General features: G+C 50.1%; 1 protein-coding gene, 2 long non-coding RNA genes and 1 pseudogene across 4 annotated transcripts; 2 read left to right on the top strand and 2 right to left on the bottom strand.

Annotated features, from left to right (window-relative positions):
• Positions 1-12,443: 12,443 nt before the first annotated feature.
• Positions 12,444-13,007, top strand: LOC309858946 (Rieske domain-containing protein). Its single transcript, XM_082719266.1, has one exon. The coding sequence runs from the start codon at positions 12,506-12,508 to the stop codon at positions 12,977-12,979; it is 474 nt and encodes a 157-aa protein (XP_082575392.1). The 5' UTR covers positions 12,444-12,505; the 3' UTR covers positions 12,980-13,007.
• Positions 13,008-18,094: 5,087 nt separating this feature from the next.
• Positions 18,095-19,560, top strand: LOC309858950. Its single transcript, XR_014308453.1, has 3 exons — positions 18,095-18,210; positions 19,181-19,255; positions 19,344-19,560. It is a non-coding gene; the product is annotated as an uncharacterized lncRNA (long non-coding RNA).
• A 91,510-nt stretch (positions 19,561-111,070) lies between these two features.
• Positions 111,071-234,412, bottom strand: LOC309859355 (small ribosomal subunit protein eS6 pseudogene; annotated as a pseudogene). The gene is made up of 3 exons: positions 234,290-234,412; positions 233,942-234,022; positions 111,071-111,708 (listed from the first exon to the last, which is right to left on the bottom strand). The product of its transcript is annotated as a small ribosomal subunit protein eS6 pseudogene (transcript).
• Positions 234,413-259,785: 25,373 nt separating this feature from the next.
• Positions 259,786-264,228, bottom strand: LOC309856495. The gene is made up of 3 exons (XR_014307228.1): positions 264,072-264,228; positions 260,869-261,002; positions 259,786-260,792 (listed from the first exon to the last, which is right to left on the bottom strand). It is a non-coding gene; the product is annotated as an uncharacterized lncRNA (long non-coding RNA).
• Positions 264,229-278,395: the final 14,167 nt, after the last annotated feature.

Genomic DNA, 278,395 nt, shown 5'->3' with positions numbered 1-278,395 from the left:
GACTCCCTGAATGGGAAAAATCTCAAACACTCAATTCCTTTTAGGCTGGGGCTTACAGCTATGTGAAGGTGGGCACAGATTGGGATCGTACTGGGTGGCTCTACTTGTCTGTATGACCTTAGGCAGAACTATTTTCCAGACCCCCCTAAACCTCCTGTAACACTTTCAGTACTAGTGTTAAAAACGTGCCCTCCAAGGGACAGGAGGTCAGAGGGGAGAGGTACAGCCATTGGGCTCTGCTCCTCACCTTCTGTGTGACCTTGAGCAAGTTACTTAACCATTCTGACGCTCTCTTCATCATCGTCTAAAATAGAGAAAAATTAAAATTATCTCATAAGGGGGTGTAGAGTTGAATGAAAAAAGTATGTATGGAAACTGCATAAACGTCAGTAATGTCTCTTTCCAAGATCTCGCCTCCCTGCCAGTCTGATTTGGGGGGTAAAGTCCCGGCCACCCAAGGGTGGGCCAAAAGACATCTGGAAAGTTTGAGGGACGGTAGTGTCTTGAGATTTAAACACAGAGGTGTCAGGAGGGGTCAGCCTGCTACACTGGCAAAGCCCTGTGCCCCAGGAAAGGGGTTAAGTACTTTGTAAGGATTATTTGAGTTAGTCCTCACAACAACTCTGAGTTACACCAATTGTATCCCCATTTTATAGATGATGGAATGGAAGCACAGAGATGTAAAGTCATTTGCTCAAGATAACCCGGCTTTGCAAGAATGAGTGATTGAAGGGGGAAGGGGAGATGGCACTGGAAAGAAAGTCTCTGAGCTGGGGCACATCTACCCCAGCCCTCCTCTGGGACTGGACTTGGCAGCTGGCAGTTACGCCTCTTCCCTATTGCTCTGATCTGTTCTCTACTTGGGATTTTTCTGGAGCTGAGATCTAGAATCGATCCTCAAATACAAGTGCAGTGGGGGGGAAAGCAGTCAGAGGTTATTCCGGCCAGGCCTGTGGGGATGGGCTGGAATAGGGTAGAGTGTCCCCAGGGATGCTTCCTAGACTGGAGGAGAAGGACTTGTGGACCAGACCCTGCAGGCTGGAAGGGGACCTGGTGGGGACAGAGAAGCAGTAAGTACTGCCCAATATCCTCTGCCCCACACACTCCTGCACTGATTGGGGTCTGGAGCATCTGGGCCCGGGGTGCCTGTCCTCAGCCACCTGCCCACCCCCTCCCTGGGTATTCCCAGATCAGGAGGCTGGATGTGGGTGGAGCAGGACTCCCTGCAAAGAACTTTGGCCAACTGAGAAAGGTCCCTATGGACAAAGGTAGTTGGGTTATTTTTAGCTTGGCCCAGGACAGCCCCAGCAAGGGCAGTGGATAAGAGCCAACAGCTCATCACACCAAGCCAACCCCACGCACCCACACAACTACAAGCATACATACATACACAAACCCCTAGACACAGTCACAAGCACGCCTTGCCGATAGACACCTACAAAAGCACGCACAAGTAAACAGGCAGCACAGACCCACTGGTGCAAAATTGCCCTCCTAGAAACCCTTACAAATAGGCCTCCAGCTGCAGAGAAAACCATATACCTAAGACAAGAGACCAAAAAAAAAAAAAAAAAAAAAAAAAAGCACACACATAACCTGTGTCACAGACACAAACACATACAACACCACACAACTGTGCAAATGCAAATACACTCTTAAGAAGGTGACAAATTGATACTTAGATACCTAACTTCCCCAAGGAAACACATACAGGGACACAGGTACCAAGACCCATAGCTGACTGCCAACCCCGGATGGACGCAGACTCATGGTCAAGGACACTATGCTGAACGACTCATCAGGGACCTCAGCGGAAACATGGCATGCCTGTGGGGAACCTCAGGACTGGGGCAGGTGCCCCCCTCCCCCCACCCCTACCTTCATCAGAGGCCAGTGGGAATTGGAGATTTTTCCAAAAACGACAATCCTCTGGGCTTGCTGTTCAGGCAGTCGTCGTACCAGGTAGGCTCTTCTAGTCCAATGTCAGGTTTCATGACTTTGTTTAATTCCTGGCAGCAGGGAAGGGGGGATGGGAGGACAAGCCATAGAAGAGTGGTTCTTTATTTCCCCCTCTCCTGCAGGTGTCTGTCCCACTTTCCTCCCAAGCCTACAAACTCTTTCAACTATTAAAATATGCCAATAGGGGTGTGGGGGCAGCATCCTGGGCTCTGTTTTCCCTCCAGGGCTCCAGCCTCAGGGTGAGGAACTTACCACATTGGGTTCCCTCTGTAATTCCACCCCCCGCCCCTCATCATGCTGTAACAGTGTGAGTGCTGGTCCTCAGTCAGGGCCAGGGAAAGGACTCCGGGGGAAGTCATAATACCCTAAGCCTGCACCTCTTCCTGGAATGGCTGAAGAATGGGCAAGGCCTAGGCCCTGGGATGACTCATTGGAGTAACTGGATTAAGAATTATCAAGGTGTTCCCAAAACCAGTGCCACCAGACTCACAGCAAAGGTGTCCTGCTTTGAGTTAAGAAGGAGGAGGAGGTGGTGAGCTGCTTGGGGGCAGGGCCCCTCCTTTCCCATTTACTATTATATATCCCGCTTGGAAGACAGCATCAGACACACAGGAGGCCTATGATCAGTACTGGTTGAGTGGAAAGATCAATGAGGCTGGAAAAAGAGGGATTAATGAGCAGAGGGCCCATAACCTTGTCAAAGGGGCCCTAGAAGGAGCCTCCCGCCTCCCCCTCCATTTCCTGGGGGCCTGGGATCTGGGGCAAGGTGGTGGGGCTGCCTTCCTACAGCTTAGCTGCTTTGAAACAGTCCCAGTTCTGACCCTTAGTGGTGGCTGCAGATGCTTCCACGGGCTATCCTCGTTTCTCCCAAACCAGAAGCCACGTGAGGAAGACAAGAGTTCTGGAATCTGGAGTTGAGCTTATTCATTTGATGGGTCAGGGACAGCTCTTAGGGGCTGGGAGAAGGCCTGGTGGCTGAGCCCTTCCTAGCCTCAGTTTCCTCATTTGTGAACTGGAAACACTAACTACCTCCTCGAATTGAAAAGAATATACAGAAGGCCCCTTATCTGGTTTAATACAGGCTGCTTCTTTAATAACAATGTTGATGTAAAAGCAACTAGGAGGTTCCTGGCCGGCGGGGCGGGCCGCTCTGGGTTGGCACCTCCCTCGGCAGCCCGGACCCGTGTCTCACAAGTGCCACTAGGCGGCGCGCTGCAGCTCCACACCTCCCCGGCCGCCTCTGCGACCTCCATCCTAAGGCGGTGGGTCTGCAAGCCAGGAGTACCCCCCTCCCCACCGTGGGGGACCTCCAGGGGAGTGGAGCCCTGGCTTGTTTGTGGAGGGGGTTTCTCAGATGACCCCGTTTGGATGATCTTGGGAGGGAAGGTTTGAGAATAAACTCACACTCCCTCCCCTGACCATCCAGTCCATTGCGGACCCCAAACACCTGGATCCTGGGGAGGGAGACAAGTAGGGTTGAAGCCCCTTGAAGCTGCACGACATTATTGTTACAGCCAATGTGGGGTGCTTTCTATGTGCCAGGTGCTGTCCCCAGTCCTTTATATGCTGACAAATGACCTTCTGAGATAGGTACTGTTATTACAAGCCCTCTTTGCCAGATAGAGAAAATGAGGCACAGAGAGATGGCTTGGCCAGGGTCACATACAGCTAGTCAATGGTGCAAGGAGATGCAAATCCAGACAGACTGGATCTCAAATTTGTACTCTTCTTTTTCGATCGAGAGTCAATTCACTGAACATAAAACTTACCATCTCAGAGTACACGATTCAGGGTGCCTGGCAGGCTCAGCCCAGCAGAGTGAGCAACTCTCGATCTTGGGGTTGTGAGTTCAAGCCCCACAATGGGCATCGAGATTACTAAAAAATAGACAAGTAAATAAAAGCATATGATTCGGTGTTTTCTAGTATATTTGTGATGTTATGCGGTCCTCACAGCTATCTAATTTAAGAGCAGTATCTTCATCGTCCCAGAAAGAAATCCCACACCATGAAACAGGTCCCCCCCACCCCCCGCTTCCCCTGTACATTCTCTCTTTCCTCTGCCAGCCCCTGGCAACCATGAATCTACTTTCCTGTTTCTGTGCATTTGCCTATTCTGGGAATTTCATATAAATGGAATCATAACACTACGTGACCGTCAAGCTTGGGCTCTTAACCTCAGCGAAATACTGTGACAGCCCTCCTCCTCCTACCCACCCCACCCACATCTTTTCTCCTGTCCCCAAGGGAGGGCCTTCTCCCTGGGGTTCAGGTAAGAGAAGCAGTTAGTCACAAAAGCCTTGGGGTCAGGCAGATCCGGGTTTAAATCCTGGCTCTGACTGGGACAATTTACTCATTTTCTCTGCTGTTGCCTTCTCAAAATTCTTTCTTGTTGCTACTGTTAATTTAAAAAAAAAAAAAAAACCACTTTGAATTTTAAAACAGAAAACAGGAAAGTTGCAGATATAATATAGAAAGTTCCTATTTCCCCTACTATTAATATCTTACATCTGTATTTGCTACAATTAATAAACGGATACTGATATATTATTATGAACTAAACCTCATTCATATTTTCTTAGTTTCCACCTAATGTCCTTTTCTGTTCCAGGATCCCATCCAGCATGCCCCGTTATACACAGTAATCATGACCTCAAAGGCTTCTTGGGCTGTGATCGTTTCTCATACTTTGTTTTTGATGATCTTGATGGTTTTGAGAATTATTGATCAGGTATTTTGTAGAATGTCCCTCAGTTGGGAATTCTCCATCTTAGAATTCTTAATAATTTTTTAAAGGGCTTTGCTTATTTATTTGAGAGAGAGTGCAAGAGAGCCTGCGCAGGGGGAGGGGCAGAGGAAGAAGGAGAGGCAGACTCTAAGCTGAGCAGGGAGCCTAAGGAGAGGTTCAATCCCAGGACCCCTGGATCATGACCTGAGCTGAAGGCAGGTGCTTAACCAACTGAGCCACCCAGCTCCTCCAAAATTCTTAATCATTTTTGAAAAAGGAGCCCTGTTCAAAATAATTTTGCACTGGGTCCTCCAAATTATGTAAACTCTCCTGCTTACAGAACAGGGAAGAGGCCGTGAAGCAGGGCATGAGATATGCCGCCAGTCTGGCTGGCCAGTCTCAGTACTGCCCAGAGGGGCTTTATCAGCTCTGAAGGGGGAATGTTGGACTCCAGACCCAGGGTGGGAAGGAAACCGTACACTGGGAAGAGGCTTGCATTCCAAGGTTATGTGTGAGAAAGATGTCGGGCCAGGAATGGAGTTGGTGTGGTCAGGGTGTGGCCAGGCCCCTATCTTTCCAGCAGGGGACAAAAGGGCAGAGAAGGCAGGAGAGGAAACCTCCCAGCAAAGGTAGGGCCTGCTATGCTAGAGATAGATTCTGTAGGCAACAGGGAGTCGTGGGTGCTGACTGAGCTGTAGAAAGGCCTGATGAGAGCCCAGCTGTGGGAGCAGGGGCACACTGAGGGGGACAGCCCAGGGCAGGGAAGCCAGGGGAGTCTGTGCCTAGGGCTGCAGGGGGTGAAGACTCAGAAAGAGAAAAGAAGACTCTGGACTCTGGGCCTCTAAGAGTGTGGGAACTTGGGGGTATGGGAAAGAATGGGGGCTGGGGGAGCCCAACAGGGGAAGGCAGGGTTACAATGGGAGGAATAGTGAAAAGGCGAGATGGAGTTGGCTGGGGAGACTGGGGAGAATCTGGGTTTGGATGTGGTGAGTTAGGGGTGTCTGTGGACTTCTCAATACACCTGTGTGAATGCAGGACTGATCAGTGCTTAGAGGAGAGTCTTAAAAATGAACAAAGCCAGCCAACGTATACTAAGCAACGAGAGCAAGCCAGACATCGTGCCAAGAGCTGTACACGAATCAGTTCCTTCCATCTCCATGATAACCCGTGAAGATGTTACGCTTATCTCCATTTTAAAAATGAGAAAACTGTGACTCAGATTTCCCTGCTCAGCAGGAGATGGAGGCCAGACTGAAACCAGGGCCGGGCTGTCTGATTTCAGAGCCCACAGGGCAGACACACACAAGGGACCCCCTCAGTTCCCCCTGGTAGATCTTTTAACAATGTGAATTCCTGTTGTTCCTCTCGTTCCTCTCCATTGTTCTTGGAGCTCAGTGTTGATTCCGGACTCACTGAAATGGAAACTGAGGCTGGGGGAGAGACAGGGACAGCTGGTCAGGACTGACTTTGAGCTTTGCTACCATATTCTATGACTGGTCCACACGACCAGCCTCTTCTGATTTTGTCTGGAGTTCTGGGGAGTAATCTCTGTAGAGGGAGGAGTAAGAGGAGAGGATACTATCTAAGGAGATGATTAAAATAGCAAGATAGGGGCGCCTGGGTGGCTCAGTGGGTTAAAGACTATGCTTTCAGAGGCTCAGGTCATGATCCCAGGGTCGTGGGATTGAGCCCCGCATTGGGCTCTCTGCTCAGCAGGGAGCCTTCTTCCTCCTCTCTCTCTCTGCCTGCCTCTCTGCCTACTTGTGATCTCTGTCTGTCAAATAAATAAATAAAATCTTTTAAAAAAATAGCAAGATAGACCTTTTAAACTCTCTTGTACTCTCTTTTAAATATTCCAGTTTAAATGTATTCAGGTAACACCAAGTTACATTGTCTAATGAAAACATCAAGGCACTTGACATTTGTCTTAAAGCTATAACAATACAGCGCTTGTCATATAGAAATGCCTTTGGCCATTGCAAATATGTCCGATTTCAGAACGGCTCATGTGATGCTTCCCGTATTGTTCATGTAATAATGGGCTGCTAATCGAATTGAATACTATATTTATGCTACCCAGAGAGTACAAGATAATTCACTCGCTGAGATTAATATTTAAATCTACTTTATTTACAAATCACTATCTTGGTAATTATAACTCTGTAAAGTTTTCATTTGGGCAAAAGTAGAATTGCTTAAAGTCTAGCAGTTCCTCAAACCAAAAATGAGAGCTAATTCAAAATTAATTTGTAAGAGAGACAACACTCCCATGTTTCTGGGATTCTGTGCTTCTGGTTTCAGTAGCTGGTAACTTTTGAAGGTAACTCACTATGATTTTCAGGATAAATGCCAAAGACATTGTTCAGTGGAAAGTTTACTTGAGGAGGTCCTCCTGTGAACTGGATGGATGCGCCACAAAGATATTAATTGGGGGAAGAGAGAAAGGAGAGAATCTGGGAGCAGAGTGGGGTAGACTGAAAGAGAGAGAGAGAGAGAGTGTGTGTGTGTGTGTGTGTGTGTGTTTGGAGAGAAGGATAGTATAAACCTTTCCTTTCTATTGAATGCTGACTCTCCCCCAAAGGACCATATGGGGAGCAGTCTTCATCATGTCCTCTGCTCTATCTTTTTCATAATATCAGCAGTCAGCTCATCTGGCTCTGGATATTTAAATTTCTCTTTGTTCCACTCTTTTGCCGTAAATCGATTTCAGCATGAACTATGAATTTGGACCTATTTAGCTTTTCATTGGTTGCTTCTAGATCTGCTGTTCCTGATGACTCTTTATCACCAGCAGCATCTTTTTTTTTTTATTAAAGATTTTTATTTATTTATTTGACAGAGAGAGAGAGAGAGATCATAAGCAGGCAGAGAGGCAGGTGGGGGGTAGGGAGAAACAGGTTCCCCACTGAGCAGAAAGCCCGATACGGGGCTTGATCCCAGGACCCTGAGATCATGACCTGAGCCGAAGGCAGTGGCTTAACCCACTGAGCCGCCACCAGCATCTTTTAAAGCAGACTCTGTTGGTGTGCACGTGTGTACATATTCTTTCTTAAAATGGCTATGCTTTTCAAGTAGGTAGGTAGGTTGTGGGATGAGAGACTTTAAACAAGTCAAAACTTCTGCTCCCAGTTAAGAGAGCTGTAAAACATTCCAATGATTGCTGTCCAGATACCATCACTCAAGGACCTGTGCAGAAGTCGGGAACTAGACCAGTGTTGCCTAACTGGGGTGACCTGTGGACTTCCCAATATACCTGTGTGAATGCAGGACTGACCAGGGCTTAGAGGAGCGACCACTGCCTTAAAAATGAACAGAGCCAGCTCACAAGATTCCAAATGGTAGGGAAGTTCAAGGTGGAGGAAAGGAAGGTTCAAGAACTAGCAGCTCACCCACGTTCCCGCCCCCTACTTCCTCTTCTGTCTTTTAAAGAATTTGGTGGAGGTGGAATTTACATACAATGAAACACACAGATCTGGAGTGTAAAGTTCTATGATATTTGACAAGTTCTATGATATTTGACAATATCTATTGATATTTGACAAGGTATAATTAAAATTAACTAATTATATGTTGTCTGCAAGAAACCCACTTCACATGTAGGTGTGTGTAAGGTTACTACACACCTAGTAACCACAATCCCAATCAAGATACGAACATTTCCAGCATCTCAAAATGTCCTTACCTCTTTCCCAGTCAGTCCTCCCCCTGATTTCGAACAGCCTAGATGAAGTTTGCTTATTCCCGAATGCCTCATGCATGGAATCAGATAAGACGTAGCCTTCTGTGACTGGCTCCTTTTGCTCACCACAATGACTGAGATCCATTCCAGGTTGTTGTGGTAACGGAAGTGTGTTCCTGGTTGTTATGAAATAGTCTTAATTATTTGAACACACCGTAATGTGTTTATTTATTCTCTTGTAATGGACATTTGGATTATTTCCCATTTTAGTCTAGTACGAGTAAGGCTTCTATGAATATTCTCGAACAAATTTTTGCTTTTTTAGAAACCTGTTTCCATTTTCCTGCAGTAAAAAGGAGTGAAATTGCTGGGTCCTCAGGTAACTATGTATTTAATTTTATAGAAAACTGCCCAAACTGTTTTTCCAAAGTGATTGTTTCACTTTGTACCCCCACCTTCCGTGTATGAGAGCTCCAGGTTCACAATCCTCACCAGCATTTGATATTGTCGGTGTTTTTAATGAAGCCGGTGGGTTGGAAATGGTATCTCAGTGTAGTTTTAATTGGTGCTTCTCTGATGACTCTCGATGCTGGTCACCTTTTCATGTGCTGATTAGCTAGCCACTTGTATGTCTTCTTTTATGAAAGAGCCGTTCAAACCTATTGCCCAATCTTTATTGGGATGTTTCTCATGTTTTACTGTTGATTTGTAGGACTTCCTTGAACGTTCTGAATATACCTCCTTTGTCAGATGGATGTGTTGTGAATATTTCCTCCCAGTCGCCTGTTGTTTGGGTTTTCATTCTGTTAACAGTGGGTTTTTTTTTTTGTTTTTTGTTTTTTTAAAAATATTTTATTTATTTATTTATTTGACAGGCGGAGATCATAAGCAGGCAGAGAGGCAGGCAGAGAGAGAGGCAGAGAGAGAGGAGGAAGCAGGCTCCCCGTTGAGCAGAGAGCCCAATGCGGGGATCGATCCCAGGACTCTGGGATCAGGACCTGAGCCTAAGGCAGTGGCTTAACCCACTGAGCCACCCAGGCATCCCTGTTAACAGTGGTTTAAAGAGCCAAAATTTTCCCTTTTGATAAAGATCCATGTTTTACATTTCTTCTTTTATGATGACTGCATGTTATGTCAAAGAGATAGTCTCCTGTTTCCTTCCAGGTTTATTGTAATTAGCATTTATGTTTAAGTCTATTATCTGTCCTTAATTATTTTTAGTGTATAGTGTGAGGTGGAGGTCGAGGGTCATTTTCTTCCCCATCTCATTATCCACTTGTCTCAACACCACGTTTTTGGTTTTTTTCTTTTTCAACACCATGTTTTTGAAAAGAATTTCCTCTCCCCATTGAATTGCTTTGACCCCCTTTGCCAAAAATCAATGAACTGTGCAGGTATGAATCTATTTCTGGACCCTCTGTTCTGTTTCATTAATCCATTTGTCTGTCCTTACCCCAATACCACACCATCTTCATCACCAGCGGTTTCTAGTTAATATGTTAGCTCTCTAACCCTCTTCTTCTCCCCACCCCCCCAATATTATTTTGGATCTTCTAGATCATTACCATTTCCATTACCTTTAGAATCAACTTGTTAATTTCCATTAAAATATTTAGGATTTTGATAAGATGTCATCAAATGTATAGATCAATTTGGGGAGAACTGACATTTTAACACGAAGTTTTCCAATCTGCAAAAGGCATATCTTTTCACAGTCTTAGTTTCTCTGAACATTAATCTGTCATTTTTGATATAATGACTTCGTACATACATTATTGGGTTTTTGCTAACTGTATAAAAATACAATTGATTTTGTATAATGACCTTGTATACTGTGAGTTACTAAATTCAGTAAGTAATACTAGTCGTTTTATTCTCAATCCTTCTGGATTCTGTTCATATGAGATGAGAACAGGCCTTCTTCACATGTTCTGAATTATGGGAGAAAAGCATTCATATTTCATCATATAAGTAGGATGTTAACTGTCAGCTTTCCATTGCTAGCTGTTACCATCTTGAGGAAATGCGCTTCTATTTTATTCCTACTTTGCTAAGTTTTTTAAGTATCATGAATGGGTATTGGATTTTGTCAAATACTTTTTCTGCATCAATTGAGATAAGCATAATTTTTTTCTCTTTCTTCTGTTAATGTGGTGAATTACAGTGACTTCTTTTCAAGTGAGAAACTAGCCTTTCATTGCTGGGATAAACCACATTTTGTCATCATATATTATTCTTTTGATATCTTTCTGAATTCAACTTGCCAATATTTTGTTAAGGAATCTTTACACTGATGTTCATGAGGAATGTTGGTCTATACTTTTATTTTGTGTAATACTTCTGTGAGGTTTCAGTAGAAGGTCATGCTGGCATTATGAAATGATTAGGGAAGCATTTCTTCCTTTTCTAGTTTTGGAAAAAGTTTGTGTGAGATTGATGTCATTTCTTCCTTACATAGTTGAGAGAATTCAGCTGTGAGAATAGTGTTTTCTTTGTTGAAGGTTCTGCTTGTTAATCTAATTTTTTTTAACAGACTTAGGCCCATTAGTATTTGCTGTTTCTTCTTGGGTTACTTTTGGTAAGCTGTACTCTGATGGAATATTTTCATTTCATCCAGATGATCATATTTATTTGTGTGGGGCTTTAGGATGGAACTTATAATGATATGCCCTCTTTGGTTTTTGGTATTGGTAATTTGAGTGTCCTCTGGCTCTCTCTTTTTCTTTCTTTTTCAATCCAGCTAAGGGGTTGTCAATCTTTTGATAATAACTTTTTCAATCTTTCAAGTGATCAAATTTGTCTTTGATGAATTTTTCTCTTATCTATTTTTCAGTGATTGCTTTTCATTCTATTAATACTTTCCTTCTACTTACTGTGGAATTTGCTCTTCTTTTCTCACTTCTTAACATGGATGCTTGGATCATTGGTATTTAGGTTTATTCCCAACTAACATAAGCAGTTAAAGCTATATTTTCTTTTTAGCAGAACTTTATTTGCATTCCATTAATTTGGATATGTTTTCTTTTCAATATCATTTAGTTTGTTCAGATAGCCTAAAAGGAGAAAGAAAAGAGAGAGGGGACAACGGAATAAGAAACAGAATAAACAAATGAAACAAATAATAAAGTGGTAGATGTAAGCCATACCGATAATTACATTAAATGTAAGTCATCTAAATACACCAATTAAAAGAGATTTGCCCAGTGGACAAAAAAATTACCTAATTATATGTTGTCTGCAAGAAACCCACTTCACATGTAGGTATATAGGTAGGTTGAAAGTAAAAAGGAGGGAAAATGTACTGTGCAAACACTAATTTAAAAAAAGAAGAGAGAAGCCTGGGTGGCTCAGTGGGTTAAGCCTCTGCCTTTGGCTCAGGTCATGATCCCAGGGTTCTGGGATCCAGCCCTGCATCAGGCTCTCTGCTCAGCAGGGAGCCTGCTTCCCTTCCTTTCTCTATGCCTACTTGTGATTTCTCCCTCTCTCTCTGTCAAATGAATAAAATCTTTAATAAAAAGTTAAAAAAAATAAAAAAAGAAGAGTAGAGGGGGCACCTGGGTAGCTTAGTGGGTTAAGTGTCTAACTCTTGATTTTGGTTCAGGTAGTGACCTCAGGGTCTTGGTTTTGAGCCCCACATTGTGCCCTGTGCTTAGTGTGGAGTCTGGTTAAGATTCTGTCTCTCCCGCATGATGTGGGGGGAAAGGCAGGCTTCCCACCGAGCAGGGAGCCCGATATAGGGCTCGAACCCAGGACCCCGGGATCATGACCTGAGGCAGACGCTTCACCTACAGAGCCACCCAGGTGCCCCTTGAGTTGTTATTATTATTATTGTTATTATTATTTGCAGAGTTTCAACATGTTTCATTTTATCAATAAAAAGATTAATATAAAAAAAAAGATTCTGTCTCTCCCTCTGCCTCTGCCCCCTCACTCTGCTTGTGCTCTCTCTCTCTCTCAATAAATAAATAAAATCTTAAAAAAAAAAAAGGCAAAGCGGGTATGTTTATATCAAGTGGACTTCAGAGCAAAAGAAATTACCAGGGATAAAGAAGGACATTAAATATTGATAAAAGGGGTAGGGTCACGCGGGCTCGGCGGCTGGCTGGTCTCGCGGAGGCGGAGCGAGGAACTCGAGGAAGCATGGATGTTGATGGCTCTGAACAAGATCCTGAAATGAAGGAATATTCTTCTGTCTGTGTTGGCAGAGAAGAGGACCTTAAAAAATCTGAAAGAATGACAGCTGTTGTGCATGATAGAGAAGTGGTCATTTTCTACCACAAAGGAGAGTATCATGCTATGGATATTCGCTGTTACCACTCAGGAGGACCTTTACATTTGGGAGATATAGAGGATTTTGATGGACGACCATGTATAGTTTGCCCCTGGCATAAATACAAAATTACTTTGGCCACAGGAGAAGGACTATATCAGTCTATAAACCCTAGAGATCCATCAGCAAAACCCAAGTGGTGCTCCAAAGGAGTAAAGCAAAGGATTCATACAGTGACAGTGGACAATGGGAATATTTATGTGACTCTTTCTAATGAACCTTTTAAGTGTGACTCTGATTTTTATGCCACTGGAAACTTCAAAGTTATTCGGAGTTCTTTCTGATAAAACTATATGGAAATGAAAAAAAAAATATTGATAAAAGGGACAACACACCAAGGATATATAGAAATCCTTAATATATATGCACCAAACAACAGAGCTGTAATATATATGAAGTAAAAACTGACAAAACTGGAAGGTCAATTGGAAATAGACTTACATGCAGTTACAGTCAGAGACTTTAACATCCCTTTCTCTCTACCAGACAGAAAATCAAGAGGGATATAGAAAAACTGAGAGATAGCATCAGCCAACAGATGTAATAGGTATTTATAAAACACTCCACCCAAAGAGTAGACTATGCATTCTTTTCAGGGGCTCATGGAAAATTCACAAAAGTATTCCATATCCTGGACTTTAAAACAAATCCCAACCAATTAAAAGAATTGAAATCATGTAGTCTGACCACAAGGGGACTCAAACTGGAAACCAATAACAGAAAGAGAACAGGAAAATCTCTTATCACTTAAAAAAAAAAACAAATTTAGAATTGAACTATAATGAAAGTACAACATAATTGTGAGATGCAGCTAAAGCAGGGCTGAGAGGGAAATTTATAACACTGAATACTTATGTTAGAAAAGAGAAAAAGATCTTGAATCAATTTCAGTTAGTTCAAAATATTATCTAATTTCCTGGACATTATTCTTTGACCAATGATTTATTTAGGAATGTGCTGTTTAATTCCCAAATATGTGCTATTTTCCAGATACCTTTATGTTATTGATATGTAATTTATCCAAGTGTGGTCACAGAACAAACTTCTCATAACTTCAGTACTTTAAAATTTATTACGCTTTTTCTTTATGAATATGAATATCTATAATAATAAAATATCATACATAATATCTTAAATATTCTGTGTACACATATAAATAATGTATATTCTGTAATTGTTAAATGTAATATTCTACATATATCAGGTAGTTTATTGAAAGCAACTAACAGATTGACAGTTGTGCTCAAATCCATTTCCTTTGTTCAAATCCTTTTTAATCTACTTATTCACATGTTGAAGGAATGTTAAAATATTCAAATATAATTCTTCTACTTCTTCCTTTAATTTTCAGAGTAGTCACTTCATGTACTTTGAAGCTCCATTACTGAGAATATAGACATTTAGGAAGGTCAAGTCTTTGTGATAAATTGACCATTTATCATGGTGTAATATCTCTTTAATGCTGTTAACACTTTGTTTTGAAGGCTATTTTGTCTGGTATTACCATAGCAACAACTTTTTCTTACATGATAAGAAAAACTTGTTTTATAAGTTACAGCACACTATTGTAAATAGAAAATAGAGTTGCCTTGAGCGATAAGAGAAAAAGCAAACAAATCTATCCAATTAATCGATATAAACTTTACATATTTGTTAAACCTATGGACCATAGCATATACTCTAAACAATTTAAATGGTTTTATTGAAATCTAAATATATGTCAATGTATAATAAACTGCCCACATTTGATATGTATATCTTGTAAATTAAGACCCTTATACAACCATGGAACCATGACCTCGTCAAGAATGTGACTGTTGCATTCACTCCTGCAAGTTTCCTTATGCTCCTTTATAATCTTTCCCCTGCCCCACTGTCTTCCCCAGCCTCCCAAGCACACACTGACCTGTTTTCTTTCACAGTCTGTTAGTTCTCATTTTCTAAAACACAGAATCACACAAGATGTACTCTTCTTTGGTTTGGTTTCTTTCTCTCATATACTAATTTTGAGAGTCATCTATGTTGTTAAGTGTATCAGTAGTCTATTCTCTTTTGTTACTGAGTAGTAACATATTATATGGACATAATATAATTTGTTTATTCAACCACCTATTGCCAGATGTATGAGTTGTTTCTAGTTATTATCAAAATAATTACCATAAGAATTTGTGTGCAAGTCTTTTTTTTTTTTTAAGTAATCTCTACACCCAATGTAGGTCTCAAACTCATGACCCAAGGTTAAAAGTTGCATGCTCTAATTGAGCCAGCCAGGTTCCCCCCGTGTGCAAGTCTTTATATGGCTATGTGCTTTCATTTCTCTTGGGTAAGTATGTAGGGATGGAATATCTGAATTATACTCTAGGTGTATATTTAAAGATACTGATAAACTGTTTTCCAAAGTGGTTGTACCATGTTCCATTCCCACCAGCAGAGCATGAAAGTTCCAGTTTTTCCACATTCTTGCCAATGTTCGGGAAGGTCGAACTTTTTAATTGTATCCATTCTACTAGACACATATAATGAAACATCTGTTTAAGCTTTTCATTCCTCCTTCAATTATTACTGTTAAGATGTGAAAGAAATACATTTATATAATTGAAATATGTATAAACTTTTGAGAGAGATATATGATATATGCATCTGGCTAAGAAAAAAGGATATCCTGCTATTTGCAACAACATGAATGAATCTTAAGGCTGTTATGCTAAGTGAAATAAGTCAGACGAGGAAAGACAAATACTGGATGATCTTACTTACAAGGAGAATCTAAACAAAGCCAAACTCATAGAAACAGAGAGTAGAATGGAGGTTGCCAAGGGGCTGGGGGGGAGGCAGGGAAATGGTGGTCAAACTGTACAAACTTCCAGTTATAAGATGAACAAATTCTGGGGATGTAATGTACACCACGGTGATTATGGCTAATATTACTATATTATATACTTGAAAGTTGTTATGAGTGTAGGTCTTAAATGTTCATAAAAAAATGAAATGTGAATTATATGACATAGTGGAGGTGGTAATCATTTTGTGATATAAGAGTGTATCAAATCAACAGTTTGTATACCTTCAACTTTCACAATGTTGTAGGTCAATTAGATCTCAATAAAGCTGAAAAAATTATATAGGTTCTAGCCAGTACAACTAGGCAAGGAAAGGAAATAAAAGACAAGCAAATCGTAAGAAATAAATACAACTGTCTTTATTTGTAAGCAACATGATATGGTCTCTGCAAAAAATCTGATGGAATCTATTTAAAAAAGCTACAAGAATGGGGGCACCTGGATGGCTCAGTCAGTGAAGAATCTGACTTGATTTTGGCTCAGGTCATGATCTCAGGGTTGTGAGATCAAGCCCCATGTCAGCCTCCACACTGGGTGTGGAGCCTTCTTAAGGTTCTCTCTCTCCTTCTCCCTCTTCCCTTCCCCCATCCAACTCCTCCTCCTCCCCAAAAATAAAAAAGTAAAGAAAGCTACAAGAATTAAGGAGTAAACTTAGCAGGTTGCCAGATATAAGATCAATATATTTAGAAATCAATTGCATTTCTCTCCACTGGCAATGAACGGTTATAAATCAAAACCTTTAAAAATATAATTTACAATAGCCTAAAGCCAGACCTTAGGGGGAGAAGAAAAAGAAAAAGAACCAACAGTCCCAGCAGCCCTGATTGGCAGTGTTTGCCAATGTCGATTGTGTAAATACTCCCCCCAAAGGTGAGTTCAAGTTATCAGCATCACATAGTAACAAAACTAAGCAGAGCACAGCTGCTGCAGGTTTTCCTATTTCTCCCCGTGTGTTTAAGTATTTTTATTTTTCATGAATACTATCTGGAAAAAATCTGAAGACTGAGATATAATTTTGTTTTGTGTGCTTGTATCTTTCATAGAGCAGGTCAACACTTTCCTCTTGGGGTGAGGACCAGATTCTTCCTGGGTTAAATAGACAGGTGCTGGGCTTCAGTGGTAATTAGAATGAGTTCACCTGTGATTAGCGCTCTCCCCAACCTTGCAGGTGTGACCAAGTTAAGGTGAGGTCATTTGGGTGGGTCCTAATGCAGCATGATCAATGTCCTTACAAAAAGGAGGAATCCGGACATGGACGCACACAAGGCAGAGGCTGTGAGCCCGCTCTGTAAAGATGGAGGAAGGGAGGACACAGCCACAAGCCAGGAAGGTCCAAGGACTGCTGGCCGCCTCGAGAAGCAAAGAAGAGCCCACAAGGGTTTCTACCTAGTCTCCCAGGGACCACCGCCCTGCCTACACCTTGATCTCAGACTTCTATTCCAGAACGGTGGGACAATAAGTGTCATTTTAAGCTCCCCTGTTTGGGGCACTTTGTTATGGTGCCTCCCCCACCCCCAGAAGCTAATCCATGCACCTTGAGAAAGTGCTATTTTATTAACTTGAACGTACAACCAAGCACACATCCCTTTCTCTCCTCTCTGTTCTCCCTCAATATCTGAGCTTCCTCTCCAGGGTCCCTTCCAGGTAAGGGCTCAGCAGCTGACCCATCCCCTGGCCCACCCAGAGAAGCAGATAACAGTCCCCCCGCTCCTTCTGCTCCCACTCCCTGGTCCCATCCTGCTCTCACCTTCCAGGAACCACGTCTCCCCTCACTCTCCAGAGAGGGGTGCCCTCCACAGGGGGGCAAACAAGGCTTGAATCCTTCCTGGGCACCTCAGTACATGGTCCCAGGGATCCTGCAGCCTCATTGCACTGAAGGGTGCTGCCGGCCCAGTGGTTATGGCTGGAGACCCTGAGACTCACAGCAGTTGGGGAACAGGCTAGAGACAGCAGGCTCATGAAGGGAGTGTCGGGATCCGGGCTCCGACCGAGGTCACTCAACACTGTCCTCTCTGCACCGCCCTAGGCAGGTGCCAGTGGTGCAAGTTGGCCCCTCACTGGACCTTCGTCCTCCCTGAGGCTGTCCCAGCAGGCCTGCCGGTCTGGCTGGCCTCTCCTGCTGACTTCAGGCATTCTGGCTAGAGAAGCAAGCTCCCTTCCTGGTAGTTCTGCTTAGGGAGGATGGCTCCCCTGGCTGGGATGGTCTTTTCCTGTTGAACAGTAATTTACTGTGTTTCCCACTGAGCTGACCTCAGGGAAAAACACACTAGGAAACAGAGAGCCGCACCTCCTGAAGAGAGCGTGTCCTCTGGGGCACTTTCCTCCCCACCCCCTTCTAAAAAATCACTTATCCTGATGTTAGTCAATTGCATAACATCCTATTCATTTTTTCCACCTTCCATCATCTGCCCTGGAAACTCCACTGATCACTGGCTGGATCTCGCTGGGGGGCGGGGGAGTGGAGGGACGGGGCACTGGGAGGTCAGGAGTCCCGTTCTGGCCTGTCTGCTCCCTCCCATGTGACCTTGGGCAGGTCACTCCGATGCCGATGGCAATGCTAACAGTCCTGTTTACTGAACACCTGCTACGCTTTGGGCTCTCCACGTGTGTCACCTCTCCATGCTCATGGGGCCCTACAAAAGGGGGAGTGGGAGCCCCATGAGCACATGTGGAAGGTAAGGCTTGGGGAGGCTGGAGAACTCCAATGAGGCCACCCTGTGAATAACACCTAGGCTGGGGTTTAAGATGAGGCAAATTGGCCCAGACTGCTTTCACTAGACTAAGCTGCTGCCACTTCCCTTTCTGGGTCCCAGTCTCCACAGTTGTGAAATGGGGGATCAGACTTAGCAGCTATCAGCCCCTTCTCCAGCTTCCCAGACAAATGGCTCTTCTCTTGTCTCCCTACAAATGCCTTGTTCAGCCAGTGACCAGTGATCCTTGAAAGTGTAAACCTGAACATAGCACTTGACCGGAAAGCAACCTTATTTATTTGCTAATTTGTTTATCGTATGGCGGAGGGCAGGGGGCCGGTTGTGCTTTCAGGGACCCGTCCCCTGCACAGAGAATGGTGCCCTGTGAGCCCTGTGTTCTGGAGCCGTGGCTGCTATGGCAGCCCGGCAGAGAGGCAAGAACAGGCCTGCGGTGGGAGGAGAGTTTGAAGGGCAAGCTTGGCCGCACTGCCTGGGTCTCGAAGTAGGTCACGGCCAAGCTGGTCTGCCCAATGGTCATGATGAAGTTGGCAAACTTGGTCTTTTGGTTCTTGGGCTGACCCCCTTGAGGGCCAAACCAAGCCCATCTCTGCCGGCTTATGTGCACCAAGGTCTTATCTGATGAGCTATTTCTGTTTCTTATATATAGCGATCCATATTTTCCCGAGATCTGAGTGGAACATAAAGTCCCAGGGATCCAAAGGGCTGCGGTGCTAATGGTGAAATTTCAGACGTTGTGAAAGACTAGAGGAGACATATTTTGGGGCAGTTAGCGTCGAGGCAGGACCTCAAAGTCTTCCTGGTGTGCAGTGACTCACACCAGAGGAAGACTCACTCCGGATGGGGCAGAGAGGAGGCTGCTCCCTGGTCACCTGTTTCAGGAAGGGTGGGGGCGGCTGTCTCACCCCTGCTCGTGCTAACTCTCTCCCCATTGTAGGATCATGGCCATCTCATCTGACTCATCCACCCCAACCTCCTCGCTGAACCAAAATGGACCAGAAGCTCAGAGAGGGTAGTAACTTGCATGAATTTACACAGCATGATGATGGCCTGTGCCATGTAGCCCTATCTTTCTGACTCCAATTTTTTTCTCACTGCAGGAACTTTCGAATTGTGTTCTGGAAAGTCCCAGAGTCCTGTCTGCAGCGGTACCCAAGAAGCTGCCACAGGACAGGATGGGAGCAGGTGTTGAGTAGGAAGAGTCCAGAACCCCAACTTGTCACCAGCAGCTGGCTCACACATTAGGTCGTCTGTTTAAAGAGAGGGTCCCACTTCTAGAGAGAGAAGTTTGGAGACCATAGTGATCCTGTAAGGGGGCATGCATGGGGGTAAGCTTTGCAAAGATGGAGGAGGCAGGAAGGGCCCCTCTGCAAGGCTGTGCAGGCATCATCCTCATCACCCCTGGGATGATTCGGTCCAGGGAGGATATTTAGTAGGGAGAGCCCTCAGGGAAGTGCTTGGTTTATAGGGGAAGAATGTGCTCGGCACCTGACATCGAAGAAGATGATTATAATAATTATAAAATCTAGTGTGCTCTTGGGCTGCCTGGGTGGCTCAGTGGGTTAAAGCCTCTGCCTTCGGCTCAGGTCATGATCCCAGTGTCCTGGGATCGAGCCCCACATCGGGTTCTCTGCTCCTCAGGGAGCCTGCTTCCCCCTCTCACTGTCTGCCTCTCTGCCTACTTGTGATCTCTGTCTGTCAAATAAATAAATAAAATCTTTAAAAAAAATCTAGTGTGCTCTTAATGCTGTACCAGGCAATTTTCATAATAATAAATATTAGATGGATGTTTGTTGACTGAATAAATGAAAAGATGAGTCTATTCCTGCACAGAGAGGCAGGTAAGTGCCCAAAGTGGGGAGACAGGGAGAGAGGGGGAGTGAGAGAGAGAGGAGAAAGGAATCTTTTTTTTTTTTTTAAAGATTTTATTTATTTATTTGACAGATCAGAAGTAGGCAGAGAGGTAGGCAGAGAGAGGAGGAAGCAGGCTCCCCGCTGAGCAGAGAGCCCGATGTGGGGCTCGATCCCAGGACCCCCGGGATCATGACCTGAGCCGAAAGCAGAGGCCCTAACCCACTGAGCCACCCAGGCACCTCGAGGAGAAAGGAATCTTTGAAGAAAAGTGGGAAGCAGGTTGCTTGTAGCTTTCACGTAACACCTTGCTTTGCGAAACCCACTCTTGGAGTATCTGTTTCCTTTGCCTAATGGCTCTGGGACTGGGTCATCCTCCACAGGCTCAGGTCTTTTCTATGTGCTTGTATGTGCAGAACTTCCTCCCCAGCATTTCTTCCCTCCACAGAGGTCTGCTCCACCTCAGGTGTGGGGCCAGAGAGGGAATTCCAGGCTTGTCTTCCACCTGGGAAACAGGCACAGAGAAGCAAAGTGACTCTGCCAAGGCCACACAGTGATTCTTGTCTCGCCCTGCAGTCCCAAGAAACTGCCTTGCCTGGAATTGTGGCCTTTATTTTCTGTCTCTGTGACAAAGACCAGGTTAAAGGTGGTTTCAAGGACTGTGTGAAAACCTGCCCCATGAAAAGGATCCGGAAAAACTAGGGATAGGAGAGAAATGTATCAAGTCCAGCAAGTTGATGTGGCTCCTCCCTGGACTTGGGCAGACATTGGCCCAGCTTCCTCATCCTTCAGGGTCCTCTCCCCTCAGGCAAATCTGTGAGGAGCTAGGGAGATTCTGGTAGGCCTGGAAGCCTGACTGGGCCCGGCACACTGGTGACCCATACCCTGATTCCATGGCAGGAATTGGGGTCATATTTCACTAGCCTGTATGTCCCTCTACAGCATCAGAACTGACAGGTCTGACGTGTGTCATGAGGTGCTCCCTAGGGTCGCTCCCCCGCAACCCCCCTCACCCCTGCCAGCACCCGGCCACTGGAATTGTGCAGAGACCCGGCTGATGACTCTGGCCCAGCCTTGTCTGTGTGGGGAGGCGGGAGACATAGATGATGCCTGCTTTCCACGCCTGGCTGGATTTAGGACACTCTGGGCATGGGGACTGCTGACAGCTCAGGGTGGTGGTGCGGGGCACCAGAGCCTAGAAGCAGAACCCCAACTCTCACACAGACTCTGTGCATCCTGAATAAAATACATGTATAAAGCCTTAAAGTCATGGTGCCTTCGCCCCACCCCCATGTTGAGAGACATACAGGTACTCCAGAAGCACACAGAGGGGCCCTACTGAGTCTTAAGGAGCAAGGACAATGTCCCAGGGGGTCCTCACAGGAGAGCCACATAATGGTTAATGCATATTCTCCTGCTAAATTTAGGCCAACATTCCCGACTTTCAGCTCTGTCCAGCTAAAATGTAACACAAGTCACATACGTAATTTAAAATTTTCCAGCAGCTACATTTTCAAAAGTAGAAAGAAACAAGTGGCATTAATTTGAGATATTTTATTTAACTCAATATGCCCAACACGATTTTGTTTCAACGTGTAAGCACTATAAAAATTGGTAATAGTTATCCAATTCTTTTTTTTATCACGAACTCTTCAAAATCCAGCATGTATTTTATACTTAAAGTATGTCTCCGTTTGAACTCTACGTTTTCAACAGAAGTACTTGATCAGTGTTTATAGTTCATACAAGTGACTGTGGCAGGGGCCCCATGTTGTTCTAAACATGCTAAAAAGTTTTCCAATAAGTGGATTAAGTATGTTTTACAATTTAAATTCCGTTTTAAATTGAGATGAATTAAAATTAAATTTTAAAAAATGAATTAAATTGAAATCTGAAGTTTCAGTACTGTAGTCACTGTGGCCATGTTTCCAGTGCTCCGTGGCCAGTTGTGGCCAGTGGCTGCCATATGGGATGACACAGATACAGTGTGCCTCCGACCCAGGGCTCACGCTCCCCTTCCCTTAAGCCCTGAATGTGCCCAGGTATCAGCCCTCCTGTGGGTTCACACAGGTGCTTCCTCTCCCCCCTTCCACAGGGGTAGGCCTGGCTCCCTTCCCAACCCCCACCTTGGCCGCCGCCACCAGCAGGGGGCGTGGCACGCACACCCACCCCAGGCTGACCAGTCCCTGCCTCCCACTGTGACCTGTCATTTCCTGTCCCAATGTGGCCCTCTGTCACCCCACGGAAAGTTGGCAGCAGAGCTGGGACCAAGAGTTCCCTCCCTTTTCCCGGATCTCATTCCACACACCATGTCTCCTGCAACCTCCTGGAGCTGGGTCAGAGGAGGCGGGCTGGTACAGCCATGATGCTCTAAGACCTAGCACTGGGCACTCTTCTGGAGTCCCTTCTCTAGGGCTTTCCAGCTTTGCCTGCAGAGGGGAGTGGCCCACACACCTTGCTCCCCTCCTCCAGAAGACTGAACTCAGGAGCAGAGAGGGGAGCAGTGGGGGGACGGTCGGGGATCACAGGAAGCATGAGGCTCACCCAGAGAGGTGTGGTGGTTGCCCCAGGACAGTCTTTCCAGGCCTCCATCTTTCCATCGGCCCGGTGGGATCTTCTCATTCTTTGCAGATGGTTGTGTTGGGACAGCAGGGTAGGCGTGCCAAATCCAGCACACACCTGTGGCTGCCGTCAGCCACGCCTCAGCCCTGCCCTAGGCCTTGCTACAGATGTCCCATTCAACCTGGAGGGAAGCTCAAGCCCTTTTGGAATGTATATTCCAAGCCTTACCAGCTCCTCCTCTGTCAATTCCCCATCCTAAAAGGACCAACACTCTCCTTAAGTTTCTTCCCCTTGGGGGACTTTGTGCCCCATTCTGGCCTATGAGCTCACAGGGTGTCCTACCAGCTCCAAACATTGAACGGATGGATCGCTGTCTCCAAGACTTTCAAGGAAATATTCACTCTCTTTCTGTCTTCTGTGGGAAAACAGACATACGTTTAACAATAGATATGTTTCCTGTGCATTTCCAAACCGGACAGGTTGACCTCATTCCTGGCTGTGCCTCTCTATCTGTCTCATCCTTCCCCCTGGAGAAAAGTGACTTAAGCATGTTTAGATGGGGCAATGGAGGCACCCAGCATAATGTCTGGCACATACTGGGAGCTTGATGAGTGGGAGGAAGGCAGAGACTTGGTCTCCTAGGAGCAGAGGTCCCCGTCCTCAGCACGGATCCTTGAGGCACTGGGTGGCAATGCCACAGAAGGATCCAGGAAGGGAGGCGGGGATTAGGGGGTGTCTCTGAGGTCACTGTTGAACCAGTCTTCCCAGACCCAAGGCTGGTCCTGTCCAGGAGCCCCGAGCCACCTGGCCACTGTGACCTCTGGCTAGCCGTCGCCGGAGAGGGACACAGCTTCCAGGCGGGAGCAGCAGAGCACGCCTTCTCCAGACACGAGGACAGCTAGTAGTTGCCCAAGTCTGGAGGCAGAAGCGTGCCCACCATGTTTAGTTCTTTTTAAAGTTTTATTTATTCTGGGTGGTAAAAAATAACCCATAATGTCATCACTTCTTTTTTTGGCTTATGTAAAACAAGATGTGTTCATTCTCTCTTACTGTTGTCCTCACCCAGCCCGCCACTGCAGACAACCGCCCTCCTAACCTCTGTGAGCGGTTTCGGGGGGCGTGTCTCAAAGCCGAAGATGACACAGACATGTCATTGCTATCAACCTGGCTAAAATACCTATTTGTAAAAACAAAACAGGTATAAGCTTTACGTGGGGATGCAGTCTGTTTTTCCACTTACCATTACCACATTGATACTAACTGAGGTCAGTGCACGAAGATCTATGCCCTCTCTGACATGCCCACCAAGAAGCCTGGATGAGGGTGTGCATGGTGCCCGGCCTCGTGCCCGCTGCTGAGAAGGTGCGCGCTGCCGGCAGCAGCCTCCGCCCCCAGGCTCTCACTCCCTCCTGGACGCCTGCCGTCTTTCCAGGGAGAGCCAGGAGTAGTGAGGCGTAGGAGATTCTCTTTCCTGGAACTGTGTGCATGGGAATCAAGTCCCTGCACTTCCAGGCTGGGAACACTCATTAATCCGGGGAACTCAGTAGGGGGAGAACAGAGTGGTGATCTCAGGGCACAGTTTGGGGCTGGGAACGCTTTACAAGGTTCCTTCTGCAGTACTGGCCTGGCCCTGGGCCCAGCTGCCGGTCCAGCTGCTGTGGGCAGATAGAGCTGAGGTTAGGGCTGACCCTCAGTCTTTGAGTGAACCAAAGGAGAAGCTGCCAGGCCTGGCAGGGAGGCCGGAGGTGCCCTGTCACCAGTACCTATACTCCTGGCCCTGAACTTGGATGAGGTAGTCCGAGGTGGCAACACTGTGTTTACCTCCCCCTCCAGCCTACAGGAGGGGGTCCGAGTGGGGTCAGCTTCCTCCTTCCTCCTCCTCCTGCCTGCTTGGAGAATGCCCCTGGGGCAACCAAGGGATTGGGGAGAGGATAGGTTGGCATCAAGGGACTTGGGAAGAGGGGAGATGCTATTAAAAAAGTAATTTGTTGTGTGTGTTTTTTCTGATTACAAACCAATACATATTCATTGTAGAAAATTTGGAAAATAGAGATAAGCAAAAAAGCAAATAAAAAACCCCCTCTTGAGCTCCTCATTCAGGGACAGTCACTCACATACCCCATGGGATATGTTAAGAGCCCAGGCTTGGGCCTAACTACCTGGGCTGCACTCCCGGGTCTGCTACTCACTAGCTGTGTGACCTTGGACCAGTGCCTTAACCCCTCTGTAGTTCCCTCCCATCATTGCTGTGGGATGAAAGGAGCATCCCTGAAGCTCTTGCGGCCCCCGCCCCGAGTGATCACCATTGCCCTAGTAATGAAGCCCCTCTCCACCTCCACCTGGATGGCTGACAGTTTCCTCAAACTTAACCCCTGAGAACTGGACCCTGGGTCTCACCCCACCCAAATGTCTGTTCCTTAGTTTTTCCCCATCTTGTGCCACTGTGCCCCCGACACTTGGGAGACCAGCACCTGGAATTGTCCTTGAGGCCTCTTTTAGATGCCAATGGTCTACCAGAGAGAGCAGGCCGGAGAGCAGGAAGAGGAAGGGACAGGAGGGAAGAAGTGAAGGCGCCTAGGAAGGGGAAATCAAGGAAAGATGGGTGAAGAGTGAAGGAAAAAGAGAGACACACATTATTACTTTCCTGCCTGGGGCTGCGCATAGGTGTATGTCTCCCCTTTGGCGAACCCCACCACACCTCACTGTGGCAGGCATTGTACACGTGCTACCCCCTCCCCCAACCCACTGCTGTCCCTCGGCCCGGCTGCAGCCCCCACCTCGCCTTCACTCAGTCCTGTCAATAATTTATGGCTTGTAGGGTACAATAACTATCAATAATGCACAGGCAATAATGTCCTACACTCTCACACAATTGTGTTACTCCTAATGTATACCGGGCTGGGTCCTGGCCTGAGCTGCCAGCCCTTCCTCCCCCCAGCAGGACGCTCCGTGGCTCAAGAGAAGAGCTGGGCGGGCCAGGGTGGGAAGGGGTAGTGTCAGGCTGGAAGGCCGCCTCTGCCTGCCTCATAGAGCTGCCTCTTCCAGATCCTGTGGTTAGACCAGGCCTCCCTTCCAACGCTCCAGGCAGAGCCTGCCTCTCAGTTCTAATATTCCAACAGGTAGGGAGCAGTCCCAGAGCCCACCCCAGCAGGCGTCTGCCAGTTTTTTCAGCTCTGATCCTACACCCACTTGCCAATCAGTTTCTTCCCCTGTGAAATGGGGCTGCCACTGGTCCCCTTGCCACCACACTTCACATGCTATTGCCTTGGAAAGCTGGGGAAGCGCTTTGCAAGCATTCTTGCGGAGGGGACGTATGACTGAGTGTGGGAGACACTTTAAAGGCTGGTTAGAGAGGGAGAGAAAACACAGGAACACATAGATCCTGCCCTCAAAAGCCCTCTTCTGGGGGACAGGCAGATAATGTTCAGTGAAGGAAACTGGCTGGGTGTGAGACTATAGGGAGTAGTGGGGATTGTGGGGACATGGAGATACACATCCCATCTTGAATAGGTGGCTACCACTCAAATACCACAAAAGATGCCGCGTGGAGACATGGGTCTAGTGCCACTGTGTTCACTTAGCTACCAAGGAGATGCGCAACTGTGGCTTTCTATGAAACATCTCTGACTTCTAAATATGGGGTAAAAATTTAAAACATCGGAAGGACGGGTGCTGGCAAAGCAAATCTATCAGTGGGACAAATCCGGCCCCAGCTATTAGTCTGGCCTACAAAGTTGTTGCTTTCTTTGTGTTTTTCCAAGAAAAGAACAGTTCGAACCAGCACAGAGCAACCAAAGGAGCTTTGGGATGAGAGTCGGGGACCCTGCTCTGGTCCCGGCCCACCCGGTTGTTTGAATTGCGCTTTCTCTTCTCTAGACTCTCCTGCTCCCTCTGTACAATAGGAGTCCGGGATGCATGTTTGATGAGGCTCCTGCCGGCTCTATGGCTCGTGTGGAATTATTCCAAAATTCCAGACAGGGAGGGTGGCAGAGTCTGGGGCTTGGCTTTCAGCGGGTGTCAAGCCAGACAGCTTGGGGTTGGGGATGAAAGAGCTCAGATGTGCCTCCTGGGAGTAGAGGAAGGGACAGCAACACACATACACACGCAGACACACAAGCACACACATGCACGCACATGCGCGCACACATACTTGCGTGCCGGTCTCCCAGTGTCTGTAGGTCACTCTTCAGGTGGGGTTACTCTTTGGAAGCCCTTCACAAGAGGGGGCCCCCTGAGCCACCTTGGCCTTTGGTAATGAGGCCCCGCAGACAGCATATAAGCCAACTGCTCTAGCGCCGCTTTCTATCTGGAAACGGACACTGCTAACACAAACATTAGTGGTGTCCTTTCCACCTGCTGAGATTGTTTTCAAGGTCATGTTGAAGCCTTCCTGCAATCCTGTGAGGAAGCGAAGAGATCCCCCACATGTAAGAGAGATTCCCACTGAAGAGGGAAAAAAACAAAAAACAAAAAAACAAAACAAAAAAACGCCTCAGGCTCAGAGAAGTTGAGCAACTTACCCAAGGTCACACAGTGAGATGGTGAATGTGAGGACCATCAGTCAAACCTAAGTGTCCCAAGCTCCAAATTTCTATCCTTTACTGCATTCTTCCTCCCCAAGATAGGTTTTAGATTTCTGGTTTCTGGCTTCTTATCCTGTCTGGAGTGGGACTGGCTTCCCATGGGCTGGAGAGGAACAGCATTATTTTCACGGAGAGAAGCCTGCACACCATCTGCAAAGCTGGAAAGAAGCCACATGGAGGTCTGTGGGGCTCTCAAGGTCACTGCCTCCCAAGTTCCTCAAGACCATCCGGATGGGGGCAGGGCAGAGCAAACTGGAGCCATTGGTCAGATGGGAAGAGTGAGGTCACAGTGGAGGTTTGTCCCCATAACCGTGGAGCCACTGGGGAAGGGCACAGCTCTGGTTGCCATCAGCCTAGATTGGGGCCCTGGCTCTGCCAGCATCGTGACCCTCAGAGACGGGGCTCCTTCTCCTGGGAGGGCTATTGGGCTATTGGGACCATCCCGGTGGATGGCATATTGAGAGGAGCCTGGCTCATATTAGGTTCTCAGGAACCGTTTGTGCAAAGGAGAAAGCGTAGAAAGAGAAGACAAGTATCTGGATGACCATTCCATTTCCCTGCTGTCTTTTCTGGGGACAGAAACATGGCAGGTGTTAAAAGAAGGTGACCTGCTAGGCTGCTTTATGTGACATACTGGTTTGAAAAACAAACACAAAAACAAAGAAACAGTGTTAGAAAAGGCAGACAGAAACAACAAGCAAGCCAAAGTGAGGCTCTAGCTCCCAGACTCTCAAGGAGGGAATGGAGGGTGGGGGTTGGGTGGGGCAGGGAGGGTGGGAGGGGACTGAGGTTTCCTGGAGGGTCACCCCAGGCTGTACCATCACCAGTGAGACCCTCCTGGGAACAAGACTTTTATCTGGGGATGGCCAGTTTCCAGAGCCAGGCCTCAAAAGAGTCATCCCAGGCCAGGAGCAAGACTCTGGTGGGGCAGGCAAGATGGGAAGCAGGGCTGCCCTGGGGCTGGCAGTTTGGGGAGTACCCTGGCTGGCTGAGGTGGAGGCGGGGAGCCTGGGGACTCCCTTGGAAGGCTTCTGGTTATATAAATTGCTTTGTTATTTCTCATCCTTCATTTTAGACTCTTCTTACCACTTCATACCACGTGGTCCTTTATTGATGCCGACGTGATCAGAGCAATATGTTAACAACCCAAGTGAAGGTTCAAGGTCTAGCCTAATTAGGCAGAGCTGGTGAAGTAGCACTAACCAGGCCCAGAGAGGTGACGCTGCGTGTTCAGGTCACACAGCAAAACGGAGGCTTGAATTCTGAGGAGTACCCGCTTATCGCAGGCCCTGCCTGGCCCCAGGCCAGTGGTCCTCAGGTAGCGTGCTCCACCCCCCACCCCCACCCCCAGCCAGCCGAGTGAACAATTGCATTCTTTCAGGTCAGCCTCTCGTGGGAGGGGCACCCTGGGGTCCTGCCTCCACACCTGCAGACCGCCCCTCCTGCAATATTAATCTGGCTCTTATCAATGTTTCATCTGCTTTCTATCCCACGACACTCCCGCTACCGCTGCTACCGTCTTCTCACATTTGAGCTCGGGATCATGAAAAATAGATGTGTTTATTCCACCCGCCCTGATGCTTTTCCCCAGGTTTGGGACTTAGCAGGGTGTGGGGGGAGATCTTGTTCAAATGTCCTCCCAGCCATCCCTTTCCTCAGTCCCTGTGCACCTCCTGCAAAGGATACTGACTGCATCTTGTTCTGGGCCCTGCTTCCACTTTTTCAAAGCCTGCCCCCGTGCACTGGAGCGGAGGCCCAGGCAGGTGGGAGGAGCTGTCTTTGATCCATGGGCTCAGAGACGCTAACCCACCAACCCAAAGCCACACCGGAGATTTTAAATGATTCCGAGGAGGCAGGAGTCAGCACGGAGAGTTGTCATCCTCTGAGCTTCCTGTCCTCCCGAAGCGGCATCACCTGACAGGTTGGGCTCCTGAGACCAAGTCCTTCTTGTGTGTGTGTGTTTTTAAATCACATGATACAAACAATGACATCTAGGAGAGATCAAAGGCAGGAGGAAGCTGAGGCTGCTGCAGCTGGTACTCAACTTTGACATGGAGTGCCCCTCCTCAGAGATCTCCCATGGCTCCCACTGGCCATGAGGATAAAGCCAAGTTCCTCAGCTTGGCGAAGAAGGCCCTTGACAAAACTGGGCCCCATCCACATTTCTACTCTCTGTCACTCCTGCCTGGCCAGCAGTCACGTGGGGTGGGGGTGGGGGTGGGAATCTCACCTTTCCTGGCCCTGTCTGCCCTTGCCTCTCCCCTGCCCGGGAACAGCCCATCTCTGCAGGTCTCTTTGGAGATCTTTTCCCTCCTAATCTAGACCAGTGCTTCTCCAGTCAACCGAGGATTCTGCCCAGAGGGCTTCCTGATGCCTGGGTCCTGCCTCCAGAGATGCACAGATCTGAGATGGGACCTGGGCATCAGGCTCTTTGCCTATGTGACACTTGGTCAACTGTAAGCTCAATATAAATAATAAAACGTACAGCCTTCCACTTGCCGCAGAACGAGCCTGGCTGGGGTAGGGAAAAAATGTTTCCGAAGCTGGGTTTTGCATCAAAGTGTTCCCCTTCCCCCGACAAGCTACCCTGCCTGTTTTCCAGAGCTGGGGGGATGGCTTGCCTCACAAGGACTGGGTTGGCCTGCCCCTCTGAGGAGGTCCTGGGGTGGAAGGACCCACAGGAGGGGCTCCCCACTGCTCCCTGCCTTTGCTCGTTTTCCCCTCACTCCCCCCAGGCAGCAAAGGGCTGCCTCTTTTCCTGACACCTCCCAGCACCCAGTCCAGGGCCCACCACTCGACCGGCACTCACTCAACAAATGTTAGCCCAACCAATGGCAGATGTGATCCAACAATGCAAGTGAGTTACCCACACCCCGGGGAGCTGGTGGCACCCCTCTGCTCTAATTTTCTGAGTGAGCTCCCCAGATCCCCCACACCCTCTTCTGCTTGTCTTCTCCCTTCTTCTGGGACTCTACACCAGGAGGCCCAGTACTGCCTCCCTGTTCCCAAGTGACCTCAGTAGTCCCTGGACGTTTGTGGAGTAGGGGAAAACCCCCAAGCCTTTCAAACCCAAGGCAAGCCACTCTCCTGATCCAACCGTGAGGCATTAAAACTCTTCCTATAAATCCAGCTCCCCACCGTGTCTTCAAGAAACGGGGAGGCACAGGCCCTTCCCATCTCCAAAAACTCTTGAACAGCAGTTTTCAATGTGTGCGCCTCATACTTGCAATTGCGACCACCTGGAAACATGTTTGAAATACAAGTTCTGGAGTCTTCTCTTAGACCTGCTAACTCAGAAACTCTGGAGATGGGGCCTCACAATCTTGTTCCAACATTTCTTCCAGGTGATTCTAATATATGTGAAAAGGCATGAGAACCACTATTCTAGAAGAGGCAGGGTCAGAGCCCTATATAAACCATCAGGCATTGCCTCATTTGGGCTGATAGATGAGCTCGCTGTGCGTTAGGTCAAGCAGGACCTTCAGGGGATATATCTCTCTCCCTCAAAGGGCTAGGCTGGAGCAGGTCTCCAGTGAGGGGTTGAAGGACTCTGTGAAGGTGCTAGTCCCCTTGAGCCATGGCCAGTGGTTGAGGAACAAGACCAGCTGGGACTAAGAGAACTCCTGGCTCTAGGATGGCCGTGACCTAGGAAGTACACATACACTGAAGATAACGACGTGACCGAAGCTGCAGACCGCGGGTATCCTGACAGCAGAGCCTGAAGCCTGCTTCTCCAGGTGCTGTGCTTGCTCTGGGCCAGGCGAAGATCGTGGGCCTGGTGCCTGGCTGTGCCTCTCTGAATTGAGCTAGGGATAAGGACTCTGTGTTACCTACCTGCCACCCTTGGGGTGGGAGGCTGCCAGCCCAGACACAGGGGGTGGAGGGGTGTGGGTCCTGCCTCTCTCTGTACACTCTCCCCTACCCCCCTCCCCCCAACACGTTGTTCTGGTTGAATGGGACCCAGAAGCCTCTCTCAGGGGAGGGTGTTCTGAGGCCACTGTGCTCAGAGGAGAGAAGGTGGACATGCTCAGCCCCACAGCCATCTTGGAAGAAAATACCACAAAGATGCAAAAGCCCTGGGGCACAGTTGTGCAGGGTTCCCACCTGATGAAGGTGGAGGTAGGAAGGAGAAAGATGGAGCTCGGGCTGGACGGGAGCCTACTGCTGGCTACGGTATGTGGCTGAAAGAGGTCCCCAGAAGTGGAGGAGGTTGCTGGGTACAGTCTCTGGCCAGCCCTGTACTCTAGGTGTGTGGGGAAGACTGACCTTCTAAAGAGGGCTGGGCCAGTCTGAGCTCCTGAGGCAGGCAGATCTTGGATGGCTGGCCAGGGAAGAGAGGCAGTCTTGACATCAGCTGCGGCAATGAGACTGGTGCCAAGACCTGCATTCCCGTTCTTTAAAGGGCTGTCATTTACTGTTGCCTCAGGGGTCTGAGGCCTTAGCCTCTCTGAGCAGCTGCTTGGTTGTAAAGGCAGACGATGGTTAGGTGGTCCTGGAATTTTCCAGCAGCCTCAAGTTCAGCTGAATCCCTTGAGTCCTGAAGACTTCCACCTGGCGTTGGTCTGGTGTGGTCTGTGGCTCAGGTGGGAGCTGATAAGCTAAGGCTCAGCACCCCTGTGTGGTGGGCACTAGGAGCCTTGGCACTTGAAATGAGGGGCTATGTGCGTGGAAGCCCCAGTCCTCGACTACCTGCTGCCCCAACATCCAGGCTCAGCTGCATGGACGTGGTACCTTGGCGTGGGCCAAGTGCCCCAATCTGTTTTCCAGTGTCACCCAGGGAAGACAAGCTCATGACCAGGGAATCCTGAGTCTTAAAAGTCTAAACTGGTGGCCTGAGGATTTCTTAGTCCGAGACTGAGGCCAGGAAATGTCCCCTCAGGTGGATCTATGGAGGCCCTCCTTAGGCTGTGGCTTCAACCAAAGGAATGCCTTTGATCTAAAACCAGAGGGCATGACAGAGGAGGCTAGGCTGCAGGGTCCCCAGCTCTGATGTTCTATCCGCCCCCCTCCCCACTCCTCCAGGTTTCTGGTGTGCAGCCCAGGGCAGGCCATCTGACTGCTGGGAAGGAGAAAGGGGCTCTGGGGGCCCTGCCCATGCCATGGGCTACAGGGGTGTTTCCGGAGACTGTGCTGTTGGAAGGCTCACAAGTCGGGCTCTGGATCCAGGCCCCAGCTCCTGAGATGACCGCCTGGCGGCCGCAATACCCCCTCAAACACCTGCCTGGGGCCATGCCCAGTGAGGGTCACGTGATAGGAACACCCTCCAGCCATCCCACCCGGCCTCAGAGGCTGCCTCCTCCAGGAAGTGTGATCCTGGCCCTGAGAGGTAGGCCTGCCAAAGACGAACAGGGCCGGCCTGCTCTGCTGTGAGGCCTCTGGGCTAGCTGGGGAAGCACGGGTGAGTGGAGAGGCTGGATACTAGCTGACTGTCGGGGGCAGCAAGGCCGGAGTGGACTCCACTCGGAGTAGAGAGGAGGTGGGTAGCAGCAGGAGCATGGGCTGCGGGCGGGAGTGGCCAGTCCTCTTCCTGGTAGCCGTAGGGTGTCAGGTCCCTCCCCTCGCTGTGAAAAGCGGCGGGGCTGTGGTGGGCACAGGACCCAGCTGAGGCCCCACCAAGAAGCCTGGGGTCTGTCTTGATGAAGAACTAAGGGCTAGGAGAATGGGTAAACCGTGCGTGAAGGGACCCGTGAGGACGAGGGGCATGGGGAGGCTGGCTCAGTGACCTCCAGCATCTTGAGGGTCCCCCGCCCCCGGGCTGGCTAAGCAGACCCTTGAGCCAGGATGCCCAGCCTTCCCAAGTTCGGGCCGGCAGCGTGGCCTCCGTGACCCAGGCTGTTTTCCTCACACCACCCCCGGCGGTCTCTGCTTTGGCTATTGGGAGTCGGGGCGCTCCTGCTTTGGCCTGGGGCGAGCCTCTCTCACCACAGCACTGTAGTGATGAGCCCTCACTCAGGTGTCTGGATGTGGTCTCCACCATTCCCTGGACTTCCCTCTGGAGGCACAGGCCGCAGCCAGGTGTAGCTCTGTGTGGACCCAGGGAGTTGCTCCCAGCTCTGTTTTCTAGAAGATCGCCTCCTCCAGACCCCTTGGTCTCGTCCTTCCACCCAAAGCCTGGACGGTGGGAGTCTGACTTTGTTTCTCTGTGTGATCTGCTTTCCTCCAGCTTCTGGCTTCTTAGGAAAGTAAAAGGTGATCCCAGCTCACTTCTCTCAGGCTCGGCTTTTCCTTCTCTCTCCTCTCCTGTGGCCAGGGTCATGGTCTTCAACATCTCTGCCTCTGGATGTTGCCCTCCAGATACTTCCATTTTCGGTGAGGGCTCCTGCCTGGATCTTGGCCTGTCTTCCAGGTCTTAGCTTCTCTATGGACCCTTGCCCTTCTGGGAGGTTCTTCAACCTGGACTTCAAGTGACTGTAGTGTGTTTCTTAGTGGAGTCTGTTCTGTGATCTGTTGTGGTCTAGTAACTATTTTCATCCCTAATTTAATACAACTACTACTGTGAAAAACCCTTGCTCTCTGGAATCGGATTTAATTAACCATTTTGACCTAGCTGAACTCCTTGTCCCTGGTGGTAGTGGCTACTGTCCAGCAAGGTCTGTGGTGGGTGGGACAGGCCAGATGCTCAAAGGGCTCGATGAGCTGGGGTTGGGGGGGAAGGAAAAGTGCCCCAGGATGGAGAATCCAGGTGCTAGGAACACAGTGAATCCTTCACCTCACCCAGGCCTTCTTAGGGCAGGGCCTGCCAGGCAGAAGGATGTTAGGCCACAGGGAGAAAGTGACAGAAGGGGGCACAAGGCATGGGCAGCCATGGTGGGGGGAAGATTCCCTTCCCAAGCAATTTCCCATCTGTTCTTATCTCAGGGATTCTGCCAAGTCCTGACCTCCTTTCTGGAGATACCTGGCCCAGAGGAGGAAACTGCTGTGGCCAGAGGTAGGCCCTGTCCCAAGGTAATAGGGGAGAAGGGGGAACAAAACTTGAATGACCTTGGTTCCTAACTTAGATTGTCAGTAGGCTGCCTCCTGCCCTGGAGAAGAGCCACCCCCTCACAGGTCCAAACAGCCTTCATCCTAAGGGTCCTCCTCTTCATTCTTTTCTTGTTCATCTTTGTGGGCCTGGGCCTGGTATGACGAGCTAGCAGCTGTGATCTACGTTCTTAGGGCAGGAACGAGACCCAACTCCTTCTTTCTTCCTAAAAGAGTTCAGTGAACTCTTGACTGCTGGTTGTGGCCTTCCTAGCAAGTGGAAACTAACCAGGTACTTAATAAGAATGTATTACAAAGTCCTAAGTCCTTGCTGTTTTGCTATACTACCTTTTCAACTGTTTACAGAAGGTTTTGTCTCTGCCTGCTTCACTGGTAAGGCTGTCTACCTTTGATGCTAAAGTCTATCTTTTCCTTGCTTTATTCCCATGTTCTAATCTTTGCTCACTAGAGTGTTGAGTTGTGAGGACATCCAGACCCACTCCTGGTATCCTCACTGCCAAATGCAAAGACTGGCCAACGGCTAATGTTGAGGGGCCTGTGGAAAAGCCCAGAAAGAAGATCATGTACGTCTTGTCTGTACAATAAGGTCCAGTTCTTCTTTGGGAGATGCAAAGTCTTTTGCAAGATCCAAAGGAACTTAAAAACAGCCTTTACTGTTCGAAGCCTACTAATACAGTCTCTTATAGCAGCAGTTCTGTTGAGGTCCACCAGGGTCTTCAATCCTGGAGGGAGAAGCCATTCTAGTAACTGGCTCTTTGAATATGCAACTTAGCCTAACTCAGGGATTTCTGAGTTCATGCTAGCTCTTTTTTTGGTCCTCTTTGGTTACACAGTCCTACTACTTTCTCTGAATCGTGACCCTTCTGACTGCAGACTTTGCCTGTGAACTTCATTCCTTCTATATGCTTGGGATTCCATCTGAAATCCTTGCCTCTTGGCTTAATTTCCCACAGTATTTAGTGCTGCTCAGCTGGTGACTTCCTTCACTTTTGTCTGTCCTCATTCCATGTTAAGTATTGAAGGATCTTTGTCAGCTAGAGTTCTGGGTTGATGTTTTCCCTCCAAACAGTGAAGATGTTGTGCCAGCCTTCATGGCTTTTCTTGTACCAAGAAATCAGCTATGAACCTTCATGGTCTTTTCCTTGACTGCTTCTGGGGTTTATCTTCATCCACGATGATCAAAACTGATGTGCCTGTACTTTTAATCTACGTGAAGTTTGAACTTCTTAGATCTCTGGGCTTGTGTTCTATTTGGAAAGTTCTTGACACTTTCAAACTTGTCCTATTCTCTTGAGTCTGACTAATCTTGCTAAGCTTCCACAAATCACTGCTCTAGGCAACAGGCAACTGGAGTCTTGAAGGCAATTTCAACTCTAGGTTTTGCTGAACATCCCACCCTGAGCCAGACGCAGTGAAGTTTTTAATACTAGGGACAACAGGTGGGAAGCTTTGCCCTGAGCTGGGGCAGCTGCTTAGGAATCTGAAGGGTACAATTAACTAGCTGGTGTCTCCCACTGTGGGGGACATGAAGGAAAACCACACAGGCTCTAGGTTGGGTGCCAGTACCTGTAGAAAGTAGAATGTTTCATCCCTTATCTGCCCATTTCTGCTTCACAGAACTTTGAGGGAACAGGTGGGACAAACACTATATTCTTTGTGGGACTTGGAATCTTGACAAGGAGGGAAAAACCAAAGTCCTTCATCCAGACCTTGTGGCTGCTTTCATGGGGAAGGGGCCAGAGGATAGTTATTAAGATCACAAAGGTGTACTAGATCAAGTCAGAGTAGACTGCTAGCCAGCAAAATATAAGTCACCTGAACCTCCTGGTCCCTCTGTGGGTGTCTGTACTGGTCACATGTTCCTGCTTATGTGTCCCTTCTTAGGTTCTGGTTATGTTAGGGACTAACCCACATGCTCTCAAACATCCGGGCACACCCTGGAGCTCCTAAGTCTGTTCCCCCTAAACCCTAGTCACAGCCCCCGATGCCTATTTAGGATAAGGGGTTCCTTATCCTCGGTCAGCGGTCTCTTGCTTTCAATACCTGAAGGAAGAAAGTTGGCTTCTTCTGTTTGTTCTTGGTGAAAAGGCTGTTCTATAACCTCCGGTGCTCTGGGAACTTGCAATCCTTGCCTGGTTTCTCTTGAATTTCCATCTTAAGAATTCCTAGCTTTTTAAAAGTTGGATCTTATGTGAAGATGCTGCCTTCTTGATAAGAAAGGTGAATCCCTGTGGCAAAGTATAGGTATTTGGCAAGAGAATCCAGGTGAAACAAATAGCTAAGACTTTAGGTTCTCTTTGCGATTCTGGACTATCTAGCCCTGCCTTGCTTTGACTGGGGGCTAAGGGGAGAAGTAGGCTTACCTGGGGCCATCTTGAGCAGGCAAAGTACCTGCTTTACCTGCTGATAACTCGACTGGCCTTGGAGAGAGCATCTGGGCCTCCCCAGCCTCCCCTTGCTGGGGAGGAAGCTTCAGGAAGGGGCTAACAAGGCTAGGACAGCTGGCCACTTAGAATAATCCTCTGTGTAAGAGTCCTTGGGAAGAAGAGTGGCAGATCTGTGCTTCTAATAGCTCCTTGCCTTGTGCTCAGGGGATTGGGACACATGGCAACTGGGCAGTAGCCCTAAGGTTCTGAGAGCTCGTTGAGAACATCGTGCAGCTATGGGGAAAGCAACAAGTACAGGGACCCAGGGCCTAACGTGCTCCCTATTCCTTCTGACAGAGCAGGCTTGAACAAGACGGGCCAGTGCCCATGCAAACAAGGAGCTATGGCTTGGCAGGGAAGGCAGGCTATTCCCATGTGCAGCTGGAGAAGCGGTGATGTGTAGAGAATGGAGAAGCCTCGAGAGGTCTGCCTGTTGGCTGTGGATAGACAGGACCTGAGAAGGGAGTACCTGATGGGTGGCTCATCCAGGAGCCCCTTCATTCTGGGATGTTTAGCCCTGAAATTTGGGGAAGAAAAATCTGAACACCTGCTAATCAGAAATTTGGGTCCTTTTTTTTTTTTTTTTTTTTTTTTTTTTTTAAATACAAAGCTTTCTACTTCTGCCTAACTTCAAGTTCTCCACTCCCCTCCTTGCTGTCTGCTCTACGGATGAGCCCAGCGAAGTCATTCTTCTGTTCTTGCTGATCATTATTCTTAATCCATGGAGTTTCATCTTGGTCCATCATTCCTCTGTTCTGGCCTGTTGCCATTTTCCTTTTGACCCCTTACCCTATTAACCAGTGATCTTGAACTCTGTCTGATAACCCAAAACCTGTCCGGATTGTGTGGCATGCCTTTTTGGCGTGCCGTGTGAGGGGGTGGTGGATGGCAAAAGGAGGAGTGGATATAATTCAGCTGGGCTGAGGGTGGGTGTATCTGTGGGGGCCAGAAGTCTTGGTTTCCTCTAATCCTTCTTTACTGTTCTTCAGTTTCCCTATGAACTCCTTCTTAGCTAGGGTCTAGGTCTTGTGGCTCTTCATTGTCAGCCACTCGACACTAGAGCCCTGAGTGTGTAGGGGTGGGGAGCATTGTGTAGTCCCAGGATGAAGTTTCAGAGCTTCTAGTGGGCCTGAGTGCCTAGGCTGAACTTCAGAAATAGTGTGGCCTGCCTTCTCCTAGGAGAAGGCTGAAAGGGCTAGAGTTGGCCAACTAGCCTTGTCTTGGGTCAGGTAAGACTCTGATAATGCAGCTGTCCTCAGAAGCCTGGCCTCTGTCATGGAGGATGCTTTGGGCACATCTCACAATGTTAATTCTTCTTTTCCCTTGAACTGACCTGAAACGAAGGGACTTTTTTTTTTTTTTTTCTCTGACCTTCACCATGAGAACCTGGTGGTATTTCTGGAGGTACAACTCCTCAGAACAGTACAGGGCCCCCTACTACCACAGACCCTAGAATTTCTAGCTTCAAGCTAGTCCAGCAAATTGACCTCCAGCAAGAGACCAAAGTGTTTCTACCAGTTCTGGTGGCTTCTTCAGGGAAGCGGTTCTTGGCGGCGATTCTGTGTATCTGTCTCCATCTCTTGGGGTGGTGGTTTGCCTTCTGACCCTAATTTCCTAGTAGACCTAAGGAGTTGTTGACTTTGCTCAGCATTCTTTTTGTGCAGAGAACCATGACCTCCAAGCTCTTCACATGCTGGGAATGGCTTTCATCAGAACAGCTTTCTCTGCCAGAGAAATGAGCACCGAGCATGGCACACAGGAATTCTTGCCCTTGATTGTTGGGGGGGCTCAGGCAGCAAAACTGTCCTGGCTATGTCTGGTCTCTTGGGATGGAGCTGGTGGCTGTCTAGGTCTGAGATGAAGCCATAACCGTGTAACAGGACCTGTGGCTAAGGGGAAGAGAAGCCAGGAGGTAGGTTTCCTGTCTTTCCTTGCTCCCAGTGTGGGTTGGGGCTCTGCCTCACATACGGCATACTGTGAGCCCCGGAAACCGCTCCCCTCCCCCGCCCGGGCCAGCACTGGCCTGGTTTGTTCCTAAGTGGAGGAGGCAAGCTGTCCCCTTTAAAGAGGACTTTGAGTATGTTCTCTATGACCTTGTGATTGGAATTCTAACCTCTCAGGACTGTGTGGGGAAGAATGGTCTCTGGTGTGGATGGAGTTGGTTGCTTTGGTTTGGTTTCTTCAGAAGACCTGCTGTTCCCTGCTGACTTTGTGTTTTTCTGAAATCTGGTTGAGTCCCTGGACACAGAGGACAAACTAGTAACCCCAGGCACTCAGTGACTTGAGCTGATAAATAGGTAAAGGCTTTCTTGCCCATGGTGCATGTGAATTTGGTTTGGGTCTTGTTCCTTGGAACAGACTAGGATTGTCTAGATTACTTCAGCTGTGTCAAAACTTAAAATATCTAGCTCTTTCTAGATGCCTGTGGAAGCTTCAGGAATGTACAGCCATCAGGAACACCTCCGATACAAAATAGGCAATCTGATGACTCGTGGCTCTGGAAAGCTGGGCCTGGTCTCTAGAGACTGGATACATGTCTCCAGTTCAGAGGTCAATAGGTGAACATGGCTATCTCTTGGCCTGTGTTTTGGTCATGGGCAATGCCAGCAGCATCTGGGGCTGCTGTGTCCTTGACACCTTGGAAAGCAGGGATGCTCACCTCCCTCTGCTGGGGTGGGAAATAATTAGAAACCCATGTCTGGGTAGGGGAATCCCTATGCTGCGGGGAGTGAGCTTATCCTGGAGAGTGGTTAGAATATGTGTCTACATAAATGATACCGTGTATCAGTCTCCTCTGGTTACTTCTGTGACTTTCTCATGCTATGCTGAAGTCCAAGTGGTAAACGCTAAGAGTGTAGCCTGCCTTTCTGTGCAGATCACCTTGATTGATGCATGCTTGATTTCCTCTGCTGTGAGGAATGGAGGGCCTATAAATGTCTTAGGTGTTTGAGATCTGAGGTATGTGCCTAAACTTGGAATGCTGGGGCACAGGCATATTCCCGTGTCACTAAGGTCTACCACTAATCAGAGCAGAAAGATTACTACCTCCATATTTCCACAGCACACTCTTGATGATCAGTGGAAGATGACCGCTAGAAACTTATTTCTGACTAATGTAACAGGCTACTATATCTGTAAGTCCTTTTCTGAACTTCCTGTTGCTGTATTTAATCTCTCCCATTAGCATTCTCCCCTCATTTGGTAGGAGGAGTTCCCTGAATCTTCTAGATCTCCCTTGTCCCTTCTTTAAATGCTGCTAATCTCTTTCCAGTCACCAGTCTAATCTTTATGGCCAATAAAGAATAAGACCTAAATATTCTTGTTTCATCCTCTCATGACTTGTGACTTGGGTGTTAATGGGGATTTCTTACCCTCAAGGTCAAACTAGCTTTAACACTTAGTACAGAACTTCAAATGCCTACAAAAGTAGGGTATATCAGTAGCTCAAGTTCTTGTGGAACTAACTGCTAGTGCTTACTGCCATCCTTGGGCCATAACCATCACTATGATCAATGCCAGTCTTCTCCCCTGGCCTTGATCAAGTCTGGGGTAAAAGCTAACAATCTCACTCTTCCCAGAGTTCTGTCTCAAGCACACTAAATCTATGCTCCTATGACTTTCCTGAAATGCCATGTTTGAGCTACAGATTTGCTTCTGTTTTTGAACACTAAGAACTTGGTACCCTAGGGCTTCAGACTTAGGAGCTTTTCTAGAAAGTATTATTATGTCAAGTAGTAGTTCAATTAGACACGTATCCCACTTGTAGGGAGGGATACATAAATCAGACTTCTCAAAATACTGTTAGATTCTACTTCACTGTGTCCAAAGACCTAAAAATGTATGCTTGTCTTGTCTGTTTTTTTTTTTTTTAATGCCATCTTAACCAATCTCTGAAAGTGGTGGGCTGTAAATCTCTTGAGTTGGTAGAGTAATCAGGATTGGGGTAGAAAGTGGCAAGGAATTGAATCTACTTTTTCAAGCCATCAAGACAAAACCTCCAGTCTTCTGGAGAAAGCCTGATCTAGAGTTGTCAAGATCTACTTAGTGACTATAAATGAATGTAACAAGTCTATTTATGCAACACTTAATTCCTACCACTTGACCTGCCAGCTCTTAAGTGAGCTAATCTTGTGAATCCCTAGCCAGTAATTAACTTTTAGAATTAACCCCTAAGTTTAAAACCCTTCTAGTGAATAAGGCGGCAGGGACTGTGTGACAACAGTCCCTCCTATGCCTATGTATTCATTTGTGGTATCTTCACAGCCTTCTCATAACTGAATCTTCACTTTGGAAATACTTAGTGATGAAAGGCTTAGGGAAACAGCAAGAGACTGCTTAACAGCAAATGTAGGCAATGAATTTAGCTAAGGATGTTAACGTTTGGGGTCACCATTCTTTCCAGGCTGAATTAGCTGTCTAGTTTCTCTTCCTCATCTGTTAAATGCAAAGATAACTTGGACTTGCATGTGGTCACCTTTCAAATGCAGTATCTTACCTGTCTGGAGTCAGGTGAGATCTATTCACTTTCTAGAAGAGAAAAACTTAAATAATTATGTTGCTGGAAGTTTTCTGGTTTCTTTTCCCTTAGAACATAGGTTGGCAAACTTTTTATAAAGGTCTGGATAGCCAGCATCTTAGGTTTTGTGGACTAAGGGGCAATGACTGAAGATATTATGGTGGTACTAATGAAAACTTTACAGGACTTCAAATCAACCTCTGCAAAAACCTGTAAAAGTTTCTTAAAGAAAACAGAACTTGTCTCTGGAGATCAGGGTTTCAAAGTCAATGGTCCCCACCAGATCAGTTGCACTAGTTGACTCATCAATGCCGATCTATAACAATTATGTTTTTCACTTCCAAAAATCTCTGGTAGGTACTGTCAAACACTGCTATCTTGTTAGTAGATTTGTTATTACAAGATCGTATTCAATCAGCTTTGCTTTATACCAATAAAAGCGTCAGCTGAATTATCTTAGGAATAAGAGAAATAGGGCTCGGGGCAGCCTTGATATGGGCGGTAAAGACAGGGATAAAATCAGAAATAAAAGGGTGCTTACACCCCACTTAAGGAACCAAGTGGATCACCTGTGTCAATACCACTTAACTCATTAGGTTGACAATAAAGACTAATAATGAAACAAGGAGGGAGGGGGACCCAAGTACCCTCATACATCACTATTAAAACTTTAGGATAGTATAGCTGTTGAACAATTGTCCTGTGACCAGAAAGCATCTGTGTATCTCTAAGGATGAGGGTGAGGTCTCTGGATATCTCCTCTACCTAAAGGAGTAACAGAGCTACAACTACTCTGGGTCATAGAACAAATAAAGGTATTGTTAAAATCTTGTAGACTACCAGTCTAGGTAGACTAAGACCTTCTGTTATTTGACCTAGCCTCTCAACTGGGTCCTGAAGGGCTATCTGGCAAATCTTAGATACACCTACCTCCAGTCTTCTAGGCCAGTCCATTCAGTTCAAAAGCTGATCTAATTCCAGCTGGTCTTTGAGATGGGAGGGTGGAAAGGCGGGTGGTGGTATTAGGTGGTATCACCCATCTTAGAGGACAAAGCATAAAATAAGGTTAAAAGCCATTAGAGACAAGCTCCACATACACAGTGATCTACATGGTAGATCCACCTTCCTTACTGACCATTCCACTACCCTATACTACAGAAGGTGGCAAACATATTCTTCAGATTGCTTGACTTTCTCATAATCCTAGAGCAAAGACTAGATGCAATCAGATCCTGCCAACTAGATGCACTTGTGCCCCTCTGCTCTTGACAAGCCAAGATCTGGGACTACTCTCGTTTGAGCATCAGCACTAGCATTGTAGTGTCAAGGAATTTGGGTAGTTTTAGTTCCTCCCCTTCTAGGTCGTGGCAAAAGTATGGGCTCTCCTCATGGGCAGGTTCCAGGGTATGGTCTTGACCATTCTCAGAAGCCTAAAGTCTGTTGGTCTTCAAAGACCTTGTATGTAAACTTATTTTTGCTTAAGGATGCTAGAATGGCTTGGTTCTTAAGTCTTGACTCCCATCTAGGACTTAAGCCCATATTAGGAATGCCTAGCCATTGAAGTAGGTAAGTGTCCTCTGTGACATTAAAGGACCTTCTGGTGGCAAGATAAAGCCCTGTAGGGGCTGAGCAGATCAGGACTGTCTTCCTCGCTCATATGAGCTAGAAATAATGGAAACAAGGAAAAAATGGAAAGGGTTTAAGATTTGAATGGTAATAAGGACAGGACTTAATAGTAAACTTAGAAGCAAAGGAACAATTAAGTGTCCAATAGTGGGCAATCAAAATTAAGCACATGGATATGCTCAGTTAATGAGTTAGAGAATATCCGTCTGGTTAGAGGATTCCTGGAGAAGGTTATTCTGTCTTTGGGCAAGCTTGGTATGCATTGCCCGTGAGACAGAGTCTAACTTCAAATAGACAGTTGGACAGCTGAACTTGGTGCTCTTTCTGCTCACTTTGGCAGCACTTTTACTAAAACTGGAACTCCCCAAAGCAAGAGCAGTTCCCTGAAGGTAAACCTAGAATTTGTCATCTAGGGAGCATGTAACTACCCAATGCCCATGGTCCAAACTGGGGTGTCCAGAGGAGTCTCAGCACCTAATGGCTGGGTGGCACATGGGCAAAGGGGGACTGGGAAGTAGGTGATCACAAAGACTGAAGATCAAAAACGGTCTGTGGGAACAAGGTGATCACAGGCAAAGCAAGACAAGTCAAATGTGGGTGTTTAGCAAGTGGAACCGGGATCATGTCTTGTGCTTATCAAAATGGGTAACTTAGTGCCCACAGAAGCTGTTGAAACAATGGAAAGAGAAGTTTGGACCACATAAGGCAGCAGAGATGGAATAGGGACGACTTACACAGTGGAGGGGAACAGAGGCAGGGGAAAGAATAAGGCTCCATAAAACCTCCCTCCTTAAGATGAGAGCTACCTCCTAATCTACTGGATCATCTTCCCCATTATCCTTAAGACAGATGGACTACTTAAGGCATGAGAGTCTAGAGAAAAGCACAGGGTTTGACATAGGTGGACAACTAGCCTTTACAGGAGAACCTCATGTAAGAAAGTCTAGATTATAGGTCTACCTGTAGGCTGTGATCAAGTCCTTCCTGCTGTCTTAATGCGTGTGCTGTTGTCTGAGAATGGAGGCCAGCATGCACACATGCTGTGTGCTCTCCCACCTGCCTTCATGGGTATTCGTGGTCTCAAACGTGAGGTGGGTGCCAGGGATGGGAGAAGATGGTTGAGCTGTATTAGCCTTTAGTAGTGTAAGATCCAGGGGGCTGTTTGTTATTCTCTTCCCAGGGGGCTTTAGGCTTTTATGTGTTCCATTGGGTGGTCCTTGTTTTGTTCATGGTGTTGTAGGGGGAAGCAGGATCTTCTTATTGGAGGCAGACAGAGCAATAGGGTGCTTTGTTGAGCTAGCCTCACTTGGAACCAGCCCCTTTGATCTTACCTTGGCTTAAGGGTGTTAAGAATTTCTCTGAAGATCCAGGATAGGCTGTGACATTCTAGATTTTGTTTTGGGCAGTCCCCCCTATGAAGATGTGGGAACCTATAGAATTGGTTATCTCCTCTCCTAGTGTCCTATAAACAGAAAGATGAGTAGACCTATCTCTAAAAATAGCTCTTCCTTAAACTTTCCATAAATACCTTACATAAATTCCCAGACAGGAGCTTGAGCAGGAAACCCTATCAATACAACCCAAATCAAGTAATCCCGGACCATATTCAGAGTTCACATTTTACCAGTTACACTAGTTCCTTCTACTCCTTGTGGGAACTAGGATCCAGGTAGGGTCTGTGTGTTATCCTGCGTGGGGTCTCCTATCTCAGTGTATAGGTTTCTCCATCTTTCCTTGTAATTCTTTGAAGCAGGGTCTCTTGTCCTACAGAATCCTTTGCATTTGGGACTGCTAATTGCATCTCTGCAGAGTGCTTTAATACATTCCCTCTCTCCTGTGTTTCCTATGAGTCTGTGGTTGGCTCTAAGAGATTCAAGTTTACTTGGCGAGACTACCTCTTATAGAGCCATGTACTACCATCAGGAGCTGTGTACAGTTGTATGTTGAGCTTCATGGCCATGGACTAGGATCTGGGTCTACTTAGGAGGGGTTGCAATGATGCAGCTGATCCATCTGGCCATCTGAAGAGATAGGCCACTAAAAACAGCCTAAAAGCATGATTCTTTCCCTTCACCTACCAGTTCTTGTATCTTAAAAAATGGTCTCCTTAAATAACTATCTGGTGGAACTAGACAGAAACATCCTCGTGGTGGTCAGATAAGCCTAGAGCATGGTCTCCCAGAGACGCCTGGCTTGCAGCAATAACACATGACCTTCCAGGTGTTCAGAGCATAGAGGAGCCCATAAAGTGGTGTTTGTGTAGGTCAAAGCTGCTTGGGAGTAGAGACGTTGGCCTTGGAGAAAAGAATAGGTAAGTGACTGAAACCTACCTTAAAGTATGTGGTCAAGTTAAACATTTATACATGCACCTATAAGAGCATCTTTCAGTAGGAACCTTCTGAAATGCCAATGTCAAGATGATAATGATAGGGAAAAACAACTCCGAAGCACTGGCTGGGCAGGGAGGGACCTATTGGTCCTGACTTCTAAAGTGCTTTAATTTCATACTTGTAGTGATCCAATCAGACAAGCAATTTGTTTAAAAAGATCCTACTGATCCTATCAGTAAAATTCCAGTTTCTTCTAAATATCCTAGAGCTGATGACTCTTAAAACTTGTTTGGTTAAATAGGACTTAGTGTGGTATACTAAACATGGTTGGCTTTCGGAGATCTTAGACTTGATTCTTGTAAATGCATACCTTCTGGGTGTATACTTACGGTGGAGACTGCTAGTACTCCCAGGACGTGGGTTTCCTCTTGGGCCCCCGGCTTGACCAGCTTCTAGCCTTCCTTCCATCTAGCTATAGTCCTGTGCTGAGCTCTGTCCAGTAGAGCAGGACCAGAAATGTTGACTATGTGTGGGATCCTAGCCTATACTTCTCTCATGATTCTTCCCTTATCTGCTGGTTTAATGGTAAACCCTAAGGAGGGTCAGCCACAAGGTGAAGGGAGCCCCAGTCCCTAGACTAGTACAAAGGGACCAGGAGTACCTAGTCAGTGACATGAATGAGCCTCTTGTCAGCCGCAGAGGCTGAAGCCCCTTAAAAAGGCTGGTGTTAATTACTAACACAACCTACCATACTGTTCACCATGAAATGCTTATTTTCCTCTTAACTTTTCTAATTGCCACTCCTAAGCTGATCACCTCCATGTATTAAGCATTAGCCATTAAAAGTAAACTAGAGCTCTTAAGGCCTTAACTGGCTGAGGGACTTCTTAAAGGGGGAGTGTTAGCTCAATCCTTTCAGAAGGGTCTGAATGGGTCCAGCAAGCTTTCTGCAGGAGAACTGTCCATAAGAAAGGGAAGCAGTTCTTAGCTTGCTTAGCACGATCTCAAGTGGGAAGGGAAATCAGCCCCTGATGTTCATTTTCTACCCATCGGCCATTTCAAGTCCCAGTGCACCTGGGTGCAAAGCAGTCCAGGAACTGTGGGTAACCTAAGTTAGAATACTTTTCTGCTTACTAAGGAGCTCTAACTTAATGCATGAATACCATTGACAGTAAATAGAGGTGTCTGTTAGACTACTACCAGAGGAAGAAGTGTCAGGACCCCTTACTACTACATCCTGACTGCCTTTAGTAGTCACACAGCTGGACTCCTGAAGAGAGCGTTTCTCCCTTTTATAATACCGGTAGATGCAAGGAACTGTATGTTCATTTTGGAGGGGACTGCCATGAACCTCGTGCATATGAATTTTGCATGTGTCTATGTGCCTCTTAAGCACACAGCTGGATGAATCTCTAAAGTAAATATTCCTGTAACTGACCTTCAGGGCAAAAAATAAATAAGTAAGTAAATAAATCCTTGCTGGCATCCCCAGAAGCTCCCCTAAATTTTCTTCCTGAGGGACAGTCACTACCCCAAGGTAACAGTATCTGTGTGACTCCTATGGGTACAGATTAATGTTTCTCACTGCCTTTTCTATCTTATGCCCTGGTATTTTAGGGGAATATTCCTATTTCCTAGAACTGGCACTTAAGATCTCTCACTTGCCAAGTGTTAACTAGTATCTGAATGCAGATTCTATGCTAGAGAATACTAAGCAATTCACATGTCTAACTGCTTCTTCTCAAGCCCTCGAAGGTAGATACTGTAACTACTTCAAACGTGAGAACGATCTACTTCAAACCTGAGAACAGAGACAGAAGTGTCTCAAGCATGTTTTAAAGATTAACTGAACTAACACATCCCAGGGATATGGAATGTTATGCATATGTAGCTTTTTTTTTTTTTTTACAGTTAAAGAACTGAAATACAAAGGTTACTAAAGATTATTCTCTTCTCCCCCCATCAAGGGCCCAATCTTGTGGTTACCCTGGGACCATCTTTGTGCTGTTACTTCTAACCTGGAAATCTGAACCTTGGATTTTTCCTATAGAGCTGTGCTGTTCTTGCTCTGTGGAAGGAAATGCCTAACTGAAATTAACCAAGAACCTGCAATGAAACCTACAAGTACAGGAGATGTCTTCCTGGCTACCAGAAGTGGGTATAAAACCCTGGGATGTTGCTCACTGGCTTAGTCCTGTGGATGTAGAACCCCTATGTAGCCAGTAGGATACCCGAACTATCCTAGTATAGATAAAAATAGTAATCAAGTCCTCTGGAATAAACCAAAGACTTAACTTTAGGCACTGAAAATATACTTGCTCTATTCTGGTTTGCTTCATGGAAGGGAGTCCTGTCTTGACCCTGGAGCCAATTTTGCAGAACTTAGTTTGTTCAGAAAACTAGAAAAGGCTGCTTTAGATATGAAGGACCATGATTAGCATGTATATACGTAGTTGCCCTTCTTTTTTCTTCTAATCCAACAGTTTAGTGATGCCAACTATGTGTCAGTTGAGAAGGAACAGCTTTTGAAGTACGGTGCTTTCTGAACAGGGAAACTAAAGGAAGCTTCTTTCCTTTTGGAATTCCCTGATGATGCTCAGCTAACAATCCTACTGAAGAGCCACTGAACTGGTCTCTTCAGAGGAACAGTGAAGACCTTGGCTGTGCAACAAGCCTGCACTGGGATAAATGATACGTGCAGTTTAATAAACTTTTCTCCAGTGGTTCCTGTGTTCCAGCTCACACAGTGCTCACCACTGGGGAACTCGAAGTCAAGAGTCTGAGAATGTGCCTTCTATCCATGGCTGGCAGAGTAGAAGCCCATGGTGAAGGGGTAAGCCCAGAGGCCACAGGCCCTAGAGTTCCTTGGGGTTCTTTACGGTTTAAGCCAAGAAAGTGTCCTGGCCATCCTCTTGTTTGGGGTCCTGTGTTTATTGAAGTTTGTCATCCAGCGTATTCCAAATGTGTTCGAGGAACTCCTTGCCTTCCACAAAAGGGTGTGGCAGACTACAGGCTGGTTATAGGTATCTTTCTGTACACGATTTCTTGGGTTTGTCCAATAAAAACCACATGTGACCACCAACTTTGTCCTCAGGGGACAGGGTTAGCAGACACAATACAGGAGGTCTATATGGGACACAGTCATCCTAAAACCTTACCTGTGGCTCATGTGAAACTCCACCTTCAGCCATTTTCCCCCCATTCCAGGAAGTCTGGCAGTCCTAATAGGGAGACTTTCCCCACACTACTGCTCGCCACCTGACACCGAGGCTCCTGTGTGGCACTCAGGAGGGATCAAGGGCTGCTGCCCTGGGTTCCCTCACTCCCTATCATGCCTGAGGGGAAGTGGCGTTTTTAGGCTGAAGCAGGTACTATAATTATATCCACTTCCTTAGTGGAAATCTCTCCCTCTGCTTGATTCTTGAACTTCATAGAAATGTGCTGTTTAAATTTTATCTAGATCTTGGCAGAAACCCCTGGGCTGGGGAAATCACACTTGTAGAGTGGCTCAGATAGTTAGCTTCACACCACGGATGTTCAGTTTGAACTATGTCCAGCCTGGGTGGAATCTGGAGATAGAAATGGCTGGAGGCAAAAGATGGACTCGCATCTAGGTTTTTGGCACCCGTTGAACTGTACCCTCTTAGGATGTGGTGCTCTATCCTCTTGTCTGACTTGCCCCAGGCTGAGATCCTTGATGAAACTGATGTACAGGCATAACTTGGAGATACTGGGGTTTTGGTTGCAGACCAATGCAAGGAAGCAAATCAAAGGAGTATTTCCTAGTACATACAAGAGTTCTGGTCACACTAGTCTAGAGTCTGTGATACCACGATGTCAAATCATGTTTACACTTTGCCTAAAAATACTTTATTATTTAAAAGCAAACCACTGGAGCTTTCTTGCTGGTAGAGGTTCATGTTTCCATGGTGATGGCTGCTGACTGATCAGAGTGGAGGTTGCTGCAATTGCTTAAAAATATGGCAGACTCTACTGTGGTCTTATCGATGGACCCCTCCTTCCATGAATGACTTCTCTGTAGTGTGTGATGCTGTTTGGTAGCATTCTGCCCACAGAAGAACTTCTTCCAAATTGGAGTCTGTCCTCTTGAGCTCTGGGTTGCTCTAGCAACTAAGAGGATGATCTCTTCTAAACCTCTTGTCACTTCAGTGGTCTTCACAGAATCTTCACCAGGAGTAGATTCTGTGTCCAGAAAGCATTCTTTGCTTCCTCCTCTTCCTTCCAAGTCTTGGCAAGAGGTTGCAGCCATGCAGTCCCATCTCTGGCTCCACTTCCAGTTCTCTTGCTGTTTCTACCATGTCAGCAGATACTTCCTTTGCCAAAGTCTCCAGCCCCACAAAGTCCTCCATAAGGGTCAGAATCCACTCCTCCCAGCACCTGTTAACATAGACATGGATGTGTGACTCATGCGAAGGGGTCAACATATATTAATGGCCTCTAGAATGGTGAATCCTTTCCAGGAAGTTCTTAATTTACTTTGCCCAGTTACTTTGGTCCATCAGAATAATCCCTGTCCATGGAAGTTGTAGTCTTAGAAAGTACCTTTCTAAAAAGACTGGGCTGCAGAATGGATGTTGTGTCAGTAGGCATGAAAACATTAACTACCTCGTACATCCCCCATTGGAGCTCTTGGGTAACCAGGTGTGTTGTCGAGGAGCAATAGTATTTTGAAAGGAACTTTCTTCTGCTGAGCAGTAGGTCTCCACAGTGGGCTTAAAATATTCAGCAAATCCTGTTATAAACAGATGTGCTGTCATCTAGGCTTTGTTCCATTTATAGAGCACAGGCAGAGTAGATTTAGCATAATTCTTAAGGGCCCTAGGATTTTCAGAACAACAAAGGAACATTGGCTTCAACTTAGCCACCAGCTGCATTAGCCCCTGACAAGAGTCAGCCTGGCCTTTGAAGCTTTGACGTCAGGCATTGACTTCTCTCTGGCTAGGGAGGTCCTAGATGGCATCTTCCAACAGATGGCTTCTCTTTCCTACATTGAAAATCCTGCTCAGTGTATCCCCCTTCATGAATTATCTTAGCTAGATCTTCTGGATAACCTGCTGCTTTACTTTGTGCTTCTAAGTTACAGAGATGGATTCTTTCCTTAAATCAAGAACCAGCCTCTGGTAGCTTCAGAAGAAAACTTCTGCAGCTTCTTCCCCTCTCTCAGCTCTTCATGGAATTGAAGAACATTAGGCCTTCTTCAGAATTGGGTTTTAGTTGAAGGGAATGTTGTACCTGGTTTCATCTTCTATCCAGATCATGCAGACTTTCTCTATATCAGCAACAAGGGTATTCTTGCTTTAGCAGTCTTGTGTTTACTGGAGTAGGACTTTTAACTTCAAGAACTTTCCCTTTGCCTTCACAACTTGGCTGACTGTTGGGCCAAAAGCGAGGCCTCTTATATCCATCTTGCCTTTTGACATGCTGTCCTCCCTAACCTTCATCTGTAGCTCTTGATCTAATGGGAGACCTGTGGCTCTTCCTTTCCTAGGAGCACTTAGGCCAATTAATGACCGTCCAGTGGCCTCTAACTTCAGTTTTGTCTTGGAATAAGGAGGCTTGAGGAGAGGGAGTGAGGAAGCAGCTAGCAGAGCTGACAGAACACCTACATTTATTGACAAGGGTCATGGTCTTAAATGGACATGGTTCATAGCACACCAAGACAATTTCAGTAACCTCAAAGATCCCTGATCACAGATCACTGTACTAAACATAGCAATAAATTTTGAAATATCATAAAAATTACCAAAATGTGACAGGAAATAAAGGTTCCTGGGAAAATGGCACCAACAGACTTGCTTGATGCAGAGTCACCACAATCTTCCAACTTGTGTGTCAAAAAGAAAATGCTGTATCTACAAAATACAACCAAATGTATGCCTGCACTTGGTCAGCTCTGTGTTCATTGACCTTCAGGTTCTGTGACCAATTGAAGTCTGGTAGAAAAGCTTTCCTGATGCTTCTGGAGCTTTGCTCTTTTATCTGAGCCCCTGATGCTCAGGAAAGCAGCTCAGTTGCTACAAAAAACACAAAACACAAAACAAAAAACCCTAGCTTGAGTCTTGCCCCTCTGAGCATACGAAAGCCTCTGTGCTTCACTTTTCATTCTCGAGGCTTTAGCTATGGTACGAAGGGCCATAATCATCAGCCCCTGTTGCTAGAGAGGACTCCACCGCTCTACAGACTGTTGACTGCCCAAATTATTGGACTCTTGAATTTCCTATCTGGGGACTCTATGGGAAATAGTGGGAACTGACTGGAAGGTGGGTGGGGGTTGTGGAGATGTTCTGGCAGCCTAAGGAAGAACAGGTATGAGGCAGGATCTTAGTCAGAGGGTAGCCTTTGAGGTCCATGGCTCAGTGGGCAGGGGTGAGCTGTCTGGGTCCTGTGTGTGTGCTGCAAACAGACTGGTCTCTAATGGCTGGGCAGGTGGCTTCCTTGCCCCAGATATCCTGCCACCTTCAGAACTTTTGTTTCCATGGCTTGGTACAGCCTGTCTTGGGGGGCCCTCAATGCTTGCCCCTAGCTTCTTCCTGGCTGGGAGTCTGCTGATTAACTCCGTTCCTTCATTCCTAGTCTCCTTTTCTAGCTGGACTGTCTGACCTGCTCAGCTCCAAAGTAGCTGGAGTGACAGCCACATCCCATAGAACTAGGTTGGTCTGTGGGCTGGTGACTGGCCAGAGCCCGTGGATCAGATCTTCAGTGAAGGGTCCTGCTGGGTTGGGATAGATCAAACTCCTTTGTTTCCTTTGCCTTTGGAGAAGATCCATTCTTGGCCACCTGTCTCTACTAGCATTATTCCGCAAACCCTTAGGATCCAGGGTCTGGTAGTAAAATAGTCTTGGTACCTTTTTTCTATGTGGGCTGGTGTTCCTGCTGGTGGATTTGGACCTAGGGAATCTAAGCCACTTTCTTGGCTCTGAGGCAACTGGGGTCCTTCTCTCCTGGCACTTCTCTATGGACCTTGGTGTAACCTAATTCTCAGTTGCATCTGGTTAAGAAGACCATGTCCTTCAGGCTTTCCTCTGAAGAGAACTTGGTAGGAACCCCTTCCTATGTGCTGGCCTCTAGGACTACTTGGGTAGTCATGGTTCTCCCTGATTTCTGTCTTGTTCCCTTCTGCTGGGGTCCATGTGGCAAGGACCCTGGTGCACATCAGTAAAGTGTTTGGATTCCCTGGCTGGGCCAACCTTCTGACCCCAGGGTAAGAGACCTGTGGTTTTGCCATTTTCTGTGTGTGACAGTATTTGCTCTACAGGGAATGGCATGGCCTACAATTTTTCCCCTTGGCTCCGGGCCGCTTGTGTCCTTCCCTGTTCTTAGCCATTCAGTATCTTCATCCTCCCTCTGGTAGGGGTATCCCTGTGCAGGTGTGGGCCTCAGGAACCCAGGCCACCTGTCTACCTTTATCTGGGAGTGCTCACCCCATGAAAAGGACGGCTTCTAGCCTGTGTTCTAGTGCCTCTCATCCTAGGATTGTTCCCACTGTACCTCTCAGGTAATCTTCATTCAATAGGTCTTCTCATTCTTTGGGTCTGACTCTAGGGCTCTCAACTTGGTTTGGGTTCAGTCTGTCTTGGGCCCAACCTCTGCCCTGCTCCAGGGTCCCATCGGTTACCTTCAGTCTCCACTTGTTTCCCTCCATCCACCTGCTGCCTTCCTTTGTCAGCAGGGTGCCTTCAAGTGGCCCTTCCTCTAACCACCAGGTCTCCATTTTTAGGATCTAGTTTTAGGATCTTATTCCCCCATATCTTTTCTGTCCTAGGGTTGTATCCTTCTCTGCAGCTGGTTGTCTGTCTTCCCTTGTCATAGTCATGATTTTATTCTGAAATAAAACGATCTCAATGTCCCTGATCTCTAGCCACGTTATGCCATTATTTCTAGACTTTATTCTTGGCTGTGAAGTCTGAACCTGGCCTTAAGAATGAAACAGCAAGGAGCCACCCCCTCTCACCCCTAAGGTCATATAGTCCTAGGCCCATGGGAATGGCACCAGTTAACTTCCAGTCACCAGGCATGGCTTTTGTTGCTGAGTGTTGAACAAGTGCTAATGAGGGCATGTGGCATGATATGGGTGGACTTCAGTTTTTTTGCTACTGGAATGACTACATTTGGTTTGAGTTGGCATCTGGGAATTATGGGAAGGTTGGTGGAAGAAGACCAGATCCTTCTCTCCAGATACATTGAATCTTGAATTGAGGGGACACAAGGACCCATCAACTCAAAGAATACCCTGCTTTTGCAAGGCAAGATAGAAACCACATTTGGATGTGACCAAGGGCTGTGCTGGTATCTTGGGGCGTGATCTGAGGATTCTCACAGGTCCAACATACCTATTCCTGAGGTACACTTCTGTCTTTTGGGTGATCTTCAGCGCTGGCATTCTCAGAAGCAGGAAGGAAGTTCCCGTTTGGGGCTATACTGGAAATATCTTGTAGAGGCATCCTTTTTCCATTCAGAGGAGCTTGAATTTGAGGTTACTTTCCTGGGCCTGGAGGGAGTTGAAGGCCCTACATCCTCGGGTATGGGAGGATCCCATAAGGATTCTATACTGCCTTGGGTGCCAACTTGTGTAGAGAAGGAAACTACTTCCCTGTTAGAGAACCCTAGGTCTTCCCCACAATCTTCCTGTGGCATTTTGAGACTGAAGACTTAATGTCTTACATAAGTTTGCATATTATCCTAAGAATCAAGGTCTTTCCTACATATAAATGTCACCCTTCACATGAAAGCACTAAATGATACTGGTTCTGTTTTTAACTTCAAAAGTTTTAGAAAGGCCTATAAAAGAAAGACAGGTGTAAATACTTTGAGTGTTCTATAGTTTTGAATACAGATACTTTGCCTCTTTGGTTAGATTTATGCCTAGGTATCTTATGGTTTTTTGTGCAATTATAAATGGGATTGACTCCTTTTCCTCTGTCTCGTTGTTGGTGTATACAAATGCAATGGAATTCTTCATTTTTTGTTGTTAAATTTTAAGTATCCCACTGCTTTACTGAACTCATGTATGAGTTCTAGCAGTTTTGTGGTTTTTGTGGGTTTTCCATATAAAGTATCACATATGCAAAGAGTGAACTTGACTACTTCTTTATGGTTCAGATATCTTTTATTTCTTTTTTTTGTCTGATTGCTGAGGTTAGGACTTCTAGTACTATGTTGAACAGCAGTGATGATAATGGACATACCTGCCATGTTCCCGATCTTAGGGGAAATGTTATTTTTCCCCAATGAGGATATTTGCTGTGGGCTTTTCATAGGTGGCTTTTATGATATTGAGGTATGTACCCTCTATCCCTACACTGAAGAATGTTTTTAAAATTAGCATATAATGTATTATTTGCTTCAGGAGTACAGGTCTGTGAATCATCAGTCTTACACAATTCACAGCACTCATCCTAGCACATACCCTCCCCAATGTCCATCACCCAGCCATCCTGTCCCTCCCCTGCCCTGCCCTGCCCAGCAACCCTCAGTTAGTTTCCTGAGATTAGGAGTCTCTTATGATTTGTCTTCCTCCCTGGTCCCATCTTGTTTCATTTTTTCCCCTCCTTACCCCTCACGAACCCCCGCCCCTCCTCTCAAATTCCTCATACCAGAGGTCATAGGATAATTGTCTTTCTCTGACACATTTCACTTAACATAATATCCTCTAGTTCCATCCATGTCATTGCAAATGGCAAGATTTCATCTCTTTTGATGGCTGCATAGTATTCCATTGTGTATATATACCACATCTTTATCGATTCATCTGTGATGGACATCCAGGTTCTTTGCATAGTTTGGCTATTGTGGACATTGCTGCTGTAAACATTTGGATACACGTGCCCCTTTCAGATCACTACATTTGTATCTTTAGGATAAATACCCAGTAGTGTGATTGCTGGGTCATAGAGTAGCTCTATTTTCAACTTTTTGAGGAACCTCTATGCTGTTTTCCAGAGTGACTGCACCAGCTTGCATTCCCAGCAACAGTGTAGGAGGGTTCCCCTTTCTCTGCATCCTTGCCAACATCTGTCATTTCCTGACTTATTAATTTTAGCTATTCTGACTTGTGTGAGGTGGTATCTCACTGTGGTTTTGATTTGTATTTCCCTGATGCCGAGTGATGTGGAGCACTTTTTCACATGTCTGTGGGCCATTTGGGTGTCTTCTTTGCAGAAATGTCTGTTCATTTCTTCTGCCTGTTTCTTGATTGGATTATTTATTCTTTTGGGTGTTGAGTTTGATAAGTTCTTTATAGATTTTGGATATTAGCCCCTTATCTGATAAGTCATTTGCAAATATCTTCTCCCATTGGTTGGTTGTCTTTTGGTTATGTTGACTGTTTCTTGATCTTGATGAAGTCCCAATAGTTCATTTTTGCCCTTGCTTCCCTTTCCTTTGGAGGTGTTCCTAGGAAGAAGTTGCTGTGGCTGAGGTTAAAGAGGTTACTGCCTGTGTTCTTAAGGATTTTGGTGGATTCCTGTCTCAGGTCTTTCATCCGTTTTGAGTCGATTTTTGTGTGTGGTGTAAGGAAATGGTCCATTTTCACTCTTCTACCTATGGTTGTCCAATTTTGCCAACACCATAAGCTGAAGAGATTGTCGATTTTCCATTGGACATTCTTCCCTGCTTTGTTGAAGATTAGTTGACCATAGAGTTGAAGGTCCATTTCAGGGTGCTCTCTTCTGTTTCATTGATATGTGTCTTACTGTGGCAGTACCAAACTGACTTGGTGATTACTGCTTTGTAATAGAGCTTGAAGTCTGGAATTGTGATGCTACCAACTTTGGTTTTCTTTTTCAACATTCCTCTGGCTATTCAGGGTCTTTTCTGGTTCCATATAAATTATAGGATTATTCCATTTCTTTGAAAAAAGTTGATGGTATTTTGATAGGGATTGCATTAAATGTGTAGATTGCTCTAGGTAACATAAATGTTTTCACCACATTGTTCTTCCAGGGGCACCTGGGTGGCTCAGTGGGTTAAAGCCTCTGCCTTTGGCTCTGGTCATGATCCCAGTGTCCTGGGATCTAGCCCTTCATTGGTCTCTCTGCTTGGTGGGGAGCCTGCTTCCCCCTCTCTCTGCCTACCTCTGCCTACTTGTGATCTGTCAAGTTAAAAAAATATATTCTTCCAATCCATGGGCATGGAACGTTTTTCCATTTCTTCGGGTTTTCCTCAGTTTCTTTCATGAGTGCTTAGTTTTCTGAGTAAGATTCTTTGTTTCTTTGGTTAGGTTATTTCTAGGTATCATATGGTTTTGGGTGCAATTGTAAATGGAATCAACTCCTTAATTTCTATTTCTTTGGTTTTGCTGTTGGTTTATAGAAATGCAACTGATTTCTGTGGTTTGATTTTATATCCTGACACTTTACTGAGTCCCTGTATGAGTTCTAGTAGTTTTGGAGTGGAGTTTTTTGAGTTTTCCACGTGAAGTATCATATCTGCAAAGAATGAGAGTTTGACTTCTTCGCTGATTTGGATGTGTTTTATTTCTTTTTGTTGTCTGATTGCTGAGGCTGGAACTTCTAGTACTATATTAAATAGCAGTGGTGATAGTGGGCATCCCTGCTGTGTTCCTGACCTTAGGGGAAAAGCCGTTTTCTTTTACCCATTGAGAATGATACTCACTGTGGGTTTTTCATAGATGGCTTTTATGATGTTGAGGTATGCACCCTCTATTCCTACACTGTGAAGAGTTTTAATAAAGAAAGGATGTTGTATTTTGTCAAATGCTTTTTTAGCATCTATTGAAAGTATCATATGGTTCTTGTTCTTTCTTTTACTAATGTATTGTATCACATTGAATTTGAGGATGTTGAACCAACCTTGCAGCCTGGGAATAAATCCCACTTGATCATGGTGAATAATCCTTTTAATGTACTGTTGGATTCTATTGGCTCATATTTTGGTGAGAATTTTTGCATCCATGTTCATCAAGGTTATTGGTCTGTAATTCTCCTTTTTGATAGGGTCTTTGTCTGGTTTTGGGATCAGATAATGCTGGCCTCATAAAATGAGTTTGGAAGTTTTCCTTCCATTCCTATTTTTTGGGGAACAGTTTTAGGAGAATAGGTATTAATTCTTTAAATGTTTGGTAGAATTCCCCTGGGAAGCTGTCTGGCCCTGGGCTCTTGGTTGTTGGGAGATTTTTGATGACTCCTTCAATCTCCTTACTGGTTATGGGTCTGTTCAGGTTTTCTATTTCTTTCTGGTTCAGTTTTGGTAGTTTATATGTCTTTAGGAATGCATCCATTTCTTCCAGATTGTCAAATTTGCTGGTGTATAGTTGCTCATAATGTTCTCGTAATTGTTTGTATTTCTCTGGTGTTGGTTATGATCTCTCCTCTTTCATTCATGATTTTATTAATTTGGGTCTTTTCTCTTTTCTTTTAATTAAGTCTGGCCAGGTGTTTATCAATCTTATTCTTTCAAAGAACAAGTTCCTTGTTTTATTGATCTGTTCTACTGTTCTTTTGGTTTCTATTTCATTGATCTCTGCTCTGATCTTATTTCTCTTCTGCTGGGTTTAGGGTTTCTTTGCTATTTTTTCTCTAACTCCTTTAGGGGTAGTGTTAGGTTGTGTACTTGAGACCTTTTGTTTATTGAGAGAGGCTTGTATTGGTGTATACTTTCCTCTCAGGACCACCTTTGCTGTGTCCTAAAGATTTTGAACAGTTGCATTTTCATTTTCATTTTTATTTGTTTCCATGAATTTTTTAAATTTAATTTCCTGGTTGACCCATACATTCTTCAGTAGGATGCTCTTTAGCCTCCATGTATTTGAGTTCTTTCCAACTTTCCTCTTGTGGTTGAGTTCTAGTTTCAAAGCATTGTGGTCTAAAAATATGCAGGGAATGATCCCAATCTTTTGGTACCTATTGAGACCTGATTTGTGACCCAGGATGTGATCTGTTCTGGAGAATGTTTCATGTACACTAGAAAAGAATGTATATTCTGTTGCTTTGGTATGGAATGTTTTGAATATGCCTGATATCCTTCTGGTCCAATGTGTCATTTAAAGCCCTTATTTCCTTGTTGATCTTTTGTTTAGATCTGTCCATTTCAGTGAGGGGGGTGTTAAAGCCCCCTACTATTATTGTATTATTGTTGATGTGTTTGATTTTGTTATTAATTGGTTTATATAATTGGCTGCTCCCATGTTAGGGGCATAGATATTTAAAATTGTTAGATCTTCTTGTTGGACAGACCCTTTAAGTATGACATAGTGTCCTCCCTGATTTCTTATTATAGTCTTTGGCTTAAAATCTAACTTATCTGAGGATTGCCATCCCAGCTTTCTTTTGATGCCCATTAACATGGTAAATGGTTTTCTACCCCCTCAGTTTAAATCTGGAGGTATCTTTGGGTCTAATATGAGTTTTTGCAGATAGCATATTGATGGGTCTTGTTTCATCTGTTCTGATAGCCTGTATCTTTTGATTGGGGTATTTAGCCTATTTACATTCAGGGTAACTATTGAAAGACATGAATTTCATGCCATTGTATTGCCTATAAGGTGACTGTTACTGTATATTGTCTCTGTTACTTTCTGGTCTGTTACTTTTAGGCTCTCTCTTTGCTTAGAGGACCCCTTTCAATATTTTCTGTAGGGCTGGTTTGGTGTTTGCAAATTATTTTAGTTTTTGTTTGTCCTGGAAGCTTTTTATCTCTTCTATTTTCAATGGCAGCATAGCTGGATATAGTATTCTTGGCTGCATATTTTTCTTGTTTAGTGCTCTGAATATATCATGCCAGTCCTTTCTGGCCTGCCAGGTCTCTGGATAGTTCTTCTGCCAGTCTAATATTTCTATCATTGTAGGTTACAGACCTCTTGTCCTGAGCTGCTTTCAGGATTTTCTCTTCGTCATTGAGACTTGTAAGTTTTACTAGTAGATGATGAGGTGGTGACCTATTTTTATTTTTTGAGGGGGGTTCTCTCTGCCCCCTGGATTTTGATGCTTGTTCTCTTCACCAAATTAGGGAAATTCTCTGCTATTATTTTCTCCAATATACCTTCTACCCCTTCTCTCCTTCTGGGATCCCAATTATTCTAATACTGTTTTGTCTTATGGTATCACTTATCTCTCGAATTCTCCCCTTGTGGTCCAGTGGTTGTTTGTCTCTCTTTTGCTCAGCTTTTTAAATTCTGTCATTTGGTTTTCTATGTCACTAATTCTCTCTTCTGCTTCATTTATCCTAGCAGTAAGAGCCTCCTTATTTGATTGCACCTCATTAATAGCTTTCTTTATTTCAACTTGGTTAGATTTTAGTTCTTTTATTTCTCCAGAAAGGGATATTGTTTCTCCAGAAAGGAATTCTCTGGTATCTTCCATCCTTTTTTTTGAGCCCAGCTATCACCTTCATAATCCTCATTCTGACCTCTAGTTCTGACATCTTACTAATGTCCATTTGATTAGGTCTCTAGCCATCAGTACTGCCTTTTGTTGTTTTTTTCTTTTTCTTTCTTTCTTTTTTTTTTTTTTTTGAGGTGAATTTTTCTGCCTTGTCATTTTATCCAGAGCAGAATAGATTAATCGGAGAACGAAATACTAAAAGGGTAGTAATGACCCCAGAGAAATATACACTAACCTAATCAGAAAAGACCTGAAACTTGGGAACTTGGGCGGCGGGGGAGAGGAAAGTATAAAAGTAGAAAGGAAAAAAGAAAAGTAGAAAAAACCCATATAAATGTATATATATTCTTACATATATATACAGTATATATTTATACGTGTGTGTGTGTGTGTGTGTGTGTGTGTGTGTGTGTGTGTATGAGAGAGAGAGAGATGGTGAATAGAACCTAGATTAGAGGCCACACATTTTGGGTGTATTGATTTTGGGTATATCTCGATCTGTTAGAAGATCTGTTAGAAGAAACTGCCTCCCAAATTTTTAAAGAAAACCTAAGGGTATACATGATGAATGAATGGAATAGGACTAGAAAGGTGAAATTTGAAAAGATTCTAAGAAGGGAATCAAGATAAGAATATGAAAAAAACGTTGGGGGAAGGAAAGAATGTGAGGGCCAGGCCAAGAAATCTGCTTGGGTTTGCTCTCCAGAGCTTTTTGTTTCCTAAACGCTTTCCATAGAGCTCTGGAGGATGGGAATTGAAGATGGCAGCCTCCCTATCTCCCGCCCAGAGGAGCCAAGAGCTCGGGGCCCCACTCCTCAGTGTGCTTTCAGAGAAAAGGGGTCAATCACTCCTGTCTCCCTAGTCTCTAGATGTGCTCACCTGGCCTGTGACCGCGCATTTCTATTTCTGGCACACGGCCCCATTTGGAGTCTCCAAACCCAGCAGATTCCAGCTGTGCACTCCCACACCTTTTCTCCCAGAGGAGGAAGTTGAGTCTCCCTGGATCCCCTGTGGGGTCCCTGCTTGAAGAGCAGTGGTCTGACTGTGCCTCTGATCATGGTTTTAGGTAACCCCGAGCTGAGAGCCCACTCCTTGGTTTGGCCTCTGCAGCTGGCTTCCCCATTCAGATACCTGGGAGCTCTGCCACACTCGGGCACCCCTGGTCTTTTTGTGTCCCCATGGGTCCCTGAGACCACACTGCTCCCACGAGGCCTCCCCCCTCCCGCCCCACTTAGCCTCTGGAACAACATCCCTCAGTGGAGCAGACTTCTTAAAATTCTGATTTTGTGCTCCACCGCTTGCCAGGAGTCAGCCCCCCTCCCCAAGTGGTCTCTCTTCCCATATATCACCTTGGATTCACTTCTCCACATGTCCTGACTTCCAGAAAGTGGTCATTTTTCTGTTCCTAGATTTGCTGCTCTTCTCTTTGATCTCCTGTTGAATTTGTAGGTGTTCAGAATGGTTTGATAACTAGCTGAACTCCTGGGACCTGACAATATTTGGGTCTCCTAATTCTCTACCCTCTTGCTTTTCCTCCTATACTGAAGAGTTTTGATCAAGAAAGGATGCCATGCTTTGTGATGTTTGTTTCTGCATCTACTGAGAGGATCCTATGGTTGTTGTCTTCCTTTACTAATGTAGTATATCACATTGGTGTTGAACCAACTTTGTAGACCAGAAATAAATCCCACTTGGCTGTGGTGAATAGTCCTTCTAATACACTGTTGGCTCCTGGAATTAGCTGGTATTGGGTGAGAATTTTTGCATCCATATTCATCAGGGATATTGGTCTGTAATTTCCCTTTTTGGTGGAGCCTTTGTCTGATTTTGGGATCAAAATAATGCTGTATGTACTTTGAGACTTAATCCAAGGCCTACCCAGGTACATGCCTTCTCTTAAATTGGAACTGATCATCTGATGGCTTGTCTATTGGCCAGGTGAATCTCAAGGTTCCAGCTGCTACTCCTTCATTACATTGGTCTTTGGAATTGTTGGAATTGTTACTTGTGATGTCATTCTTCACTACCTATGACTGGGGAGTTGCCTGGTAGTCAGCTGGCTATGCATCTCCCTTGTGCTGAGTGATGCTGGGATTTGGTTCTTAGTGCTGGTATGAAGCTGGCTGTTCAGGAAGCTCAGTGCAGTGAGCCTTGAGAGGAGCAGGTAGCTGGAGCTTGGGATCTATGTTGGGGGCCTCTAACTTGGGCACTAGTGGTGCTTAGGAGGCAGGCACCTGTATGCCCCACTGGGATCTTGCCATAGATCATTGTTGACTTTGCTAGCACTTATCGTCTATTTTCTAAGGTCTGATGTGACTGCTTCTCTTCCTTCTACCTGGTTACTACAGAATACAGATGGATAGTCTTAATGATCTCATTCTGGTTCCTTGTCCTGATTGAAGCTTATCTTCAGGTCTGTCTTGGTCTAAGATCTACTATTCTTTCCTCCTACTTGCTGGTTATTCCTGTTCAAGAACATCATGGGTTGTAACTGTCCATATTCAAGGCAGCTTATAGGTGTCTGTTATATTCAGGGTTGGGTTTTCCAATGAAGTCTCATTTCTGATCTGTTTTCAGCCTTTTGGACATGAGGTTCTGTGAGGGGCAGTTGTGTTTCACCATACATATGAAATGGGCAAGGACACCTGGGTTGGAATAGTACTGGCCATGAGGCATAGTGCCCAGTTATTTTCATTTCCAGGCATATGGCCAGTGTTCTTGGCTGAGAATAAGGTCCAGACTATGTTAGAGGCCGAAATCCCAGTGTAAAGATCCTTGATGGCTTCTAGTCCCATACTTGAGCCTGGTGCCCCACTCTGTGGCCCTATAAATAACATGGGTTCTCTTCTAGACTTCATTCTTTCTCTTTTTGGCTTGCTTTCTGAGGTTGCCCAGAGCTAAATGGGAATCCTTGGATGTTGTTGAGGGTTTCCCTCACCCTGGAGGTATACAGGGACCCAACAGCTAGAGAGTATTGAAGCTAGCCACCATCTTGAAAGCTCTAAGCAGAGAAATTCTGAGAAGAGTACAAATCTCTGGTCTGAGGTTCATGCTGGGGCTTCATGTGCATGGAGCCAGTGGTCCTTGGTATGAGGGCACGAGTTACAGTAGGACCTTCCGCTAGCCTGTCTTGGGGTCTAAACTTTCATGTGAAGTTTGGTTAAGTCTAAGTCCTGATACAGCTTTTCTTTTCCTACTGGGACTTCACTTATGAATTGCTGGCTGTTACTGTGGGTGGTCTTGGTCTCTGTGGCTCATGCTGTCTCTTGCCCTGTTTTGCACTGTCTGAGGTTATATGTAGTAGAAGTTCTTTACTGTCTTCCCTGAGACCTCCATCTAAGCTGTTCAGAGAAAAGACCAATGGCATTTGTAGTCAGAGGCACCCTACACTCTGCCAACTCTAAGGAACAGACCTAGAACCCATTTATTCTGATAGGAAAGTCTCTTAGGGTCCTGATAAGACTTTCTTTTGAACATGGAGTTTTTCTTGGGATCCAGGTCCATTCAAACATTCCATAAAACTTCTAGAATTGGCTCTTGACTTCTGTGGTCTGTCAGAAAATCTTTGGGGCCCTGGGTTCTCCTATTCCATATCCAGAAGGCTGGCCAGTACCCTGGCTGAAAGGAATTGGTATCAGATCTTACTTGCTGTCCAGATTGTCTTCCTGGCTGAACAGGATAAACTTGTTGGGTTATTTTCTTCCTGTGTTTTTTTACCTTGCTCAGGATCCCATAATAAAGTACCAGAAACTGGGTGACTCAGTGAACAGAAGACTCTTGCCATTATTCTGGAGGCTAGAAGTCAAAGATCAAATTAGTAGCCTCTGAGGGTGTTAAGAGACCATTCCATGTTTCTCTCCCAGCTTCAGCTGGGTTGCTGGCAATTTGGTGTTCCTTAGTTTGTATCACCTGGTTCTCCCATAATCTTCACATGGCATTTTCCTTGCCTGTCCAAGATTTTGTTTTATAAGGACATTAGTTCTATTGCACTAGTGCCTATATTTAGGAAACTGCCCCCCACACTGGCCCCATCTCCAAAATAGTCCTGTTCTGAGGTAATAGGAATGTAGAACTCCATGATTTTTTGAGGGACACAATCCAACTCCCAACATTGCAATAGCCTTCAGTCCAAGGCCAAAGGATCTACTAAGTAACTTGACCCCACATTTGAACACAGGTCCAGCAGTGGGCCCTCAGCTTCCCCTCATTCAGGAAATGTTACATTAAGGCAGTGCCCATGTCAGCTGATCAGTCAGATTAATTGGTCTGTGGTAGTTCTCCTAGCTGTTTGACTTTAAATTCCTGGAAGAAGTGGCATATAATCCTAGGAAAGGGTATGTGGTGTGTGCAAAGCCCCCCCCCCCCGCCCCCAGGAGTGTCAAAGGTGGTTTGTTGCAGAACCTGGTGGCCTGGGCAGGGCTCAGATGTTCTCAAGGAAGGTGGCTTAACCTGTCAGGATGTGCTATGTGGAAAGAACCTGAGTTTGAACTTTGAAGGTGCCAAGAAGATAACTAAGTTATGGTGGCTGGTCTCTATCAGGATTCCCACAGGGATTTAAGAACTTCTCAAATGGCCAGCTAGACCTAAACTACTTTCCTCTAGCTCTTAACAGAGAGGCAGGCTGGTAGAGTATACTAGAAGAGAGGCAGAATTAGGATTCTAGGGGATTAAGTCACTTCCTGTTGGAAAGAGGAAACTCAAGGATTCTGCTCTAAGAAATGTCCTTCCCAGGAGACAGCATTGGAGGGCTGTGGGAGAGGAGCTGCAGCTGGTCCTTGGAGGGAGCCTCAAACTGAAGAAACCAAGAGTAGTTGTACTTGTCTCAAATGAGCCAGTTATGCACAGAGACTGGGGCAAGACTGAGGGCTCCTGCCAAGCCTGCTTGCTTCATAGAACAGAACAGCACTTGGGTCTCTCCTGAGTCAGAACCCCCTCCTCCATCTTAGCTCCATAGCAACCAGATAACTAAAAAAGCTTAATTCTCTATACCTTCCCATGTTGGAGGCTGGATTGTTCATCCTGGTCATCAGTAGCTCTTAGAGGAAGTGTCATATGGGAAGAAGTCTGTCTGGTTCGGATGTTAAGGTAATGGTGGCCTTACAGGAGTTTGGGAGTATTCTGACTCTCTCCTCTGAAAGACTGTAGAGAATTGATATCATTTCCTTTAATGTTTAGCCTCTATGTGGTGTCTCCTCTTTCATTTCCGATATAAATTTGTGCCTTCTCCTAGTTAGCCTGGCTTAGAAGCTTTATCAATTTTATTGATTTTTTTCAAAGAACCACCTTTTTTGGGGGATTTTTAATACCCTTGCCCCATTGACTTAATGTTTTCAATTTCATTGATCTCTACTCTAATTTTCTTTGAATTTAATTTGCTCTTTCTGGTTTCCAGAGGTGGAAACTTAAATGACTTTAGAGCTTTCTCTAATATGTACCTTCAATGTTCTAAAGTTTCCTCTAAATCCTGCTTTCATTATATCACACTCTAATTTTTCATTTTCTTCTAGTTCAAAATAACACTCTTCTTTGACCCATGTTCAAAGTACGTTTTAATCTTCAAGTATTTTTGGAATCTTGCAGCTAAATATCTGGTACTGACTTCTAATTTAAACCCATTGTGGTCTGAGAGTAGACACTACATAATTTAAAAGAAATCTGTGACAGTGTGTCTTATGGCCAAGAATGTGGTCTATCTTGATTAAGGCTCCCTGCAAGCTTGAGGAAAAACCTATTCTGGTGTCAAATGCAGTCTATAGGTGTCCTTAGCATCCAGCTGAGGAGTGCTTGAGTTCAACTATCCTATCTGCTGGATTTCTCCACTTCTGAGCAGGGTGTTCAAGCCTCCAGCTATACTAGTGTATTCATCTGTTTCTCCCTGCCACTCCACCAGGTTTTTGCCTTGTATAATTTGACACTCCTAAGTGCATATATAAGTAGTATTATCTTGGAGAACTGACCCTGTTAACATTCTGCAATGCCTTTCTTTATCTTTAATACCTTTCCTTTGAAGTCTCTTTGTGGCTGAAACCAATACATCTACTCCTGCTCTTTTCTGACTAGTGTTAGCATGGTATATCTTTCTACCTATTTCTAATGTCACGAAGTGGGTTTCTTGTAGGTAACATAGTTGGGTCATGTGTTTTGATCCATTTTGTAAATTTGCCTCTCATATGGTACCTTTGAACCATTGATAGTCAGTGTAATGGTGACTGGATTAATATATACCATATCTGCTGCCCTCATTCTTCGTGTTTATTCTTGCCTTCCAACTTGTGTGTCTTCTGTCTTAACTGAGCATTTGGATTCTTTTCTCCCCTTTCTTAGGGCATCAATCAGTCACACTTTAGTAGTTGCCCTATACAGGTTTTTCCCCCCTTGGTTCTCTTTTGCAATATATGTCTACAAGTACTAAGTCCATTTCCAAATAACACTACAGTATTTTCACAGGTAGTATGAGAACCTTGTAACAGAACAACCCTAACTTCTCCCTCCTATCCCTTGTACCATTGCTATCTCTTCTTAAGCACATATCCATAGCATGCACAATTGAATACACTGTTATTCTGAGCACAGTCTTCTGTTTGAACAATTAAGAATGAGAATTTTTTACCTTATTACTTTGGTGTTCTTCCTTTATATAGATCTGGGTTATTGACTCTGTAGCTTTTGAAAGAACATTTCTTGAAAGGAAGGTCTACTGGCAACGAATCTGAGTATTTCTCCATTTTTAAAAGGTAACTGTTAGGTAGGAGAAGAATAAATGAAACAAGATGGGATTGGGAGGGAGACAAACCATAAGTGACTCTTAATCTCACAAAACAAACTGAGGGTTGCTGGGGGGAGGGGGTTTGGGAGAAGGGGGTGGGATTATGGACATGGGGGAGGGTATGTGCTTTGGTGAGTGCTGTGAAGTGTGTAAATCTGGTGATTCACAGACCTGTACCCCTGGGGATAAAAATATATGTTTATAAAAAATAAAAAGTTAAAAAAAAAAAAAAGGTAACTGTTAGGTATGGAATTTTAGGTTGGCTTTTTTCCCCCTCCTCAGTATTTCAAATATTTCCCTCTATTTTCTTGCATGGTTTCTAAGAAGTAGGATGTAATTCTCATTTGTTTGTCTATAACATGCTCTTCCCCGCACCCCTGACCCCATCCCTAACAAACTTTCCAGGAATCTTTATTTTTTTCCCCCTATAACTTAAAACTGATGAAATACATTTGTTTGAGCATTTCTTCTGCTTGGTGTTCTGAGCTTCCTAGATCTCTGGTTTGGTTTCTGACTTGAGTTTGGGGATATTTGCTGTCTTCTGTTTAAATCTTTTCCTTCTAGTAACCACATCATGTATGTTATGTCTTGCTCCTGGTCCTCAGATATTATATCCCCCCTTAGGGTACTATTGATCCATCCTGAAATTTTTTCCCTATTTTCCAGCCTAATAAGCACATAAAAGTCATTACCCATTTGTTAGTGTGGCTTTATCTCTGACACTCTTTTGGTTCTTCCGTAGGATTTCCATCTTTGACTACACTGCCCATCAGTCCTCACATGCTGCCTACCTTGTCCGTTAGAGTCAGCATATTAATCAGTCTAGTAATTCCAAGATTCCTGCCAGGTCTAGTTCTAATGTCTGCTTTGTCTCTTTAAAATGTGTGGTTTTCTTGTATGACTTGCAACTTTTCTTTGGTAGCTAGACTTGATGTACTAAGTACAAAGGAACTGCTGTAAATAGGCTTTTAATAATGTGGTAATGAGGAGTGTGGGCAAACTTTCTACATTTCTGTGATTAGGTCTCAGTCCCTTAGTGAACCTGTGTCTATGGACTGAACTTCACAACTGTTTCTCAGTCTCCTCAACCCCACACTCCAAGCCCTTTAAATGGCACAGTATTTCCTAAGGCCAGTTAGGCTCTGATACCCAGTTAGGCAAGATAGGGCCTACGTCATCCTGCTCCCCCAAGGGCAGATACGTACTCTGGCATACTTCAAAATGGGTCCTTTTCCCTTCTTGTTGGAGCCAGTTTTTCTGATGTGTACTGGGGAAACTTAGACAAGCTCCTATAGGTCTTACAATGTTGTGCACAGCTCCTCTGTAAGTGGGTCCCTCTGGAGATTTTAAGTCTCCAAGTTGTCCACACTGAACCTGCAACAACTCACCAATTCCAGCTGTGGTTTTCCTGCCCCAGTTTCCTTTTGCTCCTGAGTCTCTGCTTTGGTAAATGGCAACTGATTGTGTTTGCCTGTCTCCCCAGTCTTTGGGACTGTGCTTTAATCTGTGTCCTCCCCTTTTGGGGAAACTCTTTTGGAGGGGGTATATTCTAGTTTTTTAAACTTAATTGAAAAATTAAAAAGTGGCAACATCAAGCTTGATATATGTAGAACCAAAAACTAGAAGATGAATATATCCTTCTAACCTAGTTTGTGGGGGATCAAGCATTTTGGAGGTCTATTCCTCACCCATCACCTGCATAGAAAGGCCTGTTTCACAAGACCTACATTATAGTTTTCAGAACCTCTTTTTTTTTTAAGCACTATCTTTGTTAAAAACATACCTATTGGGTGCCTGGGTGGTTCAGTGGGTTAAGCCTCTGCCTTTGGCTCAGGTCATGATCTCGGGGTCCTGGGATCGAGTCCCACATCGGGCTTTCTGCTCGGCAGGGAGCCTGCTTCCTCCTCTCTCTCTCTCTGTCTCTCTCTCTGCCTACTTGTGATATCTCTCTGTCAAATAAATAAATAAAATCTTTTTAAAAAATCAGAATTAAAAAAAAAAAAGCAGACTTATTATCTTAATGGCAGTGGGAGGCCAGGCATGTGGCTCATGGTGCCAAGTTCTATGTTCAACTCTAGAAAGCATCACATGGCCTAAAATCTCCCTTTCCTCTTGAGGAATTACTTACCCTTTTTTGTCATGACAACTTCCTATAAATTTGCTTTTATGTGACATCTTCTTAACATCCTTTAAGAGAGCTTCTAGAAATCGACAAAATTGAATATTTAAAGCATATGACATGATTTGATATACCTAGAAATAATCAGCACAATCAACTTACCACCTCCAGGCTCTCACATAGCTGCCTTTGGCAGGGGGCGGGGGGAGGGAATAATGAAATTCTGTATTGCACACTGAACATTTGCAAAAAGCCCATCTGAAGCCCTAATACTTCAGCAGCACTTCTCCCTGATCTTCCTTCCTTGACTTGAAGGTCAATCCTTTCACTCTTCTCCTTGGCCTGTGCCATCTTTGGGCAGTGTGAACTTCTGTTTGTACTCCACTTTCTATCCCAAAGTGGCCCAGATATGTAAGGCTTCTTAGTACTTCCTTTAGTTGGGCTGGCCTCTAGGCTGACCCACCCAGGTTCTTCAGTCTGCTGCCTCCAAAGCCTCTAATCCTGTCTCTACTTAGCTCTTCCAGGATAAATCCACCTGTGGCCCTTCTTTGCTCTGTTGACATATTCCCCAAGCTGTATTTCCCTACCCTAGCCATGGGATCTGCATTCTTGCTATCTACTTGGAGGTCCTTCATTGTTTTTTTTTCTAGAGTGGTGTTCTCCACAACTGCTCACTCATTTTCTGTTGTAACCATGACCTTCTTCCAGAACTAGACCATGGCCACTGAAGGCTATTTGTTTTCTTCCATGTGACCTCAGAAGGATGCGAGGGAGAGGAACCTGATGGCTAGGGGAAACAAGGAGCCTATCTTCTTACCATCTTTCCCTCTTACCCCTGGAATCAGAGGTCCATGGGAACAAGACTGGTTCTAAAGTTGGGCTGGAGAGCTAAGATGCTGCTTTCACAGATCTGGGATGGCATGCTGGAGGTAGGGTGAGGGACATTCCTTTAACAAGGCATGGAATATACTGGCTGAGGGGAGGAGGACTTCAGGAGCTCCATCTGTCCTCCAGTGCAACTTTCTAAGGTAAAATGTGGAAGTCAGCTGGCTCTGCTCATGTGGACTCTGGTGGAGTATCCCAGAGAGTACCTCTGGGACCCCTGACTTCAATGAACCCCTGTCCCTGGGTCTTGTGGTATTAGGATGGTGTGTAGCTTGTATTGCTTATCTCTGGCCTATTGATCTTTCAGTGTGAACTTGAGTTCTATAGATGGTGTTCTCTGTGATTCTAAATAGGGGATTTTATTTTTCTATAGGGTCTACCTTCCCATATAGATTGTTACACAATATGTATAAAATAGGCACTTGGCATAAATTCTGTCAGGATAGACTGCTGGTAAAGGTGCTTAGTTTCTCTGCTGTTCTACACCTAGGTAGGTAGCCAGGCTCTGGGCTGGCAGATTTGAGCACGAGTAGTGTTCACAATTTCCATCAACTTCCTCCAGAATGTGCATGACGAAGACTTATTCATGAGCTCTATCTTTACCTTCCTTTCTCTAACCCAAGAATAAGAGATTAAAACTCAGGATATAGGTACATCTCTGGGCCACTTTTTCCTAAAGCCCAACTCATACACAACAGGGACATCAGATCATAACTTTTTCAGAAGGGGCTGGTGTTACCAGGTCAGAGGTCTGGGTGTGCCAACATGTACTTTCCCAGGCATTGCTAGTCCTTGAGCACTGACTTGACCTCATAGTCCCTGGGGTAAGTGGGAAGGAGTCCTGGGAACAGTGCAAGGGTCCTTCCTGACTTATCCCTCTCTGGCAGGACTGTTGGAGGGGGTGGCAAATAGGAAAGCCTCTGGCAGCCTCGAGTATGGCTCAGATGGTTCATGGAAAGGCATCTTGGATTGCAGTGGCAGGTCTGGGGTCTTTTAGACTTGATGCTGAAGAACTGACTCTGCTGGGTGGCTGGTTTCCTTGGGCCCCCCTTGAAAGCTTTATACTTACCACCCATTAGAGGCAGGCTTCACCTCTATGGATATTGTCTGAAAGCTAAGATAGAAGACCTAGCAGGCAACAGCACTGGGATTCTGGTGGGGGTAAGGGGTAGCCATCTTGGTCAATCAGTAACCAGGAAAAATCTGGACTTTTGCTCTAGCCTTTCAGGAGGACTAACAGGACAAAGGCTGCTAATAGTCACCAGAGGGGACTGAAGCTAAATGAGGTAAGAATCCCATGTTCTCAGAGAAGTCTTCTATGTAGAGAGACCACAGAAATGAGTTGCTCATTGGGCAAGGCTTGGCTTATGGCCAGAAATGGGACCTGGAACTGTCCCATTGACAGAAAGATAATTGGCAGATACATGTAAGACTTGGGTCTATAAGGTTGAAACTCTATTTCTAGAATCCTTTAAAGCTTGGCTATTGGATTTATCAACCTGGCTAAAGAGGATATGGATATCATGGGAGTTTCCTCTGTAACTCCTGAAAGACTATTTCTAGGAACAACATCTGGGGAGGCTATAAAAGTGTCTTTTGAGATCCTTAAAGTCCAATGCTAAGTTTTGTCTTGGAAAGACTCTTCCCTGCTCTTGAGGTGGGACAGTATACTTGGATACGTGACTATGTGGGGCAAAGCAACTGGCTCATGATGGCCAGTAGTATGCCATCTCTAGGGGTCATGAGGTCTACAGTATCCCTTCGATGGTCTTGCTTTCCTTTGTCATAGATGCTGTCACTAGTCTCTTGGTAGATGTCAGCTATGTTCTTGCTGGGAGCTCTCTTCCTTTTCTAGGTCTCAGGGTTTTTTTCATTCCAGAGTCCCTCCTGTTCCTATTCTCTGCCATCCTGTGAAATAGGCCCATTTGGAGTACTTCTGTCTTGGTTTTCTTACATTGATTCTCTAGGATTTCTGCCTATCAGGCTGCTTTAGGGTGGTTCTATCTTGGCACTACCCATTATTAATGTGTATATGTTGTTTCAATTAAGCAGCCTTGTCACTGCTTTCTGTAAACTAGCTGCAGCCTCTTGGTCAGGTTCATGTGGCTGTCCTTGGTCCTGCTAACCCTCCCTTCCCCAGTAGCACCCTGGCAGGGGCTCCACAGCAGGGTCAAATGTGACTCCCTTTCTTTTTCTCCCCTGGCTTGGACCTTTAGGCTGGTAGATTCTTACTGAGTCTATATTCAAGACCCTGTTTTCTTAGCTTCCACCTTTTGCTCCTTAGGACCATTTTTTCCTGCTGTATCTGCACATATGGTAAGGCTGAGCTCTTTCTTCCAAAAGAGATGTATGTTGTGCTCTTCTACTTATGGAGAGCTTGCTTTTGGCGATTGCGTATGGTGTAATCCAGGGGTCTAACTTCTCCAGGGATTTTGACCACTATCTCAAGAACATAGTAAATGACTTTTCCATGATAGAAGCCTCTTACCACATGATGAACATCAATGGTTCTTTAAATTCAAGAATGTATTGGTTGCTATGGGCTTTCAATAATATGCTATTACACTGAAAGAAAATAGGACCTATTTCTCTGTAGAACAGATCCTTCCAGATCTAATCCTAAGATTTTAGTTCATACACTTACTATCTTTAGTTGGGATTCTATTCAGGTAGAATAGAATCTATAGATCTATAGATACAGAGAGAATATCTAGAATACATAGAATCTAATGGATTCTATTATGGTAGAATATTCACATGTTAACCATGTGAATTCCTCTTGAGTTGCCAGTTGACATATTGTCCATTGGCTTTGGTCCCAATGATTGGATAGACATGCCTATTAAAAAGCTATGGCTTGGCTTTATCTGCTTTAATCAATGTCCTTGACTAGAGGGATCGCCTGGAAGCCAGCCATAGGCCTCCCTTAGGCTAGAAGCTCCTGGGATTTAGTTGAGTACCTAAAGGGCTTTGTTGATTGCTTTTCATAAGACACAACATATAAAGTATACTTGGATATGTGGATTTTCACTTCCTTTGAGGGGCTTCAGCTCTTTTTCTAAGAGGAACTATCTTCTGCAAGAATATCTACCAATGCAGAAGCCTGAATCTGGGCATCCTTGCTGCTTATTATGTTCTGGTGCCCTGCTCTTTTCCATTGTTTTTGCAGGGTCTTCTTTCCTGACCTCCTTTGCTATCTGAGCCCTTAATTGCCAACAGAATAGAAATGGTAGTTGCAAGCATTCATGTTAATACTGCCAGCTAGATTCTTATGTTCAGCAAGGCATGGGGCCTTGCTCTTCCCTTGGTCCTGATGGATCTCTAGACCTTTTGAACATGACATTTTATATACCCTATTCTTAGGTTCCAGGACTCCATCTAATGCTTGTCCTATGTGTAAAGAATAGACCCTTGGTCAGAAAGGCTGTTGCATATGGCATCTGGATTCACCAGTCATTTCTGGCTGACAGGTGACATGAATAAACCTTTATCACTTGCTGCCGTGGTCATTTTCTCTTGCTTGACTGGGTCTTGTCAGCCATTTAGCTGTCCTTACTCCCAGTCCAAGCGCCTTTGCAGGCCCCCATTCCTTTCCACTGAATTGAAACATGGTCTGATTCACGGGACCCCTAGACCTGGCCAGTGGCCGAAGGTCAGAAACACCTACCCTTGGGTCTTCTGGTTAACTCTGATCTCTCTTGGTTCTCCTAAGCTGACATTCAGCTTTTGTTTTTCTGGGCTCATAGAGTGAGGAAACCATAAAAATACTGGTCTCTGACAGAGTTTGAGATCTGCCTAGCAAAGTCTGGGTGGCTCATGGCCTGACCTAGATATTCTATAGCAGATGGTCAGGGCTCTAGGCTGTATGGGTATGAAAGGGTTTGTACTATCACCTAAGTCATGGTATCTGGTCACTTAATGCAGTGGAAGTGAACTTCGCTGTAGGTGAATCATACTTAGACTTGTTTACCACAAATACCACTTCATGGAAATGGAAGTAGAGGCAGCACTGGAATTCTGGGCATAGTCTGGATCAGGCTATATCTGTGAGAACATGACCAAGATTTTGCTTTGATTCCTCCTGGGAGCAAAGCATAAAGCCTGCTAGGAGAAGCTGGCATTGGCCCTCAGAGGGGACTCCTTACTAACTGAACTCCTGCATCAAAGCCAAGTTCACGACAAATAACAGGGGTTCTTGAACCCCTGGATGGGAGCTTAAGTGTATAGATGTATACAAAACCCCTTCCCATTGCGGACTGTCTCTGCTCTGAATTTATGGGATTCCTGATTCTGGATCCCTTCCTATCGTGGGCACTGTCTGCTGGTCAGGAGAGCCTGAGACAGCATGGCGCATGGAGGTATGTGTGTGCTGTAACACATCTGAATCAGCATGGGGGGAAGATAATACAGAAGGGACTAGAAACATCTGCTTCTAGATAACCTAGGGATTATCTGGGTTAAGATGGTACATGAAAGGGGCATCTTAGTGGTCCTGGAAGTACTGCCTGTTTTCAGGGAGATTCGGAGTTCAATTCCACACGGCAACGTGAGTAAGTACACAGTGATGGTGATTACAGGTCAACACAAAAGAGCATAAATCCAGCCAGGGTACTCTGTAGACATTCATAGTGGTGTTAATGGCTTTCTTGCTGACTTGAGTTCATTGAGAGCTAACTTAAGAGCAGGATGAGGTTGGAACCTTCAGCAATGTAGATTGGCATCAGTACCAGGCTCTTAAAAGCCTTCTCTTCAGACTACCCCTAAGGGACAATACAGCTTGTAAGTTCTTGTACCTGTCTTCTAAACCTTCCCCCTTCCTGCTTGTAGCCTCTAATGTCCTCAGGTTAAGGTATGTTCCTTTACTTCTCATCAGGTGTGTTCCCTCTGAACTCCCAGAGGTACCAGAAGCTTATTCAAGAGCCAGTGGGGAGAACAGGCTCTAGTTAAGTTGACATAAAGGAGCTAGAGGAGACCCATGGTTTAAGGGAAGATTCTTCTTATGGCCTGTGCTACTTAGAGCTGGAAATGTAGAGGAATGTGTCCCCAGAAAACGGTGTGCTTGCTCGAATCAGACACAATAGGATACATGCTCAAAGCGTCCATACTAAGAGTCCTTGTTCAGGCAGAAGAAACTGGACCAATTACAAAGCGAGGCAAGTGCTCTTAGAATCCTTGTTTTTTGTACTAAAGATGCCCAAGCCTACAGGTTTAGCCTCCTACCTGCCATGGCCCTTTATATGTCCAACATTCCTCCAAGATGTTATCTTTTAGTTGCTAAATCCTGGGGGCTGGGGGGAGACTGTTGAGTTACACCCACTAGTTTGTGGTCCACAAGCATCACTGGCCTACATAAGGATCCTTCTTTTTCTCTAGACCTGTTCTTCTCTTACTCAGGGCAACCAATCCAAGGTGCGAGGCATTTGAATGATTCTCCTCCAGGATTTAAATAAGGCCTTTGTATATTAATGGGTCACCTGTCTCTTCCCCACTAGGTCTGATATTCCTGTTCTAGGTATATCCAGTCTGTTTTTAATCTGTTAACTGATACTACACGGCATGTGGCTACCACACCTTTTCTTGCTACTCTCCCAGGAATGGACACCCAATTGTCTCCATCTGTCACCACAGCTCTGAAAAGAACATCCTTCTACATGTGCCCCTATCTACCTGTAGGACAAACATCTTGGGTTTTACTCCCAGGAATAGAACTGCTTAATTTGACTAAGTGATGCCAGATTGTTCTCCAGAATGGCTGTCCCAGTACATGGTCCCAGGGCAATGCGCAAGTATTCCTGTGTCCCTATCAATATTTCATATCCCAGCTTTCTAGCCCTTGCCAGTTTAATGGGCATGAAGGCAGCTGTCATTTGCATTTGAGTTTAGACATTTGTGATTGCAATTAGGGTACCCTTGACTTTGCCTTTCCTTTTGGGGTTCCCATCTGTCTTATTTAAGGAGTTCTTGTTCAAGTAGTCCCTCATTGGTTTTATACTGCACTCAATCTGTTGTCTGACATAAATTCGTTCACAGTATCTTTCCTTGAATGGAAACTGATCAAACTAAAACTTTGCCCTAATGGTTTGTGCTAGTAGGGTCTTTCAAAGCCCTTTTCTATCACCAGGTCATAATCTGTATTTTCCTTCTAGTAGGTCTCTGATAAATCTAGACTTCAATGAAAACCATGGCTAAAGACTGCTTCTAGAAGACTAGAAACAGTGGTATGGTCTTCAGCTGTTACTGAACATAAACTGCTGTTTATGTTTAGCACAGGTTTCTCCTTTACCACTAGTCTCTGGTGGCCCCTTTTCCATAGTTCCTATGCTTGGGCCTTGCTGCTTGGTCTGCTTTTGTGCAAATACCATGCATACTGCCTCACTACAGCAATCTATGGCTTGAACAAGTCCTTTATACTTGGCAGTTGACTTAGCTATTTTAGGACATTTTTTAGGTTTTAAAGAAAGTTTGAGTTCAAATTAAGCAAGGATTTGGGGATTACTTTGAATTTATGAACTAATTTAGAACAAAAGTCTTTAATTCTTGGACTATTCACTTATTCAGAATCTTATTAGAACCTTCTTGAGTTAATTCCTAGACACTTAAGGACCTTCTTTTTTTCCTTAGTAAATTATTAAATTCTAAACAGGTAAACTATTCACTTGATGTTTATTATGTTAATACACAGGGGAAAAAGACCCTTTAGATTCTTAATTCAAACTTTCCTTTTCTCCTGGGATAAAACCTTCTTGATCATATAGTAAACTTAAATACACCGTTGGATTCCATTAGCTATATTCTTCGTCTATTGCATCCATATGTGTAAACAGAATGGACCTAGGACCTCTCCTGGCTGGTAACTAAACCTGACCTTCCATAGATTTGAAGAGATCCTGAGCTACAAAGCTCTCTGATACAGCTTACACCTTCTAGAATGCCCTAGAACATACACAAGCTTGGGAAGAAAGTGGTTTTCAAAGTCCTTCTACAGCCTCAGAGGTATTTGCAGGTCATGGTAGGCTTTCTGTGAGTAGAGTGGAGATGCCCATGTCAGTCTGACTGGAGCCACTTTGGAAATTGTCTTGCCAGTGAACATCTAATACTACCTCCAGAGAGCCGAATAAGTTCTTTGTGTTCATACAGATATAGGAAGAGTTTGAGCTTGTGGGAACTTTATCAAGTCAAATAAAGTATAACAAACTCTTCCAGATTCTTACAGTAAGCTTCAGCTTTGTTGTAGAAATAGCACACTTTTACTATAGAAAGTAGATAAGCAAAAACATCACTCTGATTACCAGAAATTGCTACTGCATGGTCTAGCACTGTCCTTTCCAGATCTTTCTCTGCCTATGAAATGGGCCTTATCTCCTAATCAGTCTTAGTCATTTATCAGTAAGAGCTCATTTAATTCATATTTCACTCTTTTCTATTAATGCCAAGAGGTCCTCTATAGTCTGTCTAAATAAACACTTCTCAATCTAACATCAAGCCTTGTCTGGTTATATCCAGTATAGTCCCTTCTGACTGAGAGACCAGGTAAGTCCTCCTGCAGAGTCCCCCACCTTCTAGATGGGTTTGGTTGGTGCTTCTTAGTGTTGTCTAGCTTGTCCCTGTATCCTTTGTATATCCTGGTATCTAGGGTTTGCATTTAAAGGTTTATGGTCCATGGGGTGCCTGGGTGGTTCAGTGGGTTAAATCCTCTGCCTTTGGCTCAGGTCATGATCCTGGCATCCTGGGATCGAGCCCCGCATCAGGCTTTCTGCTCAGTGGGGAGCCTGCTTCCCCCTCTCTCTCTGCCTGCCTCTTTGCCTACTTGTGATCTCTGTCTGTCAAATAAAATCTTATTTATTTATTTATTTATTTATTTATTTATTTATTTATTTGACAGAGAGAGATCACAAGTAGATGGAGAGGCAGGCGGGGGGGCGGGGGAAGCAGGCTCCCTGCTGAACAGAGAGCCCGATGCAGGACTCAATCCCAGGACCCTGAGATCATGACCTGAGTCGAAGGCAGTGGCTTAACCCACTGAGCCACCCAGGCACCCCTAAATAAATAAAATCTTTAAAAAAAAAAAAAGGTTTATGGTCCAGCTGAATATTGAACTTGAATCCATCATAGGTAATGTTAATATTCATCACATCAGAAGATCTCATCAAATATTATACTTCCCCCAGGGTTAAGGTGGCATTCTCCCTTGATCATAGGCTCCCTGTGATTAGAAAGAAATTCAGGGTACTCATTTTAGCATGATACAAATATCCAGTGTCCTATCCCCATTTTCTAGCTATCTTTACACAGACGACTCTTGCCTGGATTTATGGTGCTGTACTTAGGGGCAACACTAGCTCCCAGCATCCTTTGCAGGGGATTTGCCCTACCTGCAGGCAGAGTTACATCCTGGCTTTTTTGGAGGGGGTGTAATGGAGAAGGAGGATGCTATCTACCCTTCCATCTTTGCTAAGTGAACGGCTATTTCACATGGGGGTCCTTTTATTCCAACAGGGAATTTGCTCAGATTTACTATTCACTAGCACCTAGGTGATGTCCAGGAGTTTGTGTTTATTAAAGACTTCAGTAATTTTTACATTTATAATCTGAGGTTCCCAAGGGTGCTATCCTGGGCAAAGCCACCACTTTGAACTATGAGTGAGCTTACACTTGACTGTGCTAATGACTGCTCTCTAAACGTGCACAGGCGTCCATGCTATGGCACGACCTTGGCCAGTGCTTGTGACAGGAAATAGTCAGAGGGCCTCTGCCTCCTGGTGGAGGAGACTATGGGCTTGCAGTCTTCCTAGGACAACTGTACCACCAAGACTAGAGTCAGACCAGGGCCTGAAGGTGGTCTCACAGAATATTCGGCCCTACTGTGGCTTATGTGGGGCCAATGCTAACTGCAAGCCATGGAACATTGGAGGCTGGCACTTTCAAGCCCAAGTGCTGTTGTTGTATGGGTAAATTCAGTCAGATTGTGGAGAAGCAAACACTCAGAGGACTGGTAGGCTTTGGCACAGCCTGACATGCTCGGATAGGCTTTCCCCTGACATGACTTATCTTTGTGTCCAAGGGAGAGATTTGCTCTTTGGTCCATCTGTATTCCAGGCCACTTCTGAATATCACTGCCACCAGCAGGTCTTTCTGTGCCAGGATCTCTAGGATTAAGGGTGACAGGTGAAACGTGACATGTGTGAGGCCAGCTCAGGCATCCTTCATGGTCCCTGGAATGCCAGGAACTATTTTTTCCCCTCAAATCCTTAATTAGTGTGGAACAACAATGCTGTTTCTCCTAGAAGCCTACCCTTTAGTGCCTGTGACAGGAATTTGGTCATCTTGCCATCTGTTAATGCTCCATACCCATCTACAGGCCCTTTATTTCCCAGTCACCATGCATCATGGGCCCTTTAACTAAACTCTCACTAGTATAAGTGGAAATGACCTCACTTTTGGTCCCAAACCATGGAGGGTAGGTGTGCCTTCCCCATGTGCCTCCTGCATGTGGAGATGGCCCTGAAGTTTCTGTGTTTGAGGTGGTATAGCTTGAGATGGAACAATGCCTGGGTCTATACTAGGAAGAGAGCAATGTACAAACCACCTTACCCACAAGACTTGCACCAGAAGTGAACCTTCATGTCAAGCCACCTAGAACAGGTTTGTTATGAGACCATAGCATAGCATTCCTTGGACTGACCCGTGTTCCCTATGGACTGGGCAGTGTTGTCCCTACCAATTCCACTGCTCCCGGCAGCCTCCACTGTGACCACCATTGCTAATTCTGTGACAAAGGGGTCCGGGCCAAGCTCAGGGGTTGGGGCATCTGTTTCTTCTGAGCCCCACTCCCAGAAGGGGTCTTCTTGGCTGCTGTGAGGACACACACACTCTGCTGGACACTTGGTCTAGGGCGGCAAAACCCATGGGCTCTGTTCTCAGGGCTTTAGTCTCATGGCTGACAAACACCGAGTAGAGGGCCTCTGTTAAAATGAGGTAAATGCCTGGGACTGGGAGCAGTTCTCTGGGATACCCCTCTCCCTCCCCTGCTACATGTCTGTTGCCCTTGGCCCTCCTTCCAGAAAGGTGTTGCCATCCTAGGAAAAGCATCTTCCACAGAGGATCCTTGCACCAGGGCTGATCGGAGTGTGGAGCAGCTGTGGGCTGGAGGCTGGAGGATGTCAGTCACTTCTTGGGAGTTACCTGAGCCTGCTCTGTGGCCTCCTGGGAGGGGTGGGATGCTGGCCATCTTCCTAGACTGCCCTATTAGAAGCCACCAGAGCCAAGCCAGTACTGTAGCTCCATGGCAATGGGAGTCCTTAGACACTGTTCTCCGTGAGAACCGCAGGACTGTGCTGTTTTCTTCTTTCATTCTTGCCCCTGCTTATTTGCAGGCCTCAGGCCTTCGCCAGGCTTGAGCCCTGAGAACCCAGGCTGCCTGGCTCCTCTGGCTGGGGAGAGCTCTGGCCCATGAAAAGCAGGATCTCCCCTGAGACCCACTCCAACCAGAATCCTTACTGGTCTGGGGTGTGGACCCCCTTAGGTTTCCTTTACTTTATTTCCTGCTCCTTATTGTAGCTGTAGGAACTTTGGGGCCAAGAGCTTGGCTAGGAGTTCATTTTGAACTTAGGGTCTGCTGTGGCCATCTGAGCACCACTCCTTCACTGTTCTGTCCATCGCAGCATGGCCCTGCCTCTTGCCTATGGTATGGCCTTCTCAAAGTCCTCTGCATCTTCTGTCAGTCCTTGAACCTCAGGCCTGGTCTTTCTTCCCTCACAAGAAGTACTCCTTGTTATTTAATTCCAAGCATGCATGGCTACTGTGTACCTGTTTCAGGTGGCTGTAAGCCCAGGACAGGAATGGTCATGTAAGGAATCCTACAAGCCCTTCAGATGAGACTACTCCCTATACATGGCTTCCAAGAATCTTCCACGAGTTCTACACCTAACAAGCTCTCCCCACATAGAATATGTGCTCAAAGAATGGCTTTCCTGTGACCTGGTCCTTTAGACATGGACTTTGGTAGATCAGACTTCATGTTCTCTATATACCTAGATTAAGTCTATGAATGTATCAGTTTGACCATCACCATGTCCCTTCCATCAAGGCGTTGGAGCGTTCTCATCCAGGGAGGATCTAGCTGCCCAGTGGACTTTGAGGTTGTTAGCGGGTGCCGAGGGCCCAAGTAGGGTAAGGCCTAGGTTGTCTGGCAGGTGCCTCTTCATCACAGGCCTGTCTCTGGATGTATTAGCAAGAAGACCATTTATTAAGTTATCACTTCTTTCATAGCACTGGGGGGTTGGTAATAATTCAGGTCAGCAAAGATCAGAGAGATCCATCTGGAAGTCAGATGGCAACTCAAGACTCTGGGACGTGAATTCTTTAACAGATGCTTCTGGCTAAAATAATGGGATCCTGCCCCAGGGTTGCTAGGTGAACAGGAGAGCAGGTGGGGCTGATATTAGCCAAAACTTAAGTCTGTGGCATGCAGAGGTCTGTAATAATCATAGCAAATGGTGGTATGGGGGTATAAGGATTCTAGGCTGACCCAGGATAGGGACTCAATAATTAAGATGCAGAGACATCAACACCTACTTCCCTTACTGCTTTTATACACACCTGACACCTTAGACGTCATGTCTGTGGAACAAGACTTGGTCTGGCGGGTGAGGGGTATGACCTGCTGGTCTGACTACTCAGGGACTGGACACTGTATATACAGGGAATGAGTGTCTGTTAATCTTGAGTGACTGCATTTGCAGTTGGCTTATTGAGGGTAGAGAGGTAGGGTGGTGGTCAGGAAAAGATGAGCTTGGGGATACTTGGCATCTCCATCAGTCCTAAGGATGGCCCCCAAACAGCTAAGCAGGCTGTATGTGCTAATAACTCACATGGGCCACATCCTGGTGCCTCCAGGCTCTGCCTATAAGACTCTCGTAGCTCTGAGGCCCCAGTTCACCCAAGTGGTAGACCAGCTCCATAGTCTAGGCATAGCATCACTGGACACTAGATGCTGAGACCAGAGGTGTGGTACTGGAGAAGGAACAAGTCTCCTTATTCCCAAAACACATGACTCTCCAGAAGCTAGGTCTAGATGCTGGAGCATCTGGGTTAATCTCGTTAAAGAATTCGAGATCTGGAATTGCTACAAAATAACCTAGTTCCCAGGGTGTTCCTTGCTCAATGGCTTATTGGAATTACATTGCTAACAGTTCTCCATTTCCCTGAAGGTCAAAGGTATCTAGGCATGTGGATGCCAGATAAGAGGCCAGTATGACTCAAACATAGAAAGTGGCCCCACTTGACCCTGGAGACCTAGGTCCATGGTCAGACTGCATTAGAACTTTGAGGCCACGTTGAAGATCTGTTTGTACACCCTTAGAATTCTAGGAAGCCCTAGAACAGATTTACAAGGGGGAGAATAGGTGATCTGGTGAGTTTCAAGATAATCATTCAGGTCTGCACACTGGAGACTACCCAGAAAGCAGCCTGAAGGTTTGTTGAATGACTGGTTAGAAGGAAACTTACAGGGCCTTTTAGGCAAGAGGTCAGAACCTGGGGCAGGGGAGTTGAGGTAGAGTGAAGCAGAGGGGTTCAAGATATGATTAGGAGGTGGAATTGAACTACACTAAGGGAGAAAAGCAGGAAAAAGCTTCTGGTTACCAGGTGTTCTTTCAGTCTACAGCATGACCTTGGCAAAGATGTTGCTCTCCTAAGTCTGTTAGAGGCCATAAACATTCAGTGTAGGACCATCTTGGTTTAGGTTGACTGATGAAGACATCCAGCAGGCATGCAGAGCTCAGTGGTTGATGCAGTGATAACTAAAGATCCAGAAGGCTGAACTTGGCCCATGAACCCTGTACATGGATATCTCTTCTGCCCAGAGTTTACAGCTAAAGGTTGAACAGCAAAGACAAGAACAAGAATATCTTCCGGGACTTGCTACTTCTGGGCTTCCTGGGGACCTCAGGAAGAATATCAAGCTGGGGCTAGATCAGAGTAGGGCAGGTAAAATGTTGAGCTGGAGCAGTGTGAGCAGTTTAGCTATGAAGTCTCTACTGGAAAAGGCTATGGGGTATAGAGAGAGTCTGATTCTAGAGAAACCAGGCTCTTCTGGAACTATAGATGGGAAGTGTCCAGTGACGGGCAAGTTGAAGGGAGGGGAGAAGGCTAGTGGGTAGCATGGTTCTCCCAAGAGTAGGAAGGGATGGCTTTAGCAGCTCAGCTGTCTGTTGTCTGATACCTCCCTGTCTCTGCCTTAAAGCTAGAGGCAGTGGTTAGAAGCTGGCTGCTGGCCTTGCTCTGTGGAGACCACCTAGCATTCTGCCTCAGTGAATGTTCAGCCAGGGACTCATGTAGGTATCTGGGAAGGGCACCTCAGGCATCCTCCAGAATGCCCTGGAGCCACCTTGGATGGCCCTTCAGCCTACCTCTTGGGTTGGTGGGGACTTCCTATAAGCCAAGGTGTGAAGATAATTTGATTGTTCTAAAATCTGGTTGGACACCAGGGCTTCATTCTAGCTGTGGGTCTCAGAAGTTAATCTAAAGGCTTCTGTCACTTCCTTCCTCTTAGCATTAACCACAGCAGTTGGTGGCATCTGGGGACCCCAGCTGTGAGCATCCTGGCTCCTGGCCTGCTCAGTGCTGTATTTGGAACTTCGTCTTCAGGACCTTTTCCCTGATCCTCTCAAACCTGTTCACCTTCCCTTCTACCTGGGTTCTCTGTTCCGCCAGCTGTGGAGACCAGGGTGATGGTGGCTTTGGACCTTGGCATCAGGACACTCTGACTACTAGTATGTGGTCTCCTCCTATAAAAGATCCTGAGTGGGACCTTTCCTCTGTGAGGTCCACTCAAATCTCACCTGCGGAGGGCTTTCTCTCTTCAGAGCTCTTTTTCCTGTTCTTCCTCTGAGCCCTGATTCCCACCAGTTGTGGTTTGCTCCTAACCTACAGGATAAAGTCACCCAGGCCAAATCTGTCTAGATTTCCCTCCCCATCCCCTAGTCCTGTAGGCCAGGTTATGGAGAGCAGAAATCAATGTGGCTAGGACTTGTCATGCCTACCTCCTGGCTGGACTCCTCTATCCAAGCATCTTTTCCTCCCTGCCTTTCCTCCAAGACTGTCTTTACTGAGAATTCTTGACCCTGGGAGCTGCTTTGGAATTTCTACACGTGGAGACCCTCGCATATGGGTCATGCAGCTGTGTACATGTCTACTTATTATACAGCCGAAACAGTAGACAGTCACCTTAGCATGCTTAGATTTTCACCTTAATGAAAACCATGAAGCCAAAGTCTCCTTAATACTGCTGTTGGTACCTGGTCCTATCGGAGCAGATAGGTCTCAAGGATTCCCCTTGACTGGGGAGCTCCCACAGGGTCCCAGCCGGTAAGCATTTGGTGTTCACTTGGACAGAGGCCAGAAGCAGCCCTTGGCCTCAGTCCATGCCACTTCGTTCCAGCCTTCCTAGGAGCTGTTCTGTCTGGCCTCACTCTTAGAATCAAGAGCCATGGTCACTTATGGCCCCTTAAGCCATCCCATGGACTTTCTAAGTCTGTCACCATAGAACATGTCACTTAGGGCCTTGCTCTTCCCTGCCACTGGAGACCTTCTGAGAAGTCTACTTTCTGTAGTAACTCTGTATGACTGCACTGGCTGTCACAGCCTGCGGTATAGACAGCCCAGTCTGTCCCTGCAGGGAGGCTGGTAGAAGGAGGGGAAGGTCAGAGGGAGCACATGATGGCTCTGGGCTATAATCAAGCATATGATGGCTCTGGGCTATAATCAACTTGGCATGGGATTTTGAAGTTCTGAATCAGGGCTCAGACTTGCATTCTTTTCAGGCAAGAACAGTTTAGTGGAAGCCTCATGCAGAAGGGGGGTGCTGCCGGTACCCTGCATGGCTTCCTTCAGGGCTCTGGGAGTGCTTCTCAATGCCAGGTGTCCCCAGCTGAGGTTTTGATTTGAAGTGGTAATACTTAGGCTCTCACTGGTTCGCAGGGCCATGTGTTCCTAACAAATGCATATTGTATATGGCAGTGTTCCTCTGGAAACGTGTGGCTGAGGCTTCCATCCTCTGTTCAGCTTCCCTGGTTCCTCTCCATTGTCTATCATCCGTGCCTCCCCCTTGAACTTGCCCTCAGGTTGCTTAAGTTCCATGCCCGTCTTGCCTCTAAGTTCCTGGCTGCCCTGCGTGTTTCAGCTAGGGGCCGTGGTCCTGGGATCAAGCATCTGGCTGTCCTCTTATACCTGAGCATTCTCTCTATCCCAGGACCCACCCAGATTCCTTGCAGCACCTGTACAGTATTTGCTAGGGCCCTAGCCTATCCTTTGCTTTCCTTTGCTCCGAGGTCCTTGGACTTTGATGTTCTCTCTGTGGCCTGGGATCTGAACTCTTGACTACACATTACCTGTGGCCTCTGAGGTCTCTCACTTGCTGGGTCTTGCTGCTACAGCCCTCTCGGGCTTTTTTGGCTCCTTGCTGGCCACTTACTCCTCTGGCTTTGCTCCTGGGACCTGTCCTAGGATGATCAAGGTCTCATCAGGTCTTCCCGGAGAACCAGGCTCTTCTCACAGGCATCAAGTCAAATATACCTGCTTCACACCTTGGATAGTCTTTCCTTCCATCAAGGAGCTAAGACTGAGGTTCCCTACATTTAAAGCCTTTCTGGGATCATTGGCTTTCCCAAGGGTCACAGGACTCTCTTCAAGGACACTAGGTTAGGCAGTGCCCGGGCCCACAGCAGCTGGGTCTGTTGGTCTGCGATGGCCAGGAAGGACATAGATCAGATGCAGAAGGTGCAGGGCGGGTGTGACTAGCTGATCTTAGCCAGAACTGGGAGGTATCTTTACATCTTCTGCAGGGAGCAGGTGGAGACAGATTGGCACTGGTATCCCTTTGAGCCTTGTGTCCTCCCTACCCTCTCTATACCTTCAATGAATGGTCTTGAGTATGTTAGAAAGCACAGAGGCCAAGAAGACAGGGAGAGTGGAGTAGGTGTGTATTTCCAGGTAGAAGGTGGTTTTTCTATGGGCTTCTAGCCTGACCTCTGCAGGCAGCCAGCTTTACAGGCCTGGGGAGTTCTGGGGAGACAGGACCTCTACAAATTACTTCTGATCCCTGTATTAGGATGTGTTGAGGTGGGAACAATGACTCAAGAAGAGGGCATCAGTGCAGTGTAGGTGCCAAGAAGGAAGGGGATGACATCTCCTGGGCTCTGACTGGTTGGACCCAGGCAATGTTTTTGGGGAGATTGGCATTTATTCATGGAGGGCAGAAATTGGGGAAGTAGAGGGGAATGAACCAGTAGGAGGCCAATACGTTAGAAATCCTAAGTTCATAGACCTCAGGCCTGGCCTACAACAGAATGGAGTGTAGAACTGTGACACAAACCATAGTTACTAAAATGAAACTAGTCTCAGAGGGCTTGTGGATGCAAGAGTAGGACAACTGAGTCCATCTAAGCATCTCATGATCCCTAGCCCTGAGATATGTTGAAAGGTTAGTGTCCCAGTCCTGCTTCCAAGCCCTGCAATGTAATCGCCTGAGGGGGGAGGACTCCCACTGCCAGACCCCTCTCTGTAAAGATGAGCTTTAGGGCCATTCTCCTGGGTACTGTCACCTTCCAACCTTTCCACTTCTCAGGGAGATCAGTGAAGCAGAGACCACTCTATCCCATGACCTCCTAGCAGCATGGGTCAGAGCAGGGTCTGTGTCTCTAGCAGAAGGCAGCTCTGAGTGAGATCCATCCAAGGCCTCCTGTCTCTGGGTCTCTGCTCCACCTGTGATCAGACTGAGGCTACAGGTGCAATACCCCTCCAACATGGGGGGTACCTTTCCTCCCAGCCTGACCATTTCAGAGAGATGGGGGTCATATAAGGAAGGTAGGCAAGAAGGAGAACCAACCCTCTACACGAGCCAGAGCTGAGGGTGGGAACCTGGATGGTGGAGGGAAGTGCTGCCATCTTGGGTTGTCTAGCCCTGTCCCTCCAACTCCTGGACCTTGCTTAGAGCCAAGCAAAGATCACTGGGGGAACCAGTCTGGCCTGAGGCAGTGACAGCTATGAGAAGCCACTAGAACTTTTCTGAAGCATTGTGGAAGTTTTTTCAAGGCAATAGTCTGTCCCTTTTTTTTTTTTTTTTTAAAGATTTTATTTATTTGAAAGACGGAGATCACAAGTAGGCAGAGAGGCAGGCAGAGAGAGAGAGAGAGAGGGAAGCAGGCTTCCCGCGGAGCAGGGAGTCCGATGCGGGGCTCGATCCCAGGACCCTGAGATCATGACCCGAGCCAAAGGCAGCAGCCCAAACCACTGAGCCACCCAGGTGCCCCTAGTCTGTCCCTTTTTGAACCAGAACTTGTCTGGGGTTGCTGAGCTAGAGACAACTGGGCTTGGATAGAGGCCCCTAGTCCATATGTAGGCAAAGCAGCATATCCCATATCCCTTTGGTCTATGGTGGCCCTGCTGCTGGCTGTCACCTCGGGACACTGAGCAGAATAAACAGTACATTCCACAACAGCCATGGCTATGCAGAAGCAAAAAGATCTTCCCAGCAGGCATGAAGCATGCACAGAGGGCAAGATCCCTAGTTCTCATCTTTTCCTGGGAGTGGTGATGGACTCGTCCTTCTGGCAGAATCCACGACAAGTCGGTGACTGAGCAAACCACGTACCCATCTGACCAGGCTGGCCCACGTGATACTGAGGCCTTCTGGCCCTGGAAAGACGTGCCAAGAAGATTAAGTCACCCAGCTCCCAGGCCCTGGCACAGCCCTGGACCAGTTCTACACACTGGACTCCTGATCGCTCTGAGGACCTGGGGTTACTTCAGAGACTGAACAGCGTGCTAGAACAGAACTTCAGCCTGGAGGCCCGATTCTTGCTATCAGAAGTGCCTTTCCGACTCTGGCCTGAGACTTTCCCTGCATGCTGTCACAGCACGTGGATGACTATTCAGGTAAAAACTCCCCTGTATCTGTGTGGGATCTGGGTTTCTGCAGTGTCCCTAGGTGCTGGATCCTTGGTCTGAAAGTAGAAGGCTACCTGCACACGGAGGATACAGGTTTGGGACCCCGGGCCTCTGCTCTTCCTCTGTAGGCTCCTGAACTGGGGAAACATGGGAAGGAAGACTTGGGCCAGAACAAAGGTGAAGGACAAAAAGGCAGCAAGTGCCCATTAGAGGCCAAGGGTAAAGAATAGACCAGACCCAGGACTGCATGGCCTGCCCACTCCCCAGCTGTGAAGGTGTGCCTGGAGAGTGTGAGCCCCCTCACCCCCATAGTCTTCAGCTGAAGGGGGTCTAAGAGTGAGACCATCCTCCGGAGGAGGGCAGGGGCAGATAACATATCCCATCCCCCTGCTTCTGGGCTAGCACAGGAGTCCCAGGCAGGAGGGTTGCAGATGGAATGGAAGACCTAGGTTATAAAGGGCAGGGGTGGAAGGGGCTGAAGGTGGCCGTGTGGGCCCCTGGGTGTCCTCCTGCCAGGGCTGTGAAAAGCCTTCTCTTTCCCATCGTCCCGTTCTCTGCTCAAGGATGCCCTGGGATCCTGGTGGCCAGCCTTGCAGCTTTGGCCTCACGTGGAAGCTTCTCCTGGTAGTCATGATGCAGCCTCAGGGATGTTCTCTCCGTGGTTCTGAGCAAAGGCTTTCCCACGGACCACAAGCCAAAAAGCCTCTGCTGGAACCCTTGGCATGTGGCCTTCCCTTAGACATCGTGGCAGAGCTGGTGAGGGGCTTCTGTGAACTGGGCCAGCCTGGTGTCCGGGTCCCTCTGCCAGTGGCTAGGGAAATCTCCACCCCTTAGTCCCAGTGGGGAGCAGCACCCACTAATGACCCTTTCCCGACCTTTCTTGCAAGTAGGCGATAGGCACGGGATGCAGCTCTGTTCATTGGAGTTGCCCTCCCTGGATTCGGTGGACTAGAAGCAACGAGACAAAGCTGCCGGGACTGTAGAGGACTGACCTTCTCTCTAACTGTCGCCAGGGGTTTATCTGCATCTCGTCCGTCGTCCTGGCTATAGCCTCTGGTGTTCAGGGCTGGGGGCCGAGGGGTCCTTAGGAGGCAGGTCTGCTGTGGGACCTGGGAACCCCACCCTCCAGCTCTCCTGAGGATTCTACACGCTACCTCCAGTCTTCCTCAGGAGTCCAGTCTCCTGCTCTTTAACGGCCAGAATTGGCTTCACTGCCATGACCGAGAACCCTGAGAACCTCACCAGCCGGGCTCGCTGCAAGAACGAGACCTTGAGGGCAGCGCACGGGCATGCTGGCTCCTTCGGGACGGAAGGCAGCAATAGCCCATATGGGATGAAAGGTGGGTCTCAGCCAGTGGCACATGGGAACAGAATCACTAACAAGAATGAGACATCCTTAAAGCTCCCCAGCAACCCCTCCAGCTCTGTCTGGACTTGTCGCACCTTCCAGGCTGTTCAAAGGAGGCAGTCAGCCACCGGAAGCCGGGCTTGCATGGAAGCTGTGGGCCCTACTTTGATCTGCTGGTCTGTAAGAAGCACAGTACTTGGTAGGCTGCTTGGATTCTCGAAGGCTGCAGGCACTAGGTTTGCCCCGGCTTCAGTGGGGATGGGAAAAGCTCATTTTTGAGTGGCACCCAGGACATGAGTTCCCAAAAAGGATGTGGCTGGCAGCTCTTCCCCTTGGCTCCCAATGTAGCAGGATCTTGGTGTCCCAATGCCTGTAGTGAATTGGGAGGCTTGATGGAACTCTTGGCGAGCCCTAACCAGAAACTCTCTGTGGAGGCCCCTAGGGTTTGAGAGCAAATCCAGGCTGCCTTCTGCAAGGAACTACTTTCTAAAGGGTGCTTGACCTGCTCTTGGGACCCTCGTGGAAAGCGAATACTCCTCCATGACCTGGGTAGCTAATGAAGCCAGCCATCACTGAGCATGTCCAGCGGTACACCAGAGAAATCTTAAGTCCTAGGGCCCAAGTAGATCCTACGAAAACTTAATGAATTCCATGAACAGTTGGCTAACCTAGCAGGACCAACCTGTCCCTGCTTACCTAAGCCCTCAGTCCTTGCCTGTGATACCGTAAGAGCCAGACAATATGCTGGGATCAGCCGGATATGGACTACTCTGGCATTCTAGCCCTATTCAAGGTGACCATGAAGGACCACAGGGGAGGCATCTTAACGGGTAGGACTTTGGTCAAGCTTTTTTTTTTTTCTTTGCCTGGAAAGAAAGGCACATGGTCTAAAAGATCTATAAGATCTGTGGTCAGACGCTAAGGCTGTGCCTGGCTGGTCATGGACCTAGAAGGAGCCAGACTATAGGACAAGTAACAAGGAGGCTTAGGGAAGAAGTACACTGGGTCCATTCCAAGGGTTTTCAGTGTGGGGTTACCCCTGAAAATGCTCACAAGTCCCCCCCCCCCAGGAGGCTCTCCATCAGGCGAGCTAGGTGGTCTGCCCTGAGACAGGTCAGCGTCCCTCCCCAGGCACCCCAGTGCTTGCTTATTGGACTCATGAATGGAGTGCTATGGGGGCAAGATTAAGGCCACATAGAGGATCCCCTTGAACTTCCCACAAAGGCTGCATGGACAGCAGCTCAGAGACGAGCTTGCCAGGGACCTCACTGTGGGCTTTGGTCCCTGGACTCTGATCATGGAGGGGGCGGCTGTTTGCTCTCACCAAAACCCATACTTACCCCCATTTATACGTTACCCTGCCCAGCAAGTACGTTAAAACAATTCATGAATTCTGACGCAACCTTCAGCCTTGTCCCCATGCTGCATTGCACTTGCTGAAGGAACTTGCTTCTCAGCCAAAATTAACAGGCTGAAGCTCTTGGAATCTTCCGGTGTTAGTGTGAACTGGCTCCCAGCAGCAGCTGCGGCCTTCCCAGATGTTGGACTAGCCTACTGAGACGTCTGTCCTGGTACCACATGGGATTCACTGCCTCGGGAGGTTGGAATACTGTCCTAGAGTGTGTACCATGCATTCTCAACCAGAGATGAAGGGGGTGGGGTTTCCCACATTGCCAGACTGCTTGGGTCCAGACACGATGTGACAAACGATCGTGGGCCCTCTCACTGTACCATCTAAGGAGCCACCTCCAAAACTTGATGACCCTTCCTGGGTTTCTGGGCTCAGCAGGTTTAGACGCCTGAGTAACTAGAGAAGGAAAGACTACCAGAAGAATGTCCTTTGCCGCGGAAGTGGAAATGGCCCCTGGTCCCTTCTTTGCTCCTTGGAGCAGGGAAATACCGAGGAGGTTGTGGTTCGTTTCTAATGTCGGTTGGGGTAATTGACTGTTAAAACAAGATTCCCACCCCCTGCCAGTGAAGGAGAGGCTGGGGAAGCTTAGATCTAGCCCAGGGAACCTCCTGACAGAACTCCAGATGCCAAGTGTGTATGTGTCTCAGTAATGACCATTTGGGTAGTTCCATCATCTGAAATCCAGTCAGCTGGGGTTCTAGAATAAGGGAAACAAAGGAGTTGGTTTTGGAAGATGGATCTTAATTACCTTGGCCTTGTAACCTTTCTAATAAAGGTCCTGAACAATAATCTGCATTTATTCCCCCCTGGAGGGACAAATGTCTACCCTTCTGAGGTATGATAGAGACAGACTGTATTCTAGTCCCCCAGTTACAACATCATGACCGGCTATCCTCTTATACTGGGTTATAGTGGAATGCAGCCCACATGGCTGTCCTTGGATGTGAGGGATGGGCATCTGAGTAATAATGGCATCCTACTTGAAGTATAAGAGAAAGAGTACATATTGATATTAGGTGGTAAAAGGGATAGACTTGGTGAACACTTAATATCTCTTTGCTGCGAATTTAAACATTGGTATGGGCATCTTCTAGATGCATCTGTGTCTTTCCACCATAGAAATGAAAGTACCTTGAACTTGCCTTCTCAGCTAATGTGTAGCTTGTGCTCAGGGGTAGTGGTAGCATCTTGAAGCTGTTCTAGGCTATGATTTTTTTGGGTGATGTTTCTGACTGAGCTTTGTTCTGCCCCCAAGTGATTATTTGGGCTGTGTATTCCCTAATAAATTCCTCTGTGATTAAATCCACTGGTCTCTGGTTGGTATGGCTAATGTGGAACAACACTTAAGATGGTCTGGCTGTTCTCCGGCCTGGACGAAGCTCTGGCTTTGTTCTCTAGTTGGCTGGAGGCCAGCCTGTCCCTTCAGGCCAGTGTGTCCTCAGCTCTTAGCTCAAAAGCTGGGCTCCTCCTGCTGTCTAACCTGGGTACCTATACATTGGTCACCTCTGTATGGTCCTGGCTGGACCTTCTCATGAACTTCCATGGGCATAGGACCTTATTTCATCTTGAAATGGAAAAGTTGTGTATTCAGTACCCCTCCTAACCCCCAGGCTGCAAGCCCTAACTGCCCTTTGCTTTTTACCTGGAGTAAAACTTCCAGGGAGTATGGGAACTGGATATCCCTCTTGTCCCCGACCATTCTGGGTTTCCGGGCTCTTCTGGTCCAGAGGCCTTATTGCTGCCTGTGCACTTACTCGATGGCACAAACCTTGGCTGCAAGATGCTGAGCCCTTCTCCAAACCCAGAGCGGGGAGAAGTGATCTAGTCTGGCATGCCCCTTCCGGGGCTCCTGGGGACTGTGAGAGGTTTGGGCACTAAGAACCCAGTACTTTCTTCCTCCCTCCCAGGAGACTGGGACCCTGACAGACTTTCCCTTCTCCCTCTAGCTAGGTCTGCTTATTCTCTCCAACTTCCTAAACTGCTACTTAGGTCTGTGGCTGGATTTGATCACTCCTGTGTTTGAGGATTTCCGTGGTAGGTGGGGTGAAAGATCACAGGGCAAATTTAATAGCTGGTGTGAACTTGATGGCCCAGACTCGGAATAAAGCCTCCAGTGAGAACACTGAATGAGCTCCTTTTTGTAGACTCAGAGGCAAGGGGAAGTCCTACACAAATTCTCCACCATGGCTTGCCTTCTGTCTGCCCTGGTTATTGCAAGGGCTCCCTAACCTGTCTCTGGGTTTCCTCTCTCGATCCCTGCTGTTTGTCATATTTCCGTCATAGTCAACTTAAGCTATCACCAGTGTGGTTCTTCCCGATGGAGCCTGTGACCCCTGGTGGGAACACAGCCATTCTGTTCAGGAGCACCCTGGTCTCCAATAACTGGTCCTTTTAGGAACGACTCTCCTGCCCCTCTGCCTTGTTGGGCTGTTCCCTTGGCCTCAAAGCCAGGGCAGCCTTGATGCCAAGGAGACAGGAACAGTGATGCTTACCCTTAGCTGGGGGTGTAGTTTGGGAAGATGGAATTCCCTTCTCCAGATGGAGGAAAACAGACTGGCAAATTCTCTCATGTCCCCAGCCCCGAAGAGCCTCTCCCCAGGCTGCCATGCTCCCAAGTGACTGCCGTGCCTCAGCTCAGGGAGACTCGAGAGGGGGAGGGGAATGAAATGGTCTTATCGAGAGGAGGGCCCCAAGATGACTAAAATGGACCTGACTCTTAGGAACACCCTAAGTGCTTCCCACGCATGATCCCGATAACCCCACAGAAGGTGCTGTGGTCTCATAAACGAGGAGATCGAGTCCCAGAGAGGTTAAGCCGTTTACATCTCTGCTGCTGAAAAGTGGTAGAACCGGGATTTGATTTCAGAAGGTTTAGTCCTAGATATTCATGCTCCTTGGAGACACAGGACCAATACGATAGAGAGCTTTATTTTGAGGTACTGGTGCACACAGTTGTGGAGATGGAAAAGTCCCATGGTCTGCCCAATGGCGACTCAGTATAGCTGAGTGCAGTTCCGGTCCCCAGTGGAGGGCCTGAGGCCCAGGGGAAGGGGTGGGGGCTAGTCCTGGTCAGAGTCCAGAGACCTGGGAACCAGGAGTGCTGCTGTCTAAGGCCAGGAGATGGACGTTGTAGCTCAAGCCGATGGCACGTTCGCCCTTTCTCTGCCTCCTTCAGGCCCGAGAGGGGTTGGATGGTGCCCCGTGGCATCAGTGAGGGTGACTGTCTTTGCTCAGTCTACAGATTCAGAGGCTGAGCCCTTCTGGAAACAGTCTCACAGACACACCCAGGAATGTTTTACCAGCTATCTGGGCATCCCTTAGCCCAGGCAAGCTGGCATAAAATCAGCTGTCACAGGTGTTCACTTCCCCCATATTATGAATTCAAACCTATAGCCCCGTTGATAGAATTTTACAGTGAATGCCCATATATTAACATCTCAAGCTTGTTGGATCTTGTAGCTGTGTCCCCCCACCACCCTCAGCGTTGTTTTTGATGCATTTGTTTTTAAAAAGATTTTACTTATTTGACAGAGATCGCAACCAGGCAGAGAGGCAGGCAGAGAGAGAGGGCGGAAAGCAGGCTCCCTGCTGAGCAGAGAGCCTGATGCGGGGAACGATCCCAAGACGCTGGGACCATGACCTGAGCTGAAGGCAGAGGCCTTAAACCCCTGAGCCACCCAGGCGCCCCTGTTTTTGATGCACTTAGAAACAAGTTGTAGACATTTGTATACGTCCCTTGAATCAAGAATATTAGTGAGAATTTAATATTTACTTTGTTCTTTTGATGTAAAAGTGACATGAGCAGGGCTCTTTCTGTATACAGGTAGCACAAAACAGATTAGGTGGCCCTTTTGCAAATGTTTGCTGAACAGGAGGATTGGGGGCTATGCAGGTGAATGACCCATCCGCCCCCCCGCCCCCCCCCCCATGAAAGGGGCTCATGCTGAGTGCAAAACTGAGCAGCATTCAGGAACATGTGAGTGAAGGGGAAACATGAGGGTGAGGCTGCTCACAGAGGGGGAAATCAGGGAAGGCTTCCCAGAGGAGGTGTTGGGTAGTTTAAAAGTAAGACGTGGGCAACTAGTGAGGAACAGCCCTTCAGGTAACTAGTGAGGAACTAGGGCAACTAGTGAGGAACAGTCCTTCAATCCTTCAGTCCTGCTGGCCCAGCCTGTGCCCTAAGGTCCTCAGTCAGCCTTGTTCTTGGTGGCCCCTCCGTCAGGGGCTCCAGGCCTCCCAGCCTGCGCAAAAGCAGGGAGATGTGAATGGGGGTGCCTTATGTAGCTGCAGGTGGCCTGGTGTGGTATGAGACTTTTTATGGCTGTAACAAACCGCAAACTTTGTGGCTTAAAACACTATTTTCTTAACAGCGCTGGAGGGCAGAAGTCTGTCATGGGTGTGACTGGGCCAAAATGTAGCATTGGTGGGGCTGTGTCTCTAGGGGAGACTCTCTTTCCTTGCCTTTTTCAGCATCTGCAGGCTTCCAGCATTTGGGGGAGCATGGCCTTCCTCGGTCTTTCTCATGTGCCTGTCTCTGACACAGCCTCTGTTGTCGCTTCTGCCTTCTCTCCCCCCTTCACTTTTAAGGACGCTTGCCGTGACATCGGACCTACATAGGTAATCCCAATAATCTCTCCATCTCAAGATCCTCAATCATGTCTGCATTGTGCCTTTTGCCAAATGAGGGGACACCGACATGGTCCCCGGGATCGGGATGAGGACCTCTTCAGAAAGGCACTGGGTGGCAGGGACCATCAGGGCCGTGGAGCTGGGCTTGGCCTGAGGCTTTGGGGAAGGGTCAGCCCTGGATGGTCTTGGCAGAGGGAGGAAGGGCTGGGGCGAACAGGAAGAAGCCCTTGGCCCAGGTCTTCTGTGCCTGGGCCTGGAGGAGAGCCCAGGAAGAATGTGCCAAGTGAACAAAGGGTGAGGTGAGCCTGGCTGGTGGCCAAGTTCAGGGGCCTTCGGGGAACAGCCTCTCCGCTGAGCCAGCTTTACCTGGGAAGGGGCCTGGGACTGCAGGGGGCTGGGAGGGGGGAGGGTTCTCCTGGGAGACCCTAGCGCAGCGCCCCTCTCCACGCAGCGTGAGGGTTAAGACAAGTCTATTACTGTTTCCTTGTCACTCTGTCACCCATCCAATGGCCGTCGATAGTAGTTGAATGAGAATTGATGGGGAGATAGATTTAATTAACCCCAGTGTCAGCAGCTGCTGGGCTACCCGTTTGCGTGTTAATAGAGCGGCTGCTGGCCCTCTCCCGTGCTTTGCTAGGAGCCCAAGGCCAGCGGAGCCATTGGTCTTGTCAGCGGAGTGGCCCGGCAGAGGGAAGCAGGGGCCCAAAGTGGGCCAGCCTGCCCCCAACCCTCCTCCTCTGAGAGCAGGCAGTCACCTTGTCTGCCTGCCTGCCCCTGGCTCTGCTCCCTTGTCTAGAGCTCCAGGAAGGTGAGGGTGAGAGCCCAGAGCCCCCTGTAACTCCCCTAAATTTGCTCTGTTCTTTTTTATGTTAATTCCAGTTAACCCAGTGTCCTACTATTTTCAGGTGCCCTGGCCCGTTCTTGGCAGCCCTCCAGTTGCTGGCCTGTGCCTTCTGTGTGCTGCCCTTCCTTCGGGCTTCACTCTACCCTCTCCCTCTGTTTCCCTGGACTGTGTGTGCCCTCCTCACTCTCCTCTGGCTCTTGCTCAAAGCCTGCCCCCCACAGCGCCTCCAGCCTCCCATCCCCTATTCCCGACCCACCACTGGCTTTCTCCTCCTTCCCTGCTGGGCTGTGTCCCAGGACTGTCACCAGTCAACTGGGAGCATGGCCAAGGAGGGCCTGTTTGGATGTGGTCCCGGGAGGCTCAGGTGCCCCTGCGCAGCCACGCAGCGTTGAGTGACAGTGGACCCCATCTTCCCGTTCTGGAAGACACAGGCTTGGACGAGTAGTGATCTTGGTGGGCAGCTAGTACCTGGGGCCTAGGATCTGGACTCTTCCGACTCTGTCTCCTGCCACAGGATCCCACCATGGGTGATCGGTAATGAGGTGACACTAGGGGAAGGACTCTGTCCTTTGTACTCTTTTGGGTAGTAAACTCCATAAGGACAGGAAACTTGCTGGCTTCACCATGCCCAGCACACAGTAGGTGCTCCATAATTATCAGTTAAATAGACACCCTGGTAAAGCCTGCCCCAGGGCCTGAACATAGAGGGCCGTGGACCTCTCAGGAAGACCTGGGTGATGGTCACGACACAGAGGGGACTGGCTGCCTTGGAAGGGAGAGTCCAGTCTTAGCAACACCAGCTGTCTGCTCAGTCTGCACTCCTTGGGCAAGTCACTTTAGTACCCAGAGTTTGTGGGTATAAAAATAGTCTCCTCACAGGTGTGACCCAGGATTCAGTGAAATGCCAAGTGAGGCAGACCCCAGACATGTGCCTGGTCAGTAACAGCCCCATGTCCCCGGGACCTGGTACCCTCATGATAGCTTTGACAGGGAGAAGGTTTTAGAGCCTGGAATCTGGGAGCCACTCAGACTCTGAGGACTCCAGGCCACTCCTCCTGAGGGAGGTTCTACTCCTCCTGCCTGTCACCGCAGGACGTGCCTCTGCAACGGCTCTGAGAGGTGTTTGAGGATTGACAGGCTACTAAATACAGAACACCCCCCACATCCTGTGACTTCGGCCCTAAGCCCGGGCCCGGCTCTTAAGGTTCAGGGAGCAGGCCCGTGGTTCCCACTGGCTGCTGCTTCCTGGGGTGGCCGGGCCCCCGGGAGGGTCCACATGGACTGCGGGCAGGCGTGCAGGCCTGGGCCACGTGGGCGGCCAGCCACCCAGCGTCCCGTCTGGCGGTCTCCGTCCTCGCTTCACACCTCCACTGCCTTTCATTTTCAGCTCTGATTGGTTTTCTTGTTTTAACACATACCCCAGGCCCTGTCTTTGACCCCGGTGATGGATTCAGCCGCTCTCTGGGACTCCAGCTGCCAAGCGCGTCTGGAGCTGCTGGGGGTGGGGGAGGGAGACACGGTGGTGGAAATTACCCTCCGTGTTCTGGGCTCAGCGGGGTGGGGGGGGCACCCTCCCCAGAGCCAGGAGGCAGCCCATGACAGAGCAGGAAGGGAGGCGGGAGCTGTCAGGCTCTGTCATAAGCGATGGATTTTCCCTCTGTGGGCCTCCGGGTTCCCTCCCATGCAGGGAAGTACAGCGGTTAGGGACCACTCATCTCTAAGACACAGAGAGTCCGAGTCCTCGGATAAATGGGACATTGATTTTCCTTCATGCCTCTGGATGGGCCTCCAGAGAACATGCCAAGAGCTAGCACTAAATTGTTGGTGCCCTGCTGGGCCCGGAGGGAGCCACACGGAGGCCTGTACCCAGGTTCTTGTACGGAAGATGGTAGATGACAGGTTGAGGACGGCTGTACCCCAGCCACGGGGACGGGGTCTTTTGGCCCATCAGATGTTTGGTGTGCCCAGTGTCCTGTTTTATTTGGGCCCATCCAGATGTTTACTTTTTAAGCAGGGGTCTACAATTGCTGTCTGTGAGCCTGGAGAGGAGGGGGCTGGTAAGATGGGGTCGGGGAGGGGGGCATGGGGAGAGGGGCTTTAAGGTTGCCTGTTCTCTCTCTCCTCCCCATTCCATCCTGCCAGCTTTGTGCCCAATATGTTCTTAAGTTTTAAAGTTTTAATATGTTGTCACGGATGACCCAGTGCAGTGATAAAGGAGTTGGCACAACACACAGACACACATTCATTAGACATTTGTTATGGACTCATTGTCCGTGGTCCCATCCTTCCCAGTTCTAACCGCCGACGGGACTGCATTTGGAATTAGGGCTTCCAAGGAAGTACTTAAGGGGAAATGAGCTTGTGAGGCTGGGGCCCTGATCCTAGAGGACTCGTGTTACAAGTCTTCTTATAAGAAAAGACACCAGAGAACTTGTGTCCTGCCCCCGCACCCCTTTGCACACAGTGAGGAAAGGCCACAGGGAGAACATACCCAGAAAGGGGACATCAGCAAGCCAGGAGGAGCTCTCACCAGGAACCCACTCGGCAGCGCTTGATCTCAGACTTTTAGCCTCCAGAACTGGGAGAAAATCAAGGTCTGTTGTTTCGGCCACCTGGCCTACGGTGTGTTGTTTCAGCAGCCTGATCCAAGTGTGTGTGTATCTAATTAGGATCAGGCGCTCCCCTGTATCTTGCTGCTCGACGAGACTTGCAGGCATCATTCATTCTACTGGTTGTCTTCTAGTGAAGAGAAACCCACGTACAGATACATCTGTCCTGCTCTGGGCATCATGTCTCACAGCACCCAGGAGCACACGCTGTACTTTCTCCCCCTCCATCGGACATGACCCCCTCCCCCACCCCATCAATTCAGGCTCTGCACAGGAGCCTGAGTAACCCCTCAGTGGGGAGTCAGGAGCCCAAGTTCTTCTTACTCTGCCACCAGCCGGCTGTTTAGCTTTGGGTGAGCTGCTCCCCCATTCTAACCTCCGTTTCTCCCCTTCTGTGCTGGCAGATTGCAGTGCGATGTTCACAGGTGTGACCCTGGGAGGTAGGGGCCTGTGAGGCCTGTTTCTGACAAGTGAGCTGGGCCCAGCGGGGTCTCAGGGATGAGGGCCTGGCGGTGCAAGCTGTGTGATGAGGTGGTGGGGAGCACTGACCCAGCTCCCAGTGCTCAAGGAGGAAGCAGCTGGCCCCCTGCCTCCCATCAGCCTGGAGGGGATGACCCCCTCCCCTCCATAATCTGGCAGCTGCCCTGGGCAGCCCTCCATCCTGTGTTGGGTCAGAGGAATGAGTCTGATGACTGGGCCTTCTAGGCCAGTTCCCCCTCTAACTGTGGGACTTCTGGAGAGCTCCTCTGATGGCCATTGCATCATCCTTCAAGCTGGGATGGTGATGATGTACGGCGTGCAGGGTGGTTATGAAAGCGGTTCGTAAACCATACAGCGGGATGTGGGCATTTTCTTCTTTTCGGAACTCGAGGCAGTGGGGCCTGGACCTCACCCGGAATCTGTTCGGCTCATCCCCTCCTTACGGCAGGGCCTCTGGCAGATCCCGAGGTAATCACCATGGCCCTGGGGCCCAGCCCTCACCCAGAGGCTAAGCTCTGGACTGGGGATGCCCGTGAGCCATCACACGTTCCTCCTTCCTGGGGCCCTGGGGTCTGGCCAGAGAGGCCAGCTATGTGCCCCTGAGTTGGCAGAGAACCCAGAAGGGAGTGCCGGGCTGTTCTGAGGGCCTGGCCTCTAGAAACTGGGGGAATGGGAAGGACAGGGCGGCCGAGAAAACTTCCTGAAGGAGGGAACACAAAGCTAGGGTTCGAGGGACAAAGAGGGGGGCTCCAGGTGGAAATGGAGGAAGCAAGTGCCTCGTCCCAGCTTGCCTGGAGATGAAAGTATATGTGTCTGCTATCGGAGTTGAGCAGGGAGAGGCTGCTCTTCAAGCCCTGGGGCCTTGGGTGGAGGGTGGAGTCTCAGGCCTGGAGGGTTGGGCCAGCAGCTGCCCCTCAGCAGGGCTGTCCTTCTATCACTTGTGCAAATGGGCTAGTCCCTGTCTCTACACCCTGGCTCCTCAACTGCCCTCTTCCAGGAAAAGGCTGTCTTTCTCCCCTGCCCTTCTTGGGTCACCTGTACAAATCTTGCCAGAAACTTGCAGTCCACGTCCATAGAAATTGGCTAACACATCAGTGAGTAAGAACTAGTCGCAAAAGCAGATCATTTAGGAAGATGAGCTACTGAAAGGAGCTAAAGGCATTGCCCGTGGCAGCATCCGGGCAGCCAAACCGAGGGCAGGCTCAAGGAAGGAGGCCGTTCTCATTAAAGCCCATCGGCACCGTCTGACTCATTGACTTCGACAAAAATGAAAAATCATTTTTAACAAACCTTCTTGCCTAACCCAAACCCTTCCTATTGCACTGGAAGGCTGTCTCCTGTTATCCCGTTCCTGGGACCAAGTTGGGGGGGGGGTGTGGTTCATGATTCTGGGGGTTCCTCTGAGGCTCCCCGGGCTGACAGTGGGAGTGTCGTCCCTCCCCTAAGCTCGCGGCTAACGTGGTGGAAGATTGTCCTTTGGTCTCCAGTCCCTCAACCCTGATGAGCCCCAAGGGAGAGCCCAGAGCTCCGACCCTGCAAGGAGCATGGGCCATGCTGGGACAGTGAGGGTCCAGTGTGCGCTCTGGGCCATACCACCCCGCTTCAGTCCTGGTTCTCCAAAGGCAAGTTCTGGAACCCCTCATGGCTACCTCACCCCGGGGCAAAACGGGACTGTGAACCCTGCAGCTTCTCAGCTTTCCCAGAGGCATGCACGACAGGGCGCCTGCTTACGCGCAGAGCCTGGTATGTGAGAAGTGCTTTATCCATGCAAGCTGTTTATCTGCATTTTGGTGTTGCAGAAGTTTATAAAATGGTAGTGTAGTAGCTGCTGGATACAGAAGGAATCTGAAAGAACCCCTTCATTTCGTACAGGAGAAGAACCCGCAAAGTGCTCCTCAGTCCTCCTCCCCCAGCAAACAGAAGGAGCAGGGACACTGGGGGGGGCGACTTCAGCAACAGAGCAGGCCTGGGCCCCTGGGAGAGCAGCAGAAGGGAGGAGGGAAGGAAGCAGGAAGCAGATGCCAGGGGCCGGTGGAAACGGTGGTAAGAGAGGAGGGAGCTGGACTGCCCCCCTCCCCATTTAGAGGGCGCTCTGGGCTTCAAAGCATGGGGGCAGGAAGTGCCTGTGAGGCAGGAAGCGGCTGGTGATGTCATGTGTTGGCATCATAGCTGTAGGCCTGGAAGCCTGGAAGCCAGCTGGGCGAACAGACCTTCCTGGGGACCATACCCTCAAATATATTCTGGAAGGCGGTGGGTGTCTGGAGCCCCAAGGCTGCAGGGTGACTGAGCCGCGCTAGGCCTGGGGGGTGTGGTTCCTGTGACAAGCTAATGCTGGAGTCCCACCATGCATCCTGGACACCAATGTGTTCTGGTTTTCTGGGGGGTGTCACGTGATGTGAGTGAGGCCCAAAGGGACCAGAAGATCAAGGTGGTTTTTTTGTTTTGTTTTGTTTTCCCAGAAATCACCACCTCTCCCAACCTGCCTTACCCCAAACTCATCCCCAGTCCTGGCTCTGCTGCAGGGAGCTCTGGGCCCTGCTCCATCTACGGCGATCAGAAGGCCCCTTATGCTGGGGACCTCGTCTCTGTGATCGTGCTAGCACTGGGCCCAGAAATGAATTTGGGCCTCCCAGACAGTGGGTAACGAGGAGAGAGCTTGTGTCTGAGAAGCACAATGGGGGACCCAGGATTTCTACTTAGTAGGGATTTAGGGGCAGCAAGGTGTCAGAGGGGGAGGCCAGGCCTTGTCTTGAGGCTGCGTTTGCATTTGAAGGTGACCTTGAACTTTCATAGATTCCAAGGCTACAGCCAAGTGATCTATTCCATCCTTGTTCCTGGGCCAGAAGTGGCCAGGTAGCTCCTAACCTGGGCATGGATCTTTGAGTCCTGGGCAATCTGCTGTCTAGAAAATTCTCTGCGAGCTCAGTTTTCCTCCTTGTAGTTGTCCCAGCTGGATCTCATTCGGCCAACTGGAGCCAAAAGGCCTCCATGCTCTCTGTTCTCAGGACAGCCCCGCCACCATTAGTCTGCAGTCTGTCCCCTCAGGTTGGCTCCAGGTGAACCATTCCTTGGAACAATTCCTTGCCAGGAGAACAGCATGAAGCAGAGCAGAAACAGTTCCTGGGTGTTGGCGGAGGGGTACCCTAAGAAGTTTCTCCCATAGCTGGGCACATTTGGAATTTGCATGATTTTTTCCCCTTAGACGACTGCTTTTAACCAACCTCTCCCCAAGCTCTGCGTATTTATACCCCTCCCCCCTGTGCAGGGTTTTCCATGTACCCTCTTAACCCTGTTTTAAGCTACTGATATTTTTTGTATCTTGATTCCAACATCCCATTGTATTAGCTTTCTTTTCTAGCCTGTGTCTTCTCTAAATCTGATAAGTAGCCTTCTGTGCCTTTATCCAAGCCACTGATAAGAGCATTAAACAAGACATGGTCAAGTTCAGAGAAAGCCCCGTAGCCTCTAGAGAACCCTCCAATTTGATATCGATTCACTAATTAGTCTCCTTGGACATAGTTGTTCAAGCAGCTATGGATCTGGCTAGCATCCTGTGCACAGGGAAGTCTTAAGAGTCTATACCAACTCCACCAAAGGTGGAGACTGAGAAGGTTTGGCATGACCTTCTCCTGGCGAATCCAGACTGGTTCCTATTGCCCATGTACCTTTGAATAATTGTTTCTAAATTACCTGCTTAGCAATCAGTACTGGGATGAAACTAGCATAAAATTAATTTGTTTAACATTTCTAGAATCTGTCTTTCTCTTCTTGGGAAAACTGGGATGTTTATTGACCTCTTTTTGCCTGTCTTTTGTTTCCTGTGATTTGTCAAGGATTGCTGTTTCAGGTTCTGAAAACATGTCCATTAGTTCTTCTAGAAGCTTCGAAGATAACGTTCTTGTGCTAACAGACAAACTTGTTTAAAGTTCACTGCCTGAACACCATAAAGGAAAACTGTCCTTGTATTTGACTATGTAAACATCCTACCTAGGAAAATAATAGCTCTCCAAAACAAGCCAATTACAAATATGTTTGCCACAAATAGCACACGAGACTAATTTTTCTATCATACAAGCAGCTCTTAGAAATCGATTTTTAAAAAAGTAGAAAATGAGAGGCCATGAATAAGCATTCTATAGAAAAAAAAACACAAAAAGCCAAATAACATATGAAAATAGAATTACTCTCACATAATGTGAAAAGACAAAGATAAATCTGTATGTTTACAGATTAGCAAAAGTTAAAATTTGACAAAGCCTAGTGCCAGCAAGGACTCAGAGAAATGGGCACCTGCATACATGCTTAGCGAACGTGTAAATCGCGGCAATATATTTAAAGGATAGTCTGATAAGACCTATCAAAAATGTAAATGTGTTTATCTTCAGGGTTTTGATCACATATCTCAAACACATATGTACGAGGATATTTATTGCAAGATTGTAAAGTCTTTAGAAACAGGGATTGTCACCAGGCAGCTGGTCACATTGACACGGCCAGAAAATAAGCTATTCAGCCATTGGACAGGAGAAAGTAGACCCACCTAGGCTGATTCGGAAAGAGCTTTGACACAATAGGTAAAGGGTGCAGAACCATCTGGAGGCACGATTCTATTTGTGTTAAAAATGTTTCTGTGTTTGTGTATCTATATATCTATATATTCACAGAAATATCTTGAAATATCTTGAAGCTACAAATATCTCTGGAGAGGATGACTGGGGTTTAGAGAAGGGGAGAGAAATTTTATCTTTGTATTGGATCTCTGTATATGGTTTTCATTTCTTTATCCATACCAACTGTATGCATTTGTTCTTATAGTCTTTTAAAAATTGCTGCTTTGTCTCTGGCTGTCCCTACCATCCAGGTGTTCACCAAGAGCATGTGTATTGGGCTCCTTGTCACTCTCCCTGATGGAGAAGAACTCTAGACAGGGCTCAAAGCTCTTCCCTTCTCTGTCCTGGTTGAACTCGGCACCACCTGGACCTTCTAGTGACTGACCCCAGGTTCTGAATGTGCTTAAAAGTCCTGTAGTTACCTTTATTTGTTTTTCTATTATTTCGGTGAAGTTCTTTCACCTCAATTTCTCCCCATTCTGGGCACGATTGTTCAAATTCTAAGTTTATTTCAAACCTTTTGTTTCCCGTTGTTAGCTGTATCTCTCCTTCTATCCTCTGCCTAAGTCCCTGGTAAGCCTTAATTGATATTTTAGAAGTCTCCCCATTTCTTCTTTGATATCTTCTTTGTTTTCTTAGGTTAGAATCAGGGCACAGGATGTGGGACCATATCCATCTCTGCTCAGAAAGTTTTCATCTCTGCTTTCTTGAAGTGAAGGATATCTTTATTCAACACAAATCCATTGGGCACCAGGGGACTAGGGAGCCACAGTGGGTATTAGAGGGAAGCCAGCCCTCAAAGGACTCCAGCAGAAGCAAAGTGCATGCTGATGAATCATAATGCAGATTATTTAAAATTTCATTGTCCACAGTAACGCTCCGACACACCCTTGACTTCCCTTGCAGACACTGAAATCTCCTGGGGGCTGGGGGCAAGGAAAATGGACCATCTGGCCTGCTTCCCCCATCCCACTCTCAATCTGATTGTGATGCTATGGAGATCGTTTGAAAGGAAAGGGGGTTCCCATTCTGGTTCTTAGGAAACCTCAGGGCACAAAGAGTGGGTAATTGGTAAGGACATGACTGTTCCTTTTCATTTGGGGGTTAGAAAACAAGAGTGATTAAAAGCTCTCTGAGCTTGGGAGAAAGTGTGCTTGTGTGCGTGTGTGTGTGTGCGCGCACGCACGCATGTGTGTGTGCGAGGACCCCCACGTGGGGAACCTGAGTGTGAGCACAAGGGAAAGTATGCACGCTCTCATGAAGCTGCAGGTAGAGAGGGTGCTGTAGGAATGTGGGGAGAGTCCCGGGTCCCTTCCCCCACTAACATCAGAATTGCAGTAATCGAAGATTAAGTGCTGCTGACCCCAGGAGACAAGCAGCTCTGTTTCCAAGGGAACCGCATGGCTCAATCAAGTCCCCTGAAAGGGAGGGTGAGCCAGATGAAGCAGCCTTTCCACCCCTTAGAGCAGCAGTTTGCACAGCAGAACCCTGAGCCCCACTTGATTCAGCCTGCTGAGGGACCCTGGGCAGGTCACTTACCTCCAGGCTGAATTTTCACTGCAAGGATGCCGGGAGAGGGGCCGGCGTGGTTGCTGCAGGCCCTTAGCAGGCGCCTTGTCCTAGGAGGAGTGGGGCTGGTGGCTAGGGAACTTGGCTCTCTCCCACCACGCCACGCCCTGCCCAGGTCTCTGAATGACGTTGAGATCCTACCTTTGCCTCTATGGGTGCTGCTTCCCCATTTGTACAATGAAAGCTCTGGACCAAGCCTCTCTAAGGAGCACAGCCATCCTAGGACTCTCTCCTGAGAAAATTCCCCTTTCCTGTCACATCCAGACCCCCTGCCCAAAAGTGTGAGTGGAATGAAGGACCTCAGACTGCCATTCTGCTGGCAAATCTGGCCCTACCCGATCACTCCAGCTGGGCCACCTTCATAGTGACCAAGTCTTCCCCGTCTTTAGGGACTAAGGAGTCCTAAAGGCCAACTGCGATTTTTCTCAGCAGCTTCAAGTGAGAGCAAAGATGCAAGTTGAAGTACCAGGAAGGGTTCGGAGCTGAGAGGAAGGTAAGAAGGGTCACCTCACTTCATAGCCCTTTAGGAGGGCCACTGGAAAGTCAAGAGGAGAACCCACCTTCTGTCCAGGGAACCCTGACCCATGGATCTGTCCAACCTGCGCAGAACCCCCAGAGGGCAGTTCGGAATCCAGTGATCCAGAGACATGAGGCAGTGCCATGGAGCGGGAAGAGCCTGTGCAATCCGCCCAGTTGGTTTCCCTTTCCAGCTCTTCTGCTTCCAGGTGGTGTGACAAGGCGCAGGTCCCTGAGCCTTAGCCCCCTCATGTGTAAACCAACAATAATAAAACCCATATCACAGGGTGATTGGGAGGACAAGAGAAGATAGATAAGGAAGTGCCCAGAAGAATGCCTGATGCATGGTAAGTACGCACCAAGTGGCATACTTTCTATTAAAAAGTGTTTTTATAGATCATACAGGTCAATGGTTCTTAACCCTGGTTGCACATTAGAACCACTAAAGGAGCTTCTAAAAAATGCCCAGGTCTGCCCCTAGGACATCCTGAGATGGGGTCCATCCTTCAATATTTAAAATGCTCCCCCAGACACTTCTGTTTTGACCCTAAGGGAATAATAGGAACTGAATTTACCTCTCCATCTTAAACAACTAGAAATCTGGGCAAAATACAGGATACTATGATTTTCAGACATTGAACAACAGGCATGACATGATCGTAATTGCTTAGAGAAAGGAAACAAAGAGGGTGAGCCCTATAATTTCATTAACTTACTACTCCGAATTAAGGAAACAAAGTTCAGAGAGACTAAGGTGACTAGAATTTGAGTATTTGAGAGGGGAGAGCTGCAAATAGACTGCCAGGCATTGCATGGGGGTCCTCAGGTCTTTGGTTAAGAACTCATCAGAGCGCATGTAAAAGAAAGTTACCAGGAAAGGAACCACTAGAATGCAATGGACCGAACAAGTTCCAGAGCTGAGACAGAGCTGGGAATTGCTCATCAACTAAGCCAGAGTGGGAAAACCTTATAATACAGAAGATATCAGCTAGAGACTCCAGAAAGGTATCATCTTAGTTGTAGCGCTAGATTAGCCCTAGAATAAATGGTGCTCTGAAATCACCCTAAAAGAAATAAAATACCACTTGAAAAGATTCAACTATTTTTGTTTTTAAAGACTTTATTTATTTATCTGACACAGAGAAAGACAGCTCAAGTAGGCAGAGCAGCAGGAAGAGGGAGAAGCAGGCTCTCCACTGAGCAGGGAGCCAAATACAGAACTCGATCCCAGGTCCCTGGGATCCTGACCTAGCTGAAGCCACCCACTTAACTGACTGAACCACCCAGGCGCCCAGGATTCAACAATTTTCAAGTAACTTAATTATGTTCCAGAGCCCAATTCAGGTATATTTGTGGGAATACATAAATACCAGCATCCAGCAAGTTTAATTCACAATACCTGCACCCAACTGAAAATTACCAGATGCATTAGTTTTCTTTGGCTGCCGTAACAAATTACCATGAACTCAGTGACTTCAAATAGTGTTCATTTACTTTCTCACACTATCTGTGGATCAGAAGTCTGGACACAGTATAGCTCAGCTGGGTGCCCTGCTGATGGCTTCACATGACTGAAATAATAATGTCAGTTGGCTTAGTTCTCCTCTGGAGGTTGGGAATGTCTTTCAGCTTAACCTTAGTTCCAATGGTTGTAGGACTGAGGTCCCTGTTTCCATGTCAGCTAGGGGCTGCCCTCAGCTCCTTGAGGCTTCCCACATTTCTTCTTATGAGGCCCTCTCTGTCTTCAAACCGGCAATGGTGCATCAAGTTCTGCTTATGCTTCGAATCTTCCTGACGTCCTCTTCTGCTCTTAAGGACTCATGTAATTATGTTGAGGTCACCTGGATAACCCAATATAATCTTCCTATTTTAAGGCCAAATAATGAGTAAGCTTAATTACATCAGCAAGACACCTTTTCCCATATAAGTTAATATATCCACAGCTCCCTGGATTCGAGCATAGAATCTTCTTGGAGGACATAATTCTGCCAGGTATGCAATACAGCAAGAAAATATGACCCATTCCAGGTGAAAATTCAAACATTAGAACTAGACCAGAAATGAGAGAACCAATTAGTGGACAAGGATATTAAAACAGCTATTGTGAATATATTGCATACATTTAAGAAGATAGAGGAAAATATGGCCACAATGAAGAGAAAAGTAGGGGCTCCTGGGTGGCATAGTTGGTTAAGCATCAGACTTGGTTTTTTTGTTTGTTTGTTTGTTTTTAAAGATTTTATTTATTTATTTGACAGACAGGGATCACAAGTAGGCAGAGACACAAGCAGAGAGGAGTAAGCAGGCCCCCTGCCGAGCAGAGAGCCTGATGTGGGGCTCGATCCCAGGACCCTGAGATCATGACCCGAACCGAAGGCAGAGGATTAACCCACTGAGCCACCCAGGCGCCCCCAGACTTGGTTTTGACTCAGGTTGTGCTCTAAGAGATGTGAGATTGAGTCCCATATCAGGCTCCATGCTCAGCATGGAATCTGCTTGGGTTTCTCTCTTCTTCTCCTGTTGCACCTCCCCCAAACTTGTGCTTGCACTCTCTCTAAAATAAATCTTGAAATTGTGTATATATTTATATTTATAAATACACCCAAATGGGACTTTTAGAAATGTAAACTCAATATCTAAAATTTCATTGTAATTTTAATATCTGAAAATACAGTGGTATAATTAACCACAGAGTAGATGTTACTAAAGAAAGAGAGTAAACTTGAAGACATAGCAGTAAAACAAACAAAATGAAGCACACAGGGAGGAAAAACAGAAAAATTACAAAAGCCGTGGAACATTTTCAATCAATCTGAGTCATAAAAAGAGGAAACAAAGATCTTTTTTTTTAAAAAAATAATGTCCAGAAACTTTCAAATTTTTAAAAAAGATTTTATTTATTTATTTATTTATTTGACAGACAGAGATCACAAGTAGGCAGAGAGGCAAGCGGGGGGTGGGGGGTGGTAAGCAGGCTCCCTGCTGAGCAGAGAGCCTGATGTGGGGCTTGATTCCAGGAACCTGGGATCATGACCTGAACCAAAGGCAGAGGCTTTAACCCACTGAACAACCCAGGCACCCCGAAATTTTCCAAATTTAATGAAAACTATAAACCCCAGAATCATGAAGCTTAAGGTTTGAACCCGAGTTCATATCTGCTGTATTCATGTGTAAGTTTTTGTATGGACATATGCAATGTCTTGGATAAATACTCAATAGTGGGATGGCTGGATTATATTTTCTCCAAGACTGTACCTTGTATATTCACCTCTTAAGAGTAGTTTTTTTTTTTTTTAAGAACAACCATTTTAAATTTTTAATGAAGTCCAACGTATTAATTTTTTTCTCTCATGGGTTATGGTTTTGGTGTCATGTCTAGTGAATCTTTGCCTAACTAAAGTGTATGTTTAACTGTCAAAAGTCTGCCGAAGTCTTTTCCAAATGGTTGTACATTTTATATTACCTCCAATAATGTATGAGAGTCCCACTTCCTCCACATCCTCAAGTCAGTCTTAAATTCTGGCCATTCTAATAGGTATATAATGGTACTTAATTGTGTTTTAATTTGCATTTCTCTAAGAACAAATGATATTGGTCATTTTTTTTCATGTGTTTATCTGATATCCACACATCTTCTTTAATTAGTGATTTCACAAATATCTTTTCCAAATTATTTATTGTATTGTTTTCATATTCTTGAGTATCAAGATCTCTTTAACTATCCTATTAGATAAATGCTTTGGAAAGATTTTCCTTAAGTCTGTGTCTTATCTATTTATTCTCTTAAGAGTATTTTCTGAAGAAGAGACATTTTTAATTTTGGTGAAGTCAGATTTATCAGTTTATTCTTTTAGGATCATGCTTTTCATATTATGTCTAGAACTCTTTGCCTAACTGAAGATAACAAAGATTTTCTAAGTTTTCTTCTAGAAGTTCTATAGTTTTAGGTTTTACATTCAGGTAAATGATTCATTTTGAATTAAGTTTTGTATATATTTGTATGTGATATGGTTCAAAGGTTTTTTTAAATGTTGCATATGAATATCCAATTGTTCCAGTCCAATATGTGGAAAAGAATATCCTTTGTCTACTAAATTGCCTTTTTGCCTTTGTTTTGGAAAAATAAGTTTCCCATATGTGTGGTTCTTCTTCTGGACTCTCTATTCTATTGAAGTATTGTCTGTCTTTAAGACAATTCCATAATGTTTTGATTACTATAGGCTTTTTTTAAAAAATAGAAGTTATTTATTTATTTGACAGAGCACAAGCAGCAGGAGCTGCAGAGGGAGAAGGAGGAGCAGGCTCCCCAACTAAGCAGAGAGTCCCATGTGGAGCTCCATCCCAGGACCCTGAGATCATGACCTGAGCCAAAGGCAGCCATTTACTTGACTGAGTCACCCAGGTGCCCCGATTACTATAGTTTTACAATAAATCCTGAAATCAGGTAGTTTTAGCTCTCCAATTTTGTTCTTTTTTTTTTTCAAACTTTTTGGCTTTTTAAGATCCATTACATTTCTATGTAAAATTTGGAATGGAATTGTAAATGTCTACTAAAAAACCTGATGAGAACTTGATTGGGATTTCAGGCAACATATGGAACAATTTAGGAAGAATTAGTGTCTTAATGAGACCAAGTCTTCTGATTCATGAACATGGTATGTCTCTTCATTATTTAGGTCTTCTTTAATTTCTCTGGGCAATATGTCATAGTTTCTAATGTACAGAAACTGGAATATAATATTAAATCTGTTTGAAAGTACTTAGTATTTTTCTTACTATTGTAAGTGGCTATTAAAAATTTGGATTTCCCCCTCTCTTTCAATGATATATTGTGTATCAACTGTGCCATTTTATTTTATTCTTTTTTCCTTTTTCACAGAGAAATAAAAGACTAGAAATAAAAATAAAATAAAAATTTTGAATTTCCAAGCTTTCATTTCTAGTACACAGAAATATCATAGTTTTTATAATTTGTTACCATGTTATTTGTCAATTCTAGTAGGCCTTTTTTTTAATCTTTTAAAATTTTCTACTTAAATGTGACCATATTATCTCTGAAGAAGATAGTTTTAATTTTTCCTTGCCAATCTGTATGTTTTCCCCCCTTGCCTGCTTTCACTGGCTAGGGCTTTCATTACAGTGTTCAATAGAAGTGGCAAGACTAAAAATTCTTGCCTTGTTTCCAATATTAGGGGAAAACATTCAGTTTTTCACCATTAAATGTGATATTAGCTTTCAGTTTTTTATAGATGCCTTTTCAGGTTGAAGAAGTTCCCTTTTATTCCTAGTTTGCTGAGAGATTTCTTTTTGAAATCATCAATGAGTATTCCATTTTCTTAAATGCTTTTTCTATATCAATTAAGATGATTATATAATTTTTCTCTTTTAATCTATTAAGTTGGTGAAATACAATCAGTTTTGAGTATTAAGAGGACCTTATATTTTGGGATAAACTCCACTAGTCATGGTGTACCACCTTTCTTTTATATTGCTAGATTCATTTCAATGTTTTGTTAAGGTATTTTGATATTATGGATGTGGGGATATTGGACTGTAGGTTCTCTTTATTATAATGTCTTTGATTTTGGTATCAGGGTAATGCTTGCCTTATAAAAGGAACTGAGAAGTGTTCCCTCTTCTACTTTGTGGAAGGGTTTCTGTAGAATTAATATTATTTTGTACATAAATGCCTTATAGAATTTACCAGTGAAGCCATCTGGGCCTGTGGTTATCTTTTGTTTTTTTTTTGTTTTTTTCATCTGATGTTATTTATTTGTTACTCTTAGAAAATCTCAATTTTGACTAGATTCAGACTTAGAGGTAGAAGCTGTCAGGGAGGACAGCCCCTTCTCTTGGCAATCTATCCCTGGTGTTTTTCTTTGTCCTTCTTTATTCTCTTGGCCCTACATGTCACATATTTTGCAGCCTCTTCGTGATTTCTTTTAGTACACTGTTTCTCCAAAACAATCCCAATGTTTGTGTTGGGTACTCCGTTACATGTAGTAACAAGATGCTGAATCTTGGGCACTTTGGCTCTAGGTTTCTTTCTTTGTTTAGGGACTTTCTTAAAACATACTGGCAGACATCTTCTCTCTGGAGAGATTGAAATATTTGCAGATTCTGCTAGCTCTTTTGGGTCCCAGGTGACAAGGTACAGTAGTATCAGTGAGTCCAGGAATATCCCCCCCCGCTTTTATAACAATGATTAAGTTGAGAACACTGAGATTGGCATGCACAATGAAACCCTGAACAAATTTCCACTTTCTTTCTCCTGTCCTCCATGATCTGTAGCAAGAATGCCCCTTCCTCAGCAGCAGGTGGCCATGGCCATGGGTCAAGACTCTCTGCTTCACGGGAAAGCCTTTTCTGTCATCACTGCCACTGATTTGGACCATGTAATTCTACAATCTTCACCTAGACCATTAGCAGCAACTTCTGTGGCCATCTGCTTTCATAAAAGGTATGAAGTTTACATTCACTGTCCACTTCAATACATTTCTGTTAGCCAGTACTTGGAGAGGATACTCTTCTACACTTCTGAGGTACCACTAAAAAGAGCTGGACCTGGAGTTATCTTTATGGGAAAAAAAATTCAATTTCTTTCATAGATAGAAGGTAATTCAGGATATCAACTTCTTCTTGAGTGAGCTTTGCTGATTTGTATCTCTGAAGGAATTTATCCATTTCACCTAAGTTATTGAATTTATTGTCATACAGTTGTTTTTAAAAATAGCATTCCTGGGCACCTGGGTGGCTCAGTGGGTTAAAGCCTCTGCCTTTGGCTCAGGTCATGATCCTAGGGTCCTGGGATGGAGCCTCACATCAGGCTCTCTGCTCAGCAGGGAGCCTGCTTTCTCCTCTCTTCCTGCCTCTCTGCCTACTTGTGATCTCTGTCAAGTGAATAAATAAAATCTTAAAAAAAAAATAGCATTCCTTGGGGTGCCTGGGTAGTTCAATGGGTTAAGTGTCTACCTTTGGCTCAGGTCATGATCCTGAGGTCCTGGGATGGAGGCCCTGGGTTTTAGCATTGGGCTCCCTTCTCAGCAGGGAGCCTGCTTCTCCCTCTGCTGCTCCCACTGCTTGTGCTCTCTCACTCTATTTCAAACAAATAAATAAAACCCTTTAAAAAATAACATTCCTTTAGTATTCTTTTCATGTCTTATAATTTATAGTGAAATCACTTCCCTGGTTCCTGATATTGGTCACTTATGTATTATCTTTTTTTTTCCAATTAGTCTGGCTAGAATCTAGCAATTTCATTGATCCAAAAGAACAACTTTGGGTCTCATCAGATTTTTCTATTCTTTTTCTGTTCTCTGTTTCATTAATTTACACTTTGATCTTTATTATTTTCCTTTTTTCTCCCTACTTTGGGGTTTACTTGCTCTTCTTTTTCTAGTTTTCTTTTTTAATTTTTAAAGATTTTATTTATTTATTTGACAGAGTGAGAGAGCCCAAGCAGGCAGAGCAACAGAGTGAGAGGGAGAAGCAGGCTCCCCACTGAGCAGGGAGCCTGATGCGGGGCTTGATCCCAGGACGCTGACTGGGATCATGACCTGAGCTGAAGGCAGCTGCTTAACCAACTGAGCCACCCCAGCACCCCAAGTTGTTGTTGTTTTTTGTTTTTTGTTTGTTTGTTTTGTTTTTTTTTTAAGGGAGAAGCTGAATTTATTAACTTAAGAACTTTATCCTTTTCAACATGGGCATTTATTGTTATAAACTTCCCAAGTACTGCTTTAGCAACATCCCACAAATTCCGATATGCTACCAAATGCTGTCCCTTTTTTCATTTAGACTTTACCTTTATGGAAAAACTGAGAAGGGAGTACAGAGAGGGTTTTCTTCTTGCTCTGAAATTTTCTTTTTCTTATATTAAAATAGCCATTCCAACTTTCTTTTGTTTCATGTTAGCATATTATATCTTTTGCCATCCTTTTACTTTTAAGGTAATTATGTCTATAATTAAGGTGCATTTCTTATAGGCAGCATATAACTGGGTTTTGCTTTTTTATTCAGATTGATGATTTCTGCCATCCAATTATGGTGTTTAGACCATTTCAGAAGTCTGTAAACATCTTGATTTTGTTTTCATTTTTAAAAGATATTTTCACTGGGCACCGAATTCTACATTGACAATTTTTTTTCAGCAATTTGAAAGTTGCATTCCAATGTCTTTTTGCTCTCAATATTCTGGTGAGAGATCTACAATATTACCTTTGTCTTTTTTCCTCTGTATGTAAAGTGTCTTTTTCCCTCTGGCCACTTTTTAAATGTCCTCTTTATTATCAGTTTTGAGGAATTTGATGAAGATATGCCTTATTTTCTTTATGTATCTTATTCTTGGAATTCACTTGGATTCTTGGATTTATGGCTCGATATTTTTCATCATGTTTGATATTATTTGGCTATTATAGCCAAATATTTTTTCGGTTCCCTCTATCCCTTTTCTCCTCTCCTTTGAGGTTTCCAGTTACTTATATATTAGGCTGCTTGGGGTCCCACAGTTCAGTGATACTCTTGCCATTTTTTAATAGTTTTCATATTGGATAATTTCTATTGCTATGCTTTCAAATTCACAATTATTTCTTCTACTGTGCCTAATCTGTCATTAATCTCATTTCAGACACTGAAATTTTTCATCTCAGACACTATAGTTATCAATTCTAGATGTTTAATTTTTTTTTAGAAACATTCATGCATCACTTAACTTCTTGAACATATGGGATATAATTATAATAGCTGTTTTAATGTCCTTGTCTGCTAATCCTAACATCTGTTGTCAGTTCTAGATCTTTTTCAGTTAATTGATTACTCTCTTCAATATGGATATTGTTTTTCTGCTTTTGTATATGCCTAGTAATCTTTTTATTTCCTACCTAGTAATGTTTGATGGAATCCCAGACATTACAAATTTTTTTAAAAAGATTTTATTTATTTATTTGACAGACAGAGATCACAAGTAGGCAGAGAGGCAGGCAGAGAGAGAGAGAGAGAAGGAAGCAGACTCCCTGCCAAGCAGAGAACCCAATGCAGGACTCAATCCCAGGACCATGGGATCATGACCTGAGCTGAAGGCAGAGGGTTAACCCACTGAGCCACCCAGGTGCCCTAACATTATGAATTTTAAGTTAAGTGTTAAGTCCTGGATATCTTTATATTCCAATAATGTTGTTATTTTTTTTTTCTGAGATGATGCAGCTAAATTACTTGCAAAGGGTTTGAACCTTTTGAATCTTACTTTTATGATTTGCTACACAAATCTAGAGCAGCATTCAGATGAGTGCTAATTATTCTCTAGTACTAAGGTAAGAGCTTCCTGAGTATTCTACTCATGTATCATCAGTTTTTCCAGTCTGGCACATGAAAAGGGGCACTATGTCTGCCTCTGTGTGACTCTAGGCACTCTAATCTTTTCATATTGTGAAAAATGCATGTGTACATGCACTAATCAGGATTCTCTGAATATGTAAGGCCCCCCACCCCCCTGCAGATCTCCAGGATTCTCTTTCTGTGCAGCACTTTTCTCTTTGCTGTTCTGACTTGAGAACTCTACTGCCTTCATCTCCCTGGATGCTTAGTTTGTCTCCTCCATTCAAGGAATCTACTAGGCTCCACCTGGATTCCCCCTTCCTGGGCCATGGCCCAAAAACTCTTTCAAGGCAATAAGCCACAACAAGTGCAGAGCTGGCTTGGTTCATTTCATTTCTCAGAGATTATTCTCCTTTATTGCTTGATGTCTAGTGTCTTTTAAGGTGCTGCTTCATCATAGAGAACATAAACATCCACACATGTAAATGATCACAGCCCCCTCCCTTTACCCCGGTAACCACTAATATGCTTTCTGTCTCTGTGGGTTTTCTAATTCTGGATATAGTATCTAAAGGAATCATTCAACTATACGACCTTTAGTTTCTGGCTTCTTAGCATAATTAAAAATTTTTTTTTTTTACTTTTTACTTTTCTAATTCCAACATAATTAACATACAATGTTATATTAGTTTCAGGTGCTTAGGATAAAGTATGGAAACTAGAACTAGAGAGAAGTGGTAGTTATACAACATTGTGAACACACTAAATGCCACTGAATTGTACACTTCATAATTCTGTGATATGTGAATTTTACCTCAATAAAAAATTAGTACATACACTAATGCCAATAAATAAATGAAAATATTCCTTCTTATATTGGGTCTGCTATTTAAAAAAAAAATTATTGTGTTGAGTCAAAGGGTAAATCTGGTCCCTGTTACTTTTCTCTGTGGGCCTATCATTAACTATTCCAAGATAAAATAATTACAATGTGCTTAAGATTTAAAACATATATAGAAATGGAATGTCTAGCTGGCTCAGTTGGTTAGCCATCTGACTCTTGATTTCAGCTTAGGTCATGAACTCAGGGTCGTGAGATCAAGCCCTGCATGGGGCTCCATGCTGAACCTAGAGCCTGCTTAAGAGTCTTTCTCTCCCTCTATCTCTGCCCCTCTCCCCCAGCCTCTCCATAAAAATAATTAACAAATATAAAACATATGTAGAAGTAACATGTATGGTGACAATCTACAAAGGATGGGAGAAGAGAAATGGAAGTAGATATTACAAGGTTTTTACAGGTTATATGAAGTAGTATCATATTACCTGAAGGTAGACTGTAATAAATTAAACATGTATAATGCAGACTCTAGCAACAACAACAACAACAACAACAACAAATAAAATAAAGCAAAAAACACCCCAAACCTAATAAAAGGGAATGAAAACAACAAAGAACCATAAGACAAATGAGAAACAAATAGCAGGATGGTAAGTATAAATCAGTAATATATGTAATTACATTGAATATAAAATGATCTAAACATTCCAGTTAAAATGCAGAACTTTTAAGATAGGGTTAAAAGGCAAAACACAACTACACATCATCTATAAAAAGCCTATGAAGACACAGGTTAAAACTAAAAAGATGGAACAAATATATACAACTCAAACTAATTCAAGGAAATCTAGAGTGATTAAATCATACAAAATAAACTTCAAAACAAGGAATATTACCAGGGTTAGAGAGACATTCCATAATGATAAATAGGTCAATTAATCAAAAAGTCATTATAATCCTAAATACATATGCACTGAACATTGAAGTCCAAAATGTATGGAATAAAAACTTATAGAACTAAAAAAGGAAATAGACAAATCTACATAGTTGGAAATTTCAACGTTCCTCTCTCAGTAATTGACAGAACAAGTACACAAAACAAATCAGTAAGAATAGAAAAGAGGTTAACAACACTATCAATCAACTTGACCTAATTGACATTTATGGAACACTCCACTCAACAGCAGCAGGATGTACATTCTTCTCAAGTGCTTGTGGAACACTTAGTAAGGAGCAGCATATTCTGGATCATAAAACAGAATCAAGAAGATTGGACTCAAACAGAGCATGTTCTCTGAACACAACAGAAATACATTTGAAATCAACAATGCAAAGATATCTGGAAAAGCCCCCAATATTTGGTAATTAAGTAACATCCTTAAATAAGCTTATATGGACCATATATGAGTTCAAAAGGGAAATCAGAAGATATTTTGTATTGGTTGAAAATGAAAACAGAACATTTTAAGACAAATTAGGTGCATCTCAAGCAGTGCTTAGAGGGAAATTTGTAGCATTAAATGATTATACTGGAAAAAAGAAGAAAGTCTTAAATCAATATATTGAGTTTTACTTCAAGAAACTAGAAAAAGAAGAGAAAATTAAAAGTAACCAAGAGAAAATAAACAATAAAGACAATAGGAATTTTTTTTAAAGTAGAAAGAGAGTGGGGCACCTGGATGACTCAGTTAAACATCTGCCTTTTGGTCAGGTTATGATCTCAGAGTCTTGGGATGGAGCCCCACATTGGGTTCCCTGCTCAACTGGGAAGCTACTTCTCCATTTTCCTCTGCCACTCCCCTTGCTTGTGCTCTCTTGCTCTGCTCTCTCTCAAATAAATAAAATCCTTTTTTTTTTTTTTAAGTAAATGGTGATGTGGAAGGGAAAGAGAGAATTCAAAAGCTGGTTCTTTAAAAATACCAATAAAATTGACAATTACTAATCATGGGGGAAAAAAGAGGAGTGGTTAAAAGAAGAAACAAATGATCAAAATACAGAATAAAAGACCATCATAGATGCTATAGATATTGAAAGGATAACACAAGAATATCATAAGCAAACTTTGGGCAATAAATTTGACTACTTAGATTATATAAAGAAAATACTTATAATGCACAAACCTCCAGAAGAAATAAAAATTCTGGATTGTCTTTTATCTATTTTTTATTTTTTTAAAGATTTTATTTTATTTATTATTTTGACAAACAGAGATCAGAAGCAGGCAGAGAGGCAGGCAGAGAGAGAGGGAGGAAGCAGGCTCCCCGCTGAGCAGAGAGCCTGACGTGGGGCTCGATCCCAGGACCCTGAGATCATGACCTGAGCCAAAGGCAGAGGCCCAACCCACCGAGCCACCCAGGCACCCTATCTATTTTTTAAATGGAGATATAATTCATAGACCATAAAATTTCATGTGACACAAAATTCACTATCTTAAAGTGTATGATTTAGTGGTTATTAGCATATTCACAAGGTTGTGCCACCATCACCTCTAATTCTAGAACATTTCATCACCCTAAAAAGAAACCCTGTACCCACTAATAACTCCCCATTTCCTCCTTCCCCCAACCCCTGACTCTACTAGTCAACTTTTCATCTCTGTGGAGTTGCCTATGCTGAAGACTCCATATAAATTGAACTGTACAATGTATAGCCTTTTGTGTCTGGCTTCTTTCACTTAGCATAAGTTTTTAATATTCATCCAAGTTTCACCATGGACCAGTACTTCATCCATTTTTATGGCTAAAAATATTCCCTTGTATAGATGTACCACATTTTGTTAATGGACATTAAGCTTGTTTCCATTTTTTGACCATTGTCAAATGTTTCAATGAAAGTTCCTTCGTAAATTTTTGTGTGAATGTGTGTTTTCATGTCTCTAGGTTATATACTTGCAACCCGTTTTTAGCTTTTTGAGGAACTGCCAAACTATTTCCACAGTGGCTGTTCCATTTTACACTCCCACCACGAATGTACAAGGGTTCCAGTTTATCTACATCTTTACCAAGACTTGTTTTTCTTTTTTCTTTTATTTTTTTTAAATAGCCATCCTCATGGATGTGATGTGATATCTCGTTGTGGTTTAGATTTGCATTTCTCTAATGGCTAATGATGTTGAAGATCTTTTCACATGCTTATTGACCATTTGTATACCTTCAGAGTAATGTCTATGCAAATCCTTTGCCTATTTTAAAAATTGGATTGTCTTTTTATCATGGAGTTGTAATAGTTCTTTATATATTCTGATTTGTAGACCCCTGTCAGATATATAATTACAAATATTTTTTTCCATTCCATGGATTATTTTTTCACTTTCTTATAGTGTCTTTTGATGCACAAAAGTTTCTCATTCTGATGAAGTCCAATTTATCTATTTTTTGGTTGTTGTTGTTTATGCTTTTGGTGTCATAGTTAAGAAATCATTGCCTAATCTAAGGGCAAGAACACTCACATCTATGTTTCCTTCAAAAAATCTTATACTTTTAGCTCTCACATTTAGGTCTTGATGCATTTTATTTTTGTGTATGGAACAAGTAGGGTCCATTCATTATTTTGTAAGAGGATATCCAGGTGTCCCAGCACCATTTTAAAAAGCTATTCTTGGGTTGCTGGGAGGATGGTGGAGTAGGATGACCCTAGGCTGACTTCTTGGTGTGTGGCCACCTAACGAACACCCACATCAGCATAAATAACCCAGAAAGCAACTCAAAAACTGACAGAACAGACTTCGCAGCCCAAGGTAGACAAGAGGCCACAGTGAAGCAGATCCACCTGCTCTGATTACTCTTGGCAAGAACCCATCAAAGCGGTGCCACAAGCCTGGCAGTATGCTTGCAGCCTAGACAGGGGTCAGCGCCACCCCACAGTGAGTCCTACTCCAGGGAGAGGGGAGGATAACTGCACACCAATCTGACTGTGACCCCAGCAGTGGGTTGGGGGCAGGCAGCTAGTCTGACTGCAGGGCCCTCCCACCAACAAAAACTTCTTGGGGGACCACACAGGGAAAGGGCCTACAGTTTAGTGCTACTTCATCTTTGGGAAATGCTTGCTCTGACTCAACTCAAGCCTAAGACAGCAAAGGATCAACCACTTACACCACAGGCACCAGACTCTGACCACACAGAGAGCCATTGCAGGCTGGACTGAAGGCAAACACAGCTCTGCCACAATGGTAGGACACCCCTGTAGCAACATACATAGGAGACACCCCTGAGGCACAATTTTCTGGTGAAAGGAGACATTGCACTGCAGGACCTCTTCTTTATAAAGCCACTATATTCAAGTGCAAGAGACATAGCTGACTTTCCCAATACAGAGAAACAGACAAAGCAATAGACAAAATGAGGAGACAGAGGAATATGTCCCAAATGAAAGAGCAGAACAAAATCAGAGCAAAGGACCTAAACAAAATGGAGATAAGTGATAGTAGATTTAAAGTAGTGCTCATAAAGAAACCCACTAGAATTCAGAAGGAAGTGCAGAACCTCCATGAGACCCTCCACCAAGAGATAGTAGATAAAAAAAAAAAAAAAAAAAAAAAAAACAAACTGATTAGAGCTATTGAACTCACTGAATGGAAATAAAAACAAACCACCTGGAATAAATAACAAACAAGAGGAAGTAGAAGAACAGATCAGCCACTCAGAGGACAGAGTAATAGAAAGTAATCAAGCTGAGCAGATGAGGGGAGGGGGAATATGCAAAAGGAGAATAGACTCTGGGAACATAGTGACACTGTCAAGCATAACAGTTGCATGACAGGGATCCCAGAAGGAGAAGAGTGAGAATAGGGGGCAGAAGATTTATCTGAAGAAATAATAGCTAAAAACTTCCTGAATCTGGGGAAGGAAAGAAAAATCTAGATCCAGGAGGCACAGAGAGCACCCCCCCCCAAATCAAAGAGGTCTGCACCAAGACATGAAGTAAATAAGATGGCCAAAAGTAGTGATAAAGAGAGAATTTTAAAAGTAGCAAAAAAAAAAAAAAAGGAAAGCAGTGCCATACAAGGGAAACCCCATACCCATGGTATGGTGTACCCATGGGTTTGCAGCAGAAACTTTGCAGGCCAGAAAGGAACAGCATGATAAATTCCAAGTGCTAAATGGAAAAAATCTACAGCAAGAATACTCTATCCAGCAAAGATTTCACTTAGAATAAAAGGAGAGAATTTCCCAGAAAAACAAAAGTTAAAAACAAAACCAGCCACATCCCTGTCACACACAATGCCATCAGCCTGTGGGTCCCAAATCCTCAGTCCAGCTGCCCTCCTGCCCAAGTCAGTGAACACTGCCTGCCATCCACTTAATGCCAAGTTAACACGCCTCCACTGCAGATTGCCAAGGGCTCAAATGGCCCTCTTCCCCTCAAATTCCAACACCTATGCTCAAGTTTGGGCACAAAAGTGGGCATAACTATAACAGCAGAATTGAGTAACTCAAATAGTGACACTATTTATGTGAAATATCTAATGGATAAAATGAGTGTGCCAAGCTGAGAATATATTCAACAAGCACATCAAAGAACAATACATACAGTGTGATTCTGGTTAGCAAAAGAAACAAACCCAGGAAAAATAAAACAAGATGAAATCAAGAGAGGGAGACAAACCATAAGAGACTCTTAAGTATAGGAAACAAACTGAGGGTTGCTGGAGGGAAGGAGGTGGGGTGATGGAAAAACTGGGTGATGGGCATTATAAAGGAGGACACCTGGTGGAATGAGCACTGGGTGTTATATGCAACTGTAAATCACTGAACTCTACCTTTGAAACTAATTATACACTATGTTAATTAACTAAATGTAAATTTAAAAAAGGAACAAAAGCTATTTTGTTATATAATGTTGTGTAATGTATACAATGTATAATAATGTATGTATGTATATAATGTATATAATGTGTATAATGTATATAATGTATAATATAATGTTATATAATGTTAAAGCCCCCAAAAGCTATTCTTGGGACAGCTGGGTGGCTCAGTTAGTTAGGCATCTGCCTTTGGCTCAAGTCACAATTTCAGGGTCCTGACTGGATCTCAGGGTCCACATCAGGCTCTCTGCTCAGCAGGGAGTCTGCTTCTGTCACTCTCCCTCTGTGCTCTCTCTTTCTCAAATAAATAAATAAAATCTTTTAAAAATAATATAAAAATTAAAAGGCTATTCTTTTCCCACTGATTGATGTTCATACTCTTGTTGGAAATCAATTGACCATAAAGGTATGAGCTTGTTCCTGAACTCTCCATTATATTCCACTGATCTATATGTCTAACCTTATGCCAGTACTACACTGTCTTGATTACTGTAGCTTCATAGTAAGTTTTGAAATCAGGAAGTGTGGTTCCTCCAATTTTGTTCCTTTTTATCAACTTTGTCTTGATTATTCTGAATTCCTTATATTTCCATATGAATTTTCTGCAAAAAAAAAAAAAAGCAGTTTGAATTTTGATAGAAATTGCACTAACTCTGTGGATCAGTTTGGGAAGTATTGCCATCCTAACAACACCAGGTCTTCTAATTCATGAACATGGGATGTCTTTCCATAAATTAGGTCTTCTTTAATTTCTTTCAGTAATGTTTTGTCATTTTTGGTGTATAAATAAGTATTGCATTTCTCTAGCTAAATTTAGTCCTAAGTATTCTTTTTGTCACTATTATACATGGAAGTATTTTTCTTAATTTCATTTTCTGATTATTCTTTGCTGGTATATCAAAATACAGATGATTTGTGTATGAGTCTTGTGTTCTTCATCTTGCTAAAGTCATTTAATAATCTTAATTGTGTGTGTGTGTGAATCCTTTAGTGTTTTCTATACATGAGATCATGTCATCTATAAGTAGAGATAGCTTTACATCTTCCTTTCCAATCTGGATACTTTTGACTTCTTTATATGATCTAATTCCTCAGGACAGTGTTGAAAAAGAAGTGGTAAAAGTGGACATCCTTGTCTTATTCCTGATTTTAGAGCCCACATCTGTTTTTTAAACTGATTCTCTAGTCAGAAACATTCCTTTAAAGAAAATTCTTGGCCTCTGATGACTTAATTGATTAGTTATATCAAACATTTAAGGATAAATTAATACCAGTTCTACAGAAAATCTTCCAGAAAATGGAAAAGTAGGGAACACTTCCCAATTCCTTTTATGAGGCAAGCATTACCCTTATACCAAAACCAAAGATATTATAGAAAGGAAGGTCACAGTCCAACATCCCATGTCAACAAAAAGCAAAGTACTTTAACAAAATATTAGTGAACTGAATCTACAATATCTGAAAAAGTTGATGCATCATGACTAAGTATAGCTTATCTCAAGAATGTGAGGTTGTTTTAACATTCAAAAATCAATGTATTTCACTAACTTACTAGAGTAAAAAAAAATCCCCCAAACACATGATTACCTTAATAGATACAGAAAAAACATTTAAGAAAATGGAATACTCATTCATAACTTAAAAACAAAATAAATTCAGCACACTAGGAATAGAAGGGAACTTCCACACTTGAGAAAGGACATCTATGAAAAATCAACAGTTAACATGACACTTGATGGCATAAGTCTGAATGTTTATTCCTAATGTTGGAAACAAGGCAAGAATTTTCACTCTCATCATTTCTGTGGAAAATGTAATAGAGGTCCTAACTGACAAGAGAAAGAAATTAAAAGGCTTATATATTATAAAGAAAAAAAATTAAATGATCTCTTTTGCAGATAATATGACCATTTGCCTATGTAAAAAAGGGTTCAATAAAAAACCTGCTAGAATTGATTAATGAGGTTAGCATAGTAACAAGATTCAAGGTTCACTTTTTAAAACCCTGTATACTAAAAATAAATAGATGAAAATTTAAATATTACAATATCATTTATAGTAGCAAGAAAAATATGAAGTACTTTGGAGCAAATTTAATAAAATATGTTATTCCTATATACTAAAAACTATAAAAGATTGCTCAGAGAAATTAAAAATGATCTAAACAAAAGGGAAAGACATACTATATTCATGAATCAGAAGATTCAGTAGTGTTCACAGAGCTGGTGCATTTGCTATCAAAATCCCTGATAGATATTTGGAGAAATTGATAAGTCCATTCTAAAATTCATATGGAAATTAAAAGGAAAAGCCAAAGCAATTTTGAAAAACAAAACAAACTTGGATATCTAACTGTACCAGATTACTTGGAAATCTTGTTATATCAGATTTCAAGCTCTACTACTAGATTACAATGATCAAGACATTCTTACATTGGCATAATTATAGGTATCTAGCTCAAGGGAACAGAATAGAGTCCAGAAATAGCCCCAAACATATAAGGTCAATTGATTTTTGATGGATGTTCCAGAATAATCCAATGGGGAGAGAAAAATCTTCTCAACAGATGATACTGGAGCGATTGGATGTTCATGGACCAAAAAATGAATCTCGGTTAATATTATACACCACACAAAAGAATTCAGTCAAGATGGATCATAAACCTAAAGATGTGAGCTAAAGCTCTAAACGTTTATGATAAAACACAGTGGAAAATCACTATGACCTTGGGTTTATTAGAAATTTAAATCTCTGATTAAAAAACAGCACAAACCATAAAGTAAAAGTTGATAATGTGGACTTATTCCAAGTTAAAGAAAACTTGCTTTGTTCTTCAAAATTTAATGATAAAAAGTCATGCTATAGACTGGGAGGAAAAATATAAAGAACTTGTATCCAGAATTTATAACAAACTCCTACAACTTCATAAGAAGAAGATAAATAATTCAAACTATGGGTAAAGATTTGAATAGATTTTTCAGCAAAGATAAAAGAATGGAAAATAAACACATGAAGAGGAGCTCGGGGTCATTACTCATTAGGGAAATACAACTCAAACCATAATGGGATACTTCGACACACTCACTAGAATGGCTAAAATGATACAGTCTGCTGATATCTAATGTTGGCAAGAATGTGGAACAAGTGGAACTCTCACTTGCTGCTGGTGGGAATGTAAGATGGTACAGCTACTTTGGAGAAACAGGTCAACAGTTACTTGTAAGCTAAACGTACACCCAACCCAACCTAGCAATCCTACTCCAAGGTATTTACCCAAGGAAAACATGTTCATAAGAAGAATTTACTTCAATGTTCATAACAGTTTTGTTCCTAATGGCCAAATGAAGACAACCCAGGTGTCCATCAACTGATGGACAAGATGAAATGAATAAACAAATTGTAGTATATCCATACAATGAAGTACTAGTCAGCGATACAAAGGACTTAACTCTTCATTCTCACAACAACATGGGTAAATCTCATATGCATTTTGCTGGGTTAAAGAAACCAGACACAAAAGAATACATTTGGTATGATTCCATTGATAGGAAATGTCAGAAAATTTGAAACTATAATGTTTCGAAAAAACAGAAAGCTGACCAATGGTTATTAGAGGCCACAATTGGAGGTGGGTGTTTGACTGTAAGAGATTATGAGGAAGTTTGTTTGAGTGATGGAAATGTTATATGTTGATTATGGTGGTAGCTATATGACTGTATATGTTTGCTAAGACCCATCAAATTATACATTTAAAATTGGTGACTCTTAGTATGTATACATCATAGCTCAATAGAATAAATCATCTCTCTAGGTAATTTTGATATACAGGCAGGGTAGAGACCACTGACTCAAGCTCAAAGCCTTATTTTATTGATGGGGAAACATGAACACCCAAGGGAAAGCACGCAAGAGACACTAAGTCAATGTCTATACGGTAACTTGGTGGGTGAGTAGGTGAATGAATTGATAAATAATATGACTGGGTGAGATTATTAGAGAGCAAACCTTAGAAATCATGTCGTTTTGCCTTCAAATCTTTCCCCCGCATCGGGATTAAGGAAAACTTGAGAATTGGCTTTTAAAGGAAACAGAGAAAGTACAGGGGTAGTCTGTAAGTACAGGGGTAGTCTGAAAGTACAGGGGCAGCCTCAAAGACAACCTGTGAGGCTTGTCCACAAGGTGGGTAGAGATCAAGAATGATGGGCTGGGTATGGTTGGCTCGATTACTCCTGACCTTCCCTACCAAGCTTCCAGTCCTGAAACAGAACGCATTTGAGATGGGGTAGATGGTATATTGGTATGGAGCCTGGCCACTCAGAACGGGGTCCAAGGGTCAGCAGTATTAGCATCTCTGGGGAGCTTCTTAGAAATGTGAATCTCAGGGCTCACCCTACACCACTGATTTGGAGTCAAGAGTTTAGATTCTTCAACGTTTGAGAAATAGTCCAGTAGAGGACTTTGCAAAATTTTGGAGGCTAGGGGAGAGGACAGGGCCAGAGATCATGTCTTATTTTTCTCCAGAGGCAGCAAACTATAAAGAGAAGAATGCTGGGCCATGGGGAGGAGCAGGTCACTTCCCTTTCCATGAGCTTTAGTGTTCTCATCTATAGAATGGGCATATGGAGAATTCCTGCTCAGCATAACTGTCATATAGGGGAAAGGAAAAGGCAGGTGTGAAATCACCATGAAAGCTGTTGGCTGCTGACACCCCAGCCACACCACTCTGTCCCCCTTTGCCTGTGATGTGTAATATGCTGGTTTTCATTCCTGGCACACACTGACCTCCCCAGCTCCAAGCCCAGGCCCAGACCCACAGTTGGAACTCAGTAAATTCTCATGGCCTTATGGCAGTTTTACAGCCATCTGGTCTCCCTTTCACATTGCTCTCCTTACCGGTTCCTAAAGATGGATAAGAGCAAGGAAGGAGTCCCATCCCAAGTATGTTAAATGGAGGGGAAAAACTAAACAAGGATAGTTTATAGGAGGCTGCTCAGGAGTACGTGTTCTTGGGGCCTTACACCTTCTGGCATCAGGGGCCCCTGAACCTCCTGAGACTTCCAAGAATTGGTTCTTGGGACAGCTGACCATTTTTAACAGGAGCCTATCCTATGCGTATATCGTGATGGTTCAAGAGACAAAAGTATCCTTTCAATTCCACCTGAAGAGGAGGACTCAGGTGTAAGGCAGGATTGCAGCAGCCCTGGGTTCTTGGAGCCTGAGTGCTGGCAGTGCCCTACCTGGCCCTGGCAGTTGGATTTCATTCCCGCTGAAGAATAGCTAGTCCAACAACATACGGCCTCAACATGTTTAATCCTTGGCCCCCATGGTTCATCCACATGCCATGTGATTCCTCTGGCACACACAGTCACTGCCCGCATTCATCTTCCTCCCTCAGTATACCAATGTTATCCCCTTGGAATATGTTGTCCATCCTTTCTGCCTCCATTATCTCTCTTCTCATGCATTCCTATTTCCACAGCATCAAGTTAACTTGCCTTGCATTCATTGGGAACCCCTGGCACTAACTGCTATTTCTGGAATGCTTAGGGACACCACTGGCATGAGCTGGCACTCCCTCTGGCACAGGGAAGAATTCTATGGTCATGGGCATGCTCACTCACTATGCACTGGATGAGGGCTAAGGCACCTTTCCCAGTTTTCATTCTATGTGTGAACCAGGAGGCATTGTCCCCCTGCCTTTTTCAAGATCCTGCAGGAGCAACTGGGATTGATTTCACCTAACCATAGTCTTCTGAGCAGAAGTAATGTCTATATTGCTCTCAAGCATAACATTGTCAAAATGGAACTTTTGATCCTGCTCCCCATCTCAGTAAGTGCACTGTTACGTACTCACTTACTTACTTAAGCCAAAAACTCAGGTACCAACCTTGAACTCTCCCTTTCCTTCATTCCCCTCATCTAATCCTGCTGGTGCCCCAGTGACCTGTTTCCAAATCTAGTGAGCACTTTTCTATACAAATCTGTATTAGCTTCCTATGGCTGCTGTAACAAATGCCTACCAACTTGGTGGTTTAAAACAATAGAAATTTATCCTCTCTCACTTCTAGAGGACAGAAGTCTGAAAGCAATTCCACTGGGCCAAAATCAAGATGTCAGCAGGGCCACACACCCCTGGAGGCTCTAGAGGAGAACTGCTTCCCTGCCTCTTCCAGCTTCTGGTGGCTGCTGGCATTCCCTGACTTGTGGCCCTAGCACCCCATTATCAGCCTCCCTGGCCATATTGCCTCCTCTTGGGTCTGTATCAAATCTCCCTCTGCCTCTCTCTTATGAGGATACACGCATTTAGGACCCACTTAAATAATCTAGGATAATCACGTCATCTCAAGATCCTTGATTCAATCACATCCGTAAAATACCACCCCCTCCTTTTTTTGCTGTATAAGGTGACATTCACAGGTTCCAGAGATTAGAGTATGGATATATTTTGGTGATAGTAGGGGGATGGCTTAACATGCCACTCCATCTTCAGTGGTTAACCACTGTCTTTGAAACTCTTAACTTCTCTTGGCTTCCATGTTCTTTCCTCTTTGATTGGCCACTCCTTTTCATTTGCCTTTGTAAGACTCCATTAGCAAGATTTCTATCATCCACTCAGTTGCTGAAAACCCATGAGTCATTTTTGCTTGCCCTTTCCCTTCATGCCCGTCCACAGCCAGCTCATCAGACAATCTCTAAACTATAGCCCAGGTCTTCCATTCTCACTTCTCCCTAGCTCACTTCTATTTGCACGACCACTACCTTTGTGGTTCAAACCACTCTTCTCCCTCACCCAAAATAGACTCTGTGACCAAAGGAATGTATCAGAAGGTCCAGATGCCTATTGAACATCCTCTCAGCCTCTCTCTAATTCCAGCCACGATTGCAGTGAACATTTCCAGGAAGGTTTCCACTGTCTTAGCTCAAGTAAATGATGTGTGATTTCTTTGCTTACTATACTAGGGTTTCTCTGATGCCATATTATAGGAACCCAGCAGAGATCTTCACAGCACAGGGCATGTGCAACCTGGAAGCATGGCAGGGGAGAGTCAACACTGCTAGGCCAATAGGGAGATGGGAGTTGATGTAGAAATGTTTCTTTCTGTGGACCATCATGTGGAAAAATCTGAGAGGTATGCCATATCCTCCTGAGAAAGTTTCAATGAGATTAGCTCTGATTTTATATGATGGGAAACAATTCAGTAATGCATATTTGTATTGGGTTTTTCTGTTTTTCTCTTTACTCTACCTGGTCCTTCATCCTTGGTACCTGCTTTCCAGATAAACTGCCTGCCCATGAGTCTTTACTTCAGATCCTGCATCTGAGAGGAATCCAGGCTAAACCGTGTACCTTCCAAAATGCCATGATTCCAAGGCTCTCTGCCCCACCTCAAAACCTTCCAAGAACTCCTCAATGGTCTTGTGTTAATGGCAAAGCTCTTCCTGTGCCTGACAAGGGTCTGAAGAATTTGTTTCCTTTCTGACTCTCCGGTACCATTTTCCTCACCTTTCCACTTCCCACCTCAACCTCACTGGCCCTCCTATAAGTATCCTTTCCTCTCTGAAATTTCTTTCTCCTTGGGACCATCAGGAGATGGTCTGTCTTGGAGCTCTTTCTTGACTGCTCTTCTTCGAGATGATTCCAGCTTATTCCTCACCTCTAAACTCAAGCATCATTTTCTCAGGGACCTCCCTTACTTATAGATCAGGTACCACTCCCCATTATGCATTCTTCAAGCATAACTTTGGATAAATTTCCTTCTCAGAAATGTTTATTTTGCTTGAAACTTTCCTTTTATTTGTGTTATTATATGACCAATGTCTGTCTCCCTCATTAGATGATAAACCCCAGGAGGATAGAGATTGTTAATTTTTGCTCTTTAGTTATCCTCAAGATCACAACTAGTGCAAGGCATACAGCATAGACATTCAATATTTATTGAAGGAATGAATGAATGAATAAATTAGAGCATAATTATTCCACAATGTTTGAGGTATATATAGAAATATATATAGACTATAGGAATATGGTATTTTTCTATGTTCTTTTCAAACAAATTAAACCTGGCTTCAGCACTCATGAACCAATATCAGCAACTTTTAAGAATCCTCCCAAGCTTCAATCTGAACAAATGTCTCAGGCTTACAGAGTCCTGGAACAGCAGAACAGGTTCTGTTTACTGGGTGCAGGAAGTGACCCCTCCCCATTCCTTCTTGCTCTGTCTTGATTGAGTGTGCAATCCATTCCAAGGTTTGTGGCTCTAACAGAGGCTCTACTTCTCCCTTCCAGCTGGCCCCACAGGGACCTTCACCTTGCCATTCAGTGACTAGTCCTCACAGCCCTCACACAGCCAGCCTGCTGGGAGTCCTGCTTTCTGGAAATGGGCTCAGGTCCATACATCCTTCCTTCCCAAGAAGCCTGAAATGCTGTTCTCTTCAAAAGCTGCAGAGGCTCAAAAACACTAAGGTGCCAGCTTGTTTTTCCCTTCTCAATTCCAACACACACTCCCTTTTCCTTCTCAAAGGGTCTGTCTTGTGGTCCCAGGAATCATACTCAAAACCTCAAAAGAGCTTGTTTGCCTTTACTGGGAGATGATGGGGGAGGTTGGTGAGTGCTACAGCAATGCAGAAGTTAGTTTTTCCCCTCTTGTGTGGTGGCAGGGTAAGCTTCCTGCATTCAAGGTTATGTTCTCCTAAGGATGGAAATAATAATATTAAAGTACCTACAATATTGAATTCCTAATGACTCAATGTGTTACATTTGTGTACAATTGTAGGTGTTTCCGACCTTCAAGCCCCACTGTGCTTCACTACTAGACTACATACTTGGGGCCATCCTTGGTGTGTTGCTGTCCGTGGTGCTGAAGAATCATCAGGCTCAGAGGTGAGGTTTCACTTCTGCGCAACCTTTCCCGGGACTCATACATTTATTATTTACTTTTTAAAGTGAAAGATTTTCAAAAACCTGTTGCAGCATAAATATAATCAGGTCTCTCTCTTCCCAATGTATGTAGATGATTCTTGTATTTTGGGCAATTCCATCTAAAATTTTCTTTCTGGAAAATTAGGGGAGGGTTGGAGCCCTACCCAGTGTGCACCCTGTTTATTTATGAGTGTCACTGTGTTTGAGAGAGATGCTGATATTTGGGTGGGAGAGAGAGTGTGCATCTTGGCCAGTATGGATCCTGGCTGATCTCATTCATTTTCTTTAGCTAGATGCTGAGTATAACCTGTCCACTTGGTTGTCTGTGCTAGAGGCCTCTGAGTCATCACCTCCTCCATCTGTCTCATCCCCACAGCCTGCGAATCACCAAGGCTAGTTCACAAGTGTGTTCATTCACTCTCATCCCATCCTACCACTGTGGCTTTGAGCAGACCCTCAGCTCTGAATCACAGTCACAGTTTCTGGGGCTCCTACCTCCACATTACACCTGCTTTTGAGCCTCCACACAAGTCAGGAGGCTCCCCAGTTTGACACTTACTTAAGTGTGAGACCCAACCTCTTACCATGGCTTCTTGCCAATGACCATGCTTGGTCCTTCCTCTATGCATTTGTATATTTTGTACCTCCTACCTTCCTTACCTCCACTCTTCTGTTTAGCAAATTCCTCATTCTTCTACACCCAGCTCAAAGGGCCTCTTCACTGGAGACTTTATTGATCTGTGCATGCTTGGGCCCCACACAGGTCCACACTTCCACCGCCCACAATAATGCCCCACCCCTCAGCTTCTCTGTCCTCCTCTCTCAGTTCTGGGGCAGGATTATGACAGTCTTATCTTTCTACCTTCTTCATACTAAGCCAAACAATGGATGCTCAACAAAAATTTGCTGGAAACATGGTTGGCTAGTAGATTTTGTCTGTCTTATCAGTTGAACCTTCCTCGGAGATCAATCTCTTCCATCTGTATCTAGCAGCCACGTTGGAAACTCCTCCTAGCCTCAGTCCCTCTCACGTTAATTCATTTAACTCATTTCTTCAAGGGCACATTGCAGCTGGTAACTCATACCTTACCCCATCTTTCAGAAGCCTGAAGCTTGTGTCTGTATTACTTCCCAATTCACTTTGGTTTCTCTGAGTAAGAGCATTCCAGCCCTTTCTGCTTTCTCATAGATTACTGTATTTAAGAATGTTACTTTGTTTTAGTATAGGCATCTGTGGCAAGAGAGAGTGAGATATCCATTCAGTTCATAAGGCCAGGAGGCTGAAAATAGTCTTCCCCTGGCCTGTACTCTGTTTTTCCTTCTCTCTTTCTCCTGGCAACCGGGAGCTAAGATCTCCCTAGCATGTGCCCAACCCTCAGCTTGCCTAAAATGCTCCATGAACCAAGCTCAGAATGAGAAAATCAAGCAAATATTTACCTAATCATAGAGGAGAAGGAATTCTCCCCCAGTTGAACACGAGTCCCAATATATTCCTACAGCCATACCATTCACTCAGGCCATAAAACTCAGCCTGAAAGCATTTGTGCTCTAGGGTGGGGGGGGATGAGGATCTACAGCAGCCTCTGCTAAAGGTAAGAGGCAGTCATATAGTGGGGCCTCAGAATTCTTGAGCCTCCTATTGTATGTGTGTATGGGATGGTAGTATTCTAAGTGTTATGAATTTGGGGTTTGAGATGGGGACTCTAGATGAGTATAGGGGCCAGTTATGGATGTAATGGAGGGAGAAGAAAATGTTATAGGAATGGAGTGTTTAATTTCAGCCATGAGAGAAGAGGTGTTCCAAGGAATGGAAAGATAGTGAGATGGGTCAGAGTCCAGGGTGGATATAGGAGAATAGACAATCCTAGCTGAGGGCTAAGAGTTTTCAGTGTGGATAAAGGGGAGCATTCTAGATTTATGTATCAGGAATACAGTTCTAGATGTAGGATAACTTTAGAGAGGGCAGAATTCTAGGTGTGACAGATGGGAGTACAAGGGCATTATGCTTGTGTTTGGGTGTCTCTGTGTGTGTGTGTGTGTGTGTGTGTGTGTGTGTGTGTGTGTTTGAGGCTTATAGACCAGGCTGGTCAACACGTGAAATGCTGAAGCAGGTGAAAACTAAAATAGGAAGGGTTTACGACAGGGCAGAAGGTAGAGCATGTGGCAGAATTCTGCTGTCATGAGAACTTGAGATCATCTGGGGCAGCTCCCTGCCCACATTGCTCTCAGAGTTCTGTCCCTGGCTTTATATACAGAGGGCCCCTTCAAGCTCTAGCAGCCGGGCAGCAAGCAGTCTCTCCACTCTACCATATGTCCCCACTCTTGCTACTTGCTAGATTGGGATACAGAGTAAATCCTTTCCAGAATGTGTTCTAGAAACCCAAGTAAATGAGATGACCCCAGGAAGGGGAGAGTGGGAGGAGCAGCAAATGCCCTGGGAACATTGTTGATGGGGTTGGAGAAGATAGGGACCCTTGAGTCTGCGGGTCAAAGATGGCCCCTCTGAAATGGGCTTTAAAGGACCAGAAAGATCTGCATTTATGAGGGGGATGTATTATAGCAAAGCAGTGAGAATGAGGTTGCGATGGAGCCTGGGCGGGAGTGGGGTGGTGGGCAGAGAGGTCAAATCAGCCACAGCAGATGGTTTGGATGATCCTGAAGGGATTGCAAACTCACATGTCTGAAGGAGCCAAGCAGGTGATGTGAATGAGTAAAGCAAGCCAAGTACAAGGTGAAATTAAGAAACATGGGGATGGAAAAATGGAGAGAGTGCCCCAAATAGCTAAGGACCTTCAAGATGAAAAATAAAATGAAACACTGGGCAGGTCAAATGAAATCTGGCCCATGGGCTACCAGTTTAAAACTTCAAGAGAGTAGCAAGTGCTTTGGTTGACAAGGCGAGTATGGCAAAGACCTTGGATGCCCAGCCCAGCTGAAGAAGAACATTCTGCAATAAAGCCTAACTGCCAAGGACCACAGGGCAACAGTGCTTTCTAGATGGTGCCTTCCCCTTTCCTCACAAGGAGCTAACAGTTAATAGTAGACTCAGCACAGTTGGCCTTGACCCATATTTTGCTTGCTAGATAACTTCATTCCCTCTCCATCAAGGCCTTCCAACCCAAGAATCCCTCAGGAAAGCCCCTTTTCCCAAATGCCTCCCTGGCCGGTCTTGCTTTATGTACAGGGTGTCATCTCCCAGCCCATCACAACACTCTAACGCACACTGGAGCTGACTTGGGCCTGCCTGCTTCCTTCCAGCTTGGTCCTTTGGGGTGTAACTCCCCCCTCCTCCCGCCTCCCAGAATCACCTAATCCCTTTTCATCCCCCTCTGTCGAGGTGGGCAGAGGAGGGCTCCAGGCACCTCCGCTCCCATTGTCTGTGCTCCTTGAAACGTTTAAAGGGATTAAGGGCTGGGGGCTGGGCTGGGGTTGCCTTCAGGGATGTGTGTTCAGTGGGGGAGAAGATGAGATTCTATTCCCTTCCATCCCACCCGTCCAGAAGGGCTGGTGAGTGCAAGATAGATGGCGTGGATAAGGGGGCATCCAATTAATTCCAATTTAAACCCAATTTGGTCTCTTTTATAATTAGAACAGCAGGCGTGTTTTAATAGTGGATTATCTCTCCCGGGCAGTCGTTTGTCACTGCCCTTTCTCGGCACTGGGTCTTCGGGACCACCCCACCCGGGCAGGGGAGATGGAGCTGGGGGAGTGGGGTGGGGCATGGATGGGGAGACTGCTGGGCACGGTTGCACAGAGGAGAGGTGACCACAGGGGCTCAAGCTCCATCTCAGCCCATGTCTTGCTGAAGAAAGTCCTGTTCTGTGCCTCGGTTTCCCTGGCCGTAAAAAGGGGGAGGGGCATATCAGTGGAGATTCTTTACTCTGACAACCAGAAAATAAGAGAGAGGAGAAATTGGTGGTAGATCTAGAAGGGGGGACTATAGGGCTCAAAAGGGGAAGCAGAGATGGGGCATTGTTGTGTGACCTCGGGTGAGCCATTGACCTTTCTGTGCTTTGGTTTTCTTACCTGGCAGATGGGGACAGTGACGACAATAATCATGACAGAATATATCATTTACAATAATGTCTTAAAATGGCCCCACAGCCGCATGTTTTCAGGTGAGCTCTCACAGAGAAGGCCTCTGCCCCTGTCCCTCTCCACCCCGTTCCCTGCAGAAGCCCTTTAGGGACACACTAGGGAAAAAAAACCACTGTCAGACTCGGGCAGCCATAGGACACGGGGACCAGAGCTTGGCTCTGCAGGGGCCCAGGAGTTTCAGAGGGGACTTCAGATATGATCCTGAAGATTCCAGAGCCCCCTTGGGCAAAACAAAGGCTGTCTCTCCTGGCTCAACCTTGTGAGCTCTTTGCTGTTTGGCAAGTACTTTTCCAGTCCAGGTCTCTTTGGGCGCTGCCCACCTCTTGAGTCGATAAGGTGGTTTTCATCATTGTGCCTGCTGACAGGTAGGGAAACTGAGGCTCAGAGAGGAAAAGGTGATGCTTGGGGGCTAGCTGTTCTATGAGGCAGAGAAAGTTGGTCAGTCCCCTGCCCTGAGCCCAGCCTTGCCTGGGCCCAATCCCCACTTTATGGACTAGGTACCCCAAAGTACCCAGCTCCAGACTTGAACCAATGAATGGCTTCTGGCTTTTTCCCTAGGGCAGGGTTTCTGTCTGCAGGGGCCAGAGCCTACTCCACTGGGCACAGAGCTTCTAGCTCACAGACCTACCCTGCCACCCTCTCCCTCCCTGCCCCTCAGCCCTAGGACCTCAGCCACTGCCTGTGGCTTCACAAATCCTCCCAGGGACGTCTGGGTAATTACCAGATTCTTCATTTACTGATGACACTTTTCATTACCCAGAATGAACACAGCCTTGTTCCCTCCCCATTGCTTAGGCAGGGCTGTTCCTCATGTCTGTTGGTTGATGAGCCAGGTTGGGGCTGGTATGTCCCTTCCCTGGGCCTCAAGACAGCTGTCCCTGCCACCAGATGCTTCACCCTGTGGCACTGGCTCTCGCCTCCTCTGCGGGCAGGGCTCTATGCTTGGAACCCCCACGCTGAACCACCCAGCCATCCCCCGGCCCACCCTGACCCCCCACTCTTTGCCCTAAAGAAGTGAAGGCTCAAAGACGGTAAACCGCTTTCCAGAGTTTACAAATTGGATGGGCAAAACAAATCCCGGCTCCTCGCTACCAACCCCTTTCCCCCACAAAAGCCCCATCCTTGAATCAAAACGTTTGAGAACCCCAGATTTTATAACCAAATGCAAACAGGAAACCAAAATCCCCGATTCTTGCTCTCTGAATCTGTCATGGGGTCATTCATGAGAGGCCAAGTCAGACCAGCACAAGACTGAGATGGGAGGGGCGGGGCGGGGGGGGGGGCGGGGGGCGCATGCAGTGCTCACCAGGGCTCCTAGCTACAGCGCTCTGCTTGGACCCTTTGGGAGGTCTGGTTTAGACAGGGCTTGGTTTCTGTTTCTAGACCATCAGCTACATTTTGGTGCCTGGAAACATTTGGAGTAGCTGGAAAAGTGGCAGGACTGGATGGCTCACAAGTTCTTCCTCCCCCTGCTCCAACTCTTGGTCGCTGTAAGGCACTGTAACCTGCGTGGGGGAAGTTCTCCTTAGAGCTCATGTGAGTGTCTCTGACTGCACTGGGCAGGGTTCCTGGACTAAACCATAGGAAAGTCCTAAATTTGAAGAGGGAGAGACGCTGGAGAGGGAGACAAGGGTTTACCTGCCATGGCCTCCATAAGGCTGGAAAAATGAGGCTCTTGCCAGAAAAGGTTTTTCTGTCCAGAGGGAATTGCAAAACAGCAGGGTATCTTATTTATATACACGAATATATGCACAAATGTGTGTGTGTGTGTGTGTGTGTGTGTGCACGCGCGTGCGTGTGGATAGGCTTCGCGATATTTGTGCGAACTTAACACACAGCATGGAAGCTTAAAACTGACAAGTGAAATTTAGTTAGCGGGGCGCCCCTTATTCCCGATTTATGACTTCACCAGGGACTCACGCAGGCTGCAGGGCTGGGGAGTTGGTGGCGGGGAGAGAGCTGGCGACCCAGGCACCTGCTGAATTATGAGTTGTAATCTATAAACCATTACGTGCTGTGGATTGCAATGGTATTTATTGCAACACGACCACTGGCGTTTCAGAATTTGGTTTTGCACATGAGGAGGAGAAAGGGACCTAAAAAATCTGTTTCAGAGTAGCCACCCTTGGCTGCAGGGGGTCAGACCATGGCCGGCAGACTTGGGGTTAGCTCGACACCCCTTCACATATCCCTGTGCCCCTGACAGTGGGGCCCAAAGAAGCTCAGTCCATTTTGTTGGGTAAGAATTTCATTTATTTTTAAGGGTAGGGTACAAAAGAAGGATGAAAGGATTCTACCGTTTACTGGCCTCCTCCTAGGAACCAGGAACCATGTGAACGCGTTTTCTTCATAATAAGCTTGAGAATGAAACACTCTTACAGCCCCATTGACAGCTGGAGAAGGCGAGGCCCAGAGAGGCATACTGGTTTGTTCCTAGAGATAGCACAGTGTAACGGTTAGCAGTGCGCACCTGGGAGCGGTGACGTGTGTGACACTGGGCAAGGGACTAAGTCTTGCTGAGTTCCAGTTTCCTCAACTGAAAAACAATAGAAATGATGTGAGATAACGTGTGACATGAGCATTTAGGATGATCCAATACACAGTAACTAGTTACTGGGATGATCATGGTTGGTAAAACTAATAGTAGATTTGTAACCAGGTGCGTAGGACCTCAAAACCCCAGAACTTTCCACACCATCACCCTGCCTGTTGAGCTGAGTACATTACTCAAGCCCCAGAGCCTAGCCTTGTGCTTTCAGCTTCTCTCCCCTTGGGGGTCATTACCCAGGCATTTCCTTTACCTGCTTGCTTGCTGTCTTCACTGACATGTGTGTGTGGCAGAGGAGGCTGCAAACACAGCCCAGAAAATTCTGCCATCAAGTAATTTGGAGCAGTCCAAAGTGTGCAGTCATGGCTGCACACTTTCCTCCCCTGCAGACCTTCTCAGAGCCTTTTTACACCATGAAGCTTGTTATGGCTCTTTGACAGGGTAGATGGTTGGAAGTGTTTCCCAATTTATTGCCAGGGAAGTCTGGGGAGGAAGGAACCCCTAAAACACATTCACGTTAACAATGCTCCAGTAGAAAGGCTCTTTCCTGGACATCAGGGTGCAATCTTTACTTTCTGCATCACTAATTATAACTTTGGAAACCCACTTGGCCTCTAGGTGACCTGGAGGGAATCCCTGAATGTATTTGGGTTGGCTGGAGCCCAGGATGGAAGGTGTCAAGCAGAAAAGAAAAGATCAGAGCCACGCCAGGGTTAGCCGAGCACAGACCTTTCCTTGTGTGCCCTTGGAAAGCAGCTTCCCTCCCTAGGCCTTAATTTCCCTACCTGTTAGATCTGATGAGCTTGAAGGGTCACCCAGGTCAGGCTTTGTGAGCTCTGGCATCTGCAGGGCAGGAGTCCCGACTCCTCTTGGCCTGTCTTCTCCCGCCTCCTCCTCCGGCCCCACCCGCTGCTTCGCCCCAGCCCCCACCCCAGGGAGAATGACAAAGGAGCCAACAGACCGACCCAGGCTTAATGTAGCTGGAGCAAATTAATAATTGATGCACGAAGAGACAAGATCTGCCTCAGAGGGATGTGAGGAAGGAGAGGGGGCCGGGGCACACCAAGAGAGAAGAGTTCTGCTCAGCCCTGGCTGGGCGCAGGCTGAGCTCTCGTGACAACAGGACACTGCCCAGGCACCTGGGGGTGGGGTGACTGCCCTGGGGCCCCTGTCAGGCTCTGCCAGTGAGACCTGAGGCTACAGCCCTGGGGACACTGCCTTGCCCATTGGTGAGGGTAGGTTATTGGGATGTTTTTCTGCTTCAGGACCCCAGGTCGTGGCCTAGTTGGAGCCTGGCCCTGCCCCATGGGTTCTTCAAGTTGGACGGCCCTGGCGTGACGTCACCAGAACATGGGCAGTAGAAAGAAGGTGGGCTTAGGGGACCCTTAAAGTCTGTCTGGTCTGGGATCTTCATGCCACTCCCAGATGGCTGTCAATGACCCTAGCCTGGGGAATCTGCATACCAGGGCTAGTCTGTGACCTTGAAACAGGACTCAGGACAAGACTTTGTCTCTCTGGGTCTCTGCAATGTTGGGGGCTGGGGGTGGGGTGGGGGAAGTGATTGCCAGTCTCTTCAGTCTTGCTCACACCCCACTGTTGAGCCTGAGGGCCAGCCTGGCACGGTAGCCACTCTAGGCACAAAGGTGGAGGGTGGAGGGGGCAGTGGAGCCTGGTCTTATCCTGAGAGGTTCTCTGGGATAAGTCAACATTCAAGCCAATTTGTCCCTCTTGGGAGGGAGAGGTCTGTTCCAGGCGCTGGCAAGCTCTCACATGCTCAACACTTTTGCTCCCAGGATTCCAGGAGCGAAGAGGTTGTCAGAACACATCAGCTCCATCCCCAGGACCATCATCACTGGACACATCAGCACAATTTGAGAAAAAGTACTTGCATTTAGTCCCTGCATTGTGTCCTATGCTCTCGAGAACCCGAGCAACTAACCTGTGCGATAGGCAGAGCCTCTCCTTGCTGGGCCCGCCTTCCCCAGGGCCCTTGTTGGCCCTCTGGGGGGTGGGGGGCCGCAGGACAGTTGGTCCTCCCTGCTGTTCTCATGCTGAGGCTGCACGATCGTTGGACCCACCTACCTTGCTCCTGGGAGGGAAGGAGTCTGCCAGGCCGAGGGAAAAGGGAAGAGGGCAGCCCTGCTCCCCATGACCTGGGAGGGGGCCGGGTAAGGGAGGTGATGCTGATCACAGCGGCCCTTCCTCGGTGCCAGCGTGGTAGTAGAGAATCCGGATCATCTCGTCTAAGCCTTACAAGCACCCTGGAAGATGAGCATTCTCTGTCCCGTCTTATACGAGGCCATGGAGACCCACTTGTCCAAGTTGGCAGAGCTGGTATGGGAAGGGCCGAGATCTGTCCTGTTGGAATCCATGTCTGTCTAATCCTAGAGCCTGTCCTCTTATCTACTCGTTGACCTTCTCATTCAACGTTCATTAAATAAACATTTCTTAATATCTGTTCCACTTGTACGCAAGTCTCCATGCGTTAGAATCTGGGGGGTTGTTGGAGGCCTGATGCCCTAGCGTTTGAAGGGAAGGAAACCACATGTCAAAGTCCCACAGAGGAGAGGAAGCACCACCCAAGGAAGATGCCGTGTATGGCGGGAGCCTCGAGTTAGAGGCAGGAAGTGAGGAGGAGGCTACAGACACTTCCGGGCCACAGCAAGGAGCTTGAACCTCACCCTCGGTCAATGGATGGCATCAAGTCTTTAAATAAGAAGGTGGCATAACCAGGCCAATGTTCTGGAAAGATCTCTTTAGCTCTGGAGTGCCACATGGGTTGAAAGTGGGTGGGAGCAGGGGCAAGGCTGGAGCTAGCTGGCACTCGTGCAGGTGGAGGTGACAAGAACCTGCCCCAAGGGTGTGGCCGTGGCAGTGACAACTGAGGACAGACATTTAACAGGTGAAATAGGCCCTTCGTGCTTGCCTATCCAGGAATAGATGGGAAAGTCAAGGTTGGGTGCTAGGACTCGCTTTGGGTAACAGATGAAAGAGGCATGAAGTTAGCAGGCTCCGGACAGGGAGAAGCATGGTCACCTCAGGAAGGGTTGGGTTTGAGGTTCCTGAGGGCACTCCAGGTTGAGGTGTGTGCCCGTCACCAAATATCCGGAACCTAAAGCTGAAGACAGGGGTCTGAGGGGCAGGTAGAAGCTTCAAAGGCATGAGCATGATGGATGGGGAAGGCTTGGGGGTAGAATCCTTGCCAAGGTAGAGGTCAAGAGAGAGAGAGAAGAGGAGAAATTGCAGCCAGAATCCTGAGAACAAGCAACAGACTGCACGGGCAGAAAGAGAGAGAGTCTGAAAAGTCTCAGCCATCCATGTTCAGCTGAACAACCAGTCCTACTGTATTGGAGCCCAAGCAGTGACCATGGTGTCCCTCATACAGGATGGCTCTTGGGACTGTCCCAATGGATGCTGGTTCATGAGCCTTTGTCACCTGCCCTGTCAGATGGAACCTCAGGTCCCCTGGTGGCAGAGGCTCCCACTGAGGTTTCTCACTGGCCCTGTGAGGACCCAGGTGGTACTGAGCCCAGAGAAAAGGGAGGGGGCTGGGGAGGTTGTTATCCAGCAGAGGGGACAGACTGGTAGGGCTGAGAGTAGCTTGGGGCTCTGTGGTGCCATCATCTCCCTGGATTTGGATGCTAGGATTCTTTGGTCACAGCCAGAGAGTAGGGCTGGTGGCCTCGGCTCATGGTTGGTTCCTATGAGCCGAGGCTACCCCAGAAGTTGTACAGACAACAGGTGTCAGGGCGGGGGGGCGGGGGTGCGGTTCTGTAGCAGAGCCATCCCACCAGCTTCCCTGGAGTCCCCGACTCGTGCAGTTGGCTCCCTGTGTCTGCTGACGGGGCTCTGCCTTGCCACTATGCAGCCCCACACCCATCCCAGCCCCCTCGCTCCTTGGGAGAAAATCCCAGGTGCATGCCACAGTGTCAGAGGGACCCCGAGTTGCCCAGGGCAGCCCTCTGCTTCGTGGTGGCTCTCCTTCCCTTCCTGCCTCCCTCTATCCTCCTCATAGCGCTTCTGTGGTCATCTCCCTGCCACCCCCCCCCCAAAAAAATCCCTGGCCCTCATATCCTTGTCCCAGAGTCTGCTCTGGGAGGACCCTGCAAGAGGCCAGGGCTGGGGGTTAGGACATGACCTTCATTCCGCCTCAGGGTCACTGAGACTTTTCCCCTAACCCCGGGCTGCCAAGAGCTCTGTGCCTATTGCCTCTAGCACTCCCCTCCTCACCCCACTCTGCTTCCCTTTCTGCCCCTGGAACGGGCTCAGTGAAGGGTGGGAACTGCCACGATGGCAGGAACGTGGGGACTCGGTGAGGCCCGGCCCTGGCTGAACAAGTGCCTGCGCGTCCGGGGCTGGGCTGGGCGGAATGGGGTCGGCTGTGGCAGCTAATGCCGGCTGATGGCAGAGGCCTGCGTGGGGTGGGAGGAGGAGCAGCAATTAGCTGCTGCGGTGACAGCCGAGACAGGATGGCTAAATGGGCCCATTAGAGGGCATTAGTGAAGCAACTGGACGGGCCTGAGCCGAGACGCCACCCTTCTCTCGCCGCCTCGCTACGGTTGGGGCTGGGGGAGCTTTACCTGAGACCTGTCAGTGACTGTGCCCCCAAGTGAGAGCTGCTTTGAGAGGGCGGGGTGTCCCTGTCCTGCAGCTACAGCCCCTGGAGGCGGAGTGCCCATCTGTGGTCATTTGGAGTCTGCTCACCGAGTGATGCCCGGCCAGATAATGGCTTTAATGGGGCCTCGCGCGCAGAGCACTTAACACACTTCCCAGAGCCGGGTTCCAGACACTAGCTCATTAGCTCAAACCTCTGAGGCCCATTTCACAGATGGGGGGAGGGGGAGGGACCCATGAAGTGACATGTTAAAGGTTAACCACACGGTTCTTTGTCCCAAAGCAAGCCTAGCTAGCCTGGCCCCTGAGACTCTTATGCCCCACGCTGAGACTCATCGAACTGGGTTTTATTCCTCTGTAGCCTCGGGGTCTGGTGTTCAGCTTGGCACAGAGCAGGTGCTTCTCAAAGTGGTTCCTGAGGAAGGTGGGGACCCGGCAGCTGCTGCAGCACCCAGCCCTGCTTCCCAATGCCCTGGCCGCATAGCATGATATCATGAGGCCCATCAGACGTGGGCTGGAATCCTGGCTGGATCACTTACATGCTGTGTCCCTTGGCCAAATTACTTCATCTCCAGAGCCTCTACATCCCCACCTGTGGAATGGGGCTAATAATAGGACCTGCACCCAGGGTACCGAGGGTTAAATGAGACACTGTGTGCAGAGAGCCAAGGGATCCCTTAGCACATAAGTGTGCTGGAAATAGCAGGAGTGTCACCTTCGATTTCATCATTTCCCGCTTATACGGTGTGTGACATCGGCAGTGACCCAGGGCTGGACTTGCAGAAGCAGTAAGAAAAGAGGAGGGAAAACTTAGAGGGAAATCCCAGCCCTGGCTCCACGGCCAAATTTCTAGTCTGGCCTCCAGACAGGCAGGGGTGGAGCCCCCTAAACTTGGGGGGTGGGGTACTGCTGCTCTAAAAGCCTCCAATGTGACAAGGGTACGGTAGCCCTGCTGGAGAGGGGGCCACAGGATCGGGACAGCCCAGAGGAGCAGGACTGCGCAAGAGTGGGCGGGAGCCAGTGTCCACAGCCATCCCTGGTTCTGAGAACGTCCCCGCCCACCTGTCACAAGGTGGAGCCCTGGAGGTTTGGGGACAGGGACACCAGATGACCTCTGCTGCCCCTGCTGGAAAGGGGCTGCTTGGCTGGGGAGATGGGCAGGTATGGAGGGTATGCAGGCTTTGCAGCAGCTGGGCGGGGCTTACAGCAAAAACATCTCTCCCTCTGGGATTGCCAGCCCTTGGCACTGTCACCCTGCCCAACTCCAGAGGAGCCACTCATGTTACAGATAGAGAGTGGACCTGCCAACCCCCCACTAATCTCCTCTTGTTTTCTTCCTCTGCACCCATTATTAAATTTTGGCTCTGCCTGGACAAATAGAGACCGGGTCCCCTCTCTGGTGCTCAGGAGGGGAAACTGAGGCATAGGAATGCTGGTGACTTGCATTCAGCTGAGAGTCGCTGCAGTTCCGGCAGGATCTGAGAAGGGAGGGTACACAGATGACCTGAGCTTGCCCTTGAAAATGGAATGGAAGTGCACCCAAGTGACCCGCTCTCCTTTCCTGCCTCTGCTCTCATTCGCCCCTTTCAGCACCCCTGCAGAGAGGGCAAGGGGAGAACACATAGGCCCTTTCCGCAGGTGAGGAAGTTTGAGGCCCCCGGCGGAGCCACGCTATGTCGAATGCTCTTATTGAACACTTTATTTTTAATGAAAATCATGAGCCAAAAGCCACAAAGATAGTATCTCAAATATTATTCAAGAGGGAGTTGTTTTGTTCCTGGTATTTGACCAACCTCCAAGGTTGTGGGGTTTCCAGAATTTGTCAGTGCAAGGTCAAGCCCTGGGTGGGCCTCTGGCAACCAGAGGCATGTTTAGGAGCGAACAGTGGGATACGTGGGTTGGGGCACCCCTGCTGTGTTGGCTGCTGGTAACTCTAACCTGCCTTCCTGCTCTCTGGTCCCCAAGAGCACAGGGCAGCCTCTGGATCTCTCCACTCCCTGGGTGACTCTGCCTCCTTCCCCCACTGGAGCCCTTTCAGCCTGGCCTGCTGGGGTGGGGGTGGTAGTCCCTCCCTCCTGCAGGTTGTGTGTGCCCAAGGCCGAGCAGCACCGTGGGAAAGTTACCCTGGACTTGTCCAGTGTGCACCACACCTGGAGCCTTGCATGTCGCCACTCTCACCCGGCTTTGGTGCCATTGGAACAAAGGAGTCTACTCTGTCAGAGGCAAACTCCACCCACCCTGCAACCCTCATCCTTCTCCTAATCCCGTGACAAAGGCTACAGTAGTGCCTGCTCCTTGGGCCCCTGTGAGGATTGGAGGGCATTCGGGTAGAGCACTTGGCCGGCCCCATCCCTGGGGAAGTGCTCAGAGCCCGTCTTCCCATCACTCAGGTGAGGTCCACGCAGGTGTGGCCTCCCCAGGAAGGCTTCAGTCGAGCCCAGACTGGCCTGGAGCCTGGGATAGTACCCAGTTCCCATCAACCCCTCATCGCTGCTCCAAGTCTGTCTATTCCGAGACATTAGCCAGGGGCCAGGTACGGATCGGGAGGCTCCCCGGCACACAGCACAGAGCAGGAGCTGAAGAAGTGTGTAGAACGAATGAACACCGCACTTCTGTCTTCTTCTGGTAACCACCTGTTGCTGCTTTGTCCATGGGGGACCAGTGCTTCATGTTTATATCCGTGACCTCTCTTGACGCTCACAAGAGCTCAGAGGGAGCGATTGTCTGCATTTTACAGATGAGGAAGCTCTGAGACACTTGCTCTATCTGCCAGGCTCTACCTAGAAGAGGAGAAGGGCCTCAGATATTTACAATAGAGGGATTAAGTGCTGGGTAGGGGAGGAGCTGCAAGGTGGGCCTGGGTGCCAGCATTCATGACAGCACGAGGCTTCTGTCATCCGAGGCTGGAAACCGGGGGGGGGGGGGGCTTGTAGGCTGGACTCACGGAGGAGAGGCCACCCAAGGCAGAGAGGGAGGGGAGAAATGGGACTGGGTCAGAAGCACCAAGCCCAGAGCACTTCCTCGGGTCCATGGGAAGAAGTGATCCTGAGGCTCTGTCCAGGCCCGCCTCAGTTTCAGCTGGGCTCCCCATCCCCAGGCCCCAGGGCACCCCACCTCTGCCCTCTTCACCTCGCCTCTGCCGTTCCTGATGGCCCCAGCCTTTCAGCCTCCCGAGTCCCAGCAGGGCGACCTGCATCCTGGATGGGTCCACCTTTGTCCTGGCTGCCAGCCGCCTCCACCAGGGGCCCCTGCACACAGTGGATGGCACGTGGCTCCGTGCCAGCCCCAAAGACACTCCCTCATCTCCACCCCTCCCATCCACAGCGCTTCGTGGGGTCCCACCGTCCCAGTTCACGGGCCTCCCAGTGACCACCCCTGTTCTTCCCTCTCCTGGGCCCCAAGAGTGCTTCTCACGAGGCATGGCTCCCAGGGGCCTCCCCACATGCTCTAGCTCGCCCCCATGGCAGTGCGTCTCCACTGCCCCCCCACCCCACCCCGCCGCCCCCACTGCAGGGGAAGCTCAGCTCGTCGAGGTGTCCTGTGACATCCAGCCAGCCATCCCACGGCTGTCCTCATCTTCCTTAGTGTCCAGCAGCATCTGGCCCAGATGTGCGTTCCATGAGCACAGCTGTCTCCAAGTAAAGCCCAGCACAGATGTGTTGAGCAAAGGTACAATCCCAGTGTACTCATGGGAAAACGGAGTCCCAAAAGAAGCCTGCAGTTCGGTATGGTTACATGGCTCGTGCCAGCTGAGCTGGCCCAGGTCCCCCGCACAGCCTGCCCTGTGTCCATCTTGTCCGCTGGGGCTTAGGCCTGATGGACAGCTGAGCAGAGAGGGAGGTGGTGGACAGGGGGCCGGGGAGCCCCATGGATGTGCCCCAGACCCTCTTTCCCGCACCTGTCCACCTGTGATAGATGCTAAGCTCTGAGGTTTGTTCTTTATTCCTCCCCTCTCTTTCTTTTTCTCCCCACTGGGTCTTTTTAGGCAGTAATTACAGCCGAAGTGGACAATCTGTCTTTTTATTTTTAGGCTTTGACGCTCAGACACCAGGCCCTGGACAGCAAGCACTGCCTAGAAATAGGTGGCTGGCTCCCAAGTGGGGTTCTGTCGGGGCTGATGGTACGCAGCGGTGGGGTTGGGGGGGTGGACTATGGATGGGCACACCCCTGCAACAGGCTGGGAGGTGGGAAGAGCCTTGCTCAGGGAGCCGGGAGACCTAGGGTCTGGCCGCTTTTGCTCTGTGACCTTGCACAAGTCCCTGGCCCTCTCTGGGCCTTTCTTTCCAGCCCAAACACATTGAAGGGAGGCCCAGATAAGCTCCACGGGTTTCCAGATGACGTTTCCAGAGTGGAGGGCCCCAGCACTGGTCAGGAGGGGCTTTCCTGGTGTCACTGTGCTGAGAGATAACGGGAAGGATGAGCCAGCCCCGGAGAAACACCTGGACGGGGCTATCCTGCCAATGAGTGATGCCGATGTATTGTTACATCTTTCCTCTCCTCCTCTGTTTCTTCCTGTGGCCCTCACATTTTCATTGTCCCTGAGTTATATCTGGCTCATCCTTCCTCCTCGGGCTGCCCTCCCTCAGCTCCCCTTGTCACGTAGGGCTCAGGGACAACACCATTCCACCCGCTCAGGCTGACAAACAGGAGGCGCCGGCCCAGGGGCCTGGGGATCCAACCGGCCCAGCTGTTTCCTCAGGGTGCCCAGGCCTTAGCCCAGCTGGCCTGACCGCCGCTCCGTTGCAGGCCACGTCCGTGACCATCTCCTCAGCAGGGTCATCCACACATCCACTCACCCAGTCACTCACTGACTCATTTAAAAAAAACATTTGCTGGGCGCCAGGGGCTGGAGATAAGCCATGAACAGATGAGGAGCTCTGTTCCTAGTTGGAAGAAACAGACAACAAAATCATAACCAAATGGAGAAGTTTTAGATAAAGATGAGTGCTACGAAGACAAAAATAAGAAGTGAATGACATTGGGAGCTGGGCAGGGTGGCTGTTTCCTGGTGCTCAGGGACAGTCTCTCGGAGGAGGAGACATTTGAGCTGAAGTGGCTTGGGAAGACCATGCTGGCTGCTGGGAGGGCGCTGGGTCCCCTGGAAGAAGGGCCCAGCTGCCCACCCAGGAGATCAGGAACTTGGTCTACATCATTCTTCCCACTCTGGGGCCAAGAAAGCCTCTGGGCACTTTAGGAGAAAATCAAGCTCAAGTCCGAGATTTCACGGAGCCGTGTCCTTCCAGAATCATTTGGCTCCTGTAGGTACGTAGGTCCAGGCCTGTGATGGGGGCTCTTCCCTCTTTACTCTTTAGTGGCTGTGTCGGAATCCAGAGGGGTGAGCCACAAGGCTGCATGTGGAGACGAGTCTGGCTGTGTGGACACGGCCCAAGCTGTTCTCCTGGCACCAAGGGCTCCATGCCTTGTGTGAACAGACTCGGGAAAATGGAAGAGGAAGGGTCATGAAGATGCAATTCACAGCTGCCTTCCCCTCCTGTTCTTTAGCTTGGCCCAAGGGGACATTCGGGGTCTTTGAGGCCAGAGTGGTGGGAAGAGGCTGGGAGACAGGATGATCTCTCGGGCAAGTGCCTGGGCCTCAGGCAGGGATTAGGACAGCAGGAGGAAACAGACGTCCTGGAGGCCACGGGCACTGGCTGAGCTGAGCCTGGGTGGGAGGACCCTTAGTCAAGGTGGCCCCTGGGCCTCCGCTTAGAGTGTTGGGAGTGGAGGCTGGATGAGGCAGGCTGCAGGCTGGCATTGAGCAGGTGTCCAGAGAGATCAGAGGAGGACTCCTTTGCTCAGGCAAGGCCCCCTGTCTGAGCACCACAACCACACAGCACCTCGCATCCTATCAGGCAAGCAATAACAGAGCGAAGGGTGATGGGGCCCTTACCCCATCCCAGGTACGTGAGCAATGTTAGAGTAAAAACCTTGTTAATTCTCGAAATCTACGATGCTCCCATTTTACAGATGAGTAAATTGAGACCAGAGCTGCAAAATAAACTTGCGTGAGGCTGTAGAACCGAACATGTCAAGGCTAGATTTGAGCTAACGGTTTGCCACTGTCTGTGCTTCTAACTGCTCCTCCCCCTGCAGCCTCAGAGCCTAGGGCTGCAGTCACATACCCAAAGGCCAGGAGAAGGTGTGCGTGTGCAGCATCACAGCACCAAACACAGAGCGAGCGGGATCCTGCCAGCGCCTTCATTCCTGGGACCCAGAGGGCCCCCTGCTTCCTGAGGGAAGGTGGGCCAGGCTCACGCGGCCCTGCCTCCTGGACCCTCTGGCCTCCTTTGCTGCTGCGGGTTCTGGCTCGGTCTCTGAGCGCCCCAGCTTTCCGCCGGCTCTATTCCAAGTTCTTTTATTAATTCCCTCACTCTCCAGCCAGAGAACTTTAATTAGCCGGGCCGATTTATCTATATAAATACAAACGGATGGCGCTCCGTGGTGGGTGGGGAAGTGGAAGGGGAGCTGGGCCAGCGGGTTGCCTAGGGCAGAGGAAGTGACAACCGTGCCTTCCCAGCAACCAGAAATATGACTTTAATATCCCACGCACGTGTGGCGTGCGTGTGCGCGCTCACCAACAGCGGGGCATCCCACGGAGCCCTGGCTGCGGGCACCGTGCATGCTGTCACTCGTGATGGGAGAACATGTCTCCAGAGCGGGACTGCCTCTGACTTCTCGGGGAGGTCTGAGTGTCCCTCATGGAGGAGCGACATTGACGTGTTCCCGCTCGTCGTGGTCCCCTCCCTCGCATCCTGCCTCGGGAGGACAGGAAAAGGGTGACAAAATCACTGTGTTCAAGGCCTCACTCTGGACTTGAAGGACTTCTCCCAGGCTTGGGGACGGGGTACGGGCTGGTGGCAGCTGAACTCCTCGTCCAGCCCTGGGAGGTTCGGGATTGGAGAACAAGTCCCAGGGAGGCACCTCAGTCTTGCTTTCAGATGTAGCCCCAAAGGTCAAAGCTTTCTTACTGAGTGCCTGAGGTCGCAGGGAGAGGGGCAGTTATGAGCATGGACTAGGGATGTGCTGCCCGGATGCAAATCCTGGCTCGGCCCCTTGCAGTTGTGCCAACTTGGGGGAGCTGTTTTCCAGCTCTGTGCCTCAGTTTACTCATCTGTAAAATGGGAGCATGATCGCTTGCAAGGATGAACAGGTTTATCACACTTACCATGCTTAGTACAGTACAGGGCGTGTGGTGGATGCCTCATAAGGCTTTGTTCTAGTATTGCTTCCCTGGGGATAGAAGGTCCCTTTGTGGTTTGTTCCCTTATGCCAAGGGTGAGATCATGGTGGATGGTGATAATGAGAGATAAGAATAATTATAGTTAATAGTTAATAATAGTGATGGCATTTCTTATTGCAGTAGTTAACATTGACATCTTATGGGCCACTGTTCTAAGTGCTTTCTCTTTATCATCTCATTCAGCATCTGGGTGACAAAGGTGACAAAGAAGCAGCCTCTGTCCTCATGAGGCTCCTGTCTAGCAGGGAAGACAGGACCCATAGGACAAGAGGTCTGAAGAGAAACAGAAACGTTGCAAAGAGCGAAGAAGACAGAGAAGGAGCAGCTCAGTGGCCTAGGGTGATCCAGGACAGGCCCCCCTGGAGAGGGAGGGGGCTGCAGCCAGACTCCTCCATCCTTTCCAGGAGGCTTGTGTTGACTTGGGGTCCCTCTTAGTGAAGGGGGGGAGGGGAGGGCACAGGGAAGCAATTCTGATTCACAAAGTAGCAGGTTTCCTCTGGAGAAAAAGCATTTCTTGTCACAGCAGGCAGGTAGGCAAGGCCTAGGGAAGCAGAGTGACATTATGCAGGGGATTTCAGGATCTGTGTGGGTGTGGCCGAGGTGGGGGAAGGGATAGGACGTGTGTCTCCCTTCCAAGTCTTGAAATCTAACTGTCGAACATGTTCATAGGCACACACACACACCACACACACATGCACATGTACATGTACACATGTCTACTCTGCAGGCTAGGACTGCCCATTGTAAGTGTGATAACTCTGTTAATACTTACAACCTATGAGGTACCCATTTTACAGATAAGTATATTGAGGCACAGAGTGGTTAGCACAATGCTCTGGATGTCCAAGGGCTGTAAGTGGGCAGAGCTGGGGTTCGAACCTGGGCATTCAGTCACTATTATTCATGCTCCTGACTGCGTCTAGCACATGTCACCAGCCACCGCCCCCATCATAATTAGCCTCGCCTTGGGCACTCTTTCTCTGCTGTTGGTGTCAAGCCCTTTTTTTTCGTTTGGAGCCAGGGCCTGGGGCAAGGGTGAGGAAGGCAGTAAGAAGACTTTTTCTCCTGGTGGGATAGGAGATCTCGTGTCTTCCTGGGGGGTGTTGCCTGTGCAAAAGAAGGGGGCCCTGGGGTCAAATCTGAAGCTATGGCATCTCAGACAAGCCACCTGCCCTGTCTGACTCAGTCACTCTGCAGTGAAATGTTTTGGGTGAGGATCTGTGGATGAGGGTGTCAGACAGGACCCACGTCCAGGGGCCACTTGTCAGTGCCTGGTAAAATGCTGCAGCCACAGGCATTTGCTGGGCAGTGAGTGCCCCTGGGTTCCTCCTCTTGGACCCTGTTTGGGCCTCAGAGAAAGACTAGCAGGGTGCTGGCCTTCAGCCCCCTGGCCTACTTGGGGTTCCCAGGCCCGGAGCACCGTGGAATGGCAGACGCAGAAAAGCCTTGTGTCATGGCAGCTTTGCTAAGCGGAGCCCGAGAGCGGCAAACTCTATTCTTAGCCAGCGTCCCATCACGTGGAGAGGCAAGCATGTCATTAGTGGGGAGGGAGGGAGGAGCTGTTGGATTTAACCCCAAATGGCCAGGGCTCCAAAAAGGACTGGAGAAGAAACCCACTAGGGAGGGAGGGATGGAAATCTGAGTTGGAGTCAGAGGTCCGTCCTGTAAGGGGCACTCTTGGCGCACATCCATTAGACAGACACCATAGCCACAGGAGAGGAAGGCAGCCCCAAGGGGAGAAGGGTTGAGAAGTCCATGGGCTGTCACTGTGTCCCGAGGGGAGCGCTGTAAGGATCTGCGAAGAGCCTTTGCAGGAATCAGGAGGTCAAGTCTAGCCCCACCCTACCACCAATGGGCGTGACCGGGGCCAAGACACCGCCCTCGCCCTCGTCTGGCCCCGGGTCTAGGTCTGAGTTATTGAACTCAAGGTTCCCTCTGCTGTGGCCTTTGTGACATGGACCCAAGCAGGGTTGGTGCTGAGAGTGGCACCCCAAACCCTGGCCAAACCCCTCATGAGGCCTACGAAGAGCCAAGGCATTTATCTTTGCCCACGGATATCCCACTGCTCTCATAGGTGTTCATCTCTGTTCTTACTCCATCCCGAGGAGCCCCGTGTCCTTACCCTTCTAGCATGATCCATCAGTGGATGTAGCCGTGAGGAACTGGGGCACAGGTTAGACCAGCCTGACGGTATCGGATGGGGCCAAGCCAGATGCGAAGGTGAGGGAAGGTCCCGGATGCGACAGGACCCGGGGAGAGGCGGTGTGGTCTGAGCATCAGGGGGTGGGGGGTGTGCAGGGAGGGGATGATGGAAGAGACACTCCTGGGTTGACTCATGCTTCAGGGGGAGCCAGACCGCAACCCCCGTGTTTCCTGACTGACCTCCTGTGTCTTTCCGATGTCACTCTTGGGAGCCCCTGGCTCATCTGTCAGCAGAGCTATAAGCTCCCCAAGGCCAGGCAGGGGGCCCTCTTCCTCCCCTTCCTGGCCCACTCCAGGCATAGCTAGTGCCTGCTCTGAGCTCAGCTCCTCACCCTGCCAGCCCTGAGCCCACCCGCTCCTGCTGCCTCACCCCTGCCCCCTTCATGCCGGCCACTCATTTCCTTTCTAATTAATCACTGCTGGGCTCCAGCCGTGTCCTTCCCTCCCCAGCTCATTTGCCTAAAGAAATGAGTTGCTTTGTTGAGAAGAAACAAATGCTTCCCAGCTTTATTCCTTCTCTCCCCTCCCCAGGCCGCAGAGATGGGGGGCCAGAGCCCTCCCTGGGGCTCTCTGGGATGGAGGGGAGGAGGCACTGGATCACATGGAGAGCAGCCTCAGTTTCCCCCATGTAAACCAGAATAAGCAATTTTAGAGGAGGCCTGAAGGAAGAAAGTGCTTTGAGGCTCAGGTACGGGTCGGAGGGGAAGGTGGCAAAGCCCAGGCCTTCAGCACACCCCTGCCCCACAGGACAGAAGCGGCTTGGATGAGGCTGTGTTGTTTTGTAAAGCTAATGAGACTTGGATCCCCAAACTGAGAACAGGAACTTGTCAGCTGCCTCCAAGAGCAGATCCCGAAACCCCATGGTGCGGGACATGACTCATCACCTCCTGGGGGAAGAAGGTGGGGGAGATGGTATTCCAGGAGCTCCAGGAGGGAGAGGCAGTGGAGAGGGGTTGGTCACCACCACCGAGGAGCTACTGGGACTCAGGCACAGCCCAGAGAACGGCAAGGTGAGCCAGACTTGCGGCTCTCACCTGCCCTTCCATCCAGACCCACTGTTCCAGGTGTAACACTCACTCATGGGCACTAGGTCAGGGATGGTTCCTGGGGCAGGCTGGCCTCCACCCCGTCACTGCCAGGGCCTGAGGTCAGACATGCCCAGGGTTCAAACCCCCAGCAGTCACGTGAGCATAGGCAAAGGCAGTGTCTCAGAGCCTTAGTTTTCCCATCTGAAGAATGGAAGGAAGAGTAGTCCCTGCCTGTCAGAGTTCCTGGAGGAATAACAAAAGATTCTGCAGATCGAGCACTCGGCATAGCACCAGGTACACAGCAAGTGCCTTTAAATACTAGTTATTAATTATTGCTGCTATTGTCGGGATCTCCCGCTTTCGTGTGAGGTTGCCAGCAATGGAGGCAGTATTACAGGCAGCCTGGATTTTTCCAAACATAAATGAGCGAATGGCTACTTTTCTGTTACTGCTGGTCAATGGTGGTCCTGACACCCCTCCCAGCTGATGGAGTGCAGGCATCGGATCCAGCCCCAGGGCTGAGGGCCCAGCCAGCTGTCCCAGGCTGCCAGCCACAGCTGCAGAGAGGAAACCATGTCCGTCAGTCCTGGAATCTAGAGTCTTAGGAATTCTGTGGCTTCACCAGGTGCCAGCGTTGTGCTCACTGTGCCAGTCGGGCCAGTGACGGAGCACGCTGCAACTGGGAGTGACTCCAGTCCTGAGCTGGGATGCGACGAGCCCACTGGGCTATTCAGAGCCAGAGGTGCCCCTTCTCCCCACAACTTAGCACCAAGTCTAATTCTCTGGGAGCACCCTGGACCCCAATGCCTAGGGCTGACCTAAGGCAAGCAGAGAACCTTGTACGCTATGGATTAGATCAGAAGACAGACAAAAGGACAGATTTCCACTGAGGAAAATTGCATCTAGCCAGTGGTCAGGAGGAGCCACAGGAAGAACAACGCTCTGGCTGGGGCTCTATTGGGGGGGGGGTGATGTATCCCTCTTCTGGTCTGCTTCTCATCACCCCCACTCTGGAAGGAAGGGTTGGGATAAAGCCCCCTTAGGATTTCAGATCCCCACCCACTGAAACAGTTAGAAGCTGTAGCCACAAAGGCTAAAAGAGGATGGTTGGCAGATTTGGAGCAGAGGCTCTCTCCAGAATAGGGAGGACCTTCTTGGCTTTACTATTTTGCCAGAGGTCTAGTTGAGAGAGCCCTCAGGACCTTCCTTGGTAGTTAAATGTGATAGGAGGGCTGCCTCATACAGTTAGGCAGGTTGTACACTGCACAAAGGTGCTTGGCTGAAGGAATGATTATGGGGCCAGGATCTAGCCTCACTCTGCTCTCCAAGTCATACTCTTCAGCATGCGGCTGTATCTGCTCAGGGCGCAAAGATACCATATGGGCCCGTAGCAGCATGAAAGGGCTGCTCCCAGCCTCAGTTTCCTGAACTGAGACACAGGGTAATCCTTCCTCTTTCAAGCCCCCCAGCCCTCAAGGGAAGTGGAGCCAGAGAGTGGTTGAAAAAAATCAATACACTACAAGTGCTTTGAGCTCCTTGAAGATAAGCTTCTGACAAAGAGGGAGGTGATTGAAGGCGTGAGCCTTTTCTCTACAGCCTGACAGGGATTTGGGATGGGTCAGGATGTCTGGGCTGGGTGTGCGTGTGGGACAGATGCTGGTCTGTGGACACTGGCTTCTGCCTCCATCCTTCCTGCTGGACTGAGGGCCCAGACTTGTGTGTCTCCCTGGTTTCCGAGCTCCCTGTGTCTCTCCCAGCGACCTGCAGGTTGTGGGAGACAGCTGCCAGTTTTTTCCTCACGGAACTGAATTTTCCTCCACTCTGTTCCCTCTACAAAATGTGGTAGCCCACTAAACACATCCAACTTCCGTCTGGGAGTCTGGACGCCGGGGTTCAAAGCCTCACTCTGCCACCAAGACGGGATGACCTCTGACCTCTGCCCCTCCCCGGACGTCAGTTTCCCCGTGTGCAAAGTGGGGTGTTAGATGACTGGCGGGGGCTCCCTCCCTCCCCAGAGTGGTCTGGAGCTGTGGCTACTTCGTCATGTACATGTGTCTACACAGAGCTCCTCTTTTGTCTCTGAAGGCAGCTGAGATAAAACAGAGTCTAATCCGCACCAGGGAGACGGGTCCTCTGCCCGAGGGGCCGCGGGCACAAATTGGGCCGTCGTGTTGCATTACTTCCGCCAAGTTGGGCCCCACCATCTCACCTCCGTCCCCCCCGGCGAATGGGACAGCTAGGGGCAGACAGCACAGTGGGGGCAGGGGGCCCGTGCCGCCACCCGGCCCTCTGACTCCACCATCAAAGGCGACAGGAGAGGGAGGGGGCCCAGCCGGGGAGGATTTTTAATGACCCCAAATCCTGGCAACTCATTACGTCTCTGATAAGGCGATGGGAGCTGTCACTCCCAGATGCAGCCAGGAGACTCCCTAGAGAAATTTTGCCGCCTTCTCGCTAATCTTCTTATAAACATTGTTATTTATTTTTTCTTATTTTATCCGACATGTGTCAAGCAGCCCCTGCTAAGCCTGTGACATCTCCAGGGAGGCTGGAGGAGGCTGGAGGAGGGCCCCCCTCCCACCCCCAGCCCTCAGCAGCACGGCCCCCAAGGCCCTGCTCTCTTGCTGGCTGAGGTTCTGCCCTGGCCGGTGGCTTGGCAATGCCCACGGGGGCTGGGGCTCGGGCCAGACGACGCTAGACATCTGGGGGCTAGCCGGCAGAGTCAGGGGACTATAGGCTGTTCTGACTGGGGCTGCTTCCAAGGAGAAGGAAGGGCTGCATGCCACCACTGGCATCTGGAACCACCCCCAGGCCTCCTCCCCGTGCGTTTGGTTAACATCCAAAGTAGCAATCACTGCACCCGCCACCTGTGAAGACTGGACCAGACAACAGGCTCCATGCCCCTCATAGAGGAGCTCTCGCTCACTCCCCACGCCCGCACCATGCGGTTGCTACTGACATCGGTCCCATCTGTAGGTGAGGAAACGGACCCCGGGAGGTGAAATTACTTGCCCGAGGTTGCCCAGGCAGGACAGGGCAGACGAGGAATCGGAACCGCGGGGCTCAGATGGACAGCTAATGCGGTGCACCCCAGCACTCCTCTGGTTGTCCCTGGAATCCCGGGCACAGAAGGCATAGCCAGGAATCTTTCCCCCATTTCACAGCTGAAGAAACGGGCTTGGAGGCTCCAGGACAGCTCCAGACAGTATCTCCCGGGTGTTGTCCTGTGTTGTGGCATGCTGAGATCCAGGGGGGCCTTCTGGGTCTCTGTTACAGGGACTAGAGCAATGCTGATGTTGGAAAGAAGGTCCTAGCACCTCTGCAGGGCACACGAAAGTGTCCAGGTCTAGGAGATCCCCTCCCAACTATAGTTTCTGGCACCCGTTGGTGATAAACCTCGTAGATCTCTCCCGGTGGATCATTACTAATAAAACAGGGAATAAAACAGGGGCTCTGGCACGAACCCATTTGGGCGAATATGTCGTTGCATGTGTGTCTATGTACGTAGTACATATATTGCAGAGGAAACAAAACATTGGATTTGTGGCTTTCAACATAGCCGAATGGAAGGTCAATATTTTCACATGCAACATTTTGGGGATCCTGAAACCAAAACAAGACATTTTATTTCTAGCTCATTTTAAGCTTATAGTAGAGTTCTATCGAAGTGCAGAGAGCTCCCAGGAACCCTTCACCCTACTCTCCCTACGCTAACAGAGTTGGCAGCTTGCGAACCCGCTTCTCGGCTGGTGGAAAACCGTGGATTTTTATGACATTCTATCGGGGTACATGACATCCATAGGACTTCTCACTGGCGCTTTGACCTTGATCACACCTAAGGTGGCGTCTGCCAGATTCCTTCACTACACAGTTGCTACTTTTCCCCTCTCCATATTCTGTTCTTAGAAGAAAGTTGCTAAAGCCAGCCCACACTCCGGAAGAGAGGAATTAAACTCCATCCTCTGAACGTCTATGAATTTGCAGACAAATGTGAAAACCAGCATAGCAATTTTTTTTAAAGATTTTATTTATTTATTTGAGGCGAGAGAGTGAGAGAGAGAACAGGAGAGGGGAGAAAGTCAGAGGGAGAAGCAGACTCCCCGTGGAGCTGGGAGCCTGATGTGGGACTCGATTCTGGGACTTTGGCATCATGACCCGAGCCGAAGGCAGTCTCCCAACCAACTGAGCCACCCCAGCAACCCAGCATAGCAATTAATAAATTGGGAGGGAAGTCGCTTTGAAGGTATACAAGTGTCCTGTTTCTCCTTAAAGTTTGTTTTCCCTAATTCCGGCAGCCCTGGGTGGATCCAGCCTGTGGCAATTCCTGTCCTGGTGTTCTAATGGTGATTATCTTCTTCCCCCATTCCTTCTACTTTATTAGTTGAAATTCCATATTCTTATTATTTATTGTGTCGCTCAAATTGTTTCAGCTTTGGCCATTGGAAGCTCTTGTAGGTGGACTCTTCCATTGTCTTGACATGGAAGACAACATAATTTGTTTGGATATAAATGTATCATGTGGTTTTTGTTGGTTTTTTTTTTTTTTTGGTTTGTTTTTTAGCACTACCTCATTTTCTGACACCCCATTTTCTGGGACTGTCTTGTATTTTCCCTGCCCAGCCCTAGAATCAATCCTTTCTCCAAGGAGCCTGGTCCCTTTCATTGGAAATGGTATTTAGAAACCAAGAGCTGGGTGCTAGGAAAGCACACATTTTTCAAAGCCATTTTTAAGTGGATAAAGCATCTGGAACTTCACAGCTGGCAATGACTTGGCTTCCAACAGAAACCAGGGGGGCTCTACACATCAGTAGTTATATAGGTTTATGGAACACACCTGGATCTCCGGGTCTCGCATGGGCTTCACCTGCGGAATGACTTTGAAAGGGCGCTGTGAAGTTGAGGGCTGTCACCCTGGGTTCAAGTCCATGCTGCTGGCATGACAGTGCCTGGCAGCCTGCTCTCCAGCCGGCCACCGGAGCTAGCATCCATCTTGCTCTTCTGCCCAGTCAGGATGTGCGAACCCAGAAAGTTCGACACATCTTCAAAATGTCGATGAACCATTTGGGAAATATTAAATCGTGATTTAATGATTCTCCTCAGGTTTTACTCAATTACAAATTTAATATTCTTGACATTTTCCTTCACTCTTAATGGAGCCTCCGAGACTTCAGGCTGGGGAGACGGCCCCAGAAACAAGGGTGTGATTGCAAAGGAAACAATGTGGGCTGAGATCCTCACCTCTCTGGCCAGCTTCCCCCATATAGAACGTGAATGATGAAAACAAATGAGAGAATGATGGGAAAAGGTCATCAGTCTGAGCTGTTACCATTTTGTTTGCAGGACATCAAGAGCTTGGGCTCAGGATCCTACCGGACCTTGGCTCCAAACCTGGCTTCATCACTGATCACCTATGTGATGGGCAAGCGGACTCGCCTCTCTGGGTCTCAGTTGTTTTGTCTGTAAAGTGGGCACAGTTCCTGCCTCAGAGTTGTCGTGGGGTCAAACGAGATCATCAGAATCAAGTGTGTAGCATGGTGCCTGATCGATGTTCAGTCAATGACTGCTAATAATAGTAATAATAATCGTAATAGTAACAATAGCCACACTTAACATTTTTAGCTCCTTTGGGTAAACACCAAGGAGCACAGTGACTGGATTACATGGTGAGACTATGCTCAGGTTTGTAAGAAACCACCAAACTGGCCTCCCAGGAGGCTGTGCCGTTCTGCATGCCCACCGGCTGTGAAGGAGACTTCCTGCGGCTCCCACCCTCCGCAGCATTGGCCTTGCCAGTGTTTTGCATTTGGGCCATTCCAATCAGTGTCTAGTGGCATCTTGTCGCTTTAATTTGCAATTCTGTAAAAACATAAGATGCTGAATGTCTTTTCAAATGTTTATTAGCCATCCGTATTTCTCATTTGGTGAGGGGTCTATTCAGGTCTTTTGCCCCTTTTCCAAATCAGGTTGTTTTCTCATTGTTGAGCTCTAAGAATTATTGGACTATTTTGGATAATGACCCTTTTTCAGATATGTCTTTTGCAAATGTATTTCTCTGGTCAGTGGCTTGTCTTCTCATTCTCCCGACAGTGCCTTTCCCAGAGCAGAAGCTTTTAATTTCAATGAATTCCAGCTTATCAATTATTCCTTTCATGGATGGCTCCTTTGGTGTGGGATCTCCAAAGTCATCACCACACCCGAGGTCATCTAGATTTTTCTCCTTTGTTCCTCCTAGGAGTCTTAGAATTCTGCATTTTACAGTTAGCTCTGTGATCTATGCGCTGATCATTTGTGTGAAGGCCATAAGGGCTGTGTCCAGAGTCACTCTTCACATGTGGGTGTCTAAGCTTTCCAGTGCCAGTTGTTGAGAAGACTATCTTTGCTCTATTCACTTGTATTTTCATCTTGGGTTTTTCATAGGGCATTCCCTGCACAGAGTCCCCCAGGCTCCCCCAACATGCCGCTTACCCACGGCACTGTTCCAGGAGGGAAGAACCCTTGGAGAGAGACCCTGGGCCTGACAGCCAGAGCCCTGGCTGGGCAGGGCCTTCAGCCAGGTTTCTGCTCAAGGGCAAGGACCAAGGTCATGTTCGGGGCCAGGTGCTTGGGGCTGGGAGCCGGTGGTTCTCAGTGCAAGGCTACGGAGGGGTGACTAGCCTCCAGGTTAGAAGGAGCAGGCCTGACCATGGGGGACTTGCGGTAGGACTTGGCAGCCTCTGGCCTCTGAGGAGAGTAGGAGCAGAGCCCAGGGCCGAGCAACCCCACAATCAGGTCTGTGAACACATTCACAAACACACACCTTCACCTTCCCCAGGAAACTAATGGCAGCTTAGCAAGCTGCACCAGGCCCCACCCATCAAACTCTCCCATTACTGCCTGCCCTCTCGGGGTTTAATTCAAGGCATTCAGCTCCTCTGTGGACTGGAAGAGGTGAAGACTTCTCCATGCAGGTGTCAGGAGGTTGGTGGGGAGGCGAGGTTGTAGACACAGGGCCATCTCCCCCTGTCCTCAGCCAGCACTCCCCCACACTGCCCCCCAGGGGGAAACAGGCAGTGTGAGACCTGATCCTCCCTTGGGGCAAAGTCTTGGTCCTCTGAGAATGGCGTGGGCCCTCCAACCCTAGCCCCAGCCCCCTTCTCCAGGCCCCATGGCCTGGAGGTTTTATGCAAGTTGCAGCTAGACAGTTGGGCTCCTGGAGACCCAGACCCCCCACCTCCCTCTCAGGTCCTGTCTCCTGTACAGAGGAACCGGGCTGCTTGCAGCCGGTTCACCCCCACCAGCCAGGTGCTCTGGTGGCCCCCTTCTCAGCCATGGCATCTCACTACATCCTAAGATAAGCCTACTGAGCTGACATCACTAGGAAGCCCAGGAGAGCATCCACGCAGGCAGTCAGAGCCACCACCGGCTTGGAGCCTGCCACCGAGGCACTGTGAGCCTCTGTTTCCTCACCTGTAAAATGGGACAGCTCACTCCTCCCCTCACTGGACTTTGCGAGGCACGTCTGGGGCAGTAGACGGGAAGCACGCACTTGTGCCCAAAGTAACTGGCGGCCTGAATTACTCTTACTGTACGTGGCAGCGCTGGGGTCTGGTCCGAAGACGAGCTCTGGCATGTGTGCTCCTCCTTCTACTCACACTGCTGGCCCCTGTGGCTTGCAAGAACAGCTCCTTCCCATGGGCTCCCTGCAGGAGCGTGTCTGCCTTTCAGAACAGAGCCCACTCCTGCTGCTCTGGTCCCTTGTCAGCTGTGTTTCTCCCATTTGTCTTCCCGCCGGGGCAAGGGCCAAGCCTAGAGATGCCTGGGGACCCCGCCAAGGTCACACAGTGGGCTCCTGGGGCCCAGCAGGGCTCCCCCACGGGAGCCATCTTCCTGATGAACAGGGGGCTCCTGTCTGCTGCACAGTGACCACTGACCTCGCCGCGCGCCTGTCCATCGGGCTCGGACACAGTGTCACCAGGGTATGACATTCATTTTCTCTCTCTCTGATGGAGGATTGACTGGCCAGCTGAAATCTAGCAAATCCTAGCAAACACAAACACAAACAGTCTGGCCTTGGTATCCATGTGGCACGAAGGCATACTCATGGTCTCTCACACTCACATACTCCCACAGCCCACCCTCGCACACATGCTCACACCAGCTGACACACACATTCACATTCACTTATTGTTTATCACATTTGCACAAATCACACAGTCCCAAACACACATACTTACACTTGCTCTCACACCCTCCAGTTCACGCTTACGAGCGCTCATACCCACAATTTCACCTGCTCACATGCCTTCACACACTCGCATGGCTCCTGGACTCCCGGTGCTGTGCTACTGGCAATGTCGTCTCCCACCTGGGAACAACCGAGCAGAAGCTATTTACTGCTCCCCTCCCCACATCTCATCATTGGGCTGAGTCCTTCCCAAGTCTGCTCCAGACTTGCCTCCCCCAGGAAGGTTCCTCAGTTTTCCCCAGCCTGCTGGGGCCTCCCCATAAAGTTAACAGCAACCTATTTCTCTGCTCGTGTCCAGCAGCCAATGTTTGCTGAGCACCTACTATATGCCAAGTGTGCTGGGTCCTGCGGCTTCCTCCACTGGATGGAGAGAAGCTTTGGAGGGCGGAGTGGGTGCCACACCCTGTGGGCCCCAACACACCGGAGGGGCCCGGGCACATGGTAGCTACTCAAAGTGCCTGTGTTGAGGGGATGAAGGCACTCCCTCTCCAGGCGCCCATTGGCCAGTGCCTTTCCAGTAAGCAAGCACATATCAAACCTGACTCTTGTTCTGGCCGATACTCCCCCCCTGGAGCACCCTTCCCGTCTACACCCATCTCCTCCTGCGTGTATGTGCAGACCCATCCCCTGGGAGGGCTTCCGTAAGTCACCTTCTAGAAGCAACTAGGCTGCCCCTTGCTTGGCTTCCCCACGGGGTCATCAGCACCTGCAGAGCCGGGCTGGGGCACCAGGCAGTTCTGTGTCCACAGAGCCTTGCACAGAATGGCTCAGGTCAGGGTTTGAGGTGACCATCCCAAGACAGACTCCCTCACCTGAAAAGCCTTTTTCTCCAGAGCTGGTGACGGATGGCCGTGGGCCCCACTTTAGCGGAAGCCCCGTCTCTGCAGATGAGGCAGTTTGCAGACTTGACAGAGTCTTTTGCCTTCAGCCCATGCCCCACCTTCCTCCTTGGTGTTCCAGTTAAGTATGTTTCTCCACCAGGCCTCTTGTTATCCCAGACCTATTTAGGCGCCCTGCCCTGAGTCCCCCGGCCCCCATCCTTAGTCCACCCTGCTCTGTGGAGTTGCTTGCCCTGCATCTCTGTCCCCAGGCTGTGTATTCCCCTGTCCTCACACCTGTTGCATGTCCAGGGTCCAGCCTGGGGCTTAGGACACAGCAGGCTTTTGACAAAGGCTACAGGAGGCGGTGGGAGGAGCAAAACCCCTGCTGGCCTGTCCTCCCCTCCGTGGCCTTGGAGATAGTGGAGGCTTCTTCGAACCCTTCAGTCCCAGTTCTCTGTGTCCCCAGATCTCTCCTGGCCCTGCACACTTTCAGGTGTTCCCATTTGATCCTCTGCACTGTAGGTCAGGCTATGCAGAGGCTCTTCGCAGGGGTACGAAGGACACACACGTCCCATGCCTAGGAGACTCTTGACCTGGGGAGAGTTGGTGATGGCTAATCCCCTCATCCCTGGGCTGCTGCCCCCCAGAGGCAGTGCTGCATCGGTCTCCTTGATAACCTGGCCTCTTGAAGGCAGAACAGGCCTCTTCCCCCACCCTAAGAGCCAGGAGGGGGCTGGAGGAGATAGCTGCTACCACTTCCTGGGGTTGCAGAGCTACCGAAGGGGACGACGGGAACAGGGGAGGCAAGAGGTCACTGTGTCTTGATGGCATGAGGGGGCACACGGTTGGGCCCAGGGTTGAAATCCTGGCTCTGAGTCTCTCTCACCATGTGACCCTAGGAGTCCGGTGATTCTGGGCATCTCCCTGGCCTGTAATTCAAGGGCCTCCACCCTTTGGCCAGAAATAGTCTTCCCACAACCCTTATTATTTCCCTGGCAACCCCAGACACCCCAACTCCCACCCACGCCCTGCAATTTCCTGCCTCCAGGACTTCACCCAGTGTCATTGCCTCTGCTGAAGTGTCTCTTTCCCCCCAAATTCAAATGGTGGAAACTCTCCCCATTCTTTGAGCCCCAGGGAAAATGCCACCTCCTCCAGGGAGCTTCCTCTGATTGCCTAAATTGCCATTGTCTCCTCCTACAATAAGTTCTCAGAAGCTTCACTCTGTCTCATGTAGGATCCTGTCCATACTTTCTCTGTCCTTCCAAAGAGGCATGCCTGGTGGTAAGATTGTAACCAGAACAACTGTAGGGCGTGCCTGTCCCATGGTAGCCCGTGTAAGCAGCACCCCTTGGATTTGTGCAGTGCCTGGTCTGTGCAACTGTACACTGCAGTCCTGCCTATGTCCTGTCTCTAAGGATGTCTCTGAGGGTCCCATGGGATTATGCCTCCTGGCTCAGTAGTACAGATGTGGGTACCTCTTTTCTTCTGCTCATCCTGCTTTCCTTCCCCTCAACTCACTCTCCCCGGTGCTCTCACCCAGGCCCATGGCTTAAATGCCATTTCTTTTTTTTTTTTTTAAATGTCTCATGCAGACTTTCTGCCTGCATTTTTTTTTTAAAGATTTTTATTTATTTATCAGAGAGAGGGGGGGTAAGAAAGCGAGCACAGGCAGACAGAATGGCATGCAGAGGCAGAGGGAGAAGCAGGCTCCCTGCTGAGCAAGGAGCCCGATGGGATCATGACCTGAGCTGAAGGCAGCTGCTTAACCAACTAAGCCACCCAGGCGTCCCTTAAATGCCATTTCTAAGCAGATGGCTGATACCCAAAATGATGTCTGGGTCTGTGGCACTAACCTCTGCCCCAAGCTGCAGACTCACATGTGCACCTGCTTCGTGGGAAGGAACCCCACTTGGAGGTCTTACAGGTGCTGCAAATTGAATTCAGCCAAGCCAAGCCCTGAGTCCCTTCCACACCCCCGTTCTTCCCCCAGTCTTCTTGATTTCTGTAAACCATCGACCCTCCAGCTGATCTTCAGAGCCGTCTTCGACCCTGCCTTCCCTGCCTCGTTATAGCCCATGCATTAGCTTGTCCTGTGGTCGGCTGTGCGGTCCGTCCTGAATCCCCTGTCTCCATCTCTAGTTCTCTGAGTCCCTGCCATCACCCGCTCCAGGCCACCACTGTCTCTCCCGACACACCTCAGGAGCAGAGTGACGGGAGGGGGTGTGCTTGACCCTGTTGGGAGGTGATCTCAGGAGGCGCATGAGTGAGCAGCAGAAAGACAGGGAAGGGGAAAAGCCGCTCCAGGGCCAGACTTCCTGAGTTACTGATAGCACTGTGGGCCAGACCGCTTTCCCATGGACCGCAGCCTGGGCCGTTTGTTCGCGGACTCTCATCCCCCTTGCCAGCCTGAGGCTCGCTGTCCCCCTCCTTCTCCCAGGCTCTCCCTTGCAGCCCGATGGAGCTCTTCCCCGAGGAAAAGCTGAGAGTGCCCGCATTTGGAGGGGCTTGTGCTCAGCTCCTCAGCGGCGGCTGGAGTCCCCAGTGGGCTGTGGGAAGTGGCATGGGGCACTGGAAGCAGCTGTCACGGCTCCCATAGCCATCTCCCTACCTGCCCATCCACACGGGACCCCCAAGGGGATCTTGTACAAATACAAACTGATTCGGTCACTTTACTGTCTACAACTTTGCAAAGGTCCCCACTGTCCTTAGAACAAAGCCTTTGCCATGACTGACCAGGACACCCCCTGTCCCCCTGCCACCTCCCTGCCTCTCAGCCCTCATCCTCAGCTTACTCACTAAGCTCCAGGCACACTGGCCTTTGGGGGTCTCAGATCTCACAGGCTTGCTCCGGCCTTAGGACGTTTGCACTTCCCGGCTCTGCCTGGATGACTCTCCCACCCTGGCCCTCCAGCCTTCACATGTCGGAATCCGTGGGATTCAAGCCCACACTTCCACGTGTCACCTCCTCAGATAGATCTTCCCTGGCCACTGAACCCATAGTAGTCCTCCTCCTCATGCTCGCTAGCATGTCCCTCCTTTTCCTCAGAGCGCTCCGACCTAACCCTCTAACTTACTTTGTTAGTAACTTACTTTGTTACTTTGTTTGCCCGTTTCTTGCCTTTCTCCCCCATTAGCAGCCGGTCGGTCACGGTCATGTATGTAAACACCTGCTGAACGAATACACTGAACGGGTCAGTTTTCTCCCAGAAGCCCGCAGAGCCTGAGTCAGAGATTCTTGTGCACCTGCCAGATCAGGAGATGCTCTCAGGTGAGCCCCACCACAGTTAGGGAGGCAGATAGGGTGGGAAGAAAGTCTAGGCAAGGTGAGGTGGCAACTGAGGTCTAGCCTCAGCCTTACCCCACCGGGCAAAGGATGTGGCTTCGGGGCCAGCGGGTGCCACCTTTAGACAAGGGTGATTTTTTTGTAGCTCCATATAGTCATCGGGTGAGGGTGCCCCAGGGGAAGAAGTGGGACAGTGTGGGGGCCTCAGGAGCCCACGCTCCCAGGAGCTGGGAGAGAGGAGCAGGGGGCGGGGAGGGGCACTGCAGCTCAGTCACCCCCTGCCCCCACTCACGGCTGAAGGGCCTCGGCAGCTGGCCATCTCCGGAACAGAAATCAAGCTTCTGACGGTCCAACCCTGTCTGCAGATGCCTTCTCGTATGTGCTGTGATCCCATCCCCCCCCCATACCTATCCCCCCCAGCCCATTTTCTCTTCATGTTTCCTCCCTGCCTCTGAGAACGGTAGGTGAGCATTTTCCCCAAAGGAGCCTCAGAGTCCCCTCCCCATCTGTGGGTCTCTGAAGCTGTTTGATCCCAGCTGCAGGTGGCCGTCCCCGGCAACCCTTCCTGGGCTTCGGGACTTTCCCACCGGAGCACCAGTTCAATTCTGCGTTATTTCTTGAAAAATGAAGCCCTGGGAGACAGTGTGCCCACAACCAAAAAGTCCGAGGAAGCCACGGGAAAGATGGACTGTCTCCTCTTCTGGACACGTCTAGGTGATTCAGAGCACAGGGCGGGCAGAATTTGGCATTGACAAACAGCCCAGCCCACTGACCCTGCACTTCCCCGTGCCTGGACAGGTATTGACTGCCAAGGCACTTGAGTTTTTCCCTTTTCTCTGTCCGCTCTCTTAATTGAAAAATATAAAGAAAACACCTATTGATTCCAAGTAACTGATAAGCCACTCGCTCCTGGGCCTTTTTAATCAGGAGCCGGAGCCTGGCTTGAAGCCCAAGGGAAGAGAGGGATGGGAGGAGAGAAGGGCGGTGCAGCTTCGGGGAGGCTCCCCACTGCCCCGACACACTTGCCCCCGAGCCTCCAGGACTGGGCATAAAAAGAACAATTGAGGAAACTTCGTCCTTCTAGGGTTTGACAATCCTAATTTTTGAAGCATATAATTATCCCTAACATCGACACAGCGCTTTGCATTGACAAAGCAATTTACATTAGTAAAGCTCTTCCACATTTCTTGTCTGGTTTCATCAAGCTGTTTACTGCAGGGGACAATCGGCCCCAGAGTCCTCCTTCCACTTACCAAGCTGTGCGTCGGGGTGGTGGAAAACCCCCCTCCCGACGGTCCTGGGAAGTCTTCTGGACAGAGATCGTTGTCCCATTTCAGAGATGATGACACTGATGATCAGAGATTAGTGTAACTCACCCAAAGTCACAAAGCACGTCGGCAGAGGGAGACAGATTCTGAGCCCTGCCAAGTACTCTGCTTCTTAGAAAAGAGGTGTGGGGGTCAGTTGGTTGTTAAGATTCGAGGCTGAGGCTCACCAATCAGGCTCCTGCTGAATGTGGCTTGCAGTCAGACTTGAAGCAGAACTTCCTGAGTGCTTGATCATTGTAATGTGCTAACCAAAAGATTTCCGCTCCTGCAGAGAACGCTCCTCGTGGGCTAAGGCCTGACCTTAGAGAGAGGGTCTGGATGATCTAAACTCCTTTTAAAACAGGAAGGCTGTGATTTCCAGAGGACTAGGAGAATGAGGACTGGTAAGCCTGAAGGCAGGCCCCTCCGCCTGCTTGTTTTCCTTTCGGCACACACTAAGACATGAGTCAGAGAAGGTGCAGGGAGAATTTATTACATTATCAATATTTAATATCTCCAGGGTGGTGACATCAGCAAAATTGCCTGACCTGGCAGAGCCATCTATGTGGACAGTGGGACAGGCCCTTCATCTCTTGGACATCCCATCCTTCCCACGGGGGGACAGGTGCAACTGATGGGCTCCTCCAAGAGGCCTGGGCACTGTGGAGGGTGACAAGTCTCTCTAGCACCTATGTGCTGGCCTGGAGACTCCTCCCCGTAGCCCTTTGCCTGACCCAGGGTCTAGCAGGGCTAGGAGCTAGTGAGTGCTCCTTGGGCCTGGGACGCGAGTCTCCAGCTGTTCTGGGGAATTGGATGAGTGTGGGGGTGGTTGCCTGTGCTGTGTGATGACCCAGGCTGGTATCCCAGACCACACAGCTGGGCATCTCCTCTAGGGGAGGTGATTTCATGACTCTTAAGTCACCAGCATTAGAGCAAGCCTGACAGAAACTTGGCAGGTGGCCAGAAGACATCAAGTCTGGGCTTCAGATTCCTTCTTCATAAAATGGGGGTAGGGTCTCTGCCTCACAGATTGGTTGTGAGGATTGAAAAGGGGTTCTACTTGACGTATGGACCTGACCCAGGGCCGGCCCAATCCACCTGCGGTTCCAGACCCTCCACTGTGCCCCAGGGGAGCAGGGGAGACCCCAAAGCTGACATAGAACAGGCCAGAATAGAGGCTGAGGTCCGAGAGAGGGAAGGGAATGAGTGTGAATTAGCAGGTAGGTGTTTCTGGCTCTCCTGTGGCCTCATTTAATCCCCAGCGTTGACAGCTGGAGGAACTAAGGTGCAGAGAGAGTAAGTGATGTGTCTGTGCCAAAATCTGAACCCCAGGCTCTTTGTCTCTCCTTGTGTCCTTCAACTGCCGCAGGTCTGGGTACAACTGGGAAACCTGAGGCGGTGACAGAGACCGTTCCCACAGCCAGAGGGACCCCGGGGAGCACCAGAGTCTATCCCAGAGGGGACTCCTCTCTCCATGAGCCTCCAGTCCTGCTGAGGGCACGGTACCCCACGCCTTCTGACCAGCACCTCATGGTCTGTCCATCGGGAGCAAAGGCCTAAAGGTCTGTAAGTCCTAAGGGGCCCAGAGGGAGGCTTCTACCCACCCAGGAAGGATCCGATGCCAAAAGGACCATTCTAGTGCTGCTTCACCAGCTGGAAGAACCTCAGCCTTGGCCCTGGTTGGCTGTGCAAATGTGAGCTAGTTCCTTCTGCTCTCTGGGCCTCAGTTTCCCCATCTCTGAAGAACAGGGCTGGGCTGGATGATCACCACGTGCTCTCATGTGATGAGCCTTCCTGGAGAGCACGGGGTGCTGGGAATTTCCATAAAGTATCAGAGATTCCCAAGGAAACCGGCTGTGATGATGTCACCTGGGACAAGCAGCCGGGAACCAGTGCCCACCCGTGTTGTCCAGACGAGGGGCGCCTAGTCCAGCCTGCGGGTCCAGGGAAGCCAGTGGGGCAGGGCCACTGTTGGAGAAGATGGGGCATTTTGGAGCATGCGTGGGACTCAGCCAGATGGGAAGGGGCCAGCAGGACAACCGGGGAGCCATCAGGTTGCTGGCGGGGGGGGGGTTCCCAGCAGCTCTGGGCCCCGAGGTGAGGGTCAGGCCATGAGGCTAAGAGAGATCGGAAGTGGAGTTCAAGGCAAAGACCACCGCAGGGAAAGGACGTGATATCAAGTCTGGAGTGAGGGCCAGCCTGGCTTGAGGGCAGGCATGACTGAGGTCGGCAGGGGTAGAAAAATGAGCTGTGCCAGGAAGCCCAAGTGTCAGAGGGCAACTACAGCAATTTACTCTAAACCAACTTCAACTAGAGAACATTGTTTCCCTACGGCTCTGGAAGCCAGAGGTTCGAAATCCTGGCCTCCGCAGGGCCCTGTCAGTAGGCTCCTGGGAAAGGCATCTAGGACAGGTCCTTCCTCACCTCTCCCAGCAGCTGCCGCCTGTCAGCATCTGTGGCGTGTCTTGGCTTAGAGATGCGTTGCTCCCGTCTCTGTCCCCATCATCACGCCAGGTCTCCCTCGTTTCATCCAAACTTTCCTCTTATAAGGACACCAGCCATTGGATTGGGGTCCACTCGAATCTGATATAACTTCATTTGAACAGCTTACATCTGCAAAGACCCTATTTTTTTAAATTTTTAAAAAGATTTTATTTATTTATTTGACACTCAGAGATCACAAGTAGGCAGAGAGGCAGGCAGAGAGAGAGGAGGAAGCAGGCTCCCCACTGAGCAGAGAGCACGATGATGGGGCTTGATCCCAGGACCCTGGGATCCTGACCTGAGCCGAAGGCAGAGGCTTAACCCACTGAGCCACTCAGCCACCCCATGGCACTATTTTTTAAATAAGGTCACGGTCCCCGGCTTCGGGTGGACCAGGATTTGGTGGAGACGCTGTTTAAGCCGGTACTGCATCAGGCACAGGAGCAGGCATGCGGGGCCAGAGCTGAGCCTGTCTGAGAAGGGGGACATCCTGCTGAGACCAGAGCCTGTGATATTCAGACCGGGTTTGGCGGGAATGCCTGGGGTGAAGGGCCGGGGTCCATCAGGGGAGCTGTATTGGGCCCCGGGAGCCCCCTCTTAGTGGGGAGTTTGTCCCTCTCTATAGCTCCCAGGGAGAGTGGGAACATCCGAGCAATGGGCCAGCCGGGCCAGAAGAGGAGCGCCCCATCCCGCAGGGCAGGGTAAGGAAGGCAAGCCTGGCAGCTTTCGTTCTTGTCCCCGCGTCCTCCTCTGCCCTGTGTGAAGGGCCGTCCTCCTCTGAGCCTCACCCTCCCCCTGCGAGACATGAGGGCTGGCCCTGGCTGACCTCCACAGGCCCTGCTGTGAGTGGAAATTGGTGTGTTCAGCCCGGTGCTCCCCAGGATAAGGGCATCCACCCCAGGGATGCTGGGACTCCCCCGAGCCTGGCTCCGGAGGCCACTTGTCAGCGCCTGACGTGAACTTCAAGAGCCCCCTACCCCCACCCCTTACACAAAGCCAAGCTCATTGTTCCATTTCTCGAGAGAAATCAGGGCGTCTGGTGTGGCTGAGTGTCGCAGACGAGGGATGAGGGGACATGAAAGGTGGCGAGCAGGGACGAAAATTGTGCTTCTCCTAGCAACCCTGGGTCTGTGGCTCCTGGGCTGCGGCTGCACGGCAGATGCCATCTCCTGTCAACCGGGGATAAATGTACCCGGGTGCGGCCCACCCCACACGGCAGGCAGAGCAGGAGCCGGGTTCCCACAAGGGTGCTCTGTGGCACCCCCACTCAGGTCTCTCCCAGGGTGCCTCCTGCTTCCCAGGGTGCTGGAGTGTTTCTCCCTCCACAAGTCAGCTCTGGCCTCCACCTTCTGGTGGCATGTCCTCCCCTGCCGCCAGCCGCCTCTGGGTCTGTGGGTAGCCAGTGGGACGGGCCAGTGGGCCACACTCCCGGAGCAAGAAGCCCCTTGATTCTGAATGTACACGGCTACACACACACACGTGTGCACACACACACACACACACACAAGCAGGGTCTTGTACATCTGCCCCCCATGGACCCTCACACAGGCATGCCAGTCTACCCATGTTCACGGTCGTCCATGCTCACAGAGACACATACGTGAAGTCCCCCAACCATGAGGCCCACAACCCCCAGGCCCTGTTCCTGGTCGGCACAGACACGGCTCTGTGTGGGACACGGCTCCCTGTGAGCTCCACGTCCATGCCCAGGAGGAGGGGGCCGCTGTCCCTCCCTCTGCCTGCTGCCTGGCAGAGACTGGCATGGGCGTGGCCTCCTTCTGGGACCCCTCTGTGCTTGGGAAAGGGGGGCAGCTTGTTTCTCAGCCCTTGCTTGCTCCTGAGCACCAGGGACAGGACACACCTGGTGTGCAGGACACACCAGGAGGACCCCGCACACCCCCATGTCACCCCTTCATAATATGTATACTCGCACAAGCAGCCCCGAGACAAGAATTTGGGGGCCAGTCAATTATTTGAGAGATGATCTCAGAAAACTTGGTGAGGGAGCCAGGTGGGAGGTGGGGGTGGGGGCGGTAGGAAAGGCAATGAGAAGTGTGTTCCTGGATGGCTTTCTGCTGGGAGCCACTGAAGCTTGACCCTGCTTAGATTCTTCTGGAAGCCTGGAGAGCGCACACTTCAGAACTGCTCCCCTTCTCAAAGGGCAAGGATGCCCAGGTATTTCCCCACCATTCCCATCCTCTGCTGCTTGAGGATGGTTAGCTCCAGAAACAGCTGACCTGCTCCTTCAAGGACCAAGCAGGTTGACTCAACCCAATACTTTCCAGAAGAGCCACACTGAACACAGGCAACAGCCACAGGGCCCTGGGTGACTGCGGGCTGGACCCTGTCTCTCCTGTCCCACTCTGCACGCGTAAATATCCATGTGCAAGCCACACACACTCTCACACTCACATCCTCATGCTCTCACACACACATACACCCATGCACACATGCTCACCATTTTCTCTCCTCTGCCCACATCTGTCCTCTGTTCCTGACTACCTGGTCACAATTTGGTCTAGAAAAGTAGGGGATCTGGGCCTTCCATCTCCCAGAATGGCCCATTCTCCAGGTTAGGGGGAATCCTGTCCTCTACCCAGCTCTAGAAGCCCCTGCTCCCAAAGCTCCCCCCACCGCCCCCGCTCCCACTACACTTCCGTGGCTCTGGGCTTTCAGCACCTGGCTTCAGCCCAGTCTATCAGGAGGAATCTCAGGCTTTGAAGCTGGAGACTCCCCAGGCGGACAAAGGGGTGGCTGTGAGGTGGGGGGTGGGGAGGAGTCTGGGTGCCAGCCCAGGTGTGCTGCGATTATCTCCGAGGCCTAATCAAGGTGCCTTGTCCTGGGCTCTGCTGCTGAATGACAACAGCCCCTGCCCCTCCCACCACTCCCCACGCTGGCTGCCAGGACAGCGACAGACACCTGCTAGGTCCCTGACCCCCCCCCCACCCGCCCCTGCCCTGCTTTCTTTTGTACTGGTGCAAAATAGGACAAAGCCAGGCCCCACCTGGTGAGGGGGAGGCCCCAGGACTCCCACTTCTCAGCTGTGATCACACTCTGCCTGTGAGTGCCAAAATTTTGTATTGGGCAAGGGGTGCCGGCAGAGAGATTGACAGATAGACGGACGGCAGCCCAGGATGGGCAGCAGGATAAGAGATGACCCATCTTCCAGAGCTACCCAGACGGAGTGTGGGGGGCACAAGATGAGAGTCCTGAGCTAGGTGTAACTGCATCCTCCTCAGGGACCTTGCTAAGATCTCTTTTGTCCCCAGAGCCCATGTGGGAAGCAGGCTCAGAGACAGCCCCATCTTTTGCAAAAGGAGCTGGGGAGAACCAAAGCTCAGAGAAAGTGAGAAGCGAGCTCTATTCTCCCCAGCTCTGGGCCCTAAGGCCAGACTCCTTGGTGCCTGGCTGGGATGCCTCCCTGGGACACCTGTCCTCATATCTATGACCTGCTGCCCTCTGCACGGTGGGCACATGGAGGGGAAGCAGAGCAGGTGGGTGAGTAGTAACTGGAGTGGGTGGGCCCAAACTGACCTTGACCTTGACCAGCTGCTGGGTACAGCGAGGCCCTCCTCACCTTCTCTTCCTTTTCCTCTTCACCTTCCCAGCTATTTCTGACCCTGCTACATGGCAAGGCAGGGAATCCCCAACACAATATGGGTGTATATTTGAGCAATAGGGTGACCTCAGTTTCTCCTCAGAGGCTGGAGGAGAGGGAAGGAGTGGATATGGGGAATGCAGAGAGCAACTGAGACGGGACAGAACTCCTCCTGACCTCAGACCCTTCCTGGAGAAAAGCTGGAGACCACGAGCAGGACAGAAACAGAGAGAAACCAAAGAAGAGGGATGCTCACTGGAGAGAGGACAGCCAGGTAGGCTGCTTGGCGCCCAGACCATTAAGATGAGCCATGGGCTTCCCCAGGACCATCCTTCAGGGTTGGGGGAGGGGTGGCTAGTGAAGGGAGGGAACACATTATTCACAGCTAAAGAAAGGCTCATTACTTTGCACCAACCTTTGGCTGGTATTGAATATACCATCGCTCCCCTCCTAACAAATGGCTTCTTGAGGGTTTAATTAACTTCTTAGCACCCTTGGGCAGGCAGCCTGGCCCCCACCATTGGGCGAACCTGAGTCAGCCATCTTGAGGGGCAGTGATGGCCTTCGGGAGAGGCAGCTCCTGCCCAAGAAGAGGGGAGGGGGGGCAGGGGCCTTGCCCGGCTTGCCGACCACCTGCTCACGTGACGAATGGGGAGGCTGAGGCAATGTGGGCGGCTTGCTCAAGGTCACATGGTAAAATGGAGGCAGAGCCAGGCCTACAGGGCAGGCCCTGAGCAAACCGAGGGATTCATGGCCTTCCAGAGCCTCGCCCTTGCCTTCCCCTCCCCGAGTCGTTAGCTGCTATGTAAACCCAGCAGCAATTCTGTAATTATGGGTTGAAGTTGATCGAGGCTCATAGCCTGAAACGAAGTCCCTTCCAATAACCATTCCCATCATTGTAAGCACTTTCCAAGCCCCTCTGATGGGCCTGACGCTGTGCTAGGCCCCTTCGTGCAGCATTGCAAATAATTCCTATATTGACCCCACGAGGCTGGTATTATTATTGTCTTCAATTTTCAGATGAGGAAGCTGAGGCCCAGAGAGATCACTGATACCCCAAAGGGTACGTTGCCTGAACTGAGAGGCTCTTTGCCTCTTTAGAGAAGGACTCCCATCATGAGACCCGATCCTTTCACTGGAGAAGAAATTGAGGACCTGCCCAAGGTTACCCGGGTCATAAGTGGAATCTTGACTTCTGATTCCAGGCCAGTGAAGGCCTTTCGAGCACACCATGTCGCCCATCCTCTCTGCTTCATTCCACACATTCCCCCCACACTTAGCCTCCTGGGCTGGGCCCGGCCCCCCAGCTGCATGAACCACACTGAGAAACCCCTGTGCAGAGGAGCCAACCTGAACTTGGGAGTCAGCCCCAGGCTGAAAGCTGCTCCACAGTTTTGGGCTGGGGTCCTTGGACAAGTCACTCCCCTAGCAGCAGAGCCTCAGTTTCTTCCTCGGCAAGTTTAAACACGCCTCACAGGACATTTGGGAGAATTAAATGGGCTTAAAGCACTTGGCTCAGTGTCTGACTCATCATAGCCTGCCCTCGATGGCAGTATCCTTGGGAAAAGGGCTCAGCCCGGCCAGGATTCCCTGCCTCCCTCCTGCATCCGCACCTCAGCTTGCTCCTGGGAAGGCCTGTCCAGCAGCCCCTGCCCCCACTCCCCGCCCCCATTAGAATTGGAGCAGAAAAGCCCGGGAGGACCGTAGATGCCCAAACGGAGCCCTCCCCGCCCAGGGGGAGCAGGAGGGCTGCCTCGCGGGCTGCGGGCTAATTAATCGTGCTGGGCTGACAGCAGAGAGGGGCTGAGCTTTCTGCCGACGAGTCCAGAGCAATGATGGAATAATGGGTTCTAATGCACTGGTCTTCTCCGGGGACCTGTCTTTCATCCCCAACAAAACTAATTAATGACAGCAATAAATAAACCAATCCAGCCTGCATTGCCCGGAGCAGCCAAGGCTCTTGGAGAAAAGCCTGTTGCTGGCCAGGCCAGGGAGCACTGGGGGCCAGCATCCTCTGAGCAGGTAGAGCGAGGGCCCTGGGATGTCCTGTGGGATGGGGCAGAAGTGCTTGGGCCCTAGAGAGCCAAGCACGCTGAAAACTTGGGACCCATGAGTGCTAATCCCAGACTAGCCACTACATCACTGGGGGACCTTTCCAGGTCATTCTACACCTCAAGCTTCAGATGTTAACCCTATTTGGATAAAACACAAGTAGCCTATAAACCAGGAAAGGTCACAGTTCCTTTTATGATTTAGAAAGTGGGCTAGGCCAGGCACACCATAGAAAGGATGTCCTACCATGGGCCTCTCTGGCCAGTGAATGCTGAAACACAAAAAGCACTAAGATCGGTGGTTTCACATTTTAGAATCTCCTCGAAGGCTTGCTAGAACCCAGACTGCAGCCCTCCCCCCGCCCCCAAGAGCTTCAGAGTCCGCAGGGCCTGAGAGTTTGCATTTTTAAGAAGTTTCCAGAAGATGTCCAGGTTGCTGGTTTCCCACTCTGAGAATCAGTCGTCCAGCCTGAATGCCTACAACTTAGGTTCCCATCCTGTCTCGGCTCTGGTTTGCTTGGGGTAGCTCTCTTCCCTTCTCTGGGCCTCAGGTTCCCCATATGGACATGTGAATATGTGTGTAGGGGGGCAGGACTCATCAGGACTTCGGGGGCTCTGTTCTGCCTTTTCAGGCAGCTAGAGACCTCCCACGTAGCAAGTGACCTCCTGGCACTCTATACACATGCAGAGGCTCAAAGCAGAGGCCCGGCCGAGATCACAAAGCCCCTTTTGAGGGGTTTCCAGCCCGTTTATAATGAGCCACATACCCCCAGCAAGTAGCAGCCCCCTTCGTCAGTGTGGGAATTCTCACCTCTTGGTACATCCCCAAGGAGTGGTTCCTACTTCTAGTATACCTCTGCTAACAGGAAGCTCACTCCCTCTCATGGGATGACCCTCCATCCTAAGGTCCTAAGAGAGGCTTTTTTTGTTTTCTATTTGTTTTTAGTGCTAGTCCAAAATTTGCCTCTTCATGGTGGACTTCCTCGGCCGGTCCCTTCTTTGTCTCAGTTTCCTCAAAGGTCTCTTTCATCTTCAATATCATGAACCTACACAGGAGACCAGACTCCATCATTCATTGCTGTAGAACCTGGGAAAGCTTGAGGGAGCTCTGACGCCCCCCCCCCACATTGCCCCTCTGTAGGATGGGCAGAAATGAGATCAAGAGGTGAGAGCCTAGAACGCAGCATAAATGTGGGAGACCCCAATTGCTAGTACATGACATCATTGCCTCAGAGTTCAGCCTGGAATCCCAGTTCCAGGTCAGTTGGCTTTTCCTGAGGCCTTTCTGTCTGCAGGTGAGAGTGAGCTAAAGCTCCTCCCTGAATCTGGGGCCGTTTTAACTAGAAGCACCCCACTTCTATCAGAACTCACACCTGACCCCCCTTGGAACCTGTGACCAGTGCTCTGGAGTGGTCCTCCACTCCCCCAATTCTACTGGAAGTGCTGGAAGCCAGTAGACCAGTGGCCTGGGGTGTCTGCAGAGGGGGTGACTGTCCACAGTGGCATGGGTTCTGGCCCCGGCTTCCCAGCACAGCTGCTTGGCACCAGCACAGATCCTTGGCCCGGCCCAGGATCTCACCAGTGGCTGATCTCACCACTGCCCTCACGGCCCTGGGCACTCATGTGCTGGCCTGTGCCCCCTGCCCACCATAAGAGTGGTGTCGCCAGGGTCCTGAGTGTGTGCAGTGTGGCCCACCCAACGCGCATCTAATTGGAAGACCTCCGCTAATGGGAGGATGGGACACGGAGAAGCTGGGATATTTAGCGGCAACAGTCTGTAGGCTCTGCTAGGCTCTGCTTCCCCCCAGGAGTGGGAACTCCTCCAAATCCGGAAAGAAGGTTTAGATCTGGGGCAGGAGAAACATACTAGAGGTCACCCTTATCTAATGTAATCTACCCTCGGCATGCGTCCATGTGAAGAAGGCCGTGGGCAGGATGCGGATAAAAATAACCGCTCATTCTGAGTACTTGCTATGTGCCAGCCCGTCTTATGAGGTCCTGTCACCCTCATCTGGGGACGGATCACTCCATCTATGGCATCTGAGTATCCCTAGAAGGGAGGTAGCTTTATCATTACACCCATGGCCCCTCTCTCATCAACAGGAGAACTGAGACCCAGAGAGGTAACGGAGGTCGGACAGCTAGCAGGAAGCAGACCCTGGTGTGGACTCCACTGTCTGGTTCCTGGGCTTGCGTTCCTTGTTCTGTGCTCTTCCCCTCTGGCTTATACCCAGGAGACCCAGCCACCATCCTGAGGAGACGGAGCCGCACACAGGAGGGACACACCAGGCACACAGTGCCCAGGACCGGAACCACCGAGCAGCCGGGAACTCGGGAAGAGAAAGGAAGTCAGTATTGTCCCCAGGATATGCAGAAGACTATGAAGAGAAAGGGACAGGGGTCAGCTGGGAAGGGTCCTTCTGCCTGAGCCTATCCTGGTCCTTGGCTTTCTCAGTCCAGGGCTCAGTCTGACTTCAGAGACTTGTCCACTACAAAGACAGGAGCTGGGAAGGGAGGGATATCTTCCTACAGGGTCGCCATAAGGCAAGGCTGAGCCAGCCCTGCCTACACAACATCAGCTGTGAGAGAATGACCTCGGCTGCTGGGACAACCAGGCTCTGCTCCATGGGTCCCTTGCCTCTCTCCAGCCCGCTGGCCTGGGCTTGTTCTTCCAAGAACAAGAGGTCCCTTGGTGGCATCTGTAAATAAATGGGATCCAGTTTTGGCTTAGGCTGCAGTTCCCAGTGGTTTCCAACCCTGGCTTGCCTGCTGAAGCACCTAGACTTAAGTGTGGGTCTTATTATCCAGACCTGGGCCCCACTCACAGGGATCAAGGTTTAATGAATCGATCTGGAGTTGGCATTGGTCGTTTGCAATGTTTCCCAGGTGGTTCTAACAGGCAACCAGGGTGCAGACCTCTTGCCCCTTGGGAATCTGGACCCCTTCTAGGTCTGGAGAGGTTAGGAGGGGCTCCTTACTAGGCTCTTCCCATGACTATGTCCCCACGTTCAAGCGCCTTAGAGGAGATGGCTCCCAGAGTAAGTGGATAGATGTCACAATGTGAACACAGAACAAGAAGCTATGAAACAATTCTCTCTTTCACCAGAAAAATCCAAGGCACTAAGGGCCACAGAGCAGCCTGGAGAGGCCAAGTCCTCTTCAGGGAAACTAGAACTGTCAATAGGAACCATACCCAGGTAAAAAAATTCTGAATTCTCTGAAAGGCCACCTACTCCAATCCCTCTGAGCCCCAGTTCATCTTGCCCCTCTGGGTTCCTCCAGCCCTGACTGACAGCCTGGGAATCTTACAGATGAGGACCAGCTCCGAGTAGACAGTGTCCTGCTCAAAAGTCTTGTATAGTTTCTTCATTGCCTTCAAGATGGAGTCCTAATGCCTTAGCCTGGTGTTCAAGACTCCAACAGCTGGCCAACACCTACCAGTCACACACCACTCTCCTTTATTTAGATGAGAAGTGCCTGGCAGCTCTGGGTTGCAGGCAGCAGGGCTGATGTATGCATTTAATAATGTGGAGAATATTAAATGCCCAACACAGGTCACGACATACAGAAGTCCTTTCCAAAGTGCTAACTACCATCATCCGCATCACCACCACCATCTTCATCATTGTTTCTATCACTGTCCTCACCATCATGACCGCCATCATCACTCCCATCACCACCCTTGTCTTCATCATTGTTGTCACTATCATCACCACCATCATATCATCATCTTCATCATTATTGTCACTGTCACCATCATCACCTTCATCATGACCACCATCATCATCCCCATCACTACCATCATCTCCATCATTGTTGTCACCATCATCATACCATCATCACCCCCATCAACATCATTATCATCATCACCATCATCGTCACCATCATCACCATCATCACCATCATCACCATCATCACCATCACCATCATTACCATTACCACCAACATCACTACCACTGAGGGTTTTGTTGATTCTGGCCTTCATTCCTTTCTCATATATAAGGGGGTATAAGTGAACATAATTGCTGCTCCTCCTCCATGGCCCAACTGAAATCCAGCCTCCCCCATGAAGCTTCCCTGATGCTCACAGTCAAGAAGCCTACGTGTGCCCATGTGTATGTGCACGTGTGCGTGTACCCTCTTCCCTCTCACACTAAGCTATAAAACTTTCCAGTTCACCAGCCTCAGCTTGTCTGTCTCCCACAGCTTTTCCCTTCCCTTCATCTACTGCCAACCTCTCTGAGAGGTTTTCAGGATAACCTGGGCTACAGAACAGATGATCAAAATGGGAGACACTCAGGACCCAAGAAAGCACTGGTGTTACCCACTTCTGTCTCCCCGGCCCCCATTAGCTGCCTTGTAACCTATGTCCCTTCCTGATGCTACCATCTACCAAGCTTAAACCCGCACTGTGATCTCTCTCCTATCCTACATGAGGGCACAGACCAGAGGCCATACATGTTGTTTCAAGTCTGGGTCTTGCCACTTTCTGGGCAGGAGTCTTTGGCTGAGTCTCTCCTCTTTGGGAGCCTGATTTGTCCCTTCATGCACAGGAAGTATAGGGGTAGGAATAGAAGATTTCTCTGTCCTTTTCTGACTCAAGCCTCCTCAGTTTCGCATGGGCCTTACTCACGTGGCTGTCCTCCGTCTAAGCTGTAGATATGATGTGGTGGTTTGAAGGTTCCTTTAATGTGGCTCAGCACCCATCAGGCCTCCTTCCTACCCAGAGAGGCAGCAGTAGTCTTTCCTGTGTTCTGGAGTGACTGGCCATGCTGGGGACTGAGGCAGGCCCCATGCGAGGCACAGCCGGCCCCCTCTCAGCTCAGAGGCTCAGAGCTCTTGGCCTGTGAGCCCGAGGGGAGGCATATTTACGGTTTAATAACTGTTCTATTGATTCTCATTTATTTGCCGCCAACAGGGCTTACCAAGGAAGTGAAGGCAAGAAGGCTGTGTTTGTAAATAATTCTCCAGTTGGCGCCATCACTCAGCCTGCCAGCCATGTGAGGGAGGTGAGCTGGGTTAATAGACTGCCATGCCCTCCACTTAGCTGAGCCCTGACACGCAGCCGCCCTTGGGACCCCCAGGAGCCCAGGGCTTTTCCCTGTTCTCTTTACTGTTGGCAATGCACTTCTGTGGCTACGCTCTCTCCTGACTGTCTTTGAAGGAGGAAGATTGGGGTTTGGCAGCCCACCTAACAGATGAGGATCCTGGAAACTGTAGAAACACGGTGCCAGGAAAGGGTGGGTGGAGCAGTCTGCAACCTGAACAGCTGTGACCGGCTGACTATTAGTTAGCTATTGCTGTGTAACAAACCACCCCAGAATCTAGTCGTTTACAATAAGAACCATTATTTTTCATGAGTCATGGTCTCAGGAGTCTGTGAGTTCAACCAATCTAAACTCGGCTTGGTTGACATGGACTGGGCCTAGTCAGGTATGTCTGGTGAGTTGGAGGGTCAGCCTGGGGCTGGCTGAGAGAGAATGACCTTGGCTGCTGGGACAGCCAGGCTCTACTCCATGGGTCCCTTGCCTCTCTCCAGCCCGCTGGCCTGGGCTTGTTCTTGCAGAGGTGTAACAAGAGTCTGAAAGATGAAGCAGAAATGCCCCAGCTCCTTAATTTATACCGTTTGCTACCCTCCCCCCACACCCATTGGCCAGAGCAAGTCAGTGTTGGAGAGCAGGACAGAAAGCCCCCCCACCCCCTACAGTGAGGCATGCAAATTGAGGCCACAGATGTCATCAGGATACCACGCTGACTCGGGAACATTGCACTCAGCATTCTGCTCTTTCCCTTAAGAAGAGTTGAGGCCTTGAACAAACAGGGGATCCTATTGTCTTTTCCTAAGTCTGGGTAGCAAGATCAGCCCTCTTGAGAAGGATGAGGCTTGATGTGGGGACATCAGAGCACAAAACTGAGTTCTAAGAGTTTTGGCTTAAGACATGGAAGGACTAGACTTTCCAAGGACTGAGTCTGTCTTAGAGAGATGAGCTCCCTGTCACTGGCAATGTGTAAGCACCAAGGAGATGCTGATTGCGCAGCTGCAAAAGGTTCTCCTTGCAATGAGACTGCAGGCAGATGCGATGAGCTCCCAGCTCCCTTCCAGCTCCAGCAATCCAGAAGTTTACGAAAGAGTGGTCTGGCTGCTGCAGATGCGTGGCGGAGGAATGCTGCTGTCCAACCCCCACTGCCTCTTCCAGTCTGGCCCTAGGCTTGGTGGGTCCCAAGTGCAAGTTCAGGGCAGAGCTGCCTTCTAGCAGACAGCACAAATGAGAGACTCTGAAATCTCCTGCCTGGCTCCCAGGAAAGAAGGGGAAAGTGATGCTCAGGGTGGAATGCCCCCAGCCAGCACCAGAGAGGCAGCCTGGCAAGGTGAAGAGTAGAGACCCTGAGCCAGACACATACCACTGGAACTGACCTAGGGTCAGTGCTTGCTTCCTCCCCGCCCCCTGTCCTCTCTGTAAAGGGGCTAACCCTGCTGGACCAGACACCATTGTGAGAGCTGACCCAGACCGTGAAGATGGAACTTCCACAAGATGAAACATAGCCCCAGCAATGTTTTTTTTTTTTTTCTTTTCTTTTCTTTTTGAGTCACAGCAGATAAAAACAAGAACTGACATAAAATCCATGTCCCCTCAGGCCCACTGTAGTGGCCTGCCAGTGCCCGTGTCCTGTGTATCCAGTGGGGGCAGCTCAGACGTCTGGGTGCGAGGACATGGAGTCCCCAAGGGAAGGGCAAGAGCCAGGCCAGGGAACGGGGGGGGCTCCTGGTCAGGACACCCCCTCTCCCATTCCCACCTTCATCTGGAGATCAGAGCAGGGATGACTGATCAGAAGGGCCCAGGACTGACTGTAAATGTTCACCAACCAACCGCCTGCCCCCTCCCCCAATGCCGGCCTCCAGGAAGCACCCCTCTGCTGCGGCAGGAACCTCACTAGTAGAGAGATGGTTGGGGAGGAAGGAAGGAGAGCGCGGCCTATTGAGGGCCTTTTCCATTTTCCATTTTCTGGAGCCTTGGGAGGTTTCTCAGATAATAATAGTAGCAGAGCCTCAGACTTCTTTCCACATCTCTGTGCCTTTTAGTGAAGCTCTGTGCAGAGGGTGCAACTGTCCTGCGGCCGCCTCACTGACCAGCTGGCGGATGCAGTGACTGTCAGTCAGATAGGTGGGCCAGCTGGCTGACTGCTGACTGTCTTGCTGACTGACACAACAACTGGCCAGCAGATACAGTGGGTGCTGGCTGACAGACACAGGGGTTGGCTGGCTGTAGCGGTGACTGACTGACACAGTGAACCAATGAAGCACGAACAGACTGCTTGACTGAAGACTGTCTCACCGGCTCCCTCACTCAATGACTGACCTATGAATGGACTGGTTGATATAGAATCTGATAGACCCATGGATTGCCTGACTGACTGTCTCACTGATGCAGCACTGACAGACTTACCATCTGATGAGTCTGACTGACAGACTCATGGGACTCCTGACCAGGGGGTAGCAAACCCCCTGACCAAAGTCTGTCTTGCCAACTAACTGGCTGCTATGGAGGATGTCCATGACAGCCTCCCCCTTGGCTGGCTGACTGTTTCCTCACTGACTAACTCAGAACTGACTGACTGACTGACTCTCTCACTCACTGACCCTTGTGACTGACCACTGACAGATGGACTGACTTACCAACTGCATGCTGACAACGGGCCATTCCAAGCCTTTCACACTAATGGGCTGCAGACCCACTGGTTGGCTGACAGCCAGGTTGACCTAGGAAAAACTAGCTGTGTGACGGCGACGACTAAAGCTTCGACTGACTCACCCATGAACCACCACACCAACAGCCCTATTCACGAGCTGACTGAAAGCTGGCAGGTCCGCTTGGCGACAGCCAGACTGACTTGCTGGCTGACGGACTGACCCACCACCTAACAACTGTGGGGCTGTCTGGCTGACCCCGGCGCCGACAGATGGCTGGCCGGCTGACCACCAACCCAGCCGCGGCCTGCTGTGCTGACTGACAGGCCCAACCGGCGACAGGCTGGCCGGCTGACGGAAGAAAACCTTTTTTCGGAATCCTTTTCGGTTCCCTGTTCTTTTTCCTTCCTCACCCTTTATCTCCCAGCTCAGCTTTGTCACCTCATGTTTTTTTTAAATTTTACCTATTTTCTTATAGCCCCATGCATACAAAGGAATGTAGATAATACACATGAAAAGCCTAAAGAATGAAAATAAAATGAACACCTGTATGCAGCCACTTAGATCCAGAGCTAGAAGAGTGGGGAGGCTTTGACAGATATGCCTGCCTGGTCTGCACCCCTGAAATTCTCCTCTAACTGGTCTGGCTGGGGCCTGGCATCATGGCTTCTCTCCCCCAGTTTTATTGAGATGTAATTGGCAAATAAAAATTATTTCTTGAAGGGGCACCTGGGTGGCTGAAACAGTGGAGCAGCCGTCTTTTGGTTTCGGCTCAGGTCGTGATCTCAGGGTCGTGAGATCGAGTCCTGTGTGGGGCTCCGTGTCCAGCAGGGAGCCTGCTAGAGATTCTCTCTCTCTCCCTCTCCTTCTGCCCCTCCCTGTGCTCGTCCATGCTCTTCTCTCTCAAGTAAATATATACGTCTTTTTTTAAAAAAGTGTATATGTTTAAGGTTGTATATATAAGCGGTGAAATGATTACCATATTCAAGGTAATTAACATATCTGTCACCTCACATGGTTACCTTTTTTATGTATGTGTGGTGAGAATGCTTAAGATCTACTCTCTAAGCAAATTTCAAGTGCACTATACAGAAGTATTAAGTACAGTCCCATGATGTACGTGAGATCTCCAGAATTCGTGAATCCTGCAGGACTAACACTATGTCCCCCACCACCCAGCCTCTGGCAACCACCATTCTACCTCGTGTTCCTAGGATGCTGACTATTTTAGATTCCACGTACACATGAGATCGTGCATTACTTGTTTTCTGTCTGGCTTATTTCACTTAGCATAATGTCCCTCAGATTCATCCATGTTGTCACAGATGGCAGGATTTCCTTCTTTTTTAAGGTTGAGTACTATTCCCCTGTGTGTCTGGACCGCATTTTCTTTATCAGCACACCCCTCAGTGAGCCCTTGGGTTCTTCCCACAGCTTGGCTCTTGTGAATGTACTGCGATGAACGTGTGCAGCTTTCTCGTGGAGAGCTTGGTTTCATTTTCTTCAGATACGGACCCACAAGTGGGATTGCTGGGTCATAGGGTTGTTCTATTTTCAGCGATTTGAGGAAACTTCACGCTGTTTTCCCTAGTAGCTGCCCCTGTTCACATTCTGCCATCAGTCTTCTGAGAAGCCTCCTGAATGCTCCTGATGCATGGCAAGGTCTGGTGTCCCGAGGCCAGACCTCACGGAATCTTGGCTTAGCCTCACTGCCCAGAGTGTGGTCTGAACCGGTAGCATCAGCCCCACTGGGGAGCTGGTAGGAAATGCAGATTCTCGGCCCTCACCTGAGACCCTCTGAAGGCGAATCTGCTTGTTAGCAGCCCCCCGGATGGCCTACATGCACACTAACAAGGGTTCGACAAACCCTGCCTTCAATGGCCTCTGTATGTTCCTCCCCACCTGCCTCTCTTCCCCCTGTCCTGCCCCATGTGACCACGGCCACCAGGTAGGGTCCTTACCCCTTGCCTTTTTTTGTGGTTTTTGCCTAAATCCTCGTGCCTGCTTTGGGTCTTTACATCCCCGAGATACATTCTTCTGCCATGCGTTTTTTGTTTTTGTTTTTGTTTTTTTTTAAGATTTTATTTATTTATTTGACAGACAGAGATCACAAGTAGGAAGAGAGGCAGGTAGAGAGAGAGGAAGGGAAGCAGGCTCCCTGCTGAGCAGAGAGCCCGACTCGGGGCTCGATTCCAGGACCCTGGGATCACGACCTGAGCCGAAGGCAGAGGCTTAACCCACTGACCACCCAGGTGCCTCCTGCCATGCATTTTTTGCTCTACATTTTATTTTCTAGATTTGTTGCATGCAAATGACGACACCTTCATTTCTCACCGCTGTAGAATATCCTAGGGTGTGACCGTGCCACCACATATCTGTATGTTTAAAAATGGACACTCGGATTGTTTCTAATTCTCACTTGGCGTTGCTCTTTGCTGGTCTGTTGCTTTCTGCTCTGCTCCCCAGCTCCCCTGTTCCCCCTGACCCACAGAGAGAATACCCTGCTTGACCTCTCCCTGTGCAGATAGGCTTCTGCTCCTGTCTCTGCCCACCCCACCCCCTCACTTCCAGGGAGCAGGATGGCACAGATCTGCCACGGCCTCTGCATTAGCTACTGCTTGCCTACGCTGGGGCCGCCATCTCTCCCCAGGGACAGGCAGTGAGTCAGGGGGAGCTGGAGTTTGTCTTTCCCCCAGCTCCTTCCCTTCCTATAAATGTCTATCTTGTCAGTCAGGGCAACGTGAGCAGAGAGGGCTGTCTGCATTTTCCTGGTTCCAGCCTGGCTTCAGGCACCACTACTGTCGGGAGCTGGAAGGCCTTGGGGACTGATAAGAGAAAAAGATTATATGAGTCAAGGTTGTCCAAAGAAACAGAACCAGTAGGATAGATAAAGGTATATATAAAAAGAGATTTATTATAGGAACTGGCTCACACAGCCACGGACGCTGAAGTCCCACGATCCGCCGTCTGCAAGCTGTGTCTGTGTCGGAAAGCCTGAGAAGCTGGGGGGTGCGGTGGGGGGAGCTTCTGGCTTAAGTCTCAAAGTCTCAAACCAGGAATTCAGTGTTCCCCGCAGCAGAGGTGGACATCCTAGGTCAAGGAGGGAGGAGAAGTCACCTTCTCTCTGGACGCTTTGTCCTCTTTGGGCTCTCCACAGACAGTCTGATGTCCACTCACAGGATTGAGTCAGGACCCTTCTTTACCCAGTCTACAGATCCCAAAGCCAATCTCTTCTGGAAACATCTTCACAGAGGCACCCAGAAATTCTGCTTCGCCAGCTCCTTGGGCATCCTGTAATCTGGTCAACTCAACCCATAAAATTCTGCATCTCAAGTGAGTCACCATGAGAGGCAGTAACACACGACAGGCTTTATCTGGTCTTGGATAGGATTGCCCGAGAAGGGAAATCTTTCACAGCATGAGAGACCATCTGGAGTTCATGGCCACGGGCACAGCACACCCAGGAGAGGATAAGGGAGTTCCCCTGCATGGGCCCCCACATCTCGATGATGTCCCTCTGCAGCTTGGCGGGGGAGTCTCAGGGTCAGGAGCTCTAGCCTATCCATGGCCAGCAGATCTGGGGTGAGGTTTGGTGGGAGTCAGTCAAACTATTTAGGCAGGTCCAAAATAGTTAAAAATCTGCCTATATGGTTTATTTTTAAACTATTGGGTGTGTAACAATTTGAGTTCAGTGCCGGCAGACTTTTGAGCTGGCAGGTCTTGGCCAGCAGTGAAGAAATAAATAACCTAGGGGCCGATACACAGAGGTCACCTTTGGCTCCTGTGTATCCATGACAGGGACTCCAGAGGACAGAGCCCAGAGGAAGGCATCTTTCAGTCTAGAAGCTTCAGCCCCTAGCAGGTTGAAGAGGCTCTGAGATTAGTCACCCAGCCTTGCAAGCCTTCATTTGCAGGGCTAGGAAGATCGTTAATAATAAATAGCACACACAATCTTCCCTCTGTTTTTGCTGCCAACACCTGCTACGCGCCAGGCCCCACGCTACTGCTCCGTCTGTCTTCCGAGGCGCTCGGAGCCGTGGGCACCGACCAGTGGGGCCGCCGTTGGAGCTCCGAGGGACTTGATCAGCGCAGGCTTCTGATGGCCACACTGAAACCCATTGTGTGTCCTCTTCCTGTAACCCATGGTCTTCTCAAGCATTGTCCGTGCAAATGCCCTTCCCAGACAGGTATCAGGTGGGATGGGAAGGAAATTGGAGTCAGCGGGCCAATGATGGCAAGAGCACGTAGTCATTGAAAATTTACTACACAACAGACACGGTACCTAGCATTTGCTGCAAGCATGGTTCCCTTTCATCTTGTAACAAACCCCCAACGAATTAGGTCCTAGTCCATGCTGATCGAAGGAGATACAAGTGTGTGTTTCTGTCCACAAAAGGTAACGCACTCTGCATGTTTGTTTTACACCTTGTTTTTTTCTCCTGACAATATACCTTGTAGATTATTTCATTACATACAGAGCGTTTCGGAGTGTGGGTTCTTCTACCATCCTCGAGCAAAACCAACCCCTCTTGATGGATACGGGGTTTTTCCCAATATTCCTTTTACTTGGCTCATTTGGGGGAGGAACTTCTAGAAGTTGAATTTCAGTGTCATTCGGACTGACTCAAGGAGCTGGAGCTTCCGAGGTGGGAGGAAGCTCAGACTGTGTTTCTTGGGGTGGGGAGGGATGTAAAAGGGAGGGGAAAGCTGAGGGTGGGCAGAGGGAGGAGATGGAGGCAGCCAGGAGGGGAGGCTCTGGGGCTGTACAGGTAGGTGGGTGGAGTCAAGGCATGGGGTATGTGTGTGTGTGTGTGTGTGTGTGTGTGCAAATGCACGTGTATTTCCATCCTGCCTGAAGTCTTCCAAATTATCGTGTTCCCCATCTGCCTACTCCTTCTCCCCCCACCTCCCCCCACCCCCAGCCTGGGAAAATCCAGTCAGAATTAATAAAAGCAGCAGATTGCTTAGAGACGAAGGGCGAGGGATACAGACAGTTCGGGGGCTTGGTATTTCCCTCATGTGCAATAATCTGGTGGTGAGATCTGGAATTAAAACCCCTTTCCTAGAGCCTTTATTAATATTAGCTCCTAATGCATAATTACCTGGCAAGCCCAGGGGGCTGCTGCTTGTGTCCCGGCCCCCACCCCCACCGCAGCCCGGCCACCTGGGCCACCCAGCAGGACACAGGCTCAGACGGCAGACTGGTCTTCTCACAGAGGTGGCGCCGTTTGTTCTGGGGGGTCTGGGCTCCTGAGTGACCTCCTGGAGACACGGAGGGTCTCACTGCCCCCCAGGAGCCCAGGCGGCCCGAATCCACTCAAACCTGCTGGAGGGGCCGGCGGTAGACACGGCTGCATCTCCCAGCCCTCCAGGCCTCTTGGCCGTGAAAGCGGTCACTGTGTGGTTGTGGGATTGTGACCAGCTGGCTTAGGGTTCTAGCTGGCCCACCTCCCCTCCAGGCAGCAGCCACCAGATCTTCCTGGCACCCTGATGGTTAGAAAGCTCTCAGGCCTGGTAAAGGGCCGGGAACCACTGGGTCCTCCCCTCTTCCCTAGAGGCGAAGCTTGTCCCTCCAAGGCATGGTTCCCGCTTTCCAGCAGCTGTTCCATGCCCAGGGCTGGGTCGTCTTTGGCAAGTTGCTTGCCTTCCCCGACCTTGGTTTTCCCAGCAGGACAGTAAGGGGGCTGCCTGGGGCTCTTCCTCTGCCCCTTTTATTCCGAGTCTGGTGCAGGTGTCGGGAGTCCGGCGTCAGTGAAAACGGAGTCCGAGTAGATGAAAGACCACGGACAGGAGCGTTCTGAGAGCCCTGAGCCCTTGGGGTCCCCATGTTAACTGGCTGCAGTCCTTGTTTGTGGCAGAATAATCCCGCAGTTTGCATGTGCTTAGAAGGACACGCCTCTTATTCCCACCAAACTACCTCCTGCCACAGGGTCTTTGTACATGTGCTCCCCTGGAGCACACTCTCCTGGAATGTGCTTCCCTTCCGTCTTTTTCCCTAGTCTTCCTTCAGAACTCAGCCCTGCACAGAACTCAGCATTTCCTCCAGCAAGTCTTCCCTGACTTCCCCACCAAAGTCAGATTCCCAGTGTCCCATATGTCTCCTTCATAGCAATTCTGAGTTAATAAAATCAGGGCACAAAAAAGCACCTATATTTTTCTGTAACTAAGTTTCATTTCTGCTCTGAGCCCACACTCTTCTGGGAGGGAGAAATGTAATCTAAGACAATTCAGGATCCTCCTGCTTTCCCTGGCTTTGAGTCACAGCCTGGAGGTGGAGGGTAGGGGAGTAGAGGGCTGGGGGGAGTGGGTTTCTCGAAGCTTCTATGTCAGGCAAGGACGGTCATCTGTCCCTCTGGCACATCCTCATTCCAGTGACTCCTCAGCCCCCACTGTCCCCCTGAGCCTCACTGCGTCAGAAGCAGGCTGACCCTGTGGCCTTCCCAGGCCCCCTGCCACTCCACACGCTGCTCAAGAGGGACCCTGCACAGGCATTTCTCTGCCCCCATGTGATGCTGGGACAGGGAAACTCGGGGACCCCACCGGGTAGAGGTGGGTAAGTGTAACTCCATTTGCCCTGAGAGACCCCACAGGGTTGGAGACGGGGAGACGAGGAGTAGCGACAGTGCCTGTCCTCGGGGACCTTAACCCCTCAACCCCTCTGTCTTGACCTTTCACTCTCTGCCCCCCATCACCACCTGGCCAGGCAGGGAGAATCCCCAGAGTCTGGGGAGAGGGTGGGGCGCTGCCCAGAAGGGAGTCTACTGCCCATTGGCTGCTTCTGCCTGCAGTGGTTCAGGAGCTGCTGTTGTTGTCACCCTGGCAACCAGAAGAAGGGGATCAGAAGGGGAAACCACAGATACTGGGGGACACAGCAGCCTATAGGAGGCACAGATACTGGGGAACACAGCAGCCTATAGGAGGCACACGAGCAGCAGAAGAGCTTAGTGATAACTGTAAGTGGCGGTTCTAGAGCCAGACAGCCTGGGTTCAAATCCTGTTCTCCTACCTGCCGGCCGTGCAAACTTGGGGGGTTACTTCACTCTCTCCTTGGTTCCTTCTTCCAGAGATAAAGACAGCAACAGTATCTGTCTGAGTCAAGATTAAGTGAGGTAATACATGCAAAGTACTTGGTGCAGTTCCTGGCAAGTAGGAAACTCTCCTAAGATCGTTGTTCTTCCCTTAAATCAGATAAAACTATTGTGTGGTGAGTGTTTGACTGTCTGCCACCTTAAGCTTCAGGAGGGTAGGGACAAAGTCGCTTTGTCAGGCTGCTTGCTGTTTGGCGCTCACAAGTGTCTAGTCTCAAGGCTGACACTCTATGAATACTGTTCTTCCTATTTGCAGTCCTGCCAACCCTGTGCATGCCTGATCGTGACCTTGCTTACCTGTCTAGCACACGCCTCTTCCAGGAAGCCCTCCCCGATACTTCCACTTAGATAAATCTACCACCACCACCTCCAGTCTCTCCATCTCCTCCACCAAGGGCAAGCACTTTGAGGCTGAAAGCTCTGTCGAGCTCTCCGCGGTTTCCTGGACTGAGCCCTGCTAAGGGACTCCAGGGAAAGTTGGTCTCATCCTCTTTCGTTCATTTGAGCTCCACAATAGCACAGAAAGCAGAGCAAAGCAGATGCTTTCCCCATGTTATGGAGGGAACTGACCCTCAGGCTGAGTGACTTGCTCAATATCACGCAGCTGCCGAGGGGATGGGAGGGGCCTGGGCTCCAGGCTTGAGACCTGTATCCTCTGTCCTCCTCTTGCCCCAAACAACTCGCCCCCTAACTAGGGAAGACTGGGGAAGAGAGAGGAACCATTCAGAAGACAAAGGCAGGTAAGAACACAGCTGCTATGGTCCTGGGGCCTTCTGTGCTCCTCTTCCAAGCACAAGTGAGGAAAGCAGCAGAAGTGGGACAGCGCACTGAGCCGGGGCCCAGGAGGGCCAGAGAGGGGGAGCCCCAGCCCAGACTACCAGAGGCCTTGAATGACACAGTGAGGTAGGGCTGGACCCTCTCAGAGCCCCTGACAGTGGCGTGAGTTCTTGGCCCTTCTGCCCATGACTGAGGCCATGAAAATGGAGTACTGCAGGCTTCGCCCCAAGCTGGGCAGCTCCATCATCAGCGGAACTACTGAGGACCTACTGGGCACATCTCTGTTATCCTTGCCCTCTTCAGCCTTTACCATGATGGCAACCAGGCGTCGAAGCCCAGATAGGGGAAGGGACTCAACAAGTCCACCCAGTAAGCCAGGGTCAGAGCCCAGAGATCGATCCACAAGGAGTCAGAGCCCCGGAAGCTCTCTATCCCTAGCTTCGAGGCCAATCACTCAGGGTCCCCATCTGGACTCCCCTCTCCGGGCAACTAGGAGCCAGGATGCCAAGTTCAAGCTGGCAGCCTCTCTCCAGCACCAAGCCCAGACCGGCATCTCCTTTCTCCTTAGCCCTACAAGCCAGGCCACCCAATTTTGGTGCTTGGACTGAAAGGCAGCTCACGCTGCCCCCTGGCTGGGAGGACCTAGATCAGCAGAAAATAAGTTCACCCTAGTAAAAATCATCCAAATGCACCAGCCACTCCCTGCCTGCCACCCAGGCACAGGCACTGAGCCCAGCTTGGGAGGACAAAAAGGATGAAGCCCCCAGGTGGGGACCATACCTGAAATGGGAGCCACACCATCCCTGTCTCTCTTGTGGCCGGGAAGCTGCCGTTCAGTCTCATTTTGTCCCCCCAGTCCCTGGGGCGTGGGTATTACTGGCCGCAGTTTTACAAGGAGCAGCCTAAGGCTCAGAGAGGCAAGGTCAATCATCCAGGCTCTGACCACAGGTAGCTGGTAGGGGCGATGCTGGTCCTCCTACTCCAGTGTGGGTGGTGCTCTGGGTCTCTGGAAGTCCTGCTCCGGTCCTTCCTCCAGGGGATCCTGAGTCCTGGCCACACAGGGCAGTTGGCCTTCTTGGGCAACCCAGCTTCTGTGCGCTGCACCCCTCCCCTCAATTCACTCTGCTTGGCAGACCAGGAGGATGGCTGGGGGTTCAGGCTCTGGGCTCCAACAGCCTGGCATTAGATCCTAGCTTCACTCCTTAGGAAGTGATCTGGGCCACTGACAGCCTCAGTTTTTCCATCTGTAAAATGGGTGATTCTTGGCACATGAAAAGGTACCGTGGATGCTGACGGCTGCTGCTAGTGCTTTTCTCAGGGTGGTAAGCTGGCTTTCAAGTAAGGTGGCTGGTGTGCGGGGACAACCTCCCCATCACTTCCCCTTTTCTGCTTCAGGGCTGTGTCCCCCATAGCTCAGGCCCATGCTAAATATTCTGTAATTGCTTGACACTTACTGAGTCAGTGGGGGTTGCTGGCTGGGGTACAGGGAGGGATGCCAATGGCCAGAGCTGGTCGGGGGGAGCTGTGTCCAGAGCAATCTCCCTCCCCAGGTCTGAAGAGGGAGCATTTGGGTGTGCTGGCTATTTGTTGCATGAGGAATGCATAAACCAATACGGCGCGTGGCAGGAACTCTGGGCCCAGTGGTGGGTAGGATGATTCTAGAAGCCAGACTACATCCAGTTTGGCTGCTTTCCAGGGAAGGCCACACAGTAATCCCTCTAGTTGGGTGTGGATGTCAGGCAAAGATTCTCCATAATACTCATAGCTGATGGCTGACAGTTATCCACTTTCACACCTCCCATGATGGGGAGCTCCTTCTCACCACCCTTGCAAGCAGCCCATTTTATCCTGGACTGCTCCGATGGTATGGGAGGTTTTATTAAGCTTGAGCTGAGTTCCGCTTCCTCGTAACTTCCATCCTTTGCTCTTAGCTTTGTCTTCGGAGCCACCCCAGCCACAGCTGTCCTTCTATACCCCTTCTTTCATAAACAGTTGGGTTTAGAGCTTAGGTTCGCACGACTCCTGGTTCTGACACCTCCCAGCAGTGTGGTCTTAAGTCCCTTATGGGTCCTCTCTGAGCCTCACTTTCATCTTCTGCAAAATGGGTATTTTTAAAAAAGGCTTTCCAAAGAATGTTCTAGGCTGAGGTGCTTCTCAGTACCAGATTTCCTACCCTATATGTGGGAGGGAGAGGTGGAAGTTGGCCTCAACCTGCCAGGCTCCCACCACTCCTTTCTTAGAGACCAATGAGGAGCCATGGAAGACTCTAGAGCAGGAGCATGGCGGCAATCTAGACTGGCGGCAATCTCGCCTATTCTGTCAGCAGACTCTCAGCTATGGCTGGAGGGTTGCATATGGGGCAAGATTCCCATGATGAGGGGCTCAGAGAGACTTCCCTGAAAGTCTGAGGGGACCCAGTGCTCCTTAATGTTGGCACGGCTCCTGGCAGATGGGTGATGCTACACGCTCCAAGGCAGCTCTGTCTCCAGTGGCAAATACTGCCCATGTGTATGTGTTTCCTGGTGACAGGCTGGCCCACCTCCAATCCCAGCCTCCACACCAATGTGTCCCCCTCGGCATCCAGCCAGCAGCCCAGAACCACCTCCTCCCGAGAGCCCGGAGGTGACAGACCAAGAGCCCAGCCGTGGCAGGGCAGGAGCCCTTCCTCCCCTTCCAGAGAGCAGCAAGACCCCTCCCAGGGAGATTCTAGCCCACCCAACTGGAGTCCTCCTTTCCGCGGAAGATCAGAAGGGAAGAGTGGGACCAAGGCACACATCCTGCATTTCCTGGCCTCGGCCAGAGCTTGGGACTCGGGTAGGGATGCCGGGGGTCTTAGTCCCAGCTTACAGGACACTCAGCTTCAGTTTCTGTATCTCTGTCCCCTATCTATCGACCGATCTACCATCTATCATCTATCTATCCACCTTTCTGATTAAAAGCCTTATTGATCTTGAGGGGCCGTTACCAGCACCGCATAGGAGAAGAGACAGCAGCCATAAAACCCTTCCCCTGTAAATGGAGTTATTATCACTGTGCGTTTGTAGATGGAGACAGTCCCAGGTGATGCTTCCGGGAGATGGGGACTCTTAGGCAAGCCCTGCCCTCCCCCAAGCCTCAGTTTCCCAGCCCGCCCAGATGCTGAAGTTCATTGGGTTCTGCCACGCCAGACAATGGATTCCTCCATGGGAAATGGGCGTGCTGACAGGCCCTGTGTGTCTGCAACACGATCTCTTCCTTCGGAGGACGCAGGCTCCCCACCGGCGTGGCTGGTGATTAATATGCCCTGAGTGGGGCTCCTGACCCGCTGTCAGGGACGTCAAGGTAAGTGCCCATCCACAGGCTGAGGGCTCCGTCGATGAATAAATAATAGGACTAGTGAAGTAATGGGATCCGGGGAGGCCGCTTAGGCTAATGGAGCGACAGACGTGGCGTCGAGCCCCAGGGACCAGAGCTGCCGGAAGGGCTGCTGGGCCGGGGAAGGGGTGGGGACACAGCCTGGCAATGCTCCGCCTGCTGACCATGGTCCGGGTGACTGCCAGTGGTTCCTGTTACAGCTCTGAGTGCAGGCTTTGGAGTCACACAACCCTGGTGCTGCTCTGCCTGGCTGAGCCTCAGTTTCCACATTTGCACAAGAGGCATTACAAGGAGAGAGGAAGTGAGAGTCGGTTGTGAGGGGCTTAGCCTGTATCGTCTCGTCATGAGACTCCTGCTAGGGCTGGTTGTCCCCAAAGTGAATTCTAGGGTCAAACGAATTCTTGACTCCCTTTTGGGTCACTGAATTCTTTTTTTCTTTTTTAAAAGATTTTATTTATTTATTTGACAGATAGAGATCACAAGTAGACAGAGGCAGGCAGAGAAAGAGAGAGAGGAGGAAGCAGGCTCCCCACTGAGCAGAGCCTGATGCAGGGCTTGATCCCAGGTCCTGGGATCTTGACCCAAGCCAAAGGCAGAGGCTTTACCCACTGAGCCACCCAGGCGCCCCAGGTCACTGAATTCTTGACTCAAATTTGCACCCTATGCCAGGCAGGGGAGGGGTAATGCCCTGTTGCCAGATGAGGAGACCAAAGCTTGGATAGGTACCTGTCTCTCCAGAAAATTCTAGCTCTTTCCCTGGGCACTTGTACCTAAATACTGACACTATTCCTGCTTGGGGCCCAGCTCTCTGCTGGGCTCTTAGGTGATACCAGGGAGTCAGCTTGTGTTCCAGAAGATCCTATAGTCGAGAGGAAGGGGCAGGTGAGGCAAAGTGTAGATCCCCAAAATAGCTTCCAAATGAAATATGATGAAACATTGCCACGAATGGCCCAGGGAGAAAGGCTGACGATACCTTTCGTTGTTGGCGAGGATGTGGGTCAGCTGGAACTCTCACGCTTTGCTGGTAAAAGCGTAAAAACATATAACCACTTCCCAGAAGGTGTGATAATATCTTAAAAGTCCAAACATTGCTGTCTTTGACCTAGCAATTCCACTCTCTGGGTTAGCCCAGAGAAATGAAAACTTCAGTCTACTACTTGTACACAAACATGTATAAGAGCTTCACTTATGAGGGCCAAAGCCTAAAAGGATGAATACATTGTAGAATAGGGCCCCTCAGTGGTGCAGGCAGATAAGTGTGCAACCCTCGGTTTTGGCTCGGGACCCTGCGATTGAGCCCTGTGCTGAGGGTAGAGTCTGCTTAGGACTCTCTCTCCCTCTCCCTTTGCCCTTCTTACCACCCTTTCCTTTTTTTTTTTTTTTTAAAGATTTTATTTATTTATTTGACAGAGAGAGATCACAAGCAGGCAGAGAGGCAGGCAGAGAGAGAGAGAGAAGGAAGCAGGCTCCTGGCTGAGCAGAGAGCCCAATGCGGGGCTCGATCCCAGGACCCTGGGATCATGACCTGAGCCGAAGGCAGCGGCTTAACCCACTGAGCCACCCAGGCGCCCCACCACCCTTTCTTAAATAAAGAAATAAATCTTTAAAAAAATAAATTGTAGTATATCCATGCAATGGAATACCACAAAACTACATAAAATGACATAGATCAACCTCAAAAATATTATGCTAAGTGAGAAAGAATCCAGATCCAAAAGAGCATACCCTGTATGATGTTATTGACATGAAATCCTACAAAAGGGAAATCGAATCACTAGTGACAGAAAGTAGGTCAGAGGTGGCTTTCTGGGGCCAGGCTAGGGTTGGGAAGACTGCAAAGGGCAGGAGGAAACTTTCTAAGGTGTAGAAATGCTCTACACCTTGACAGGTGTGGTGGCTAGAAGAGGGTACAGATTTGATGAAACTCCTGGAACTCTACCTATCCATGGGCACATTTTACATTGTGCATGCATTTTACTTCCAAAAAGATAATCAAAAAACAAATCAAAATAAAACCCAAGCACTAAAAAATACAATTGCCGACCAGGGTAATGCAAACCTCTGGTAATCCCCAAAGAGAGTTTGAGCCTAATGAGTTGCCAACTCTTCTGCTCCAGCACAAACAACGCATCTGGCAGGTGGCTGGCGGCTCGCTTAGAGAGAGAGAGAGAACTCTGCCTTCCCTGGCCTGGCCTAGCCATGCTGCCCCGGCTCACAGGCTCCTGAGCCTGCACCCTGAGTTCTGCAGGAGGGACAGACCTTCCTCATGGTCCAGTCTTCTGCCCGCTCTCCTCTGAGCCCAGCTCAGATCTGTAGCTGCCAATAGCACATACAACTTCTTCACGGGAATTCGAAATATCTCCTCAACTGAGGTCTTAGCCTGGCAAAATGATGGTACCTTTGTGCAAAGAAAAATGCTCCCATGGCCCTTGGGCGGCTCAGTTGGTTAAGTGTCCTGCTCTTGATCTTAGCTCAGGGTTGTAAGTTCAAGGTCTGAATTGAGCTCCATGATGAGCAGGGAGCCTACTTTAAAAGAGAAGAGAAGAGAAGAGAAGAGAAGAGAAGAGAAGAGAAGAGAAGAGAAGAGGAGAGGAGAGGAGAGGAGAGGAGAGGAGAGGAGAGGAGAGGAGAGGAGAGGAGAGGAGAGGAGAGGAGAGGGCAGGGAAGGGAGGGAAGAAAGGGAAGGGAAGGAAAAAGAAAACAAAAACAGTCCCCTTTCTTCAAGCAGACGTAGCTCCTTGCCACTTGGCAAGCAGAGCATGGACCAGATTTCAGCCCCTGAGAGCCCCTTGGTCTAGGCCTTTGAGCATGACTCCACCTTGCAAAGTGCTCTGCCCCATCAGCCCTTCAGCAAGTCCCTGCCCCTCTCTGGGCCTCGGTTTCCTCATTTGTCAAATGAGACCCAACAGTTATGAAGGTTGAATGAGATAAGAGAGACAAAGTTGCTTTGAAAAATCTGACATGCTTCATTAAAAAAAAAAAAAAAAAAAAAGTGTCCGTTTCTCTCTAGCCCATTGGATGGTTGGGAGATGGAAGGATGGATGGATGGATGGATGGATGGATGGATGGATGGATGGCAAGATCATCTGTAAATCCCAGTCCTATGTTCTCTGTACTCCCTGGGGCAGTGAAAGACAGTGGGGTTTGGAGCCTCTTCTGACCTCCATTTGTCCCCCTCCCCAAGCTGTTCCCAGGTACGTCGATCCCCAGCTCATGGTCATTGGGACTGGAAAGGCCACGGGCAATCTTCCTTATCTGGCTGGTGGGCATGAGTTTGGCACATGCACGATGGGAGGGAAAGAAATGAGCCTGCGCCTCCCGCAGCCAGGGTCCCGCCCTCCGTGGGGTGGAGGGCGCTGGCTGAGGAGCTTCCTTTCCTAGGCCCTGATCTATAATGAGATAACTGATTATTCTCGCCTCTTAGTCTCTTTCTCCATCAAAGGATGGACAGAGATGAGACAATTAAAAGGCGGGTTCCCAGCCACCCTGGAGAGATTCAATGAATAATAACAGACTTCCAGCTGTAGTCTGGCTCAGGCCTTGGGAACAACCAGATCCAAAAAGGCTTAAAGGAATGACTTTGTTTTCTGGAGAACAATGGTCAGGAGGGAGAAGAGGGCTGGCCTCCCCTTGCCAGGCTGATCGTAGAGTTATCTCCTCCCTGGGCGGGGGACACTGTGTTGCAACTTCCCCAATGTGCTACTCAATGCCAAGGCCAGGAAGGCAGACAGCAGGGACCCCGCATGCAGGTGGATCAGGGCCACATCCCAGCTCTGTCCCTGCCCACGCTGTGTGGGTCTGGGTGTGTGTCTGAGCCTCTCTAACCCTCTGTTTCTTCCTGTGAGAGAGGCGTGACAATGAAATGAATCCCGCAGGCCCACCCCACCAGAGCACAGGTGAGATGCTGCGCTCTGCTCTGTCTGCGGCAAGGGGTGAGCCCACACAGCCCGCAACAATGACGTCTTAAGAGTCACCAGGCCTCTTAGTGTCTGAGAGTGTTCAGGGCAGGAGGTTAGAGCCCCGGGCAGGGGGTGGGCAGGCTAGCAGGAGGTTCCTGTCACCCTGGCATCACACAGGTGGGCCCACAGCTCCTTTCCTTCCCCACCAACCCAAAAGCCCTCCCCCATTCACTCACTCAGAGCCTGTGCCCCCTGGCCTGAGAGCCCAGCACAGATGACTGAGACTCAGGAGCTCACCTGGGGAGGCAGCCTTTGCCTGCAGCCCCTTTGTGCTCCTCTGTATCCCAGGACTGAGAACTAGAAGAGAGAAGTAGCGTGCCCCAGGTTCTGTGCACTGGGACTCAGGCCTCAGGACCCCGTAGCTGGGGTCTTTGCTGCCCTTGCAGACTCCTCCCACGTGCCTTGCCCTTATAGACCTTTCCTGGGCTCCCCAGACTAGACCAAGTCCTTCTGCCCCATCCTCCCTGAATGCTGCAGCCCCTTGGACTTGCCCCAATGGTATCTCTTTTACGTCTGGGCTCCCAAGAGATGGGGCACCCCCAGGGGAATTTTGGAGGTATCCCCAGTGCCTACACAGTGCCTGTGCAGAATAAATAGTAATTGAACTAAATCAAACTGTTCTTTGCCACGCGCCCCCCCCCCAGCTTTGCAGCTCCCAAGGGTAGGAGTGGGGTTCCTGCTCTGGAGCCAGGGAGGAGGAATCAGAAACACCCATAGTCAGGGTGAGCTTCCTGGCAGCAGCAACGGAGCCCCAGCTCTAACTACACGTCTGTCCCAACCAGGCAGGCTGCTAACTGGGAAGTGCAAAAATTACTGCACACCAGAGCACGTGGCAGCAAGGCAGAGACGGATGGAGAGCCAGGAGAGCGATGGGCCAATTAGGGCAGGTGAGTGATGAGCGGCGGACGGGCGGATGTTTATTTAGTGAGCTGGAGTCTGAGAAGCTGAAGACAGGCCCGGGGATCAGTCCTGCTCTGGTGCATGGCTCTGATTCTGGCCGAGTGAGGCTTCCGGCGTCACCAAGCAGACTCCCGAGTCTCCTGCCCCTTTCCCGGGGCTGGCCCGCTGGGGCAGCTTCCAGAAGCTTCTATCACTCAGGAACTGTAAGGGAAGCTGTGTTTTTCCCTAGAAGGAGAGGCTGAGTGTCCCAGGGCTCATCCCCCACGATCTCCTTCCTCCCTCCTGTTCCTCATCTCCTGCTCTCAGACCTCCAGCGTATAGGCACGAGCACTGTTCTAAGAGGCCAGGGCCCTGGGTTTGGGCGGCCTCTGTCAGCATCGATGGCTTGCTGAGATGGGACAAATAGAGCCACATCAGACCTCATGTGTTAGGCAGATCAGAGACAGATTTCAGAGACAGGAAGCCTAAGGCCCAGGCAGGGAAGGCAGTGGTGGGGCTGAAATACACCAGGTCTTCTGATTCCCAGGCCAGTGCTCGTTCTTTGTGAGCTCTGCTGCCTGCCTCAGTTTCCCCATTTGCACAAGAATGTTTCCTGAAGGAGCATTGGCCTCCCTTGCATGGAAAGTCACCAACTCCTCAGTGGAGTGGTCCAGAAGAGCCATGGCTGTTGAGAGGGTAGGGCCACACCTATGGGCCCTGGACCGACATCAGAGTAGGGGCAAAGGAAGGGCGGGAAGGCTGCCAGTCAAACTAAGCCTGGGACCCCAGGCTTTCCTGGCTCCAACCACCCTGTGGACAAGGGCAGGTGGGAGCAGAGGTGATCGGCAGAAGAGCCTGGGCACTTGGTTCAAAGAAGAGAGGAGGCTCTCCATCCCCTCCCCCTGGATGGAGAGAGAGCACAGAGAAAGACCTTCTTCTTGTCTTCCTTCCTGACCTTGCTCAGACAAGGTGGGGACCGCTCAGAGAAGATCAAGAAGCGGATGAACATTGCCCAAGGAATTGTGGTCTGCCTGTGACAGGTGCTCCGTCCAGGGTTACTGGGGAACACATAAGGCTGCCCTTCCCAAGGTCAGGCCCTGACTGGGGACATGGGACGTCTACGTCACAAGCCTGGGGGACAGTCCACCTGCCCAGCACCAGCCATCCCCCAGGGACAGCCCTGCCCCTGCCCACACTCTCCCTCTCATCTCCTCTGTCTCTCTTTCTCCTTCAGGGATATAGGAACGCATCCTGGGGTGCATGAAAGGGGCAGAGACTGACTGGTTCAAGATCACACCGAAATTTGGTAGCAGAGGCAAGACCAGAGGATGGCCAGGTCCTGTTCCTTCAAATAACTTGCTGAGTGTCCCCCACCTCACAGCAGGGACCTGGCGGGGGGGGGGGGTGGCACAGATCAGTGTCCCAGACAACCTCAGCTGCGCTCAGGGTCAAGTCCCATCTCTTGCTCTTGTGGTGAGAAGATGCAGTCTGAACCCTGAAGGGTGCTCCTAGGAAATGGCCTTTGCTCCACCAAGTCCTCAGGAAAATGCTAGAGATGACTGGCACCAGCCATCTTCACTGGGTGCAGTGGAGCCCATGGGAAAAGTCTATGGAACAATCAAGAGGTAGGAGAATTGGGGAAGGGGAATCAGAGAGGGGAGAGGAACAAAGGGGACAGAAATGGAGGGTACTTCTCATACTCCCTAGGTGGCACTATCCTTACTGGCATCTCGGGGATCCTCGGGCCATTTCTGGGAGTACACTGCATCACCTCCAGCTTCATGTCCCCAGGTCTCTTCTTCTGTGACCTTTACCACGAAGCAAGTCCTTCTCTAGCAGTGGGTCCCGGTGACTTCCCATCACTGACCACATCATCGTTCCCCCAACGTGGTAACCTCCCGGAGCCCAGGTATCGAGGGGGGATGAAGGACACAGACCGGGAAGCAGTGGGAGACAGCTGTGACAGGGAGCACACCCCAGGGGTGAAATTGCCTAGAAAGGGACCTTTACCCTCGGCTCCCCCACTGCGTCATCTGGGCCGCTCCTCCCCATCCTTCAGCGGGTGACTGAGGCATCATCTCCTCAGGAAAGCCCGCCCTGACCTCCCAGACTAGGGAAATCCAGCACATCGTTTGCTCTCAGAGCATCACGTAAATCTCCTTCCTAGCACTAATCCCATGTAGAATTTTATATTTATTTGTTTGGTCATTTGATTAATGCGTACTTCTCCCCCACAGGATCATCTTTGTAAAGCCAGGCAAGGGCCATTCTCATGCAGAACTGCATGCTCAGGACCTTTACACAGGGCCTGGCAGATGAGCTGTGATAAGTATCTGTTGAACATGTAACTGAGTGAATGAAGGAAGAACGTGGTCAAGGGGAAGGTCTGAGAAGGTTCCCTGGAATTCCGTGGCAGGTGGAAGTCTGGGCTGGCAAGAATAAAATAAAGGCTGGGTAAAAAAGAGCCCTAAAGAGCAGGTTCCAAGCCAGCCCCCTGAGATGGGGGCTACAATTGCCAGGGGCTTGGTGTGTTGGGAGAGATGTCTCTAGGGTCAATCCAGTTTGCTCGCCCACTTTCTAATCCCAGGAAAATGGGTCTATTCTAGTCCCTGGGTTCCTAGACTCCCCAGACCAGGCCCCTAGCTCTGGTTTTATGCCTAAACTTAGTAGTCCCCTTGGGGTAGCCAAGGAGAGAGGCTCATCTACAGGACAGGTTGTCCTGTCCCCTGCGTCTTTGGGGCTCCCTCTATAACAGACAATAGTATGAGATACAAAAATCTGTTCATTTGGGGATCACTCCCACAGGTCCATCCATAGCCTTGTCTCTAGACTTCCTTGTGTCCAGTCATCCAATCTTGTTCCTTCCATGACCTTGGCCAACCAGCTAAGCTATATGCATGTATCACAACCTCCCCCCAACCTACACAGTAGAAGACCAAATGGCCCGCATGCAGACGTGCCCATTGGGAGGACTGCCCTCAACACGTTCCTTCAAACCACCTGAGCAGGACTGAGGTATGGGGCCAGAACTGACATGTGGACAGGACCGCGGATCCCAGTAGTTTCTTACTCCAAATAGCTTGACTCAGAGAATTCCATAGTGACACTAAGTCTGAATTGAGGGCTATTGTGTTGGTACAATGGGAGGTTAGGCCACCTTGTCATGGAATTTCCTCCGGCATCTTGTCTGTGTGATGCTCCTACAAGCCAAAGGAATTCACCACCCCACCAACCACCAGCAGTGAGCTCCCTGTAGCTGTCTGATCCATGAGTGACCCGAGCCCGGCCTCCTTCCTGGGGAGCTACTTTCCAAGGTAGGTCTGGCCCTGAGCCTGGTCTCGCCTGGAAGGAGAACCCTAGAAAAGGTTTGCCCGGAGCAGGTGTGGGAAGGAGGTGATCCCTGGAAGCATATGCCAGGACTCGAGGAAGCAAAAGAGAGGAGAAGGGAGCAGAGATGATGGCGTGCTCTCCAACTGGTAACTGCTACACGTGATTGGGACTCCATCTAAGAAGCCCTATGAAATGATTTGAAATGGTTCAGAATGATCTTTGAACACACAGCATAGGAAATATTTATCCTTCATCTTCTAGCTCCCAGTGGTCGAGGGTGGCCCTCTGGGTATTCCCTGCCCCCCAGCACACACACACACACACACACACACACACACACACACACACTTCCATGTGCAGGAAAGGTATGGATTCCTGCAGATGTCCCACATCTTGGCGAGGGGGCACTGCTCACACCTGGAGTGAGCTGCTGTTGCTTGCACCTGTAGGACGCTGGTCAGACACATGCAGAATGGATCACCCCAGCTGGGGCTGCAGTGAGAGGGGTGGCCGAGGGGATCAAGGGGTCTGACACGGCTGCCTGCTTGGAGGTGTGGAGGCAGACCTCTAACTAGATGTTTTCAGTGGGGACAAAGGCAGGGCTGGAGGACTCCCCATCAACCTCAGCCTGCAACCCCAGGCCTTCCTGGGTCTGTCCACCCCCATGACCATGATCCTCTGTGCAAAGGAGCACCAGGAGTTACTCGGGGGTGGGGGCGGGTAGCCACAGGCTGACCAGAGGGTCTGCACTAGCCCTGGGGCTGGCCTGGGGGACAACAATGAAGCTCATGAGGAGGGACTTATCTGTGACTTTGAAAATCCGTCCCATTGTACCTGTCTCATCATAACAAATGGAATGTGGTCTGGAGCGGCTAGCGAGGCCCACACGTCAGCTGTGAGACCAGGACAGACCCAGAAAGGCTTCCCCACCTGCCCAAGCAGATATGTCCCATTGGCAGTAATTAACGAGGCACTAACGGAGTGGCCTGGCCAGGTGCTTAGTAGGCACCCAATTAATGATGGGGATAGTAGACAGGGGGTTCCTGCTGTCCAGAGAATGATGTTCGGGGCCCCTGGCTAAGAAGAGAAGGGCAGCAAGGACCCATATCTTGGGGCCAGAGAACCTTTGGTGGTGGGGTCCCAGCCTGCATAGGGCCCTCCATGACGTGCTCAGGCAGCAGACCCATCCTGCCCACGCCACTGCCCGCCAATGTCAGAGGACACTAGCATCCCAAAGAGGGGGGTATTCTCCATCCTGGGTGCCAAAGATGAGGAGGAAGAGAAGATGAGCACTGAATTAAGTGGGAGCCAGCAGGCTTGGGAAGAATGCCCCTGGCTTTTCAAGAATAAGAGTGAGACGATTTCATAAGCGAGCTCAGAGGACACAGTTCATGAAGGCTTGTTACTCCGGGCCGGGGGGCGGGGGGTGGGCTTCAGAGCAGGGTGGCAGCGGGAGGTGACGTGTCCCCAGTCTTGCAGTGAAGGGCAGCTGAGTTTCAACCATCTCCAGTGAAGCTGGTCGTGGCACCTCACCCCGCCCCCACACTTTAGCCTGCCTTTCTCTCAGCCTCCAGAAGCAGGATGATGGGTGGGCGGACACCCTGTGGATTCGGGGAGGCCAAAGTCTATATCTGTCCTACTCCAGACTCCTACCTCATAGCCCTTCCGGAATGAGACTGTCCCTTCCTCCCCAGTCGCTTACATCTGAGCATTGCTCTCTACCAAGGTTGGTGGGGGTCGGGTGGCTTCATTCTTAACAAAGCACTCACTTTCCTATAGGAAAATGGTGCCTGGGAGGGGTTCTTGGCCTTAACTGACCTCCACTCTAATTGGGTCTGTACTACTGACTGGCTCTATGACCTTGGCAAGTCACTTTGTCACCGGGCCTCAATTTCCCCAACTGTTCCATAAGATTGCAGTAAGTGACCTTGAAATTTCTTTCCACCATTGAGCCATCCCCACCCAGGACCCCTCCACAACAAACAGCACTAACAATCCTCTCTCCTCCGCAGTGTTGGTCCCACCATAGGGACTTGTGCCTGTCCTGTCCCTGGAACGGACAGGGTCCTAAGGACCTAAAACAGAGCCTGGCCCTATATTTGGCATTCGAGAAGGATTTGTCAAGTGAATCACTGAGTTCACGGCTTCTCTTTGTTCTGTGAGTGCGATAAGCCAGACGGTGGGCTAAGTGCTCTACGTGGACAATCTGAAATCAGACCACATGTGGGAGGAGGTGCCAGGGGGCACAGCCCAGGTTGGGGGGAGCCCCTCTGGGAGCCCTGACCTCATGCCCCCTGCCTCACACTTCCTCTGACCTAAGGATCCCAGAAAGAGACTCTGAATGCCCCCAGGTCACTCTGCAGAGTCTGGAAGGTCCTGTAGCTAAAACATCCTTCCCTCAGCCAGAGCCAGTCTTCCTTGCCTCCCTTCAATTTCAGTGTTCCTGCTTCTTCCCCACAGAAGAGGAAAAGTACCACTTTATCTCAGATATTATACACCCAGCAATCTTTTTATTTCTAAAGATTTTATTTTTTATTTGAGAGAGAGAGAGCACACAAGGGAAAAGGCAGAGGGAGAAGGAGAGGGAGAGAATCTCGAGCAGGTGCCCCACTAAGCCCCACGTGGGACTCAATCCCACAACCCTGAGATCACGACCTGAGCTGAAATTAAGACTCAGAAGCTTAACCGACTGCACCACCTAAGCATCCTTATATACCCAGAAATCTTATTACATTCCCCCGAGAATTCTGTAACAAAGTCAAAAGGCAGACGACGAACTGGGGGAAATACCTGCAAAATATAAAAAAAAAAAACAAAGGGTTACCAGTCTTACTATAACAAATTCAGCAAGTTAAGGGGAGAAAACAAATTCTTTGTTTTCTCCCCTTAACTTGCTGAATTTGTTATAGTAAGACTGTTTTCTTCTTTTGTGCATTCAAATGGCCAATGAACCAGAAAGACATTTTTTAAAGATCGACTTCTCTAATAATTCAAGAAATACAAATTCAGATAATAACAAGGTGTAATTGATCACCTAGCAAATTGGCTAAGCCTCTCTAAATCCTATGTTGGTTTGGGTGTCAGAAAAAGAGCCTTCTGGGGAGGCCAGCCAGCTCGGCTAGTGGAGCATACAACTCTTGATCTCAGGGTTGTGAGTTCGAGCCCCACACTGGGTGTATTGATTACTTAAAAATAAAATCTTAAAAAAGGAAAAGAGACTTGTGATGGTGCACCATGGATACAAGGGGACACAGGTTCACCTTCTGAGGGCAGTTGCACTGGGTCATCTGAAAATCTTTGAAATGTACGTACTTCTTAATCCAGCGATACTATTCCTAACTATCTATCCAAAGAAATGTCTCAAGGTGTTCCTCTACATGCTGATCCGGGTTATTACTAGTGCCTGGCTGTCTGACAATAAAAGATTAGTAACTGAATCCTGGTACCTGCCCACGCTGGGATGCCATGAGCTGTGAAGAGCAATGTATACACACCAGTTCACCTATTTCGACCGTCTTTAAAAAGACTCAAGAAACTGGTAGCAACAACAGACCCCTTTGGAAGAGAAGAGGGATGGAGAACAGGGATGAAAAGGAAATTTATTTTCCATTCAAACCTTCCGTATTGTTTGAATCATGAATCATGGGCATGGATTACCCATTAGAAACAAAATCAATGAATATTTAAAAGACAAAATGATCTGCAAATGTATTTTTGTCAGAAAAGTAATTAAAATAGACTTTGGATGGCTATCTGCCCACATGTTGAGCGCGTATATTGCAGGAAAAGTACTCCCACCCTCTCCCATGTTCTGGCCCTTCCCCCTCCCCCTTTTCCTCTCTTCTACCCATAAGGGAAGAGGAAATGGTCCAAGCCCAGGATATTTGGAGGTCAGCTTCACTAACTGGCGAGTTCCCTGCACAGAAAAGCCGCAAGCATCCGTGTGAGCTCTGTGTGTCCCGCTTTCTTCACCCCTGCCACCAGCTGCAGAAGGTGGGCTCCTCCTGCTCGGGAGAGGCAGCTGTCTCAGATTTGGGGGGAAAGGGGCAGACAGCCCCTCAAAGACTTCCAAGCCTGGACTCCCCATCCAACAGTTGTTGGAGTTCCACATTTATTAATACCGTCTTAAATACAGTAGCGTGTGAAGTCCCATCGACTGCTGTTTTCTGGACACAGACTCCATGTGGGGTGAGGGGAGATCACCATCTGGGGCTTTCCGCATGCTTTGTTCCATCTGCTATCGCCATAGTCCAGAAACTTCATGTGGGGCTCAAACAATTCTCTCTGGGTAGTAGGACTATAGGACTTTTAAAAAATATATATTTTGTTTATTTATTTGAGAGAGAGATAGCAAAAGAGAGAGCATGAGCAGGTGGGGAAACTGAGGCACCAGCAGGTTAATTGTCCGGGGAGAAGGAGAAGCAGTCTCCCCATGGAGCAGGGAGCCCAATGAGGGGCTCGATCCTAGGACCCTGGGATCATGACCTGAACTGAAGGTAGACACTTCACCAACTGAGCCACCCAGGCTCCCCGGGACTATAGGATACTTTTGTTGTCATGTTTCTGTTAATATGCATTTTCTAATCTTTCCATTGTTTAGTAATTTAAAAATATATTTCTGAGGGGGAATATAAGGAGGAAAATAATTCCCTCTCAGACAGCCTTACTGAACACAGGGCCTTGGCCTTGGGTTCTACAAGATAGACACCTGCCCCCACAACTTCCTTTTAATCAGGTCATCGAATTCTCCTAAGAAGTCTTTTGTGGACATCAAATTGCCTCTGTGCTTGGAGGGGATTAGGAAATGCCAGTTTTGATCCCAAGGGATTGGTTTTTGGAGGAACCATGACTTCTGAAGTGCAGAGGGGCTGAGAGAGGGTGTTCAAGTCAACACGTATTAATGCCTGACATTTGTACAGCCTCCTGTGATTTACAGAGAGCATCCGCATCCATTATCCCCTTTGATCCTCCCAGAAACCCTGGGAGAGGCAGGGCTTCCTCTGGGAACGGGAAAGGAATTATTAGTAGTCCCATTTGACTCATGGGGAAACTGAGGCACCACCAGGTTAATTGTCCAAGGAGAGCCAGACTATAAATGCAAGCCATCTGGCTCTGCACTCTACACCCCTACTCTAGGTTCTTCCCCAAGCTTAAGCCTCAGTTTATCCATCTGACAAGTGGGGGAAAATAGTACCTACTGCTCTAGGTGCCTAGCGTCATTTCAAGGATTAACTGAGTTGATGCATGGCATGTTGGGCACATAGAAAATGTTGAGTAAAATAACTTACTAAAGGTGGTAGATAACAGGTCTATGCCACTCCAGGTCCTAGGCTCGCTCTACCAACCTGCCCCGGCATATCCGCTGAGTGCCACTTAGAGGATGGACGATTAAGTAAGATGTAGGGTTGACTGCAAAGACCTGCGCCCTCTAACAAGACAGAGAGGCAGGTACCCACTCCAGCCCAACAATGACCCAGGCTTTGAGACCTCAGAGATAGGGGCTTCATTCTTCTTCCAGGGTAAGTATTCAGGGAAGGCTTCCTGGAGGGGGTGCTGGGGGTCCTGACTGATATGGTCCTCCAGGGTCCAAAATGAGTTCTTCCCAAATTGGGATGTGCAGGGTGGCTTGATGGCGATGGTCCATTCCTGGCCAGGGCAAGGGCATACCTCCTCCCCTCCCGGCACAAAGCAGTATGTAAACCATGGCTTAGGAGAGGCGGCTGCTTCCTCCAGTGGCTTTTCCTATTGTAAACCAGGTGGCCAGGCTGGGTGTAGTGACGAAGAATGTGTCCGGTCAGAAAACGTGACCTCTCCCTGCCCCTTCCCACTCCAGCCTCTGCATACCCAGCAAGATTTCTTTTTCTTTCTTTTTTTTTTTTTAATATTTTATTTATTTATTTGACAGAGAGAGAGAGATCACAAGTAGGCAGAGAGAGAGTGGGGAAGCAGGCTCCCCGCTGAGCAGAGAGCCCCATGCGGGGCTTGATCCCAGGACCCTGAGATCATGACCTAAGCCGAAGGCAGAGGCTTAACCCACTGAGCCACCCAGGTGCCCCTCCTCCCCCGCCAGCAAGATTTCTAAAGTCAGAGCTCCCCTGTTTGGGCACCCGAGCCTAGATGGAACCTCTCAGGGCAGAGAAACACAAAATGCTGGTGGAGTCGGCATCCCGTTCCCCTACCCCTGGCACTGCGGGGCCGCCAACCTCAGCCCCAGTCCCGCATCAGCCTTTTGGGGCCAGCTCTCGGGAAAGGCTCCCAGAAGCTGAATGCCACTTGGGGGCAAAGTGGCCCCCTCCCTCGTAAGTGACCACTGAGGAGTCTTTAGATCTGGGGAGACATACAACTTACTCCTCGTCACCTTGAGGTCACTACTTCTCTGTGAAGCCCGGAGGAGCATCTGTCTTGCTTGCAGCCATGTGACCGGAAGCGAGCTGGCCAACCTCACCTGTGGGCCAAGGGGGAAGGACCGAGTTCACTGCTGTCATCCCGGCACAGTGAGTATCCCCTGCCAGACTCAAAACTGTCCTGCTACAGATAATAAATTATATGATCTCCCGGAGTTAGTCATCTCATAGGGCTTCACTGAGGATCCAACAAAATCACTCACATGAAGGGCTTTGTGTTTTGTCAACTGTGATACATTCTGTCACATACGGAGCTAAACATCAGTATTGTGTTCCTAAAAAATCACCATCTTAATATCTTAAAAAGAGGTGTTTTTTTTGTATGATGATCACTGGGGGACCTTGGGCTAATTCTGCGGGTGCTCTCTCTTTACAAGAATATTCCATGCTGTTCGTTTGGCCATATGGGCAGCTCCTCCACACTTCAAGCAAACTCGCCAAAATGCCCTCAAAGCCACGGGTCCTGCCCTGGGACCCCTGACCTAAGAGACCGTCATCTCACAACCTTCCCCATGTTCTACATCAGCCTTGCAAACAAGCTCCACAATCTAGAGGGTTCTGGAGGGCTGCAGGTCCAGGACCCCTCCCCGGCATGCCTGCGAAAGCCAGCTCCCGCAGAGTTTAATTTCTAGACATTTTGAGACTCAGCAGACCTCAGGTTAAAAGCTGGAAATGGACCATGATGAGAAATTTACACCATGGAAATCAGCAAACGCTACAAAGGAGGGAGTGGGCAGCTCTTCCTTTCTTCTTTCTTTTCTGCAGAGCTGGTCGTTTCCTACTTACAGCCCAGAGCTGCTGTACAAAACAGCCCCCAACTATGAAAGGCTAAAAAGATCCCATATTAGCCCCACCCATAACACACCGCCTCATTTCATTTTCCCTCCTCCTGATTTCTTTCCAGCACTGGGCCGGCGAGATCCCTCTTTGCTGGGGAACCATGGTGGGAGCCTGCAAGCACGGTAGAAAACGTGATGTCTACCTGCAGCTCAGGGACTTTGCAAGGGTCAGAGGTCTGAACAAACAGGCCAGGCCTCTGCGGTGCCCTGTGTCTGGCTGGCTGCCCCTGCTTCAGCCCTGCTTTCTGCCACGTGTCCACACTGTCTGAGATTAAGAGATGTGCCTGCAGGCGCAACGGCTCAAACAAATGAGCCCCTGGCAGGGGTGCCCGGGTGTTTCCTGTCTGGATGCAAAGCCTGGAAAAGAAGCAGCCCACACCTACCACCCCACCCTGAGCCCTGGCCCTGGACAGAGGGTCACACTGGGTAGAAGGGAGGAGCTCACATCTCAGGGCCCCATTTCCCTAGGGTTGTAGCAGGATCCACTCTCTGCCCGCCTCTGTCTGCCTTTCTGTTAAACCAGAGGAAGGAGGAGGCAATCTCTCAGCTGTCATCCAGGGGATTCCTCTTGGGGACATTACTGTACTTACTTGGGGAAAAAAAAAAAAAGTGTTGGTCTACTTCTGGGGTGAGGAATGAGACCCCAAGGAACAGGTTAATGTCACAAATTCTGGGTATGAAACTTCCTCCCCAGGAGCCCAGGGCCTGCCCACGTGCCCTGCCTGGTGAGGAAGCTGTGTTTGTGTGATCTGGGGCAGGAGCTGGGGTGGGGCTTAAGAGCTCTGCATTATCAGGGGCAGAAAACATCAGGTCCTGGGGGAGCATGGAGGGTGGGCAGGCTTGTGATGAGGAAGCTTCGTGGGGGCTGACGCTGGATGGGGAAAGAGGAGATTTAAAAAATAAACAAGGAGGGGGCGCCTGGGTGGCTCAGTGGGTTAAGCCTCTGCCTTGGGCTCAGGTCATGATCTCAGGGTCCTGGGATCCAGCCCCGCATGGGGCTCTCTGCTCAGCGGGGAGCCTGCTTCCCCCTCTCTCTCTGCCTGCTGCTTTGCCTACCTATGATCTCTCTCTCTCCGTCAAATAAATAAATAAATTCTTAATAAATAAATAAACAAACAAACAAGGGGACCCAGTGGTACCAAGACAGAGGAGGGGAAAGAAGACTTGGCTTATGGGCCTTTTCTTCTAGATTTCTATTGAAGTGTTAACATATAGAAAGTGCACGTATCCCATCCGGGTCATAGTCCAGGGGATTGCACACAGTGAAGACTATAGAATGATCGAGAAACAGGGGCGCCTGGGTGGCTTAGTTGGTGAAGTGACTGCCGTCAGCTCTGGTCATGGTCCTGGAGTCCCGGGATCAAGCCCACATTGGGCTCCCGCTAAGCAGGGAGTTTGCTTCTCCCTCTCCCTCTGCCCCACCCCTGTTCCTGCTCTCTCTGGCTTACTCTCTCTCTCAAATAAACAAATAAATAAAATCTTAAAAAAAGATCACACGATCACCTAAGCAGAGTCATATGGATGAACTGTGGCTTCTCGCTTCCTTCACTCAACATTTTCTCCACCAGATCCAGCCATGTTGCTGCATGTACTGTAGCGTCTTCCCTCTCTTTGTTGTAGAATATTTACTTACCTATTCTGCACAGGAGGACATGGCAGGGAGAGTCGTCATTTTTGGCTATTATGGAAAGTATCACCCTGAGCATTCTTTTCTTGAACACACGCACACATCTCTGTGGGGTATATACCCAGGACTGGCATTCCCGGGTCAGCTCTATGAGATAATTGCACAACGGTGTTTCACCTTGTTGAACACGTTCACTCCCCAGCAGTGGGAAGGAGAGACCCAGCTGTTCCACGTCCCAACGGACACTGGTATTACCTGTCTCATTCCTTATAGTCGCCCTGGTGGGGCTGAGGGAGTGACAACTATCACATTCGTGACGTCCCCAGCAACGTCCGTGCTGCCCACTGATGTGCTCGGATGAGCGATTCTTGGGAGGAAGTCAAAGGGGTGCCCAGCTCGGCTCTAAATGGGCCACTGAGGGAAGACAGAGGCTGTTCTCAGGAGGTGGGGCAGACGTGAAAGGGGAAGCTGGCTGCACGGAGCCCTCCTTACCACCCTCCAAGGGCCCCAGAACTTCCTGTTCCCATCACGGGTTGGTCTTCAGGAGCCTGCCCTCTGTTTCCCTTATCTCCCCTGTCTGTGGGCTAAGCCTGTCTCTATCTCCTACCCCTTCCTCGTTACCCATAACCTCTGTCACCCCAGCCCCAGGCCAAGAGCACAGGGTGACGGTGGTCAGCCTCAGTTACTGTCTGTCCTGAGCACAACGTGTAGCCTGAAAGTCCAGCGGGCCCTCAGCCCACATTAATAGAGGCACGGTGCCCAGAGCAAGGAGGGGCAGACCCATCCTTCTCCTCCAGGGTTCAGGTCCTGGCTCCCCTCTGCTTGAGGGGCACAAAGAAGATGTCCATGCGGGAGCGGCTAGGAGGAGACTGGACTCGGGCCACTCAAACAGTCGAGAAACACTTCCCAGGCTCCATCTCACTGTCAGACTCTGTACCAGGTGCTGCGGGACATCTCCGAAAAGAGGGACCAGGATCATGTCTCACGGGGTTTCAAGTCTAGCAATAGTTTCAGAAAACAGGAATAAGCTAACTTCAGGAATGATGAAGAACTGCATGCGAGGCAGCAGAAGGAGAATGAGGGTGGTAGGAGGCAGCTTGGAGCAGATGGGTCAAGGGCGCCCTCTTGGAGACGCAGCAGGGAGACTGGGAGGAGGAGCCAGACGTAACCATCTGGGGAAAAGCGCTCCAGGCAGAAGGAGCAGCAAGGGCAGAATCTTCAGGCAGGAAGGTTTTCCTAGGAATTTTCTAGAATTTTCTAGAAACTGACAGAAGAGGAGCAAAGCTCCAAGTCCTGGATATGGAGAGAGTGGTGAGAGCGGAAGTAGAGCAGGTGGTTAGGAGCTGGATCAGCCTCAAAGGCCATCCCAAACGGCCAAATTTTATTTGGCTAAAGAAAGAGGCTAAAATTATATTCTAAGCACAACCAAAAACCTGTAAAGCATTTAGAAAAGTCGAGCATGCTTCCATACCCCCACGTCCTCCCCCAACCCCTCTCCCCTCCATTGTTCCCTCTAACCCCCTTTAATATCAAACATCACTGCACACCTCTGGTTCCAGCCGCAGCCTCGCACATACGGCTTACCCCCACACCCCATTCTGCTCCAGGGCACTTTCTGATACTAGGGGAGCCCCCTTGAGTCTGCACAGGAGCTTAGCCCAAAAGAGCAGGGGAATTAACTAACTCCCCCAAACCACCTTAAATCAGTGGGGACAGAGCCCATGGAAAAACGGACCAGTGTCCCACCCTTGGGAGGGGACAATCCAGGGTAGCAGTCTGGTGTTGCTGGGGAGATCCAACAGAATGGAACCCCTGTGCCTCTCACAGCAGCAACTACCACAACACACTGTTGCTTAACTCCTCTTTTTTCCCTCCCTGATCCACCACCTGCTCCCAAGCCCTTGTCACAGCCCCTGCTCTGGGAGCAACCTCTAGAAGATAGGAGTCCGTGATGCCATCCACTGATGCTTTCATTTCTGCTGGGTGGAAAGGGACAGGAGGAGGGAGGCGGGTAGGAGCAGTCCTGGAGTGGCCTGGATCGTGGAGGTAGAGGTGGTGGTGGTGGTGAGTGATGGTCAGATTCAGGATGTGTTTTGAAAGCTACAAGACTGGACTTGATCTCGGTTTGAACGTGCTCAACTAACAAAACTTGAAGGCTCCGGGAGACTTGGGTGACACCTCCCAGTGTGGGAGATTGTCTCACACGCTGAGTGAGGACAGGCATTATAGGCTTTGGGAATGGAGAAGGAGAAGTGCCGAGGAACTTCATGTTCCCTGCCCAGGAGAGAATCCCTAGCCCCAGGCGGCTGCAGAACACTTGCCTGAGACCTGCTTAGTCGATGCAAATGACACACCATATTTGGAAGATTTTCTATTTTAAAAAGCATGTAAGATATCTCATTCATGTTTCTTTACATTAATTCCATTTTAAAATAATATTTTGGATATATCAGATTAAATAAAATATATTATTAAAATTAATTTCACCTGTTCCTTTTCACTCATTTAATGGGGCCACTAGAAAAGAAAAAATGGCATTATGTGTCTCACACTGGAGGTACACAGAGTACTTCTACCGGCTGGCCCTGGTGAAAGGTTGTATGTCCACACCAGTATCTGTCCAGACTGACTCTGTTCCTTTCTAGCCAGCAAGGCTGAAGTTCAGGGAAGTGTGGGACCTTGGCCAAAGTCCCAAAGTCCATGCTGTTCCTATACCATGAGGCTTTGCCTTAAGAGGTAGTGGATTTTGTGTATGAGAGCTATTCGAATCCCAGTGTAAGGGTTCAAACACAGTGTAGGGGGCACTTTTGGGGGGCAGACCTTGAAGACTTCACCCAGCCCTGAGACTCTGCTTTGGGGGGCAGTGGAGTGGGTTAGGGACATTTCTCCCTCTTCCCCTATCCCTCAGAGGGCTCCTGACTCCACGGGTAGGACTCAACCCCACCTCCCCACCCACTGGACCTCCCCCCGCCATCAGTCTCCCCACATAATTGATGAGAGCCATCAAAGTTAATTAATGCTGTAGTTACAGAGCCATCCCAATGTAATTACCGTGTAATTGGATTATAACTTAGATAATTTCCCACAAAGCACCTCTTGCTTATGCAGGAAAGCCAGGGCTGTTTTACCCAGTGATGGATGGGGGGTGCTGGGGCCAGATGGGGAGCCCGGGAGCCCGTGTGAGGTGGCTCCGTGTTCCCGTGACGAGGGCACAGCTGGTGGGACTCGAGTGTGAGGACTCTTCTGCTCTCTGAGCCTTAAGCCTTCCATCTGCAGAGCCGGCTGGGCCACCCACAGCCTCCTGGCCACCCCTGCACGCTCCTGCCTCCACTCCCGGGCATTTCCAACAGGAGTCCCCCCCCCCAACTTCCCTGGGACCCCCCCATCTCGGAATTCGTGCTGAGGGGTGACTGTTAGCACCGGCGCTTCGCGGCCAACCTCCTAGGTCTGGGGGAGGCCAGCTGCACGGTGCTTCATGGCCAAGCGCCCCAAGCCCAGTCAGACCAGCCGTCACAGCCCCACTCATGCCGGCCACCTGCTCCGACCTCAGCAGGCTGAGCCTCGGGGGCCTGACCGTCTTTGCTGGCCCAGAAGGAATAATAACCCCATTGTGCCTTTGCAGAAGAACCAACTCCACAACATAAGCAGAGAAGGAATTTCTAGAAGGCCAAAGGGGGACTCAGGAGGCCAGGGGCCAGGCCTGGGGACGGATGTCCAAGGGACACAGGAAACGAAGGTGGCAAACAACGGTGACCTCATACTGCAGAGTGCTACCCATACCGGGGGAGCCAGCAGGTGGTGGGGGAGAGAGACGCGTGCTCAAGGCCAGCGCTCCACCAAGGTCAAAGTTCCCATGTGCGGTGGCCCCTGCGGCTTCCCCCCTGAGGGACATCAGCTCTCCCTCTCTCTGCCCCCTCAGGCTAGGGTGGGACAGCTCCCATAGGTGACAAGCCTGGATGTATGTTACCTTCACTGGCTTCTTAATCTTGCTCCTACAGACACACTGTTCCCGCTACACTCTCCTCCCGGCCCCTAGGAGTGTGTCCTTTGTTTCCCGCTGGAACATTAACGTATGGAGACCCCCCACGACTGCTCTGATGACATCACCCACCTTTGCCCCCCTACCCCCACCCAAGCTTCACCCATCGTGGATCCAAATAGGGAGGGGGTCTCACTGGTCTGCTTGGACCTCCACTCACCTCCGGACTGTCCTTACCTAGGGTGGGACGAGGAAAGATTTATCCCCTCGGTGTCTGACAGTGAGGGCCTAGAATTCCCCTTCCTCCAAGACTTGACACTATAAACATGCGTTGTTGCCCAAACAGGGGGCACTGGGAAGACATCTGTGAGCATTAATCACACATCCCCTCATTCTCAGTACTTAGGAAATGGGGTGCGTGAAATGCTTAGCCCTCTGGCTGGTAAGCGACAGCCCATGATACTGGGCTTACTCAGTGGAATCCTGGCCTTCCTCAGGGCCACAGATACCCTCAAATAAACCTCATTCCCTGAGGTGGCCACAGCCAACTTTTGTCCCTTGCCACCCTGGGATCCTCGCTCCCTTGGCGGGCCTCTGCTCGCTGCACGCTGTAGGCCTGGCATATCCTTGAGACAAACACAGCACTTGCCCTATGTGGAGAAGCCCCTCGTCGATGTGCTGTGGGCCCTTCTGGAGAGACTCTTTCATCCTACAATCGGGTATCAAGCAACTTCTGTGTCCCCGGCTGTGTCCTAGACGCTAGGGTAGAACAGATCAAGACCAGCCAAGTTCCAGCCCACAGAGCAACAGATGCTGAATAGGATACAGGATGACATCTACGTTGTGACCTGAGAGCGAGGAGCTTGGGAGATGTCTGATGTCTGCCAGCCCAAGTCTTCCCCCCCTGAAGGTATGCACTTCTTCTGTGTCTGTTTTCTGCTACATTATACCCAGGTGGGTTCAATAAGTGTCCCATCCTCTAGGGAACCCTGTTGCTGGGTGCTTATAACAGAGCCAGCTAAAGCCTGCCTACAGTCAGGGCTGGAGACACTTAGAGAAGGGAGCATGCCCTGTGGGCTTCCTGTAGGAGACAGAGGTTTAAAAGGAGATGGGAAGTCACCAGGCCAAAAGGTTTCCACTCAGTGCTGTCTGGGCCACCAGCCATTCCTGGTGATTGGGAGGACTCCTTGTGGGTTCTAGTAGCAAGATCTGGGAGGAGTCCTTGGGGTGCTGGTTGGGCAAGGGACCACCAGAGGCTGGCACAGGCTTGGCCTCCATACCCTAACGCACAGGCTGGAGTCCAGAAGGTGCTGCCTGGACGTCAGGCCTGAATTGAGTTGGTTCTGTCTGTGGGCTGCACACACACCTTCAGAGCACGTCCTCCTGGCTATGGACACCCTTGTGAATGTGTGTTAGCTTTAGCCAGGCTTATTCACCAGAGAATTTCTAGGTTTCACTTTTAATCCAGTCTTTACTGGGCTTTCTTATATAGTCCAGTTATTTTCTCTCTCCAAAAACAGTATGCCTGGAGACTGTTCTATTTAAGCTCAGAGCTTCCATGAGTAGTGTTTACATGGGTTATATTTAGATATATTTAGATACGGTGTGTCCCAGGTCCCCATCTGTCTCATGTTAGATTCCCCCGAAGCAGAGCCTGAGGCAGGGATTCAGAGGAACAAGATCATGGAAGTGGTGCTTCTCCGGGAAAACCCATATGAAGGGGTGGAACAGGAGAGGAAGGGGAGGGAGAGAGAGGAAGTTCTGGCCTGGCCTGATCGGGAGCTCTGACCCACAGCACAGTGGTTCTAAGGCAGGGATCAGCCTTCTGTCCCCTCATTGGCAAGTCACTGGGAAGAGGCACCAGGAACAGGAGGGGCTGCCGCCTTCCAGGCTCTGTCCTGGGCAGCTCTGGCTCACCCACGGAAGTCTCTGGAGTTGTCAGCACCAGTCACAGGACAGCAGCTGAGGAACACATGTACCTATGGCATACCACACTGGGCCCCCATATTGTTTCTTCCCATGCGCAGGAAAGATCGAATGTGTCTATCAACCTAAGAAACAGAAAACAAAAACAAAGCCCAATTCCAGCTTCTAGGCTGGAGCCAGCACAGAGTGAAAATAAACAAAAAGAAAATGAATGCGAGAAATATCCAGGCGTGCCTCCTGAGGGCCCCAGAGAAAGCCCAAGTTTGTGACTGAGCTGAAAGTTCCCCGCTCACTGAGCGGCAGCGGGGAAGGGCCAGTGGGAGAAGCCTGGGATCTGGTCCTAAATGAGCAACTGCAGGTCCCACGCTGGGGCTCCCTTTCCTAGCCGCAAAACTCAGAAGAGAGGTGCTGCTGGCCCATCCCCCACTATGGGTGGGCAGGACGGGGACCCCCACAGGTACAGACAGGTAGTCCTACTGCCCACTGCTCACCAGATTCAGAAAGGGTGCTGATGGCAATGGTTTCTTGGCTCGCCCTGGCCTTGGAGCCACCCTTGGTGTGCCCTCAACACCAGTCCCTGGATCCTGCTGGGACACCCCTCCCCCGGACAGGACTCCACACTCAGTACCACCCACAGCTCCATTCTCTTGCCCCCAGGGAGGTGCAGGGCCCAGCCCAGGGCATGCAGAGACATCCAGAAGGGGTGCAGGGGCAGACCTGGGACCCACATTCCTGTGTACATCAGTGTAGGAGGCACTGTGTTGGCCACAGAATGATGGGGGGCCATGATCCCTGAGGGACCGCCTGGAGTCTTTGGTGTAATCAGGGAATAATATCCCCATTATTCTCAATGTCCGAACAGCTCCGTACAGCTTACCAAGACCCTTCACACATGCAAACACTAACCCCTCAATCCTTTCAATAGCGTGCAAATGGAGGACTCTTACTCCCATTTTGCAGATGAGGGAAAGTGAGGTCCACAGCTCCACGGACACCCAGTTAATAGACGGCCAGACTAGACTCCGAATCAAACCTTCAGACACAACAGTGTCCTGCCTGCCACTGAGCCACACTGAAATAGGAATGAGGCTGGGGTCCTGGAGATGGTGAAATCATATTGTAAGTTACCTCGGGGGGCCCAGACTTCCTTCTTTAAGAATTGCTTTAGCAAAGTCAGAGGTATATCAAGCCTATTGTTCTGCACCCAGCTTTTTTCTTTTCTTAACAATATCTTGTGAACATCTCCCCATGTCGTTAAATATTGTTTTATTGGACCATCATTTTTAATGGCTGTATGGTATTCCATAACATGAACGCACCATAATTTATTAAACCAATCTCTGTGTTGGACCTTTAAGCTGTTTCCAGTTTGGGGCTGTCATAAACAAGGCTGCAGTGAGCGACCTTGTACATAAATCCTCACACCCATTTCACATGCCCCAAAGGATGCATTCTTCTAAAAAAAAGATTTCCATTATTATATTTCCTGAGGTGGTTCATTTTCCCTCGTCCTCAACGATGGTAAAACAGACAAACAAAATCGGATTCAAAATACCAATTGTTGAAAAAAAGGCATCATGGTCCCAAATCAGCAGGTAATCGGTTTTGTGACATTGGCAGATCACGTCCCCTCTCTCGTCCTCTGTAAATCCATGTATCAAATGACACGAGCTGGTCCCTACATTTCCTTCTGCTTCCCTCATCCTTGCAGGGCATGGGGAGAGCCCCAGAAGGCCCACTGCAGTGTCTTCCCAGACAGCAGGTCCTAGTAATCCAGCACAAGGGACAGGAGAGGCTATAGGGACGTCTCGACATCGTGGACCAAAGCAGACGCAGCACAAGGAAAACTCCCGTCTTTGGGAGCTGGTAAGCAGAGATTGGCACCTTTGGAAAACAAAAGCCTGGTAAAAAGCAGCACCAGTGTTATTGACATGGTTTTTTTTTTTTTTAAGAGATTTTATTTATTCATTTGACAGACAGAGATCACAAGCAGGCAGAGGCAGGCAGAGAGAGAGGAAGGGAAGCAGTCTCCCTGCTGAGCAGAGACGTGGGGCTCGATCCCAGGACCCTGAGATCATGACCTGAGCCGAAGGCAGAGGCTTTAACCCACTGAGCTACCCAGGCACCCTGATCGGCATGGTTTTTAATGTCATTAATAATAATGCTTGGGGTGCCGGGGCTCAGTGGGTTAAAGCCTCTACCTTCGGCTCAGGTCATGATCCCAGGGTCCTGGGATCGAGCCCCATGTTGGGCTCTCTGCTCCGCGGAGAGCCTGCTTCCTCCTCTCTCTCTGCCTGCCTCCCCGCCTACTTGTGATCTCTGTCTGTCAAATAAATAAATAAAATCTTAAAATAATAATAATGATTGCCGTAAATCATAAGGCCACCGGCCCACGTGCTAAGTGGAGGGGTGACTACTAGTTTTCCCGCTCACCTGTGTGGCGCTTGGGGTACCCCAAACTTTGTTCCACCCATCACCCTTTTAATCATCCCACGGCCTGCCCCTTGAGGGTGGCCCAGTCAGGAGCAACTGGAGGTCAGGCCTCAGGGACAGTGGTGCTGCCCTTGGGAATAAATATGGACCCACAGCCCAGGGAGGCAGGACCCGCCCAGAAAGGGGGAACAGGGGCTGGAACTTGGGCCAAGTCTCCTGATTCTGAATGCCAGCCGCACCCCTACCCCTATGCCTCATTCATCCAGAAGAATCAGCACCTCCAGTCTGGGTTCTCCTGGGGACAGAGACTGTGCTGTCTGCAGTGAGATTTTGGGCCCCAGGGCAGAGCCATAGGTGGAGGACCAGCAGAGTCTGGAGAAGGAGTCCCACCTCTATTTTTCCCACTTGCTTCTCCTTTTCCATCTGGAAGAGGCCCTGACCTGGCGGGAGGGTAAGAGGAATGGAGACTCAGCCTCCTGATTTCAGACAAATTCCTTAGACCCTTATCTGATGGTTTCTGCCTCAGTTTACCCCCCTCTGCAATGGGCCCAGAGAGACCTTGCTCCCTCAGGAAAGGAAAGACAGTCTAAGGAATCTCAGACTGAAGGTTGAACCAGAAGGAAGCTGAATGCTGCCCACCACCCCTCCCCCGTCCTGCCCCCATAGACACTGCTGGTCATGGAAGGGAGGGCAGCCTGAATGGGTCCAGCTACTCTGCCCAGGGTCTGACCTCCTGGAACCACTCAGTCCTACAGGCTCCAGTGTCTACTGCAAAGATTTCTCCCTAGTGCACCCTTCCCATGAGGAGCTTGCTTCTGCTCCCTCTTCTCACTTTGTTCCCGAGTGAGGGAACTTCCTGCCCCACCCTGAACCCAGCACCGCCCACAAACATGTCCCCATACAATCCCGCCCCACCCGCTGCTCTTGTCGAAGGCCTTAGCTTTCCTCAGACCCTAAGAACAGAAATCCAAACTCCTGGGCTTGTGCTCCAGGACCCAGTGCTCAGTGGTCAGACCCTGACCAGGAACTACCTGGCCAGACTCAGTCCCAGCTCTCCAGCCAGAGGGAAAGACTTTTCTTCAAACTCATACCTTTGCCTGTGCAGCCCCCTGCCTGGAAATCCCGCCTTCCATCTCTGCACACGCAGATCCTTCCCAAACCCTTCCTCCAGACTCCCCATCTCCCCACACAGATCCCCACACAGACACTGCCCTGTGAAAACCCCTCAAGAGCTCTTGTTCTCCCTTCTCCACGGCACCTCCATTTTCAATTAGTTTTTGCCCACTGTGTGTCCTCTACCCTCTGCCCCCCAACACCCTCCCCTAGGCTGGGAGCTCCTGAGAGAGATGCTGTGTCCAGCCCAGGGAGTCTCATTCAGGAACTTGCCCACCCAAAGGACCATCTGTTGCATCAGACTTAGCATTAAACCGTCTCCAAACCCCTAGGCACACACCCAGCAGAAATGCACGCATACGGTCTCCAAAACCTATGTCCTAGCAGGTTCTGTGCAACAGAATGCAACAGCCAAAAACTGGAAACGAGTCATGTGTGCGTGAACAGGCACCTACTGCACAGCCGTGAACCCCCCGGGAACTGGGGCTCCACGCCGCATGCTCAAGGCTCATGGCCACGACCACACTGAAGAAGCAGAACCCAGACAAGAACGTGCTAGATGGTTCCAATTATACAAAGTCAACACCAGACTGCGCGGCTCTGAAGCCACAGAGTCAGAACAGTGGCTTACTTGGTGGGGAGGGAGATGTCAGGGAGGAAGCAGGGGGGTAGGGTTTGGGGTGCTGGCCAGGCACAATTTCTTCACCCGGGTGGTGGTTCTCAAGCACTGAACCAGGTCAAGCAAAGCACCTGACCTCTCTGAGGCTCTCATTTTTCCGAACTCTAAGGGGATATAATGCCCACTCCCAGCTCCCTCCAGCTACCCAGGGCTTGTGTGAGAATGCCCTGGGGTTGGGGGAGGGAGCATCCCAAAGCCTACTGGGTCCCTGGAAAACCTCCACCTCTCCCCGGACCTGAGAGGGCCCCCAACACACAGACCAGTCTACCTTGAAATTTTTCCAGGTAGGAGGCTTGGGGCAGCTCTGTCCGGCCACAGATGGGCGCACATTTGCCTGGCAAATGTCCCGGTGGCTGGAGATGCCGCCCAGCTGCTCCTGTGCTCTGGGGTGGGTGGTATACTTATGTTTAACCGGAGGGAGCAGCGGAAACACCCTGATTTACAGGGTTTGCCAGTTTCCATGGTGTAAACAGCCCACCACAGTGGAGGTCAAGTTCCCAGCATGACATGGTTGAACAGGGCATGAGCCCACCAGTCTCCAAAAGTGCCCCCAGATTCTCTCACCAAATCACACCCCCCACCCATGCCCTACCCAGAAGCTCTCCAACCCTTCCCTTCCTGCTCATCCACCCTAGCCGCCAGAGCCCCACCCTCAGCAGCTCTCCCCTGAACTACTAAGACAGCCTCCTCATGGCTTCTTTGTCTCCAGCCTCACTTCCTCTCTCTTCCCTATTCTGCACCCAAAGGGCTCTCCTTTGTAGAGTTGACAGTAATCTTTATAAAGCACAAATTTAATTGTAACACTTCCTCTTTTGGACACCTCTCACAGCTGCCCAGTGTCTGTGAAAACCATAACCTCTCAGTCTGCCATTCCCAATGTACTAGCTCAGACGTTCCTTCTCTCTTGAGTTTATGCACACCCTGATACATCTTTCCAAATACTCTCTTTATTAACCCCTCCTCAAGGGGCTGTTTCTTGCCAGGACCCTGAGAGATACCCCAAGGAAAACCTATTTATGCATTAGATTGATCCAACCTGGAACAGGCTGCTTCGGGAGAGAATGAGTTCCCCATCAATAGAGGTAATCAAGTAGAGGGTTATCCTACATTGCCGAAGGTCTTAGGTTTCCTCGGACCCTAAGAACAGAAATCCAAACTCCTGGGCTTGTGCTCCAGGACTCAGCGCTCAGTGGTCAGACCCTGACCAGGAACCACCTGGCCAGACTCAGTCCCACCTCTCTAGCCAGAGGGAAAGACTTTTCTTCAAACTCACACCTTTGCCTGTGCAGCCTGTGCAGAGACTTCAGCATTGGTCAGGACCTCAGTAGGAGGATATCTATAGTCTCTACCCCCCTTGAAAGCCCCCTCCTCTTGTGCCAGCCTTGCAAAAAAGCATCCAGCCCCAGTCCTCTATAGCCATGATTTAATGACTCAATCACAGTCACCCATCAGTGCCCTGGGCCAGGTCCTCTCACTGCCTCTTACTGTCAGCCTCGGGCTTGTACCCCAGACATTGAGAAACACAGGAGAAACTGGCTCAGAACAGGAGGGATGATTCCCTTCTCCATATTCCGCCTCCTTTGCCTCCAACTCAGCAGTGAACAAGGTGGGAGAGGGACCACTAGAGAGGAGAAAATGTGGACAGTAAATCAGTGCCCAAGTTAAATTAGAGACCCAGGATGGAGAACACCATTTTAAAATGGGGACACTAATTCCTGGAAGGGATAGCACAGGCTCCCAGGTTCCACAGAAAAAAATTGATGTTCGGCTTTCCTGACACCCGTCCAAAGACTTTTTCCCCAATGAATTATCTGGCACCTTTGTCAAAAATAAAATGGCACAATCCATGAAAGAAAGAATTGATAAGCTGGATTTGATTAAAATTTAAAGCTTCCCCTCTGTGAAAGACACTGTCAAGAGAATGAAAAGAAAAACCTCAGACCAGGAGAAAATATTTGCAAAAAGCACATCTGGCAAAGGACTGTTATCCAAATATCGAAAAGACCCTTAAACTCAACAATAAGAAAACAAACAACCTGATTTAAAAATGGGCAAAAGATCTGCATAGACATCTCACCAAAGAAATACAGAGATAGAAAATAAACATATGAAAACATGCTCCACATCATATACCCTCAAGGAAGCACAAACTAAACCAATAATATACATACCTATTGCAATGGCCAAAATCCAGAACACTGACAACACCCAGTGCAGTGGGCGTGAAGCAACTGGAACTCATTCATTGCTGGTGGGATGCAGAATGGCACGGCCTCCTTGGAAGACACTTCAGCAGTCTCTTAGAAAACTAAACATATTCCTGTCATGTGATCCAATAGTTGCACTCCTTGGTATTTACGGAAAGGAATGGAAAACACACACAAAAGCCTGCACATGGATGTTTATAGCAGCTCCATTCATAATTGCCAAAACTTGGAAGCAGCCAAGATAAGATATCTTTTAATAGGTGAATGGATAAACTGGTATAGTATTCAGTGTAAAAAAAAAAAAAGCTATGAAGTCATGAAAAGAACCATAAAAGCATATTACAGAGTGAAAGAAGCCCATCAGAAAAGGCTGTGTACTGTATGATTCCAAGTAGATGACATTCAGGGAAAGGCAAAGCTGTAACAACAGTAACAAGATCAGTGGTTGCCAAGAGTTAAGGGAAAGGAAGGGAGGAGTAGGTGGAGCACAGAGGAATTTTAGGGCAATGAAACTACTCTGTGTGATACTGTAATTATGGGTCTGTATCATCTCACATGTCATTATACTATAATGGTGGATACATGTCATTATAAGTTTCGCCAGACCCATAAAATGTACATCAAGAGTGAGTCCTAATGTGAACTGTGGCCACTGGGTGATCATTCCGTGTCCGTGTATGTTCGTCAATTTTAACAAACGCACCAGCCTGGTGGGAGATGTTGATAATGCGTGAGGCAGGAGGTATATGGGAAATCTGTGCACCTTTAGCTGAATTTTGCTGTAATCTAAAACAACTCTTTTTCAAAGACTCTATTTCTAAAAATCCATTGGCCACCTGTGTGTGCATCTAATTCGGTTTGTTCTATTTTGTTTCCTTTATCTATTTCTTGGTTATGACAGCTATTTGGTAACTCTTGAAAATGGTAGTGTGAGCCATCCAAACTTGTTCTTCTTTTTCAAAATAGTTTTGGCTATTCTATGTTCCTTGTATTTCCGTATACATTCTGGAATCAGTGTCTCAATATTAATGGAAAAGTACAATGCAGTTTGTTTTAGGATTGCATTAAATCTATAGATGGTTTGAGAAAAAGTAACTTTTTAAAAAAGATTTTATTTATTTATTTGATAGAGATCACAAGTAGGCAGAGAGGCAGGCAAAGGGAGAGGAGGGAGCAGGCTCCCCACTGAGCAGAAAGACCAATGCAGGGCTCAATCCCAGGACCCTGGGATCATGACCTAAACTGAAGGCAGAGGCTTAACCCAATGAGCCACCCAGGCGCCCTGAAAAAGTAACTTCTTAACAATATTGAGTCTACTGATCTATGAACATGTTATATTTATTTATTGAGCTCTCCTTTGATCATCAGATTTGTAGTATTTGGCATATAAATCTTGCATATATCTTGTTAGATTCATTGCCAAGTATTTTATTTATATTATTATAAATGGATCTTTTAAATTATGTTTTCCAGTTGTGTATTACCAGTACATAGAAATACAATGGAATTTTTTAATCAACTTTTTGTGTTGCAATCCTGCTAAATTTATATGCTAGTTCTTATAGTTTTTTGGTATATTCTGTTACAATTTTGTATGTAGGCTATTATGCCATTTGCAAACAAAGACATTTCTTTTCCTTTCCAAACTTTTATTTCTTTTTCTTGCCTTATTGCATTGTCTAGGACTTTCAATACAATGTTGAATAAAAATGGTATGTGTGAACATTCTTGCCTTGTCCTGACCTTATGGAGAGATGTTTTTGTCTCTCACCATTAATTACACTAGTAGCCCTTTCTTTGGTTGAGGAAGTTCTCTTCTATTTCTATGTTGCTAAGAATTTTTGTCATGGCTGAATATTAAATTCTATTAAATGCTTTTTCTGTATCTATTGAGATGACCACATGGTTCTCCTGGTTTAGTCTCTTGATCCAGTAAATCATATTGATTGATTCTCAGATGTTGAACCAACCTTCCATTTCTGGGATAAACTTCACTTGGCCATACTATAACTGTTCAATATGTTTTAAAAATTGACTTGCTAAAATTTTGTTTAGGCTTTTTGCATCTTATGCTCATGGGGGATATTGGTCTGAGTTTTTCTTGTGTTTTAATGCATATATCTGTTTGGGTATCAGGATAGTACATCATCACAAAATGAATTGGAAATGTTCCCCATTCCTGTCAAGTAATTTTCTTTTTAAGATTTTTTTTTTTTTTTTTTTTTTTGGTATCACAGAGAGAGAGAGAGATTACAAGTAGGCAGGCAGAGAGAGGGGGACTATCAAGTAATTTTTGATTGTTGCTGGACGTTGTAAGTTTTATGTTGCAAGAATTCAGTCTTGCTGTAGTCCTTTAAAAAATTCTGGCCTTTGACTTGGTATACAGTTAGGTTATTTGCATATTATTTTGATCCTTAAGGTCTTTTTTGAGTGCCCTTTACGCTGAGCTTACTCATACTAACGTATGAACCTTCTGAGGGATTCTCCACTCTGACGAGTCAGAACTTGGCTATCTTGCAGCCTGTGGTAAGCTTTGGGAATCGTTCAAATTCCAGCTCCTGGGTCACTCTTTGCTCGCCTTGTGGAGTTCCATCCTAAATCTGAACACCAGGATTTAGCCACATAATCCAGAGGTTTCTTATGGAGATTTCCAAAGCTCTTTCTCAGCGTAGCCTCCTACCTCCAGTTCTCTGCCCCACAAATTCCAGCTGACTTGACCTGCTTGGATGTCAACCCCTTGCCTCTGCTGAGAGAGCCCACCGGGCTCTCCTTGGGCTCCCCTCCCTACACTGCAGTCTGAACAGAGCCTCTAGGCTGAAAGCTGGAGTGACCGTGGGATCCACCATTTTGTTTCCCTTTTCTCAAGAACCATGGTCAGGAGCTGCCTACTGTCCAGTGTAGGCTGGAAGAGGAGGTTTCCTTCCTTTGTCATCGTCTCTTCCATCTGCCACCTTTCTGCTAGCAGAAGACACCTTCTTTTCCCAAAGCCCAAGCATGCTGGGGTGGGGAAGGTTCTGCATGACTGGGAAATGGCCAGGGAAGCCCTGTCCCCTCCAGTAGCACCCCTTCTCCAACTTCTGTCCTCCTTCGTCCTTCCTACCTAAGTCTCCTTGGGACCTCAAGCCTAGTTCATCTTTTGAAAACTAACAGGTTTTGACCCTTTTGTGTCACACATTGACCTGGATGCTCTTACAAGAATCATCATTTTTAAATTTCACACCAGCTCTCCAGGGATTAAAGCTGCTGTCTATCATTCAGTCATTCAGTTAGCAGTTTCTCTGCACTAGGGCACCATGCTGGGCCTTTTACCCACATGTTACACACGTGGCCAGAGTCCTATGATATAGTGCCTATGAGCCCCATTTTACAGATGTGGAAACTGAGGTGCAGAGAAGTTGAATTCTTGCCCGAGGTCTCCCAGCTCAGGAGGGAGATACTTTCTAAGAAGTGTGAGGATTCTGATCCCGGGTCTCCTTTCACAGCAGTCTGGCTCACCCACTGCCTCCTGGCCAGGGCTGCTCCATCTGGAGTCCTGGATGCCTGGTTCCCCTAGGACTCTTTTCCCTTAGCCTGCTAGTAGCTTCCATAACTCCCCAGCTTTGCTCTCCCAGGGAGAGGAGCTTGGAGACAAGGAGGAATGGTCATTGAGATTCTCTGGCTCTGTGGGCCCGTCTCAACCTTCACCAGCCCAGCAGCCCTGAGCCCCAAGGAGCCCCGCCCAGCTCTAATCTGCTGTGACCAACTTGGTTAGTTCCGGAGCCTGCACTCACACCTCGGGCAGACCGCAGGTCACAGGCCAAATTCTGGCCCAGACCTCGTCTCATCCCACCCGAGCACCTCCCTTCCCCTGGGCAAGACTTGCGAGGACATGAAAATTATCAGAGCTCCCAGCTGAAAGATGGAGGCATCCCCTGGGAAATTTCCCAGGACCTCAAGAATCCCTAGAAAACCACTGCTCCCAGAAACTGAAACTTGGTTCCAGCTGCTAATAACAAAGAAAATAATCATTAACAGGGGGTGGTGGACCCATCCAGCTTTTAGCTCTTTACTCCTGAATCTGGGGCCAGTTCCCTGGGGAAAGCTATTCTTGGGTGGGGGGAAGGGAACATGCAGGCCAAGGGCCAGCCACAAGCTCCTGTCCCCATGGTCTCATCATTTTGAGTCCCAGCTCCTTCCCGCCTCAGCTGGCAGGACATGATGACGCAGGGCCAATGTTGGGACCCAGAAGTTCTGTGTTTCTGATCCAGGGCACCAAACCTCAAGGAGCCCAGAGGTGCATGGCTGTTGCATAAAACAAAGCCCCTCAGCTGGATAGTGGTTTAACCTTGTCTTAGAACCAGGAAAGAGCAAAGCTGGCCTTGAAGCCTGGGCATCCTTGCCTGAGCTCCTTACCCCTCTTGGCCATGCACCATACCAACCTCCTCCTTCGTCCAGCTACTCACAGGGACCACGGGGGAGGCAGAGTTGGCATCAGCATGCCTTCCACCAGACGAGGAAACTGAGGCACCTGGCCTGAAGTCTTCCAGCACCCAGATAACAACCTAGGCTTCCTCCACTCCTGAGAGTAATGTCTCTCCCCTACACACGTGCATGGGCAGTTTTGTTGTTCCCATGGAAACCTGACCATCATTACGGAGGCCAAGGGTTTAGAAAGAAACCAGCCCAGAGTCGAGTTTAGCTTCACAGACATCTGCTTTGGGGGGTCCCTCCGTAGGACCCACCTCTTCCAGGGCACTCGTCACTCCAGAGCCTAGCAAGCCCTTTCTCGAGCCTCGTTAAATGTGATCCGAGAGTGAGCCACATAGGGATTATTTTACCCATTTTATAGATGAGGAGCCTGAGTGACATGTGGTCCTCTGATCATCAAGCTTGTGCACAGCCCTAACAGGAAGCATGTTTGCAGGCGGCCAGATGATAAACTGTTACTGCCCCAGACATCCCATGGCCTTGGTCCAGAAGGCACTAATGAGCTGGGGGAAAGGTGGGACCCTGCCCAGCAGGGTCTTCCCACTCAAGGCCGATGCTAGGACCTGAATGGGGTAGAACCTGCAGGGAACCTCTCTCCCAGCACACTAATGGGGGCTGAGCGGGGTCACAGGACCCACTGTACCCCACTAGCGCTAGTGTTTGGAGCCAGGCAGGAGCCAAGCAGCCTTTGTGTCTGGCATCAGAGCAGAAACCTGCACCAGGCTGTCCATGGGGGCCTGGAATCTGAGCTAATGAGGTGGCTTTGGGCCTAACCTGGAGCAACTGGGGCAGCCACAACATCAGGAGCAGGAGACAGGTGGCCTGGCCACACACCCCCACCTCGTGAGCCCAGCATAAGTGTCCCCTGCCACATGAGGACAACAGGTGCAATGGGGACTGCCCCATAGGTCAGTCCCGCATGCTCGTCCCACTTGTGCTGTCAGCATTAGCCCCATTTCAAAGACAAACCGAAGGTCAGAGAGGTGGTGACTTGCCCAGGAACCCAGCCGGCCAGAGGCGGACCACACATCCAAAGCACAGCTGACCCATTTGCTCCTGCCACTGTGGACCCTCAGGGCTCACTTGGGTGGGAACAGTCTCTTGATCAGCGCTCACCCTGGGCCAGGCACTGTGCTCAGCGCCTTACATCCTTTAACTCCTTAAATAATCTCAGGCATCCTTAAGAATGGGACCACTAGTATCCCCTTGTAAAGATGCGGACATGGGGCACAGAAAGGCTGAGTAATTTATCTAGCGTCACACAGCTAGGGATGCTAGAGCAGAGACGAGCCCCGATAGTCCAAGAAGTGTGCGAAGGAGGCTGGAGCAGCCCACCCGCCTAATCTGGCTGCGGGGTGGGGTGGAGACAGGGGAGGAGCAGGAGACACACAGAGAAGCATGAATCCTGGGGGACTTCCTAGAGGAAGGGCCAGCGAGGCAGTCAGTCCACAGCATGACCTCCCAGCCCGCCACCTCTCTCCTCCCAGCTCTCCCAAACCTCCAAGCAGAAAAATACAGCTTCCAGGTTCGGCATCCAAACCTGGGGGGGGCCGAGATCCTGGGTTTCCACAGCAACTGTATCCTTACCAGCATCCAATAAGGACATTATCTGGCTGTAGTGAGCACACATGATCTTTTGATTACCACTGAAGATACTGTGGGGCAGGCTTTCTCCTCCCCAAGGGCCCCACCCCTCCTTAGAAAAATAGAGGCTGCCAAAAAAAAAAAAAAAAAAAGTGAAGGGATGGTAAGGGAGCAAAGTCCTCACAAAAGAGAGGAAGATGGAGGGAAAAAAAAAAAATCAATGTTCGCATTAATGGAGTTGCCCGTTCGGCATTTCTCCTCTTTTATAGATTTAGATAACGTGCCTGTCAGGGATATCTTCGTTTCCCAGAGCAAAGAAATTAATTACTCACTAATGGCGCAATTCAGAAATTCATTTGTGCTCCTATCTCAAATATGTCGTTATTAATCAATGAGCAGCATGGGGCTGGTGAGGAGAGGTGACCGTTAGGGTCCGGGTGCTCAGGCTGACCTGGGGCTGGAGGGCTCAGGCCTGGATGCTGCAAGAGTGGCACCTGGCCAGCATCCCTGGGTGCCTTCGGGCACGTCCTCTGGGTGTCAGTTTTCCAGGCTGCACGCCGAGGAGGGCTGGACTTCAGCAGAACTTCTGGAACCTCCTGTAGTTGCTGAGTTCATTCAACACAACAGCAAGCAGGGCCCAGCCTCGAAGACATGCAGGCTGGGGCAGGAAGGTGGGGTGGGGGCAGGCAGAGCCCCTCTGCTCAGCCCCTCCCTCTTCCACTGAGGGTCCCCAGGGCTTGGAAGAGCACTGAGGAAAGCCCCCTTGGGGAGAGGGTCTCTGACTGCCTGCATTTCCTGCTTCTCTAGGGTGGGGACCCCAGGGCTTTGCACCATCAGTGAAGCATCCCTGGTTCCTCGCCCCTCGTTCCCACTTCGGCTCCAGTGCCAACTCTGAGAGCTAGAAGGGCAGCTCCAAGAAGCCTGGTTCTGGCTTGTTCACCCCTACACCATTAGTGCAGGCGACAGGGCCTGGCATGCAGTAGGCACTCAATAAGTATATGTTGTATGAATAGCATTTGGCTAGAGCACCCAGCCAGGAGAAAAAAGCCACCCTGGAATCCCGGCCCTAAGCTCCAGCTGTCACCCTCCATCTCCCACTCTCCGCGCCATGCTGGCCGATGGTCTCCCACTCGCTGATTCTCCTCGGTCTCCAGCAAGCCTGGCTCTCCTTACAAGGCTTGGGCAGAGTGCCCGTAGATATTGCCATCTGACAGACAAGGAAGTGAGGCTCAGAGATCTACAGCCACACGACGCAGGCTGGCTCAGGGTGTGGGAGGTGGCACTCACCCCACCGTGCAGGGGGTCAGCGCAGCCCAGCCCCACCCCCGAAGGGAAAAGCCAAAGAATCCACACTCTGTGCAGAATGATCCATTTGTCTGGTGGCCTTCCAGAAGAGCGGCTGGGACACCGGGATCTGGGAGTTAGAAGGAATAGCCTCATCATTTCAGAGGAGGAAACTGAGTCCCAGAGGAAAGGGAGAAAGAGGTAAATTATTCCCTGTTGGCTTTCACGCCCCTGAGCTCCTCACCCCTCTGTCCTTGCTGACGCAGGGGTGGGGCTTCCTAGAAGCTGGACTGTGAGCAGGACGACCCCCGGGAGGCCAGAGGATGTCGTGAGGAAGGGGGTCAGAAGGTGGAAGCAGTGAGTGAGCCGGCTGGGACAGAGCGGGACTGGAAGTGATATCCTCGGTGTTTCATGGGTCTTGGGAGAAGCACGGAAAACAGCTTCATAATGCAGGAGCAGCTCCGCCTTCCCACTCTCGACCCTGTGTGGGCGGAAGAGCCTTGAGCTCTTCTAAGAAACCAGCATTTACTGAGCACCTGCTACGCACCAGCCATATCACCTCTGTCACTCTGCTTGGCCTTCAGCGCCACCCCATTCCCAGATGAGGAAACCAAGTCCCCAGGAGGGAAGGGGCTGGGCTCAGAGGCACTGCTTGGCATAGGGCCCCAGCACAGGGGATGCAGGGGAGCCGCAAAGAAGATGTGAGAAGGGACCGAGAAGAGGAGGACATTCAGCTCGGTTTCCCGGGCGACGCCAACTGCCCACAGCCACTCTCACCCAAGACAAATACTAATTACAATCCACGTCAATGGGCACTCTCAGCCGCTCTCTGTATAGACAAGGGAAGGGAGCAGGCAGTCTGCCCCAGTGTTGGAGTGGGAGGATTGAGTCCTGGTCCCAGCTCTGCCCAGACCCCTGAGGGGCTTTGGACAAGTGAGCCCTTGTCCCCTCATCAGAGGACTCAGGAAGGGTCAGGTGAAAGATCCTGGGAGAGGGAGGGCAGATCCCTCTGCCTTGTCCCCTACCCTACTCCCTGCCGCATCCTTGGTGGCCTGGAGGGGACCCTGCCCTGGTGGGACAGCCACACCCCAGAACCATCTAAGCATCCCACAACAGCATCGTCCCTGGCTGGCTAGGGAGGACCAGAGAAGCTCTGCTCCTGGCCAGGAGGGTGACCAGAGAACCCAAGAGTCCCCATGACCTGCCCCAGGCCACACTGCAACACCCAGTCAACAGGGAGGCGCTGGATCTCCTGGGGTCCCCTCCTCCTCCACCGCCCCTTCCTCTCCTCCCCTCCTTCAGTTTCCTTTCTATTTCTCCCCACCTCCTCTCTCTGCCCTGTCATGCTTTCTTTCTCCTTGTCTCTCTCGGTCTCTGTGTCTCTCTATCACGCTGTGGTTCTTTCTCCAACACTCCTTGTTCCTCCAGCTCTCTCCTTCTCTGTGGTTCTTAGACCTTCCCCCTGGTCTGGACGTGGAAGAGTGTCGGTCTTCCAACTGGGCTGCTCACGTCCTCTGCCCACCATTCAGCCAGGTAGAGCTGAGAGAAAGTGACTCACAGCCACGGGCCCCTGACCGTCCGCCCACCCCTACTGAGACAGAGTGGAAGGAGAGGGAGGTGTGCCGTATCCCTGGGTGGGTGCATATGGACGGGTTGCTAAACCTCTTGTGCCCCTCCCTCCCCCCTTAGGGGCAGAACTATACCAGCACACGGGCGACAAGGGTTTAGTGGTCCCTCCCTAAAGACCTACAGACCAAAACCCACCAAGGCTCCTGGCTAAGACATTCATGCAGGGCACAGCCTGGTTCTCTGCACACTCTGTGTCGGCTGGGTGGAAGCCATGACATCCCATTCCGTTGACTTAGGCTCAGTTGGTTTGGGCAGAAGTGGGTGGTTTGAGTGTGAAGGATGGAGTTAAGTGACAAGGAACAGAAACAGGGGAAGTTCCACCTGGAGGCCTGAGGCTGGCTTTGGGCTGACCTGGGGTGGCAACTTGCCCTGGGGAAAGTCTTGGGGGGTTCAGTTTAGGTTTGTGGAGCCGCAGCAGCCCTGGGGATCTCTTGCATCTGGTTGCCTGTTCCTGATTTAGCGCTTTCAACAGAACAGGGCTCAGCCCCAGGGACAGTATAAAGTGATTAAATGTGTGTTGATCCAACCGCCTTGGGAAGGCTCTCAGAAATCCTCCTGGCCGGCCCCTTCCAATTACTCAGTCGTGGCTCCTCTCCCTGCCCGAAGCCTCCCACTACTCAATAAGGGGCTCCCTTAAATGATGATCGCACCTGGCAGCTCAGGGTCCAAGGTACCCTGGGGACTAGCGCAGGCCTTAGGGGCCGGGTGAGAGGAGCGGAAGCTAGGTCAGTGAAGACCGCTGCTTGGAGAGGAGGCATTCTCCCTCCCACGCTCCGGAGAATGTGTGTGTCCTGGGCCCAAGCTTTCGGAACCTTGGGGTAGTCTATGAATCCAAGCAGCTGGTTCCTGCTAAGGGCCCCTCCCTGCAGCCCTTCTGATGAAGAGGCTGCCTTTTTATAGGGGACTTCTGGACACGACGCCCTAACCCCCATAGGAGCTCTGTGGGGATCTCTGTCTGCATGACAGTCTGGGGACGGGGCGGGGGGAGCGGGAGGAGACATTTTAAGAATTCAGGGGCTTTTGGTTCCTGGCTAGTCACCAAGGGAAGGAAATTCCTCACTTCCTCTTAATGAAAGCCAGTTTCAAGGGACCCCTAGCAGGAACTACCTGATTGGCCACCTTGTGTCCGCAGCAGTCAGGTGGCTATTAGGAAGTCCAATTTTTGAATGTGGAAGCGGAGGCTCAGAGAGGTTGAATAGATTGCCCAAGGACACACAGCGATAAGATTTGTGTCAAAGTGTTCACATTTTCATGACCACATTCCTTTGACGACATGGCGCTGCATCCTGCTGGAATTATCTTGCCAAGAGAGTTATGTCTTTACTAATGAATTCTTTGATTTAACTGGCTCTGTCCATTCAGCCACTCCAGGGCTTGGGAAATACCGATTGATGAGTGATGCTGAGCTCTGCCCCTGGAGGCTGCCCAAGCTCTCTCTCTTCTCCAATCCATGGCACTGGCCTCCCTCCCCCTGCATCAATGCCTCTACCTCCTCAAGCCTGAGGTCTGCCTCACTGTGCTCTCAGGGAGGAGGGGAGCTATAAATGGAAGGGAGATCAGAAACGGTGGTCCCCAAGTGAGCTGGGGAGCCCTCTCTTCCTCTGCCTCCCTCCCTTCCCCCAGGTATCTACCTGGTGGCTGGCCCCGCCTAGAGAGCCGCCTGGCCTCCCTCCTTGGGCCCTGCCCTGGCATCAGCAGCCCCCCCGCTCCACCCTGGCAGCCTAGTGACCCAGCTATGACCCAGCCTAGAGATGGAGCCAAGGAAATTGGCTTGGCTTACCAAGGAAGAGCGAGCTTCCCCTTCACAGCTGAATGTGGGAGAGGAAACACTGCACACACACATACACACACATAACCCCCAAAAGACCCTACCAGCTTCCCAGGACTTTGGCCCCCTGTACACATCGTAAATGGTAATCCTGGAAATGTGGTGCAAAATGTTAGAAGAAGGTGTGTTTGGATTCCATGTAAGATATCGCATTCTAAGAATGTGAAAAGCCTCACCACTGAGGGAGCTGCTTTGGAAGTAGTGAGCGATCCATCTCTGGAGGTATGTAAGAAGATGCTGTCCTACTTGTCAGAGGGCCTATGGGAAGGATTCCTGTACCCCAAAGGTACTATCCTAGAGAGTTTCTGGCCCTTTCCACATCAGCATTTTGTAATTCTGGGGAAGTGGGATGGGGAAGAACATGCCAGGAGCTCAGACACAGGCCTCTAGTCCCAACATTTTATTAGCTGTGTGACCTTTGGTAAGCCCCAGACCATCTCTGAGCCTCAGTTCCTCTGTGTAACATCATCAAGAAGATGAACGCACAGCTTTCAGACGGTGCTCTGGGGACCCCAGCTCACGGCCATGACCTGCCTCGGGGGGGGGGGCGCGGGGTGGCAGAAAGGCAACAGGAACAGCACTCTGGATCCTGCCCCAAATCCAAGGACGGTGTCTGCACAGCATCAAATAAGATCTCACCCGAACAATGGGCTCCAGCAGCGAAAGGTCTGAAATCCCCAGAACATGGATGGAAAAGGCCCTCCTCACTCTGACGTCTGGGCTTACAGTTTCATTTCTGAGATGCTGACTGACTTTCCCCAGTGAACCTTCATGAGGTTGCTGGTGCCTCACCTTGGTACCACGGGGACATAGAGGGCTCCAAGCATGGTCGGTGCCCTCAGTCCCCTGAAGCAGACAGAACCACATCTCTGAGTCTGGATAAATCCATCCCTCAGTTTGCATCAGGTGCCCGTGGGTGTCCTGGGAGCACCCCGAGCTGTGACTAGGAGAGGCGCCGGCTGGCCTCAGGGCAGCGGGGCACGGCTGATGGGGAAAGGTCTCCTCTGTTCTCTGGAGCAGGTGGGGTGACCCCGGGGAGCGGGGGGAAGAGGGTGGAGAAGAGAAGGCCTGGTCAGCCCACACAGATGTGAGGAAAACAGTCCTTGGGTGCCTCCAGAGACACGAGAGGCTTCCCTCCAGCTGAAGTGCCCCTTGCCAGGGACGGCTTCCCTTCCAGTGACACCAGAGCTCTGCAGAGAGACGTCTCTCTGCATGATTCACGCAAGGGCTCTGGGCCAGCCGGCCCAGCGCAGGACAGGCTTTACTGGTTTAACTGCTGCTTACTCGCAGGTGCAGGTGTGGGGACATTGGGTTAACCTTGCGGATCTTCATGCTCCCCTGTCTCCCAGGGCTTCCAGGTGAGACCTGCCAACCCCGGGGGTGGGGGCCTTAGGGCAGGGGACACATGGCAACGTGACACTGACTCTTCATGCCACAGTCATACCGACGTCGGGTTCTGGAAGCCAGTATGAAGAGGGCTGGCACTCCATGTGTTGGAAGAACAGAGGGACCCCCCACACACACCCCTGGGACTGGGAACCGTCAGGGAAAGGGGTCCAATTACCCACTCTTACGTCATCAACTACCCCAATGCTCAAGACTTCAGAACAATTTTGTACTGTGATAGCGTACTCTGCTGGAGGTCAGCGATTTGGACACAGTCCAGAGAGGGGGGATGACTACTCTTTGCTCCGTGATGTCTATGGCCTCAGCTGGGATGACCCAGATGGCTGAGAGCCGGAACTGGCTGCGCATCGTTTTATCTGCTTATGGTCTCTCTGTGTGGCTAGCTTGGCTTCCTCACAACATGGCCATCTCAGCACCATCAACGCTTCTTACAGGGCAGCTCATGGCCCCAAGAAACCAAGGTGGGAGCCACCAGAGCCTTACAAGCCCAGGCCTGGATCTGGCACATGTCCCATCGGCTATCCTCCTTCATCAAAGCGGTCACCGGCTGGCCAAGGGACGGGGAATGTACCCACTGCTCAGTAGGCAGAGGAGCAAAGGCTTTGTAGCATGGGTTTCCCTGCCACAGAAGATGTGAAAGTTTTATGTGGCTGCTCTAATGCCGTCCTACAAATTTAGTGGCTTAAAGTCACAAGCACTTTTTTAAAAAGATTTTATTTATTTCAGACAGAGAGAGTGCGAGAGAGAGAGAGAGAGCACAGGTGGCAGGCAGAGGAAGAGGGAGAAGCAGGGTCCCAGCTGAGCAGAGTGCCCAATGTGGGGCTCAATCCCAGGACCCTGAGATCATGACCCAAGCCGAAGGCAGACCCCTAACCGACTGAACCACCCAGGAGCCCCTCACAGCCACTCCTTACCTGACGATTCTGAAGGCTAGAAGTTCACCCAGCAGAACTCCGCGGGTTCTCTGCTCTGAGATTCACGGATCCCAATGTAGATGTTGTCGGGGTGGTGCTCCTTCCTCCAGGTCCTCAGGAAGAACCTGCTTCGAAGCTCATTGAGGTTACAGGTAGAATTGAGGTCCGCGTGGTTGTAGGATTGAGGTTCCGGTTTTCTTGCCAGCTCTTTTCACCCTCCGGAGGCTGTCTACACTCCTTGGCCCACAGCCCCCCTTCTCTCTGTGGAGGGCCAGCAACAGAGGGCCAAGTCCTTCTCCCGCTGCAATCTCTCTGCTTCCCCTTCCGCTTCACCTGCTGCTGCTGTCCTCTTCCCCATCATGTCTCTGATGGACTCTTCTGCTTGCAAGCCTTCCCATGATTACATTGGGTGCACCCACGTGATCCAGGAGAATCCCCCTATTTGCAGGTCAGCTGGATAGTGACTTTAACTCTGTCTGCCAAGTCCCTTCACATAGGTAACTGGATTTATGTTGAATAGCCAAGAGCAGAAACCTTGGGGGACACCATTGGTATCTTGTTGCCGCAGACACCTTCCTAGAGAAGGTGAGGCATTGCTTGGGCTCTGTAAGGCAGTAGGATCTGGAGGGAGACAGAGGACGGGGCATCCCTGGCAGGAGGTGCAACAGAAGCAAACACACGGAGACAGGACTGTCGTGGCATGCTGGACAGAAGGATGCTATCAGGGGGTCCGGCGAGGAAGCTGGGCCAGAGGCAGGGGGAGGAGAGGCAGGGCTCCTGGTCCATGCTAGACAATTCAGACTGTAGGGGGAACCAACAACTTTGGTTCAGAGGTGATTAACTGGGATTCCTTGTACCCCTCTGGGGGCGTAATGGGATTCAGGTTGCCCAAAAATTTTGTGGAAAATGCTATATTTACATAGACACATGCATTTTTTTCTGGGGAGAAGCTTTCATCATATTCCCTGAGAAGTCTACACCCTACAAGGGGCACAAAGCATCGATTATTGACCTTTCATGCCACTGATTTGTGTCAGAGACCCCAGGCCCAGCACCAGGACGACCAGCACGAATAAGAAAGTCTCAGCTCTTGCCCTTGGTGGACGTCACCATCCCAGGGGTTCTAGACAAGCTTCTGGGCGTGACAATTCCGAGGGATGTGTGTTGAGAGGAGGTCGTACAGAGCATCCCAGCGCCCAAGATGAGGGGCGCTGACTTCAGCCTCAGGAGTTGGGGAGCTCCCTGGAGGAAGTGAGGACCTGAGGGGTGAAAGAATTCAGCCACATGCAAGGTGGCAGGTGGAGGACATGGGGGGCTCCAAGCAAAGGGTACAAAGGTCTAGCGCTGAGGAAGGACATGGTGCCTCTGGGGGGAAGGCTGCTGCCCTGCTCTTCCCCAGGAGCTCCTGAGCCCTTTCTCCCGTGAGCTCTGGATCCAGGTGGGTCCACTCAGTCCAGCCCCACTTCTCCAAGCCTGGCAGGTTAGGAAAGACAATACATTTATTTCACTTGTGCTGTGTGACCTTGAGCAAGTCTCTGGGCCTCGGTTCCCACTAGTTGAATAAAGCAGTCAGAAAGTTCTCGAAAGCCCTGGAACTCCGTCTACGGCCTTGTTCCGTCAAAAGAGGGCTCTTTTGGGACTGCCCTTGCCCTGTTCTAATCCCCCCACCCCCAGACGAGCAGTGCAGGACAAGCTGGATTGTGGAGGGAGAGGGGAGACCAGGCTGTGACCCTGTGGGCTGGGGGAAATGGGGGAGACAGCCTGCTCCCACCTTCCAGCCCAAACCCGCCACTAATGAGGCCTGTCTTTGGAGTAATTAGCCGCAATCACAGCGCGGAGCATTAGGCAGACAAGGCCTTGGTGCGGCGGCTCCCGGGATGCCAGAGCCCAGGGCTTTGAACACTGCATTACAGCGGGGGATGCGTCCTAATGTCACTTAATTACCCCAGACAGCCTCAGATGTAATCGAGCCTGGATGGGCTGGCGGGAGCGGGTGCGGACGTCCAAAGGAGGCTGATGCATTTATAATGATGCCACTTTGCAAGACAAATCTGGTCTTGGTGGGCCGAATGAGGGCCACAAAGTAGGGGAGGCAGGGAGGAGGCTGTGGTGGCATCCAGACGAGGACCCCTTCATTTCTCAAACCCTTGGAGGTTTGGACCTTATCTTGGCCAGATGTCTGTGTGGATCGGCCCCAGGCAGCAGGAACTGGAGGGAGAAGAGGCATCGTTACTTCCCATTCCCCATCCAAGAGGCTATGGGGGTCAAGGTCTTCCTCTTCCTTCTTCCATTTCATTGCCTGCTGAGGGTGAATGATGGGTCGGGGAGAAGCCATGGCGGACATGGCGGGTGGGGAGCCAGAAACAGGGCACAGGAAGGGTCAGTGGACAGTGCAGAGAGTTGAAGATGGTGGTGTCCTTGAGGACGCGGGGAGATGATTCTGGAAGAAAACCCCAGGGACAAGAGGAAGAGCTTTGAGGCACGAATCTAGACCCTGAGTTTCAAGGGCAGCCTCTGGAGACAGTACTCCTGTCAGGGCCTGTCCCTCTAGAGGCTGGAGAGCCAGCAGAGCAGGAAGCTGGGTTCTCTGAAAGGCCCTTGAAGACAGGGACCATTCTCAGCACCTAGCACACACAGTGCCTGGCCCTAGTAGGTGCTCAAAAAAGTATTCACTGACATGAGTAAGTGAGCAAGTGCCATGAACTCACTTATATACTCTTTTCCCCCGCTTGATTTCATGTCTTCATCTGGAGCGAATGATGACAGGCCTGTGATGGCACCTGTCAGGTGAGCTGACGACCACAGACCCCCCTGAATGGTGAGGATCCCCAGAGACAAAAGGGACCCCTCTCCAGGGCCTGCTCTCTCTCTCTCCTGCTTCCTTGCCGAATCCCGCAGGTCCATCCCAGGCCAGACAGATTTCCTGGAGCAGTGGAAGGTGAAGGTGAAGTATTCAGGGGCCAGGACCGAGGTGACCCAGCCCTCGGCTTGGGGAGGCCGAGGACTCCCTGGCCCTTTTCTCCTGCAAATCCCTCTCTCCCATGTGGGCCTGACTTGTTCTTCACACACCAGGATCCCTAGCCCTGGTCCTTCTGACAACCCCAGGGATGACTGTTGTGGAAGAGAAAGCTTCTGGGGAAAGTGCCTCGTGAATCATAATGGAAGGGAGCATCAGTTCTGTGATCAGGTGTGGGCCTCATGCAGAGAGTAGTTCAAAATGCCAGGTAAACATGCACCTGCAAAAGGCATCTGGGCTAATGCTTCCCATAGATTATCAGACAGAGACAGGAGGGGCTTGAAAGCCTGCCCGCACTCGGGGCATGGGTGAAGGCTCGGAGGCTGGGGAAGGCAGGCAGATAACTTGGGCTACAGAGTGAGAAGGAAGAGAAGGTACAGACATATCATCACGGCCTTGAATGTTCAGCAAGAAATTGGGACCACACCCTCTGCCCATCCCCACTCCCCCGCCACCGACCCCCACCAGTGGGGAAAGTGATATATTCCAAGGCCTTTCTCTTCTCCCTCCCTTGGGCCACCTAGGACCTCTTCAGGAATCTCTGCCACTAGCTTGCTGTGTGACCTTGATTAATTACTATCCCTCTCTGGGCCTGTGCTTCTCCACTAGGATAATGAGCAGGCTGGACTATGGGGATGCTATGTTCCCTTTAACTGACTTCTGTCTGCCAATCACACAAAGGGGGATACACAAGACACTGGCTTTCCCTGGGATCCCTGTCACTGCACCCCAGGGTCCACACGCCCCCTCTCTGGAGGCCCAGCAGTCACTGCGACCCATAGTGACATTGAGGGACATGCTATTCACTACCCTGCCCAATGGGCCGTGTGCCAACACCTGCCTGTTCCCCGCCGTCATCTGTCACTGTCTCGGTGTGTCGGGAGGAAGACAGCTTCATTAGCTCCTCCTGAGCCATCCGTCCCCTGGAGCAGAGACAAATGATGCCCTCCCACCCTCTTCAGCCTGGGAGGGCTGCAAGCCCTCAGGGCAGTTTCTAAAGGGCTGCCCTGCCTTCTCGGCTCCCAGTGCAGCTCTCCCAGCTGAGGTCATAGGCCTTCTCATGAGGCAAGACAAGGAGTCCCCAGCCACTCCCTTGCCACCTGAGCCCCTGGTCAGAGCCCTGCCAGCAGAGGCTCCAGAGGCCTTTCTGTCTCTACAAGGCGGACACCCTGGCATGGGAGGTCAGGCATGGGTCTGGAGCCCAGAGTTCAAGCCATGCCCCTCTGCTATAGGCCCCAGGCAACTGGTCTCCCCTCTGGGTCTCAGCTTTGCCATCTTGAAATGAAGGAGTTAATCTAGAACCTAGAGCATCTTCAAGCCCTTTGATATTATGAGGTTCCATGGGGGTCTCTGGGCCTCAGAGCATGTGGGGGAAGGATGCACTTGGGAGCCCACTCCCTCTGTAGGAACGGAGACCACCAAGCACACGGCTCCATTTCTGAGGAGTAGCCACATCGGCTAACGAACATGGTTCTCCCCCTCTAAACCACTTCTTGAGAAAGGGCCGCCATTTTGGAACTTCCGGTTAGGAGCCATGGGCTGAGGGGCTGTGGGCAAAGTGGAAGTCAAGTCTTGTGTTAGTATCTGGCTCGATAACAGGCCCAGGAAGGAGAGTGGTTTCCTCCCAAGGATTCTGCTAGACTCCAGGCAATGATTCTGCCCCACCTCACAATGGGGGGAGCCCATAACGCCCACCTCTGGACCATTGAGTTCCCCACAGACTCAGTGGAGAGAGCATTCCTCCCACCACCTGCTTGCTCACCCCGAAGGGGGACCCCCCTGCCCTGGTTTTCAGAGAGAGGAGGGAGCTCCAGCTCCCCTGTACTGTAAGAGCATGCAGAGAAACTCCTCCACGTCCATTCGAAGAATGACACTGGACCCTCCAATGTAGAGCTCCACAGAGAGAACCGCCCCACAGAGCAGTCAGGGCTCTAGCAGGGAGGCTGGGTGGGAAGCTCCCTACAATGTCCCTAACACTGAAGCTGAGGCCATGACGCCCGAGTAGTGAGAGCCGCTCCAACAGGTCAACCCCCAAAGGTGCTGAGCAAATAGGGAGATGGAAGCCCGAGTCTGGGGTTGGCCTTCCAGGGGGACGGGAGGCAGGGCCCTGTGTCTCTGTGACGGTGACTTTGCCTACTGAGTCCGACATACACTGGGAGCCCCAGGAGGACTCTGTCTCAGCAAGGGGCCACAAGCCTCAGCTGTCTCTCCTCAGAAGGACCCATCCCTCCCCCATAATCTTGGAAGAGCAGTAGCAGCTTCGTGAAAATACCCCCAGTATGCATACATGTCTGTTCACAGCCATGAGCAGCTCTGGTGAGCCACCAAAGGCTGGCTCCGAGCCCCATCTGGCCCCAAAGAGCATGGGAGGCCTGCCCCCAGGAAGGCGGCAGCTGCCCCGTGAGGGGCCCGGAGAGGCGGCTGTCTCAGATGTCTGCGGGGTCAGGCCCCAGGGACGGCAGAGGCTCAGGGGTGAAAAGGAGAGTGTGTCCGGGACCGGAAAGAAGGAGTGAGGGGAACATGAGGAAAGGACGGGGATCAGAGAGGGTCCTCTGGGCCTGGGCAAGGGGTTTCAAACTTGATCCTATAAGCAGAGGGAATCTATTAAAAGCTTTTGATGACAGGAAGGGCCAGAGTGGGGAGGACCCAGAGGACATCTAACTCAGCCTCCCTGTAACAGGTGGGAAGCCTGGGGGCAGGGGGCCTGGCACAAAGTCAACCATGTGTTTAGAACCAGGGCCGGCGCTGTACTTCCCTTGCAGGAAGTAACTCTGTTCCATGCAGAGAAGGACCACGCCAGTCACTCCAGCCCTGGGATCTCTATCCCCTCTAGGGCTGGTCGTGGCCAGTCCCCACCCCCCAGCTTCCCACTAGGAGGAGGAGATCTGTGCCCCGTGTCCCTGTTTGGGGGCAGGGGCAGGGGCAGTAGGGGGAGGGGCTATTATCAGGGGGCCCAGATGTAAAATGAATGCCTGTGATATTTATCCCTGTCATCACTAATAATAAATGGCCTGATTTGTCAAGCAGGGACGGATTCAAAGATGTCAATTAAGAGAAAAAAGCCCAGCTGTACTGTATTTATCTGCCAGGCAGATGGAGGAGGAGAAGGCTCCAGAATGTGGGGCCCCCTGAGCCCACCCCCACCCTGCCACCACTTCCCTTCCACCTCCCTCACCTTCTCCTAGTCCCTCTGTCTCTTCCCCCTCTGGTTTCGTCCTCACGTCCGTCTTACTGCACGCTTGTCTCTGTCTGTCCTTCACCTGTCGCCCCGCCCTGCCTCAGTGCACTGGACAGTGCCCCTGGCCTGTCACTTTCTGCCTCCCCCACTATGATCCTGAATCTCCCCTTCCAGCTCCCCCTCCCCTGTTACTACGACCCTGGTCTTTCTCCACTGGCTTCCTTTGTGATCCGGACTCACAAAGCCAGTTCTGGATTCAGAGTGGGAAGCGACTGTAAGCCATAGAAGGAAAACTGTAAAAGTCACAGATTCGAAGGTTTTTACTTAAACGATAGAGTCAACCAAACTTTTAGAGGGTTTCTGCTTTGAAAGATAAAATAAGATCCCAGGGAATCAGTTTGACTAGGTCCTTGAATAATAGATTAAAATTGAAACTAGAGCCTGAACCTAAGTCAAAACTTCTTCCTCCTGTATCCCTCTACCCCCAGCCATGAGCCAATCATGTCTGAGACCTGGGGGGCCCAGGAGATGACTTTCTACGGCGGCCAAGGGGTTCTAAATAGCACCGAGAGTCCTCCTTCTAGATCTTGGATCTTTCCAATCAAGGAGTCACAGAGAAATGCCCCCAGGGTGGAAACCAGCCCGCCCCAGGGCCATGCGGACAAGGGGTGTCCAGGAAGGATGGAGGGAATTTGTCCATTGTAGATGGGACCCGGGGAGCTCAGAGAGGTGACAATGCCTCAGCCTGGTGTTCTCCACCACTGGCATCATGTGAAATTGTTGGCATCTTCTAGAGATCACATCCTGCTCAGACATCCCAAGCTGGGGCACACACTCTTCTCTGTCTGCCTCCCTAGGGTCGTGACTTTCCTTCTCTGAGCCGCAGTGAAAAGAGTTCCCTGAGTGGTTCTCTGGAAATGGGTCCTGAGCTGCTGGTGTGAGCAGGGATCCCTCCCCCCGGGCCTCCAACCCCGCAGCCTCTCCAACCCAGGATGGTCTCACGTTGCAGAACACTGAGACTGACCACTGACATGGGCACGAGGGCTGGGTTTACCCTGGCTGAGACCAAGGACTAGATTGCAGCCCATCCATGGTCAGGGAGAAAGGGAAGCCACATTGTCTCCAGCAGACCACTGGTGTTGCCCATCCGGCCAGAGCCAGCTTCCCTGGGAGATGTCCCTGCATCTGTAAGGAAATGAGGAAACCCGTCCCAACTGGTCACAACACTTCCCAGGTGACCACCCCACCTCCTGGCTTACTAACTGCCATCCCCAACCTCCTCTGCCTTCTGCCTACCCCCGAGGCACCGGCCAAGAGCATCTGTGCCTACATGCAGATAAGGAGTCCGTCATTCACTCTGAAGCCTGAATTAGAATCCACGCTCCTTGCCCCTGGGTCCTTCCTCAACTCTGCATCTTCAGGGACAGTCCAAGGATGATTATGTGGTAACAGATGACATCTGAAGTTGATCTCTGAATTCTTGGGGAGATGGGTATCATAGACTGAGAGAAGTGATTGTCGCAGCCAGGATCTATGTGAACAGACTCGTAAAGTCATTGGCCAGTGGCTCTGCTGGAGCTCACAGAGTCCAGGAATGCTCTGGGCTTGTGTTCTTGAACTCCCAAGAGCACCGTGAGCCACTGAAAATCACTCTAGCCTAGTAAGTTGGCAGCGTGTTCTGCAAGCCTTTCTCTTGCCCCCTCTTTTATTGGTATCAGTGGGATAATGATAAAATAATGATGATAATAAACATTTACCGGGCACATTGTATATTCAAGGCAGTGGGCTAAATACGTCCCACGCGTTGATGACAATGACCTCATAGTTGAGGTACTATTATCTCTCCTTTTCAGAAGAGGAGACTGACATTCAGGGGTGTTAAGTAATTTGTCCGAGGACACAGCCCTGTAAATGGCAACCAGCCCTCAAACTCAGATCTGCATTTCTCCAGAGCTGGAGCTTAAGACCAAAATTTTCCCTCCCTCCTGTCTTGAGGTCCAGCCCCCAGGCTGAGGCCGGGGTGAAGGTGTCCAGGGAGCTGATTCTCCCCTTGGCAGCTGCCCCCGGGGTCTGTTCAACCAAGTGGCAGCTGCCCCCGGGGTCTGTTCAACCAAGTGGTCCATGACTGAGTCTCGGTGCAAACAGACCTCTGGCCCCTCCAGGAGTCTCCAGCTGGTTAAGCCTCTGCCTTTGGCTCAGGCCATGATCCGAAGGTCCTGGGATTGAGCCCCGCATCTAGCTTCCTGCTAGGCAAGGAGCCTGTTTCTCCCTCTCCCTCTGCTGCGCCCCCTGCTTGTGTTCCCTCTCTCTCATCAAATAAATAAATAAAATCTTTTAAAAAAGAGAGAGAGAGAGAGAGAGGTTCTCTCTGCTTGGTCCCTGAAGCCGATTCTGTGGGTGCTCTCCCCATATGCACTCCCCACCCCTACCATTTCAGAGCTCACTGGCCCAATGGCCAGATGATATCCTCTTCTTTTCTATGTCTAAGGATTTTCTCTGATTACTGACTGTGTAGGGAAGACCAGAAATGTCGGAGTTAACAGCCCCAAGAACAGCCTTCAGCCGATGACAGATGGGCGCTGACTCATGCACAGCCCAGCTCCCTCGCTCCTTGGGTGGTCCAACAGTGGGGCATGGTCCGTTCCAGGTCTCACAGCTCCCCAGCAGGGCAGGGCCCCATTCACCCACCATGGTAATGGGCTCGATAATGGCCTACTATCTTTCTTTCCCTGCTGGTGTCCCAACAATGAAACAGGTGTCTCAGGGTGGGCTTCTGGAGGAATCCAAACTGACCCCCTTCCTCCCCACTCTCAGCAGTCTCCTCAGCACCTAGAGCAGGAAAGCCGTGGGGGAGGAGGAGGATCTGATTAGTGTGTAGGTACCATTCTTCTTCCCAAATCCCCTGATGGTTCCCTAGTACCCTCCAGCGGGTGTCCAGTCTCTAAGCTGGCATGGTCGGGCCTCCCACCCACCTCACCTTTGGATACCGTCTTCCCAAGAGGCTTCAGCCCTAATGTATTTCATACCTGCGTGGCTCCGCCCACACATCTCTCCCCGCCCCCCTGCCACTCGCACCCGCACCCAGAGCTGGCCTTCTCAGAGCCCCAATTCCCACCTGCTGAACACCTGCTCATCTATCAAGACTCCGCTCAAACGTCGCTTCCTCTAGTCACTTGGGCCTCAGAGAAGTGATCCCTCCTGCCAGGGAGCCCCCAGCAGACCTGAGCCTGCCTCGATCCCAGCCTCCGTGATCCATCAAGGGACATATCTGTGTATGAGGCCGACTGTCCCTGCTCCAGCAGCTGGGCCCAGTTAGTCCCATGGCCCTGTGGCTCTGTCCCTCTTCCCCCTAGCCCTTGCCTGCCCTGCTCCGTCAACCAATTTCTAAACTGGGGTCTCTGTACCCACTGCTTCCCACTGATCAATGGAGAGGGCCTGATACTCTGAAAAGAGCACCGACTTGGATTTAAGCCCACCTGGAACCTTCAGCAAGTTACTTGGCTTCTGTTTAACAGATCTGAGCCTCAGTTTCCCCAACTGTAACAAGGGGAATAAAACAACCATCCCCCTACCGGAGGCGACATAAGCATTCAAGACAAGAACCACAAAAGGGTCCAGCGTGTCTCCTGGAATGGGAAAGTGCTCTCCATAAGTGACTGCACAGGATATGGGAGACTTATGCCAAGTTTAGCCAAGTCACTCCATTTCATAGATAAGCAAATGAAGGTTCATAGAACGGTCATCTCCCCCACCCCTACCAACAAGGTCACAGAGCCTATCAGGGATAGAACTGGAATTCTAAGCTCCTTGGCTGGGCTCTTTCCTTCAGAGCCCAGAAAGAAAATGGCTTCTTTGCAACCATCCTTGTTGAGCTAAAATAGTTTAAAATGTCTTCTTTTCCCAACTGTCCCCACAGTGGGTCCCAGTGCAGAGTTTACCAGACACCCCTCATCTACTCTCCCAGCCCTGATTAGTGTGTAGGTACCATTCTTCTTCTACTCTCCCCGACACCTGGCTGCCCACACCTGGTCACATGTCCCCACCTTCACCAGCAAAGAGTTCCAGGTGTGGAACTTAGGACTGCAAGGCAGAGGGGGCTGAGGGGCTGGAGGCAAGGATCCCGGGGGCCGGGGAGCCTCTTTCCCATGATTTTCTCTCAGATTGCAAGCTCTTTCAGCAAGAAGTCCAGACGTGAGACCGGCTGGGGTCCCGGGGGACACCATATTCACTCTGCAAATGTCTGCCGACCTCCCAGGATACCCTAGACTCTGTGCAAGACTTCGGGGAGGACCCAGAGCTAACCCAGTCACTGTCTACACTCCATGATGCTCAGGGTCAGGGCAGAGAAGCCAGCAGGCAAAGAAGGACCTGCTTGCCTAAGAACAAACACCCCTCAAGGGGAACTCCAGACACACGGAAGTGCAGGCAGCAGCAGTGTGACCCCCTCCGGGGCTCACAGCCCACTGTCCGTCTGGGTGTCACAACCCCACTAACAGATCCGAAGGGCCTAGCAACAAACTCTGGGTCCCCCAGGGGATGTCTGCAATGGGACCAACTTGCAGAGAGGGGCCCACTTCTGGAGAAGGAAGCTGGGGGCACTGTCCACGCCCCTCCCCCAGCCTTCTCCTTCCCTCCTTCCCTTCACCCTTCTCCCCCATCCCCTCCCCTGCAACCCCAGCTCCTGCCCCTCCCCCTCTCCAAGAGTCCTATTAATAACTTGTGATACCATTAGCTTTTGCTGTCACCAGCACTGACAACTCAGAAGCCCCCGAGAGCTGTCTGCAAAGACACAATAAATGAGAACTCTTAATTAACACCTTCCTTAACTAAATAAATTAATTTTATGCGGTCATGATGTCAGCGATGTGACTTGCTGATGACAGAGGCGACTTGGAGAGACTCTGCAAGAGCTGTAGGGCAGGAGCGGCGTGTTAACCTCTGCAGGCCTTGGAGGGCAGCAAGACCATGGGCTGAGGGCCTGGCATCAGGGCAGGGGACCCGGGCCTGGGTAGCAGCCAGGGGAGTCAGTGGCAGTGAAGCCAATGAGAAGACAGAGAACTTCCCAGCTCTCCCTCTTCCTGAGCAGCCTCGGCAAGCGGCTTAGCTTCTCTGGGCCTCTGTTTCCTCATCTGTGAAATCTCCTGTCAGGTCTCTTTCTTGGGACCATGGAGAAGACTAAAAGGTGCTGGAGAGAAGGGTTTTATAAACTGTAAAGGGCTGTGCACGTGTGAGCAATGATAGCACGCCTTCCACCGCTGGAGAGAAGGGCTAGTGGGGTCATTCTCCTGCACTTCCCTCACTGTACCCACACGCAGGAAGAAATGCTCCCTCGGCAGCCCCAAGCCTCCCTGAGGACACCCTAGGACAAGGAGGACACCTCCAAGAACAACACTCTCAGAAAGCCTCCGGTGTCCCCCAACTCAGCTGAGCGCTTAGAGCTGATGCAACCAGGACGGCGGTCCTTGCCCCCCTGGCCCCCATCAGAGTGAAGATCTCCCCGTGCCCCCTGGCTGACCCTGCCCCCGTCTGCAGGAACCTCTCATCCAGCCCCAGGTCAAAGACCAGGAATCAGCCCCAGCCTCTGACTTCAAACCAGACCTGGAGAACTCAGCCCTGGCTCTGCCCCGGCCTCTCACCAGTCTTCATCTGGGATCCAGCACGAGGCCCCAGCTGTTGCTGGAGGAGGACCCTGACTGCAACCCCTGGCCAAGCCCCCAACTGGCCCACGCTGATGCCCCTCTGCCCCAGGGCCAGTCTGTGCCCTGGCTGGGTGCCAGGCCCAGGACACTGTCCACCCAGTCCTCAGGACCATACTGTGCTCTAACCCATGTCAGCCTCACCCTGGGGGAGACCGAGAGGCCCCCCTTCCCCTGTGGTTCCCACGGCTGGCACCTTCTCCCCTCCTGCTCATTCTATCCCTCCAACACTTGCCTGTCATTAGCCACTCTCCACAGGTAGTGCTATTCGCAGGGATCTAACACAGAGACAGAAGGCAAATCACCAAGGACCAGACAGTATCGCTGGGCAGAGCAAGGACCGAAGAGTCACCTAGAGATTTCCCTGTCTGCCTCTGAGAAGGAGGCAGAGTTCACGATCCTCACTTCCCTGAGCCTGGAGAGCAGGAATTCCAATCCATTCATTCATTCATTCATTCATTCAAACGTTTACCGAGTATCCTCTACTGGCTAGGCACACAGGGCAGGGGGTGGGGTGGTCCAGGCAAGCACCTGCTTTCCCGCAGCTCACAGGCAGGGCAAAGATAAGACCTGTTCCCAGGAAACCAAACCAACTGTTTCACAATTGCTATTTCACTTGCTTCCAACACACACACACACACACTCACACACACACACACCCCTAGGTGGAGGAAGTGAGGATATACCTTCAGAGAAGCGTGAGGGGGAAGCTGACCTCAGGAAGGCCTCCAGCCACCGCACTGGGCACAAGGGTCGGAGGGAGATGGCAGGATCTCTGCCCATCACTGATGCACCGGGACAGAGGCCCTCGTTGGTGGCTGTGGGGACACAGAGTGCTGTGTTAGTAATTGACCTCAGGTGGGGAGGTAACGAGCAACGATGTCATCACGTCTCCAGGCCCAGGGCTGACACTCAGTGACCTGGTGCAGAGGAGGAGAAGCCAGGAGCAGAAGCTGGGCCAGGACAGCAGAAGAACAGCCACTGGCCTCTCCCATGCGTGGCATTTTGAGCCAGGCAGAATCAGAGAGGCCGAGGCCAGAGCCCAGGGCTGCACAGGTCTGCCATGTGGATGGCAGAATTGGACTGCCTGGGCTTCTTAGCCTCATGGAGAGTTTCCTTGACTCCAGTTCCTCTGACTTCCCAGGAGCCTCCATGAGCCTGAAGTGATCTCTGTCTGGGAAGGAGCAGAGCCCAGCGGGAGTCCCGGCTGCATGTGACCAGCTGTGTGACATCAGTGTCAGTGTCCATGTACTTCGGTGTCCCCCATCTAAGAGACGGGGCAACTAGTGCTCTCCTTGCAAGGCTGTGGCATTAGAGGAGCCACTGCTCTTGACTCAGGGCTGCGAACACAGTGAGTGCCTAGCCATTGGGAGTCACCCCATCTTTGCGGCAGGCAAAGCTGGCTTTCCAGCCCCAGAGCCCCAGGGACCAACCCCAAAGAGGGAAGGGCCTTCAGGGTGCCTGATGTCCCTTTGCCCAAAGTCCTTCCACAGCCTCCCTTCAGGTGGCTCTTGGCGTCAGCTTGTATGCCCCAAGGGACGCAGCACTCACTGCAGGGCAGACATTGGGAGGGAGCTCAACGAGAGGGAGGGTTCTCCTACTAAGTTGGAATGTGACCCCTTGGAACACCCACAGGTCCCCAGTAGCCTGTACCTGCCCCACTCCCGTTGAGCCCTGCACTTGGGCCTTCACCAGAGTCCATGCCTGAGTTCAGCTTCTCTGGTCTTTCAATCAGTGCTCCTTGGAGAAAGTCAACCTGAGGACGTCACTCCCCTTCCCTTCACCCTGATATCATTCCCCCTGGTCCCCAGTCATCACACTGAGCTCTCCCAATGCCACAGGGTCTCCAGTGCCTCCAGTCACATGGAACTGGGGCATTACTGCATTAACAAGTGTTCCTTCTCCTGTGATTCCATTTTGGAAGCTGGGACTGTTGACCTCATTCACCCAAAGGAATGACTTCCTAATGGTGGAATTATGGATATCAGGGCATGTTGGTAGGAGGGAGATTTGCAGATAAGAGCCTTCTTCTTCCTCTCCTTTTTTTAAAAGATTTTATTTATTTGTTTTGTTTTAGAGAGACAGCGTGAGTGGGGGCAGCGTCAGAGGGAGGAGAGAATCTCCAGCAAACTCCACAGAGAGCCCGGAGCCTGATGCGAGCCTTGATCTCACAACCCTGAGATCATGACCTGAGCTGAAACCAAGAGTCAGATGCTTAACCCAACTGAGCCACCCAGGCGCCCTGATGAGAGCCTCCTTAGTGCCCCTCCAGTCATTGGCTGGTAACCCAATGGGATGCCATACTTCCCTTCCAGGTAAGATTTTTCCTACACAGAGCCTGGGCATGCTTTGGAGCCTGAAGCCTACCCTTCAGCAGGAGGGCTCAGCCAAAGCAGCTGGGACAGCTGTGACTTTAAGAATAACTTCTGAGCCCACAGAAGTGAGGACAGGAGGGCATTGATTTTGGGGCCTCTTGGAGACTGGGATCTGAAATCAATCTGGCAATTAATAGGCCAGGTGTGAAATGGCTGCTGGATTCCAGGCTCTCCCATCCCCCGCCCCCAGGTTCCTCTCCTTTTCTGAAGGAGGGGCTCTGCTGCTCCTGTTGGTGCCTCTGCTCCCTGCCTCCTGGTGACAGCTACTGAGGAGTCCCGCGGGCTGGACTTCTTTCAGGACGATGTCACCTGTGCAGGGCCATAGGGTGGGCTGGGAGGAGGGGGAGCCGCCCCGCCCCCGCCAGGCCCACAACACAGAGGTTGGGGCAGCCTGGGCTGCTGGGATCACCCTGGCCAAATCCAAGCAGCCGCTAGGGACCCTTTCCAGCCCCACCACCTCCACGTCCACATCCTAGGTAGGGAGGAGAGCAGAGCAGAGCAGGGGTTTCCGGGGACTGAATTTCCGGAAGGCCAGTACAGGGGGAGCAGAGAGATGTCTGTCCTACATTCTCTACCTGCCCACCTGACCAAGACTGGGGGCTGCTAACAGTTGAAACAATTTGGCTCAGCATCCCCCTAACCAACCCCCACTCCAGCCCTCCCACACCTGGAGAAGAGAGTGGCTTGTCAAGATTGCCTAAAATGGGGGAGGGATGGGGTTTCAGAGAAGTAGGGGCTGTCCTGGGAGATCCACAGCACTGCCTTGGAAAAGCTCAGGATATTGGGGGCTCTGTTTTCCCTTTCTGCCCCTCTCCTGTGCTGTGTGAACTTGGATGATTCCCCTCCCCTCTCTGAGCCTCCAGGCCCCACTTATCCCAGGAGGGTGGGACCAGAGGATCTGTCAGGGGGAGGTGGGCTCTCAGGGCCTGGACCATGACCCTAGGGTTTTCCACAGTGGGCAGCAAGCAGGGGGCCTTACCAAACTCAGCACCCCAGAGGCCCCCAGAACAAGTAGGCTGGTTGCAGCCGGGTCCCCGTAGGTCAGGATTCATTTGAGTTCTTGCACCCCAGATCCTGGACACCAGCTCTCTCCCCTCCCTCCTGAGCCTGAGTTGGGGTGGGAGGCTAGTATCTGGAAGGGCTCAGTTCGACCCTGGGCTGCTGCACACCAGCACCCAGGGCCACCACAGTGAGCGGCAATGGAGCTTTGCGAATTTGGAGGCTGCTGGAACTTCCAGAGCCGGGTAGTTGGACCTTGAGAATATCCTATTTCCCAAGAACTTCACGGCCCTCTCCTCAGGTCTGGTGGCAGCAGTCCCCACCCTTAAGCAGGAGCCCAAGAGCCCAGAAATCCAATCACAGGCCCCCACTGCCTCTCCTGACCCCAGATGGACTCCCCAAACCACGCCCCCACACATGATCTGAGAAAGTTCTGGCTGAGGGACTCCCCTGCTGATTCTGCCTCCTGACCCCTGCTTCCAGAGCTCAGTCACCTCCTAGCAGAGGCCAATGGTGAGAGCCAAGAGAGGTTCTTGCTCTGGGAGGACTCGGGAAAGGTGTCTTCTTCTTCTTTAAGGACCTAGTAGCTTAGGTGTGGGCCGGAAGTATCTCATTCCTCCTCTCTTGTCCCTTAAATCTTCCCTGTCTCCTCCTCATCCTCTCTGTCCTCCTTCCCCACCCAATGAAAGATAGAATCATTCTAACATAGTTAACTATGGCCTTTGTCAGATGGCACACAGGTGGCCAGAGAGAAGAGATCCATCTACTTACCTACCTGCATTTTACACATCCATCCATCCACCCATCCATCTACTCTCCCATCAATGAATCCAACATCCATCCATCCATCCATCTATGAATCCATCCATCCATCCATCCATCCATCCATGAATCCATCCATCCATCCATCCATCCATCCATCCACCCATCCACCTACCCACTCATCCACCTACCCACCCATCCACCCATCCATCCATCTATCCATCCATCCATGCATCCATCTATCCATGCATCCATCCATCCATCCACCCATCCATCTATCCATCCATCGACACACACACCCATCCACCCATCCACCCATCCAACCATCCAGCATGCCCTCTGCCTCTAGTGTCAAACCAGGGGCCAGGCAGACCAAAAAGGAATCCAAAAACCTCTGTATCCAGGAAACTCCAGGCCAACTGCCTTGGGGCAAAGCTGGGTGGGCAAGACCCCAAGGCACCCAGGTACCCAGCAAACTATTCTTCCCAAAGAGACAAGGATAAAGCCAACCAGTCACCAGGGAGTGACTCAGGCATCCCTAATATCCACCACTCAAGGGGTTATAGAGTAGCTGAGAAGAAGGACAGTCAGCCATCTCCCATCCCCATCGGACAGGAGAAAAGCATTATGCCAAGCGAATTGTGTGAGTGGAGGTGAGGAGGCGTTCGATAAGTAAGTCGGAGTACAGTGCCTGAGGACAGAACGGGGGGCAGAATGGCCCAGCTAAAGAGCTGGCGTGCAGGGAGACTGGCAGAGAGTGCGTAGGATGGGGTCACCCCCTTTGTTATCACCCACATTCCATCACCAGCTCCTCTCTGGCCTGCACACATGCAGGGTGACCCCAGACCCTCTGATGTGCATCTCTTCTGCTGTCCAGGAGGCCCCCCTCTCGGGCCAGTTGGCTGGGAGTCGATAGAAGCAGTCACAACCCCCATTACCTCTCCATTGCCCACATTTCTTTCCCTCATTTTTCTTGCTAAGAGACAGTTTTTAAAAATGAGTCCCTGAGCTCAGCCCTTTCCAGCCTCGTTAATTTCGTGCCCCACCTCATTTGTTCGGGGGACCTACTTTCCCCTCGCCCGCTGCCGCCTTCCTCCCGCCAGCTATATTGGGATCTCTGTTCCGTCCTCAGTAACCTTGTGTGCCGTTCAGAGTTCTGCGGCTGTTTTTCCCTGCCAAAGAGCTCTGGACTCGAAGGGACCGCAGAGATCATCTGTTCACCTCCAACCCCCTCCCCATGCCCGAAACTGGAATCCCTTTTCCAGCATCCCTGCCCAAGGTTATCCTGTCCCAGCTGCATTCCTCCAAGGACGGGCTGAGTACTGTCCACAAGACAGCCTCACCACTGCAGGAAAGCCTTCCCCGGGCCCGGTTGCTTCCAGAAAGGTGGAACCCACCTGGGGGTGACTCCTTGCCCTGGTTTCCTCTGTGTGTTCTGTCTGCATCAAGTTCCCCACATGCTCTCATCAGCCTCCAAGAGCAGGGCTCATGGCATGCATGTCTTGGACGTCCCTTGGACCACACATTCTTTGGGTACCTTGGGTATGCAGGACATGTCCTTTGCTTTCAGTCCTGCCAGGGATGGGGCCCTCGCTCCTGTCCCTGTGCCTCCAGCAGCCACTGGGGTCAGTGCTAACCTAGAAACGTCTTCCCCATTTCAGCTGAAAATCGCCTCTTGCTCCACCCCATTTCTGGAGCTAACTCTGCCTTCAGGAGTCCCCCAGAGCAAGCAGAATGCCTCTTCGGTGGGGCAGACCTTCAGGTGTTTAAGAACAACCATCACCTCCTTCCCAAGTTCAATGCCAGAATTCCTTCAGTCATCCTACCTCTGGCCTGGGTCGTGTGGCCCAGGCACCTACACTCCTCCGCAGTTTATCATTGTCGGTCCGTGGGTGTGGTCCCTCTGGCCGTGGTCTGAGCAGAGCTGGCAGATGTCACCTGTCACAGCTGCAGGAGCTTGCCCTGCAGCCTCTCCCAACTGGCTCCGGCTGCTGGCTCCCCAGGAGAGCCAGGCTCGGAACAACTTCACCCACTCTGCGTCTCAGGTAGACAAAGCATGCAGGGACAGGGCCCCTTCTCACCCATGAACCCCCAAGAGGTCTATGCCTGGCATCTCCGTACCTGACTTTTCTCTCCCTCCTCATCCCTGCTATCAGGCCTTGCCCACATACACCTGCTCTATGCAGATCTTCAGCCTCCCGACCCTTACCCTGGGCCCTGTACAGTGGCTGATGCTGCCGGCCACCTCTCTTTGCTTTTATGATGCCCAGCCCTGTTCCAGTCCTCCAGCTCTTGAGGGACTCTTGTCCCCGTCAGGTGCTCAGCCTCCCACTCCACCCCTGCAGTGCAGACCGTCAATGGATTTGCACCCTCAGCCCACCCCTCCTTACCCTGCACTGGCTCTGACTCCTGCCTGCTTGCAAAGACCCTCTGAGCGGGCTGTCCCCAATCTACCTCGTGGCACCCATGGAGCTGTGAACAGGGCTTTCTCCGCTTTCTGAAGCCCTACTTCTCCTTCAAGACCAAGCCCTGACTCATGTCTTCCAGAAAGCATTGTGCGATGTCCCCATGTTACTCAGGGTCCCTGCCATACCCATGTCCCCTTCTAGCTACAGTGATCGTGCCCAGAGGATCCTGCCCGCTTCCAAAGAGCGGGATCCTGCCCACTTCCAGGTGGCACTGATTGGACAGGGTGAAAACATGGCCCTTGCGGGCAGCCTGGAGCAAATTGTATGACCTGGCGCATGGACCTCGGCTCAGTGGGGTGGAGACCATCTCACAGGGCTCCTTGGGGTTTATAGGCTGAGGATCTGGCAAACTGGAGCAAGGGTCCAGAACAAGGAGGATGAGCAGGCAAGCAGAGGGAGAGGCGGTCCCAGGAAATAGGGGAGGGGATGAGGGCAGAGAGACCACTGAGAGAAGCACCCCAGGGCTTCTGGGCCCCGGGTCCCCCTCACTTTCTGGCCAGGGAACCCCTTGGATGAACTTCTGGCCTTCATGACAATGCTCTGCTGCCCCGGCAGATGGAAGCCCTTTGCCCTGCAGGCTCCTAGGCAACCTTTTTGTGTCAGGGACCTTAATACAGGGAGGCTCAGAGCCCCTGAACTGCCAGAGGGCTGATTCCTTCCACTCACAGAGGGCCGTCTGAGCAGCCCCAGGGCCCCTTTGTGGGGAAAGAGAGCCAAGGAGACAGACAACCTGAAAACACCAGACAGGGGCACAGAAGGGACCACAAGGAGTTATCAGGTCACATGCCCTCTTGGAGGACCCATCAGGATTACCCGCTGTTGCACTGAATTCAGGCTCCCTGTCCCCAGGAGCTCCTGCACCCCACACCAAGTACCATATAGGAGTCCTAGCAACGGGGTGCCCATCACAGCTGGGGTGAGGCTGAGGCTGTCTTGGGGGTGTCAAGGCAGGAAAAAGACTGAGAAGAATGTCCTGACCGGCCTCCATGGTGGATTAAGGAGGGAACTAAGGCCCAGGGAGAGTGGTTAAGGCCAGGGATGGAGAAGGCCAGGCAGGGCAGGCACACACTCTGGCTCCCAAGAGAGGCTTGATGTTTGGAGCACATCTCGCAGCCTCTCTGGGGAGATCTGGTTTCCTTCCTGGTTTCTGCACGACCTTGGGCCAGTCACCTCCACTCCCCCCAACCCGGTTTCCTCCTGCATCTTAAAGAGGCCTGAAGCTCCGTGTCAGGATGTGGAGTTGGAGTGCCTAGCTGCTGCCTGGAGCCAGGCTGTACTCGGGGAACTAGGCCCCATGACCTTCCAGAGCCAACACCCCCTGCACCCCTGCAGGGCCCCTCGGACAAGATGGCGCCAGGGGCCTGGGCCGGAGGAGTCCGCTCAGACTCCTCACCTACAGGGCATGTGTGCCTGGCGGAGGCTTCCCTGGCCCCCTGCTTCCCAGGGTCTCGGGCCCCCCCTGGGGCTCTCCAGCAACCGTTCGTCTGGGCCCATCGTCTCTGTTGCTCCATCCTAGTCTGGGGGCGAGGCTCTAAGTGTGTGTGCGTGATGGTGAGAACGGGTGCTGGTGTGCTCACTTTTGTGTGGAAACCACAAGGGAATGTGTCTGTGGTCAGGCCGCACCCCACAAAGAGCAAACCGGGGATTCAGCTTCTGAAAAATGGACCACCGCGTCCATCCCAGGTGTCCGAGCCTCACAGCAGAAGACAGGAAGGAAGAGCGCCGGGGAGGACGCCAAGGCTCTGAGAGCGGCAGTGGTTGGCCCAAGGTCCCGCGTTGAGGTCACCACGGGGCCTGAGCTGCCTGGCTCCCAAGTTGGCAGGGCCCCTTCCTCAGACCATTTGCTCCCCGTCCCCCAGCCCTGCTGAGCGGCATGCAGCACCCTGGGCCCAGCTACAGTGAGCCCTGGGGCCCCGGCCCTGCCCCACTGAGGACTGATGCCTGGGCCGCCCGGGGCCGCCCGGGGCCGCCCGGGGCTTCACGCTTAGGCTGCCTCTCACTGTGCAGAGCGGATTTGCCCAGACAGAGGCTCTGACCTGGGCCTCCCCACTCACCAGGCCTCTCCACTTCCTCCTTCCCAGGCATGAAGCCAGGGCCCGAGGAATGGAGCCCTCTCTCTGTGTCACCCCCAACCCTACTGTCCCCGTGTGCAGCAAGAAGGCAGCTGAAAGTCTGGCCAGGAGGAAAAGGAGAGGCTGATGTTTGAATGTCAGGGGACAGTGGAGAACAAGGGCTGTGATGTCTTCAGCCGCCCATCCACACCCCTCCCCATTTTACAGAAAGAGAAAGAGAAGCCCAGAGGAGGGAAGCAAGCAGGCAGGGCCTCTCGCTGGCCTGGCGGATCATCATGGAGAATTCCTGGTCGAGAGGGTTCCCTGTCTGCCCTTCCTAACTAGTCGGGCTTACGTCAGGGAAGGAGGTGGTCCAGACCATTTCTGCCAGCCTCGGTGTTCATCGAGAGGACCAGAGCCATGCTAGCTTGGGAGGGGGGATCCCCCAAGACACTCCCGTCCCAGAGTGCCCAGGATTCCCAGGTTTTAGCACTGCAAGTTCCACATCCCTGGAAACTCCATAGTCCCAGGCAAACTGGGACAGTTGGTCCCCCTATTCTATCTAACCAACAGGGGACATCTCTCAGTGCGTCCCTATATTGTGGGGCCAGACTGGAGTCACAGATGGTGGGGGAGAGTCATAGAAGCCATCAGCTTCACCAGCCTGCCTCTCAGCCCATCCTTACCCACCTCTGCTTGAATGCCCCCAGATCCCAGGGGCTCACCACCACAGTAGGCACCTTCATTTGTTATGGAGCCTCTCCAAGTGCCAGAAAGTTCTTCTTCCAGCAGGCTGACAGCTGCCTTCCCGTGGCTTCTCCCCCTCCCCTTCCCCTGCCTTCCTCCCGCTCCTGAGAACAACCAGAAGACACATGTCTTCTTCTAGGTCCTCGCCCTTCAGACACTCAAAAGCTGTGATCACACCCCCTGGGGTATCTCGGGCACGTCTTCTCCAGTGAGTGAGTTCCAGGCCCCCTTGCTTCATCCAGCCTTGATGTGTTGAAGATGAACAGACAGCAGCCACTGGGGTCCACCCTCTCACCCGACTCCCACCATGCTGCCCTCATGATCCGCCCCAGCTTCATTCCTTCCCGGGGCCTCTCTTCTATCAGCATATCCCACTGGGCTCCAACTGCTCCCCCCTGTAATCTCACACATTAATTGAGCACCTACTGCATGCCAACCCTGTTCAGGGTGCCAGGGATAGGCCACCGAATGGGACAAATACCATTTCTGACCTCACCAGGGCTGCCAGTCTCCTGCACACAGAATACAACCCTACGAATTGGGGTTTAGGATATAAGGGCAGGTCTGGGGGGCTGAGATGGGCCCCCCGGGATGGGCCCCTGAGCTGTGTCAGGGTTCCATGTCATCCTGAACCAGGTGAAGGGAGGAAAGAGGACTCCAAAGAGAGAAGGAAATTCATAGCTTAGAGAGCAGGGTTGGGTGGGGAGGGCACCCTAAGGGCAACGGGAGCCTTTGTGAGCAGTGGGACCTGGTCTCTGGGAAAATGCTCGTTCTGGCTACCGTATGGAAAACAGACAATATTGGGAGGCAAGGATAGAGGAAGGATACAGGAACTGGTGCTCTCACCCATCCAGCTCTGCCTTCATAGGTCCTCATGCCGCCCCTAGGGGAGGGGACAGGGCTGTCCTCCCCTAGCTTCACCTGCTAGTCTGTCACACTCCTGCCTGAGATCTAGACGGAGTCATCCCTCTCCCTCCTGCCCTGCATCCCCATCTCCTCCACACCGTAAACTTGTCTTGTAAAAGCCGATGAAAGACCTGGCCGTCAGCCACAAAAGCCTTCTCGGGCCTTCTCTCTGGTCGTGTGTGGCTCCTGGAGAAAGCAGGAGGGGGCAGAGGCTGGCATTCAGCTGCTCCGTAAATCTATCGAAGCTAGTTTCTATCGCTTCCTGACATTCCTCTGTAAGAAGGCACTTGGCTGCGTTTACAAATTATAGAATTCATCTGATGTCAGGGACCTGGCTAATGGCCTGGGTAAATCCAGCAAAAGCCGACGGGGCCCCTCCCAGCTCGGCTCTTGTCTGGCCATCCAACCCTGGCCACGGAGTCATGGTGTCTCAGCCTCTGGCTCCTTGTCTCTAGGATGGGGATGTAGATGGCTGTGAGGCTCAGTGAAATCATAGATGCACGTGCCCGGTTTGGGGGCTGGCACAGAGAAAGCCCCTAGTAAAGGACAGGGGTGATGGTGTGTATTGAAGCCTGCCTGAGACCAAGGGTTGGGGAAAGGCGATAGGGGCAGAACCCAAGCTCTGGGGTGGCTAGCCCCTGACTGGCATCTCTTTGCCAGGCGGGCCCTCCTGCATCACAGGGCCCTCTCTGGGTGAGGGTGCGCTAGAAACCACCAGGCTTACACATGTAGAGAAATTCTCCTCCTCCTCTTCCTCTTCTTCTCATAGAAGAACCTTAGATCAAACCTTAGATCTTCTCCCCATATGGACTCTTAAAGCCTCCCCACATCAAGATTATTCTAGCCCTTAGAAGTTCATCTTAGAAGTTCAAGCCATCTGTGAGCTTGATTGGTTGAGGATCCCTGAGTTAAGAAGGATTCTGAGGCTGTTTCCTGCTGGTGAGTGATGTATGCCATTGGCCTTGGACAGCATGATTGGGCTCCAGGTACAGTCCCATGCTTTGCCATCCTTTCAAGTTCCGATGCCCTTGTCCTGCAGATGAGGCACCGGATATTCAAGAAGGGCCTGCGGAATGAAGAAGGGGCGTGATATTCCCAAAGTGCCACTGCGTGCTACCTGCCGGCCCACGTCCAGACCCTGTCCCATCGGACCCTCCAACAACCCCGACCATTTGACAGAGCTCTGAGGTTAGAGAAGTCACTCAGCCAGAGGGCAGAGTCGTGCCTGCTGGGAGCCCTCGCACTGGATTCTGGGGTCTCAAAGAACACAGGACAGCCAAAGACCCAGTCCTCGGAGCAGAGGGGGCCAGATGCGCGGTGTGCGGATGGAATGGCGCCGCCGGAGGCCGCAGGGAGCTCCCAGAGAGGGGATGAATCGTGGATCGTGGCAGGCGGGAAGCTTCCCCTGACCAGACTTTCTTATTTATCACTTGAGCGGTAAAACAGAGTAAATTAGGAGGAGTGCTGGAAAAGCCGATCATCCTCCAGCTGGAGCGACGCTGGGAACTCAGTGGGGAGCTTCCACATCCGTGATGTTGCTGGAGCTGCGGAGAGACCCTGCAACGTGGAGAGCGGGACTCAGCCTGTCGTGTCTCATCGAGGAGGAAGTGAGGCTCAGGGAGGCGATGTGACGTACACCCCTAACTTGTGGGGCCACAGCATCAGGGGTGTGTTCCCGCGCTGCTTAGCTTATCTTCTGGAGGAAGGGCATCCGTCCTCCTATTCTTCCTCCTCCTCCCTGTCCCTCTTACCCGTGAAGGCCCTGTGTTGCAGGCTTGACACACACCATCTCTAATTTTCACAAAGTCCACCTGCAGAGGGAGCGCTCATCAGCCCCATCGCGCAGATGAGGAGACAGAGGCTCAGAGCAGTTGCGGTGTCAAGGCCAACATGGCGACTCCAAAGCCCGTCTGGCATTGGGCGGGCGGAGAAGCCACAGGCCCCACAGGATGATGGCACGCCGTGGCTGCCGCAGTCCACGCATCCAAAAGAAGAAACATTGTGCTCTCTCGGCTACAAGCCTGTTGTCTTCCACCGTCCTGCTTCCCGTCTCAAGCCAAGGAAGCGTCTGCCGGGGCCCCATCCTGGTCCAGGAATTCGTGGGGCAGAGACCGTCAGCAGCCAGAAGGGGGTGAGGCTCAAACATGTCCCTTCTGGGGTCACTGAGTGAAATCAGGCCGTGGGTAGGAACGCAAGCCTGACACAGGTAAGCAGCAGCATCCTTTCGTCGTCCTTGATGCTGAGCGAGCACTGGGCGCGGATAAGCATGGGACCCAGTGAATGAATGACCGAGGGAAGGAACGCAGCGCCTGGCCCTCTGCTCCCTCATCGGGAAGATGAGACGGTACCATCGCCCCCACGAAGGCTGTTGGAAGGCTCACAAGCCCCGTCCAAGCACTTCCACAGAGGCCACGCTGAGCACTCCATAAACAGAAGCTGTTATTTTAAGGAAAGACCTTGACCCTCTCAATGATCACAAGCTAATGGCCTTCCCCTCGTCGGCCTTCACCACCCTCCTCCCGGAGGAACCACAGGTCGGCCCAGAGCCCCTGAAACTCAATCACCTCGGCTGAAGCCCAGGGCTTCAGGCTTCGGTGTAGCCACCACGTGCCTCCCCCCACCCCAAGCTCCCCAGACCCACGCACATCGGGAGCAGATGTTATAGAAAATCAAGGTGGCCTGGATTTGAAAGGCTCAGCGTGTATTTCTGAGTTTTGTCTCATAAGATGAAGTCATCGTGTGTGACACAGATCGATACAAGCATCAGTGTCCACTGAGCTGGGCAGCCCACGGTGTGAAGGAGGTGACGGTGGTGTCAGCCACTGTCCCACCCAAGGAAGATCTGGGACGCTGGGGAAAGGGAGAGGCTCTCCCATACACTCTGGCCCAGTCGCCTTCTGTGGCCTCATGAGAAAGGAGCTGGGGTGGGGGAGGACCAGTCTGATCCCTTCCTGGGACCCCCAGGCTGGCCTGCCGCCCCATGGAGACCCTCTGTGTTCTGGGCAGACGTGGGCTTGGGGATGCATTTCTCTCTCCAGGTCTGGGCCATACTCCTTGTGGGAGCTCCATGTCCCCAGAGTCCCTTCGGTGTGGCTCACCACCTGCTCTGTGCCAGAGAGAGGGGGCCCAGCCATGCTGGCCGTCCTGCCCTGTGGGGACACATCACCACCCCTATGGACTCCTGGTACTAGAAGGGCATCGAACGGGGACCTGGCCTCATCGGGCGGCGTGGCATAGCTGAGACAGAGGAGTCCAGGTGACAGGGAGGTGGACGGAGGCAGGGAATGGCCAGGACATGGAAGAGAATAAGACACATTCAAGAAAAGGAAAGGAAGCATGCAGGCCCCGTGCTGGGGGCAGGGGCTGAATCCCAATCCAGGTTTCCAGCTCCCAGATCCCCTAGCCCCATCTCTGACCACCCACAACCCCAGATGCATCCTCTTGCTGATCAATGTATGCAAATCAAGTTACTGGTGCCTGCTGCTGCTCTTGGCCTCACCATCCAGTAGGTGCGCTGGGACTTGCAGTCCCTGTGTAGACTTAACCTGGAGAGCGTCCTGGCTACCGCCGCTGCCTGTCTCCAGGACACAGAGCAGCCGCAGTCAGGAGCCAGCACCTAGGGCTCAAAGCAACACGGCACAAACACACTGACATCTCCAAAGCCACGGACACTTGGCTCACTAGCAACTTACCGAACTTGGCCGTAGACAAGGACTAGGTTGGGGGAAGGCATCAGGCGCTGAACGTTGGTACCTCCTATTTCACCCCAGCAAAGAGACGAGGAAGGTCCTGGAGGCCTGTGACTTCCGATCCACCCCAGCTCCTTCTGAAACCAGAGCAGCTCCAGGCCCACGCTCTCTGCAGCCCGACCTAAGTCTCCATCACCGCCTCCTCCAGACAGGCTGACCTCCTCCCTCCACGTCCCTGGTCGCCTTTGTCCCCATGAAAGGCTGAGCCATGAACTTCACTAATCCTCAAGGGTCTGGGGGCCTGGACTGAGGGGGCCCCACACTGCTCCCTAAGAAACTGGCCCAGGGGAGATTTCACGCTGAACAATTCAAAATAAGCCCGAAGGCCATTACCTCCGGGGAGCGGTCCAGCCTCTTGCTTCTCTGTTTGAGAGACAGAGCCAGAGAAAGACAGGGGGTGGGGTGGCAGTGGGGACAAAGAGATAAAGAGACACGGAAGCAGGGAGAGAGATAAACGTGGCATCGTTGCTCACTACTTACACTCTGTATCCCTTAATGGGCATCCTGTCTATCTTGCACGGCCCAGCTCCCGGCACAGAGAGACCCAGAGCAGGGGGCTATGAATGTTTGTTAAATGAAGGAAGGAGAAAGATCAGAAAGCAAAGAGAGCAGACTGAGAGGAAAAGGCAAGGAGCAGTAGCAGGCTGAGAGAGTTGTTGGGTGCCTCTATCCTGTTATGTTTGTACATTTTTGCTAAGGGCAGAGGCTGACAGTGCAACAGGCCCGGCCCTTCTACTCAGGACATCAGGTGTCCATAGTGAAAGGGAAGCCCAACGCCGAGCTCCCGGCCCATCCCTCCTGAGCCACCCAGCTACCCCAGCACCCATAGGCCCAGCCATCCTCCGCCTGGTCGGGGCCAGGCCTCTGGGTGACTTGACACCACCCATGTGCAGAGCAAACAAAGCGGCCACGTGGGCATGTATGACTTATGGCTTTAATCTCCCTGATAGAAGGCCTTTAAAGATTATTTCAGGGATGAAAAAAAAATAATCCTGGGTAATGAATCACGGCCTTAAGAAGCTGATAAGCAGCAGGGAAGCTGGCGGGGCCTGAGTTCCTGATTTAATTAAAGTCTTATGGATACTCCCTGAAACAAAATCCATTGTAGCCATCAAGGTGATAAAAAGACCGCAGGTTACTTTAAACTAACTCACCTGCCTCGTGAATTTTCTTCCCGATGGAGGGGACAGATGAAGGAGCCATGTTACAGGGACCCAGGGCGGAGACCCCCAGGGGATAGAAGGAAGCTTACAGAGCCCAGGAGCTGAAGTAGATCAGAGCCTGGAGGAGGCAGGATAATCCACTCAGACAGGGAGTGGGGTCACTGTGTGTCTTTAGGTCACTCGCTGGCTCTCTCTGGGACTCAGTTTCTAATCTAACATCTAGGGAGGAAGAGATGGGCCCAGCTGGTCTTTGAGAGGCAACCCCGAGCTGGCCTTCAGGGTCCTAAGTCCCACCATGTGTCCCTCTCACCCGACCCCCCCACCCCTAGAGGTGAGGAGAAATGGGTGTGTCCCACTGGGAAAGCCTTTCTCTCAGGATCCTGCCCCCAGTGCCAGCCTCCCCCAGCCCCTGCTCCCCCTTCCCTGCCCTTCTGGGCCCCACTCACACACACAACTACCTGGCAAAAGTACAATTGCCAGCCCTCTTGGGGATACACTTCTGGTTCAGGGAGGGGGCCAGTGGCTGTATGTGTCCAGCCCAAAGGCACCATGGAAAGCAGGGCCTTCCGAGCAGGCAGGAGCCCGTGCACTCTTTCCCACTCCACCACCAGGCTCTGCCAAGGCTCCGGGGAGAAGCCGAGTGGGCTGGACCTGGAAGGACAGAAATAGAGCCCAGGAGAACGTGACGACAGCGGCCAGTGGTCTGTCCATCCTTCGAGACCAGTAGGTCCACAGGGAGTGAAAATGGCTGCTGGCTGGGTGGCTGGGTGCACGCACGGATGGATGGATGGGTGGAGAGACAGGTAGGTGGACGGAGGAGCGAATGGCTGGACAGACAGATGGACACACAGATGAAAAGCATGCAGGGGAGGGGACTGACAGCTGAAGCTGGGTTTGGTCCCCTGGTGCCAACTCCCTCTCTGAAGCTCAAAGCCCTGGCAGCCGGGGCCAGTGCCCTGTGATCGGTGTAGGTGCATGGGTGGCCCTGGGCCCTGTCATGCATGATAGCCAATGCCATGGGATTGGGGTTGTCAGATAAATGTAGATTTTAGATGAATTAAGAATAATTTTCAGCAAGATTTTGTCCCAGATACTGTGTCTAGTTGCTCCACAGGACAACCCTACACAGAGGGTCCCCTGGGCCCCATGCCTGGCAAAGGGTGTCCCAGAGAGGCCCCCATGGCGGGGGGGGGGGGGGTGCATGATGAATTTCTCAGCCATGACCTCCCCCTGGCCCCCCAGGCACCAGAAGCCTCTGGCTGGTGAGTGAGTACAATTGCCAGCCCTCTTGGGGATTTCACCGAGAAACTGCAGGCTGAGGGGTGGCGGTGCCAAGCCCAGCACCCTCCCCGGGAAAGTCCTTCGGGCCTATCTTGGCTACAGGTGGGGCTGCTGGGGACTGACTGCCACCTAGCGGCCAGTATCAGAACAGCAGGCTGCATTGCCCCAGGGAAGACGGGAGGCTAACCGCCCCCACAAAACAGCCTCCTTATGCAAGGTTAAGATTATTATGCACTTGACAGAGAATGATACTGAAGTCTAAGGTCACCCAAAATGTAAACTCATATCCAGACTCTAGCATGGATGTAGACTGGTCTCCAGATCACCCCTTCTAATCACAGCCACTGAGTGGGTCCCCAGGGCCACCCCCATCACTGGCACCTCCTGCTCACCAGCCTTCATCAGTAGCTCCCTGTTTTTGACACAATAAAGCAAGGCCTCTCCTTGCCGATGTTCAGAGCCTCTTCAACCCGTCCAAATCTCCTATCCCTGACTTTTCCTCTGCCTTCTAAATCCTCCTGTGTTTTGCCACTTAGAAACTTCCCCAGGCCTCCCTTCCCTTCCCTCTTGGCCCCTCACCTGTGAGGCTGCTGTGCCCCCTCCCCTTCGTCCACCCTGAGGCTGTTCCCCATCTCCACATGGCCCTCGCCTCCTAAAGCCATGGGCCCCTCATGCCCTTAATAAGCCCATCTAATTCCACACCTTCAAGTTCCATCCACCGACAACTCCAAAATGTCTCTCCCCTTGAACTCCAGACTCACAGTGTGCACCGTCTACCTCCTAGGAGACCTCCCCTAGGAACCCAGCAGGCTACTCCCACTGAAACTGTCACAATCCCAGGCCTCCCTCTGAAACCCACTCACCCTTAGCCTTTCCCATCCCAGTGGTGCCTCCTCCTCTCCAATTAGGCCAGATTTCTTTTGCATACACCCCGCGTCCACTCTGTCCACCACGCCTGTTGGTGCTGCTTCCAATATCAGTCTGAAATCTGACACTTCTCACCCACCTCCACCCAAGAAGGCCAGCCATGCTCACACACCATGCAGGGGTACACGGCCAAGGGCAGCCTCCTGGGCCTACCTGGACCACCACAGAGGCCCCCTGGCTGGCCTCCTCACTTCCTCACCCACTGTTGCCTGCAGTCTCAGCTCCCATTCATTCATTCACTCAAGGATGGGCAAGGCCCCCACCATCATGAAGCTTCCAGAGGGTGTGAGCAGGGGATAAGAAGGTGGTTCAGGAGGCAGAGTAAAAAGCCAATGAGATACAGCTATTACTTCATTGCGATCAAGATCACTGCTACAAAGCAGAAGTGGTGGGGTGGGTCAAAAGGCAAAGAGAAGGCAGAACCCATGTGGACTGAGGCACAGAAAAGGTTTTCCCGAGCATTAAATCTGTGTTCTCAAAGATGGGTCTGTGTTTCGTGGGTGAAGAAAAGGGAGGGCGGGGAGGTGGATGGGAACAACGCACTGGCATCAGAGCTGGGCACAGGAGATCCTGTGACCCTCAGTGGCTCCACCCGCCACCCAGATAGTTGATCCTCCTTCCACCAAGCCATGGTGGGTAGGGGGTGACACTGGCAGATGCAGAGGTATACATGCATGCCAGGCTTTCTTGGGGGGGGGGTCTTGAGGAGGCCGGGGTGAAGCCAAGAATTCCTTGATGTGCCTGCCTTTCTTCAACAGAAAGAATCAGGAAAGACAGGGAGCCCTCCTACGGTCTGGCCTCCTCCCCAGAATGCACAATGACCCCACTGTCCCTCACCTGCCCAGCCCAGCCCTGCCTCACCTGGGCAAGAGCGGGTTGTGTCTTCCTCTGCCCCCACAAGCTCAGGAGGAACCTGGCTTTGGACTCCTAAGGCCATCCTAGGGGCCCGCTGCTGAAGGAACTCCAAGCTCTTGGGCACTGGTTGGGCTCAGGAGAAGGAAAACTGAGGACAGCTTTCCCATCACTGACGACTTAAGAAGGCACTCAGACTGAAACTCTGTTCCTGGTTCTTGTCTCCAGGAGAGGAAGAGGGAGAACCCCCCTTTCCCCCATCCCAGGTCTCGAAGATTAGCTTGGAACAGGTACTGAGGGTAGCCAGAGTCTATAACTTATCTCTGAGCATGTAGCTTAGCCCCAGGCTAGCCTAGAACTAGCTCCTAGGTCAGCCCAGTCCCATACACGAATCCAGAGACACGTGATATCCTAGAACACTTGGGTTGGTTTGGAGCACCTGTTCTCCCGGGATAGCCCGGGACTCAGAGGTCAGTTCAGAGCACACAAGTCAGGCCAGGTTAGTCCCTGACACATAGGTTTTCTTGGCTTACCCAGGAGAGATGACAAATAAGTTGGTCCAAAAGAGTAATCTTTCAAGGTGCCTGGCGGGCAGCTCTCGATGCTGAGGAGCCCAGGTCTTAGACACAGAGGTTGGCCCAAATCTGGGGGTTACAAGGCAGTTTCAGGCTTTCAGAGCCTGAAAGGAAGCCAGAAAAATGTATCCCGATCCCTAGCAAGTGTGGAGCAAGGGGAACGTGAAGTCAGTGGGGATAATCTGGCCCCAAGAACTGCCCACATGACTTTGACCAAGTCCCCTCTGGCCTCTGCATCTCAGGCTCCCCATCTGTACAAATGAGGGCTGTGGGGCCCCATTCTGGCCTCTGGAAGTCAGGTGAGCTTGCCTTTGTCACTTCCTGTCTCTGCCCCCTTAGCACCCCGCCCCGACAGAGCCCCAGGCACTGGGTCACTGCCCCTCCACCCCCAAACACCTGTCCTCCTCAGCCGGCTGGCATCCGACAGGAATGGACTGACATTCTAGAGGAAGCGATTTGATTTAGGCCTTGGACAGCAAGCCCGGCGAGGCGGAGAGGAGGGTGATCTCACCTGGCAGAGGGCCTTCCACATTCCAATGCTCAGTGGCGGGAACCTGCACCGCCCAGGGAGGCAGAGTGAGGTGGGTGAGAGGATGGGGAAGTGATGGATGAAGATAGAGAAGCACATCGCCTAGCCACATCCATAGACGAATCAAATCCAGAATATGTTAAAAAAAAAAAAAAAAAAAAAGGAAGGAAGAAGAAAAAAGAAAAAACTCCAAATTAAGAAAAGAACCCAGTCCAATTAAAAACAGCACTGGCCAAGTCCTGGAACGGGCGCAGCTCTGTGAGCACGTGTCCAGCTGTCCAGGGAGCACGTGAAAACTCCCCAATGCCATCACTCGCGGGGGAAATGCAGATTAAAGCTACAATGGGATCCCATTATACTCCCACCTCAGTGGCTAAAATTAAAAAGGAATGCTAGCTCCCTGAGTCGGCAGGAACGTGGGCCTCCCAGAATTCTCACATGCCGCTGGTGGGAGTGTTAATTAACTGCTTGGGCAACGGCCTGGCAGGATTTACGGAAATGAAACACATGCCTCGGTTACGATCTGGCAATGCCCCTTGCAAGTATTTGCCCAAGAGAAATGAAAGTAGATGAGCGCCCAAGGATGTGAACAAAAACGGCCATCGCGGCTTTCCGCTGCGAGAGCCAAGAATGAAAACCACTCTCCGGCCTACGGACTGTGGGGCGGATACAGAGCAAGGGCCCAGCCAGTCTGTGGAATACTACACGGCAATGAAAAAGCGAATTGTGAGGCAGGTCAGTGTAGGTCGGCCCTCACAGCTGTGACGTGGAATGGAAGAAGGTAGACAGAAGGGCCCAGGCACTCTGTGGGTCCATCTGAATAACCCTGGGGGTAGAGGCAACAACTTGGGGGCTTAAGGTCTGAAGAGCAGTTACCTCTGGGAGATTATAGACTGGAAAGGGGCCCGGGGGAACACTCCTGGGCTGTTGGTACTTGCTATATCTTGATCAATGAGGCATTTACACTGAGTCTACACATGTAGAAATCCATTGAATGATGCACTCTCAAGATTTGAGAGTTTTATACTAAGAAATATCCCCAATAAAGTGGTTTTTCTAAGTCCCTTAGATAAAAGTTCAAGAGTCAGGTGGAGAGGGTGAGGTGGGCAGGATGAGCGCTGGGGAGGCTTTTGCAACACCCCAGGTGTGAGAGAATGAATGAGCCAGCAGGAAGCAGGTGCCGGGCGTGGGCTCAGCCGGTCATGCTGCAGGAGGCTTGAGGAAGATGTCAGCAGTGTGGGCAGCTAGGGGAGGCTTCTGGAAGGAGAAAGAGGGACTTGACCGGCAGGCAGAGGCAAGGACTCCTGGTCAACACGCCCAGGCGTTATTTAGAACAGGCACCCCTGCTACCCAAGTTGGAGGGGTGAGCCCCCCAACATTGGCAGGCTCAACAGGTATAGTCAGCTCCATGTGCTGGGCCCTTCTGACGTCCTGGGGCCCTGCGGGGAGAGCTTCATGGGAACGTTCTCATCAAGCCCAGGAAGGAGGCCTTATCCTTCCTATGTCACAGATGGGCACACTGAGGCTCCGAGCACTGAGCAGAGGCACCAGAACCCGCATCAGTTAGCCCTCCTTGGTAATGATGGCAACACACCAGAGGTGAATGGCCCTCTGGCAGGGAGGGCCTGGCAGGGTTGCCGCATCAGTGGGGCAGCCGGGCAGGAGCAAGGTAGGGGAAAAGGCCTGGGATCTGCAGCTCCTCGGACTGTCCAGGAGTCCTGGGCATGACCAGGTCTGGGAATGGATGGGGATGCGTGACAATGACAGTAATTCTGAGCCTCGGCAAGGAACAGAGGGGGCTGAGAAGTCACCAGGCACTGTCCTTGGACATCTGCCTTCATGGTGGCCCTCTGAGGCGTGTGCTGTTACACCCCACCTTACAGATGAGGAGTTGGAAGCCCAGAGCAGTTAGCCCAGGAACCCTCCTGTCGTGCGGTCCCCCTGCCCAGTCTGCCATGCTAGCTTGTCACACCTCCCCCTGGGGGCTGGCACTGCCCAGTGGATGGGGCAGAGATGACCAATTCTGAGATACCCAGAGAATGAGAGGAGGGAGGAAGAACAGAGACCCCCAAGAACTGAGAAAAGCCGCAGACAGGGCGGGTGGGGCAGGGAAGCAGCTGGTACTGAGGTGGGAGACGGAGCAGATGTTCCCAGCAGCTGTGAACTCACGAGACAGATGCTGCTGACACCAGCTTGTGGTGGCGGTCTCCACTCCTGCCTGTTCCCTGCACCCACACAGCCACCACCCTGGTCCAGGCGGTGAAGGGTGCAAGTTTGGGGAGGATCAGCAGAAGGCCAGGCCAGGCTCTCCCAGGGAGCCCCCAACCCAGACTGTGTGTCCCTGGCCTCAGTGTTCCCATCTGGGCAATGGGCCTCAAAGACCCTGCTGGCACTGTGAGGCTCAGAGCCACACTCCTGCCAAGAAGACACCTGACAATCCTCAGTCCCCTCACCCAGGCTCCTGGCTCCCTGCAGCAAGTGTAGCCCACTCGGCTCGGTCACTCCAGCCTCCTCTTTGAAGGATGGGGTGTGCTCGCTTCGGCCAACACTGAAATGGGGCGGGGGAGAGGAGCGTGGCCCCTGCCGCAGGGATGACATGCAAAGTCTTGAATGTTGCATGTTTAAAAAACGCAAAAACAAAAAACAAAAGTTGAGGCCAAAGACTGCCTAGAGCATCTCTGTCCTCCCCATCCCCCCCCAGGCAGGCCCTTGCAGCATGCTGTGCAGGGCGGGAGGGGCCTTAGAGCTGACCCAAGGGGCCAATGTGACAGTAGGGTGGGGAGGAAGCCAGGGGGACTCCGTCAACCCCGTTGCCACCACCACCCAACCCCCAGAATTGCTTGGGCTCAAACCAAGCTTTGCCACCTAACAGCTGTGTGACCTGAGGCAGGTAACTCAACCTCTCTGAGTTGCACATCGATAAGGTGCTGATGAGCTCAACCATTTGACAAACCTGGAATGAGAACTGGCCAACCCCGCAGCGGTGGGGGACACCCATCCAGTGTCCCGCAATCCATGCTGTAAGGACAGTTCTCAGGCATGAGAGAAAAGACAACCCTGGAGCTAAGGAGGACTTCCAACTTCGCTGACCCCAGGCCTCCCGTGCACCCACAGAGAGCATCTGGAAAGCACGCCACACAGCCCTTACGGCTCAGATGGCACGGAGCCCAAGTTTCTGGCTTCCAGGCCAGTGCTCCCTGGTCACCTGAAGTCATTCCTGCCTCTTCTGCAGACATAACAAATGTCTGCCCCATGATGGCATCTGGGGATGCCGGGCGAACTTGGGCACAGGGAAGCACACCGCCAGCCTCTGGAGCACCACTCTGTTGTTGAGGGTGAGAGAACCTCACTCCCTGGGCCCTGAGTGGGGCACCTGCCCGAACAGGCGTGGCCAGGGTGGGATCCAGGCTCCTGGGGCCGTGCTCCGTCTGCCTGCTATCCGCTGGGCTCTCCTTTTCCCTGGCAGAAGCTCCAGGCTTGATGAACCGGGGACTATTGCTTGCAGTGTCACTTCAAATAGAGTCCAAAGGGGACAAAGGGGACAGGAACCACAGATCCCTGAAACGGGCTGAACTTGATGTGAGTGGCCTCCTTGGGTCTTTAATGGCAGTCAGCTGCCCTGCGAATGCTCAGCCCAGCCCCTGCCCAACCTCACATGGAGATGGGGGACACTCTACAGCCCCTTATTAATTTAATCAATAAACCACCAATGCAAATCGGGCCAAGGGCCAGCGCTCCGTGCTGAGGGGAGGACTCCATGAACCACTGCAGCAGGAGAACAAGAAGAAAGGAAGGGACACAGAAAAGGAAAAGAAGGAAAAGAAAGGCCAGCCAGGGAGGGAGCTCAGAAGCAGGCTGAAGGTCCTGGCCCCCAGATCTCCTCTCTGGACCACATCATGACCCATATCTGCAGCATCAGCATCCCCTGGGGCCCCATTCTCGCCTTCAGCCTCTCCCTCCCACTCCCTGCCAACATGGCTTCAAGAAAAGTCCTCTATCAGTCATTGACACTATAGTAGGAATTTGAAGCTGGCCAAGACTGCAGGGATGCCCTGATCCCACATCACTGGGGGGATGAGGCTGCTACAGCTAGGAGGGCTAAATGTCCCCTGAAAGTTATCAATCTGAAAACTTCAGAGCACTAGGCTTCGTACTGCACAACCATCCCACACCAAGGTCTTGCTTGGGTGGAGAGTCAGTGTCTAACTTGGTGGAAAGTAAAGGCATAGACCAGTGCTGGCCAAGGCCGGCTACCACAGCAGGAGTCCCACAAGGACCCTTTCTTCAGTGTCTTTGGGTCTGGGCAGTGTGGGACCCTGGCAAAGGCCCAGGCAAGCAGCCTGCTCACCCTCTATTCTGGATTCTCAGGGGGTCTGGCTGTCAGGAAGCCTGTCCATTAGGAGAGGCTGTGTGGCCTGGGGCCGGCCCTGGTCCTTTCTGTGCCTCATTTTCTCTGTCTGATCACAAGGGACTCAGAATTAACCATCTGTAAGAGACTGTAGCTCAGACACTCTTCATCAGAGTCCCTAAAGGGACAACTTCTTCGACAAGAGTGGGGTCTGGCATGAACAGAGAACTTGTGCTCAGAGCCAGAGCCATTCTAGCCACTACCAAACTGCTGGATGGGCCGAGAAGTTCAAACACGAATCCCAAGCACCCTTCATCTCTCCATCTATAAAATAGGATCCACATGTGGGAAGATACGCACTAATGAATGCTTTCAGAGCCTCAGAAGAGAAAAAAGGAGTCTGCATGGGGACCTAGGGGCTCCTGAGGCCAGGACCCTGGGCCCTGCCTCACTGGTCCAAGAAGCACCAGCAATTCAGAAACCTCCAGCCTACTAGAAAGATTTTCCTGACATTCACTTCCTCTGGGACCTCGAGGAAAAGCTTCCGCATGTCATGTCCCCTACAGCCCTCTTCTATAGGTGGTTCTGAAGCCCTCAGACCCAGGTTCCCAGCTCTAGGGAAAGTGGCTGCATTTTCCTCGTGCCCCCCTCTCTGGCTGGGGTTTGCCAAGTCTTCACACATCTACCACTACGAGGGACACGGGGGATACATGGGAAAGTGCCAGCCCTAGGAGGCTATGTCTCCCCTGGGTAGACAGAGGGTAAAGCAATGAGAGAGGCTGAATGTCACTACGTGTGAAATGTTAGAATATAGCCACGTGGTCCAGATGCCTCAGCGCAGAAAGCAAGCCCGAGGCCCTGCGGTCTTCTAATCCCCACAGCTCTTTCCAGCTGGGCCCAGATCCAGCCTCCCTGGTCTTTCTGTTAGGGTGCTCCCAGGCAGCCCCCGGCCTGATCACTGGAGTCAGCTGGCAAAATGGGGCTCCCCTGGCCCCAGAGGTCTAGGATTATAGCTGAGCTGACTACAGGAGACTTCCTGGGGGGAAAAGTCTTCACCTTAGCCTTGAAAGAATCTGGACAGTTGATGGGAACAGAGAGATGTTCTAGGGTGTGTAGCAGTGTCAGTGGAGATCTGGAGAGAAAAATCTGCAGGGCAGATTCAAGGACAGTGAGATCGGGGGCCAGAGGGGAGAGATGCCCTGGAAAGCAGAGGGAGACAAAGTGGGAGTGGGCTGGGGTGCGCAACGTCAGGCCAGTCCCAGCCCTCTCCAGTCTGGTTGATTGAACCTGAAGGCCCATTGCCTTCTGTACACACTCCCTAGCCTGGAGAGAGGCCCTGGAGGGGCCTGTGGTGAGAAGGTAGTGCTGGGTGACAAGGGAATTTACAACCTCGTTAGAGTGACATGTCACCGCCCATTCAGAGTTGCAGAGTAGGCGCCTGAGATGCATAAGCCTTCTCCTCCAGCTCTGCTCCATGGCTGATTTATAGTCACAACCGCCCAGTCTGGTCACTGGTCTGGGGACAGCGCACACCCCAGGGAGAGGTGTCCTCCATCACTGCACACCAGGGGCCAAGTGCAGAACGGCCAACTCAGACACCAGAGCTTCTAGGTCTCAAGGATGCAAGAAAGGGGCACACCGGCCAAGGACAGGTATACAATGCAACCCCTCTTTAGAAGACAATTCTCCACCCACACTTTTCTTTAGAACCTCTCTTACTTTTCACCTCTAACAGGGAGCCCACCAGGATTTAGCTGCAAGACCTACCCAACTGCACAGAATGGCAGGAAACCTGTTTATAGGTCCAACCCATTCCTAACGTGCTAAGGGATTCTGGCAAGCCATTTCTACCTGGGACTCAGTTTCTCCATCTGTCACCAAGGGAGTCAGACAAGAGAGCCCCCAGGCCTCCAGAAATAGCTCCCCAGAGCATCGTTTCTGTCCGGAGGAGGCGAGTTGCCGGGCTGGCCCAGGGCTACAGGATCATCTGGAGTCCAGACACCTTGTCCTGCTCCCCTCAGAGCCTAGCCTGGGCGTTGACTAGCAACCTAAGAGGTTCAAAAGCCCAGGACCTTGGACTGCCACAGCTGGAGGAGCCTTCAAAGACCCTATGGTCCAAGCTCTGCCTTTCCCAGATGGGCCATGGAGGTCCAGAGAGGGCAATGACTTGCCCGAGGCTGCACAGCAAGCCACCCACAGCCAGGACTTGTACATAAGCTGAGATCTTGGTGATGTGACTCATGGGCACGGAAGCTGTGCTAATTGTCTCATCACTGCCACTCATATGGAGTCGCCTGGGACAAGGGGGGGTCGCCCCCACCTGCCAAGAGTCCACAATCAAGACAAGAAGAAGAGATTCTAGCGGGGAACAGGAGCCAGAGAGTGTGCTGTGCCCTCCCCCATCATCTCCCCACTGCCTGTCATTCCTCCGTAAGTGAACTGTCGCTTTGGGTTAAACACTGCCCTCTTTATAGAGGAAGTTAACAAAGTCATGTCCTAGCATCACAGTATAAATGAATTTGTCAGAAGTCCTTCCCTGGGGCAACAGGGACCCGGGATCAAATAAAGGATCCAAAGAGAAAGACCCTTGCTTCCTCTGGGGAGCAGACGGAATGCCTAGAATTCTCTGCCCATGGGCAGCCCTATGGTCTCATACACTGGTTTATAGCTTGTCCCAGCTCACGCACCCGCACACCACACACACACACACACACACACTCACACAGGCGCACACATCCCACGGCCAAGGCCAGAGTGAAAGCATCAGCCAAGCAAAGACCTTCTCAGTGTCAGAGCAGGCTTTCTCAGGGGTGGGGAGCTGCCCGACCCTGGAGGCATCCAAGCCAAGGCAGCAGAATGACAAGGGGACTCTTTCATCCCAGAGAGACTCAGATACTTGGCCACTCCCCGCTTCCCCTCCTCCTGCATGAGCCTCCCAGTTCTGCCAGTCTGCACGCAAGTCCACGAATGTCCTCCCTGCCCTTCCTCTGCCGTGCTACCAGAGCCCTGGCATTCGAGGGAGTTCTCTGAGTGGCCAGTGCCGGGGTGACCCTTCACAGGAGCTGGTAGCCCCCTTGTCATGGAGGTCCAGGGCCCCCAGAGCCCCCACCAACCAGGCCATAGCCCACTCCTTAGTTGCTGGCCCCAGGCTGCAGGACTGCTCGTCGGCACCCATGGGAGCACGAGGAGCCATGGGAAACGACAGCCCCCAAAGGCCCTGGCTCACAGGCAATCTCCCATGTGCCTGTGGGGACTCACCCACAGGGCGGGTGGGCAGGGTGGGCATTGGGGGGAGACCCGGCCTTCAGCTCTCCTCCCTCTACTGCCCTCCACTGCGCATGGCTCTCCACTCTGCCAGCCTTTCCCTCCCCTCGGGCTCTTCTGTGTGTCCCACTGCCTCTCCATCTCTAGCCCTCTTTGTCTCTGTGCCTTCTGCCCCTCATTCCCCACCCCCCAAGCCTCCCGCCCTCCCGCTCTCTGTGCCGGCCCCAGCCCTGCAGGGCTGCATGCTGAAGCCACTGCTGACCAGTGTTTCTGAGCCCCTGCGAGCTAAGGGTAACTCTCCCTTCTCCCCAGCACAGCCCGCCCCCTGCCCCTGTGCCCTCCTCCTTGCCCTCCCCACACCATCTCCTGGGTGCCCAACCCTGTGCCAGGCCAGAAGGCAGGCAGGGGAGAGGAGAGGCAGCCATATGCTGGCCGAGGCACTTCCCTCAAATATCCAAGGTGGGTTGTATGTCAAAGGACACAGAAACGCAGAGACATAAGGAGACCACCCAGCCAAGCTGAGGTTCAAACCCAGATCTGCCCGACTCTAAAGCCCAGGGGCTTTCTTATATCCACATCCAGGAGGCCAGACAGCTGGGCTCGTGGGACAGCCAGGATTTGAACCTCCAGCCCTCCGGGCACACAGGGACTAGCTCTGAGCCCAGAGATGCTCACGGAGAGGTCAGGTACCTCAGGGCCTGCTGCTGGGGGTCATGCTGTCCCAGGCCCCAAACAGGAAGTCGACGCTGAGTCCTGGGGGAGGTCAGGAGGCAGGGCAGCCTTCGCAGGGGTGGCTGAGCCACAGCCAGGTGGTGGGGGGGGGGGGTGCTGGAGCTCTACAGGCAGGAGGAATGTGGTGAGGAAAGGCTGGAGGGGAGCCCAGGAGAGCCAGGCAGCGCCGGCAGGGGCTGGGCTGGGGAGGGGGCAGTGGTGTCATACAGAAGAGTCTGGGGCTATTGCACTGCCCTCCCCAACTGCCCCAGAGCAGGACCCCACCTTCCTAGGCCTGCCGCATGCTTCAGGCGGGTGTTTCCACGGGCCCTAGCAGAAGCCCCCAATCTACTGGAGTCCCAGACCCTCATCGCAGCATACCACAAGGTGGGCTATGGTCTCTGGCCATCCCCCGCTCCCCCAGGTGCGGTTCCTTGTGGTACATCTGAGACGGCCTCCCACCTGGGGGGCAGCCAGCTGTGGGGTATGGGGACAGGCACTGAGAACACTCCTAGTTGGATCCAGGTCCCGAGGGCTTGGAAATCCCTCTCCTTCTATTCTAGGGTTCTGTTCTCCTCCCTGCGAACCTCTTCCTCAGGCAGGTGTTCCGTGCAGTGGGCCACACGTCCCCGGAGCTCCAGGTTGACATCCCATCAAGGGGAAAGATCCTCCTTCCCAATCCAGCAAAGACCTAGGATGGGCATCCACAGGCCAGGCCTGGTCACACGCATGGTCTGAAGCCAGATGGGGCCCACAAGCAGAACAGGGACAGGGATGAGGCAGGTGGGTGAGGAGGAGAAGGGGCATCCCCACGTTGGAAGCCAAAAAGGCGGAGGGCACTGGGAAGTCCTCCCCGCAGCTGCCAAATTTCCCAGCCGACGCCAGCAGCCAAAGGCAGGGAGCCAGTGGTGCCCACAGGCTTGTCCAGCAAAGTGAGGAGACCAGGAAAGGTCAGTGTCTCAGACACCAAGAAAAGATCAGGTTCCCAGAAGGAGGAGAGGGAGGGCGTGGTCACCATGGCTGCAGGGGCCACAGAGTGTCCACTAGATTGGCCACCAGCAGTCACAAGAGATGGGGGCAAGATTGGGCATTACTCAAATGGCTGTCACCTGGGGGCACCATCCAGGACAGGGGTGGGGCGGGAAGAGGCAGCAGGGAGTGGGAGATAAGGGACCCTGGGGGAAGAGCAGGAGGCAGGGAGGGGATGAACGCAGCAGGGGAGGAAAGATGGTGGGATGGGGGAGCAGGGGGGTGAGGGGTGGGGAGGGCAGAGCAGGGAGGACCCAGGAGGAAAAGACAAAGGGAAGGAGACAGGAAAAACCGCTGCCACAGAGCCTTTCCTCCCCTCCCCCAACGCCGAAAGTTAAAAATAGGTTGTGTGGTGAAAGAGACAGAATGAGAGCAGGCATCTGAAGCAAGAGGTACAGGGCCGGATGAGGAGGAGTGTCCCTGCAGGCTCCCGCCGGGACAAGCCAGTGTCTGTGTCTCCCTCTCCAGCCCCGGCCCCAGCCGGAGGCTGAAGACATCCTTCCACCCAGAAATAACCTACCCGTGCAGCGTTCGGTGGGCTCAGAGCCAGGCTCTAGGCACCCAGACCAGGCAGGGTAGCCATTACAACCCCACTGTACAGATGGAGACACTGAGGTTCAGAAAGCCACATGACAGGCCTGACTCCTGGGTACCACCACAAGGATTGGGCCGCAGAGAGGACAGACACCTTGTGGGATTCCCTGGGCTCAGAATTAAAGATGCAGCCCGCCACCACCCCCTACCCAAGTGCTCTCTCTGGGCTAGCACCACGCATCAAGGATGACAGAGAGGAAAGTTTGAGGGGCGAAGTCCCAGGAGATCTGGCCACCCGAGCCATGATGCCCCACTGCCTTTCTGTGTTGGCATCTCTGGGGGAGAACAGAGGCCTAGAGAGGGTGAGCCGTTCGCCCTGGTGATCACCACGGTGGCAGAAGTAGGCGCTGAGAACCAGGAGAGCTTTCTGTTCCCAGCCTGGCCCTGCCCCTAAGCAGCTGGGTGGCCGGGTTAGACCCCCCCTTCCGGGAGCTTGAGCTCCCTCATAACCCCATGCCCTTCCTGCCTACCTCCTGGGCACGCCTGTGGAGGAGCTAATTAGTGGTTAGTTTGCAGAGGCAAAGCCCCACATGAACACAGAGAGTTATTAGCCCTTGGAGCCTGAGAGGGAGGCCGGCTAGGAGCTGCCGTGCTGACGGGGCTAGTTTCTCTGCCCAACTTTAGGGCATCATTACTTTTGTTAGCAGACAGTGTGATTATTGGATGTTGTTAATAATCTCTTAGGTTTATAAACAGCCTTTCTTCCAAGGATCTTAGAGCTCTTCCACATTTAACTTCCCATGTTGCCAGCAGGTCAATACCACAGCACGGAGAAGCCCAGATTGCCTCATAAAAGGCACAGAGAGGTTAGGCCTCTTGCCCAAAGCCACACGGCAAATCCGTGACAGAGCTGGAGTTGGTGGTCACGGTCTTCTGGAGCCTGGGAAGAACCTCTTCTGTAGACTCATGGATGCTCTCGGTCTCTCTCTAGTTGTGTCAGGACAAGCCCACCCCCATACTTGTCTGGGGATTTCTATCAGAAGCGATCTCCGGTGATCAGAAGCGATCCTCGGTGATCAAGGCAGGGCTAGTGGAATCATTGTTACCATTGCGCCGGTGAGGCTCAGAGAAGTGAAGTGACTTACTAAAGATCCCACGGCAGTGGGCAGGTCTCTGGACTCCCCCTCCAGTGCTCCAGCCAGCAGCTGAGCTGGGGAGGCTCAAGGGAGCAGGGAGGTGCGTTCTACAACAATGACAGGGGAGGAAGACCTTGCCCTGTTAGTCTTTCCCGCAGGGTGTGGGGGAGGGGGCCAAGCCGGGGCAGCCCTTGGCCATCTCCCTTCCTTGGCTCACAGTTGGTCCTGAGGGTGGTAAATGAGAGGAAGGAAGGTAGCGCAGACGGAGAGGAGACCCCGAGTGGCTGACTGAAGTGGCGAGCTCCCCTGTGTGTGCCTCCATTTCCATAGCTGCCATATGAGGAAGGGGTCGGGCAAGGTGAACCCTTCTGTTCCTTCTGGTTTGGAGGCCACTGAGGTCTCAGAGAGCCCAAGGTCTGAACCCCAAGTGCAGCCCACCAGAGCCCCTCTAGCCTGTCGAGGTGGAGGTGGGGAAAGGCCTGCATCCCCAACCTGTCTGGAGGGCCTACAGCAGAGGTGAGAACCCAGCCAGTAAGGCAGGAGGCCTGGCCTTGTATCACAGCTGACAGTGACCTTGAGCAGGTCCCTGACCCTCCGGGCATCTGTCTCCTCATCTACCCAGTAAGGAACTACCACGAGATCCCTTCTGGCCTCTGAGACTCCTAGGGGGAGCAGGTACAGTTGGCTGGCTTTGGGATGCAGAAGTCTAATTCAGACATGGATAAACACCAGTCATACAGCTTTCCCACGGCCACCAAAGGCTACAGAGAGACACCAAGGAGGCCCTGCTCATCTTCCTTCAAAGCCACAGTCCCCAGAGCTTTGGCCCAGGGTGGCCAATTCTGAATAGCACTAGGGGCCCAAGTCCCTGGTTACTGAAGACAGATGGGCTCCTCTGGGCTGCAGGGAAGGAAGGAAGTCAGCAGGGCTGGGGCTGGGGGAGCGGTCAGATGAGCAGGGGCTAGAGGGGAGAAGTGATTCCTAATGAGCTAAGATGAGGAGGGGGAGAGTCCCCGGGCCTCCTCCCGAGAAACTGCCCCAGGGGCTCAAGGGTTTCCTGCTTTCTAAGCTCTCAGGGTAGATGCAGCCCCATCCCCTGTGCCCTTCTGACTCTGGGGAGG

The sequence above is a fragment of the Mustela nivalis genome (genome assembly GCF_964662115.1).
Source record: "Mustela nivalis genome assembly, chromosome: 2".
In the NCBI taxonomy this organism is placed as follows: Eukaryota; Metazoa; Chordata; class Mammalia; order Carnivora; family Mustelidae; genus Mustela; species Mustela nivalis.
Note: the sequence above shows the minus strand (reverse complement) of the source record. Positions and strands in the feature narration are given on the sequence as shown.

What these genes read in the sequence shown, in the direction of transcription:
- LOC309858946 (XM_082719266.1), top strand. Translation starts at nt 12,506, where the DNA reads ATGGATGTTGATGGCTCTGAACAAGATCCTGAAATGAAGGAATATTCT.